The sequence below is a fragment of the Fundulus heteroclitus genome, chromosome 1 (genome assembly GCF_011125445.2).
Source record: "Fundulus heteroclitus isolate FHET01 chromosome 1, MU-UCD_Fhet_4.1, whole genome shotgun sequence".
Taxonomy (NCBI): domain Eukaryota; kingdom Metazoa; phylum Chordata; class Actinopteri; order Cyprinodontiformes; family Fundulidae; genus Fundulus; species Fundulus heteroclitus.
This window is the reverse complement of record NC_046361.1, coordinates 4,020,020-4,247,412: the sequence shown is the minus strand read 5'-3', so window position 1 is coordinate 4,247,412 and position 227,393 is coordinate 4,020,020. Positions and strand designations below refer to the sequence as shown.

General features: G+C 42.1%; 11 protein-coding genes across 17 annotated transcripts; 8 read left to right on the top strand and 3 right to left on the bottom strand.

Annotated features, from left to right (window-relative positions):
* The first annotated feature begins 10,071 nt into the window (after positions 1-10,071).
* On the top strand, positions 10,072-19,818 carry LOC118563707 (kinesin heavy chain-like). The gene is made up of 4 exons (XM_036139170.1): positions 10,072-10,144; positions 18,633-18,811; positions 18,918-18,986; positions 19,049-19,818. Exons 1-4 carry the CDS (start codon positions 10,072-10,074, stop codon positions 19,154-19,156), a joined length of 429 nt encoding a protein of 142 aa, XP_035995063.1. The 3' UTR covers positions 19,157-19,818.
* A 3,535-nt stretch (positions 19,819-23,353) lies between these two features.
* si:rp71-17i16.5 (phosphatidylinositol 4,5-bisphosphate 3-kinase catalytic subunit gamma isoform) lies at positions 23,354-43,528 on the bottom strand. The gene is made up of 13 exons (XM_012879416.3): positions 43,480-43,528; positions 43,109-43,371; positions 39,360-40,594; positions 37,835-38,468; positions 35,743-35,808; positions 32,713-32,938; positions 29,601-29,695; positions 27,531-27,674; positions 27,344-27,434; positions 26,371-26,501; positions 24,736-24,847; positions 24,344-24,501; positions 23,354-24,267 (listed from the first exon to the last, which is right to left on the bottom strand). Exons 2-13 carry the CDS (start codon positions 43,352-43,354, stop codon positions 24,010-24,012), a joined length of 3,396 nt encoding a protein of 1,131 aa, XP_012734870.2. The 5' UTR covers positions 43,355-43,371; positions 43,480-43,528; the 3' UTR covers positions 23,354-24,009.
* Positions 43,529-53,288: 9,760 nt separating this feature from the next.
* LOC105937855 (olfactory receptor 14I1) lies at positions 53,289-54,434 on the bottom strand. The gene has a single exon (XM_012879388.2). It carries the CDS (start codon positions 54,432-54,434, stop codon positions 53,289-53,291), a length of 1,146 nt encoding a protein of 381 aa, XP_012734842.2.
* Positions 54,435-55,991: 1,557 nt separating this feature from the next.
* Positions 55,992-69,898, top strand: LOC105937849 (troponin C, skeletal muscle). Of its 2 annotated transcripts, none has more exons than XM_021324960.2 (6): positions 55,992-56,067; positions 64,185-64,239; positions 64,445-64,588; positions 65,596-65,710; positions 67,918-68,054; positions 69,712-69,898. In XM_021324960.2, the coding sequence occupies exons 1-6, from the start codon at positions 56,032-56,034 to the stop codon at positions 69,741-69,743; spliced, it is 519 nt and encodes a 172-aa protein (XP_021180635.1). In that variant the 5' UTR covers positions 55,992-56,031; the 3' UTR covers positions 69,744-69,898. The 2 variants fall into 2 exon arrangements, with proteins under 2 accessions (XP_021180635.1, XP_012734838.1); XM_012879384.3 differs by lacking the exon at positions 55,992-56,067 and adding an exon at positions 60,243-60,351 and having other exon boundaries at positions 69,712-69,780.
* A 1,581-nt stretch (positions 69,899-71,479) lies between these two features.
* Positions 71,480-75,920, top strand: tnnc2 (troponin C type 2 (fast)). Its single transcript, XM_012879407.3, has 6 exons — positions 71,480-71,591; positions 72,523-72,574; positions 73,525-73,668; positions 73,995-74,109; positions 74,237-74,373; positions 75,347-75,920. The coding sequence occupies exons 1-6, from the start codon at positions 71,589-71,591 to the stop codon at positions 75,376-75,378; spliced, it is 483 nt and encodes a 160-aa protein (XP_012734861.1). The 5' UTR covers positions 71,480-71,588; the 3' UTR covers positions 75,379-75,920.
* Positions 75,921-77,083: 1,163 nt separating this feature from the next.
* taf13 (TATA-box binding protein associated factor 13) lies at positions 77,084-77,913 on the bottom strand. Its single transcript, XM_012879408.3, has 2 exons — positions 77,782-77,913; positions 77,084-77,697 (listed from the first exon to the last, which is right to left on the bottom strand). Exon 2 carries the CDS (start codon positions 77,691-77,693, stop codon positions 77,316-77,318), a length of 378 nt encoding a protein of 125 aa, XP_012734862.2. The 5' UTR covers positions 77,694-77,697; positions 77,782-77,913; the 3' UTR covers positions 77,084-77,315.
* Positions 77,914-78,293: 380 nt separating this feature from the next.
* On the top strand, positions 78,294-91,292 carry slc35c2 (solute carrier family 35 member C2). Its single transcript, XM_036148818.1, has 10 exons — positions 78,294-78,401; positions 79,340-79,532; positions 79,727-79,877; positions 81,095-81,158; positions 81,247-81,319; positions 84,722-84,890; positions 85,261-85,344; positions 87,734-87,909; positions 88,277-88,406; positions 90,331-91,292. Exons 2-10 carry the CDS (start codon positions 79,422-79,424, stop codon positions 90,474-90,476), a joined length of 1,104 nt encoding a protein of 367 aa, XP_036004711.1. The 5' UTR covers positions 78,294-78,401; positions 79,340-79,421; the 3' UTR covers positions 90,477-91,292.
* Positions 91,293-94,466: 3,174 nt separating this feature from the next.
* On the top strand, positions 94,467-156,196 carry LOC105937854 (collagen alpha-1(XX) chain). Of its 5 annotated transcripts, none has more exons than XM_036148283.1 (43): positions 94,467-94,637; positions 94,721-94,784; positions 104,696-104,807; positions 105,760-105,864; positions 109,226-109,369; positions 113,427-113,606; positions 115,269-115,400; positions 116,474-116,641; positions 116,761-116,880; positions 116,955-117,119; positions 118,866-119,024; positions 119,115-119,287; positions 119,467-119,596; positions 121,039-121,184; positions 122,538-122,667; positions 122,798-122,937; positions 125,977-126,103; positions 126,238-126,377; positions 128,590-128,722; positions 130,273-130,418; positions 130,557-130,686; positions 132,106-132,222; positions 132,296-132,442; positions 140,487-140,543; positions 142,714-142,752; positions 142,867-143,005; positions 143,383-143,525; positions 146,311-146,420; positions 146,741-146,899; positions 147,004-147,081; positions 148,884-148,970; positions 149,102-149,155; positions 150,693-150,788; positions 150,917-150,970; positions 151,121-151,174; positions 151,270-151,323; positions 153,606-153,677; positions 153,752-153,787; positions 154,580-154,646; positions 154,785-154,973; positions 155,053-155,130; positions 155,247-155,408; positions 155,575-156,196. In XM_036148283.1, exons 3-43 carry the CDS (start codon positions 104,705-104,707, stop codon positions 155,601-155,603), a joined length of 4,692 nt encoding a protein of 1,563 aa, XP_036004176.1. In that variant the 5' UTR covers positions 94,467-94,637; positions 94,721-94,784; positions 104,696-104,704; the 3' UTR covers positions 155,604-156,196. The 5 variants fall into 5 exon arrangements, with proteins under 5 accessions (XP_036004176.1, XP_036004103.1, XP_036004242.1 ...); XM_036148210.1 differs by having other exon boundaries at positions 94,721-94,819; XM_036148349.1 differs by lacking the exon at positions 94,721-94,784.
* Positions 156,197-158,121: 1,925 nt separating this feature from the next.
* dpm1 (dolichyl-phosphate mannosyltransferase subunit 1, catalytic) lies at positions 158,122-164,252 on the top strand. Its single transcript, XM_012879401.3, has 9 exons — positions 158,122-158,301; positions 160,059-160,158; positions 160,353-160,386; positions 160,459-160,535; positions 160,710-160,735; positions 161,696-161,791; positions 161,913-161,981; positions 162,088-162,202; positions 163,855-164,252. The coding sequence occupies exons 1-9, from the start codon at positions 158,171-158,173 to the stop codon at positions 163,957-163,959; spliced, it is 753 nt and encodes a 250-aa protein (XP_012734855.2). The 5' UTR covers positions 158,122-158,170; the 3' UTR covers positions 163,960-164,252.
* A 2,937-nt stretch (positions 164,253-167,189) lies between these two features.
* Positions 167,190-185,561, top strand: adnpb (activity-dependent neuroprotector homeobox b). Of its 2 annotated transcripts, none has more exons than XM_036148432.1 (4): positions 167,190-167,622; positions 179,555-179,667; positions 181,450-181,542; positions 181,648-185,561. In XM_036148432.1, the coding sequence occupies exons 2-4, from the start codon at positions 179,560-179,562 to the stop codon at positions 184,630-184,632; spliced, it is 3,186 nt and encodes a 1,061-aa protein (XP_036004325.1). In that variant the 5' UTR covers positions 167,190-167,622; positions 179,555-179,559; the 3' UTR covers positions 184,633-185,561. The 2 variants fall into 2 exon arrangements, with proteins under 2 accessions (XP_036004325.1, XP_012734845.3); XM_012879391.3 differs by having other exon boundaries at positions 179,551-179,667.
* Positions 185,562-197,622: 12,061 nt separating this feature from the next.
* pard6b (par-6 partitioning defective 6 homolog beta (C. elegans)) lies at positions 197,623-225,356 on the top strand. Its single transcript, XM_012879396.3, has 3 exons — positions 197,623-198,022; positions 202,995-203,217; positions 223,493-225,356. The coding sequence occupies exons 1-3, from the start codon at positions 197,960-197,962 to the stop codon at positions 224,413-224,415; spliced, it is 1,209 nt and encodes a 402-aa protein (XP_012734850.2). The 5' UTR covers positions 197,623-197,959; the 3' UTR covers positions 224,416-225,356.
* Positions 225,357-227,393: the final 2,037 nt, after the last annotated feature.

The following is a 227,393-nucleotide window of genomic DNA, read 5'->3' as shown; positions in this document are numbered from 1 at the left end:
TAAATTTTTTGTTATGTAACTGATATGTTCCTTTTACACATGAGTTTTAATTCTATTATGCACAGGACCGTATTGCTCATAATTAAACAGCAGCAGGTGTATTTTACCATATCTTCTATGGGCAGACAATCCATTGGGGTGGGAATACTTTCACGTGCTCCACTTACATTTAGGTTTCTGTGAGTTGTCTTTCTGGTTAACAACTGCATGTCATACATTTCCACAAGGGGGGTTGCAAACGTCCTGAGGAGACAGGTTTATTGTGCCGGCCTCTTTCTCTCTCTGGAATGCAGAGCGGGTGCCCTGGTTTCTACATCCTGTGTTTACACAAGATACTGGGACACATTTTAGGTTAAACGGATCTGTTTGGTTATTCCATATTAGCTCACAAGTATTGAGATTTTTCTATTGTACATATAACAGTTGCCTGCTAAAACATACCAGATTTTCACCAGAAGTTGCTATGTTACCAGGTGTTTTATTCAGGTTAAACACAATATTTTATCAGTATGTAAGTAACTTGGAACATCCAGCTTTCTCACAAAACCGAATTGCTGTGTGCAACTGAGGTCATCAGTTTACAGTCATCATTTCAATGGGTACACTGATCTTACACAACTTTTGAAGGACTTCTTGCAGATCTATGGTATAATGAAATTGCATTGATCAGGTCATTTCAATGAAATTGAAATGACCTGATGGGGGTTTGCTTTTTGTCTCAGATTAAAAATAGGAACTTTTTCGCAGCATGGACATCTGAGTATGGAGTAAAGGGTACAGAATTTAATAGAGTGGTGACATACTATTAGTTTTGGAGTGCTGAAAGGTTTTGTGTGGAGTGGTGTGATGTATGGTAATCTTTAATCTTTAATCCAAAGAACATTTTGACATTCTTACAGGATAAATGTACGTTGATTTCAAAACCGCATTAACTAATTTTTGATTTTACAGACAAGGCGATCCTCACCAGAGATTAACGTATTTGTATGGTTGCTGCATTTTCTTACAGGACAGCTTAAGGATGGGGAAAGTGAAATTGCGATAAAGTGTCTCATTAACCGTTACATTTCTAAAATAGGTTTCCCATAGGCTGGAGATGGAACAATGGAAGGTGGTAAGGCTTTATGGGGATAATTCTAAACACAATTGGCTAAAATTCTGTGCACAGACATAATTGAAAATGGGGTGAAAAAGCTTTGATGTCTGTTTCTTGTGGGAGTGTTCAGTTAATTTCATTACAGGTTATGATTCCCTATGACTGAAAGGAGCTTTTCGGGACCGAAGTCAACCTCCGGAATTACAGGTAGCACACGACATTTGATATCTAAAAGATTGTCGTGTAAGTTTCAGGTTGTATTGGAGACATAAAATTAGGAGGGTCCAGGAATGGGAGGGGGAGTCCCTGACCCCCGACCCTTGAAGGAGTGCGCGCTAAGGTCATTAACAGACAGATGTGGTGGGCCAGAGGTCAGGAGCCCATCTGATTCCAGAGCCGTGTGTACCAGCCGACAGAGGGTTCAAGGAAAGATCACCGGAACAGCTCGACGCGCCGATTGCCACTCGCTGACGAGGCTGCTGGATTTTTTATTTTGTTTCTGTTTTTTAATTTTTAATAAAATGATTCACATAGAGCTGTGTGGAGACCGCAGTTGGAACACTGACTCTATAAACCATCTTCTTTAAGGGCAAGGAGAAGACATCTCTGAGACGCAAGACATCATGACAACAATTGAATGCATTGTGTAAAAAAAAGAAAGAATTTTGTAATCACTGTAATTCCCATATGAGTTACATATTCCTTAGATGTTAAATGCTAGTACTGTTAGAATCTTGGTTTTGCATTGCATGATAATCTGGTTTCTATTCTGTGGTTTGATCTGAGTGTAGTGCTTTTACAGGTTATCTTAATTTCTAAAAAGACATCTTGTTAATCTAGGTTAGGACTCTTAAAGTCATATTTAGATCATATAATAGTTTCTGGTAGTTGCACAGTTATCTTAGCCTTGCACCTTTCAGATAAAGGTGCTTACTTTTCTTCATTTTAGTAGGTTGGAGATTCAGATAGGTTTAGTAGCTTATCAGCTTATACTTGGGTTATTTTACATTTAAGGGGTACATTTGAACTTAATTTGATTTCATAAGTCGCCAACAGAGGGCACAGTGGGTTACAATATTACATCTTACCATTTACACTTTGTTTAAGGGTTTCAAGACATGGACTTAGTTTAGCCTAGTTATTAGTTTGATCTGTCAGATCAAAACAGAGGGAAATGTTAAGAAAATATCTTAGTTAAGCAGAGTGGTGTCTGTCTCCCTGCTCCAGCGTAAGATAACATGCAGCTTCAGTTTTATTGCCCCCCGAGGGGGCGGTGGCCAGAAGGAGAGGGGGTCAGTCCTCCTCCCCCTGAGCGAGCAGGAGGAGTTTTTAAAGTTGATAAAAGAATGTCTTGGTAAAACTGACTTTAGACAGACTTCTCGACCGTGTGGGGAAATCATCTTGATTGGTAAATGTAAACTCTGTCTCCATATTTAATTTATATGAATTAAATATGCATTTAAACTGTTCTACCTCTTGATTAATGTCTTCTCACTTGCGGCCAAATCCGGAACTGGGGTAAGATGGGTTTTCAATAGACATGTAGCAGCAGGCCGGTAAACCCAATCTTTTACACTGTATACAGACAAACATACAAGGGTAATTATTATATTATATAAGAGTAATGCACAAATTTTCTTGTCCAGTCATGTTATCTTGCATTTGTTGCCCTCGTGAATTCCTGTAGCTATGCTTGGATGTTGTCATGTTTTTAGATGAACCCGAACGCAACCACACACAGAGCTCAGTTTTGTGAGTTTATTGAAGATGATGAATTGTGGAGGATGAGGACCAGAGTCTTTACCAGGCTGGAGCGGGAGGCTATTAATGGCTGGAGCTGGACAATGGAGACGACAGGAACTGGCAAGCAGGATGGAGCCGAAGCACAGAGGTAGCAAGACCAGCAGCACGGCAGGGTGAAGACTTGGAGCCAGAACCACAGCAGGATTAGCAGCACACAGGATGAATACTTGCAGGACCGGAGTGAGAGCAGGACCGGAGTGAGAGCAGGACCAGAACCACAGCAGGATTAGCAGCACGACAGGCGGAGATGAAGGGAACTCGGGCTGGACAAGAACAGGTGAGTAGCAACGAGCAGAATGAACAGAATTCAACAGTAACCAACAGAACGAACCGACAGGGAAGAGCTAACTGAAGAGAGCTTAAATAGGGAGGATGACAGGTGTGCTTAGTACTGGCTTGATTAGTGGCTGACAGGTGTAGATGATTAGTGACCTTGGGAGCATATCAAAACAAGACTTGAAGCAGATGGAGAAGCGGGAGGCCCAGGTGATAAGGCAAACTGATTATTGTACAATGGAATGCAAGAAGCTTAACAGCAAATGGTCAGGAGTTTAAAGGATTTATTAGAGATTTAAAAAAATAAACCAGATATCATATGTGTTCAAGAAACATGTCTTAAATCAGAATTAGAGTTATTTATTAATGGATAGCATCCGTAGAGATAGGGGGGAGGGTAGTGGAGGAGGATGTATAATATTTATAAAACAAGGAATGCAATATAGAGTTTTAGGGAAAGGAAAAGAGTTGGAATATTTAATAATTGAAGTATGGACTAAAGAAGGAAATATCAAAGTTGTTAATTTTTATATTCCATGTAAAAAAAATTTCATTAGAGTTGCTGGAGGAACTGGTGGTACAGTTAGGGGGGAAGGTGATTTGTTGTGGGGATTTGAATGCCCATAGCACATTATGGGGTAACAGTAATGATGCTAATGGGATGGTGATTGAGGAGGTGATGGATATGACAAATTTAGTGTCTTTAAATGATGGAAGTGGAACAAGATTTATTTTCAGAGCTGGTACAGAAACAGCACTAGATCTCACATTAGTGTCAGACTCATTAGCAGGTATTTGTATATGGGAAGTAATCAGGGAAACAACTGTAGGAAGTGACCATTATCCTATTGTGACAGTAGTAGCATATAATCTAGAGAAAAATGAAAAAGTAGGGTTGAATAAATGGTCATTCAGTAGTGCTGAATGGGATAAATTTAGAAATATTAGTGATCAAGGTATTGGAAAAATTGATAGAAGATGTTGAAAATATAAATATTTCATTTTGTAAAGTAGTTCTAGGATGCAAAGAAGTCAACAAAGAAGAAGCCAGGTAAGTGTAAAAGTAAGATTGTACCATGGTGGACAAAGGAATGTGAAAGAGCAATAAAATCTCAAAATAAAGCTTTCAAATTGTTAAAAAGGAATCGTTGTTTTCAGAATCTTATTGAATATTAAAAAAATCACAAGCAAACGTAAGGAGAATCATAAACCGTGCAAAGAAAGTAGACTGGAGGAAGTTTTGTTGTTCAGTAGGGAGGGAGAGAGACATTGGTAAAGTGTGGGGGATGATAAAAAGAGAGTATGGATATCCAATCTTAGATGATGGACAAATGATAGCAGTACGACATGAGGAGAAAGCAGAGATGCTGGCTAAAACTTTTGTAAAAATTCACAGCTGAAATAATATTAGTGAAGAGGGAAAAAGAGGGAGGGAAAAAACAGTAAGGGAGAATGAAGAGTTACAACAAGAAGAAAACGATAATGACTTAATAAACAACCCTTTTACAATGACAGAACTAAAACGCGCTCTCGAGAATTTCAAGATGTCAGCACCAGGAAATTACCAGATGTTATGTAATGATAAATCAACTCAGGGAAAATTCAAAGATGTATTACTTGAGCTATATAATAAAGTATGGGAAACTGCCCCAGAGCTGGAGGGAAGCTGTGGTGGTGCCAATACGCAAACCAGGAAAAGATTGTAAAAATCCAGGAAATTTTAGACCAATTGCTTTAACCTCTTCTTTAACATATGCAAGATAATGCAGAAAATGAAAGGTTAACATACTATACGGAAAAGAAAGGATATATAGCTAAATGCCACTGTGGTTTTAGGAAAGGAAGAAATACAATGGATCCAGCTGTATGTTTAGAACACGGAATTAGAAAAGCACAAGTTAACAAAGAAAGTGTTGTGGCTGTCTTCTTTGATATAGAGAAGGTGTATGATATGATGTGCAGAGAAGGATTGTTAATTAGACTGTGTCAATTAGGTGTCAAAGGGTGAATAATGATGAATTAAGGATTTTTTACAAGGGAGATCAATACAAGTTAGAATAGGGAAGAATTACTCGAGAAAACATACTGTAGAGAACGGAACACCTAGAGGGAGCATAGTGAGTCCTTTATTATTCTCTATATTAATTAATGATGTTTTCAGGGAACTAGGAAATGGGATGGGGTTTTCTCTTTTTGCGGACGATGGGGCAATTTGGAAGAGGGGAAGAAATCTGAAATTTATTGTTGAAAAGCTACAGGATGCTATTACAGAAATAGAGGAGTGGTCATATAAATGGGGTTTTAAATTCTCAGTAGATAAGACAAAGACAATGTTCTTTACAAAGAAAAGAATTGGCATTGAGGTAAAACTAAAGTTGTATAATCAGGAATTAGAAAGAGTAAAACATTTAAGGGTTTTCAATTCAATTCAATTCAATTTTATTTATATAGCGCCAAATCATGAAACATGTCATCTCAAGGCACTTTACAAAGTCAAGTTCAATCATATTATACAGATTGGGTCAGATTATACAGATTGGTCAAAAATTTCCTATATAAGGAAACCAGTTGATTGCATCAAAGTCCCGACAAGCAGCATTCACTCCTGGGGAACCGTAGAGCCACAGGAAGAGTCATCTGCATTGTACATGGCTTTGCTGCAATCCCTCATACTGAGCAAGCATGAAGCGACAGTGGGAAGAAAAACCACCCATTAACGGGAAAAAAAAAACCTCCGGCAGAACCGGGCTCAGTATGAACGGTCATCTGCCTCGACCGACTGGGGTTACAGAAGACAGAACAGAGACACAACAAGAGAAACAAAAAAGCACAGAAGCACACATTGATCTAGTAATCTGTTCTACATTAGATGGTAGTAGCAGGTGAGTCGTCTTCTCTGGATGATGTCAAAGTTAACAGAACGCCAGACCAGGTGTACCTACTATGAAGAGAAAAGAGAGAGAACAGAAAGTTAAAGCAGAAATGACAACACATAATGCATAATTGAAGAACAGTAGAACTCAATATAGTGAGAAAATTAGATCCTGATATACTCCAGTAACCTAAGCCTATAGCAGTAAAACTATAAAGGTAGCTGAGAGTAACATGAGTCACTAGTTATAATTTTTGTCAAAAAGAAAAGTTTTAAGCCTAGTCTTAAAAGTAGACAGGGTGTCTGCCTCACGGACCAAAACTGGGAGTTGGTTCCACAGGAGAGGAGCCTGATAGCTAAAGGATCTGCCTCCCATTCTACTTTTAGAGACTCTAGGAACCACCAGCAGACCTGCAGTCTGAGAGCGAAGTGCTCTGTTAGGAACATACGGGGTAATCAGAGCTCTGATATATGATGGAGCTTGATTATTAAGGGCTTTATACGTTAGAAGAAGAATTTTAAATTCTATTCTTGATTTAACAGGAAGCCAATGAAGGGAAGCTAAAATTGGAGAAATATGATCCCTCTTGTTGATTTTCATCAGAACTCTTGCTGCAGCATTTTGGATCAGCTGAAGGCTTTGAACTGCATTTTGTGGACTTCCTGATAGTAAAGAATTACAATAGTCCAGCCTTGAAGTAACAAATGCATGGACCAGTTTTTCAGCATCACTCCTGGACAGAATGTTTCTAATTTTGGCGATATTCCGGAGGTGAAAAAAGGAAACTCTGGAAACCTGTTTAATATGGGATTTAAATGACATGTCTTGGTCAAAAATAACACCAAGCTGGTGTTATTTTGATTAAGGGAATAACATGGAGTGTACATATCCATAAAATACAAGACAAATGTAGGAAGGTGTTAAATGTTATGAGATGTTTGGTGGGAAGTGGTTGGGGGGGCTGACAGAACAACACTGAAGGCAATTTACTGTGGATTAATTAGATCAGTACTGGATTATGGTTGTGTGGTGTATGGATCTGCATCAAGTTCATCTCTAAAAAAGTTAGACAACATCCAGTTTCAGGCTTTGAGAATATGCACAGGGGCTTTTAAAACAACTCCAACGGCAGCATTACAGGTGGAAATGGGAGAAATGCCATTAGAGTTGAGAAGAATTCAGTTATCTCTGAACTATTGGGGTAATTTACAGGGCCATAGTGAAGATCTTCCAGCACAAAGCACTTTAACATCTTGTTGGGAAATGGAGAAGAGAGAGAGAAAAAGCTTTGAGTGGACAGTTGGACGAAAAGCAATGGAATTAGAATTAACTGATTTAAAGTTCAGTTCAACAGTACCACTGCCAGCAGTACCACCTTGGATACTACTTGAAGCTAAAGTAGATCTCACACTTTTACAAAAGGGAAACAAGGTCAGAGGGGGGGGGGGGGGTATTTTGAATTCAAATACAATACAGGAATATATTAACAGTTACTACAGTTTTTTACAGATCTACACATATGCATCAAAAAGTTTAGATAACAAGATTGGAGTATTTTTTATTGTTCCAGAGTTTCATATTACAGTAGGAAAGAGGACCAGTGATAAAATATCAGTATACACAGGAGAACTTCTGTTTGCAGTGAAATGGGTAGAGGAAATAAGACCTTTGAGAGTGATTATTTGTTCAGATTCCTCTTCATCACTAATCAGTTTACAGAGAAGTCACTCAGACAGTAGACCAGATATTTTGATAGAAATCCAGCAACCATTATACAGAATTCAAATGATGGGCATTACAGTCATATGTTTGTGGGTACCAGCACATATGGGAGTTAAAGGAAATTAAATGGCAGATAAGGCTGCAAAGGAGGCTACAACAAGAAAAGATATTGATCTCAGCAAAGACAGAGATGATCATTGGACCTCAGAAATTGCATCATATTTGATGATGTTTCTTTCTCTGTTGATAACTGTGTTTTACAATGCACTAACAATATGAAAAAGCTTAACATAATATTTGATCAGACTCTTGCATTTGAAGAGTACATTAAGGGGGTGTCTAGGGTGTCCGTTTTTTAACTCAAAAGTAGGGCTGGACGATATGGCGGAAACATATCATGATATACTTCTTAATTTTGGTCGATACAATATAATCAATAACCTTGCCTGCAAGCTGAATTCTCGCGGTATTTGTGTGTATACAAACACACGAGAATCCATCTTGTACTGCTCCTGCTTCAACCGTTTGTTTCCGAACCAAAAACGATTCGGGCCAATAGCGTTGCAGTATTTTGGTTTAAGGCGGGACATACTGCCGAACCAACACAAATATTTGTAAGACTCCACAATTTCTTCTTTGATAGTAGAACAGCAAGACGTGTCTTGACTAGCTTACCTTCTTGTGGTGTCCCATTGCAGCTGTGGCTTACAGTTTAATTTGATACAATTATGAGCTCAGGTATGGTTTCTAAACCTTCAACCCTCTTTGTACCAGACCACTAAAGAGTTTGTAAGGATTAACAGAGGTGCTGATTCAAATTGAAAACAGTTTATTAAATTTACAGGTTCCGGGAAACAAAGATCAATTTATTTTACTGTACAAAAAGAAAGGACCACTTTAAAAGTAGGAGTCTATGCTGGCTTGAATCCTGATTGCTGCAAGAAATGATTAAAACCCCAATTAAATTAATTAGACCATTTAGGGGAGACCTACAAAAGAAAACACAAACAAAATACACCTTGGTGTCTCCCAACAAAAACACACTCACTCCACAAACCCTAGTGAATACAGCACAAAAGAAAAACTCACCTTCCACTAGTCTCCTTAATCCAATCTGAATAAAACCAGCACAGGACCCAGGGACAGCATAGGTCCTCAGGTGGGTTAAAACTAGACCAGGGAGCTAAACAATAAAAACTCTCCCCTGCTTTTACTAAAACTAGAAATAAACAGCTAAAACAGTCTCTGAACAGTAATTGAAACAGTAACTAAAACAGTAGCAGGTCAACCTGCACACCAAAGAAGTCACGTTAGACCAGCACCTTACACATCCAGGTAATAAGAAACTGCCTTTTTACCTCTCTAAGGTGAAAACCAGTCCACGGCACTGTGCGTCTCTCTATAAATGCGTTGCCTAAAATAATCAAAGAAAGGGATCAACCAAATCATCCTACAGCAACCTTCCGCTCAATGGTAAACATACCTTTGCAGGAATCCTCAGCCTCAAATCTGATCCCTTCAACGATCTACCCACTTTTAACTGGAAAGGCTGATTACCAGCCTCATTAACCACCAGCTGTGCGCTATCACAGCATCCTCCATATATGGGCAGGAGGAAAGGGTGCGCAGCACCATATTTCTGGGACAGAATGCCCCGGTTACAATCTACCCCCACTTTTTGTATCGACGACCCGTCAATATACAACTACCTTACTAACACCATGGTCGAAAAATATCAGCCACACTATTACCAGCATTAATGATCTGAGAGACTGTTGCCCCTTCCGCCCTACACCTTGGCCTTTCCAGAAGGTGATGAGGGTTTGAATGATACCCGGCTGTCTTCCTTGTTGTCCGTCGGAAGGGGCCCAAACTTTCTTCCGTCTCTTCAGGAGCCACTGTAGGGGCAGATGGAGGTAGAACAGGGAGGGTATATTGACTTTCACCCACCTAAACCTTAGAAACAGGTGCTTCCCCACCTTTTGTTCAGGTTATCACATAGACGAAATCCAGTTCCTCATCCGCCTCATCTTCCCTCGTGTGGGAACTGTCCTTGTCTCTCCCAATCTCTTGGGGGCAAAGTCCTTCAGGAACTGGCTTCAACATCGTACAGTGCACTGTTCTCAACCTCTGAGGGTTATCCAAGGGTGCGACAGTGTACACAGAACCTCCTGGAGCTTTTATTACAGTGTCGATAATAGGATTCCAAAAATCCTGAATCTTACTCCTCCCTTTATTACTGTGGTCTTGAACATAAACCAGCTGCTCTTAACGCAACTCTCTGGCCAGGCTTCCAGCATCATGGCGCTTCTTCCGATGGTCAGCGGCCATTTTCAGGCGGTCTCGAGCACCATCAACGGCAGCAACGGAAACAGTAGCAGGTCAACCTGCACACCAAAGAAGTCACGTTAGACCAGCACCTTACACTTCCAGGTAATAGGAAACTATGTGTAGCACAGAGTGCTACACATTATCAACCTGGCTGCCCAAATTATATAAATACAAAATCATATAACCAAAAAAAAAAAAAAAGCCCCAGAAAGATTTGCCCACAACAGATGCCTGTGCAAACTTATTACAAATATTTTTGCTATGTGTACAAATCTCCAATATAACATTTTAGAAATATTTGCTTTAAAAAACAAAACTCATAAAATTACATAAAACCCAGAACATCAGTCAGTGACAGATGCTATAATTATATTGAATGTATATTGAAATATTGCAAATGTCATATCACTGTTATTGATATTGAATTATTTTCCACCCTTACTCAGAAGAATTGCAAAGATCAGCTCCACCCTGTCTTGCAAGGATACTGAAGTCCTTATCCATTCATTTGTAATACCACACTTGAACTACTGAAATGCTCTTCTGTCTGGAGTGCCTCAAAACCTTTTAGAGCTCTGTAGATGATGCAAAATGCTGCTGCTTGTATTTTTACCAAAGTGGGGAAATATGAGCATATTACACCCATGTTGGTCTCTCTTCGTTGGCTTCCTTGTCACGTTCGAGCTGACTTCAAGGTGCTTCCATTAAACTATATAATTCTTCATGGACTTGTCCCTTCCTATTTCAATTATCTTATCAATATGTATGTGCCTTCCGTTCTCAGGGAAATGACATTCCAATTGTACTTAAGGTCAGGAAATAGGCTGTTGGTTAGTGAGCTTTCTCATTTCGGACACCTACGCTTTAGAACAGTCTGGATATCAGACAGGCATGCTCTGTAGATGTTTCCAGAGGAACTCTGAAGACCCACTTGTTTTCCCTTTGTTATATGTCCTGAGTTGTATTTAACTATTTTAACTTTTTATCTTATTTTGTTGTTTTATTTGATCTATTTCTTTCCTTTTTAAAGTCTGTTTTACAAGCCTGTACAGCTCTTTGATTAAAAGTGCTTTTTATATAATATTATTATTATTATATTATTATTATTATTATTATTATTATTACAAAGAATTTATATTTATAATGTTTTCACAAACAGTTTCAGGTTACAAATAGCAAAATGTGTTTGATTGAACCTGCACTGCTAAATACTTTAGTCAGAGTGGGCTGTTGCATGTTTTGCAAATTTTACATCTGCCTCAATTGAAGGTGGTCCTAACATCACAAGTTGTGACCATATTTGAAAGAAAAATGAGAATTTCCACCTTTTTTTGTTTTTTGCAGAGTAAGTATGTCAGAATTTTTCAAAATGTCTTTCACTAAAACTCTGTTCAGTGTTGGACAAACTGATTCAGGCCCTACCAGTTAGAGTATTTTAGATATAGATGATCAAGTGCTGCATTTGATACAGTTGATCACAATATTGTCCTACAACGACTTGAGCATACTGTAGGGATAAAGGGGAAAGCATTAGGCTGATTTAAATCTTATCTGTCGGACAGATTCCAATTTGTTCATTTTTAATAATAAATCTTCAAACTCTAGGGTCACTTGTGGAGTACTACAGGGTTCAATCCTTGGACCAATTCTCTTTTCTATATATATATATCTATATATATATATATATATCTATATATATATATATATATATATATATCTATATATCTATATATATATATATATATATATCTTGATAACATCAAAAGCTAGACTTTTGATGTTATCAAGTGCAGGATTTTAAATTTCCTGCACTTAAATTCTGACAAGACAGAAGTTGTAATCTTTGGATATATCTTTATCTATATATCTTTGGACCAGAGTCCTCAAAAAATAAACTTCTTAATCAATCACTTAATCTGGATGGCATTAATTTGGCCTCTGGTAATAAAGTAAAAAATCTTGGTATTATTTTTGACCAAGACATGTCATTTAAATCCCATTTTAAACAGGTTTCCAGAGTTTTCTTTTTTCACCACCGCAATATTGCCAAAATTAGAAACATTCTGTCCAGGGGTGATGCTGAAAAACTATTCCTGTAATGACTGGAGGAGATGAACCTGGTATTCAGCCAGACACTAGAAAGAATGCTTAAGAGATTTATTGATGTGATGATGGGTCAGCCAGGCAGACAAAAAACAATCCACAGCGGGGTAAAGAGCAGACATCCAAGCATAAACTGACAGGAACCGGGCGGACTCAAAAACAGGCAAACATCAGAAAAAGTAAACAGGCAGACAGGTAGAAATGCTGAATGCTTTAGAGCGCTTACCAGATGATTAAGGAGGACTAGGACATGAAACATGGGGACATGAGGCATGACATTCTGGCAGCGAGCAGAGAACTGAAGCAGGTATAAATAGGCAGGAGAACAAAGAAGAGAGGGAGAGCTAATTAAGCGGAACAGGTGGAAGTAATCAGAAGGGGAAGAAGTGGCTGAAAGACTAACAGGACAAGTGGCAGGAAACAGGACAGAACTGAACTAGACAAAATACTTCACTAAAGTAATCATACAAACTAAATCCTAGAAAGAAAACTAAAGCTAAGACAGAGCAAAAACACAGGCACATAATAAAAATCAGAAACTAATGTAAGTACAGGAACCATGACTAAATAAACTATAACTGTGCAGAAGCTATGAAAGAATCCAAAACAAGAAATAAAACCTGAGGCAGAGGAGTGAACTAACTGATCAAATAATAAATATAAACCAAGATGGAAACCAGAATATTATATTCCATGCATTTGTTACTTCAAGGCTGGACTATTGTAATTCTTTACTATCAGAAAGTCCACAAAATGCAGTTCAAAGTCTTCAGCTGATCCAAAATGCTGCAGCAATAGTTCTGATGAAAATCAACAAGAGGGATCATATTTCTCCAATTTTAGCTTCCCTTCATTGGCTTCCTGTTAAATCAAGAATAGAATTTAAAATTCTCCTTCTAACGTATAAAGCCCTTAATAATCAAGCTCCATCATATATCAGAGCTCTGATTACCCCGTATGTTCCTAACAGAGCACTTCGCTCTCAGACTGCAGGTCTGCTGGTGGTTCCTAGAGTTTCTAAAAGTAGAATGGGAGGCAGATCCTTTAGCTATCAGGTTCCTCTCCTGTGGAACCAACTCCCAGATTTAGTCCGTGAGGCAGACACCCCGTCTACTTTTAAGACTAATCTTAAAACTTTCCTTTTTGACAAAGCTTATAGTTAGAGTGGCTCATGTTACCCTGAGCTACCTCTATAGTTATGCTGCTATAGGCTTAGGCTACTGGAGGACATCAGGGCCTATTTTTCTCACTCTACTGATTTCTACTGTTCTCTAGTTTTGCATTGAATTGAAATGACTGTTGTCATTTCAGCTTTTAACTTTTTGTTCTCTCTCTTTTTTTCTCGATAGTAGGTACATCTGGTCTGGCGTTCTGTTAGCTGTGACATCATCCAGAGAAGACGGCTCACCCGCTACTACCATCTAATGTAGAACAGATTACTGGATCAATGTGTGCTTCTGTGCTTTTTTGTCTTTCTTGTTGTGTCTCTGCTCTGTCTTCTCTAACCCCCAGTTGGTCGAGGCAGATGACCGTTCATACTGAGCCCGGTTCTGCTGGAGGTTTTTCCTTCCCGTTAATGGGTGGTTTTTCTGTCCACTGTCGCTTCATGCTTGATCAGTATGAGGGATTGCAGCAAAGCCATGGACAATGCAGACGACTCTCCCTGTGGCTCTACGCTTCTCCAGGAGTGAATGCTGCTTGTCGGGACTTTGAAGCAATCAACTGGGTTCCCTTATATAGGAAATTTTTGACCAATCTGTATAATCTGACCCAGTCTGTATAATATGATTTAATTTGACTTTGTAAAGTGCCTTGAGATGACATGTTTCATGAATTGGTGCTATATAAATAAAATTGAATTGAATTGAATTGAAAAAATGCAGTTTGGATTCTTTTGAAACAGCATACCTTAGTTTAGCGCCTAGTTGGACCTTTCAAAAAAATAATTTGCCAGAGGCAGTGTACTGTTGCATTTCTACAGGGCTTAAATTGGATTCAACACAGGGGGACACCCACTAACCATTGAACTGAGAGATAAATAGGCAATACAGAAGTGTTCAGATTGAAGCAAACATATTTATTAATTTTTTTTATCCATCAGGGATTTCCAAACCCAAAACCTCTGCTGACCAAGAAAAAACAGGAATCTTATAATTGCCAAAAAATATATTGATAAAACCCAGATGAAATGGAATTGTTATTTATAAACTTTTTTTGTTTACTGGGGGTGTGTTTGTTTGATACTGAAATTAGTTTGATGATCTGAATATATTTAAGAAGGACTAAAAAGCATAGCACAATAAATCAGTGAGGGGCAAATACTTGTTAACAGCACTGCATGTTATAGAATACCTTTGTTCTTGTGTACATAAAATAGCAGTAAAACAAGATGGGGCTGTGGGGGAGCTTTTCTTCTCTTTATTGCTTTTTTAAATATTGTACTGAACATTATTCATACAGATTGCTATGCAGTTCCTTGCTCCCCTCAGAGAAGCAGAACACAGAATGGAATGTACCAGGGCCAGTTTTTTTTATGCACTGGATATGCATTATATTCTGCTTTGTCCATTGTTGCATTTCACAGTGAGTTGTCCAATCCCACAGGTCATCTATGGTTGCTAATGTGCAACAAATGCAAATAGAAAAACATAAATATTCTTTGGTATGCTGTTTCTATTTTGGTGCATCATATCCAGGCAGGGTCTTCTCCAAATAACAGCAAATCATGTTCTGTTTATAAGAGAATTAAAAGTAGGAGAAAAAAAAGTCCACTTTGATCCTGGCAGGCGAGGTTAACAATCAGTGTAGACTTCTAACAGCATTGGTCTGTTTCCCTACTTGTGAGTTTTCATGTCACAGCTATAGCGACAAGGAGCAGTTGATTCAAGAGGATGATAATAAGCCCTCTCTATACAGCTATAGAGCACTGCAGGAGGAATGCACCTTTCAGTGCACCGCAGGAATGAACAGTTTCCTTATATTGCTGTCATTTGTGCTTGCTTCAAGGTTGTTTTTTTTTGCACAAAATGGTCCTCAGTGTTCTGTTTTAATTTACAATGCCACCTTTTCTAACATTCAGGGCTTTTCGTTTTTAAGTTTATTGAATTCTTTGTCCTTGTACCATGACAACATCTACTGAATGATTTCCTTTTGTTCTCTTAGATTATTAGTTCATCAAATTCTTTAAATATCAAGAATGGAGACTCAACAATCCTTGTTGTCATTATGTGTTCCCAAAATTAAATTTTGATGAGGCAGACACCATCTCAGAATTCACATAATTACACATAATATGCAGACCCAACAAGACATGAGTATTCAAATTCTTTTTCATCAAACTGTTCTGGCCAATATCAACACTCCCTGAGGGGTTTAGCCGTCCAAATTGTCCTTAACAGCAAATGGATTCATTTTCAAGTCAAAAAGTCAGACAGCAGTCTACAATACTGTACAATAAATTTAGTTGTTTTGAGCTTAGCAGACAGGCGAACCAACGAAAAGTGGAAAAAACGGCAGTACAAACAATGACTAACAGTGAAGGTATGAACATCAAGCTTCCCGCAGCGCTATCTTGGCGAGGCGGCCGCCGCGGCCGCCTCACCAAGCCGCGACCGCCGCCGCCTCGCCAGTTTTATTATTATTATTTATTTATTTTTTTTTTATGTTTGGCGAGACGCTAGCGCCACCGCCTCGCCAAGCCGCAGCCGCCGCGGCCGCTGCGTCTCGCCAACATAAAAAAATAAATAAAATAAATAATAATAATAATAATAATAATAATAATAATAAAACTCGATATGCTTGCATGTTTATTTGACGTTAACACGCGGTTCTCCATTGATTTTCTATGGAGGTGCGGTGAAAAATCACACCTGACATTCCCAAGCAACCCATGTTTTCCCAACGTCGCTACTCCTAAACCGTTTGATGTACAGGCATGAGACTTTCACACATTTATGTTCAGACCCTTCTGGCACTCACAAAAAAGGAATTTTGTCGATAACTGTTACGGTTTTGCCGCAGGAACAATTTGTTCGGGAGTAGCGAATGTGCAAAATCCTGAAAACGCTTTGGCCCCGCATCCTTCTAAATTATGCACTTTTTTTACAACATCACCATGCCTACACTGATTTTTGTACAAACATAAAAATGAGCACCACAGTCCTCAAAAGCCTGCTGATACTCACGCTGAAAGAATTATTTTGATATCTCTTATACTTTTTCAGCTAGAGCGATTTGTTCGGGAACCTTTTTTAGAGGATTTTTGAATTTTCGTCGCGGCCGCCGCGGTAGCGTCTCGCCAACAAAAAAAATAATAAAATAAGTAATAATAATAATAAAACTCGATATGCTTGCATGTTTATTTGACGTTAACACGCGGTTCTTTGTTGTTGCTTTCGCGCGTGCATATAGTGAATGGCAGGGCAAAACCACATGGAGTTCTCGCCGTAAAGCGAGACTTCTGTGTGTGCGGGCCGTGAGCTCTTGCAATTGCAAGTGTGGTATTTCCCCCACAGACCCCCAGGGCGGCCGAGAAAACCTTTGTTCGACCTGAAATGACTCATTTAATCATCCAAAACGGTATGGAACAAATTAATTAACTGAAAAATGTTGCATAGTATGCCTTTAAAATATTTCAAGAAAAAGCAATAGTTTGTCTTGTTCCCCTATTCGTTCCGAAATGAACGCAGAAAAAATTATGTCTCTAGCCCCAACGGTAGAGGAATTATCCAGAGTTGTTTGAGGCAAAGTGATGCCATTTTATTCCAATTACAGCTCTTTTGAGCCAAAGTCTGTGCCTTCAGTAGACGGGCACCAGCAGTAAGTTTCCATGACAACAGAACTCTGCTGGCCAGAGGTTACTGCAGGTCAGGGAGAGGCTCTCTTTGCTTAGAATGGCACCTTTGATGCTCACTGCAGGGGCTGTGATGAACGTAGGAATCTGAAATTTGCAGAGTCACTACCTCTAAATCAAATTCTTCCAATTCTTCTAATTGTTCTTAATCTTCAAATTCTTTTAATTTTTTATTTTTTTTCAAATTCCTTCAATTTTTTTTGAAAATTTTCAAATTTTTCAAATTTCTTCAAATTCTTTAAATTTTACAAATTCCTTCAAATTTTTTCAAATTCTCCATATTTCTTCAAATTTCTTCAAATTTTGCAAATTCCTTCAAATTTTATGAAATTTTTTTAAATTTCTTCAAATTTTTCAAATTCTTCAAATCTGATTTTAATATTTTCTGCATCTTCTGCTGAATCATTCTGCAGATTAGCATTCTCACTCGCTGTTACGCAGGAACAGCTTTTTCTAGTTTATTTATTTACTTTCTTTTCTCAGCTATCACATCACATTATACATGACAGTTTAAATAATAATACATATGATTTAGCAATGGTATCAAGGTGTTACTTTATTGTATCTGTTATACTATGTCCGTTGGTTGTGCTGTTCTTTTTGCATCTCTCCAGGTGATGAAGCAACTTTTATCATTCTTTCCCTTTTATCTCTTCTTTCTTTCACCTCTTCTCTTTCTTTTTTTCTCTTCTTGTTCTTCCTTTACTCTCCTATTTTCCCATTGTAGTGTCCACATCATTTAAAATACTTCCCGCAGGAATCACAATAAAACTATTTACGTGCATAACTATTTACAACAGGAAGCATTTGTGAACTTCCGGGTTGGTGTGTTGAGAAGCAAAATAAAAAGAGACGAAGTTGTTCTACAAGGAGTTGCCTGGCTTCTTTTAAAAACCGTGAACACGACAATTTATTATTATTATTATTTGTTATTATATTTATTATTATGTTGTCCCTTTCATAAATCTAGTAAAGTTTATTAATTTAACTTTAGATATTTTCAGCCATTCTGTTAACCCTTTAAATCCTGATAAAAGTAATTGTGAGGATTTTTAAAAACAGAAAATCTTTTTTTGTTGATTTAGAAATAAATAAATAAAACATCAAGCTTTCAAATTTTCTATGTATCGTAATTGATACACAAGACCAAAAAAATAAATTTCCTTCCCGTTTTCTGTACTTTTATACAGGATGTGTAAAATATATTCATTTGTATGATGTAAATTGTTTGAAAAATACTGATTTTGTTGAAGAGGTAGAGGTCTCAGAAATATTTTGCATCAGAAATTATACATTTGGAGTTAAAGAGTTTCGTTTTTGTGACAAACGGTTTATAAAGCACGACTTTCAACAACCATTTTCCATCAGTGAAGGTTTTTGTCTCCAGTTTTTCCTGCTATTTTGCCGGACAGACTCCTGATACGATTCAGGTTTTCTGCTTATAAAACAGAAAATAATCGAAAAAAGTGGCCAAAGTGAAAAGAAAAACTCTCCATGAATGTTTAAATCATTTTTATTCAATTATTCTCTCACTCAGAGACGAGTAAGAACTTGTAACAGAGGCGCTTATTTGCAGGGGAGAGCGTTCCTGAGGAGGAGCGGCTGAGCGCTAAAGATCAGAAGAGCGTGGAGCTGTACAACAACACTCCCATCATTGACAACCTGCAGCCAGAGGGAGGAGGAGGCGTCTCCAGCCAAGAAAGGAGCACACATGAGGAGGACATCAGGAAGCTGTACAAACAGCTGGATAACAAGGTGTGCACCGCTTTAAAGCGACGTTGATAAAGCTGAAGGAATGAAGCTGAAATCTAAACTTCAATGAAGGTTTAGTGCAACGTTTTAATGTCTTCTGTCTCTGCAGGATCATGAAATCAACCAGCACAGCCAGCTTGCTGAGAAACTTAAAGAACAGATGTTGGATCAGGAAGAGGTTGGTTGGCTGTTTCCAGGCCAGGCTGAGGTCACAGCTGATGCCCACTTTTTGCTCTCCAGCGTTTTTTCCCTCACAGCTGCTGGCATCGACCAGGGGGGACCATGACAAGATTCAGGACGAGCTGTGCTGGCTGCAGACGGAGAAGGAGCCTGCCAAGGAGGAGGTGAAGGAGGTGCTGCAGGCCCTGGAGGAGCTGGCCGTCAACTACGACCAGAAGAGCTCGTTTGTCATGATTATCTATCTGAGATAATCAAAAGAAATTAAATATAAATGTATACTTCTTAGTGCTGCTGGACAGCTGTACATGAGACACAAATCAGTCAGTCTTCATCAGGGGCATTTAGCTCCTGTCCTTCATGTTTTAGATGTGTCCTTATACTGACATAGCCAAGTCAAATGGCAGAATTGCCTCCGTACCATGTCATCAGGTTCTGCAGAGGCGTTCCCATGAACCATTATTAGATTCAGCCATGTTACACCAGCAAAACATCTAAAATATGCAGAAAACCAACCCTTGAAGTCTGAATCTGGACACCACAGTGTAGCTGGAAGGATTGTACATTTTGCCAAGGAATGGACCAGTTTGGGAGGCTGAATAGCGGGACATCAGGGTGAACCAAAGATTGGTGGAAGATTAAATGATTGGGAAAAAAATTCTGATAAACATTCAATGAACATCCAAGAACTCTGTGCTGACGCATTTAACTATAACAATCAGATTTTAAAATGCAATAAATACAGATGACTGCAGTTGAGTCTAAAAATCTGAAAGAAATTTCAAACCACAAGTTGCATGCACATTAATTTAATTGAAAGAAGTTTCCACCTTTGCTGTCAGAGAAACACCAAGACAACGCTGATGACAGGTTGTGGCATCAGAAGATGGATGATGGATCTCTCCATTATGGATTCTCAGATGCTTCTTCAATGTTTCCAGCCGAGTGAAGCTTTGTCCACATTTATCACAGCTGTAGGGCTTCTCCCCTGTGTGGATTCTCTGATGACGTTTCAGATTTGTTATGTTTCTGAAAGCCTTGCTGCAGTAGCTAAGTAGCTACAGATGTGAGGCTTCTCTCCAGAGTGGATGAGTAGATGTTCCTTCAAGCTGCCTTTCAGAGTAAAACTTGTTCCACACTGCTCACAGGTGTAAGGTTTTTCACCTGTGTGGACATACTGATGACCCTTTAAAGACAACAAATGAGAAAAAACTTTCCACACAGGCTGCAGCTGTAAGGCTTCTCTCCAGTGTGGATGCGTAGATGTTCCTTCAAAGACTTTGAGTGAGTAAAACTCTTCCCACACTGCTCACAGAGGAAAGGCTTCTCTCCTGTGTGGATTCTGAGATTTCAGATGGGTTCATATGTATCTGAAACCTTTGCTGCAGTAGCTACAGATGTGAGGCTTCTCTCTAGTGTGAGAAGCCCCACGGTTCTTAGATTATCTGAGCCTTCTGGGCACGCTTACTGCTGCTTCCAGTGTGGTTCCACTGGGGCTTCTCTCTTTGTGCCCTCTGCAGATGTGGCTGAACAGCCTGGCTCTGGACCCCATCCGTCAGGCACACAGCACAGAAGAATCCGTGTCGCCCCGCACTGTCTTCGGTCTCTGTCCCTGTGGAGGGACGAATCCTACATTGTGTGAGGAGTTCGGCTCGGTCCCCTTCCGTGCCGGAGGGAGGCTGTTTATACGGATGCTTCCACTCTAGGTTGGGGTGTGACTTGGCGGTGTGGTCCACACGGGAGCAGAGGGAACACATCAATGCCCTGGAGCTGCAGGCTGTGGCCTTCGGACTCCGGACTTTTCTTCCGGGACTACGGGGGAAGCATGTGTTGGTCTGGTCAGACAACACCACAGTGGTCTACCATATCAACCACCAAGGTGGGCCCAGGTCCCCGAGACTGCTGTCCCTAACACACCAGCTCCTGGTTTCGGCGTCGTCTCGCCTCACCAGCCTCAGGGCTGCCTATATTCCAGGCTGTCTCACTGGTGGTGGATCACATCTGGGGGACATTCGGCAGAGCAGGCGTGGATCTCTTTGCCTCCAGAGACACATCCCACTGTCCCCTATGGTTCTCCCTGTCAGACAGTTCCTGTCCTCTAGGGTGCCATGCGCAAGCCCACAATTGGCCCATAACTCTCCTGTATGCCTTTCTCCCGTTGGGGCTGGTTCCCCAGATCCTTCTGCGGGTTTTCCAGGAAGGGCACTGGCTCCTGCTGGTAGCCCCATTCTGGCCAGCGAGGACTTTGTTTCCTCTGCTGCACAGGCTTTGTTACAGCTTGCCGATGCGCCTCCCATCCAGGAGGGCCTCCAATCCCAACTTGGGGGTCAGGTTCTCCACCCCGACCCGGGCCGCATACGCCTTTGGCTTTGGCCTCTGCAGTGTCCGACCCGGCGTTCTCCTGATTCGGGGGTGATGTGGGCCACACAATAGCTTGTGCATGGGCGCCATCCCCCTGGGCTGTTTACACTGGCAGATGGGCAGCTTTTGCCACTTGGTGTGTCGATAAGGGGCTGGACCCCATACGTTTTCCCATTCGACCCTTGCTGGCCTTCCTTCAGGAGTTACTTAACCGGGGACGGTCCCCTTCTACCTTGAAGGTCTATGTGGCTGCCATTTCCCAGTGGCACACTGGGTTCAATGGCTGCTCCATTGGAAGGTGTAGGGACATAGCGTTCTTCCTTAAGGGCGCTAGACGTTTATATCGTCTGAGGCGCCGGGTGGCTCCTACCTGGGATCTTCATTTAGTATTTGAAGCTCTTCATTCCCCACCCTTTGAGCCGATTGCAGCAGTGGATCTGGAACGGCTCTTAATGAAGACTGCCTTCCTGCTGGCCATGGCTTCTGGCAGACGAGTGGGGGAACTGCATGCCCTGTCTGTATCTGAGCCTTGTTGTCGGTGGAACCCGGATGGCTCCGGGGTTACCATGTGCACCAATTCTTCCTTCGTCCCTAAGGCCCCCACAGTGGCAGACACAGTCTTGCCGCTTCAGTTATCCCACTTCGAGTCCGGGACCCCTTCTGAAGCTCTGTGTCCAGTCAGAGCGTTGGAGGCCTATGTCCGCGCCATGTATGTTATGCTGGCCCTCGGCGAGGTCGTGCCCTTTCCAAGCAACGGTTGGCACGTTGGGTTTGAATTCAAGTCAAGGCAAATTTATTTGAATAGCACAATTCAGTACAAGGACAACGCAAAGTGCTTTACATGATTAAAACATAGGGAAATAAAACTGAATAAAAGCAAGTTGGAATAAAATGTAGAAAAATTGCAACAAAATAAAACATGGGAAAATGGAAACAAAAAGCAAATATTAATGATTTTAAAAACAGCTGGACTACACACTTGAACTTCAACTAGAGCAGTCAAAGGCTTTCCTAAACAAATTTACTTACTTCACATTTTTAATCTTGATTTAAAAGAACTCAGGCTTTCAGCACTTTTAGAGTTCTGTGGAAGTTTGTTCCAGATAAATGGAGCATAGGAACTAAATGCTGCTTCTCCATGTTTGGTTCTGGTTCTGGTTCTGCAGAGCAGGCTAGAGCCAGAAGACCTGAGTGGTCTGGAGGGTTGATGCACTGATAACAAGTCTGTGATGTATTTAGGTGCTAAGCCATTCAGGGATTTATAGACTAACAGAAGGATTTTAAAGTCTATTCTCTGAGATACAGGGAGCTAATTTAAGGATTAAACAGATTAAATAATTTCTTACTTTTTGGTGTACCAAATTACCCTCACAATAATGTAATATTTTTTGGGCTAAGCCCCTGATGATGATGAATGTCTAGCTCCGCCCCTGGTTTGTACTAATTTACTAATGGACAGTGTGTAAATCTATGTACAATAAAACCAATGTAAATAGTGTTTGTCTGTTTTATTTGTCTTCATCCTAATTCTAGAAGTATAAATAGTCAAATAAATAGCACTATTATTTTGTGGAACCCTAATCATGCTATTATAACTAAGCAAAAGTCTAAACAAAAAATTGTTGTTAAGGCGGCATCTAGTGTTGTGCTGTATATCCTGCAAAAGAAATTACACCTGCTATTTATACCTGAACTGCCTCGAAGGGTCGACAATAAATGAAAGCAATAATAGCAACGAAATATTGGTAAAAGGGAAACCCTCACCTTTTCTTTTTCAGATGGCTGTGGCTAAGAATCTGAATTTTTAATAGTCTACAGCACAAGTGTCAAACTCAAGGCCCGCGGGCCAAATCCGGCCCTCAAGAGCCAAAAAAAAGGCATCATGTCATAAAGTAGAGGCATATATCCTTTTAAAGTGTATAAAGTGGCTAAATCTGTGCCTCCTGTAAGTGTAACTTACCCCAATATCAACTTTTTTTGTAGATATACTGTATAAACTGGGCCTAAGGTTGCTACTTTTATGTTACTGTGCATTTTTTATACTTCTATGTGAACTGGAATGAAATTATGAAATGAAAAGTATCCAAACACTCTCCTACTTCTGTTCAGAACTGAACGCAGCAGCTTTCACCTATTTTAGTGCTGATAATATTTAGTTTCTTTACTGGGACTAGTTTCGTAACCTAGTATTATTGTGGTAACGGCAGTATCCCAGTATGAATCAAAACTTAAATCTCGCGCTCCAAGCACGCACAAACACGCAATCGAAAACAGCCAATCAGGAAGAGGAAAGGTGGAATTTAGGGCAGCAAAACCAATGAGAATGGAGTTAAACAGCACACAGCACAGTCACCTGTGCTACAGATTTAAAGGGACAGCAAACAAAAAGCAGGCAGTGGAGCTGCGCACAGCAGCGTTGAAATGCCACCGTGGGAACGTACGCACGTCTGGCAGAGCCGAACTGACACGCAGGAATACTCTGAATCAGTCATTTTTTAGGGGTGCTTGAGCACTGCTAACAAAACATAGAGACAGAAATGCAAAGAATACGTAGAAACTCCAAATACAACAGTTTGTGATGTTTAGAGGGCAATGACTGGATCTGTCTGTCTGTGAAGAACAATACATTTAAACATCAACAGTTTTTGGCTTTCCTGAACAGTCTACTTGATGCCGGCCACCATGTGGATCCACCAGTTGGCCTGTACGGTCCAGCCCAGCTGTTCACACTCTGCGATCTGTTGGAGAAAATGCTCCTTGGCCTCGGCCTCATTTTGATCCTCCTGGAGCGCCTCCCGCAGGTAACGCATGTCCTCCGAAGCACTCAGCTCGGGGATGCCCGTGAGCAGCATCAGGGAGAAAAGAGTGACCAGCAGGCGAGAGTGGGAGCGCAGTAAGAGGTATGCTTTGGTGCAAGTGTCCTAACAAAACAAACAAAAAACAATGACAGAGTGCAATAAATGAATGACACCATCGCACACAACATGGCCTCCATACCCTGAACCGCTGAAAATAGAGGCTGTTTCGACCTTTCACCCGGCCCATCACATACAGGAAGTCAGGTGTAAGGACGAATGGTGCACGCTCCCTGCTCACTCCAAGGAAGTGCTTCCTGTTACCCAGGATGTGACCGAAGTCGATGTGGAACAGATTTCCTGGGGGGAGGAAAGTACAAAAGAAACACGAGTTTGGTTTTTACCCATCATGTAGTTTTATTCAGTGTTTTCATTTGCTCCATCGTTTTTAGCAAATTGTTTTAAATAATCAACTGATTTAGAAATGTATAGAATTGAATTATTGTGCAAACGCCAGTCTAACTTCTCTTATAATGTCCACTAACATCTGGTGTAATATAAACAATGGGGTGGGGGGGGGGGGGTGCTGCGTACCTTGATCTGTGATCATGATGTTGTCGTTGTGTCGGTCTCCTATTCCCAGGACGTAGGTGGCAACACAGTATCCAGCACAGGACTTCACAAACCTCTCCACAGCCTTGTAGTGCTGCAGCCAAATAAAGAACAGCAGTGGAACAGCAGATCTTTTTCAGTCCTTCTCTGGAGACAGATTGAAATTTTCTGTTGTGATTCTTTAGTAAATAAATAAAAAAAATATCTGCTAAATCTAATCCTCTAATGCTTCACTTTACTGCAGTCGGTCAGGGTTCTAGGTTGAGCTCGCTTTCAACTATGAGGATTTGGCAGATGCTAAAACAAGTTAGAATAAAACAGTCCTTCATACATTAGTTAGATGATGCAGTTGAAAGCACATGTTTGCACAGGTCTTTGGTTTAGAAGTGCAATGTCTTTTGAGGTAAGAAAGTTATAAATATTGAAGTTAGCCCGTGTTCTCTCTCTCATGCATCAATTACGGCGGAGAATCAATGAAGTAGCCAGGTGAGCGAGAGGGTCCAGCGCGTCACAGCCACGCGTACGCCCAGAGAATACCACCTCTCTCATCAACTGACTAATCCAGCCTATAGAGGCAACTGTGGTAAATAGAGGTAAATTGAACCTATTCAACCTTGTGCAATGCTCCTTTAATTAAGATCTATCATTTTTATTTGTCTGCAGTTACCAAAACTCTACACTTCTCCCTTAGAGGTGTAGATAGATAGATAGATAGATAGATAGATAGATAGATAGATAGATGTCATTACATGATGGAAACGCTCATGGATGATGCGAGTCAAAAACCGGGCCTACAGCTTTCCTAAAATTAACTACAAAGCTCTCTGGACATTTTTGTTGATGTCCGTGAGGGGCCTATGCTGATACGTCATCTCACACAAAGGATTATGGGATACCTTATAGATTCTTAGCACCTGTAAGGGACATTGTGGGGTTCCTAGGCAAAACTAGCCGTGAGAGGGAGCATACAGGCTTCTTTTCCTACCTCCTTCCTTACTGACTGCACTATTCTGAGAGCACTTATCATGGTGACAGCTGATACACTTCCGCTTTAGCTAAAGAGTCCTTGCTCTATAAGGGTATTCGGATTGAGCTGCTGAGTATGACAGAGTGAGGTAAAACTACTCAGTGTAGCTGCTTTCTACTCAGGGTAGATCGGCTATTCTTTCTGAAATGGGGCCCAGATGTAGCGAACAGGACTAACCAGCAATAAGAACATTAAAAAGTACTGTTAAAATACTGGGAGATGGAGAGAGAAGGCATGAAGACCAGGTGGAGTAAATCAGCCGATTACACAGAGGTGAGGAAGATAAAGTCAATTAGAGCTGAGGTAGAGGGACAATGATAGAAAGGGAGGGAACACAGAAATCGAACAGAAACTAGATACCAACTAAACTCACATTAAAGTATAAAACAATTACTAAAGACGACATGATTGAAACAGAAAAATCAAAACACAAACACCCAAGGATATGACAAGATACGTATCCAGACTTCACTTAAAAAAGTTCTGGGATTTTTAGCAAAAAACCCTAATGACCTTATGCTTTCCCATGTGTTTCTAATAAAAGGGACTCTGAGTGCTGTTTAAAATATCTCTGCTCTCGATTGACTCACAATTTCCTGAAGGGGGCACTTGGACTTCAGCCACTCAAACAGAGCATCATTTCTGAAGGCCGCCGTTGTTCCACCGTGGCTTTTCTGAACTGCAGCGATGGTCGCTGCATTCCTCACAATTTCAATCATCCCTTAGAAGACAAATGATCAATTAGGATAGATTGTTGTACCGTAAAAAGATTTTTGGTGTATTTGAAAAAGTTCAACTTTGCAAGACTTTGGCTTATGCATTTATGCTGAAAAGACAATCGTTAAAGAGTTCAATGCATGTTTCTTTTATTTTGTGCTATGACTAGATTTTTAAAAGGGGCAAATTTTAAATCGCATACGTTTTGTATCTCAGGGCACTAAGTCTAGTGGCTCTGAACCAAATGCTTAAATGGTTGACTGAGTATAGATGTGCAAATGCCAGTCAATACACTAAATTCAGATTATTCTGAAAAATATAGAAGTGTGTATTTTATATGAAATAGAGGATTTCAGTGTAACTAGCCGACGTGACTTTAGCTTTGTTTCTGATATTATAGATGTTTGCTAAATGTGGAGGTTCTGTATTTTGTCATTGAGTCGCAACATAAATTCTGCTGGGCGAAGCTTCACTGAACAGCAACAATGTTCCCCTCTCTCGTTATTTCTCCTGTTTTACAGGAACTGTATCTGTTCAAGGGTTCTCTACCAGATGTCTTACATTCCCTTGAAAAAGGATGTTCTCTTTCACTTGACACACTTTGTGAAGTTCTGGCTTTTTAGGTGTACATGATCTTGCCCTCTTTATTCTGTGTTGTTCCTGAGCTACATTTTAATGCAACAAAAGACGAAAAGATTTAACAGACATCAATTTTAAATGTACCTCACTGTCTCTAAATAAACCATCACGGTCAAATTCATTTCAGTGTGCCATATGGATGAAAAAATAACGTTTTTAAAGTAGTATCATCTAAGCATAATTAATAAATAACACTAATGTATCTACCTATGTTGTGTCCTGTGGAGATACATCCATATGGAATAAGGTTAAGGTCCAGAGATTCTTCCTGCCAAATGGACTCCATCACCACCAAGGTCTGAATTGGAAGGCACACAAATTCAGGATAAGTTAATCAAAGGTAACCACTAATTAAAAAAATGAAACTATGATAGTAAATTCTTATCTTTGTGACCTGAATGACCAGCATGTCCTGTCTGAGGTCGTCGCCCTCTTTGAAGATAATCCCGACGGGTGTGTTGGAGACGGGAGAAGGCATTGGTGAAAACTCCAGCCAGAGAGGCTTCTTCTTGGAGGCCATCACTTTGCATTTGTCCAGCTGCAGCAGAGGGATAAAAAAAGTCAGTTTGGCAGACTGACCTAAGTCTGTGTGTCTGTTCAAATCGTTTGATAAAAGGTTCGTCACTAAAATGTCAGTTTGTTTCTGTGTATATTTTATAGGGCTCCAGCTGCAAAACTCTTGTTCCAACCAAGAAAGGCAACATCTTCCCACAAATCCTTAGTTGTTTTTTTACGCACACCAAGCTAAGTTTAGTTGCAAAACCCTTTATGGCTTATTAGTTGGTGTTAGTTATTGTTCATTGTGGCCTTTATTGAAGTATTCAGAAAGAAATCAGGGAAGGAGGGAAGTGGGAGAAATATTTGCAGCAAACTGTAGATATTGAATCCTGGATAACTGCCTTTTGGAAAAAAACTTCTCCATATGTCACATTTGTTTTACTGTTATGATGCTCCACCCCACCATTTTATATATATATACTGTACTCAAGACACTTCACGCATTATTTTGTTTATTTTTACAAAGCTTTTGTCATGTTTAGATGGCACGCCTGTTGGTGTTTTGTACATGCTCTTTATCTTTTTAGAATTAAAAATCTTACTATTAAAATAATCTTTTTATGTATTTATGAGATTAACATACACAATTACAAGAAATGTTGAGGGAAGAAGGAAAAGCTTGATTTTTAAGATATTTTCACCTTACCACAGCCTTTGAATGAAGATTTCTCACTCCCATTACAATAATCGTATTCCCATTATTCTAAAATATCTTGTCAGTTGTTCTATTTAACCTGCATGCAGTATTACTACACCTGTTTCAGTCAAGGATTTATTTCCAGTTTTACTGACAGGGAATGTCTGCATAGTTCTTTGCTGTTAAACTATTCCACTGAAGGTACAGCACAAGAAAATGGATGAAACAGGAAAGAAAACTGGACCATTATCAACCATCAAATGAAAAAAGTTCACCTATTTGTGAATAAAATTAAATCTCTTCTACTTGGCAAGATTTGACTTAAGCACCTAAGTTTCCAAGCACACCGTTCCTTGATTTAGTCCGTTTGTAGAGACGATGAACACAGCATTTGAATTTGCAGACAGTAAAAATAAGTTGACTGGTAGAGTAAATCTGGAATAAAGTTTAATAGGTAAAACTGGTACTTTGTGCTCTAACAGCGATATGAATTATCTCTAGGTTTTGCTTATAGCTGTTAACTAAGAAAATTCAGTTTACCTTTGCTTCAACCAAAAAAAACATTTTTAATGTCTTTATTTAACTGCAGCAATCTATGTTTATTGAGATGCTAAAGTTGTAATCAGACTCAGCTCGACCAAAATGGACAAAATTCTAAGTTTTAAACCAGAGTTAAGTCAATTTTACACATATCAGACCTGATATAGATCACCTATGTTGTGTAAAACTGGGGTATTTCAATCATTATTAACCTATGTTCAATTTCTAATTTCTATCGCTGATCACCTGCCGTTGGTTGTGTCCCATTTCGCCTCTCTCACGCAAACAATTTGTGGTGACAACGCAGCAAATTTGCCCCCAGCTTACTTCACCGCTGCATCAAGTAGGATAGCCACTTGCCAGGTCCTCCTGTCTGTTTAACTCTCTGTGGCAGAGATTGATTTTACTGAGTGAGTCACTGGGTAATGTGGAAAGCCAAAAAATGGGATTGTACCCCTGGGTCCACCAGATCCTCCAGAGACACACCCAGTTTGGCGAGGACCACCAGCTGGACTGAACGCGCCTTTACATAGGCATAGTGTTTAAATTACATGAGCCATTCGCCTTGTTTGCATTCAGTGTGAACGTACCTTTAGACAAAAGACGCTTCACAAATGGGTGAAGCCAAAAATAAAACCACAGGACTAAACATTGGTTATTCAGCACATGTCATCAGAGCCACCTGCCCTTCCTTTCCTGACACAAAGAAACTTTTGTAACAAGACCTACCAGGATAATTCCAACTTTGATGCGGGGGTCAAAGGGCAACAGGAATTCGTTTGGCAGATTACTGTTTCTTAGGAGCTCCTGTAGCCTGAGTGCAGCTGAAAAAAACAAAAATCAGGATACGGCAAGGTTAATTTTAAATATAACACTTCTTCTTATAACACTCAACTTGTCCCTATAAACACCTGTTCAATGTGGCGTGGAAACATTTCTACTTTTATTATCTGGCTGCTGATTTGCAGCAGGTGTACTAAATGGCTCTATTTTCAAAGACAGGTCTGGATGTTTGCCAAACCAAGTGGAAGTGGGATTTTGTTTCCTGCTCAATATTAAGGAGAACAACCACAGATGGTTGGAGAAGGGGATTACCAAGCCTACATACGACACCACTACATAACACTGTATGGATCTGTGCATTTGTTAAATACAACACAGACACATTTCTAGACAAGAGAAGTCGAGATAAAAATTGTCAGAGGAAAGTGCACTGCTGTTTAGTTTTTTACATATCAGAACATTACAAAAAGGTTCAGATCTATTCCAGGCCCTAAAATCATCTAAACATAATTTCAAGCGTAAGAAAAAGTCTGAGTCAGTAGGCTACACAATCATTTTGCTCAAGATGCCGAGTAAAATCCAGCTTCCTTGTAAGGGAGCTTCACAAGGAATGGACTGAGTCCAGAGTCAGCACATCATACGTCACTAGGCACAGATGACACCCACACTGTACAAGCATCCTTCCTGGCTAAGGAGAACCAAACTGTTGCTCAGTGGTGCAAAGTGCTAATTTCCAGAAAAACAAAAGCAGACTTTTCAATTCATCTGGAAATCAAAGTCCCTGTTCTTGATTTGCCAGCAAACTGGTCTGACCTGAACCCCATAGAGAATCTATAGAGCTTTGCCAAGAGAAAGATGACCAGACACCAGACCAGGGGTCCGTTCTTCGTACGTTGCTTAAAACATCCGAGATCAAATGACACATCCAAGATGATTTCATCCGGCTAATCCTGATCCGGCTAATTGGGTTCTTCCAACACACCTGTTGTTTATGATTAGTATGGCTGGATTGAGTTATCTGAGACAACTGCGCGTTCATGCGTTTGTTTAAAAGGGGAAATGTATCGATAGTAGAAACAATGATCAGCAACGCTGCTATTGGCTGTTCAGCATGGCCAAAGAACGCCCACAGTTTTTCTCCCAAGCAGAACAAGAGCTTTTAATGGAAGGTTATGCCGAATTTGTGTCATTAATTAAAACGAACACCTCAAAGTCTACTAAAGCCAGGAGAGAGGGCTGGCAAAAGCAGCAGACAAATGAATGCGTTAATTAATACTGTCTACACTTTCTACAGTATGAATTTTTGCATTTTAATAATTTGATATTTACTTTGTTCTTTTATATCAGAGCCTCCACGGGACCCTCTAGAACATGGGGACAAGTAAAAGTGAAATACAAGAATATTCTACAAAATGGTAGCCTTTAATTATTACACTTTATTTAAAAAAGGCACTTGTTATGTCAAGAGATCCAAATTTCAGTGTCATTCCTTAGACACGGGAAGTAAAGGACACGTGCAAACTGGGAATTTTACCAAAAAAAATCTTTATCCATAAAAAATGAAAATCTTCCTTTTCCAATTCATCCACAGTTTACACGGTAAAACTGTATTGCTCCGTGTCTAAATAATCTATCCATAGTTTTTTTTTTTTAAATACAATATATGGCTCGACAGGAAGCAAGCCTTTCAAAGTAAACTAAACTTCACAATAAAATAGCCTGAACAAATCTTCTTACTGAATGTGATAAAAATAAAAAGCAAACCATCATACAAATAACTTAAATATTTTAGATTTATGGCTCTAACACCACTTTTTCCTCTTTAAAAGCCACTCTTAAATGATGTGTTTGTCTGTTTATAACAGCCACCAAGAAAAAATCTCTACACTGTCGCGCTGCACTAAAGGTTCCTGTCTATTGCGCAATACGCGATTAATTCGAAAAACTCTGCAAATTATTCTTGCAACTTCAACAACAAAATGGACGTGGCTATGACAGACTTCCTCATCTCCTCCGCTTATACAGCCGTGATCTAATCTTGTTTACATGAAATAAGCCTGCTCTGGAGCAGGCTTAAGCTGGCGCACATGTTGCTATGACAACAAGTGCAGAATGTCTTTCGAAGAACCAAACGATCCAAGATCATGCCAAATCGTCAACAATGAAATCCAGCTAACTGAGTTAGCGACGTACGAAGAACGGACCCCTGAAGGCCGCATTGAAAACAACCTGGGCTTCCATTACTCCTACGCAGAACCACAGGCTGATTACCTCATTGCCACGCTGCACTGATGCACTAATTCATGCAAGAGGAGGCTTCACCAAGCGTTGAGAGTATAGACATGAACATTTTTTTTTCTAATTAGGACAATGCACATTCATCAACATGTCAGCTTAAAGCATCAATGTAAAAATGCCAGAATTAGCACAACGGCTAATTTGCATCCACTGTCCTAAGGCAGGTAAGAGCAGTAAACATAAAACAAGACATTACAGGAGAGAACAGAGTGGACACAAACAGATTAGAAGCCAATAACATAAAATCACAATAAAATTAGGTTAACAGGCCCAAGGAAACAGATCAATTCACCTGTGAGCACATGTCTGGTTAGTTTTCAACCAATGTTTCAAGGAGATTTTAAAACTTATGTAGGTTGCACAGCCCCTGACATGAGCTGGCAGCGTGTTCCATAACTGTGCTCCTCTGATGGACGCAACCATTTGGCCTAATTTGGTCCTGCGCCGCTGAACATTACAGTCTCCTCTGGTTAAAGCTCTGGTGTTTTGAACATACCTTTCACAAGTCTGATGTTTCTGTTTAAAATATCATTTTTAATTGATCTTATGTAATATCAAATTCTCTAAGACACAGAATTTTGGTTTTGCATAATCTAAGACATAGTTTTCAAAAACAATAAATAAAGTCTTGAAATATTTCACTTTTTGTGCAATGAGGTACATGTTTCATTTTATGAAATGAGTGACAAAAAATTTCAACTTTTTCCCCAACACTCAAACTTTTTAAGTGTGCCTGTATTTACATAAACTGATGCGTTACCTGAGGAAGGGAGATCTGTTTTGTCTGGATATAATCTCTTAATGATCATGGCGACCTCCTGCAGGGCCTCCACAGCCTGGACCTGCTGGGTGAAGCTGCTGATCATGGCCTGACCACACCCCAACAGATAGGCCTCCAAAATCACTGCCATGCGTTGGCGGAAGTATGGGCATCCGGCGACCTCACTGCGCATGTACCAGAAGAAGTAGTGGCCGATTCTTTTGCTCTGCAGGGAAGAATGTATTATTATTGTAAATAAATCTTTCATACTGACCTTCCCTACTGACCTAAAGCTATCAGGTAAACACTAATAGCTTCTGACTCATTGCCAGAAAGCTGTGTGTGTGTGTGTGTGTGTGCGTGTGCTAAAACCCTCTCTCACTACAATGATTGTCTGCCTTCACGATTCCCTGATGCCAAAATGTAGAAACAAATCACATATAATCTATGAGTATCATTGCTTGAGACTCATGGGAACTCTTCATAAACAAGAACAGTTCATTTTTATTTTTGTTTTCCTCTTTAACAAACTCACAGCTACATTTTGCTGTAGCCCTGTCTACGCCTGCCACACCTGCTCCCTTTTCCATGCTAATTTTTAATAGGCGTTTATCCTCACTTTACAAATTGATCCAGTCAAATGCGGAATTGAATTTGTTCCCTTTCATTTACACAACAAAAATATTCAGGGGAAAGCGTGTGCCATGTTGTAGACATTACAGAAATCTAATTTAAATCCTGCCCATTAGGCAAAAAGTACTGTATCTGTCCAGCAAAGCTGGTCTCCATGTCATAGGCTATTTATGTCCTTCTTAGAAAGCAACCGAAAAACACATCAATTGGATTCTCACGAGTCATGATATGGCCAGACTGTTTCATTGTCATCAGGATTATTCACCGCACCGGTGAGCCTGCGTCAAGCTGCTACAACCAAGCTCATCTCACACAACTGTGTCCTGTTCTTCACAAGCCGGCTGCAGACAGCCAGACACCATATGGTTGACAGATTTAACTGAGTAGATGTCTGGTGGTCCCTTTCATGCCCTTGTGCAACAACTACCAAGCTTCTGTTTTCTAGACCTGGACCTGGATCCTGTACACCACAACTATGAAACTCCACTAGCCCCTGGGTTTGTCTGCCCATCTCAGCTCTGCTGCGCATGACCCAAGCCTGTTCCCTGGACTCTAATCAAGCCTTGGCCATCCTGCCTGTCACATCTGCAGCGTGTAAGCACACTCTCTTCACAGCCAGATCTCCAGCTTGCTCCTGCATGGATTTTCTGCCCGCACCAGGTTTCTGGTTTCTAAGAAACCTTAGAAATACAACACTGTGCCTGGCTCGAATCTCGGGTTTCCTGCCAGTCTGATATCTCAAACAAAGACAAAAATCTTTGTAACTAATCACTATAGCAAAAGCTGAAATCTTTAGAATAAGACCTCTCTAATTCAAATAACTTACATGCAAGAGTTGAAAGCAGATAATATTTTAACCTAAGAAATATTCACAACAATTTCTCTTAACATTGTTGAGTTTTGTTAAATCCAGAATTCAAAACACATCCCGACAGATGTTTTTAAATATATCCCTCTACCCTAGTCATGTAAGCAACAATATTATGAGTTATACATTTATAAAAATGCATAACTGTAAACATTTCCATATAGTGTGAAAGTTGTACGACAGGGATCCAAATTCGCAAACAACCTTAGAAAACTATAAGTTCACAACATGTCTGCCTACCCCCCTAAGCTTCATAACAACTGAAGCTTATCTATGTAAAGAGACAAAGACAAATTTCAGTCTTTTTAAGGTGAGAGAATATCTCACGGGGGAAAAAACGTATTTTTCCTGATTTTTCTACTTCAACATACAGCCACTTTCCTTATTGCAAATACAGTCATGGCAAAAACAAAGTGCACTCTCTCTGTTATAATTACATAAAAGAGGGAACACAGCAGAGCACATCAGCAGGAAAACCTTTATAAAGAGTAGATTGTTAGCATTTTGCCGGTCTGGAACATACACGTGTGCTAACACAATGTCAGGAAGGTAAGTATTCAACCATAGCTTTAGAAAATGAAGGATTGTGTCCATTAGTCTGGAAAGGGCAGCGAGGCCATAGAAGGTCTATTATGCTAAGAAGACAGGTAATACCCTTTCTCCACTTGACAGAAAGATTATTCATAAATGGAGAACATTTAAAGCAACTGCTGTGCCACCATAGAGTTAGCTTCCCTGGAAAGCTTCCCAAAGACACCAGATGAAATAAAAAAAAAAAAACATGAGCTCCATCTCAGACTCTACATGCCTTATGCTTTTATATTGCAGTTCATGGCAATCCGTTTAGAAAGTGGCTGAATAATTATGGGTTGTTTGCAAGGTTTGCCAGGAGAGAAAACCTCTCTCTAAAATGTATATTACCGCAGAACTTAGGTTTGAAATCTTGGGTCTGACTGAACCTCATTGCTTCTGCAACAATGTTCAGACAGATGAGACTGCACCAGAAGATATTAGAGCATATCAACAAGAAAACACCATCCCAACTGTCAAGCCTGTGGGTGGAGGATCAGTGATTGTGGTCTTCCACAAAACGTGGTTTGTCTTGCAATCATTGAGTTGACCATGACTACTTTTGTAAATTAAAGTTATCAAGTGTGGGGGTTATGTGTTTGGTGGATGATTTCTTGTAAAATTAGGGCATTAACAAGACAATGATACAAAACTTAGAAACAAATCTACAACAGAGAGGCTGAAAACAAAAAGAATCCAGTTGCTGCTATGGCTCAGTAGATATCCAGGCCATAACCTGATTCAGTTGGGGTGGTGGGACAATAAGACAGATACTGACAAACAAATGAACCCCAATAGAAAGAGGACTAAACTAAAAAAAAAACTGCAGATAAGGAGAGAAATGTTAAAAGGTGCAACAACAACGAATCAACGCATAAATGCACCGTCACATATTTATCAAATGAAACAAGAGTTCATGTGCTTTGGATGCAGACAGTGACTGATGTTGCACGACTCACCCGCAAAGCTCTTTGAATGAGGTACCGAGCTAGAAAGCTGTCGTGGTAGGGCTCCACTTTCAGGGTCTATGAATACAGAAAGGTTGAAAGACAATTTGGGTTCAGCTCCTGGTTCTTATTCAGTGGGCTGAGATCAAGGTGTATATATTCACATCCAGCTGAAGAAAGGTCATACCACTGGAATATTGCCATGTTTGGTCATGTTAAAACCTTAAATGGATTTTATTTGGATTTTATGTGATAGACACAAAGAAGTGCACAATGATGCGATCAGCCCCTTTCTGAATCGTTATTGCAAAATAAAATCCAAAACAACCAACACTAACTGCCCTCACAAGTCTTGCTGTGTGTAACTTACAAAGATGTAGCCGTCCTCCTAAACCGATGGGCCAGGTTACTCTGGAGGAGCTGCTGAGGTCGGCATCTCAGGTACGAAGATTTCTTGGCTGGACAACTAATTTTAGAAAGTACTGGCTCCGAATTTTATTTATAAAAAACTCCTATGATCTTATAACAAATATAGCCTTGTGAGACCATCCTGATCTCGCGAGCTTTCAAGGTTTCACTCGCAGATCAGTCTGGCTACTTTCCGTTAAAGAAAATTTGGAGCCGTTCACCAAACGAACGTCCAATCAGCGTTGGCTTTGAGGCGGGTTGAGGTGTGACGCAACGAGGAGCGACAGTTCAGTCTAAAGAACATGACGGCTTCAGCCGATGAAACTAGCGTTAGCATGGCTATCGAGCAAGTTTTATCGGAATGCGGTACCGCGCACGTGACGTCACCGTCTCAAGAGCAACGCCCCTTTTGCCGCTTAGGTAGGGCATACAGGAGATAACGCATACAGGAGAGAACGCACGGATAACAGATATGACCGACTTTACAGCCGTTAAACTTTCCCAAGACGATGTCCCAGGCACACGGATTACTGGTCGAACTGTCGAAGAACACACCAACCTTCAGCTCAAACGATGGCTTGAGGTTCGATGGCTTAAAAAGACTGGAAAACTGGCCGAGTTGATGAACGGTAAGCTTTGTTTTTTTTTTCCTGCGCGGCGGTCATGGCAGCGTCGGCCGTTTTTTTTTGTTGTTGTTGTTTGCAATCACCGTCCAGGAATGGGTATATGTTTAATGTTTGTCTCATTTGAAATGTTTTTGAGTAAGCCTGGTAGCAGGCTATCATGTTAGCGCCTGCTACCATGATAGCCTATATGTTATCATGGTAGCAGGCGCTACTTTATTAACACGTCGGCCACCAAAATACTCTTACCTTGACTTGATGTCGCTGGAATTGGGTCAGGATGTTCTTCGGTTGGGCCCTTTCCTCCGACAAAATGCTTGCTACATATGTACTTGAATTTGGTAACTTTTTCCGGGTTGAACTGTTGTGTAGGCCGACCGCCCCGGTGTTCCAAGCACACACATTTCTCCTTGGCAGTCTTGAAGAAAACATCCTTCATATGCGGTCGATCAGCGTAACTCGAGTCGCTGTTGCACGTTCCATAGCAACAATGTTTAAAAACCATGGTCTTAGATTTGTAAAAAGCAGTCGTTTACCGAGTAAAACCTAGGCTAACGCACGTCTCTTGCAGCGAAACAACGGCGGCTTTTCCGGAGTTTGCCCCACTGCGTACCACGTGATGTGACGTCATCGTGACGTTGTGTTTCTAAAAATAGCTCGCGTGCGGTACCGCATTACAGAGTGTTTCTTTGCTGAGCTAACGAGCCTTTACCTGCAGCAGCAAGAGTAGCTTGGCTTGTGGTTGTGTTTTCGTCGTCGCTCTGTTACGAATCTGATTGGTTTATTTGGCCCGTCTATCACCAACATAGGCCAATCAGCTAACCAGTATTTTCGCCCCTTCCCAAAATTACTTCAACGGAAGGTTTCCAGATGGATATGCGGAGCAAATCTATCTGGCGGAGTCAGGCAATAACAAATATGCACTGGCTGACAAATACTAATAATAATGACTAATACACTTCATGCTAAGAATATCAAAGTAACAACTATTTTAAACAAGTCTTACGACACTTCCTTCGAGTTTGCTATCTATATGGAGGTTTTTCTTTTTCACATAAAGATCACAAACGTACCTGCACCAGCTGCAGCAAATACTTGAGCACATCGTCATTGTGCAGACTCTCGAGTCTCTGCACCGCTAGCTGCCTGACAATCTCATCAGGAAAATCCATACTTAGCAGCTCTAGTGCCACGTGTACATCCAGTTCCCCAGGATGCCAGAGTCCCAGTAGCCAGTGCACATCCTCAACCACTCTTCGATCCAACCAATCAACATTGCGCAAGAAGTGGGGGAGGTTGGAGCCATACTGGACACTCTCCTCTCGAAACCTCTTCAGGCAATCCCTCTTGGTGTTAAAGACTGGAGATGGAGACCTCAGAGTTACCTTGTCAGTCTTTGGACCCTGAAGAGATTTCCCATGTGGAGAAAGAGAATCTGTGCTGGGCGACGTGCAGTGGGCTGAAGCAGTGGATTTGTCTGTGAAAAGACCAGATGTGGGACTGCCAGACCCGTCATTGTGGCTAAAGGTGTTTGGGAGAACCACAGGGAAGCTGTAGCGATCCAGAAGGAAGCTGATGGCCATGGATTCATCTATATGTGGGTTTGTAGCGGAGGACAACTTATCTGCTTGGTAGGTGATGGCCCCATCTTCCGGGTCAGGATAGGACCACATGTGCAGGGTGTAGGGGCCCTGGCTAAGAACAGACCTATTGGGATGAATGAGTGATTGGTTATGACTGTTAGGAACAATGTAATCACATTTATTAGGTTTTTATAAAAACCTAGCCATCAGGTAAAAATGTGGACCCCCAAACCCAGACCCAGACCTGTAGTCAGTCCGTATGTTGTGGAAGTTTCAGACAAACTGAGATGTTTATTTTCTAAACATATTAATGATTTTCAAACTCCAAAACTGTCACAATCCACATGTGTTTGTCTTATTATTAGCTTTAGATACCCGGGAATCGTGCATCCTTCAGTTGTTCACTTTTTAGTGTTTTGCTACCTATCTGTAGATTCTGTTCCTTCGTTCTTATTTCTCGTCATTATTCTATTCATTAGGGATTTAGTTAGTTATTCCTTGTTTCTGTTAGAACTTTGTTTTCTTGCTTGCCTGCCTTCTGTATTCAGTTCAGTTAGTAGTGAGTTTATTTTGTCATAGACTTTTTATTCATTGTGATTTTTGTGGTCTTGTTAGGCTTCCATTTGTCTCTGTCATATCGTTCTCTACCTCTCCCTCCGCTCAACACATAGGTTTATTTCTTACACTAACACTGAACACGTCTCTGAACAGAAAATGATTTGAATGAAACTGAATGGTCTCAAGTGACAAAGGAAGCTGTAACACCTCAGACTCAGTACCACCTACACAGTGCTTTCTAGTAAAACCTTCTCCAGGTACCCACAGTTTTTATTGTACTTTCAGCATATTTGTATCTTATGAAGTAAAACATTTCCCAGACACTATTAGAAGATCATTTTCCAGGTAATCCAAAAGCTTGCTGAGAAGATATGGAATATAAAAATAAAGTTGTTGTCTAAACTAGACAATTGAATTTACTCTCAAAACAAGGTTCTAAAACATTATCACAACGTACCTGTGATCTATGAGAAGGAGATTGACAAAGTAGAGGACCTTTCCCTTTCCTTTCTGAGGGTCTGTTGGCTTGGCTGAATACAGCGGTGGCTTTGACTCTTTGCTGCCTGAGGCCTTGGGGTCCCTGGATGTTGGCTTTGGGTCCTTGGTTGTTGGAGAGACATCGCTAGCACACGCGTTAATAGTAAAACTCAGCTTGACGCCACGAGGCAGGTCACGGAGGAGAATGTCAAAATACAACCATTCATTCCAAAGTACTTCATCTGCAAAAGGCTTGGGAAGAGAGGATACTGAACAGATCACTTTGCCACCATAAAGTATGGACGCTTCCACATAGACAGACTGAGGGGGCTTGCTTGGCAGATGTGGGATATCGAAACCGAGCAGTTTCACTCTGAATTTTCTGTTGCAGTCCCACAGAGATATCATGAAGATGTCGTCCAGATCCTTTCCATGCAGACAGAGATCCTCATGGGAGCTGAACTGACCACTGAAACCATCAACAAGCGGCCAGTCGACGAACCCGATCGAATCCGCAGCAAGGTGTGAGACCGGAACAACAGAAAGGTGGAGATCCTGATTGGCTTTCAAACACTGTCGAACCCAGAGAAAATCCATGAGGGTGTTTTCACCAGACAAAAACTCCTCCCTCCCAGAGACCTTCAATACCAGCTCCTCAGAAGTGTCATATTCTACCTTTTGGTCTGCCATGACCCTTCTAAAAACTTGAAGAAGAACGTCTGGAGTTGCCTTCAGATCCACCTGGATGCTGAAGCTGATTTTGTTAACGTAGTGGAGGGTGACAGGAAGCTTCCTGTTTAACCAGTCTTCGAGCTCGCTTGGGATGGGGGCTTGTGTAACCCAGGGTTCTGTGGCATACAGAACCTCATCCCGATTCCTAAGCTCCAGCCTTCGTGGAGATGCCAGTTTCCTGCGGGTGAATGTAAGTTCGCCAAGTCTGTCTGATGCCTCTTTCTCCAGGTCATGTCCAATGAGGTAAGTCAAACACTGCTGTTGACTGTTCCTTTGTTCTGAATCACCTACCACCAGAGGCTTTGCAACTATGTGTGCCACTAGACACTGAGAATCATCTCGTGACCATGGGATATCTAAGGTCCTGATGATCTGACAGTCGTCGTGGGCTTCATACCAGTCATCTCCTCTGGCGTACAGCAGGATATATTTCTCAGGATCCAGTATTGCAAATGGATCAGGATGGCAGTTTTGTTCTTGTGCCTGAAAACATGAAGATTGATGTTAGAAAACTGTTTATACCACTAACTGTTTGTAACGTCTCAAGCATTGCTGTGCATGTTCAGATAGACGCATTCATGAATGGAGCTCACATCTCTAGCTCGTTGGGATGTAATCTAATTGCTTGTACAAAGGAGCCACGCTGTCTGTGTTTTTTGGGCAATCTGTAAATATTTCAGGAGGAAAGAGCCACAATGATTCCACTCAAGGCATGGGCTTGGTATCTGCAAAGTGCACGCGTGAGCAGATACTGAAGTTCTCTTTTTTTTTTATCCAAAGACAACTTGCACTTTATGTTTTTCTTTTTACTATTAGTGTGGATTTTTAACTGTCCATTATACCATTTAAAATAGAAAGCTTTGTTTATGTAACAATGAGGGCAGCATTTTTTTGGAATTTGCCACAGTTTAAAACTGAGTAAAGAAAACAGCAGACAATAAACCAGATGCTAGCCGATGTTAAACTCCATATGCTAATTTGTGAAATCCTATATGTCTCTGAATAGAAGACAATTTTTTTAGCTGTACTAAGTACGCATTTAACTGGTCAGGTACACGTACTGGACAAAAACATGTGGAAAACGTCACCAAAGAGCATTAATAGACCAGAAAGCCTGGAGCATTTTAAACGATAAAGCAAAGTGTGAAGGAGCTTGGGTTGAGTTCGACTGCAGTCATGTCTTGATGACATCAAAACCTGGAGGACTTTAAATTTCCTGCACTTAAATTCTGACAAGACAGAAGTTATAATCTTTGGACCAGAGTCCTCAAAAAAGAAACTTCTCAATCAGTCACTTAATCTGTTTGGCATTAACTTGGCCTCTGGTAATAAAGTAAAAAATCTTGGTGTTATTTTTGACCAAGACATGTCATTTAAATCCCATATTAAACAGGTTTCCAGAGTTTCCTTTTTTCACCTCAGGAATATCGCCAAAATTAGAAACATTCTGTCCAGGAGTGATGCTGAAAAACTGGTCCATGCATTTGTTACTTCAAGGCTGGACTATTGTAATTCTTTACTATCAGGAAGTCCACAAAATGCAGTTCAAAGCCTTCAGCTGATCCAAAATGCTGCAGCAAGAGTTCTGAGGAAAATCAACAAGAGGGATTATATTTCTCTTATTTTAGCTTCCCTTCATTGGCTTCCTGTTAAATCAAGAATAGAATTTAAAATTCTCCTTCTAACGTATAAAGCCCTTAATAATCAAGCTCCATCATATATCAGAGCTCTGATTACCCCGTATGTTCCTAACAGAGCACTTCGCTCTCAGACTGCAGGTCTGCTGGTGGTTCCTAGAGTCTCTAAAAGTAGAATGGGAGGCAGATCCTTTAGCTATCAGGCTCCTCTTCTGTGGAACCAACTCCCAGTTTTGGTCCGTGAGGCAGACACCCCGTCTACTTTAAGACTAGGCTTATAAATTTCCTTTTTGACAAAGTTTATGGTTAGTGACCTAAGCCCATGAATGGCTTATGTTACCCTGAACTACCTCTATAGTCATGCTGCTATAGGCTTAGGCTGCCGAAGGACATCAGGGCCTATTTTTCTCACTCTACTGAGTTCTACTGTTCTCTAGTTTTGCATTGCATTGAAATGACTGTTGTCATTTCAGCTTTTAACTTTTTGTTCTCTGTCATTTTGTTTTTCATAGGAGATACACCTGGTCTGGCATTCTGTTAGCTGTGACATCATCCAGGGAAGACAGATCACCCGCTATTACCATCTAATGTAGAACAGATTACTGGATCAATGTGTGCTTCTGTGCTTTTTTGTCTCTCTTGTTGTGTCTCTGCTCTGTCTTCTCTAACCCCCAGTTGGTCGAGGCAGATGACCGTTCATACTGAGCCCGGTTCTGCTGGAGGTTTTTCCTTCCCGTTAAAGGGAACTTTTCCTTTCCACTGTCACTTCATGCTTGCTCAGCATAAGGGATTGCTGCAAAGCCATGGACAATGCAGACGACTCTCCCTATGGCTCTACGTTTCTTCAGGAGGAGAGAATGCTGCTTGTCAAGACTTGATGCAATCTACTGGGTTTCCTTAGATAGGATGTTTTTTTTTTTTTTTACCAATCTGTATAATCTGATTGAATTTGACTTTGGAAAGTGCCTTGAGATGACATGTTTCATGAATTAGCACTATATAAATAAAATTGAATTGAATTCAATTAAATTGGGTTCCTTTAACACCTTAAAGTAATACCTTGTGTAGGGAGATAAATTAATATTTAATATCAGCAAATCTGCAAATCTTCTCTCAACAGCAAAAGTATGCTTGACTTGATTCAAGAACAGCTCTCTCAACCAGTTTTTTGAGCAACATAGTCATTACAGGCATTCTATAGCTTTATTATACATGTTTTTAGGATGTTACTTCTGACAATAATGTCATCATGGCAGCATGTTAAATGTATGCATTGTTTAAAAATTAATAGAAAGGTTTTGTTTTTACAGCCAATTACAATGTACTCATTGTCAAAACACAGCTACAGTGGTGTATGTACCTTCATACAGATGCGTAGCCTCAACTGACAGATGCTGCACTGCGCTGGCAGGATAACGGACACAGACTCATAATCCTCGTTGCCGGTGTTGTCTTCATCAGCAGGCATATGCATAGGACTGGTCGCGGGTCTAAACTCACAGATAAACTTCAGGTTGTTTTCAAAGCCACCCTGAGTCCTCATTTCAGTTGGAGAGTCCACAGAGCGCGTAGGAACTGTCCGATTTGGGAAGACTGCTGTAGCCATTGGTATTTTAGTAAGTCCTGAGCAGAAAAACAATATTCAGGAGTAAAAGTTAATAACAAAACCTCTTCAAAGTGTTCAAAATTATAGAGCTGCCGGAAAAAGCATTACATTAATAAGAGTCTTACAACAGTTGATGGTGAGTTCCACCTGCCAGATAGCGTAGGACTGTGTTCCCCTATTTATGGCTGTGTTTGGACTTCCTCATTCTTGAACACAGAGGCAGGTACTAAGAAATCATTTACTAACATAAAAATACAGTTTACTTCCTTGTTCTTCTTTAACAATTGGATTACAAACTACAGTTACGACTGGAACATTGTCACTGCTACTAATGCAGAAGAGGCAACATGAACACTGCTAGTCTATAGGCAAAAAGGGGAAAATGAAAACTTCTGCATTTCAGCTTTAAATAACCCAGGTGCTGACAGAACTGCAGAACTCTACGATTTACTGGAATAAAAAACCCTGTTAGAGCTGGGTGGCTCAGTCCTTGGTGAAGATTGTATCCGATGAAATGTAGATGCACCTTTGCTACATTTGTTTTTTAATTTTCTTTTTGTTCTTTTGTTTTTTTTTTACAATAAGAAGCATTGAGAGGATGCGTGGAAGCTGTTGTAAAAGACTCTCTGACTTTGTCATTCTCTGTAATGCTTTTGTTCGACTCAGGACAAAACATGAGACTCAAGAGACCTATGGCTGTGATTCTGATTTTGCTATAAAGTATCCAGAAAAACTTCTTGACTACAAAGAACAAAATTACAACATATATCTTTGTTCATCCTGCACAGAAACAGCTTTGACATTTAGCCCAGCTTCTTATTAGAAAAAGTCCTTCAGAAGGAGAAAATATATCTTAGTTATGCATTGAATCCAGATTTAGTCAAAACACACAGTACAGTCTACTGCTGTGTCTTTCTAAGCAGTTTTGTGTCCGACTGTTAAAGCACTATGTTTTAAATGTTCTATATTAAAGAAGGTTAACCTTGACCTCACGCTAACCTGTTCCATTTCTGACACATCCAAAAAAGACTAAAGCTGCACATAGTTCCTCATAATGAAAAAACAAGATTTAAGGGAGTTTTTTTGTATTATATTTAAACATTTTATTTACCTCTTTGTTACGAACTCTTTAGCAGCATTCCTGGCAATGGTTTAGTGCTTGCAATATATTCAGAAATGTTCATATGACTGTGTTGAATGTGGAGCATCAGAGGACAACTTTTCATACAGGTCTTGATTATAACACCCTGCCAACGAGACCACTCGCTCCCCTAACAACATCATGGCATGTAGTAATTGTACATGCTCACAGTTAATGCATGAAAATAACCTGTCTAAATAACACCAGATTACATCCCACATTTCTGTCCCTACGTGGTTGCTCCTCTACCTTCAGCTGCCTCTGTATTGCTGACACAGGCTCACGGTGAGTCACATGAGCTCACATGTGGGTGAACACCTGCTCTGCCTGCAGACAGACAGCACACAGACATATTTGCAACCTTTGAAGTGGCAAATTTGGCAAAAACTGGACATCCGCCTGCGTATCAGTGCCCTTTAACAGTTGTAGCCCAACAGCAAACCAACTTCCCAACTGAAAAGAGGAGGAAGTTCATCTGAGTGTTGATAAAAGGCTCCGGTGTTGTGCTGTGTAACAGGTGTGTATGTGTTTGTGGTCTGCAGGGATATCCTTTGTGTACGCAGGAGGAAAATGGATGTGTGTTGCTGAGCTGTAGCCACACACTCTGACACCAGCTACTTTGTTACAACTGTTCACAACTACACTTTCTCCCACAATTGTTGTTAGTTTTAACTTTGCACATGTAGTTAATGACAGGGAAGGTAGTTCGTTGTAGTTCTTGACTTAACTCAGTCTCAATAAAAGCTATGCCACTTTGTGTGTCTAATAAAGCATGGACGTGTTTTTCTTGGTGCTGATTTGTAGCAGATGGCATTCTCACGGGAGCAATCATTGAAGTAGTGTATTTAATTCTCTAGCAACATTAAATGTCAGCATTTGTTGTCTCTGATACACACCTTTGTGTCGCGTCTTCTCACTTGTCTATCTGCAGCCACGTTGTGGTTATCCTCGTCATGAAATGTAGGATGACTTTTTGTGCACATTACACAGATGAGGTGCAGACGACACTCTCTTGCACTATGACCCTTTTCAAAACATCCACGATATAGTCCACCGTCCTTCTGTCCTCTAAATTTACTCTCGAGGATTTGAGCAACTTTTTTTTGCTCTCTGCCTCTCTGCCTGCTCGGACGCTTTTTTCTCTGCTCCCTGCTCTTGCATTTTCCTGCCTTTCACTTTTTATCTCCTTTTTATCTGTAAGTCAAAACTACAGAAAGTTGGATTTAGTTATTTTATTTATTATCTTTCATTTATTTTTGATTTTGATTTTTTCCTCCCGTGTGGACTATTTTAGTTTTCAGCTAATCCACACAAGATGCCTCTTTACACCCTAGAGGAGGCAGTTCTCAGGAAAAACGCTCTTATGGAAAGAATTCAACATGAAGTGGATATGGAGAAGAACCACCTGATTCAAAAGATGCCTCACTTTAACACAGAGGACTTTGACACTCTTCTACTGAAAATAGCCGTTATGAAGCTGATAATCCAACGACTTGAAGTGAATTGTGATGTAAACGCCACGTATGGAAATTAAAAGACCCTGCCTGTGATTCTGAATGGTGACCACCAGCCCAGCATGACAAATCCCTGGACCACGCTGGGTGCAAGACCAAAGGATCAACGAACCCCACACCTAGACAAAGGAAACTGGCCGAGACTACAGAGAGGAGTCCCAAGACAAGTGAAACAACAGCGGGCTGTTCTCAAAACAAATGATAGGAGTAAACCTGCTGGAAATGTTGGAATTCCATCACTAAACAAATTTGCTCCGCTTCAGCATGAGACCAAGGAGAATCATGACAACAATCAAAGGTAACGATCTTTGCTCTAAGCTACCAGAGAAAAAACACGCCACAGGGCCAAGGACCCTGATACTATACAATAGTTCTGTAAATGGGATTAAACATTTCTGTAACAAGAAAAACACAGAGGTGTTAATTTATAACCCTTTGAACTATAGTCTGGTGTCTAATGTATCAGACATTCTTCTAAGGATCTTGAAAGAACCCTGGAAAAACTCATAATACAAGCTGCCCTGGGCAACACCACCCGGATAAGAAAATCAGAAGTATTGAAAGATGATTACATTCGTCTACTAAATCTAGTTGATGGACTTAATGTCAAGGTGTTTCTCAGCGGCCCTCACGTGCCCGTTAATTGTGGGGATGAGTTCTGATGCTAAACAAATGGCTGAAAAAAACATGCAAACAAACAGCTGTAACCTTCATAGACAACTTTAACATATTTTGGGAGAGGAGAAATCTGTTCAACAGAGATGGTTTCTCTCTAAATAGGTCAGCTGCAAAACGCCTGATTTCAAATATCTTTTATTCTTTGAAACATTGCACCATCAGCCTTGTCCCAAAACAAACCTCAACCAGTGCCAAAACAAATGATAAGCCCAGTACAGCCCAAACAAGCCAAGATAAAGATGGCCAGAAAGATGACACAGAGAGAGGCTACGTCAGAGCTACAGGAGGATTCATCCCAGATCTCAAAAGGAAGACAAAAAGAGGGCCAAAAACACCGGTCCAGACTGCACCCGCCTCCCTTTCTTCTCCACAAAGCCCAGATGTTCCTTTTCAGGAATTTTCTCATAACATGAACAAAGTTTCTAAGATTGGCCTACAGCTGACATCCTCTCTACATAGCCATTCTGAAAACCACAGCGCTGTGAGTAAACCAGCATCTTCCAAAGGCCGCAGAGTCCCAGATCCTCCTCCTCTACGTGTCACGGAACATGCCTGTGCTCAGGACCTTCAAGATGACCTCTCTGTGATACACACCGGGCCTTAGCAGCAAGTTTTTTCAGACATGACAGTTTCCAGCATCAGCTTGGGCCTTTTGTCAGAGATTATGGACTATCTGTTATGATACGTGGCAGAAAAAAGAAAAACAAAAAGATAACAAACAGGAATAATTAATTGTACTTAAAAGTCATAAACTGTCAGATGCAACCTGCCACAGAGACAACATCAACCACTAAGTCATTTAAACTGGCTTTGTTAAACATTAGATCTCTGTCAGGAAAATCCCTTTTAATTAATGACTTCATTATTAACAATAATCTTGATGTTATGTTTTTAACAAAAGCATGGTTACATGAATCTAATGAAGAAACTATTCTGATGGAATCAACTCCTCCAAACTACAATTTTCTTTGTAAGAGCAGACAGCAAAGGAAAGGTGGAGGAGTGGCAACATTGTTTAATTATTCACTAAAGTGTAAAAGGGTGTTTTTGGGAAAATTCAACTCTTTTGAACATTTGGCTCTCCAGGTAACGAGCCCGGTACAAATTATGTTTCTGAATGTTTAAAGGCCTCCTAAGTCCACATCAAACTTTTTAATGACCTCCTTCTTAACAATGACCAGCCACTTTGATGTTTTCCAGTCAGGTTTTTGTGATCACCACAGTACAGAGACCACCCTTATCAAGGTGTTTAATGACATCCATATAAATACAGACTGTGGAAGAACCAAAGTGCTGGTAAGTGCAGCATTCGATAATGTTGATCACTCCATTCTGTTAGAGTGCCTGGGTCGGCCTTTCTGGTACAGCACTCCACTGGTTTAAGTCCTACTTAAAGGACAGGGACTTTTTTTATGTCAGTAGGTAACTTTACATCAAAGATGACAAAAATCACATGTGGGGTTCCGCAAGGGTCCATCCTGGGTCCCCTCCTTTTCAATATCTACATGCTCCCTCTTGCTCAGATAATAAAACAACAACAACATCAGCTACCATAACTATGCAGACGACACACAGCTTTACATCACCATGTCACCAGGTGACTATGAACCAATTCAGGCACTGAGTAAATGCCTAGAAGAAATCACTGCATGGATGTGCCAAAGATGTCTTCCGTTGAATAAGGAGCTCGGAGCTTGGCCCAATCCAGTACCAGTGATTAAGACCAGAAAAGAATTATGGGTTCAAAGGAAACAATGTGCAAGTTAATTATTATATAAATGTGAAACTGCTCGATTCCTAAAATCATTATCAAGCATGGTACCTCTCTGCCTGAGAACTTCTAAGTCTCTTAATAATGATGATGTATCATTATCACTATATCGTTGTATGTATTATTATAGAATATCACTCTTCCTCTAGCTGGAATGGAAATTAGCCAAGGAGTTGAAACTCAAAATCCACCTGTACCATAAGGCAACCACTCCTCTCTCTCTCTCTCTCATAGCCCGAGGTGTTTCATGAAGAAAACTCTCTATGGTCAAGAGTATGAGAAGGTCATCAACACTCTGGCAGCACTCACAGAAACAGCAGGGACAGAGCAGAGAGTGAGAGGCCTTGTGGAGAAATGCGGGGGAATTATACTCGCATCAGCAGAGCACTGACAGGCCTGTTCTGTGTAATGACAAAATGTCTTCCTTTCATTTATTTAGAGGTAAGTAATGTGTAGGAAAAGTAAGACCTATATTAGACAAATAGGTATGTTAGACTACAAAGCGCTATAATCAGGGGTGCACCTGCCACCGGCCCAGACATCCTGCTATCTCATGTCACGCAAAGGATTGTGGGATTCCTTAGAGTCCTCACATAAGTTTTAAAAAAGCAGTGGTTGTTTCCCATAATAGTTCAAGAAATTACGGTTTTGTTCTGAACATTTTTAATGTCTCGTGCAAATGGTTTCTGCTCCACGGTTTGCAATTATGGCCCACATTCCCCACTTTTCTACCAACAAAACAATATTTAAACCTTTGTGTCACATCCAGACCTTTTAAATGAACTATAATACACCTGTATTGGTGTGTATAGGACACAAATAGAATACAGGTGCATTTAAATCCGATGCTGATGGAAAGTGCAGGCTTTGGTTTTCTGTCTAAATTCTGTTGGGTGGTAATAACTCATAGCACCACAGTTATATGAAAAATGGTATCGTATTCAGCTGGACTTTGGCAAAGGTGTGTTATTTATTTTTATGATTTGAGGACACTAATTTGGAGGTTCACAAACTCATTAAAAATGCATCTAGCAGAATACACCAAATAAAAGTGTCCATTCTTGTAAGGAAAGAAATTCATGCTTTTCTTTTGGAGTAATCTGTTGAATGGTGCACACATCTGTAAGCGTTTTATTTTGAAGCATTATAGTCATTATATTACTGCTATAATAAATGATCAATAGATTTTAAAAAAAGCCATCCTTAGTGAATAGGTGCTTACCCTTCTGGCTAGAGCTAGTTGCCAAGAGGCTGCCTGCAATTCCAGCAACAAGTACTCCTACTGGGTGTTGTTACAGTGTTGCTGGGAGACTGATGGAGGAGAGGTGTTCCACTCTCAATCCAGAAAATGCAGATTCAATTTTGTTCCTGCATGGCAAAATAAAAGGTTTCTGGACTGTTAATGCAAGAATGTGTCAGATGTTAGATGAATGTGAGGATTCTGAGAGTTAGCTATAATTAGTTTCTGGGCAGTGTTTTCTTGCAAATGGACAATTATTCAAATGTGCTGAAGGGTGGGAAAGTAGACTAAAATGGCAGTTGTATTTTTATTTAATATTTGCATTATATGCACTTTTTAGTTGTTTTAAAACTCAGGTTTAGTATAGGAATTGTGAAGGTAAAGCCTTTGTACGCTTTAGATCATTGTGTATAGTTCTCTTTCTTGGGGCAGTTTAGCAATTTAAAACAACAATAATGTCAGTGTTTAAATAAAACAATTGCTCAATAAATAAGTAAAATGCAACTTTATATAACAATTATTATTATTATTATCATTGAAACTGATATATTCCAATGAAACTGGACCTCTGCATTTCACCCTTCCCTCAGGGAGTAGTGGGCTGCCACTGAGCGGCACCTGAGCTGCATTCTGGGGTTTAGGGTCTTGGGCTTCAACCAAAAAATATAGATTTTTTCACTTAAAAAAAGAAAATAAGTGATTTGAAAAAATAAATGGTTTTGTAAACAAAACTTTAATTTAAACAAACTAAATTATTTGATTGAAGTTAAATGATAAAATACATATTCTTGATTAAAATTACTTTTTGTTTGATTGAATAATAAAAAGTTTTGATCACAATTTTTTTTTCATTCATTTATTTTGATTGAAGTGACTTTTTCGTGTGATTGAGTAATACAAAGACAAATTTCCCTCCACAGCCTTAAGGGGCGCTGAACCTGAAAGTTACTGATCTAGCGCCTCTAGTGACTAAAAGATACACGGTGTTACTTTAAAGGTTTTCCATTTTATTTTTGCCTATAAAGTTCCCAAGGAGTGCTAATACAAATATATTTCAATGAAAAGAAACTGAATAAAGTTAAGAGATTTACACTTGCATAACAATCATGACAGTCCAGATGAACAAACATTGTGAGAATGTGTCACCACATTTAATTTTTACATAAGTCATATAAATTAAGACAGTTCTTTCACAACAACTGCAGATTCTTGGCATCCCTGCGAACAGGACCTTCAACATTTTGGTCACAGTTTTACATTCATGTTGTGCATAAAGCTATAATACACGATTAAAACAGCACAAAAGCAATATCACTTCCAATGTACTGGAGAAAAAGCTGAAAAACTAAACACACAGAAGGTCAGAAGGCTTTTCACATCTTTGTTGTGCATGAAACAATTTCAGTACCACTAGATCTTTATAACAATGCTGTAAACAGACACGTTTTTCAGTCCTCTCTGTTTTCCCTGATTAATCTGCTCCTGATTAGATGTTAAACAAAGAACAAGGTCATTTTGTACATTTCAAACACCAGCATGGACATTTTGTTTTTTTCTTTTTTTCTTTTGCATACAGTCAGCTGCTGGGTTTATGTTGTTGAGCTAGATGTTTTGTAGTCTTGAACATTGGGTCAAACTGTGACCCAGGTTTGGGGTTGGAGAAGAGACCAGGAGGAGCATCATTATTATTCGCAGGCAAACATTTTAAAGGATAAAAGGACCTGTTCAGACTTCACTGAAATAACACATGGTCAGTGTTGTGCCTGATCGTGTTTAAACAAACTCATGATGAGCAGCTTTAGCCTTTTAGAGAACTTTAAATGTTTCTTTTTGATTTTGAATGAACAAAAGACGTAAACTCTGAAACTTTTACAACCAATCATAATTTCTATATGCGGAATCGAGTTGCAGTAATACACTTACATTTAAATCTGGCAACAGCTGTGTCTGTGCATGTGTCCATGCGTGGTTCCATCTGCTGCAGATACATTTATCTGTCATCGGTAATGTATTCCTTTTTCCTTTAGTTTAAACTTGACTCTATCAATAGAAATAAATTCCATCCACTGCTCCTATGCGGGCTGCACAGTTGGTATCAAGAAGGTCCTGGGTTTGAATCCTGGCCCGGGGTCTTTCTGCATAGAGTGTGCATGTTATCAGCGTATAAACCCTCCAGACCACTCAGGTCTTCTGGCTCCAGCCTACTCTGCATACCTAGAACCAGAACTAAACAATGAGAAGCAGCATTTAGTTCCTATGCTCCACTTATCTGGAACAAACTTCCAGAAAACTGTAAAAGTGCAGAAAGCCTGAGTTCCTTTAAATCAAGATTAAAAACACATTTGTTTAGAATTGCCTTTGAATGTTCAAGTTAAAATGTTTTACTGTTTTCAAATGTTCTTTTTTGTTTCTACACTATCCCTACTTGCTTTTATTCTGTTTTATTTTCCAATATTTTAATCATGTAAAGCACTTTGCATTGTCTCTGTACTGAATTGTGCTATATAAATAAATTTGCCTTGCCTTGCCTTGCCTTGCCTTCTCTCTGTGCATGCGTGGCTTCTTTCTGGGTACTCCCGCCTCCTCCAACGAGCCATAAACATGACAGTTAGGTTAATCAGTCTCTCTAAATTGCCCTTAGGTGTGACTGTGTGCATTCTTGTTCGACCTGCGTTGCCCTGCGATGGACTGCTGACCGGCTCACGGTCTGCCCTGCCTCACGGCCGGTGGATGCATAGAAGACACTGATTCAGAAGAAACTCCTAGTGAACTTAGTAAGTGTGTATCATGTATTTTTTCTGCTTTTTTGTATGAATCTAAATTAAAACAAAATGCTATAGATAACAGTTTAGTTGTAACAATCAATGTTACTTAAGTAGTAGTGTCATTCTTTTTTTTTGATGAAATCAGTCAGTAATCTTGTTTTTTTATCCATTCATCCATCCATTGTCACTTTCATTCAGCTACTTATCCGAGATCAGGTAGCAAGGCAATGGTTAACTCGTTAGATAAATGCTGTTTTTTTTTCTGCCATAGTGGCCCATGGCTAACAGTAGGTATTATTTTTGTTAATAAAGATCATATTAGACATTACGAGGTCATTGTGTTTATTTTTCTGTATTATTATTATTATTATTATTATTATTATTATTATTATTATTATTATTATTATTAATAATATGTTACTTTTGTTGATGCTAATGTTGCTGTGGTCATGTTGTCAATTAAGAATTAAGGTAAAAATCAAAATCATTAATTTAGCCCAATATTACATTTTATTAATTCAGGTAATCGGTTTTGCTTCTGCACCCAGGAGCAAAACAACAGGAAATATGATATATTAAAATAGATCCTGAAATAAGCGCAGAAGCTTTTAACGCTGATTTTACTCATCATTTGATTGCATGTTTATGAAATTATTATTATATTATACTGCTGCTACATTTTTATTTTATCTGACTCTGGTGATAACATCGAATCTGTGAACATTCTGTGGCATTTGTTCCAACAGTTTTATCCACTTGTTTGTTTGGATTGTGCCACTTTATTTGCCTCTCCGAGCGTCTCATGAAGTGCGTTCGTGTCGGTGCCTAACCCGCCTCAGGATGGCCCGGATGCACAATATTCCTGAGCCACACAATCTCCCGCGGCCGCCCCTCGTCGCCTCTGTTCCTCGTGCGCCAGGGGAGCAGCTTGGTCAGCGCCGTCCTGAGCTCCACGCTCCTCAGCCCGTACACCAGTGGGTTGACGCACGGCGGCACTAAAACCAGTGCGAGCAGGGCCAAGTGGAACACCGCCGCGGTCGCTGAGGGTCCGTGTTCGCAGTGGCCCCGCGACCCAGAGGACAGCTCGATCGCGCCGGTGCCCCGGAACTCCCACAGGGCGTCCGAGGCGACCTTAACGAGCAGCGGCAGCAGCTGCAGGAACAGCATCCCGCAGTAGAACAGCACGGTCCTGCGCGCCGCCGTGTTGCTCTCGTTGAACGGCACCACGGCGTTGCTGGCGTTGCGATACATCTTGAAGTAGGAGAAGGCGTGGACCAGCAAGCAGAGCAAGAGCGTGAGGGAACCCATGACTTTTCTGAAGATGGCAGGAGCTCGGGGGGATCCCATATGCTGCTCAATGATGTCCGGCTCGCACAGCAGCCCCATGGTGACATGAGCGTCGTCCTCTTGCCTCCCTTCGTACAGCACCAAACCCAAGCTGAGCAACCCGTAGGAAATAGAGTAGACCCAGACGAGGATCACGACCGTCCTGATGCGCTCCTGAGTGACCATCACCGTGTATTGGAGCGCAAAGCACACGAACAGGTAGCGCTCCAGTGCCATGCAGGTGATGGTGGTGAGACTGGAGAAGATGCTGGCTCCCCCAACCACGTACTGAATGTAACACCAACCGCTGAACGCCATCGTCTGGTGTTCGGCGAGCGAGTAGATGACCGGCGGGGCAAAGGTGACGGTCTGCAGCAGGTCGCTCAGGATCAGGTTCTTGCAGAAAACGAAGCGCGGCTGCCAGGACAGGTCGTCGGACCGCTGGATGATGTACACAGTAACCACGTTCGCTAACAAAGAAAAAACAGTCAGAACAACAAAGAGGCATATGAGCGCCGGTACTGTCGGTTCATACGGGATGATGAAATGGAAAAGGTGTTCGGCTCTGGCCTGGTGGTCCGTTACGCGCGGCTCAGTCTGGTTCTCCGGGCTGTGCCAGGGGCACTCCGAGCTTCTGTTTGGCATCTCTGCTAAAAGCTTTATTGTAAGGTTTGCCATTTTCATCAAAGTAGACTCAAACGACTGAAATGTTCCTCAACCAGCTTTATCCACTGACGAGATGCTGTGCGCCCCGGTGCGCATCCCTCAGCATCACTGTGGACCTTTAATACCTGGTCCGGAGAGCCCGCCCACAGAAAGCTCTACTGGGCTCGGCAGACATTTCTGTGACAAACTCTTGATCGGTCCAAAAAGTGTCAATTGATTGTGTGTTTAGAGATGTTAATGAGGGAATAAGGGGTAAACGTTTATTAATCATTCTAAAAATCTTTTGAAAATGTACATGTTACCCTGTCAATGTTGTGTCATTTCTCACAAGAGATTTCCATTGAATAAAGATGAACTGATCAATCTATCTGGGTGGTTTTAACAGGTGTGAATAATACGAGCCCCCAGTTGTTGGTTTCTGCGGATTTGCATGTTTCGTAATGCTCACCAACAGGAGCATCCCAAAGTTGTGGGATGCCCGGCGTGGTTCTGGTTTTGGAGCTCACTCGCAGTCACAAGCCAATATAAATGTAACTCGGTTCTTTATATTAAGCCGAGGAACCAACAAAGAATCACCTGCACTGTCTGTTAAAGATGTGCTTTGTTGTACAATCGCTGCACCACTGATAAAATAGGTTAAAATTTAACTGAGCGGCACGTTATCCAACATTTACCTGGGCGGATTTATGTCGGTGTTCCTGATCAGAAGTAGTGTGAGTTTAACTTCTGAAACACTTAAACAAATTTGGTCAATTCTGAATAGATTTTGCAAAAATAAAAAATTTAATTAAACACGTTTAATCCGTGTTTATGGGACATTTTTACTCGAATGTATTTATGTAATTGCTAAAAATGGGTTCTGCACGGTGGTGCAGTTATAAACCCCGTCGTTTTGCCGGGGAAAGTTGCTGGGCTTGAATTTTATTTATTTGATTGATGCAACTTACATCTCTCATTCGGCTTTAAAAGCAAACGGATACAATTCTCCATCAGATGACAGGCGTAATGAATTACTCAGGTCTGAGGGCTAATAGACTGAAAAGAGAAGGCTGCCCCCTGCTGTCCGCGGGCTGGAACTGGACTCATTCTGACTAAATTCACAGTATAATCTCATAGGGAACAAACGTAGAGCAAAAACACGAGAGGAGTAAAGGGATCAGAACAGAAGATCATTGGGCTGAAGGGGAGGAGTAACTGCATAGCTCAGGCCTTATTTAGCTGGTGTTTGTCCACAAGGCACAGCTGCTCCTAGAGGGAATGTCCAGGAATAGAAGGACATAAACGCAAGGAAGATGGAAAGAAGACAAACAGAGCAGTGAAAACAACAAGAAGAGAAAGAGTTTTCTCTCAGTCTGTGTTTAACAAACCAAGCCCTCTCACCCGGTCACGCCCCTTTCTGTCACCCTGCAGCAGGGGAGGAGAACTTGTGGGAAGTCCTGGGCTGGACAGAGTCTCAGCTGGTCCTGTCACTCAGGAACCGAACGGACTCTCTGTGAAGGGGGTGACATCAGCTGAACTGTATGGAAGCTGGAGTCCTCTGGGGAAGGCAGGGACAGGAGTGAGAGAAGAGTCGAGAATGGAAAAAGGAGACGCGCGGATCAAAATGTTCAAAGTAGGACGAGGCTGGTGTAAAACTGGGGAGTTGGTTGGAGGGTTTAATGAAAATTTGAAATTTTATAAAGATTAGAATACACTGCACTAAAAAAGGGACAAGATGCCTTACAGTCGATGGAATTATAAAGCAAATGGGTTGAATCAGCAAGCATAACTCAAACTTGTGACTACAGGGCTGCAGGATTTAGTGATTTTCACCTAGTATTGTTGTATTTCTGTAAGGATTTCAATCCCACAGGTAGGGTATAGAGTACCTTGCACAAACATTCATTTTTAATATTTTGTCATATTTGAAACATAAACTTCAGTGTATTTTATTGGGAAGTCATATGGAGCATACGATGAAGGGCATACTTATGCTTTAGAAGAGAAATGATGCACAGATTTAAAACTTTTCACATTTAGAACTGAAAAAGTGTTTAAAGACCAAGAAACAGATAGCAGTTCATGGATATCCATCATCATCATCATCATCATCATCATCATCATCATCATCATCATCACCATCATCATCGTCGTCATCGTCATCGTCATCATCATCATCATCATCCTCCCAGAGATGCAAAGGGAACAAAAGCCCAGAGCTTTACTCTTTGGCTCAGGTGTTTCATAGCCATGACAGACCACAGCAGTGGACCAATCTGTCAATCCATCAGTTGCTCCATCCTACCATCATTTTGAATAAGACACCATCATAGTTAAACCCGTCCACCAAAGGCGGACACTGATCCCCACTTCAGAGGAAGCAAGCCACCTGTTTCCTGTTGAGAACCACAGCTTCTGATTGAGAGTCTCGTCATCCCGATGTGTTCACACGCTGCTGTGGACGACTCCAGAGTAAACAGCCATGGCATAAAGACACTAACTTAATCACATCATCTGCAACAAGCTAAATACGTTTCATTAATGCTCTAACTGTGGAGGCAGAACTTTAACATAAAGCCATTGGAAAGGTTCAGATCAAAGCGTATGAATGTGTCACAATAACCCAGTCAAAGCCCAGGCTTTGAAATGAATAGACACTTTCCATCCAACCTTACTAACTTTGTACTATTTCAGAAAGAGGAACGGGTATAAACATCAGTGTCTAGATGTGCAAAGCTGGTACAGGCATAACCCAAAATACTTGCAGCTGTGATTGCAGCAAATAGGTGTTTCTGATCAAAATGTGATATTTGGGGTTTAGACATCCTAATGCAAAGCGCTGTCCTTGCATTTTTTTCAATGAGAGTGACAACATGGCCTTGGAGCATATTGGAATAACTTTTATGTTTTTCATAAGCTCTCAATTAGACTGTCATCATTAGGGCGGTGGATTCATTTTACATTTCATCTGTGAGATTAACTCAGCCTCTCTTTTGGTTTCTGTTATTTTAGTGTATTAGCCATGTCAGGGACTGTAAGGACAGTAATATCTGTATTACCCTGTTCTCCAAAAGAAAATATGTCCCTATGTTGTTTGGAACAATAACTGCTATGTGATGAGTCTGTGATGTATTTGGTGCTAAGCCATTTGGTGATTTATAGACTAACAGAAGTATTTTAAAGTCTATTCTCTGAGATACAGGGAGCCAGTGGAAGGACTTTAGAACTGGGGTGATGTGCTCTACTTTCTTAGTCTTAGTGAGGACATGGGCAGCAGCGTTCTGGATCAGCTGCAACTGTCTGGTCGACTTTTTTGGCAAACCTGTGAAAACAACGTTGCAATAATCAATCCAATTAAAGATCAACACATGGGTTTGTTTTTCCAGATTCTGCTGAGAAATTAGACTTTTAACCATGGAAATGTTCTCCAGGTGATAGATTCAAATAATTATAATTCTTACAGCGTTAGGTATACCAAGTGACCAAAACCTATTGTAATATTTTTTTAATTTGTCTTTATCAACACTTTTTTCCGGCCTTTCCTTGTACCTGACCTGATAAAATGGCAGCTGTAAGCCATGTCTTAAAGATGGAAAGAAGGGAAACACTCCAGCAAAGACCTAGTCATCCTCAGTTGATCATCTACTGTGCATTGGGATTTAGCTAATAGCTCTTTGAGAATCCTCAAGTTTTGGCTATAACATGAAGGAACAAGCAGCCAATTTGTAAAATAAAAAAGTATAACAGTAGTCCAGATTTTTGGAAGCTGAGTTTTAGAACATGACTCATGCTCAAGACTTCTGCGTTTTCATAAATATGGCCATTTTCTGAAGAGGAATCCTAAATGTACATCCATGCTTGTGTTAGAACGTATTTTTACCCAAACTGAGAGATCCGGCAACAACGTTTTCCATTAAGTCGTGTTGTTTGAGACAACAAGATTAATAACTGGTAATGACTAATAAAGGAAAAGTAATGTACCCACTGACAGGTACATTGTTAGGCATTAGCACAATTACAAATACAGTGTCATGCAGAAGTGCTATGCACAAAATAACAACTTGATAAAGCAATGATAAAACATTCTCATAAACGTAGACTTCACCTTAAAACCACAAAGCTTCCTATAAAAATAGGTTTGCTGATGCGCTTTCTTACAGTGAGTTCACATAATACAGCATTCTCGCCTGAGAAGCCCATCGTTAGGATGACAGAGGCGGTTTTCCTAAAATTAATAACTATTTCCTGTTAGGACCGGAACAGATTGACCCGGTGTTCAAACCAGACAAACAATTGAAATTTTGCGACAACAGTTTAATAAAACTGAAGCGGAGCAAGTGCCGTCGGCGTCAATGGCAGGAGACTCTGAGGACAGAGACAACAGGTTAGTGACCACAGGCTCGGAGGACAGGTCAGGCAGAAGTCAGGAAAACAGGTCAGGCAATCAGGTCAGAGGGGTCAGGCAGGCTCAGAGGTCGATAGGCAGAACTAGTCAGGATCAGGAAATCAGAAGTACTCTGGAATAAGACTAACCAATGGCTTGAAATAATCTGGCACTGCTGTCTGGTCTGAAGGGTGAATATATACTGTCATGAGCAGATGGAACAGGTAATGAGAACGGGGCGGAGCTAAACAGGTGATCAGACCAGACATCAATGTCGAGATCATGACAATTTCCTTTGTCTTGGAAACATTTATCTTAAAAAAACACTGAGTGAAGTTCCTGACCACTGGTCCTACTGAGAGGGGAAAAGATGACAGAATCATCAGCAAACCATAAAATGTATCTGTGTGCATGCTGGCAGCGACCATCAATGGTATATAAAATAGATAAAAGGGGCGATTCTGGATTTCATCTTGTCACAACTCATTGCTTTCAAACAGAATCTCCCACCTGAGCTGTGAATCTTTACATCTCCTCCAGAGTTGCTGTAGGCGTCTTGGGTGCGTCTTTACCTTTCAGTGTCGGTAGACGGCCATATCTGGGAGGATTTGCAGTTTTACCACACTGTTTCCATTTTGGGGTGAGGGGGCTGAAGAATGCTTTTAGAACTACACACCTGGACTGTTTAATAATCAAACAACTTCAGAAGTGAACTGCTTCATCTGGGTGTTGTTTAAAGGTGTCAGTAGACGGCTGCTTACAAGCGCTCCCCACCCTTTTTCTCCCTATTAGTAGAACCTTTCTTCCACTTCACAATTATGGGCTACTTACTGTTGGTCCGTCGCAAAAGAAATCAGACTTAAATACTTGCAGGTTTAACAAACAAAATTGGTTGGTTGTCCACGTTTGTTTAAAAAGTAAGAAAGAAAAAAGGCTAAACCGAGTTACAATGTGGGATGAAGCTGCATGAGAGCCCAGCGCTCCTCAGGTTACAGAAGTTTCAGAAACAAGAGACAGCCAGCGGCAGTGACCAGTGTGGACAGTGAAACAGGGAGATGGATGGCTCAACAGGGCTGGGATGGTGGAGGGGGATAAGAATCTGTGCCTGCAGAGAGGCGATAACTCCTGCAGGTTTGCATGAATCCATGTGAGTGGGAGCCTTCCGTGAAACCAAGAGTCCATCTTTAAGGCGATGCTCAGATGATCCCGTGCCAGAATAAGGTCCAGCCGCCTCAAGCTCGCCCTGTGTTTTCTTTTTTTGTCAGTGAGCTTATCAGTAATCCAAGCGTGGGGGGCTGGCCATCAGTAGATTGTCAGAGGGCACAATCTAAAGCTGGACTTGATTGGCCAGCTCTGATGAGGAGGGGGTCCCTGGCCCAATCCTGATCATTTTTAGTAAAATGATACGTGGGACAGAGGGTACTTATGGAGCAGAAGACAGTCACAGTGCCACCTGAAGTGTGGAGCGAAGACTTTCACTTCCTGTCATCTGTTGTCCGTACCAGTGTCTGAGCAGCGAAACCCAGCGCCATGGTAAGAAAGTGAAGACAGAGAAGAAGATAAGCAAAGATGAGGAAAGAAGTGCAACTTTTTTATCTTTAAGGATTTTGCTTTTATTTCTCCTGATGGCGATATAACAAGCAGAAGATGGAGATGATTATGTCAGACAGCTGTTTTTTAGCTAAATGTTCCGGAGAGCCGCTGGATTTACACACGAGTTGGCTTTTCAGTTGTTGGAAGGACTGACATTCTTTTGAGTTTCATGTGGGGCACACACTTTGCTGCAAACAAAGCCGTTTCTCTGAGGGCAACCCTGTTCCTGAAACCTTTCTGAGAAGGTTCTGTCTTTGTGTCTCTGTACAGTCAGTTACTGCTTCTGTGTCCTGTAGCTGTTGAACCAGATGAGACGGACGTTTGCCCAGGAGGGAGCAATGCGACAGACAAAAGCGCACAGCTGTGTAAAGAGAGCGGCCCCGCTGTCTTTTCTGCCTGGTCTAAATTAGGACGGTCACCTTGAGAAAATCCCTTTCAAATCCTCATCCAAGTCTCACCTTAAAAATAGCTCGAAGTGAACTGATGGTCCAGTCGTTTTAAAACGCTCCCAGGGAAACTGTCAAATAATTCACTGTCTGCTAGAGAAGGTGGGAGTTTAGTTTTCAAACCATAGCAGCAGAATCAGAGTGAGATATATAATTGTGAAAACGACAATTTAAAACAATTTGCTGTATAAATTGAAAAGCAAAGTGATATAGTCAGATATAGGTGTTAAATAGAGCAGTTTAATATCATATTTCACTTTGGTATAAAATAAGGATGTAGAAACAAGCTCAGAAGCCACTTAAGTAGATGCCAAGCTTGAGATTGTTGAAACCAGACCAGTACACTCCCATATCCCTGTGGAGATGAAGAATAGCGTGTTTGAAGTTGTACGGCGTTCCACTTTAGGAAGCATCACTAACAAGTGGAGCCAACTGCTGTGGGATTAGAGTTGACGTCTTGCTGGTAAAAGGCTATTTCCAATCCTTGGGGCCCACTTGGTCATTAGTAGTCCTAACTCTGGCTTTCTGTGGTGCGCAGAGACGCATCTTTACAAATTTTAGCTTCCACTTCCTGTACAGTCATCATGGGGATGGATGCCTTTTAGTTTTGGGCCTCCAGGGATTGATATGAACTATTGTTTTTGATTATACCAAAGACAAATTTGTTGATTTGTGAAAATAAAAACTTAGGGAGACAATTGAATTTCTTGTAAATTTTCTCTATTCCATACAGGTTTAAAACTAGGTCCTGTAGTGATCTGCAAAGAAACTACGGCTCTTATGTGGCCATAACAAAGCCTCTGACTGATTCTTCCCAGCAGAATATGCAGAACCAATACAAACTGATGGGTTTTCTTCCACTGGCCCGGAGTTTTAGTTGAACCATGGTGGTGGCCATTTCCAAAGATAATGTTAGCATGCTTAACACGTTCCAAAACCTCAACACCATGGCACCCCCACCTTGCTTGGTCTGAAAGCCTCACTCTGACTCCCCCAAACAACCGTTCTGTCATTGTGGCCAGATGTCTTAATTTCTTTGTCTCATGTCTGACCATAAAACTGTTCTCCAAGGCATCGGGCTTTTCCATTAACCATAAATTGTGATTTAGTCCGAAGGAGTTGACTTTTGGAGCAGAAGCTTCTGTCTTGCTCAGCGCTCTCTCAGTCCATGGCGATATATGAACTAGTGTGACTGTGGACAGGGACGCTTGTTTCCAGCGTCTTCCAGCTTTGATTGGAGCTTTGGAGGTTTCTACGTTGTTCCTAAACATCCATTCAACTGAGGGGTACAGTTTGACATAATGTTGGGTTTGAGCAAGATAATGATTTAATACACACGTCAAAGCTGGTGTTAGAATGCATAAAGCAGGTTAACATTACATGAGCAATAAGCAAAACTTCATTATTTTAGATAGAAAGAACTAAAAAATAGTTTTGTGAAGAGCCAAAGGTATTTTTTTAGATGGACTATGGTATGACGTCACATAGCGCCTCTCTTGTGTCGTTCTCTAGTCTCTTAACAAGTTGTTTCCTCTTTTTAGAGACTGGTGGACTGGTGAAAAGTCGTTGTTTGGGGGCCTTTCTTTTGCATCGAGCGTACCTTTTCAGCTGAAATGATGACAAAACAAACATTCATGGTCAACTTAGGGACCTAAGCCAATATCGCGAGACAGGATAGACACGCAGACATGACAAAAGTGTAACAAAGGATTGCTCGTTTCGTCGTGAGCTGTTCGACGTATGATCAGATTTAAGCTTCAATAGAACACCAAAATACTCTTACCTGTTCACTACTTGATGTCGCTGGAATTGGGTCAGGATGTTCTTCGGTTGGGCCCTTTCCTCCAACAAAATGCTTGCTACATATGTACGTGAATTTGGTAACTTTTTCCGGGTTGAACTGTTGTGTAGGCCGACCGCACCGATTTACCCAGCGCACACATCTCTCCTTGGCAGTCTTGAATTTCGGGAAATTAATGAAGAAAACATCCTTCATATGCGGCCGATCAGCGTACTTCGAGTCACTGTTGCACGTTCCATAGCAACAATGTTTAAAAACCATGGTTTTAGATTTGGAAAAAGCAGTCGTTTTACAGAGTAAAACCTAGGCTAACGCACAGCTCTTTTACAGCAAAACAGCGGAGGACACAGCAAGCTTGCCCTACCGCGTACCACGTGATATGAAGTCTCGTGACGTCACGTTCTAAAAATAGCTCGCTCGCGGTACGCCATTTAGAGAGACCTTTAGCATGTTATATAATCAATCCACTCTGACAAAAGAACACCTCAAAAGCATCATTAGATGCCCCAAATCAGTACCTCATCCATGCTGAGATGTGTGTATGTGAACTTCTGTCACAGCAATTTTCACAAGAATGCTGCAGGATTCAAGTTCTTTCTAATGTTTAGCTCTTAAATAGCTAAAACGGATCGGAATTGTTCCAAAATGTGTCAGGCAGTTTGCTTCTGTTTGAAATAAAAGGTCTGTTCAAATCGAACGTTTAACCCTGCATTACTGGAGATAGGGTTAAAAGTCATTGATGTTAGGGTGAAAACAGTGAAAAATTCCTTTCACCATCTCACAACGTATTTTGATTCCAGCAGATGACCATCACAGTTTAGAGAAAAAAAGCTGATACAGATTGATGAATATTTCACTATGAAATAGAAAAGTTCCACACGGCTAACTTTAAGCTTCTAATGACTCTGAAGGACAGATTGAGAAGAAGAGTAAAATGACACATTGGTGTTTATGGATGTATTAGAAATTAAATGAGTTGAGTCAAGTTGAAAAGGTTGTAAAAAAAAAAAGTGTAGGTGAAATTAACTTTCTGCCTACACTTTTCAGTGTATAATTTATGTAACTTTTGAATTCAGTCTTTTATTCAGGTTTGTTTTGAAACTATACTACACTGACTGAAAACATATTGAAGCAAATCACTTGCAAACACTGGGAACTCAAAGAACATGAATGTGCTTGACTTGTTGTAAAGAAGCCCAGTTTGATTGGAAATGCAGTATGAATAGCTTTTCAAAGCTTGATGCTTTCCACGTGACCATTAATTATAGGAAAACGCTACATTGTAGCTAGATTGTAAATTCTCCTGTGTTACACTTGAGTGTTTGCCCTCATCGCCTTCTTGTACACTTTTATTTTCACTTTTTGATTATCAGTCAGTTCTATAGATTTCTCTTTCTTCCTCTGTAACAAACCAAAAATCGTCATGTAGCAATGTTAAAAACTGCTCTGATATCATTCAGTATACATAATTAACGCATTTAAGCCTTTTTCTTTTTCTTCTCTCCTGTTTTTCTCCATCTTTCCAGCCCACTGACGCCCAAACTGACGCCCGCTCCTTCCTGACCGAGGAGATGATAACAGGTCTGGTTCTCTTCTCCTTCCTGCTAAATGATGGACTCAGTTACCCTTGTGTAAATTCCTTCAGACTTTCAGATTAACCTGCGGATCTGTACTGACTGGGGTGAAAGGATTGTTTGTTTTATGCTGTGCCTCGAGAGATGCAGGGCCAAGAAGAAGATATGCGTGCATCTCATCCCAATTTCGACTCTCTCTTCCTGTTGATCAGAGTTTAAGGCCGCCTTCGACATGTTCGACACAGATGGAGGTGGTGACATCAGCACCAAGGAGCTGGGCACCGTGATGAGGATGCTGGGCCAGAACCCGTCTAGAGAGGAGCTTGATGCCATTATTGAGGAGGTCGATGAGGATGGTAAGGATGCAGTGAAACAAGAAGGTCGAGCTTCTGTTGTACTTTAGCTTCGTGTCTGTCATGTGGGGCGCGTGTACACTTCTGGAAAAAATAGAACTAGTCTGTCAGTTCTGTCAGTTTTGTGTTGTCATGACAGTAGGTGACCTCTGCCTGCTGTTTTATGTGCTTAGAGTGGGACTGCACCTCATTTTTCCCTCCCCAGGATTTAGTAGGTTTCCAGCATTTTTGTTTAGTTGGGGTTGCAGCAGAAGGACAGCCTCACGCCCATTTATGTAAGAATCCCCGGTGGCTGCAGTTACAAAGGTTTTGTAAATGTGTTTGGATCTCCATATACAAACACATTTTAGTCATGCAAGTCCAACTACCTCCTCCCAGCCACTACTGCAAGTAACAGCTTGCAAGAATCCTTGGTTTGTTTCCCTGTTCATTGCAATATACATCACATAGAAATTAGCCATGTAATATAGATTGTCTATTCATCATTTTAGGAACTTTTGCTGAAACAAATCATCAAAACTAAATAGCAAATGATAATAAATAAAATAGCGGACTAAAACCATAAATGGTACTATAGATCAAAATGTCCAGCATGCAAAGCAGAAAGAAGGAGAATTTAAATTTGAATCCGAACTGAAATCCTCACAAACAAAATGATCTTACAGTACAGATAAGATTAGGTTTATCTTTAGAGGAACAACATTAAGTTACTGGCTGCAACAGCTAAAACAGTTTATGTCCCCTATTTGATATATTTTGCCAAGCTAACAGCTAACTTAGTAAAACAAAGAAGCCTTTTCACATACTGTTCAGTATATACAACTTGTAGAACTTACATTTGTTTTGTTTATTCCATTTTATATATTTCTACATTTGCTTATGTTAACTGTATGTTTGTCTATGTGTGGCACCTTATCACCAAAGCAAATGTCTTTGTGTGAAATATTTCTTGGCAATAAAGCTCATTCTGACTCTGATGTGTGCTTTGACCTGACTCCATGTCTCCTCAGGCAGCGGTACTATAGACTTCGAGGAGTTCCTGGTCATGATGGTGCAGCAGCTAAAGGAGGACCAGGCCGGAAAGAGCGAAGAGGAGCTCTCCGAATGTTTTCGCATTTTCGACAAGTATGACTCTCGCTACGCTAAACGCTACAATCATTAATTAAAAAGTCAGTGTGCACCAGACCTACATTTAAAAAAATACAAATGATGAGGAAAGAAGAAATATTTGAAGGTGTTAAAGATTATGCAATTACAGATGCTGGAGCCACAGAAAGCAGTTATTGGCAAACAACAGATAACTCACGGACACTGAGAATGTGTTAAAGTAAAGTTTCTGTCTCATTTCCTACTTAATAAGTCAAAAATAAAAGAAGACCGCTTCTCCAGGGTAAAGAACTAAGAACCTTTCCAAATCTTTCCAAATGGTATTTCCATTTCTGCGATCTTTACAATGGACAGAAGCAACATGAATCATAATATTTTTTACATAGTGCCTGACCAGAAGACGTGAAAAGCACCGTATTTTACCAAGCTCAGATGAGTCTCAGGCTTACCACTGCATCCAAAGTGATCAACAACACAATGAGGCTGGATCTTACCTGTAATGAATTAAGATAAACAATCGTCTAATATTTTGTAAGACTAGGAATGTCATGGTTTGTGGGTTTGGAGTAGGGCTAAGGAGCAGATGGGAGCGTCGGATGAGGATGGCAACAGTTTAATAAATAAACAAAAAATGTACACATACAATGGACATGACGCACAGGGAGGATAACAGAGAACATCATGGGAGGACCCAGCAAAGAACAATGACAGTCAGTGAGCCTAAATACTGAGGGAAGAGTGGAGAATGACATTCAATACAGATACGTTAATGAGGGGGAAATGTGGAGCAGCTGAGGCAGAAGGAAAGCAGATAGACTGAGGAAAGCTGACCAATCAACACAAAGGGGGCTGACTGACAGCCAGAGAAACTACTAAACCAAAGGGAAAAGTCTAATAGAGATCTAAAAGAAATAAATACAAATGTACAAAGAGGGGACGGGGGTCCCCCCTCCTCCCTAGAAGCTGCTTAGGGAGGGTGAGGGTGAGTGAGGTGGGTCCCTTTTCACTTATGTTGTCCATGTGAGCGAGTGCACTAGGTTGATTGTGGATGGGGCTGTGGCTTGTCCAGCCAAACAACACCCATGTTTCTACGTAATCCTTATTGAGCCTGCTGAATATGAATCTACCAGATTAGCTGCAATTTGCAAGTCTGTTCTAGCCCTGTTAAATGTTGACATTTGTGTCTAAAGACTCACACTTACAACCATGGTCCTGAATAAATCCCAATAAATCTTGTTCCTGCTGACAAAGTTATCAATAGTTTGCTTTAGCACTACCCTAATGATTACAAGTAGATTTTGTGACTCATTAGTTTCAGATAATACATTGTAATGCCATAAAACAGTCGCCCGTTCTTCAGCTGTGCTCTGTGCTAGCTCTAAAACAGGTCATATGACATGTAAAGCTAAAGAGTCGCAAAAGTCAGGCCACTTTGTGATTCTCTGTGAATGTCATTAAGAGGTATAAATGGCTATATTCCAAGAAAGATCCAGATTTGATCAGCAAAATAATGCACACATCTAATATTAGACCTTTACAAGCCGTGTAAACAACACCAGGCTGCCATTGTTGATATCGGGTGTAGAAAACACGACACCAAGATTTGTTTGTGCTGTGGCAGACAAAGTAAAATACTCAGGCCAAAATGCATCATTGGACTTGAGTTTTGTCAAATATCTGGGCTTCGGCTTAGAGGAAAGACCCAGGACTTTACTTTTTTATCTCACCATAGTGTTTTCTGTCACCTCAATACTCAGGAGCACATCATTGTAGTACTTATGGATTAGCAATTACACCAAAAACTTTAACCGTTACATTATATTCTTCAATCTGTCACCTTCACATATGTCAAATCTCTCAGGGTATATCATTTCAAAGAAAAGTCAGAAACCTAATTTTTATAAGACTTAAACAGAATCCAAGGATATAAAACGACCATCACAGTTACATGCATTGTACTAATGTGATGGAAGAAAGTTAGTCTGCAAATATCGCATACATATTTCATTGTTTGCTCATTGCTGGAGTAAGTCTCATAAAGAGATTAAAGAAAGCACACTAACATGGCCTCTTGATATAAAAGCAATTATGAAAAGTGCCCTGGCCTTTAAAGATACTGCACATTTTTTTTTACAAAGAAATGTACTGTTTGCGTGGTGAGATTAAGAAAAAATTAAATAAGACAGAGCTAATTTTGGACATTCTCTCGCTCTCTCTTTCTGCAGGAACGGAGATGGCTTCGTTGACAGGGAGGAGTTTGGAGATATCCTCCATATGACTGGAGAACCAGTCGTAGAGGAGGATATTGATGAAATGTTTGGTGAAGCAGACTCAAACAAAGACGGAAAAATTGATTTTGATGGTAAGATTGAACTCTTTAGCTATGCAGATGTTTTACAATTTTAAAATATTTATCATTTGCTTCCATACATACTGACTTTCCTGTAGTCTTTAAAATTGATCTTGACTAGCTGTTCTTTCTGAAGGTCTTTCAAAGCTTTTTTTTTTTTTTTTTTTTGGACATTGGCTGGTTTCTTTATTAACCTTTTGTCCAGTACCCAACTGTCTTTATAGACTGAAAAAAGTCTGGCAGCTTTAAATTAAATAGAAAGATATAAATACCAGTTTAAAACTTGTGCACTACTAGGGCTGGACAATAATTCAATATCAATATATATTGATTGATAGACTTATATCGATGATAGAAAAATAGGGTCAATAAAAAGTTCAGTAGAAGAACAGTCTTTCTTCCCTTTGTATTCGAGCCATGTAGGTTAATATTAGTCATTACATCCTCCCAACCAATCACAAACGCAGACCCAGGAATGCTCCGCCCCCTTCAGGGAGTTCAGAGAGCACATGTTCTTTTTTCTTTTTTTTAAAAACTTGCAGTTCTGGAAAAAAAAGTTGGTTAAATAATTGGTTGAGTTTGAATTCAGTGTTCTTTATTTATTTTTTTAAAGGGCATTAAGCAACAGCATAAAATTTTAAGGGCTGCACTTAAAAAATATGTTTTGAAATTGTTGATAATTATCAATATGGATCAATATGGTTTCTATTTTATCTATATAGTTTCTTTCTATATTGTCCAGCGCTATGCACTACCACTCACTGGTGTGTGCGCCTCTGAGAATAAAGAATTTCTATGATTCTAGCTTTCCTGAAAATGGCTGCATCTTCTTAAAGCTAGAACTGCAAAGCAACCTGAAAAAACACCGTCCCTACAGTGAAACACGGTGGGGGCAGCATTTTGCTGTGGGGATGCTTTGTTTTTCAGCGGGGACAGATGGTCAGAGCCACTCCAAAGATGGATGCAGTATTTCACTGAAGGAATACCTGCTGAAGGCCACAGAAGACTTGAGTCTGAGAAACAGCTCCACCTTCCAGCAGGACAACAATCCTAAACATACAGCCAGAGCTAATATGGAATGGCTCAGATCACTGGCCTAGTCAAAGTCACACTTAAATACAACTGAGAATATGTGGCAAAACATTAAAATTGCTGCAATTACAGCTTGCAGGTGTCATTGCAGCAAATGTTGGTTCAAAAAAGTAGAAAGGGGGCTCAATAAACATGCAGGCCATGTATCATTTTCTGCTTTACAGCTATGCTTTATGATGGTTTATCACATAACATCATGGTGAAACACACTGAGATTTGTGGATGGAAAAAAAGTTAAAGGGTGTGAATACTTTTCAACAAATTATATTGAAGACACTCTCACAAACCTATACAGATTTATTAAGAAATCGTGAAACTACAGAAAAGAAAGTCCAGGGACCATAAAAAGCATCAATGATAATGCAAAAATAACCCTTAAATTAAAAAAAATGTAAAATGTTCCCAATGAAGTCAGTGTATTCCTAATTAATACTTGATGAACAGACTTTATTCACACACTGTGGGTTGAAATGCACAGCTTGAATTTTCCCTTCACGTGTTTAATTGATCCTTGCATAGTTTGGTCATCTGTGTCGGGATGGCTGATGGACATCGTGATCTCTACTTTTCTTTTCAGAGTTTCTGAAGATGATGGAGAATGTCCAGTAATGAGTCCAGCACCACATTCCTTCATGATCCTTCCTCAGAAATAATACGAAGCCCCTCAGTCAAGACGGCCTGCAAAGAGCAAACTTACCACGAATATGAATGCCCTGATTAAAAAAATGTATAAATATCTGTGAATTAAACCTCCTCACCCCCGACTCAGCCTCTCTTCTCCTCCTTCCTATGTGAAGCTCACAGTCCTGTTAAAGATTTCTATAAATATGTACTCAGACCATTTAAGACGAAGACGCTGCCTCTCAGCTGTCCCGTTGGCAGCTGCCACATCCTCAGAAATGCAACACCAACTGGTTTGAACCCCGCCTTCATCCTGCTAGCCCTCAGAACTGGGTCTGCTCTGCACCATGAGCTCTGCTCTTTAAATAAACCAAGCATCTTCCTGGACTAGCTGCTCATTTCCCTGGTTTTTCTGAATGCATACCAGGTGTATGGGCAGGTTTGAGTCTGCATCCCTCTTTCTAATCCTTTAAACCTTCACTTGGACATTTAGTCTTGATCACAACCATCTGTCTAATCTCCTATATCTCAGAGACATGAGCCCAGTTTTTAGACTCGGTAACAAGGAACACAAGCCCACAAATTTTCTAAATAACGCTCTCTATGGGGGAAAAAAAACAGCTGTTCCTACTAACTTTAAATAAACAGAAGCCTTCACACTGCGCTTTCGCCTTGATGAGCATCACCACAGATCTTATTCAACGCCTCTGAGCTGTCATATCTGATTAGAAATAAAATCTGGGGTTCAGACTGATGTCTTCCAGTTTGCTGTTTGGATCAAATCAGTGTCCCAGCGCAGCGATCACAGCGCCCACAGACTCAGCCAGCAGCCTGAGAGGCCGGGCTGCCAGTTGCTGCCGGAGGCTTAAAACAGGCCGTCGCCGTACGGATGAGTTTATTCCCCTGCTGCATATCCTGGTCTTCCTCAGGGTTTATAGCCTGCCCAACTTCCTTGTGCAGCAGGGAGGGAGTCTCCTGTAGGTGAAGTACCGCCCCCGCCCCCAAAAACTGAGGCCAAACTAGGAGCATGAGGTTGTGTTTCTCAGCACCTGGGTGTACTCTCCGCGCCCCTGTTCAGCTGAAAATCTATCAGCTATTCAGGGCCCAGCAGAGGAAGGGTCCGAGCTGGGACCCTGCCCCCTGCATGTGTGTCACACGCCGACTGAAATCACAAAAAACAACCTACTTCAATGGAATGAACGGGGAACGGAGAGGCCTCCACCTCCCCTGTTGACTGCCATGTGTTTACAAAGCGAGGCCAGAAATCCCAGCTGGGAGGATGTGTAGTTTGGTTTATTTTTTAGTTGTTATCTCGTTAGGCTGCTTAGAGAGCTGTTGCTAGGATTATCTAGATGCATGAGTTTGAAATCTGAAGTTGGGTGTTACTGTTCAGAGAGAATACCTTCTGGTTGTCTCTGCCTTATAGACTCTTAACACCCTTTTTGCTGGAATGTAATCCTTCTCCAGAAAAGCCTCCACCAGCCCTATTGCATCTCCTCATATTTACGCTTTCCTCAGTTTTCCTAGATTTCAGAATTACTAAAAAAAACTCTATTTATTCATGCCACACTCCAAGGCGCTTGGCTTCATGCACCTACAGCGTCAATTTCCAAGGTGTGATGGGCCTGCCGTGGCCCCAGAACCCTAAAAGTTCAGGATACTAAATCTGGAATCCTGTGAGATGCAGTGGGTGGGGCCTGGCTGGCCCGTTTAAAGTGTGTCTGAACCTTGTCTTGATGTCTAGTCTCTCTGTTGGGGTGCACACGGATTGACCACTCCTTTGGGCTTTTCTTTTTACATCAGATACTAGGGAGGGAAAGCTAATCCACAAACATGGTAAGAGAAATTAACAGCGTAATTGACGATTCTGAGGAGTTCTGAGTTGATCAGTAAACCAGGGATTTATTTGTCCGTAACTCTGCTGTAGTGATGAAGTGATAAAATAATGCGAAGGATTAAAAATGGTTTGGCTGCGGCGTTGAGATGCAGTCTTTTTCAGCTGGGGGCGATTTGAATTTGGATTTTGTTTCTTTTTAGCTGTTTTCAATATTTTCCAAATTGAATTTTAAAATTTGTACTCATCTAGACACAGATTTTTATTATTTGTGCAAGACTTTGATTAACTTGTTAAACTACAGATTCATTTCTGAGGAAGTTAGCCTGTTGCAAGTACTCCTAATGCTGAACACTTTCGTGCTGATGAGGAGCAGGATGGAGTGTCAACTGGGAAAGTGCAGATTCTGCTTAGGAGTCAAATTCCAGGGGATTGGATGTCTCCAGGCCATATACAGGGAGTGTAATGTGTTGAGCCTGAAATAGCTGGACTAATTTCCAACAAGCTCCGTTAAGACCTTTTGAGAACGGGGCACTTTATGATGCAACATGTGCCCTGTGGATTATTTACTGCTTATGAAAATCATTGAGAATTAAATAAATCCTTCAAACTGACAATTGTTTACAATTAATTTGTTACAATATTTTTTTGACACAAAGAACTATATTTATCACTGCTGTTCTACACAAACAGTTTCTATTATTTAGGATGTACTTTAAGCATTTCTGTAAATAAATAATCTGCACTCTGAGAATTAGGGATAAAGGAGTTGTAGGAGTGGACTGTGAGGAAAGAAATGCTGATCTCACTCAACAATGTCCTCCACTGCTGAGGACTGAATCAGAACGACTGAACGCGGGTTTTATAGAGTATATCAGCATGCTTATATAAGTTTTATAAGCATGGAGTGAAGTGACCCCTGTTTTCTTGCAGACTGACGCGCAACAAGAGGCCCGCTCCTATCTGAGCGAGGAAATGCTGTCTGGTGAGTACGCTGAAGAAACAAACTGATAAAATCGAGCCAGTGACACCGGTGTGACCATCGGCACTGTTGTTTAAAGGAACTACGTCCCAGTAAATTATTGCAATATACTCACTTCAGCTGAATCAAATGTATGAATATCAGTTGCTCGTCTTGTTTGCCCTAAAAAAGAAAGAACGAATAAGAATTTAGGCATGATTAAATAAACAGTAATAAACCGTTTCAATATTTTCTAACAAGGTGACATGTGCCCCTTTCCCCTGACCACCACAGGCATCACGTGCAGTTCATTTGCAGGGTTAGGATGCTCAGCTAGATAGCAAGTTAGTCTTCAGCCTTAGCACTGTGGCTAACCCAGCAGAAACTGGATATAAACTTTATTCTTGCTCTATGATAAGTCTGATGGCAGCTCTTTATGTTTACTGCACTGATATATTCATTTAAATTCTGATTAAAACGTTTAAGTAGAATTCCTTAATAAAATTCAGCAATTATCAACAATATAATATAACAATGCATTACAAGCCTAATATATGTGACTGAAAAAGTAATTATTCCAACAGCTAATGTGTTATGCCTCTCATAATCTCTCTTTATAGTGCGTTAAATTATTAGTCCACAAAAAGTGTAGTACAGGCTATAATGCATCCAGTCTCTCAATAGTCAGGTGCTACAGCCTGCACATCAAACGGGGAGGGGCTTCAGTAGTCCACATGGCCCAAGTGCATTTCAAGCCAATTAATGTGGCCATTAATCAATATGTTCCTATAGCAACACACCTGATGTTTGTGTGTTTCTGATATTTTTTTAAAAGGCACGATGTTCTTGCATCATGGTGTCCTACCTTCATGTCCTGAGAATTCAAATTCATAGAATTTAAATAATGACAGGCAAATTTGCCAAATACTCCGCATAGATCAGGCAGTTTTTTTTTTAATGTTTATTGCCTCCAGAGTTCAAAGCCGCTTTCGACCTGTTCGACACCGACGGTGGCGGTGATATCAGCACCAAGGAGTTGGGTACCGTGATGAGAATGCTGGGCCAGAATCCGACAAGAGAGGAGCTGGATGAAATCATCGAGGAGGTCGATGAGGATGGTGAGTAAAAGTGAAATACACAGTCATGCGTAAAACCGCTTTCCTTTTACGCACGGGAACGTTGCTGCCATTGTTTATCTGGCGGAAGAAGAATGAGAGTAGCAAGTATTATATATATATATATATATATATATATATATATATATATATATATATATATATATATATATATATATATATATATATATATATATATATATATAAGGTTTCGATCTTGGCTAATTTAGAAGGTTCTAGTGGGTTACGCACAAAACGCTTAGCAGAACTAAGCTTCCGACGTCGCTCACTATTCTAATGGGTCATTTTGTCTGTTTGGTAACCTTCAGGTAGCGGTACCATCGACTTCGAGGAGTTCTTGGTCATGATGGTGAGGCTGCTTAAGGAGGACCAGGCCGGCAAGAGCGAGGAAGAGTTGGCAGAGTGCTTCCGTGTGTTCGATAAGTGCGTCCTTTGTGACTTAAGCCTGGATACGAGACCAAACATGTCACTTCAGTCCAACATCTTGTTGGGAAAAAGAAAGTATTTTCTTGACAATTTTGTGTTTGTTTTTTTGGGGGCATTCCCACAGGAACGGCGACGGCTACGTCGACAGAGAGGAGTTCGCCCAGATCATCCGCAGCAGCGGGGAGGCCATCTCAGAGGAGGAGATTGATGAGCTGATGAAGGATGGAGACAAGAACAACGACGGCATGCTGGACTTTGACGGTACGTGGAAGAAAACCAGGACAAAGGAGAGATTCCATCTGCAAACAGAAACACTCCCAGGAGCTGATCTTTGCAGTTTTTCTTTAAAGAATAAAGTACAGATATATTTTGTTTGTTTTTTACACCATTCTAAAGTTAGTTATGTTAAACTTAAGTGATCAGATGTTTGCACTGCATGATATGTTTTTAATAAAGCATTGATTTTATGAGTCCAATCTGAATGCAGAGATTTACAGATTCTCAGTACAGACTAAAAAAATGATGGATTAATAACTTTGTTTAGTTTATTTTGCTAATCTAGTAGGAGATAATATATGTCAGTTGATTTAACACAGTAAGGTCCAATAAAAACACGTTTGATACAGAAATGTAGGCCTGGTTAATAAATGTTTAACACCTGCTTAAAGGTTGTTAATTTCATCTGACGAACGGGCCTCACCAGGAAAGGCATTCTGATTTACTGAATATGACTATGATATTGTTTGAAATTAAACATGTTTTTTGTTCTCCCGAATGCATCTTTGGTTTAAATTGCAAACTTAACTAACTATTGAATTAATACAGCCAAAACAAACTGATGTTCAAACCCAACTTTATGTGGGACTAAATGCAGCACCAGCTTGGTCTTGCCACGCAGCAGGTAAAAGACCAATGTTATCTTTAGTGGGGTTTTAGTATGAAACAGCCCATGGATGTTAACATAATTACACTGCTCTATTTGATTTGACCATCGTGTCATCTCCTGCTTCCTCCTGTGGAGGCGCTCCCTGATCGATGAAGTCTGATCAGCTCTGTGAGGAATTGAGAGGCTCCTTCCAAGAGTCTTCTTTAACTCAGCAAACTGGGTCACAGTTGTTCACCCAACCGTTGGTTAAAACTTGAACACGGTGTGTGGGTTAAACCTGCACATGTTGGACTTTAACTACCGATGATTCCGCCGGGTAACATATTCTGTCCGATCTGTCTTTTCCAGAATTCCTCAAGATGATGGAGAATGTGCAGTAAAACAAGTAGGACTCATGGACATTCCTCCAACCTCCTGTGAAAACCTATTCTGAATAAATCCGCACCATCGCTCAACCCTTCCTCTATTTCACCCGACCCGCAAAATAAGCGCCCGACGACACATTGTGCCCGTTTGTCCACCTGGTTCACTGCCTCCTCCTCCAACCTTGCAGACATCGTCGACAGACCGCTAGGACACCTTGATGAGGGGGAGGGGTCGCTAGCGTAGTGTCATCAATCCCTGACCTGCTGGTAAATGCAGACAGTTTTTCTTATTTACTGTTCTCATGCTGTGTTCAGTGAGTGGAGAGTAAGGCTGCACGGCGACCCCCCCACCTCCATCTCCTCCTCCTCTCTGCTGGTCAAGCTGTGATCTAGATCTAGTCTAGAGAGATAGGCAGCCTGTTACCCGCTGCTGCATAGACCAATGAATTCAAACACTTTACTGTACAAAGAAGTAACTTGCTTGAACGGAATAAATGAACTGGCACATGCTCAATTGTAGTGGGTCTGTCATATTTATGGTCTGTGTAAAAAAAAAAGAAAAAAAAACTTCTGTTTTGAGGAATTTAAATAAAATCTTTTTGTTTCTTTTGTCAATTTCAGAGTGTGTGCTCATCCAAATCTGTTTTTCACTTTGAACATTTGGAAACCGGCACTGACAAACGTCAAAGATAACCTGTTTAGCATGTTTCCTACAGAGAATCTGCAAGAAACTTTAGCGTCCCAGATTCTGGTGGGTACAAAATAAGAGAAATCCGTGACTCAGCTGTGGTGCTTAACGAGGTTATCTCTGAACTCAATGACGCTAACGTGTGAATAATCATCCAGCTCCACTGGAGAATCCGGTTACAAGGCCTGACTTGCTGACGGTCACCCAGACTCATGCGTCCACCCTTGTATTCCTGTCTCGGTCTAGTGCTGCTGCTGCCCTTGAGAAATAAGTATTTGCTCCCTTTTTGTTGTCTTTGCTTTTTTTGTTGCAACAAAATCTGTCAGTTTATCAAACTAATTTCAATATCAGATGGAAGAGAACATAAAAAAATACAACCCACAGTTTTGAAATGTGGGGTTTCATTTATTAATGGAGAAAAAAAAAAGCTACCCAGACCACCCTGGCCATGTGAGAAAGTAATTGTCCCCTAAACGGCTTAACTGCCATCTAGTGTTAATGAGCCTGTTATGTTGCTGCGGCCCGAACGCTTGTTCTTATTCAGCCACAACAAAGGCATTTTGAGCATGAATGACCTGTTTAAGATCCAACTACGACAGCTTAGATTAAAAAAAAAAAAAAAAGTTACTGCTAGCTTTATACCAAATATAACAGAATTTTTAGGTTCACAAAAAAAAAAAATCTCCTTTAGCTTAAGCAGTTCTCAGAATCTTTCCCCAAAAGCTCTAGGTATCATTTATTGTTTGTTTTGCTCCAGCTAAGAAGCTCAGTACCTTCCTAATGAGCAGCAGCAGGTCTAACCTTTAACAAGAGTTTTTTTTTTTGTTTGTTTGTTTTTTTTGCGTTGCTTTTCTTTCTGGGGATCATATTATGGGCCCTATGACCCAGGGAACCAGTGGTAAAGACTACTGGACCTATACTGCCACAGTGCATTGCTTGGACTGGCATTTCTTTCAATATTTATTTGTCCTGCACCTTGCACACAGAACTGTTGCTGCCCATGTCTAACTGATAGCGCTGCACACAACTGAGTCATTTATAACAAATTGGGGTTTACTTTATTTAAGCAGTTTCAGAGACAATGACATGACGTATTTGTGGGGACATATGCATTGCTTGTTATGCATCTATGATGCCAGGCCATTGAAAAAAAAATAGTCTAGGAAGTCAAGTTGAACAAACCAACATGAAAACAGAAAGTCGTGAAAAGACGCGGTCATTCTGATCGGATGCGTCCAGCAGTACGTGTCCAGGTGAGCGGCTCTTAGGAGCCATAATTAGCCTCGTCGAAAGCCTTCCGGGCTCTCTTGAGCTCCTCGTTCATGGTGAGCAGGTCTTTGACGCGGGCAAACTTCCTGGGATCTTTGCGGATGAGAAAAACGATGTCCTCCACCTGGACGCGTCCCTGCCGCCCGATGGACATGGCTTTGTGGGTCATCTCCGTGATGAACTCGATCACCAGGTCCTCCAGGATGTCCACGGACTCCGTGTACGGGTTCTGGTCGTCGCCGAAGCCGTACATCATGCAGCGGAGCTCCTTGGAAAAGAGCCTCTTCCTCCTGCCGTGGCCACCGGCGTCCAACCCCCCGGAGCCGTCGTCCAGCTCCTCCTCGAAGCCCGGCTCGTCCTCCTCGTCCGCCATTAAGCTAGAAACACGTACAAACAGAGCAGTTTAACGTGACTTAACCCGACGAAGACGATGCAAATATTTAATGTCTTACACAGCTGACCTGTTCCACTGAAGACCGAGAGCACAACAACAGCCTGTAGAGTGGCTGGATGACTTCCTGTTTGGGCCGCTTGTTACCAGCGTATCAGTGCGTTAGCGCCACCTGTTGGTCTGGAGGATAGCAGCGATTAACCGGGTCTTTGGCTTGAAACTCGAGTTAATACACCATTGATTTACATTAACGTAGCGTGGCGTGCCATTTATGACGTAATATGAACAGAGGGACCACTTAAGCATCCTGCTGGTTTTTATAATCAGTGTAAAGAAACGGCAGAGAACGTGTTGTAGGAGATTTGGGTCTGGGGAGAATACTATTTATGTTTGTGTGAAGCGGGGGCTAATGTTTGTGTTTACGAGTGTATTATTTTTTTAGTAATGTTGATGAGAAAGAAACTATTTTTCTCTTTCTAAAATGTACTGGTCTAGAAAGGAGCAAACAAGTGAAATGTCTTTGGTCATTTCGTGAGCGTGGGATCCGGATGATGGCAGTAATGGCACACATCGGATCCCAAGCGCCATAAAAGCCAGAAGAAGAAGAAGAAGAAGAAGAAGAACGCAGCTACTCTGCCTGAGCCAAAACAACAAAAAAAAAAGGGCAGAGCAGCAGTCGTTCAACAGATGGTAAGTGTTTGTCAGCTGTCACTCTCATGGCTTTAATGTTGACTCGCTGGCGGTGAATGTAATGCTTGAACACGTTGTTCCTTTAGTAAAAAACGATGTCCGGGTGCTTCACTAAGCTCTAAAGTCTACGTTGTTAACACAAACAGCGTAAAAATGAGTTGGATGGCTGCGCCGGCTTCTCATCGCTGCCACGCCGGCGCAGCCTCAGGATTCCTGGGCGAAAGGACTTTGACTTTATGGCTGAAAGTCAAACTAGAACGATGCCTGAATATTTAATAGAATATACAGATCATGTGTATTCTGGGTTGGGTTTTAATTAGCAAGTTGTCTACATTAGTTTCATTTCTCAAGTTGTGTTTAGCAGTTAACGCCATAATAAGCTTAGATTGCTTTAACAGTGATGTATAGGTAACACCATAACTGGAATCACACCTGGTTCTGTGAACACAAGAAAGAGACATACCCATGGTTACATATTCTGATACTAGTTATCAGAAACTGTGAACATGTAAGTTTGATTTTTGGTTTTGTCTCCCTCTTAAAGTTGCATTGCTACACTTTCTGATAACGGGGCCCAGAATATGTGGCCTCCAGTGTTTCCCTCCAGCTTCTTAGGATGCTGGTGCAGATTCTCAGTCATCTAGGTCATGGTCATTCCAAAAAAAGTAAAAAACAAAGCATTGAGAAAGCTTCCTGGAGAGGAAGAGAAAAGTCTTCAACTACGGAAAACAAGTCCAGTTGCTTTGTTTTTTTACTTTTTTTTTTTTTTTGGAGTGTCCCCAGGAGTTTCTGACCGGACGGTGTGCCGGCGGGCGGTGAGAGAGCGGGTCTGCTGTGATTAACAGCCAGTCTGCGCCAACAGCCGTTCACTGTCCTCCTCCAGCCTGTTGTCCTTTTTTTTTTTTTTTACTTCCTGCCTGTATTTCCTCCAAACCCAGGTCGCCCCAGTCCCAGACAACAGCTATGGGTCGGTCCAGAGTTTGTTGGGAGACGGTGGTCCATCCACACTAGCGGTTCTGGATGGCGTGGCCGGTCCAGTTTCTCTTCCGGGGCCTTCGCACCGTTGGACTGGTTCTGCTCTACTATGTCTTCTCCATAGGCATCACCTTCTATAACAAATGGCTGATGAAGGTGAGCTTGGTGCGCCGCTCCAACTTTTTGTTGTTGTTAATTGCTGTAATTTCTTACTCAGTCGGTGTGGAGCCAGTCCAGAAAAGTCTGTAAATGTAAACCTTGTCTCTCAGCTCCAGGGAGGTTTCTCAGAGGTGTTGAGGAGGACTGGGCCTCCGCTCTAGTTTACCCTGCCTGCTTGTGTTTTCACTCAGGGCTTCCACTACCCGCTCTTCATGACGCTGGTCCATCTTGCCATCATCTTCTGCCTGTCGACTGTGACGCGGCGGGCCATGCAGTGCTGGACAGGGAAGCCCCGCATCATTCTCAGCTGGGACGACTACCTCCGTAAAGTGGCTCCAACAGGCAGGTCCTTGGTGCCTTTGGACTCTGAAATGGTTTGACTGTCGTTCTGAGAAGAAGAGGCCGAAGGTCGGCCCTTATCATGTTAGCTGATTTTGTTTTATTTATTTATTTTTTTCCACTAGTGAACTTTGGCTAAATTCCATGTTAAGTTACATCACACCTGATACTCAGAGGACACAGTAGATAAAGAAAGGGGGAGAATCAGCCATGTGCACACAGCAGTAGCCTCCAAGAAGTCACATGTTAAAGTTCCTCATTCTACCGTTGCTCATCACGTGCTACTCCAGGGTATTTCCAGATACTGATTCTTTGTGTCAAGGCTCGACCAGTTAGCTAGCAGAGAGGAAGGAGCCTTTGAAGTTCCCTGAAATCGCAGAAAATGTGAATCTTTGCTGTTCTACATAAATCCAGTCCAGTGGTTCCCTGGTGAAGAGTGGCAGCGGGGCGTGGCCAGCTCTCTGAGGCCTGTCTGTGAGCAGGTCTGACACGGTGACTCTACCCGTCTCTGGTTGAAATGCCGACCAAATGCTTTGCCCCAAACCGTTCCTCTGCAGCTCTGCTGGTGCGTTTACCATCGTTTTCTGGTCAAACTAACAGGAGCTAAAACACAGGCCAGTCCTAAACCTGTCACCAGCTTCCTCATCTCTGCTGGAGAACAGCCTCCCCTCACCACGACGCTGCCACCACTGTGTTTGTCCGTGGAGAGCATGTGTTCAGAGGGATGTGTAGTGTTGGTCATCTCTTCCATAAAGCCCACATTTCTCACCCAAGCTGTGCATCTCTGCAGCTCCTCCAAAGTCATCGTGGTCTTCTTGGCTGCTTCTCTGAGTAACGCTTCTCCAAGCCCTGCCAGTTAATTTAGGGGAGGCAGAGTAAAGCGGCTCAATCCAAATGCACACAACAGGTTACTGCTTTGTAACTGGTTCTAAAAAAAGAGCCTTTTCTCATCATCTTGTGTTGTAGAGCCGTGGATTGCTGTGTACTGGTCTGCTAGGTTAAGTCCTAGCACTGCAGGCTTGAGTTGTGTGAAAGCGTTATGTGGATCTTTAAGATTATTGTTAACAATTATGATCTGTGGATGGTTTGTGTATATTCCCGCTCTATCTCCAAGTCCAGTAAATCTGTTTTGTTGCCATGCATGGTGTGTGTGTGCATGTAGTTCGTTTGACTTGGAACTTTCTAAAAGTAGTGACGTGTATTCGTCGTCTTCTCCACAGCCTTGGCCACTGCCCTGGATATTGGACTCTCCAACTGGAGCTTCCTCTTCATCACCATTAGTCTGTAAGTTGAAAGAAGAGCGTCGCGGCTGCTTTCCTTGAACTGTTGCAGCGTTCCATCCTGACGCTGGTTTGTTTCTTTATGGTTGAAGGTACACCATGACCAAGTCCTCAGCGGTGCTGTTCATCCTCTTCTTCTCCCTCGTCTTCAAACTGGAGGAGCCGGTGAGCAAAATTCTTGGAACTTGGTACTGAAGTGATAAAGGAAACATTTATGCAGTGGCGTAGCCAGAAACTGCATTTTGGCCAGACCTCATAAAAAATGGCTGGGCCAAATAGTTATAGTTGAAAGTGGGTTTATTTGTAAGTTGCACGCTTGTAAGTTCACTATGGAGGAGATACAGGCATGGGGGAGGGAAAAAAGACTTCTGTTCAAGTGAACATCCTTGAAATGACAGTGGGAATAAAAAATAAAAGAGGACCCATCACCTGTTGGAAGATTTAGAGCCAGAAACACGGCAGAGCAGCTTCTGGATGATTTAAGCTGCGGCAGCCTGTCAAAGTCATTACTTCCATTTCTGAACGCAACGTCACTCAGAAACGGTCGTTGTGGACCCAGTGAGGCATGGACTCCTGCCTTTAACCCACTAGCATTAGTCTGAAGCCTACAGCAAAGTATATAGGAAGTAGCACTTTTATGTTGTATCGTATGTATAAGCGCCGCCCTTTAGGCTCTGCGCTTCACTGTGCCTCACTTTTCCACTCTGCCTAGCTGGGTATGGAAATACATGGCTGTTTGGGAACTGATTGTCTGGTCTCAGCATCATTTCTGTTCAATGATATCAGGTTGAGGTGGTGAGATCGGAAACGGTTCTTCTTTTCAGCCCTGCGCTGTACATGAGGGATAAACATGGTGGAGAAATGCATAAACACAGACTGTAAAGCGCTCGTTTTAAAGAGGGAGGAAGAGGAATGAGAAGTCTGGGCTGAAGCTCCCAATGGTACAAGACCCTAACAATGCCCCTTAAATGTCCACACCGACATTACTGTGTGACTAAATTGAGTTTGTGCACCAGAATTCAAGCACAAGGTGATGCAAGAGCTCCACAGCGTCCCTAACCCAAAAAAAGAATCTGGTGCTCCTCTGTTTCTCGGACAGAAACGTCCCGCTTGATGCACAGCATGACGATATCCAACACCACCTTCACATGCTGACGGTTTCTCAACAAATGCATTTGGCTCATTAGTCCCGCGTAGGGCTGGACGATATGGCCAAAGCTTATATCACAATATATTTCTTCATTTCGGTTGATACAATGTAATTACGATATTGATATAAACAAAAGCCTCAGAAGGACTGCCAGGAATTGCCCACAAACAAGTGTATGTACAAACTTAGGACAATTATTTTTGCTATGTTTCTAAAACTCCTCCAATATGACATGTTAGAAATAGTTGCTATAAAAAAAATCAAACTCATAAAACCCAGAACCTCAGGCAGTGACAAATGCTGTAAACTGTAATGTATATTGAAATGTCACGTTACCCTTGAATAAAGTTATATTGGGATATATATTGATATTGATTTATTGTCTGTTGTCCCTCGGCTCATAGGCGCATGACTTTCTCTGTTCTGCTGGTTTACTGAGAACTAGAGCGTGAAGCTTGCTGTTTTCATGTTTGGGACCAGCATAAATATAATTTTATTCTGCTTCATTTTATTTTGATGATTTTTATAACTTTAGGTGACACCCCCCCTCCCCCCTAAAAAGGGAAAAAAAGACATTTGATTGGGTGGGCCCTGATACAAATTGGGTATGGATAGCTTTGGGTGGGCCTAAGCCCTCCCAGGCCCACCCATAGCTACGGCCCTGCATTACTGGCATAGGCAGCTTAAAATAGAGACGAGAAATGATGTTGACAAGAGGAAAAGATTTTCATTCTTTCTCTCTGTTGTTTTGTCACTAAGTTGCTCAACAGCTTGAAGTAAATTGTGTGATATTTCGGGAGGATTTTGCTTCACAAACACATTCCTGTTGATATTGAAGGAAAAATTCTCAATCTCCTGCTGTAATTTTTTTTTTTTTTTTTTTACAGATGCCACAATACTAGAATTTGCAGAACCGCGTCCATTCAGATGGATAATGATGATAAACAGCAGAAATAGTTTTAGAAACCATTTTTTAAATTTTGAGCTGCTCAGGGTTCCAGAAATCTATGTAATTATGGGATAATTTTTTTTCGCTTTGGAATTTTACTTGCGTTAATGTTAGTTTCTTTGTTTTAAAAACAAGAAGCGTATCATTTAAATGTTATTTGTTCTCCATTTTAGTGCTAGGTCAATATAATAAATGCTTTATCGTTCTGTCTATACAGAACGATAATTGTGAATATGCGGAGAAAAACGATACGTGATTTCCAAGAATTGTTGTAAATGAAAATCTCAAAAATCACGGTCTACCTGAACTTGAGCATAGAGTATTGGGACCGGATGATGTTAGAAAAACACGCGATACGCAGTCATATGAGTTAGAGGTGGAATGACATGTGTATTGGTACCCAAAATATCTGGTAAAGTCCTGTTGGTTCGGTATGATCCTGTCCACCAACACACACGCTGCTGTTTCCTACCTGAACAGATGCAGAATTTAAACGTGTGCAGGACTTGTGTAGCACGACTTTTAAAACGTGAGACCAGAGGGGTTTGGTGCTGTTTACGGTGCGTTCAAGGTAACTCTGTCAGACGACATTGACCATTCAAGTGGTGGTATTGGTCTACTATCCATTTTATCCATCAACTTTACCTGCTTATCTTCAACCTGCTTATCTTCATACGTTAAAAAGAAGAATCAAATCACCAGTCGGCCATTTTATATTTATTTCTCTTGATTGAAGCAAACTGGAAACATGCCAAACATCGACATTTGTGTCTCGTTTTACACTTATATTAGTCAGTGTTACAATAACTGTGACTGGCAATAGATGCACATTAAACATTGTTGAAGTATTGCTGCTCTGGTTCCTTAGAAAACATGGATGGCAGATATTGAGCAGTCTATCATCTACTGGGGGAAAAAAGTTGCTTTGGGCTGATGAAGCCATAAGGCAAAACACCGTGGGTCGTGGAAAATGAACACTCCACGCCACCACAGACACACCCGCCAAACACAGTGGCAGTGCCTTTGTGCTGCGAGGATGTTTCACTCCTGACTCATTCACTCAATTGACGCTGTAATTGCAGCAAAAATTGCATTCCTTCACAATTGTGCACAATGTTGTTGATCTGTCTCATCTAATCCTAATGAAATTTGATCCTGCATGCAATTCAGAATATACATTTCTAATTTTCTAATCAGAAATGCTTATGGTGCCTCTTTCTACTGAAATAGTTTCTCTTAACAGAAATTAAGCTTGTACACACTAGCTTGTGATGATGTGGGGGGGAACATTCCAGTAACCCCAAACACAGAGAAGGCCCATATGAGCAACGCTACATTTTCAGATGTTATAACGAGTGAAAATGAAAAATGGAAGACCAAAAGAATCACCAAAACTTTAACAAGACCCAGAAATCCTAATCTCATCACGGAGTCTTTATTTTTTTTTTTTCTTCCTATTTCCAACCAGAATCCCTTCCTGATCCTTGTGGTCCTGCTGATCTCCAGCGGTCTCTTCATGTTTACCTTCGAGTCGACGCAGTTCAACATGGAGGGCTTCATCATGGTGCTGCTGGCTTCCTTCATCGGGGGAATCCGCTGGACCCTCACCCAGGTCCTGATGCAGAAAGCAGAGCTGGGTCAGTCTTGAGTCTTTCACTGGGGAAACTAATGGTTATTGACTTTGTGGAAGTGGACTGTGACACAGATGCTTTGCCTGGAGCTTAGTTTAGTTTAATGTTTTTAAAACGAGAGGTCCTGCCTCCCTGCCTGGAGCGGCCAGGTTTAGACCTGCAGGATTTGATGTCTGATGGACTTTGGCAGTCCTCTCGCAGGACTTCTGAAGGACTTTGGTTTTAAATGTCCAGAACATGCAGTTTTGTCCGTCACTGTAGTTCAAATTTAAAGTGCTTCTCAGTTGCGCCATATAATTAATTAGTCAGGTTTTTGCATTGCTGAGAACGTAGACAAAGTTAGCTGAGGCTGCTTTCATGTTTTCTTTTCTTTCAGGCCTCCAGAATCCCATCGACGCCATGTACCACCTCCAGCCTCTCATGTTTATTGGCCTTTTCCCCCTTTTCCTCTATAATGAAGGTGAGTACAGCTTTAGCCAGCACTTCATACTAATAAACACTGAAAACTAGTAAACTCTGTAACACGACAGCAACATGTGCTGAACCTCTTAATGTTCAGTAACTATGCAGCCAGTCGGTCTCAAATAATCATTCTCTGAAGATCTAGAGAGTGAGTGAGTCAGGAGTGAAACTCGTCAGGTGTGAAAGACTCACCAGTAGCTTTGCTTGTAAAAATACAGTGAGTTCTGTTAAAAAAGGAAATACAACAACAATTTCTTATGGGTTTAATTTCCATGTTTGCGGATCGTTGGGGAAACTATGAAATTAGTTCTCACTCTAAGAGGAAGTGAAGGAGGAGAAATATAGGCTGTTCAACAGCAGTGGCTTCAATTTTCATTACAAACCCGGACATTTCCTGGAGAAACGGTAAAATGCTTGACAGCTTAACTTTTCCTAGCAGTGGGTGAACTAATGTTTCGTTTAATATAACCACTGTTATAAGATCTGCTACATGGAGTCGACTGTGAACAGATACTGCTGGCCAAGACCCCTGGACTACTTCCAGAAATTACTGTGAATTTCTAGGTTTTGACTGAAACAAAAAGTTTTTAGTCACCCCCAGGTGTTTATTAGATTAAGGTCCGGCCATTGGGCTGACTGCATATCATTAATCTTGTTGGCCTGGAACCAAGAGGCTGCTTTCTGCTCTGTAGTAGGTTGGCTGGAAACCTATTGTGCTATGGGTGATTCTTCCTGATAGCTGGCCTTCACATAGTCATCATCTAATTATTGTAGTCCTTATTTAATCACCCTGGAGCTGATCATTAGCTAGTTTTTTTGTTGTTGTTGTTTTTTCTACCCTTTGCATTTAAAAGTGCAAGGATCATTTTAGCTGAGCAGTCATTTTCTCCTCTTCTGTACAGGTTTACTACCTCTGCGATTGGTTATTTAATCAAAGTACGCTGTTCTTCTGAGGCACTGCGGTCTGGAACGACCCGTTTTATTCTGGGTTTCTGAGGAATGCACTGTAAAGAGTGCGGGGAACACTTTCTGCCTCGCGTCACTTGTTGATGCTATTTTCACCGACTCAGCAGCAGGCAGGTTGTGACTGTTGGATGTGTTGGTTTTCTACATCTCTTCAACACCTGCTGCTGCTGTGAACGCAGCTGGACAGAGGGTGGTTTTAGCTACACATACTGTGAAGAGGACAACGTATCGATCCTGCTGTGGATGTGGCGATCACAGCCTCTCACAGTTTCTCTCACAGTTTATTTTGTGAATTTGTAAAGGTCTACTTTTTCTTTTCTTTTTTTTTCTTTTTTTTTGTCAAACTGTTTAAACTTTAATACACCCATTTCAATAAGATATTATTACTTGCTTCATCAGCTTTTGTCATTTTATCATACTGATGAAATCAAAAACACAACTCTGTCGTTTCCCTTTTCTAGTCTTCCAGATTATCTTTAACTGTTATAACCCTGTAATAATCCAAATTAGTGATCAAAGGGCTGATTTATAGTTCACCAGAGGTCTTCAACCCTGGTCGTCAGGACCCACCGTCCTGCATGTTTTAGGTGTTTCCCTGCCTCCACACACCTGACCTAAATAAATGGGTGCTCAACAGGCCTCTGCAGCCCCTGGTGGCTGCTGAGGAGGTTATGCAATCATTTGATTTAGGTCTGCTGGAACAGATGCATCTGAAACATGCAGGACAGTGGGTCCTGAGAACTAATGTTGAAAACCCCTGATATACTAGACCTAATCAGCTGTTCTCAGCTAACTTAAAGGAGCTATAAGTAATACTGTCACCTACTGGTTCATATCGGTACAACAGCTTGCCAATCACAACAATCTAATATACCTTTTTTAAATGCTGTGTTGGTATTGTGAATTTTTACTAACACAGGACAGGTATATGATGTTGTATTTTGTTTATTTCTGGTCTGCTTCTCTTACTGGCTACCATGTTAGCAGGCTGTTGTTCTGCCGAGATAAAATACCAAATGCTGCGCTCTGGTTTTGGAACCCTGGGAACCATCATGTGATTGGCTCAGGAACCAGGAAGTAAACACTGGCTACACTCTAAACCGAAGTAGTTCCGGACCGCACCTCTAGGGTTTGATAGGAGAAAAACTAAGACATTGTTGATGAAGAAGACTGGTTGTTAATAGGGAATGTTACTTCCATCCTAGGTGACGAATGAGAATTATTTAGGCTGATTTTACAGTAAATATCTTAGCTATAGCTCATTTAAAAGCTAGAGTTGCACTTGCAACCTTAAAAAAAAACATAAGCATCTTTAATAAGAATTAAGAAAACCTTCCCTTTTTCATGAATCATTGGAAACATTTATAGCATGTTATGGTGATCCTGTAAATATCTTTGTCTTGACTCTGTCCTCTCTGCAGCGCTGAGCCTGAGCGCGTCGGAGAAGTTATTCCGGGTGACGGAGCTCTCTCCCCTCCTCTATTCCCTCATGACGCTGAGTGTAGGCGGCGCTCTGGCCTTCGGGTTGGGCTTTTCTGAGTTTCTCCTCGTCTCCAGAACCTCCAGCCTCACATTGTCTATATCAGGAATCTTTAAGGTAACGTGTGTACCCTCCCTGTTCTGAAATTTCTACTAGCATGTATTGTTTTCAGAGCTGTCCCCGCAGTTCATGGCACTTCCTCTTTTGAAGCAAAGCCATTTGTCTTTTCCAGACGGTTCAATGGGAGCGTTTCTGGAAGAGCTTGTGTGTTTTAACATGAGTTGGTGATCTAGCTGGATTAAAATCTGGCCAACATAGTTACTCCGACTGCTCTGACTTTAGGATTACCTTTCCTGACTTGGTCCTTTAATAGTTTAATAGTGCATCAATCAGTCAAAGTAAGCTAAGAGATGCAGCAATAAGGCCGTTTTCTCTGTAGCTGGAATGCCACTGATTGTCTTCTGCTGCTTTGTGTTTCCTGTAGGAGGTGTGTACGCTGCTTTTGGCGGCATCTCTGATGGGGGACAGAATGAGCAAACTGAACTGGCTGGGGTTCGCAGTGTGTCTCTGTGGGATTTCATTACATGTGGGACTCAAAGCATTCTATTCCAAAAGTAAGTATAAAACAGACGGACGTTATTCTTCCTCGCCTAGCCTCCGTGAATGATGCTGGTAGTCCGATATATCTCTGCATCCCCTCCTACAACCCTGCAGGATCAATGTGACTGGATCTATGGCATCAACTAGGTTTTTATGTAAATTATTCATTTTTCCCTCTGATGAAATTATATTTGATTATGCAGCTTAGCTGATCTTCACCAGTTCAAGCACTGAGTAAATGCCTAGAAGAAATCAATACGTGGATGTACCAAAATTTTCTTCAACTGAATAAAAACAAAACAGAAGTAATAATCTTTGGACCAATAGAGGAGAGATCAAAAGTTAGCACACAGCTTCAGCTGCTTCAGCTAAAAACCACTGATCAGGCCTGAAATCTGGGAGTAGTGATGGACTCAGACCTGAACCTCCAAAAGCATCTAAAGACAATTACAAGGTCAGCTTTCTATCACCTGAGGAACATTTCTAGGTTAAAGGACTGATGTCTCAGCAGGATCTGGAAAAACTAATCCATGCGTTTATTTTTAGTCAAATAGATTACTGCAACGGTGTTTTAACAGGCCTGCCTAAAAAGTGGGTCAGACAGCTGCAGCTGATCCAGAACACTGCTGCCTGCGTCTTCACTAAGACAAAGAAAGTAGAGCACATCACACCAGTTCTAAAGTCCTTACACTGGCTCCCTGTACCTCAGAGAATAGACTTTAAAATACTTCTGTTAGTCTATAAATCCTTAAATGGCTTAGCACCTAAATACATCACAGACTTGTTATCAGTGTATCAACCATCCAGACCACTCAGGTCTTCTGGCTCCAGCTTACTCTGCATACCTAGAACCAGAACTAAACATGGAGAAGCAGCATTTAGTTCCTATGCTCCACTTATCTGGAACAAACTTCCAGAAAACTGTAAAAGTGCAGAAAGCCTGAGTTCTTTTAAATCAAGATTAAAAACACATTTGTTTAAAATTGCCTTTGACTGTTCTAGTTAAACAGTTTTACTGTTTTTAATGTTCTTTTTTGTTACTACATTCTATCCCTACTTGCTTTTATTCTATTTTCTATCTACATTTTATTATTTTGCTTTATCTTAATCATGTAAAGCACTTTGTATTGTCTTGTACTGAATTGTGCTATATAAATAAATTTGCCTTGCCTTGCCTTCACTGCCAGGCTCTGGCACAAACTACATGGCTACAGAAGCATAACGCATCTACAAACTATACTGAGCTATAAAACTAGCACTTCTTGTCATTGTACCAATTATATGTAGTTTATTCGGCTATTTTGTTTCAGCTTATTAGGTCAATTTAAATCCCCCCCCCTCCCCCCTCAGAGAAACATGCTAATAATTTGAAACGGCACATGTTGCCTCTTGTTTTACAAACATTTTGCATGTTTGGGTCAATAAATCATAATTTTGACAGGAATTGGTATTAATGTTTTGAAGTGGCCCAGCCATATTCCTGACTTGAATCTGACAAAGAATCTGTGATGGGAGCTAAAGATGGGGATGACTGCAAGGAGGCATTCCCACCCCGAAGACTTAGAGCTTCTAATCAAAGATAACTTGGAACCATTCAATACCAGGGAAAACGAGCCAATCCCTAGTCAGCTATTCTAAAAGGAGTTTGATTGCTATAGTCTTGATAAACGCTTTTCCATATATAATTAAGAGGGTGTAAACCATTTTTTAAAAAGCAATTTTTTCATGAATTATAAATGTATTTATTTAGATTTCTTTTCAATAAAATCTTTTATGTGAGAATAAAATAAAATGTCTTTCTACCAGCAACATGAATAATTGTGGGCCGAACTGTATTTATGTAGACATTATGTTCACACATCCAAATGCAGCAAAACGTATTCTGACAAGAGGAAAAGCTTTCTGAAGTGTTTATAACCCATGTTTCTTCCCCATCAGATAAGACTCCTTCTGTCCGACAGCTCGGCAGTAAGAGTTCAGAGCTTCAGCTGCCATTACTTCGGCAGAACGGAGAGAAATGCGAGGATTCGGCTGCCGATGACTTTAACGATGAAGAGGAGGAGCAGGAAATCTGCCTACACTGACCAGACGGCACCTTTGGTCAGAGAAGCTCTTCCATCTTCCTTGGTTCAGCCTTCTTTCATCAGAAGGGCTCTGGTTTGACACAGACGGCCTTTTTGCTAGTTTTTTTTGTTTTTGTTGTTCAGCTAGACTTTCACTGCGGACTTTGAACTTAACACAATTTAATATTTCTTTATTAAAGTCTTGATATTTTGACATATCAAGTATTTACAATTTATACCATGGAGATGAATGGTGGTATATGTTTAGAGCAACACTCTGACACATGAAGGGGTGGAGACGTTGTTTCACTTATCCATCAGCCACACCGGGGAGAGATCCTGTTCGCATGTCATGAAGAAAGATAATGTAGGTATTTTTTCTTTGTCCAAGTTGGACAAGATGAACATTTTCACAGGAGCACACAATTATTTATTTTATCAGAGAAATGCATTGAAGCTCAATGGCATATAACTCAAAATATTATTTCATAGTGTTTATCATAATACTGGGTATTGGTTGAATTTTGGCACTTTGACTAAGATCTAAAACATTCCTTAATTGCCTTTAAATTGCAGGGGCGGTTTCATGTTGAACAGGATACTAACATTATCCAGTCTTTTTAAATATGATTCAAAGCCATGTGCCTTACTAAAAACAGATGGACTATTTTCAATAATGAAAGTCTGTTGATGAATTGCTTTAAAGCTATTTATGAAAAGGTCTTGACTTGTGTATGATTTTCAGTAAAAGAGTCTAACGCTGCAACGCTTTGATAAATACTGTAAAAATGTGGAAAATGTCTTTTAGTTTTTAATAAATTTGTTTCAGCTACGTTACTCATGTGCTTCCCTGACTCTGTATTTAGTCACTTAATGTTAGAGAATTTTCTTTTCTTTTTTTTTTTTCTTTTGGAGGCGTGGAGGGTTCAGCTGTCTTTCCAGATAGAGCGTATCTATGTTTGTCTTGTTCACCAGTGTTCAGGGGGGAGATTCGTAGATGAATCAGAGCCTCGACTGGAGCAATTGGGTGATTCACCTGTCAGTCTTGGTGAAGAACAAGGTGAGATGTGTTCAGGGATGAAGATCTCCGCCTTTAAACAGAAGAAGGGCCAATGGACGAATGGTCAGATGTTAAAGGTGTTGCACCAATACTGTCTTCAATCAGATCAGGAAATACTGAGAACAACCCCTACCTAGTCGATCGTCAGTGCAGTCTCACTTCCACCTACAGCACACCTCACCCCTGTCTTGCAGCTCTCATACATGTCCTGCACCACTCTAACATCTCTGCTACTCCAGACTTCCATACTGTACCGTAGCTCCTCTTCACACTGTCATATGCTCTCTGTAGATCTACAAAAACACAATGCAGCTCCTTCTCTCTCTGTACCTCTCCATCAACATCCTCATAGCTAATCTGTGTTACTTTTTCTTGGCATGAAACCATCTTTTCCATTGCCGTCCTTACTCCATGCTTACTAATCTTTTCTACTTCTTGATCGGCAAAAGTCAATTCTTCTGCTCTTTGTTCTCATTTTCTTCATTCCAGTGACGGCACATTTTCATCTTGATCCTTAATCACCCTAACCCTCTGAACATCCTTGGCATTTCTGTCTCTCTGCCTTGCCAACCTATATAAATCCTTCTCTGACTCCTTACTATTGGACCTATCAGTTAGCTGCCTCTAACTTCACTTTACACTGCATCTCCCTGGACTCCTGGTAACCCTCTTCAGTTGTTAGTGTCCCACTTCTTAGCTGATCCTTTTCTCTCTGAACACACCCCTGTGCTGTCTCGTTCCACTACAAAGTCTCATTCTCGACTTAACTTCCAGATAACGTACCATGTCCTCTCCTACCCGTCTCCCTGATAGCGTTGTCTGTAGCTGTCCCATCATCTAGAAGCACCTCTTGGCCACCAAGGGCCTGTCTCAACACGCCTCTGAAACACACACAACTTTCTTCATTTTTCACCTCTTCATCATCACAGCTGTTCCCAGCTCCAATGTGCCATTAAACTCTGCTCCAGTCACCACTTTCTCACCTGGATATATTCCGCATCACTTCATCTAACTCACTCCAGAGTTTCTCCTCCTCCTCAAACTCACATCCTACCTGTGAGACATAACCACTGGTAGCACTGAACATCACACCTTCAATTTCTAGCTTCACACTCATCGCCCTGACTCTATTTTTATCTCCAAAACATCCCTGATAAACTTCTCCTTAAGAAGCCATACACCATTTCTCTTCCTATCCGCACCATGGCTTGAACCCTGCTCCTCAAGCTTCTGGTCTTGCTACGTTTCCTCTTCTTCCCTTACCACAGTAGGCCCAAAATAGGACACAAGACCACGTGGCCCCCTTTTGGGCTGCATTACTTCCTTTGACTTGGTACCAGGACTTAACCTAAAGCATGCAGGTTGATCGCTATTGTTCAACAACAGTAATACTAGCGGATATCTTCTTTTTCTTTTGAATATATCATTGCACACATTTCCAAGTTCAGTTTTCAAACACGTGCACGGCCTACAAACATTGCCAGTATAATGTGAATGGTGACATAAACATTAATCAAGGTGGATATCGATTACCAAATTAAAGGACCAAATATATTGAAACCTGCAGAAGGCTGTTTAATAATTATCCGCCTTTTTGTTTGAAACGTTGTAAAAATGAATTGACCAACTATGTGCAAAATGTCTGTTTGGATTTACTCCTGTTCCAAATGAGTCGCACCAGATTGATGTTGTGTTGGTGATGGATGTCATCCATCACCAACACGTAGTATTACAACTAACATATTCTTAAGAAATTAATTTCCCACAGGCTGAAAAAAATGCTCCCCTCTGCTCTACATAAACTGCCAAATAATTTGTGTTTTTCCTGTCATATTTAATAAAGTCTTAGGCAATCCCCAAAACCTCCACTGTCCGTCCGTCCGTCCGTCCGTTGTCTTCCGCTTATCCGGGGTCGGGTCGCGGGGGTAGCAGCTTCAGTAGGGAGGCCCAGACGTCCCTCTCCCCAGCCACTTGGGCCAGCTCCTCAGGAGGAATCCCAAGGCGTTCCCAGGCCAGCCGGGAGACATAGTCCCTCCTGCATGTCCTGGGTCTTCCCCTGGGCCTCCTCCCGGTGGGACGTGCCCGGAACACCTCACCAGGGAGGCATCCAGGAGGCATCCTGACCAGATGCCCGAGCCACCTCAACTGGCTCCTCTCGACGTGGAGGAAAACCTCCACTGTCAGGAGAATATCAAGGTTTTAGTGCTTACACATCAAACTATAAAATATTTATTAAAGCTGATCATCAACCTCGATAAAGCTTTAGGTGCTTGGAGACCAGAGCGGCCTCCCAGCACCAGTTGTTGGAATGACTTCTGGAAGTAGGCGTTGCAGATGCTGCTGGCGCTTCCAATGATAGAGTAATCCCAGAAGGCTAACCAGGGTGAACTGTTGAGGTGAAGAGCTTCACTACAAGCACTAAACTACATGCAGAACTGCTCAGAGGTACCGCATAATAAGCCACCTGGATAGATGGAACAGATCTGGGGCTTTGTTTTGAATGTTTGTCAACTCCTATAAACCTTTGCTGAAATAGTACACATAGAAATCTCATTATTGGTAAAAGCTAGTACTTTTGTGATGTATAATGCACAAGCTTTCTGCAGTTAAAGCCTTCTGGCAATGAGGGGTTTTTTTTACACTACTTTTCTTACTTCCTGTAGCAGCTTGCTGTACTGCAGCACAAACTTCACTTGTTATTTTCACTTCTGGCTATAACGGTGTTGTTTCTTTGTACTAATAAAACCTTTTATTTGTCCGTTGTGTGTAGTGTAAGGTTTGCTTAATATAGCCAATAAACCTAGTCGAGGTAAAAGCAGGCGTTTTATTCTAAATAATGTGTGCCTGCCTGGTTATGGAGCTGGTTCCTGAACAGCAGAGCCGCCTTCTCAGGCCTGATGGGACGTCTCTCCGTTTTTTTTTTTTTTTTAAACATTCTTTGGAGAGCCACTCCCATGGCGGAGAGGAGCCGCAGGAGGACCCCGCTGCTTCTCCAGTTTCACCCCCTTCGGACTCCAGGAGAACTCGTTTCCCGGTTCTGCGGAATCGTGCAGGCATCCCCTGCTGTGGAATGCCGTTTGGAGCCTTCCTGAGGGAATAACCTGGATCCCCCCGCCGGCCAGGTAAGACCTCACCTGGCTGCTCCACCAACAAAGCGCTCCTAAGATGGTGGGACACCTTTATGTTTTCTCGGACCTTTTTCCAGCCTCAACCATCGCCCGTTGAAGAAGAGGAAACACCTGCGTACCGGACAGGACTAAAGTCTCCAGGTGAATCCCGCTGGACCGACCCGGCGGAGCTGCAGGTCCGTTTAAGCGTGTTTCAGTCACCGCGCTGCTTTTAATCCTAATGGCTCAGGATCTGCACCGAGTTTAGTGCGCAGTTATTCTGAAGCGGTGGGAGCAATACATGGGTTCATCTGATTTAATCTATCTACGATCTAAGCTGCCAACACGGGTTAAATGTCCTGTCCGGTTAACGGAGCCGAGTTGTCAATTAAAATCTTTTAATTGGAGAAAAAATGTATACACTTTTTTTTATTCAAAATATGCAGCGATTATTAACCACCTTGTTCTGATTTCAAAGATAGGCCTGCTTGTTGATGGGTTTTTTTAAACCCATCATATAACTATACATTTAGCCTCTATAAATGTGCTTTTTTTCTGTCAAGAAACCATAGTTCCTTTGATATTTTAAATGTTAAATTCCTGGTAATGTTATGCAAGCTTTTCAAGCATTTCTCTTCGGGCATTTTATTATCTTGACTTTGATCCTTTTGCAGACCTTTCCCAGATGATTTCTTAGGGATTAGCCATCTTAATTGAGATAAACCATTCAAGCATTACAAAGTTACTTAATCTCCAAAATTAACTGGTATTTAGTCTATTCAGGTTTATAATGCTTTTTTTTTAAGAAAAAAAAGGATTCATACCTCTTGAAGCTTATTACATCTCAGGGAAACAATCGTAATCATCAAATTGCTTCACACAACAAGGAACTTGACTTTGCACTTAGCACTCAACAATAACATTTTAAGTGCAATATACAAATAAAAGGAAGAAATTGTTGTACTGGTGCAAACATGCATGCTATTGATGTGGGTACTCTGACTGTTCAGTGTTGATCAGATTGACAGCCTGGAGGAAGAAACTATCTCTGTGACCTGAAGCTAAGAGTCTAAACAGTTTGTGTGCAGGATGTGTGTGGTCTGCAGAGGTGTTAGCGGCCCCTTTTCCTGACCCTAGACCTGTGCAAGCCCTGAACGGCGGGAAGGTCAGCCCCGATGATCCTCTCTGCAGACGTTATTGTTCGCTGCGGTCGGACCTGTCCTGTTTTGTGGATGGGGCAAACCACACGGCGATGGACGAACACAGGACAGACTGAATAATGGCAGTGTAGAAGATGAGCAGCAGCTCCTGTGGAAGCGGGTACTTCATTAGTGGCAGTAGAAGGTACAGCCTTCCAAACAGTGCCTAGGTGAGGATCAGCTCAGCTCCTGAGAGACGGTGGTTCCTAGAAATGTGATCCAGTGATCCAAAGCAGATGCAATGTTGAGGATGGGAGGGGGGGGGGGGGGGGCAGTATGAAGGGTGTTCTTCGGAAGTCCACCATCATCTCTACTTTCAGGTCCGCTGATCCATATACAACTCTTATGTTAAGGCCTAGGAGGATTGTTAAACAAACAGCATCACAAAGACCAAGGAGCACAGCAGAGAGAAAGTTGTGAAGTTCAAAGTCCTATTTGAACATCTTATGGAGCTTTATTTAGTCCATCATTAAAAATTTAAATAATTTATTCTGAGAAGCTGCTATGCTAACTCAGAAGGAGGTGCAGAGATCCACATCTCAGGTGGGAGAATATGTTGGAAAGACAACTATTACCTACGCACTATCCAAAGCTGGCCTTTATAGAGGACAGGAAATAAAAAGCTGTTGTTAACAGAAAGTCACACGAAGGACCTTTTAAAGTTTGCCATTAGCCATAAAACTTGTCGAAACTCTCAATTCTATTGTTGTCAATATATGGTTTGCGGTGTGAAAAAAAAGAAAGACTCCTCTGCTCTCCCCAATGTCAGGGAATTAAAAAGATGAAGGATTTATTGTTTGGATTATACTGTCCAGGGAAGAAGGTGGTTAGTGGCTTTTACGCTGTGCTGGATCAGGCCTGCGTCACGTTGATAGCTCCAGATGTTGCACAAACTGATTTGTGTGTGGTTGTTGGGGAGAAGTGGCATGTCATCTGAAATCAAGCAAAATGATATCTGACTGTAATCGAGCCAGGATTTGGCCATGTAAAATTCTCCATAGACTGTAAATTATTCCCAGCAGAAGAGAGGAAATGAACCTGCAAACCTCTCCTAGCTGTCTTAATGGAGGTCAGCACTGGGTACATGTACTCACTGGGTTTGGTCCTCCTAACATTCAGACATACTGGTCGGACGTCCTGAAAGATTTGAGCAACATCTTTGGAGTTGCCCTGGCTTTTGATCGTGGCTCGTTACTCAGGGACGGTAGAATCAAGCTTGGTTCCGGCAGGTTGTATGATATCCTCACCTACGCTGCCCGTAAGAACATCTTCTTAGAATGGGTCCAAGGTAAACCTCCTTCTAAAGCATCATGGCATAAACTTCTTCAGCATGAAGCTCTCCCCTTTGGAATACCTAACCTGCTCTCTTAAACCCACAAAACGACAATTCTCACGTATGTGGACAGCTTACCTCTGTTTTACTATCTTGCATCCATACTAAACGGTGCTGTGGTAGATTAACCATGAGGATGTGTGTATATACACGTATTGGTCGCACTTTGTGCTGACTTTGTACATCTATGTTGTGTTGAGCCCTCTTTTTATTTGTTTATTTGTAAGTTGGTTAAAAAGGAAATAAAAAAAAAAGTTTGCCATAAGCCATGTAGGGGACACAGCAAACACATGGAAGAAGATGCTCTGGTCAGATGAAACCAAAATTGAAAATAGCTCTGTGTGGCAGAAAAACTAATATTGCATATCACCCTGAGCTGATCATTCCAACTGTGAGACATGGTGATGGCAGCATGGTGCTGTGGGGATGCTGTACTGACACAGGGCAGGGAAGCTGATAATGGAAAGATGAATGATATATATACTGTATATATGTGTATATATATATATATATATATATATATATATATATATATATATATATATATATATATATATATATATATATATATATATATATATATATAATTTCTCCTCTTTTTGGGGGCCTCTGTCAATTAGGGGCACTTGCCTAGCAGGATAGGAACAGGATAACCATGTTCCAGTTACAAATCTGTGAAATTTGCCCTAACAAATCATCTAGTGCCAATGGACGCTATCTTTGTTGTTTTCTTTTTTCAAGCACTGCTTTACTCAAGCACTGTTTATTTTAAAATGTGTCTAATGTGAAAACCTCTGTATTTTTAAAATTGGTACTTATGCGACGTTTGAGGACCACTGCTTTAGATCCAACTATATTCATGTGTGGTGCAGTCAAGTGGTTAGACTTTAAAAGAGACCTGAAGGATGCAATCACACTTCATCTGAAATATCTGCTGCATGTTAGATTTTCAGCTTTGGAATGATCTGTTTGACGTCGACATATTTTTTGCAGTAGGTTTTATCTTAATGAAGGTTAGAAATCTGGAACAAATTCAGCTCTGGCAGAGGCCTAATGTCATTGTGTTACTAAAATGACGTTCTTTGTGAAGCCCAGTGGTTTAGAGCCCATTTCAAAGCTGTGTACATGCTGCATGCTTCACAGCTTAGAAAGTTCAAGGAGTTGTGTCTTCCAGCTTAGGGCTCAGGGTTAATGTAACAGTTGTGATGGTGCCTTTCTGTTTGATTCTAATCAATGTGGTAAAGTCACATTAACCAGAACTATTACTTTTTTTATATTACAAGCTGAAAAACGCATAAGGGTGGACTTAAGATTGCGTAAAGTTAAATACCGCTCTTAAGACTTTTAATGGCTTACTTATTTCTGGCTCCTCATTATGTTGTCATTCGCCTATTATGTTAAGATTTGCTCCTATTTTCCCTCTTCTACCAGCCTTTCCTGTACTTTACAATGCTTCCAAAAGTATTCACACCACTTGAACTTCCACATTTTGCTTCCCTGCTCCAGCTAAAGAAAAGCATCGCCACACAGTGATGCTGGTACCAGCTGTTTGGATTCTTTGGACTTTAAGTGTCATTTCGTCTAAGTTCAATGTTCAAGGTTTTTTGTTGTTGATGTTTTTTTTGGAGCTGTGGCCGCAAGGTTGTCGGTGCATGTCGCGGCGGCAACCCTCAAACCCGCTGGTGGACACCAGCGGTGAGGGAAGCCGTCAAGCTGAAGAAGGAGTCCTATCTGGCTTTTTTGGCCTGTGGGACTCCGGAAGCAGCTGATGTGTACCGGCAGTCGAAGCGTCAGGCGGCTCGGCTGGTCGCTGAGGCAAAAACTCGGGCGTGGGAAGAGTTCGGAGAGGCCATGGAGAAAGACTTCCGTACGGCTTCGAAGCGATTCTGGTCCACTATCCGGCGTCTCAGGAGGGGGAAGCAGTGCAGCACCAACACTGTTTACAGTGGGGGTGGTGTGCTGCTGACCTCGACTCGGGACGTCGTGCGTCGGTGGGCGGAATACTTCGAAGACCTCCTTAATTCCACCAACCCGTCTTCTGTTGTGGAAGCAGAGCCTGAGGACTCTGGGTCGGGTTCTCCCATCTCTGGTGCTCAGGTTGCCGAGGTTGTTAAAAAGCTCCTCGGTGGCAAGGCCCCGGGGGTGGATGAGATTCGCCCTGAGTACCTTAAGGCTCTGTATGTTGTGGGGCTGTGTTGGTTAACGCGGCTCTGCAGCATTGCGTGGACATCGGGGGCAGTTCCTCTGGATTGGCAGACTGGGGTGGTGGTCCCCCTATTTAAAAAGGGGGACCGGAGAGTGTGTTCCAACTACAGGGGAATCACATTCTTAAGCCTCCCTGGTAAGGTCTATTCAGGGGTTCTGGAAAGGAGGGTCCGTCGGATAGTCGAATCTCGGATTCAGGAAGAGCAGTGTGGTTTTCGTCCTGGCCGTGGAACACTGGACCAGCTCTACATCCTCAGCAGGATTCTGGAGGGGGCATGGGAGTTTGCCCAACCAGTCTACATGTGCTTTGTGGATCTGGAGAAGGCATTTGACCGTGTCCCTCGAGGGATCCTGTGGGGGGTACTCCGGGAGTATGGAGTACCGGACCATTTAATAAGGGCTGTCAGGTCTCTGTATGACCGGTGTCAGAGTCTGGTCCGCATTGCCGGCAGTAAGTCGGACTCGTTTCCAGTGAGAGTTGGACTCAAAGGTGTCCCTTTGTCACCGATTCTGTTCATAACTTTTATGGACAGAATTTCTAGGCGCAGCCAAGGTGTTGAGGGGATCCGTTTTGGTGGCCTTAGGATTGAGTCTCTGCTATTCGCGGATGACGTGGTCCTATTGGCTTCATCAGGGCGTGATCTACAGCTCCTACTGGAGCGGTTCGCAGCCGAGTGCGAAGCGGCCGGGATGAAAATCAGTGCCTCCAAATCTGAGACCATGGTCTTGAACCGGAAAAGGGTAGAGTGCCTTCTCCGGGTTGGGGAGGATGTGCTGCCCCTAGTGGAGGAGTTCAAGTATCTTGGGGTCTTGTTCACGAATGAGGGGAGGATGGAGCGGGAGATCGACAGGCGGATTGGTGTGGCGTCTGCTGTGAAGCGGGCGCTGTACCGATCCGTTGTGGTGAAGAGAGAGCTGAGCCAAAAAGCGAAGCTCTCGATTTACCGGTCGATCTACGTTCCTACCCTCATCTATGGTCACGAGCTTTGGGTCGTGACCGAAAGAACGAGATCCCGGATACAAGCGGCCGAAATGAGTTTTCTCCGTAGTGTGTCTGGGTTCTCCCTTAGAGATAGGGTGAGGAGCTCAGTCATCCGGGGAGGACTCAGAGTAGAGCCGCTGCTCCTCCACGTCGAGAGGAGCCAGTTGAGGTGGCTCGGGCATCTGGTCAGGATGCCTCCTGGACGCCTCCCTGGTGAGGTGTTCCGGGCACGTCCCACCAGGAGGAGACCCAGGGGAAGACCCAGGACACGCTGGAGGGACTATGTCTCCCGGCTGGCCTGGGAACGCCTTGGGATTCCTCCTGAGGAGCTGGCCCAAGTGGCTGGGGAGAGGGACGTCTGGGCCTCCCTACTGAAGCTGCTGCCCCCGCGACCCGACCCCGGATAAGCGGAAGAAGACGGACGGACGGATGTTTTTTTTGGTTATCCCTTTGTGTTTGATATGTAGCTATATTTCCTCTGTGTGCATTTGTGTTTAGTTTAATTCTCTGTCACTCGTCAATTTGTTCCCTGGTTTTGTGTCCTCTGTAAGTTTATAAATGAATACTCCTCACCTTGAGCCTGCTAAAGTCACGACAGCACCACGTATCATGGTGGAAAATGGCGTGTCCAGGCTAATGTGCAGTGATATGTTCTTCCACCACCCATAGTGCTTTACGTGTTGGTCAGATGTTCAGGTTAGGCCTCCCCTGACCTGAGCTGCTTCCTCTTCATGTTTCTTTTCCTCCTACATGGCTTTTAGCAAAGTGCAAACAGGAGTTCTGGTAGTTTGCTTTCTTATAGCAGCCTTCCATTAAGCCAAATCTGTGCAGTCTGCCTAACAGTCTACAGACTCTCCCACCTGAGCTCTGGATCTCAGTTCTTCATCCAGATCTACCGTCTTGGCTGCTTCCCTGATTGATGCTTGAAGCGTTGTTCCTAAACTTCACCTCAGCTTTCTCCTTTAACCGCCCTGCTGTGTGTCGGCTGCTTGTTCTCCAAGCTTCTCTGACAAGCATCGCATTCATTCAGCTAATCGGCTAGGTTTAAACTGTTTTTGCTCTAGTTTTCCTTTATTTTCGACGTATCAGAATAAAGAAGAATACAAATGCATGCTGCGGTTTTCTTTATTTTTAATTGAGTCAGTAACTTATTATTTTTCGTTCGTCATCTCACAATTTTGTGATACCTGGTCCTTGTTTGTCACATAAAACCAAAAGAAAAGTGCATTACGCATTATGAAACTTGAAAAATGTCCCTCTGCTCACAGGCCCTGAAGCATTAGTTGCAGTCTGAGGGATGACAGTGGGTCAGTGAACTCCAGCTGCTTAACCAGATAGTTCATCACAGTCCTACAGCTTGAGTTTGCTGCACAATGCTATTATTCACAGAGAACAATCATCACATATTCTGACCCACTTCTATAAAGGTCATCTGCCTACAACTGGTTTCATTTGATTTCAGTCAGGCCTGAAGCTGTGAACCTGTTTAAACGCCTCCAAACACAAGCTGCGCCTGGTTAAATTACAAGTCTTTGAGCTCTAATTGTTTTGCCCTGAATGTTGGCTAAATGGTGCCAGCTAAATGTTGGCTGAGTCCTTGATAGCATGCGTGTTGTGCCGTTGGATGTGGGCCCACTCAGAAGGAGGTGTGGTGGTTTCCTGGTCATTTAAGGTCCTGCGCGTTGGTTTGGCCTGTGTGTCATTACCTGTCTGATGCTTCAGGGTCTGCGAGGGGGCAAGCACTGACAAATCTGTAGTCTGAGTCCTTTCAAGTAGAGCTCTCATGGGAAAAGCTGACAAGATGGCTTTAACCCAGGTAGCAGGTAACCGGGCGGAACTTTTCTGTAAAACTTTACTAAAACAAGAGAAAGGTGGTAGGCAATAACCTCGGGTCAATCCTACTTTTTAGATCTTGCTTTTAAGAAGGTATTCCCCTTTTTTTTTTTTTTTTTTTTTTTTTAATATATATTTTTCTTTTTAATATTACAAAGTGATCTTGATGTCTACGTCACTGAGCTTTCTCTTTTGTTTTTGTTTTTTTGTTTTTTTACTTTTGCACTTCATTGTCTGATTGTCTTAACAATTTTGGAGGAATGTAGTTTCCTTGGCCCTTATGCCTGACCTTTGAATCATGCATACATGAAAAGGCTGCTAGCTTAAAGTCGACCAGGGTTCTATCCACTCATTATTCCCAGTTTAGTATAGAAGCCATTTTAAATGGGATCTGTCACGAATAGACAGATTGTTCCAGCTTCTGATTTGACTTGTAGACTACAGGATTTAATGACCTTTCAGGTGATTCACAAGGAGCCATTAGCAGATGGCTAATGCATACAAAGGGATAATTCTTCTCTCCCGGTGTGTGTCAGGTCTTTGAAGGGTCTTTTTCTTGTTTCCTAAAGACAGGACTTATAAATACTGTTCATTGTAGATAATGAAATGTATCTTTTTCCTTAAACGAGTCCATCTTCTTAGTTTTTAAGACTGTTTGCTGCTCAGGTAGGACTGAAAGTGAGTGAAAAATCAAGCAAAGTCAAGAGAAAAACCTTTAGAAAGCAGAAAGGACCTGTTGATTACAATCCTGCTAAGTCTGCTTGGAGGGAAAGTATAAAAAGAACTAAGAGAGGTTTAAACATGTTCACATTTTGGTTTCCTACTTTGGTTTGTTTGCCTTTTGCATGCATTGATTGGCACATTGACAGTGCTCCTGGATCTGCTTCAGCACTTTTTCATGGTCATTTGGAGGTTGTCAAATGCTCCCCAGGAGCTTTTAACATGTTTTAGCAATATTATATTTTCTTCGGTTCAAAACAAACTTTTCTATTTTATACAGATTTATAGTTAAGTCAAATGAGTTTGGAGAGAAAAGTGTGTTGAGAAGCTTAGCTGACCGATGTGATGGACAAGCGTTTGAAGGCTCAGAGATCAATAAGGAGAGGTGTGCTACTATAGGAAGGGTGTAGGCACCAGAGTCTGTGGCTTCTAAAAAGACCATTACGAGCTGAAGTGCAATTTAAGTCCTATATGTGGCCCACACACCAGACCAGACCGCCTCAAAAATGTTATGTGCATCTTAAAATGTTCTTGTTTCCCTCCCCAGAAGTTGTGTGATCAGGTTAGAACCTGAGGAATGTTGTAAAGCTGATGGCCAGAAGGAACAATGATAGTTTAATAAATGAACCGGCCAGATGTAAACTTTTTAAAATCTAAGTGCAAGTGTATGAAACAGATTTGACACAATCGTTGTTTCTTAAAGAAATAAGAAGTGTTTGTAGCAGCCAGGCACTTCTTAATAAAACACTCTGGATGGATCAACTGGACAGCCTTTGTTAGAGTTGCAAACAGGCGTGGCCACAATGATGTGAGAGACTGATGAGCTGAAGGAAGGAGTACTTTATTCTTACCATGACTGGATTAGTTAATCCTATTGTATGATGTTAACGATTGTTGTCATACTGTCGTTTTATACAGAGGGTGATATATCATAATATCCAAGCCGGGTGATGAAGGCAAGTTTCTGGACCAGTGAAAAGTAAAAATAAATAATAACAAAAAATTTGTGAGATACTTGCATCACCTTGGTGAAATATAAGAGCTTTTTTGTAAAAGATGTCTTCCAAGTAGTCCCTAAAAACAATTATCAACATTAGAAATATGCTTTTACCTTTCATTAGAGATTGCTTCCTGCCAGGTCCACCTGCAGGCCCTTATACAGTCTTAATCCATCACAAACGGATCTTTAACCCAAGGCTGAAAATAAGCTGGACTGTCCAGTTTTCTTTTCATTGTTTTTTATTAGAGATGTGGCATGTCGTAGGTTTGATCAGCTGAACAGAGTTTATGCACTAAAAGCACGAACTATCAGAATACATTTAGACAGAGAACCTTTATTCCCAGTGTTACAGGTCTATTGTAATACACCTGCCACCTCAGAATGAAATAACAACATGGACTCCTTGTCATCAGACACTAGAATCTCTTGGACTGTAAGAAAAGGTTGTTGACTATTGGTTTTTGTGGATTTACGGTGTTCTCTTAACTTTTTCCTTGTACTTTGGCTTTTTTCGTCCATTTTATGTCCAGCATCTGTCCCTGACCACGAAAGACATGTTGTGTGGTGTGCTTTTAAATGAATAATTGAAAAAAAGACTTGATCTAAAGAAAAGGTGAAGAACTATGGACCAATATCTCTTTAAATCATTTGTAGAAAGTTCGGGTGTTTGGAAGCAAACTGAAATGAAGAGAAAAAGGAAACAAGAGACCCCAAGATTACATCTGGGATAGATCACTTAACAGAGAAATGCATACAACAGACTATAATTCAACACTGAACCTTTTTATTTTATTGTTTCAGGCCCCACACATGCCTTCTCACCTCCTTGCGTCCGGAGCATCATCTTTCTGGCTAATGCCGTATTTCCTGCTCAGTGTCTTCCTGCTGCTGTCCTCTGGAGTCCATGGCCAGGGTAATATTCCACAGTCCTTTGAATTCATAACAAATTCTTTTTTTGTTTTGATCCCGTTTTTAAAGTTTTCAAATTTTTGATTTTGATTCATTTCTGTTGAACGGCTTTTTGTCCCATTTTGTCAAAGAAATGTTCATTCGGACCGGTTTTTAAGGTTTTAATCGTCAGCTTTACACCACAGATTGTAAATTAGAGAGAAAAAATCCTGTTTTCTTCTAGATCTCCGCCTGACTGTCTGGAAAGGCTGTTATTAGAGGCTCTGCTTGAAACCTTGACCCTTTCTCTACAAAGAACCATCAGACCCCCACCCCCCCACCCCTTGTCATGGATGAAGACCTTCCTGAGGCCCTCAGTCTGCGTATATCCAAGCAGAAAAGGAGCTGTTGAGTGCTGGGGGTCCACAGATCTGCTAAAAACGGTCTTCTTTGATTCACCATGTGTTCATGTTTGCTCTCCTCTGTCTTCCTTGTTTCCGTTTCCCCCTCCTTCGGCCTCTTCATCTGTTATACCACTACATGTTGCATTCAGTACCCTGTTATACTGTAACTGAGTGACGTTCCTCTGACGTGCCCTTTGACCCCGCTGGCGCCCCGTTCCCGTTTCTGCCGCAGTCCGGAGGACAGGGCTCGCTTTGATGGATGAGAGGCAGCCAGCTGGACATGTGGATGGATGGAGGACGGGACGATGGGGACATGAAAGACATCGCTTGTTGGGAAAGCCCTGCTGGAACTTATGCAGATGAAGGCAGAACAAGAGAGGGATTTTAATTGTGTAGGAGGAAGTGAGAGGGCCTAGACCGCCCTGGGAGAGCGGGAGGAATGAAGATAGGACCGTAGCTCGAGCCTTTGATCTTTGAAAATCCTGAATAGTTGCCTTGACAACAGGCAGAGATCCCTTTAAATCCTAAACCTTGATTTATTTTTTATTTTTCCATCTCTTTGTCACCGTCAAGGTCGTCTGAAGCTGACGGTTCTTTCTGAGGACCGGTTGCAGATGAAGTGGAAGGAGGCGGATGGACCCGTTCAAGGCTACAAGGTTCGGGTCAGAACAATGTCAGGTGAGACTGTTTTCCCAGCTGTGGTAAACTGGTGAAATTTACAACTCATGAGATTCCTTCATAAATAGTCCCATAGTAGAGTTGGAAAGACCCCTTGTTCTCGTCCAGAGTAGCGAACGAGGTATGTTGGTCTGGCAGAGATCCTCTCAACAACTTTCACCTTTTTTTCACATTAAGACCACAACCTGGATGCATATTTTGGAGGATTTTATGTCACAGACCAACACAAACTAGAGCATAATTGTTAAGTAATGGATAATGACATGTGGTTTTCATGTTGTTGTTTTTTTTAAATAAAAATCTAAATGGTGTAGTGTAGGTAATTATTCCTCTTTACTCTTCTACCCCTAAAACAAATGCAATGCAACCACTTGCCTTTAGAAGTCCTGTGTTAATTGCAAAAGTATTGATACCCCATGAATGGTTTCACTTTTTGTCACATAACTTCAAATTAGAATGCATTTTATGTGATAGATTAAGACAAAGCGCATCTGATAAAGCGTGTGTAGCTTTCAATAGCTCATTTGTATTCAGTCCCATTTACTGTGGTACCTCTGAACAAAATCCTGTGGAACATTTCAGAAAAAAACAGTAAAGAAAAAAGTTATAATCTGATTATTAAATAGGGCCCCCTTTTTCCCTGGTCAGGGAGAAAATTGTCTAAGATTTAAAGCCGAGTTAGGATGTAAAAATCAAATTTAAAGTATTCAAACTCCTTTAACTTTGTTACATTGCAATCAAAAGCTTCATTGCATTTTACGGAGATTAGTGTTATTAAAGTTAAAGTACTTTGTTATTGTGAGGTGGAAGGAAAGGGGTTAATGGGTTATAGTTTTTCCTCTACAAATAAAAATCTGAAAAGTGTGGCGTGCACATTATATTCAGTCCCCCACTGTGTTACTTTACAGAACCATGTTATGCTGTGTTACAGGTGCAAGTATTCGGCTATATATTTCTAGCAGCTTTGTACAGAAAGAGCCTGAAGTCTTTAGCTTTGGCTGCATGTTTATGGTCAGCGTGGTAGGTTAAGTTGAATCTTTAGTGCGTTCAGAGTAGGGCTGTAACGATTCATCAAATGATTTGAGGACCTCGATTCATAAAATTTCGTTACAAAGTTTCGTTACATTGTTAATTTTCTCAGCACACTGTGTTCAGTCCAGACGGATAATGCTAATGATAGCCTAGCCTGGTAATACATGGATGCCAAATGTGGTTTTCCGCTATGGAGACAGAAAGCAGCGAAAAGCAAAAGAAAACAGAGCCCATGTTTTTTAGTTTAAAGATGTTGGGAACAGCAAAGCAGAGCTTCTTCACTGCAGAAAGTCCAGTGTCTAGGCCCACCTGTTTTTGCCACTGTCACATGCAAATTTCCCCACTATGGGACAGCAAAGGTATTTCTATTCTATTAAACATAGGTAACAATAGTTTGAAAAAGGCAATATTTATTATGCCTGAATTTAAATTAGCTGTTTACCTTTTTGATCAATGTGTAATTATTTTATTGTCTATTTGTGGATTAAAAATACTAAGAGTTTAACTCAGCCCTAACATGCACTAGAAGAGTTCTATTTATATGAATAGAATTATGCTTTTTAATCTAACAAAAAAAAAAAAATCCAGAATGCAGGTGAAACTTTATGCATTTTTGTTTGTGACCATTTTCACTACAGAGGCAGCTGCACTGTATTCATGTTAAGTCAACCAGGAAGGGCTGAGCTTTTAGCATTTTTATCCTAGAACTTTTTACATTCAGATTAATCTTTGTTATTCAAAAGAGAATTGTATTTGCTAATTTGCATTGTTTGCTTTATTTCTATTACAAAATTAGCTTGAGTAATTATGTGGAAAATCTGTAGATTGTCAATTTGTATCTGATTACTTGATAAACCGTCAGAATAATCGATAGAAAGATTGATTACTAAATAATGGTTTATGACAGCCCTAGCTCAGAGCCCAGTCTCAGTCTTTACAGTCTCTACAGGTTTTCTTCTTGGGTTGGCCTGTTTTTGGCTCACTTCATGGACTGTGACCAGTTTCCTGAAGCTGTCGAATAATCTGTATATCCTCAAAACATGATGCTGCCACTACCATGTTTCAGTATGACAATGATGAGTTCAGGGTGATGCACTGTGTGTTCTGCTACATAAAGCTTTTTTGCTTTCGGCCAAACATTGAGTTTGGTCTCACCTGACCAGAACCCCTTCTTCTACATGTTTCTCCTTCTCCCCACATGGCTTCTGGCACACCTCAAAGGGGACCTCTAATGGCTTTCTTTCAGCATTAGCTTTCTTCTCTCCACTTGTCCATTAAAGGCAGATTTGTGGCATGAATACTTAAATAGTTGTCCTGTCAACGGATTCTCCAGCCTGAGCGGTGGATCTCTGCAGCTCCTCCAGAGTTCCCAACGTTCTCTTGGCTGCTTCTCTGATTAATGCTCTCTCCTCGCCCAGCCTGGTCAGTGTAGGTCGGACTGTGTGAGATGTTCAAATCCTGGGATACTGTTTTATATCCTAACTCTGCCTGAGACTTCTCCACCACTTTCTCCCTGACCTGTCTTGGTCTTAATGATGCTGTTTGTGCATTAATGTTCTCTAACAAACCTCTGAGCTTGATTTATACTGCGATTAAACCATGCACAGGGGGTTATATCTTTTTTTCATTGGGCTTTATCTGAGGTGTTGTAGTAGATTTGTTTAAGGGCACCAGAGTAAAGGGGACTGAATACAAATGAGCGACGCCACACTTATGGAAAACCACACATACTTTTTCTTCAGCTTCATAATTATGCACTTTGTGTTCATCTACCATATAAAATACCAACAAATTATATTGTCGTTTACAGTTGTTATGTGACAAAAGGTAAAAACATACAAGGGGTAATACTTTAGCAAGGCTCTATACCGAAATTAACTGAGGCCCAACGCACAAGTTTTAACACGAAAAAGTCCAATTTCCAGGTGGTGACTCCTTTAAAGATTTTGGAGGAGGGAGTGGTACATTGATGCTGCTGGCATAATTAAATAAAAAAAGGGGTCTATTATTTAGAATTGCGCAATGAAGAATGAAAATAGCTGTTGATGTTTCAGCAGCAGATATTTAGTGTTCAGATTTTCTGGTGTAGCAGTTCTCAGTATCCTTCCTAAAGAGGCCACTGCTGTCCCAAACTGGGACTTCACAGCTCCAGGCGAGACTGAGGCCCTTAACCACTTGTTTGTTTTGCAGCACAGAGTGGAAGTGCATAGCACAAGAGATAAGACATGGAAAATGACAGCGAACGGTAAACGGGGCAGAAAGCAAAGCAGCAGCTGAAGATTGAAGGATGGCAGAACGCAGCTTAATGTGTCGTGCTTTGCTTTTGTAGAAGAGCAACAACCAGAGCTGATGCTGACCACCACCCGGGGCCGAGCCACCGTGGCAGGACTGGACTCCAGTCAGGAATACTCCCTCCAAGTCTTTGTTCTGAACGGCACGACAGAGAAGCTTCTGGCAAAAAGGCGATTCACCTGTAAGAAACTCCGCATCAGCGATGGACAGATTTATTTAGGATCACCTGTAAAACCAGAATTTGGACTATTTTAATTGTATAGAATATGTATAATTAGTGAACAGGTTGATTTCTTTATACCCAGTTTCTCCGGGATTTCTGGAGGTCTTTCTTAGTTTATCTTAGAAAGTATTGTAGAACCTTATGTGCCGATTGTCTCAAAGTCATTACTAAATGAAAAGGTTAAGCAAAAGCCATCAGGACATAAAGAGGTGAATCAACCTTTGGCTGATTATCCTGTCTGTGCCAAGTTGTCAGCAGGTAGCTGTCTGGTAATCACTTGAGTTTAATGGCCATCTTTTGTCTGAATGTCTCATAGGTCACAATGTGGTTATTTCAATGGACCTTAAAACGTGACAGGCTTGAGCTAATGGACACAGGAGTGAAGTAGGAAATTTAAATAATAATGTACTTAGATGAACATTAGCAGGAAAATATTCATTTCAGTTTGCTTGAAAAAAGCCAACGTCAAAGTTCAGTTAAGGAAAAAAAAAAAAAACACTGGAAGTTGAAAATAATTCTGTACAATACACACCCTATACAGCTAACCCAAGAAACTGTTTTAGATTTTAAAAGCATTTGTTAATCGTTGTGCTAACTATTTTGAATTCCTCATTAAGTTCATTGCAAAATTTGACTCCCAAAACTGAACCTCATGTGTATTTTACATAAGTTACCACTATTTGTTGCAAAGATACACTTCCCTCTTAAATGATGTTTCTTCTTCTAATGTTAAGCTTTCAATTAGGTTCAAGTAAAGGACTGAGTGTCTAATCAATTAACAGAGTTGAATAATTTACAAAATCAAAAGAAAACTTTGAAAAACTTTTAAAAATCCCTGAGAACTTTTGTTTAAGACCCCTCTAAAAGATGAGCAAAAAAATCTGACTTCTTGGAAGCAAACAATGGAACCCTAAACTTTTATATTATCCTGCACATCACGTCCCACTGAAATACATGAGCTGGTCTCATAGGATGCTTAATGCATGTAGAATTGTGGGAAATTGTATAAAAAGAGAAAAAAATAAACATGTCAACAGTAAGGGGGAGGTAATGTTGAGCTTCTTCAAAACATGTTTTGGATTTTGCTTTGTGAAATTGACAGGAACTTTGTATTTATGCAGTAAGCCGGCTTTTGTTTTATTTATTTTTGCTTTCAATTTTTTTTTCTGTCCCAACTTAAAGATCTACAGGTGGGTTAGAATATAAAACGGTGGAAGAAACCATGAAAATGCTGTCGGCCCGGCTGTTCTTTCAGTTTCACTGACACTAACGGGACAGCCAAGTCAAAACTGAACATTATGTTACATTGTTCATTTTTGAGAATACTCTAGCCTCTGCAAACCCTATTCACACTTTAAAAAAAGCTAAAAATAAACAATCTTACACGCACCAAGTTTAAACAGTTGAACTACAGACAAACCCGTGTTGTGTTTAAAGCTGCTTCAGGCACATCCACTAGTTCAGTTTTCTCTAGGTTGTGAATTATCCATCCTGGGCAACTCAAGCTCAACATTAATAATGGCCTCCTCCCTACATTGTTTTAGAATTACCTGAAGATTTTTTGAGGGATCAGACTTGGTGGGACAGATGGAAACATTTCTCTCTTATTTTACCTTCTGCAGAAAAAGTCATTGCCCTCAGAGGCACATATTTACCGATTTCCTCCTGAATACCTTTCACATTGGATATTTTTAGGCAGCCTGATGTATTCCTGTCCCGGGGCTCAGTATACCCTCCAGGTACTTGCAAAACATGCAAGTGATCGGAGGTTTCTGTGTAGAGGTGAACATGTTCAGGCACATAAAAAACACCCTGACTTGGAAGTTTGTAACACCGTCTGACAGGCTGGAAGGACGGCAGTCTGGGAATTCCTTCCTGATGTGTCGTGGTCTTTTTACCCCCTAAGGGCCTTGTTCCAACTCAGCCAAGGTTACACTGGATTCCTCTTAGGGCCCTTTAGGAAATTCTTACTAAACATTTGAAAGCGAGTTAACTTTAGTCTCTTAACTCCAGACAGGGACTTGCAGACACTCGCTGGTGCAGCAGTTCAGCCAGAGAATTAAAAAAACATAAAACATGCTCTTCTTCATCTCCCATTTCTCACCTCTTTGCATTTGATCATTGAAATCCAGTTAATTTCTTAACATCGCTTCATTTTATTCACACTACAGACGAGTGTTCCTGCTGTCATTTAGGAAAAAAATATTTAAAAAGTTTTTTAAAAAAAATTACGGTGATGTGCAACTTTCTTCCCCAAAATTATACGATGGAAAATATATCTGTAACAGAAGTGACAGCAGCACTAGCCTTTGCATTGATAAACTAGCTCATCAGTTTAACATGCCTGTCTATTGGCCTCACACTAGAGATGCACCAATCAGACTTCTGTGGCTCATTTCTGATCTTCGGTTTATGTAAAGCTTTGCGTTGGACTGCCAATGCAGATTTTAGCCGATTCCAATTTCTCTTAAATAACAATAGTATAAAAAAAGGTTTTCTTTGCCTTTCTGCTCTGTGTCATCCTCAGTTATTTATACTGGGAGCAGATGATGTGTTTGAGAAGTTTCTCTAAAATTTTAAAACAAAGACAACCTGTCTTTTATTAGTAAACCCTGTCTCTCTCCCAGAAAGAGCTACTGGCAGAGCTTTTACTGCAACTAACTGTAGGTGCTCTCTTTCATCCCCCAGACTTGAAAACTGGCTCACAGCTTATCCGCTTATCTGTGTTTTTCCTCTTAGATCAAGACACCACTGCCATTAACGTTTTACTTTTGTTTCACATAGAACGTATTCCTGGATCTTCTGTTTCTTTCGTCTTGTCAAGCTGCCAGTCTGTCATGGCAGCTGGGCGTTCACTTTAGGCCTGGTTCTGGTTGTGCTGGAGGTTTCTTCCTGTAAAAAGAGAGTTTTCCACTCCACTGTTGCTACATACATACCTGGTATGAGGGATTGCTGCAAGTCAATGACTCGATGCAGTCTGCTAGGTTTCCTGAGATAGAAATCTTTTGATGTATTTTCAATAATAATCTGAATTGACTGCACTGATTGATTACTAGGATCAGTTAGAGTGTAAGAACCTGACTTGGAATCTGTCTGTATGATTCGAGTGATTTAACTTTTTGTTTTTTATAAAGTGCCATGAGATGGCGTGTTGTGAATTGCTCCTGTATAAATAAACTGAATAGAACTGAATAATGAATACTCTCAATTAAAGCAGTCAGTGGGACTAGCATGACTAAAACAGCCGGCCTCATGTATATACCTTAGAACATGTAGACCTAAACTCTGAGGTTTTCAAAAGCCTGTCGACATTTTCAAATCCAGCGTGTTCCATGACAGATTGAACGCTTAAAAGAATTATATATAGACTATATAGACTTTCTATTTTCTGACATAAGCTGACTCTCCTGGAGGTATGTAAATGGTAGATGGCCTGTACTTGTACTGCGCTTTAAGTCCTGGGGACCCTAAAGCGCTTCACACTACATCGAGTCATTCGCACCCTGACGGTGGTGAGCTACAGTGTAGCCACAGCTGTCTGACCACTGACAGCAGGCAATGCAGGTGGAACGTCTTGCCTGAGGACACAACATCTGAGGCAGACGGAGTGGGGATTTTAACCAGCGACCTGCTAGTTACAGGTGGCTTCTGTGAAAGTACGCAGGAGTCATGTCTCAGCATGTCATAAAAATACAATTTGGTTTTAAATAGTTGGTTACTTCACTGTTCTACCTTTGAGTTTATTTTTAAACACCCCTGATAGTCAAAAGAGCTCAGAATCAGATTGTGGTTCTCAGCTTATTTCTCTGCGCGTCTTTACTTTGCCTTGCCTTTTACCTTTGGTGCTCATTCCCGTTACTTCGCTATGCTCTGTACATTTAAAGATGATTTTCAAAATAATTGCAAATTTGTATATTAATCAGTTAAGAAAAGGATTTATTTAAACCTACAAGCACTAGAAAAATAATGTGTGAAATAAATTTTAGATAATTACACTGAAGTTTTTGTTTTCCAGTGGAGGGTCTTCGAGAAGAGGAGATGATCCGCAGTGGTAGCCGTGAGAACCGTAGGAAGCTGATCCCGGGGGGGTCGGGCTCTGGGGACCTGGACGACGCTTCGGCCGTTCTGCTGGACCTGCCAACAGTTCTGTTTCCAGCTCCCACTATGACCACTGCTGCCACTGTCACGACCGCAGGTACTGCATGCCAGTAGTTTGAAATACTACACTGATGAACACCCAAAACCTCCTGTCAGAGTAAAAAGACTGGAGTACTGATGACACCAGACGAGTCAAAGGTTTTAAGATGGCTCCTGCAACAAGGTGTGGGAAGATGCAGAGGAAATTAAATTAATCGGCAGCTACACAGAAGTTGTTTCATTCAGACATGAAAACTCAACAAAATGCAAACCAAAGACAGCTTCATCAGAAAAATGTCACCTCCTCTTCTACTACTGGGAACAACAGACATTAACGACTTCTTTAGTTATTTTTTTCCCCGCAATTGTTTCGATTTTAAAGGCGGGCAGCTCGTCTAATGTCCTAAAAAGCAGGATGAGCATTATAAAAAGAGCATTCTAAATTACTTGTGAATTATTTCAGGGTATCCGCGGATCCTTAAAAAGTCTTAAATTCACCTAACTAAAATTAAGGCTTTAAAAAGTATTACATTTATTCGAAATTCCTTAACATAGTCATAAATTTAGTACCCAATGGTCTTACGTTTTTGGGCCTGGTGAATTCGGACTTTACCAGTCCACAAAGATAGCGTTCTTTACCCGCCCCCTCCAGGAAGTACATACCTTGACCGCGCTGCCCCAGCCTAGTCAACAACAACTTTCTCCAAGCAACGAGCAGTGATGCGAGGCAGAGTGCAATAATGTTTGTTTAAAATTGAGACAAAGGGGCTCTTTCAGCCCCTAATCTGCACAGTCACAGCAAATTATCTTTTTTTAGCTAGAGATATGTTGCCAAAATGTGTTTTTGGGTGTGATAGGTCTCTGACTTTGTTCAGCCTTCCTAAAGAAGAGTCTAATCGGCACAAGTGGTTGGATTTTATTTTTGGTAGCACGCTAGCTAGTGTTTGCCTGTGACTGTCACTTCACTGATGACGGCTTGGTGAAGCTTGGCATTTGTTAAACTGGATTCCTACAATAACTTATAGCCAGACCCATAAGTAAATCAAACCGCTTGCTAAATTGTAACATTAATGTCAAGTTAGGGTTGCACGCTGCAGCGGCTCTGGGGCGACGCCATGAAATAAGCGGCAACCACATGAGGAGAGGCGCCATCGCGGTAAAGGCAAGCATCCTCCTTCCAGGTTGGAGAAATAGTTACAGAAAACAAATAATATTTCATAACACCTAGTAGTACCAATAATTGAATATATATATATATATATATATATATATATATATTTAAAGAGAGAGAGTTGTCTTCAGAAGGCTTAGAAAAGCATGATATAGAACATTTAAACTTAATATACTAAACTGAACCGGCATCAGCACTCACAATCTTCAGTTAGGCTTTGCTACAAAAATGTTTTTTCCTTTTCTTTTTTTTTTACAGTGTGATTTTACTAAACTGGGTTCATTTGACTAAAATGATGTGTAATGTTAAGACTGTATGAGGTGTAAAATATGAAGGAATAAAATACAAAAACCAAAATGAGATTGTGTTCCTTTTCTGTCTAGCAAATATAAACCGTAACTACTGCTTATCTTCAGAGAAAATGTCCGTTAATATAAGCAAAGTACGTTTTTTTTTCTCACTTTTTCCTTTGATACATTTCCTGTACACAATCTTTGCTTATCTTACTTTAACCCCACCCATGTGTTTACCATTACCCCTGGTCCCCAGAGCCCTCGGCGACTTCTGAACACCCCGATGAGACCTCAGAGAAAGGCACCAGGGGGAAGAGGAAGAGGAAGAAAGGAAAGGAGGGGCATAGTTCCACGGTGGAAAGCAAGGAGGAGCAGGGGATGAAGCAGGGTAAAACACCAGCTGGAAAACTCCCAAACACTCAATTTTCTGCACAGGAAGTAAAAAAAAATGTTTTGCTTTCTGGCGGTCACAAAATGTGGGAGAATTGTATTTTCCAGCCTCAGTTTATGAATAAATCAATGCATTATTCTAACCCAAGCATAATTGTACTGACAAGAAAAAGTTTTTTTTAAGCAGGAAATGTCATACTTCATAGGCATAGTGTCCTACTTCAGCTTTAAATATAAGAAACGCATGCTAAAAACATGATGTTTCGGAACAGTAAGTGCTGGTTTGGTGGAGGATGACAGTGTTCACAGGTAGGGGATAATGACAGGCCATACTGGGTAGCTGGAGGGTACATGTTTTCTCTCTCCTCCAGGACCCTCACAGACTCAGAAACCCGCTCAAGTTCCTATCAACGTATGTTTGTGTTGTGTTTCCACTGCTTTATAAAAACTCTCTCCTCTTAAACTTTTCGTCACATTCCAGCACCAAACTTCAATGGATTTTACTGATGTTTTATGTGTCGGACAAACACAAAATATTGATACATAGTTTTAAGATATGTACTTATAGAAATCTGAAAAGTGTGGCGTGCATTTACATTCAGCCCTTTTAATCCCATACCATTAGATTTAGTACAATTTACAGTTACTAATTTCCTTCTGTCCTTATCTTATTAGTGAATAGTCCAACTCTGGATAATTGAATCTCAGTATGAATCCAGCCATTCTGTTCTCCTAAGAACTTTAGTGAATCAACAGCATCATGAAGACCAAGAAACACATCGAGGAGGTCAGGGAGAAAGTTGTGGAGAAGTTTAAAGCAGGGTTGGGTTATAAAACAGCTTTGAGCATCTCATGGAGCACTGTTCAAGGTGTCTGAAAATTGAGACAATGGCAAAACTGCTTATATACAGAGACATGGCTTTGCACCTCAGCTGGCAAGACTGCCAAGACGAGGTGGGTCAGAGGTGGGATTAATGAAATGAAAATGCAGTTTTAGGTTCAGGAAGTATTGTTACGTCATTGTTCTGTGATATTTGACCTGACTAAATACATGTTTGTCTTCGTAATTAGTGATTCCTCCGGGGAAACCGTACGAGTGTGACAGCGACTTGGCGGCAGACATCATGTTGTTGGTAGACGGCTCGTGGAGCATTGGACGCACCAACTTCAGGCGGGTCAGAGACTTCCTGGAGGGTCTGGTGACACCTTTCAACATTGGACCAAATCACATTCAGATTGGTGAGGATCTGTCTGTAATCAGAAAGGAAACTGTTCTGTCTGAATCTACACCCTCTAAAAAAAAAAAAAAAAAAAAAAGAAAAACCTAGCGATGGATAAATACGGTGTGTCTGCCACAGGACTGACCCAGTACAGTGGAGACCCTCGCACAGAGTGGCACCTCAATAACTTCATAACCAAAGACCAGCTTTTAGAGGCGGTGAGGAACTTCAGATATAAAGGTGGAAACACGTTTACAGGTAAGGGAGCCGGCACCGTGTTCAGCTTCGACACTGCACGTCTGGCGGTGTGTAACCAGCCAGCTTCCTCCTAGGACAGGCACTGCTCCACGTCATGGAGGAAAACATGAAGCCTGAGGCAGGGGCTAGAGCCAACGCACCATTTTTCTTGGTCCTGTTGACTGATGGGAAGTCTCAGGACGATGCCATTGCAGCAGCTAACCGGCTGAAGAATGCAGGCGTGGAAATCATCGCTGTAGGTGAGGGTGATAGATTTTTGTAGCTTTGCAGATGTTACAGTTCACCCTGAAAGTATTCACCCTGCTTAATTTTTTTCCCACATTACTCATGTTATTATGCTGTTGTTCATTTTCCCCTCAACGCTCACGTAATACCCCAGAACGACCAAGTGAAAAAAGTTTGACAGTCCTGCAACTTAAAAAATATGCTTGCATGTTAAAAACAAAAAACAAAGAAAATCACATCTAGGCGACTTTTCAGACTAGCAAAGGGAGCTCAGCTGCATCCTGTTACATCTGATCAGCCTTTAGATGTTTCTACAGCAGACACTGGAGTCCCCTTGTGCTAAATGATATAAGATCTCCCTGTTTGACTGCTTTCTGCAGTCAAACAGGGAGATCTTATAGAGTTTGATGATCTTATATCATCAAACTCTAGAAAGTATCAAACCACAATTTTTCAGAACAATAAAGGTCCCAAAAAGCACTGTGGTCTTCATTATTTGAGATGACCTAAAGCCCAGTAGAGTTCAGGTTCTCCCCTACGAAGATCGAACAACCACCCAGGAGTTTATCCAGAACTAATGGAGTCCACCTATGGCTGAGTGGCCAGACAGACATGGTCGCTCTCCTCCATCTTGCAAAAAACGTACCTTTAGAAATGAGTAAAAACAGGCAGTGCTCATCACCTCACTTACTACATCCTACCTGTGGGGCATGGTGGTGGTAGCATTATGCTTTGTAGACGATCATCTTCAAGCGGGGTCTGGGTGTCTGCTTGTTTGTTGTCATCTTATCCTCTAAACAAACAAGAGAGACCTGAAGCACACTCCCAAGATTACAGACTGCAGGACCAGGTTGTGAATGATTGCGAGTGGCCCAACCAGAACCCAATTTTATATCCGAATGAACATCCGTGGAAAGGTTTGACAAATGGCTGGTTACCGACACCACCCATCCAACCTGACGGAGCTTGGGAGCATCTGCTGAGAAGAATGGTAGAAGGTACCTGAAGACAGGTGTCATATGGTTGTAGAGACATACCCTAGAAGACCTCCAGCCAAAGGTGCTTAAGCTAAATATTAAGCAAATGGGATGTATGTTTGTTCTATTATATTTATTAATTAAAAATATGAAACAAACATTCATTTCACTTTTTGTGGCTTATTGTGTGTAGAATTTAGTTAAAAAATAAATTTTGTTCTCTAACCCCCAGTCGGTCGAGGCAGATGGCCGTTCACACCAAGCCTGGTTCTGCTGGAGTTTTTCTTTCCACTGTCGCTTTATGCTTGCTCGGTATGAGGGATTGCTGCAAAGCCATGTACAATGCAGACGACTCTCCCTGTGGCTCTATGCTTCTCCAGGAGTGAATGCTGCTTGTCTAGACTTGATGCAATTAACTGGGTTTCCTTAGAAAGGACATTTTTTTAACCAATCTGTATAATTTGATTGAATTTGACTTTGGAAAGTGCCTTGAGATGACATGTTTCATGAATTGGCGCTATATAAATAAAATTGAATTGAATTTCTTACATTCGATATTTTATATTTCTAAAATCCAAATGGTAAAAAGTGGATTTCTTTAATAGTTTCCAGATGCACTGTGAGCTTTTATTCCATAACATCATGCCCCTGTGTTTGTTGGGTGTTTTTTTTATTCTCTAGTAATTGGTCTTGGCATTTTTAACTCTGCCGCTGCTCAGATGGCTTTTCTAACCTTCCATGTGCCGAAGAGATCGATTCATTTTACAAGTTTGTGTCCTTCAGGTGTGAAAAACGCCGATGAAGCTGAATTGAGACAGGTGGCATCCGAGCCGGTCGATCTGAACGTCTACAACGTGAATGACTTCCCCCTGCTCAGCAAACTGGTGGCTCGGCTGGTTCACATCCTGTGCGGGAGGATAAAGGACCGAGGCATCTCAAAACGTAGCCTTCGTTTCAGTCTGGCTGTCTGATGGTCTGTCTGCATGCTCAAACTGACTTAACAGAGCCAGCTGTGATTTGTTGTGTTTATAGGACTGGTGCCCGGGCCCACGACAGCACCAACCCTCTCCATTCCCAGTCCTACTGATCTGCGGTTTTCCCAGCTTGGATCCAGACAGGTGAAGCTGCACTGGACCAATCCAGCCCAGCCGGTCCAGCAGTACAGAGTGGTCTACCACAGCGCTGAGAGTCAGAGTCCGCAGGAGGTCAGATATACTCTTACATCACACCTTATAAGGTACTGAACACCTTATAAGGATTACAGTACATGTTAGGTTGATTGTGTTGTTGTAGAAATAATTACGTTTTGGCGAAAAGGATTTCAAAATGCATGTAAAGGACTATATACACGTTTCTTCATCTGACAGTAAACCCGTGTCTGCAGGTGGTGTTATCAGGCTCTGAGTCCACGGTTCTGCTTGATGGCCTCTCCTCTCAGACACTGTATCACGTCTCCATATTCCCTGTGTACACCAACAGCGTTGGCTTGGCACTCAGAGGAACTGTTACGACATGTGAGCATCACTGCTACTACTTTCTGGGGGGGGGGGGGGGCTATTAAACATCATATTCAGGAACATCCATCCATCCATTTTCCGAACCGCTTATTCCCTCATGGGGTCGCGGTGGTTGCTGGTGCCTATCTCCAGCGTTCACTGGGCGAGAGGCGGGGTTCACCTGGACAGGTCGCCAGTCTGTCGCAGGGCAACACAGAGACAAACAGGACAAACAACCATTCACACACACACTCACACCTCAGGACAATTTGGAGAAGCCAATTAACCTAACAGTCATGTTTTTGGTCTCTATTCAGGAACAATCAAAAACAATTTTTTTACGTATGGAAGTTGAATCTATTGGTCATTAAGAAAGAAAGGTAGAGAATTATTTCAGTCTAATTCAAACAAATCATACTTCAGTTTTAGAAAGCTTTTACTGTCCCTCAGACAACTGACATAATAACAGTAAAAGCAACATCAGTCCAAGCGGTTGCATTCACAGATATAAAAGAGACAAGTGGAAATAAACTTGCTTTTAAACAATAACACAAGTCAAATAAAGCGCTCAAAGATCAAAGTCAAATGAAGAACTGTGCAGATTGATTGCAGTAATTGCACGCGGAATAAAAGAGTATCTATAGGTTTGATTTCTGGTTCAAGGGAGCATGTATCTGCTTCCTGAAGGAAGAAGAATACATTTCTTAAAAGGTGAGTTATTGAAACTGGAAATATTTGATTAAGTTCTCTTTGAAAGTCATCTGTCATCAGTTTGTATGTAAGAAGGCTGCTGGGTAGCACCTGCTTTACTGGAAACCTCTACAGCTTTGGACAGTTTCTGTTTTGTACAGAAAGATTGGAATAAATGGAGATAAGACAAAATGATCAAACTGGCTCGATAAAAGATTTGTAAAATCTTTTCAGTGTTATTCAGTTTATCACTCAGTGTTATTTTATTCAGTTTGTGCAGAAAAAAAGATGAACTGGTTAAGTGCTTTGGAATCAGCAAGCAACACATTGATAAAATAAACTGATACATAATGTAATTTTATTAAACAATTTGGATGGCTTTAAAATGACATATACTTTGGGTTCATCAAAGCTGTTTTGAACCAGAGTAACACACAACCTTATTCATGCTGGTTATAATTCAGATTTTACTATTTATCTCATTTCCACGGTTGAGTTTTCTTGTTTTTCCGGTTTATTGAACTCTGGGGACAGATTGCAGTCTTTATGGGCAGATTCCTGAGCTGAGGAAGTAGTTTGTTTTATGTCAGTCCTCTGCAGGGTGGCTATCGAAACCAGTGCCTGACCTTAAAGCATGTTTAAAACGGACCAAAAATGATCCACACATCGTTGAAGCACGAGCACCAATGATAGCAACAAAAAGCATCTGAGTACTACGATGCATTTACTTCCTCTCCTCGTTGTCACTCTTCGCTCTACCTTCCCTCCAGTGCCTCTGGCCATGCCGGCCAACTTGGAAGTGACGCCCTCCTCTTACAGCACTCTGAAAGTCAGCTGGAGTCCGGCTCCCGGTGCCACTCATTACATGATCCTATACTCAGCACTCAGCGACGGAGAGCCTGATGACGCTAAGGAGGTAGGACAGGAAACTCTTACATCAGAAATTACTCAACCAAACCAGAAGAAAAAAAAAATCAGTAATTACAATTTTCCTGAGAACTAAGGTGGGCAAATATAAATCTTCTTCACGTAACTATTTCACATTAGTTTAGCTGTAAATTGTGTTGGAACCACTGGAAATCTCACTGCCACAACTATCTGCCTGCCTTGTTTCCACCCAGCACAACAAAAACAAATTTAAATGTCCCCTAAGTGCCGCCAAAATCGTGAGCAAAAGAGAGTAGAAAATGTGGGCGGTACCGATGAAAAAACAGCCAAAATCTCTCTGCCAATGCCGAACAGTTTCCGGCGGAGGCAGCGTCATGGTCTGGGCTCATCTTCCTCACAGGAACATCAGGGTGTGTCATCACTGGAATCAATCTTAAGGCAGACTGATGTCCAGATGAGATTTTGGAGTGGGTATCTCCACAGTCTGGCACCCAATGCTATCCTCCAAGATGCTAATGCTTACCGTCACAGACTGGATCTTATGAGAGACCACCCCCACAATCTGGAAGTGGAGAGGATGCCCACTGTCCTGCCCTCACCTACTGAGTCGTTGTCGCGCACAGCAGTGTCTGACCAAGCTGATGACCAGTATTCAGAGGAAGAGACAGGTTTCTCCCATCCTCTTCTAAGCCCCCTGCTTGTTAAACCCAAGAAAATGCTGAATTGCACATATATCTAATTTAATCAAACTTTGGTTATTAATTGCAATAAATCAAGAATCAAATGACAACACAAAATTCTATAGCAGAATAAGCTGATTGGTGTTGAAACGTCACAAATGCATTTTACTTTGAAATGTAACAGTGGAAATAAACTTACTTTCCAATTGCCAAGAAAAACTTGTACTACAAGGAAATATATGACCAATCACCAAAGATCTAAATAAAAATGTACAAGCTTGTCCCTTAAATATAGTTTCTTCTTGTTCTGTCCAACTACTAACGATTGGAATCAGAATCAGAAATACTTTAATAATCCCAGAGGGGAATTACTTTCGTTAGTGACGATGTACAAAAACAGTGCAAAATAATGACTAAATGTCAATTACAGAGCGGGGGGGTCTGAATCACTGAGGGAGGCGTTGTAGAGATTGATGACCACAGGCAGGAATGATTTCCTGTGGCGCTCTGTGGTGCATCTGGGTAAGAGGAGTCTTCTGCTGAAGGAGCTCCTCTGCTGGGCCAGTGTGTCGTGGAGAGGGTGTGAGACGTTGTCCAAGATGGACTGGAAGCTGGACAATTCAGCCTTTTTCTAATCTGACATTACGTTAGTACTTGATTAACTGGCCACTAATTAAATGTTTTGTAATATTTATGGAAAGGAGAAATTCAGCGCAGGGCAGACAGTGGTTGACCTCTCAGGCTTGCTGCCAGATACGGACTACTCTGTCACACTTTATGCTCTCTATGATGAAGATCCCAGTGATCCGGTCACTTCGCTTGCCCGCACATGTAAGTGATCCCCTAAGCATTCCCATATGCCTCTTCCTTCCTCTGTCTTCCAAATGCATTATTTTACCAGTCATATTTTTTTTCACTTTGTCCTACTTTTCCTAACTCATCGTCCCTCCTGATCCTAAAGTACCCCTCCCAGCTCCAGTTGGGATTCAGTTCCCGATGGTGACCCACAGTATGATAAAGGTGAGCTGGGTCCCTGGTGCTGCGGACGTCCCAGGCCACAGAATCACCTACAGCACCAACCATGGCAGCGACATTAAGCAGGTGAAACACCAACCTCATTGTGTTGAATTCCTCCTTTTGCTTCAATGTTTTATGTCCTTAACCAGCCTCAGAAACCCCCAGCAGCACTGGTTTTAGGTCTAGATGTCTCATGATGTTGCTCTCAAATGCAAAGTCCCTACAATAAAGCTGCATTTGTCTTAAAATTGCACAAGTTCTCTGTTTCATCTTCCTTATTGGTCAGATTACCTCAAAGGGACATATTACTTTGTTCATTTAGCTGAGATGGAGAGCATCTGTTTTAGGATCACTGCTTTCAAGATGAATCATTGCTTTTAAGATGAGGAACAGCATAAAGCGCTCACGCTCGTCATCTTCCACTTAACGGGAACCACCGGAGACTTTTCTCTCCCCAGACACAGGAATGCTGTCACAAATATTGAGCCCCGTGAGGACAAATTCAAAATCATCCTGAAAACTCATATTTAACATTTTCTTTATTTGGGTCCTTGGAATCATCCTAACTTTTCCTCCAGCTACTTTGGAGAAATCCTGAGACGTTCCCAGGCCTGCCGATAGACACATACGCACGTCACCTACCTTAATATCCTTAAAATCAAACAACAGTTATAGAGTATGTTTAGCACAATAAAATATCACTTTAAGAGCATCTTGTTGACAGTTAAAATGGGGGTGGTAGCTTAAAAGGAGCTGAGTTTTTTTTAAGTGGATAAAGTCAAGAACAATTCTAAATACCAATCCAATTGTTGTTAGAAACCTAAAGATAAAGAGGAACTTGATTTTTTAGGATCACAGTGGAACCAGTCTTCTATCTAAACCAACTTCGTCAGAGAAAAACAAAGTTTTGGAAGGGCCTAGCCAGAATCCAAAAGTAAATTTGATAGACAATCTGTGGAAGCACATAAAGAAGGCTGCTGAAAAAAGATGGATCTAATAGATTTGGAGACGTTTTCTGAGATATACTTGTGGTATAATTATAGACTCCAAAGAAGAGAAAATGCTTTAACTAAGCTTTACTTAAGGGGTGGAGACAATTGCAACCAGGTTATTACAGCTTTGTTTTTTTTTTCCACTGCAGGAAAATGTAACATTATATGTGGGAACATTTATTTATCATGGTAAATTTATACGACAGTACGGAGAGCGAGGAAAAAATGTTTGCTGCCAGTTGCCAATATGCTAGGAAGGAACCTGATAGTGATAATTTTGCAAAAAGACAAAAACAAACCAAAAAAAATTCTTACTTTGCTTCTCAGTTATTATATTGTCATGGTAGACTGGTGTATGTTATGTATTTTTGACAAAAACACCAAGACACCTCATTATAAATAAATCTTCAGCACTGGTGCAAAAATCATTAAGGCTATGTTCACACTGCAGGTCTTGATGCTCAGTTCCGATTTTTTTGCTGAAATCGGGTATTTTTAGGTGGCCATTCATATTACTATAAAACGCAACCTCCATCAGACTTCTGCCCGAATGGTTGAAGACGGCAAAATGACCCGCATTCACGGATAACAGAAGGAAACGTCACACGGCAGCGCACTGTTTACGAAAGTAATGGTGATTGTGATTGTTTCCACTAGTGTTCAGTAAAGTTTTGTTAAAAAAACTCGAAAAACAAACAGACACCGGCAAGCATCTCCCCGTGCTATTATTAGAAAGATGCTGAGCAATAGGAACCGACAATATTAAGACCACATCAAAGCGAGACGGTAAGAAGAAAGCAGCACCGCTATTAACAATGGCCTTTTATGGAGCGCTGTTGTGTGTGGATGTTTAGTGAGAGACAGGAGAGTGGCGTGAAAGACGGATAAAATGCGACATGACCGCGGGCGCTTTGAATAAAATCTGATACGTATCCAAATTAGGCTCCGTTCACACTTTCTGCCCACATGTGACCTATATCCGTCTGTTTCACAGCAGTGTGAACGGCCCAATTCCGATCTTTTCAAATCCGATTTGTGCCACTTCTGTATGATTTTATTTTAATTTTTTTCCAAAGCGGCCGCTGTCTGGACAGTCAAGTCGGATTTTCTCCGTCTTTCACATCACTCTCCTGTCTATCACCCCACATCCACACACAGTAGTAGCAGTTAGCGCTCCATAGAGGACTGTTATTAATAGCTGTGCTGCTTTCTTCTAACCTTATTTTGTCTTGCTATGATGTGGTCTTAATATCGGCTTCCATTGCTCAGCAACTTTCTAATAACAAGGAGAGATGCCGGCCAGTGTCCACATTTTATTTTATTTTTGAGGGTCTTTTTTAACAAAATTTTATGGAACACATCTAGACTTCAATTATAATCACTATTCCTTTAGTAAACAGTGCACTGTGTGACGTCTCCTTCTGTTATCTGCACACGCGGGATGCAAAAAATCATCAATACCTGCAGTGTGAATGTAGCCTTAGTACCACATATGGTATTGGCACAAATCAGATTTTTTTGTGGGGGTGAAAAGATAGCAACTGGGCCGTTCACTCTGTTATGAAAAAGACAGATATGGGTCGCATATGGGCGAAACGATTGGATTTGGGTTGAATTTCCCTGCAGTGTGAACGTAGCCTTTGTTGAGGCTTTGAATGTATCTGATGCATTTAAGGAGGAACAAAAACCCATGGAGAATTTCCATCATTTCAATAAAAAATCTCCAGCTTTGTATTTAAAAAGGAACACAGTTTCCTTTTTGAAGCTAATAATGGGGTAAAATAAAACTTCACAAATTTAAAGTGTATGAGTTTCTAGTAGCTGAGAACAGGTGGGCCAAGCTGGAAATGTCACATCAGGGAACCTTCTTCATTGATTACTGGTATAAATCATCAACAAGCGTCTTAAAAGTAATACTGAACAATACAGCTGGGTTTGATACAGGAACCCAGGTACGCCGGTTCTAATCTTCTGTTGCATTTAGTAGTTGAACATTAGAAATATGCATTTCTGCACTCATCTACGTTTCAATGGCTGTTTGCTAAATGCTTATAACAATAACATAAGTACTTTATAGAGAACAGGCACAGAACGTTCTGCAAGTGAATAATGTCTGCTATGATCTGTCCAGATGGAGGTCAAAGGTCAGAACTCTGTGCTGCTGCAGAGCCTTTCATCTCTGTCCAGTTACCTGGTGTCAGTCCAGTCTCACTACCCACAAGGCCTGTCTGCCTCACTCACCAGTAACGTCACAACATGTAAGCCCACACACACACACACACACACACACACACACACACACACACACACACACACACACACACACACACACACACGCTGAGTCGGATTCCTCTTTGTGTGGTTTTCTTCACCGCCTGTTCCTCTCTGCCAGTGAAGGTGCCTTCTCCATCAGACCTCAGGGTGACCAACTTCTCCGGCAGTGAAATCACGGTGCGCTGGGGGGCAGCAGCAGATGATGTGGTCTATTACCTCATCAAATGGATCTCCTTAAGTGAAGGAGATCTGAGGCAGGTGAGGAGGGAAAGTTGAAGCTTTGAGTGTCTGCTGGATGACAGTCTGTGACAAAGTGGTTCAGTTTGTGTTCACCTTTTGTCTTATTTCTGATTCATCTACTTTCTGTAGCTGGCCATATTGCTTAAATTTAAACATTAGTTTGCAGCTCTGCTCCACTTACTATCCCGGGTTTGTTTGTGTTAGCATTAGGTTGCAGTTTCCATCTATGTTTAGGTTAAAGCTACCACTGGATTATTGGTTGAACTTGTTTATTTGGTTTCAAAGTATATTCATGATATTTGTTTACCTTTTTACTCACAATTGTTTGTCCTTGTAGATCTGCAGGAGTATGGGAGGGGCCGGCCCAGTACTTCCTGCTTAAATGTCTGAATGATGTCACTGATTGTCTGGCTGGGTTCTACCAATTAGAGAGTTTCTTTTGGAGTATTGCTTTGTTTTTCTTTAAAGTAACTTTTTGACTTCTCTTGTATTACGTGGGTTATTTTGCAGACCATTGTATTATACAGAGGAGTTTGTAAATCAGATTAATAATTTTATTTTTGTTTTTCTATTTAGTTTTCATGTGTTTTTCCTTTTCCCTGTTTACTCAAGTGCAGGTGTGTTTCCACTTGATTATAAAACAGTGAGCTCTTGGAAGCTCAGGGGTCCGTTCTTCGTACGTTGCTTAAAACATCCAAGATCAAATGACACATCCAAGATGATTTCATCCGGCTAATCCTGATCCGGCTAATTGGGTTCTTCGAACACACCTGTTGTTTACGATTAGTATGGCTGGATTGAGTTATCTGAGACAACTGCGCGTTCATGCGTTTGTTTAAAAGGGAAAATGTATCGATAGTAGAAACAATGATCAGCAGTGCTGCTATTGGCTGTTCAGCATGGCCAAAGAACGCCCACAGTTTTTCTCCCAAGCAGAACAAGAGCTTTTAATGGAAGGTTATGCCGAATTTGAGTCATTAATTAAAACACCTCAAAATCTGTTAAAGCCAGGAGAGAGGGCTGGCAAAAAGCAGCAGATAAATTAATGCGTAAATACTGTCCATGGTAGATGTTTCTATCACTTTCTACAGTATTAATTTTTGCATTTTAATAATCTCATATTTACTTTGTTATTTTATGTCAGAGCCTCCACGGGACCCACTAGAACATGGGAACAAGTAAAAGTGAAGTACAAGAATATTCTACAAAATGGTAGCCTTTAATTATTATACTTTATTTTAAAAAGGCACTTGTTATGTCAAGAGATCCAAATTTCAGTGTCATTCCTTAGATACGGGAAGTAAAGGACACGTGCAAACTGGGAATTTTAACAAAAAAATTAATAAATCTTCATCCATAAAAAATTTAAATTTTCCTTTTCCAAGTCATCCACAGTTTACACGGTAAAACTGTATTGCTCCGTGTCTAGATAATCCATCCATAGTTTTTTTCTAATACAATATACGGTTCGACAGGAAGCAAGCCTTTCAAAGTAAACTAAACTTCACAATAAAATAGCCCGAACAAATCTTCTTACTGAATATGATAAAAATAAAAAGCAAACCATCATACAAATAACTTAAATATTTTAGATTTATGGCTCTAACACCACTTTTCCCTCTTTAAAAGCCAATGTTAAATGATGTGTTTGTCTGTTTATAACAGCCACCAAGAAAATCTCTCTACAATTACACTGTCGTGCTGCGCTAAATGGATCCTGTCTATTGCGCAATATGCGATTAATTCGAAAAACTCTGCAAATTATTCTTGCACCTTCTGCAACAGGTTGCTGTCGTAAAAATGGACATGGCTACGGCAGACTTCCCAGCTCCTCCGCTTATACAGCAGTGATCTAATCTTGTTTACATGAAATAAGCCTGCTCGAGAGCAGGCTTAAGCTGGCGCACATGTTGCTATGACAACAAGTGCAGGAAATCTTTCGAAGAACCAAACGATCCAAGATCATGCCAAATCGTCAACAATGAAATCCTGCTAACTGAGTTAGCGACGTACGAAGAACGGACCCCAGGAGGAAGAAAAGAGGAGTGTTCAGAATAATGTTGCAAATGAAAGTCTTCAGAAGCTGGAACTGTTGACTGAGGCTGTTTCTTCAGTTCACCTTGCTGACCCTTGACCTCACTGTCTTACACAGTCTAACATTTCTTAACATTGTTTCGTTTGTGAGTTTTAGTTGAATGAAATGAATAAATTGGTTTCATGCGGGTTTCAGCTGAAGGTGAACGGAGACAATGGAGGGGCGATCCTGGAGGGCGTGGAGGAGGATAAAGAATACCAAATCTCTCTGTCTGCACTTTATGGAGATGGAGCTCAGAGTGAAGCTGTGGCCATTCGATACAGTACCTGTAAGTGCTGCACCTTTATTTACACACTGTGTATATGTTCTAAACCCATTAGCAGCGGTACGATTTTTTTTAATTTTATTTATTTTTTTTTTATTTTTTTTTTATTTTCCCAACGACCGCTTTAAATTCCTCATGCTGATAGTATTTTTAAACGGCTTTTGGTACTGTTAAATACATTAGGATGTATGTATGTATGTTTTTAAAAATACATATAAATACACCTAATATTAGAGATTTGGTGGAGATTAGATCTTCATTCTCAATTAAGCCAAACTCTATGTAACAGTTGTTATACTTCCTGATTTTAGCTTTTTAGATTTGGCTTTTACCTTGATCAAGTGGACAGAGTTAAATATTTGTCTATTGTGTTACTTAACCCTGATGAATCCTCAGCAGTGCCTCCTCAGGCCTGACAGCATGTGTGTCACAGACCCCCACCATGGTTGATGGACCCCAGTTTGAGGACTGCTGTTCTAAACCACCCACCATTTCAATATGCTTTGCTTCCCCGGTGTGAGACAGTGTTTAGTCTTTTTTTAACCAATGAATCTCTCATAGCAACTACAATTTATAATTTAGGTCATGGCATAGTGTAACCAAAGGTGTAAGTGTAAAAAGTTTTAATTAAAGGGATTGTGTAGATTTGGACTACAGCTCTCTACTACTTCTGAGGCAATAGAAGACGAGAGATAAGAGCCAAGCATGGTTGAGTCCTCTTTCTACAAACTTCTCATAATTTCGTAGTATGGTATTTTAATAATCTCAAAGTCAAATCATTATAATATTTACAGATATTTAATAACTAGATCTTCAGTTGCAGCTCTCAAAGAAGGATGCATACATGTACAGCCATGCACAGGGAGAGAGGCATCAGCAGTGAATTCAAGGGAGGCGTGGTTGTTTTTGTTAAACTGTTTAACTCCCTAATATATTGTGAATGAAGGAATTACTTCCATGTTTGCCAGAGAAGGCTGTACACAGATGTTGACAAGATAGGTTCAAATACAGTTGGACTTATCAGAACGTAAGAGCTTAAGATCAGGACTGGACTGGGATCAAAAAATGGCCCTGGCATTTCTGGTCATGGTGGCCCACCATCACTAGATATACAATATGCAGAGACACACAACACACCAGAGGATGTTTGTTCACTGTGTTTCAAGAAAATACAATTAAGTACATCACTTTTGAATGTCCAAGTTGAGGCGTTGGATGCCTTTTTGATGCTCAAAAGGTGTTTGGTCTGAAAGCAGATGGGTATGAGCAGTTGTCTTTATTTAAACCTTTTCTAACATATTCCACACATTAATCAACGGGAGAGCACAAACAAAACTTAATTTCAACCATTTTTGGTATTAAATGAGGTTGATGAGCATGTGCTGTATACTAATGTCATGCAAAACATTCCTTCCACAAGCATTTAACACACAACCAAACGGGGGCACTCAGGTTGTCGTCGGGCTTTGCATTCAGCATGCTTGTAAAAAAACATCTTATCTTTCTGATTTGGTCAGAAACTGACAAACCTGTAATGTTCTTTGTTGCTGCAGTGTCAGGCGGAGGCCCCTCCTCTGTGTCCGTCTCAGAGGAGACCGCAGTCAGCATGGTGGTCAGCTGGGTTCCTCCAAACGCTCACGTCCTCCAGTATCGTGTGTCCTACACGCCGCTGACAGGAGCCGACACCCAGGACAGGACTGTGAGCCGCCTTTAAATATTACTTTCGGCTGTTCTGTGCTTCGAGCAAAAAGAGCACAAATCACTGTGTTGTCAGAGAGAAACTACAAATCCCCCTGCCTGTGTGGGGAGACCTGAGAGAGCGCTTTATCGTCTACAGGTGTCGGTGCCAGGTGGCCGTAAGCGGGTGGTGCTGGAGTCGTTACAGCCAGATACGCGTTACAGCATCTTAGTCACCGCCGAGTATCGCAACAGAGAGGGAGGCAGCAGCTCAGCTCAAGGCAAAACCGGTGAGTGAAATACTGCAGCCTTAGCAAACAGCTGGCCAGTGGAAGCACCCTGGGGCGACTGGGGGCTAACCCATCACCCATTTCCTTCACTCACAGTTTTAGATCCTAATCTTCATTTTTTTTTTTTTTTTTTTATCCCTGGTATTATGAATTTAGCCTTCTTTTTTTTTTTGCAACACAAACACTGCATATTGTGCAGGTTTGAAAGACAGGCTAACCCTGACCCTAAATGAACACCACTTATATGTACTTGATGGGTTATATGAAGTACAATGAAAATGTTTAAACATTTTCATTGTACTTCATATAACCCATCACCTAAAAAAATAGGAACATTTGTAAGTTGATTAAATCTATGTTGTAGTAATGCTTCCTGGGAATAAAGCTCATAATGTTGAAGACATTTAAGATATCTCCATAAATGATTCCACATTAGAGGAGAATGTGTTTGTTTGATGACAAGAATTGAGGGCGTAGGCTAAGCCCATGAAAAGCATTTATTCTCATATGGACTCCTAAGTGTTATTTATTGAATGATTGAACTTCTGGACGTTAAAGTCAAGACTGAAGGCAGGCCATGTTGGATCAGTGAACCGAGTCTCTAAGAGCGGGATTTGGCTTTCACAGTCTCTTTTTGCTGTGTCTCTACACTGAATTTACCTCCAATCAGGACAAGACTAATTATTCCTCCTGGCCCACGCCATCACACTGCTGCCATCAAAGGCTGTTTGGCATAGGCAGAGAGGATTGGGTTGTTTAATAACACAACCTCTATACTCAACAACCGAATTTAAAGGGAAATAAACAGGTGTGTTTAAAAAAAAAAATCTACTGGCTCACTTTGGAAATGGGAAGATCTTTCTCAAAAACATATTATACTTTGGAATTAAATTTGTTCTTCTTACCTTACTTGAAAAGTAAAAGTAAACCAAATAACTTATAGTTCAAACAATCTCTGCAAGCTATATTTTTTTCTAAAGAAACTCTATACGTTATAACGTTAAAATCCCTTTGTTTGGGGCAAAAGCCTAGCGCAACTATGTTGGGCCTGATCACTGACCAAAGGTGTGTAATCAGAGCAGAGGCTCAACTAAGCAAACAGAGAAATATGCTCTGTCGAATAAAAGAGGGAAAATACCCATAAAATACAGAAATGTTGCTAACACAAACTGAACTCGGAACAAAAGTTAAAAGCAAGCTACTATACACCGAAAAACCAAGATGTGGTTTGTCTAAATGGGGGATAAAAACGGTATATGACATCAGTTTCCAACAACTGAAAGACAAAGAAGTAACAACAAATAGAAAACGATGACCGTCTGTTGTCCTGGCAGGTGTCACCTGGTTTTCTAGTTCATCTGTGACCCATTGCCTGTTGCCTCCACTGATCAGGATGTGTGTGTGTGTCTGTCCCTGCAGCCAGTCTACGTGTGAGCAGCATCAGCGTGGTCAGGTCAGACCAGTCCAGCATTTGTCTGTCCTGGAGACCAGTGTCTGCCGTTGACGGATACCGTGTCGTCATACAGTCCGTTAAAGGTAATCTCCGAAAGATTGTACTCAACAAAAAGACTTTAACTGGTGTGAACATGGACTCTGACTCTGTGTTTAGACAAGCGAACAAAACAGGAAACTGTGGCTGAATCCACCAGCAATTACTGCTTCAACGACCTGGAACCTGAAACGCTGTATCGCATCAGCGTGCACTCCCTCCTTGGCTCTGCAGAGGGCGCTGCTGTCTCCATTCTCCATCCTACAGGTGGGAAGTAATCCCCGTGCCTTTCTGAAGTATTTACACCCCTTGATCTTTTTGGCATGCAGCCACAGACCTCAGTGGGTTTTATGTGGATTTTGTACAATAGTGCAACACAAAGTAGCACACAATTGTCAGTTGGAAGGGAATTAAAGTGCAATTTTCTACAATTTGTACAAAATGTAAATTCTGTGCAAAGGTTTGTAAACCCAGTGCAAAAAAAGTGCCTTCAGAAATCCCTCGAGTAGACCGGTGTGTAATTTACTGACAGCATAAATCCAGCTGTTCTGTGAGTGAACAAGCAGCAGTCAAAACCAAGAAAAACCCCATCATTCACATGATGAAACATGGTTGCCGTATCATACTGTGGGGACGCCTCTTCAGCATGGACAGCTTAGCCAGTCTGATGTGATGGGAAGTTCAATGGAGCTAAATATAGGAAAATCCTGGAGGCTAACCTGTTAGAGGCTGGAAAAGACTTGAGACAGGGGCGGAGGCTAAGCTTCCAGCTGCACAAAAACCATAAAGACAGCCAGGGTGAGAATCAGAATGGTTTAGATCAAAGCATATTCATATGTTTGAATGGCCAAGTTAAAGTATAGGTATAGTTTTAATTGAGAATCTGCAGCAAGACCTGAAATTTAGATGTGCATAGACATTAAAATCAGTCATCACTCTACTGTAGAAAGTATAAAAGATTCATCCACTGTTGAGCATTAAATGTTGCATGTGGAAAAACTATACCAGTTTCATTAATGAAGATTCCCCTTTTCAGTCTCAAATCAATCAATTTAATTAAAGGTAAATTCATTCTTCAGGGAACTCTTCATGTATACTTCATGAAAATTAGAGCTTTATGTTAAAAAAATTAATTTTGAGATTAAGATTTAGACTAAGAATAGAATGTCATTTTTACGATGATAGATTAACCTGTTAGTAATCATACAGATATATTCGAATGACTAATTAGGAAAGTAATTAAACATAACACTGTCAAACAGATAAAGCTGAAGCTAACACAGTCAGATTTTGGTTTGAGGTGAATGATGGACCAAAGTGCAGGCAAGAGTCCGGGAGTCGCATGCTGAGTAGAAAAGTGATTTATTCATGAATAAATAATGAGGCTTGCAAACAGGCAGGATAATTGGGGACCAAGAACACGACTGAGCAGAGACCAGAACGGGGGTTGCATAACGGAGGACCTGACAATGACTGGGACTATGCTGATTGAATAAATAGGGGAGAAGACAGGTGGAGAAAATAGTGCCGGTGAAAAGTGTACAGTTAATTAAGCGGAGGGAGAGAGCAATGATCTGACAGATAGGAGGAGAGCAGAGTCTAACAGGAATACATGGCGAATGACTAGGTATGAAAGAATAAACTAGCTAACTAAACTGAGAACAGGCAGGCAGGACAACAGGGATAAACAGAAACAGTTTCTGTTCATTATGATTTTAATAGTTTATTCCTAACTAATGACAAGAACCAAATCTGTAGATGAACAGTAGTGTAAAAAAAAAAAAAGGTGCAAAACATAAACAGACTGCAAGAACTTAAAACTAAGTAGTCTAACCCCTGGGAATCCTGACAAACACCCCTGAAGGGGATGGAAAACTACCGTTCAGTTTTATTGCCTGATTAAAAGCCAATTTATCAGAAATTCTAGCAACCTCTCAATAGAAACATAAGGTTCCCTACTTAAAGTAAAATGGAATTTCAAAATAACTGAGCTAACTTTAAAGGAAAGGTTTGTGGAGGAAATGTACGTAGAACAAACTCCAAGTGAGCCACCTGGTCCATCAGCTCAGGCCACCTCCGGACGACCACAATAAAACCAGAGGCTACGTTCACACTGCAGGGAAACACAAACCAAATCCGATCTTTCTGCCCATATGTGAAACCATATCCGTCTTTTTCACAGCAGTGTGAACGGCCCAGTTCTGATCTTTTCACACCCCCCCCCCCAAAAAAAAATCAGATTTGGGCCACTTTCATATGTGGTACTAATTCGGATATGCATCAGATTTTTTCAAAGGGTCCACAGTCTGAACGGTCATGTCGCATTTTATCTTTCACGTCACTCTCCTGTCTCTCACTACACATCCACACACAGCAGTAGCAGCTAGCACTCCATTAAAGACCGTTTATCTGCTGTTCTCTTACCTTACTTCCTCTTGCAGGAAAAATATATATTTTTTGTTTCTACTGCAGATGTGTGTAGGCTTAACTTTAAAGGTTAACTTTCAAAATTAACAATGCAAACAAAAAGTGAACAAAAGTAACAGGTTTCGACAAAAATTAGCAATTACCCAATTGAATTTGAACCAAGTTGCTCATGCTAGATAAGTCTGGTGTTGCTGTGTTTATCGGTCTGTCTGGACTCTGTTATCTGATGGACCATTAGCCAGCTCACAGAAGTCTATCATGATGTCATCGGGTACTGATTACAGAGGAGTTAAATAAATGTGTTTGGGGACCATTATACAATCAAGGGGCGGCGGCATCTATTATAAAACACACCAAACTTCCTGGCTGAAAGCAGAAATCCAAATTACGGTCCATTGACACGCAGTAATTCCAAGAGATTAACAAGACTGTATTCATTTCAAAAGCTAACTCGGATCTAAGCTTGGAAAAAAATATGAGCACTTTAAAGAACACCACTTGACAGTATTAACATGTATATAAATCAACACTTTCCTGTGTCATAAGAGCTTCATATTTCAGGCTCATCTTCTGTGGAATAAGACATTGTTTGAACTAAATCAAAGGCCTCGTTCCTACTGCAGGCAAATGTGGCCCAAATCTGTTTCCTTTGGGGGGGGTTTGTGGGTCAAGTGACCAGGTCAGACGTCTTTAGGACAAGTGCTTAGTTCAGATCTGGCCCAAAGCTGATGTTTTCAGGTCACATTTGAGCCACTTCTATATTTAGTCCTGAATCTGAATCACCTCACAGATATGCTGACAAGCCAACCAATGTTAGCTCTCCCTTAAAGATTAGCTTTGCACATACGTGGTGCGTTACGGTAACAGAGCAGTAGTGGTGCCTTGCAGAAAGACACAAATGAAAAGAATAGGAGATGCATAACCCTATAAAAAAAAATTATATTTTTGACAAAACTATTACTTTCACGTACATATAACCAGAATAGATATTTAGTAATTTTACTGCAGATTTTTGAAGAATACTAAGTCAAAGGACCACGTAATGCCTATGTTTATCTGTAGCTTATAATCAAAACTCTCTTAATTTTCAGTGTCACAAGCAAGACGAAATATACTTCCTACAGTTATCAACAGTAACACCATTCCTACGCATGCATACTTTTTTTTTTATTCACCAACGTTTTTCATGTGCAATAACTTACAAAGTCTTTTTTCCTAAGGCAGAATAAACAAAAAGATCAAAAATATAATTATATGTATATATAAAAAATATACTTTAATAAACCAATAATAATGGTTTCTGGACTACGCACCCATTCTATGACAGAAGGCCCTGGCATAGGAAGCTGAGACATTATTTGCTGGTTGTATATAAATTAATGTGAATACTAAAGGACAGAAGAATAACACTTACTAGCTGATGACAGAATAAGTTTGTGCAAGAGAACACCATACTTTTCCCATTTCTGGTTTTGCTGGAGAAAATGTCATAGTTGGCATTTTGTTAATGCCTCCATGGCTCCATGGTATGTTACTTCATTTATTAAGTACATCGCAAGCTTTCATTGGTCTATAAGAAGAATCCTTCATATTCTTGGCAATCCTCATTGCACAACACAGCAATGAAAAAGGTTGTTTTGTGTTTTCCAAAAACTTCCTAGAAACCTTAACGCTTTTAATGTTTTTTTTGTTTTTGTTTTTTTTTTGTTTTGTTTTTTGACAATGACTCCACAGCTATGTCGTCCCTACTGAACTGGGTGGCTGAGAACATTTCCTGTGAGGTTCAGACCCAACCAGTCACTCCCATTCAGTGATGCCCCTCACATTTATTTATTTATTTGTATAACACATTTCAGTTCAAGGACAATGCAAAGGGATTTACATGATTAAAACATTGGAAAATATAAACAGAATAAAAGCAATAAAAACAGTTGGAATAAAATGTAGGGAAATTTAAACAAAATGAAAATAATAATTTTGCACAATAATTCAGTAAACCAGTTAACCTACCCACCCCAAACACCGCCATCGTCGACTTTACCAAATTTCAGAAACATGTTCAATATTTTGAATTTTCTGAAGGAAATTTTAGTAGTGCCTCAATGACTAAACCTATATATACAAATGATCAAAAACAAATATGGTGTCTTGTGCAATGGTGTCATCTGTGCATTAATAATTGAAACATATTCTATAATAAACTGTTCCTTTTTGATACAACAATGTAATAAGTGACAAACAGTAATGGAAACTCTCAGTTAGAGGAGACTGTTTTATACACTTGAGATTTGAATTTTTATGAATTGTGAAAAGAAACCATTTTCTGTCAGGTATAGAACTGAAAAGACAACATAGCTAATTTAAATCTTCTTTTAGGATTGTTAAGCCAAAGATCTGATCTAACTTTTCATCCAGCAACAGATACATTTCGTTTAATGTATCTGTGAAAGTAAATTTGGCTGGCGTGAGAGGAGACCTGGGGTCCGTTCTTCGTACGTCGCTAACTCAGTTAGCTGGATTTGATTGACGACTTGACATGATCTTGGATCGTTTGGTTCTTCCAAACTCATCTTGGACTTGTCATAGCAACATGTGCGCCAACTTAAACCTGCTCGAGAGCAGGTTTATTTCATGTAAACAGGATTAGATCGCAGCTTTATAAGCGGAGGAGATGAGGAAGTCTGTCGTCATGTCATCCATTTTTACGACAGCAACCTGTTGCAGAAGGTGCAAGAATATTTTGCAGAGTTTTTCGAATTGATCGCGTATTGCGCAATAGACAGGATCCTTTAGCGCAGCGCGACAGTGTAGAGATTTTTCTTGGTGGCTGTTATAAACAGACAAACACATCATTTAACAGTGGCTTTTAAAGAGGAAAATGTGATGTTAGAGCCATAAATAGAAAATATTTAAGTTATTTGTATGATGGTTTGCTTTTTTATTTTTATCATATTCAGTAAGATTTGTCCAGGCCATATTATTGTGAAGTTTAGTTTTACTTTGAAAGACTTGCTTCCTGTCGAGCCGTATATTGTATTAGAAAAAACTATGGATGGATTATCGAGACATGGAGCAATACAGTTTTACCGTGTAAACTGTGGATGACTTGGAAAAGGAAGAACTTAATTTTTTCTAGATAAAGATTTTTTTTGTTAATATTCACAGTTTGGATCTTTTGCATTAACAAGTGGCTTTTTAAAATACAGTATAGTAATTACAGGCTACCATTTTGTAGAATATTCTTGTATTTCACTTTTACTATTCCCCATGTTCTAGTGGGTCCTGTGGAGGCTCTGATATAAAAGAACAAAGTAAATATGAAATTATTAAAATGCACAAATACATACTGTAGAAAGTGATAGAAACGTCTACTATGTACAGTATTTAAGCATTAATTTGTCTGCTACTTTTTGCCAGCCCTCTCTCCTGGCTTTAACAGACTTTGATTTAATTAATGACTCAAATTTAGCATAACCTTCCATTAAAAGCTCTTGTTCTGCTTGGGAGAAAAACTGTGGGCGTTCTTTGGCCATGCTGAACAGCCAATAGCAGCGCTGCTGATCAATGTTTCTACTGTCGATACATTTCCCCTTTTAAACAAACGCATGAACGCGCAGTTTTCTCAGATAACTCAATCCAGCCATACTAATCGTGTGTTCGAAGAACCCAATTAGCCGGATCATGATTAGCTGGATGAAATCATCTTGGATGTGTCATTTGATCTCGGATGTTTTAAGCAATGTACGAAGAACGGACCCGTGACCTGGCGTCAGTCGTACTCATGCAAACATGTTTGCATTCATTGATTCAGATATGGGCCCATTTAGTGTGGAGTGGTTATTGACCTTAAGAGATGTGGAACCCACAGCCACTGGAGAGACAGGGACACAGGCTAAGGGAGAATGTGTGATCCTTTAACTCTGAGTTGTGAAGCAACACGGCGCTGGAACCTGTCTGTTCCTGTGGAAGCCAAGGTTTTTCACAACAAGCGAAGAGTGTTGGCGTGTTATAGTGTGTCCCCACCTTGTGTGTGTGCATGAACTGTGGGATTATGTTTGCTTCAATGGTTATATGCTGTGTTTGCGTCTCTGCTTTAATAAGAGACGAGTCTGCACCAAAGTGGAGAAAAAGTTTTCCCGTAGTTCTCCAACGACGTCGCTGAGTAAGAGCGCAAAACCAGCCCACTCAGGACGAGCATCCCCCGTCGCTGAGCCACAGCCACTCCTGGAGCAGCCCTTAGACAGCCATCGAGGCCTGACAAGGGCAGCAATCCCAGCAAGAGAAAAACTAAAAGGCTCATACATGTTTTTGGGATAATTACTATATTTGTTGATCCCAGACAACATGCAACCAAAAAAAAAAATGTTAACACAAACAAAACACAATGATTTTGGTCTTGAACTGTTTTTTAAAAAAGAAAATACAACACAATAAAGTCATAATTTCAGTAATAGTGTTGGATAAAACTGCAATCTTTGTAATGGTCATCAATGGTAACTAAATCTAATATAAACTGGTAGAGTGAACCTTATCATATGCAAAAATATCTTCCAGTATTCTTTCTGACTCATCAATGGTGAAAATAATATGACAATAATATTAATGAACGAATGATAAGAAGATTATGGAGAAGAATAAGACTAAAAGAAAGAGAGAAGGGGGAGGAGGAATAACAGGACAAGTAGGAAAAATAAATTTATTTTGAAAACTCAAGAATTGTATATTGAAAGTGTATGAAATAGGAAAAATACCAAACTATTAACTATATAAGAGAATGGAGCACCAAAACAATAACCCTAAGTCTCTCATGATTTGGGAATAAATTCCAGAAAAGGAGACAAACACCTGTCCTGTATAGGCATTATAATATATTTTGACTTTGTATTTCTCCAAAAATCTCCAGTAAATTTTAAAATGTTTATTGTGGTTACAGTATAGGTGTGATGGTAATAGTTTGGTCAGAAATAAAAATGTCTCCTTTTCTCTTCATTTCTATCTTTTTCGCCTTCAGGGCCTCCCCTACAGCTCTGTAACCGTAATCCTGTCTGTGCAAAGATAATCTTTAAGAACGAGTTAACGTCGGATGGCTTGACAGCATATTTCCAAGTGTCCGTTCACTTGACCGCAGTGGATTTTGTGTGCAGCATGTCACAATCTGCTCCCGTTGCAAAGAGATACAATAGATTGTAACACTTACAATCTGTTGTAAATGGGAGTGAGCCCCTTTACAACAGATTGGAGGTCTTAATCTCAATCAGAGTTGAAATAAGACCTGTTATTGGAAATTCGCCTAAATTCATGACAAAGGCTTTTTCAACTATCTTGGTCAAAACAGTGGAAGGTGTGCATAAAACAAGTAGATTTTACACCAGGCATTTGCTCATACTTACACATGCTTTTTTCTAAAGCATCCCTTTAGCTCCAGAACTGGTACATACTATATTATTAGCAACTTCATACCCACTTTTTTTAACCACCTTATCCTATTTATCTGACTTTCTGTCCTAAAACCTGGGACAGAACACAGTTTTAAAGGAATGAAGAAAATCCAGCAATGCCCCATTAGCTGTTTCCCATGACAACAGCTAATGGGAATCCTTAATAAAAACTAGGGGTTATTTATATTATGTAAAACAATTAGTTATATTAGTGTCAGTTAGGTCAATACTTGAGGTATTACTACGCGTACAATTGAAACCAATGATTTATTAGCAGTTAGAAGGGTGTCTGTTAACTCAACAGTTTTTTTTACACATTAATTATTACAAATTAATTTGCACAAATCCTTGAAATGATGAATCTTAGTCTCCAAAACATTGCAATGAAATTCCACAGTAGTTATTGCAGTAATGGTGCATGTCCTTTTGATTTGTTCGTTGCACAGCTCCAGCTTCAGCCAGAATTCCCATCCCTCCTCGGATATATCCTGTCCGCAATGAAGGTGAATCTTTCTATTTTACTTCTTTTGTTTTTAAAGCAGCTCGGGATTTCTTTTCGATTGTTAATGTGCAGCCTTAGATTGTTTTACTGTATAAGGATTATTCAGAGGTTTACCACAGCAAAACAAGACATATGTCAAATACCGCGCTGTCAGAGGTAAATTCATCACAAAGGATAATGTCACTGTACTTTATGGCTTTTAATGGTTTCTATGAACTCTTGTTTTTGTCAAGGTATAATAAATGCAAAACTTGTATTATAAGTGATTTAAAAAAAAAAAAAAAAAGAACTGTGTGCCCAACCTTTAGTTCTTTGAGGATTTTGATTAATCCGTACATGGTCAAAAGAAAAAAAAAAACATGCGGACCAGGCTGTGGTCTGTTATTCTCTCCTCTATGATGATTGAATGCAGCTGGTAGTTTCTCTTTACAGTATGTGTTGGATCGCAGGAATTGCATTGACCAACATTCAGAACAATGGGATGGTCCAACTGAGTGAAAGTCTAGGGATGAGAATTTTTTTTTTTTTTTTGGAGCCATTTCTGAACAACTGCGGGCAAAAATAAACTGTACGCCCAAGTGTGTCCAGTTTGTGAAGGTTTACAAGAACCAAAACTGTCATTCTCAGATGGCAGGAAATCTGGTGGAGTCAGGATTAACCAATGGTTACGTTTTTAATGAACCTGAAGCTGCTGGAATACCAGGTTGAATGTCCCCAGTGAGGCCAGTTTTACCAGGAGTTTTCCAGGTGCTGTTTCAAAACAGACACCTTGAAGCAGGGCTGACATTTTTAGCTGAACACGTGGACCAGCCAAATGCCCTTTTGGAGAAAGGTTTCATGATCAGATGAGAATATAGCTGTTTGGCTCCAATGACCAAAGGAGTGTTGGGATGTGTTGTTCCATCTGGACAACCATATCATAGCTAGTGCTAAGATGAAGCGGGAGATCGACAGGCGGATTGGTGCAGCGTCTGCTGTGAAGCGGGCGCTGTACCGATCCGTTGTGGTGAAGAGAGAGCTGAGCCAAAAGGCGAAGCTCTCGATTTACCGGTCGATCTACGTTCCTACCCTCATCTATGGTCACGAGCTTTGGGTCGTGACAGAAAGAACGAGATCCCGGATACAAGCGGCTGAAATGAGTTTTCTCCATAGTGTGTCTGGGCTCTCCCTTAGAGATAGGGTGAGGAGCTCAGTCATCCGGGGAGGACTCAGAGTAGAGCCGCTGCTCCTCCACGTCGAGAGGAGCCAGTTGAGGTGGCTCGGGCATCTGGTCAGGATGCCTCCTGGACTCCTCCCTGGTGAGGTGTTCTGGGCACGTTCCACCGGGAGGAGGCCCAGGGGAAGACCCAGGACACGCTGGAGGGACTATGTCTCCCGGCTGGCCTGGGAACGCTTTGGGATTCCTCCTGAGGAGCTGGCCCAAGTGGCTGGGGAGAGGGACGTCTGGGCCTCCCTACTGAAGCTGCTGCCCCCGCGACCCGACCCCGGATAAGCGGAAGACAGTGGATGGATGGATGGATGGATGGATGGATGGATGGATGGACGGCCTGAAATACTCCAACAAATCTATTAATAATTTCTACATTATGAAACTAGCTCTTTTAACTAATCTGTTGAAATGAACTCTACCAGTTCTGCTCCCAGAACCGGTAGCCAGAGATATGCCAGAGGTTTGTAGATGGGAGCAATCAAGTGTGGTTGAGAGGCAACTTGCCAAGGGACACTTATCCAGGTATCAGTGGGGGTATATGTAAATATTTGAGCCTGGATGACAAATGTTGGTCCCCGTGTGGATTAGAGATAATCCATGAAAACGTATCCGATCTGACTTTTTAGTTTTTTTTTTCATTTTATTTCTACTTTAATGTTGTACAATCATAACACCATGAAGTAAGAATGGTTCAAAGTCATCTTTAACTGTCCCAAATCCAGAAGACGTCGTGTCAACTTCTCACCAGAACTGTATGAAGATTCCAGTTTGTCTGTTATTGTAAACCGTTTGTTCACCAACACTTTGGTAAAAATGTTCTGAGAAAAAGCTGATGAACACCCGAGCATGTTCCAGGAAAACATACCTGCTTTCGTGCGAGCCGTGCTTGTGTTAAACCGGGATGAAACTCTCCCGCCTACCTTATCCTGCAATGTCTCAGCACTGCCCTCTTGTGTTGCAGTCTGTCCTGAAGTCACCATCCAGAACAACATTGTTAAAGGTGAGGCTGGCTGTCCTCCCGCCGCATGTCGTATAAAAAAAGAGGAAATTGACCACTTTCATGGTAATAAACCTTCCCCGGAGCATGACGGCTTTTCTTTGTGTGTCGGCTCAGGTTATAACATGATGGAGGCGTTTGGTCTGACACAGAAAGCTTACTCGTCGGTGGAGGGGGTGGCGGCCGAGCCCTTCGTCTTTAACACGCTCCCCACCTACACCTTGTACAGAGATGTGCAGCTGACACAGAGCACCAAGTGAGACTTTCTTATTTCACACTTTGGAGTCAAAAGGCAAACCTCCTTCTGTCCATTTTTGCTTAGCAGAAAGCGTGATGGAAAGCTTGCTTTTTGTAGTAGTAGCCTCGAGTAATTCCTTCTTAATGTGTTTATATGATCATTTGTTAATTTTTATTCGTAAAACTTGCTTATTGGTGTATTACCGGCTGATGCGCAAGTAGATATCCTATTCCAGTGGTCTGCAGAACTGGTTGGGCTTACTAAATAGTACTACTATCGAGTATTTTCCTCTTCTCCTTCGCATGTCTTAACAGAGCAGCTCTTTAAGCAAAAGGAAGCTCACCGGAGGACAATCCATAGGAAAGCTTTTAAAAGGGTTCTTCCTCTGTTTTCAGGTTTATTCACCCTGCAGGGTTCTCTCCAGAGCACACCTTCAGCATCACTTTCCGCCTGCTGCAGGACACGCCGAAGGAGGCCTTTGCTCTCTGGCAGCTCACTGACAACGACTTCCAGCCAAAGATGGGCGTTGTAGTTGACCGTGAGTAATGCTTCTGCAGCTCTGTTACATTATTCCCACTGAGTCTTCACAGCCGCTTTAGAAGGTCAGCAGAATTAGAGCCTTTTCTGTCTGAAACCAGGCTAGGCATGTTTTTAATTTTGCTAACAGTTTTTTTTTTTTTTTTTTTTTTTTTTTTTCACCAAACTCTGAGTACAACAGTGGAGTATTATGGTTCAGGAAAAATGATATACAGCTATTCTTACAGAGCTCACGAGCACAAAGATTTGTTTAGCTCTGAAAGTAAGAAACTAATGTTGAAACTAGAGGTATAGGCCAAGCTGGCCCAAGGCACAACTGCACTAAGCTACTGCATAAATGCCTAAATTTTAACACCTAAAATGTGGATCTAAACTCTTTGTAACCATCTAAAGATAGTTGTATCAGGGCCGGCCTGGGTTCCTCCGGCCCTGCTCAACAGCAGGGTCAAACCAAGCTGACTCGAGGGGCGTGGTCATATGAGAAGGATTTTCTCTGAGGGAGTACAGAAAAACTGAAGAACGATGATGTTGACATTAAGGACCACTGTGAACAGAGTGGGTAAAACTGAAACATAATCTTATTTACAAACCATGAACCACGCCTGAAGGGGAAAAAATATTTATCCCGCACTTAGGCATGCAGACAGCTCCTGTGCAATGCTTTATGCTTAAAAAAAACAAGATAATCTTACTTATACAATTTTATAAACATTATTTGTATTTTTGTCTTTATTTGTTTTAGTTATCTTTTTTGTCGTTTAACCATTATCCGCAGATTTCTTTTGTCATTGTCTCAAACAGTATGGGCGGTGTGGGGGTCTAAAGCCACCCCCATGAGGCCTTTCTAGGCCAGTAGAAACACAAACCGAGTAGAGAAGAGTGGAGATGGGCGAGCTAAACAGAGTAGGGTTGGTGAAGCTGCGTCTTTTCTTGCCAAAAGTACTGGGCCGCTTGCCTTTAAACACACATGAGCTTGGTTGACATGGCATCCCATACTTGATCCATAGGCTTTAATATGATCCAGTAAGTTTAGGACACTCTGGGAGTTTTTGACCCTTCTTCCTGAAGTACATTTGTGAGATCAGGCACTGACGTCGGCTGAGAAGGCCTGGCTCTCAACTTCTGCTCTAATTAATGACAAATGTGTTTCGTTGGGTAGACTTCATGCAGGCTATTATTCCAGTTGCTTCACATTAAGCTCACCTGTTTTTATTTGATTTATTTTATTTGGCAGGGACCAGTGTGCATTAATTAACATTTCTGTAAATGCACCAGAATTAGCCAATAGGCTAATTTTCTTCCGCTCTCTCTATAGACCTCATTTTGTGCACTGCTGTGCATTCTTGTTGGAGTAGGAAATTGTCCAACATGTCATGATGTGCTGAAGTATTAAGAGTTCTATTCAGTGAAACTACAAAGCCAAACACCTAAAACAAAAAACACACAGCAACACCATAATTGCTTCTGCACCAAAACCTTACACTTGATACGATGCATTCAGGAAAGAGATGTTTTCCTGGCAGCTGCCAGACTCTTCATTGGACCGGCAGACAAAGATTCGGGATTTGTCACTCCACCTCCCTAGAAGTTCTCAGCAAGGTTTTCATTGCATGTGGTGATCTAAGGTGAATGCAGCTGATCTAAGGTGAATTCAGAGAGCTCAGTGGAGCTCTCTGAATTTGCGCCAAGCTGAAGGTCAACTCTGTTGAACCTCTTCACAGATCCAGCTCAGTGAGCTTATATGACCTACCACTTGATTCCCAATCACGCTCACTCTGTAATATTTCTGCAAGCATTAGACTGTGGAACATTTAGTAGCAAGGACATTTATTGACTGTCCTTTGATAGTACCTAGCTGAAATCCTGAGAACGACCCATTCTTCCACAAATATATGTAGGAGCTGTCTGCATACCTTAGTGCTGGGTTTTGAACACCTGGTGCCATCCAAGTTTTTGGAGCATCTGCAATAAATCATTTGGAACGACCCAATACTGTTGGCAATGTAGTATATATCACTGTTTTTTTTCCTGTTAAAAGCCTGCGTACAATACGTAAGTAAGAAGCTGTTTCTCCAGCTTTGCTCGAAATGCCTTCAAATTTAACGACTAGCGTTTCAGCTCCCCTCTATGTGGCCGTTCACCACACTGGCAGGGCAGATCACCTCATATAGTGTTATGGGAATTCTAAACAATAATAACTGAGTTCCCATCTTTACTAAATGAAGAGACGGCAGTGATGACGTTCCAGCACTTTTATTGAGAAACGGAGCAGAGATCACATAGATGGAAAGTAATCGCACCCCACGGTCCCGCTGCAGTCTGCGTCTGCCTGGTCTCTGCCTGTCTCGTTTTTCGGCTCTCCCTAATATGCACAGTGGCCTTGGCATGAGACAAAACAGAGACAGTCTATCCTAGACAATAATCATTCTACACAGCATTTGGCAACATTTGGCCTTGCAATCAGCAAACAGTGGATCTTATACACAGCCATCATGTCTGCAGGCCTCCTATGTCCGAGTGGTGTGAGGCCATAGTGACTTCAGAATAATATTTTCTATAGCACATAGCCATGAAACCAATGCAGTGTGTCTTTTCACTGTGAAGCTGATGAAATTCAGCTCCTGATTTGTGATTCCGACAGCAATCATTTAAAGAGGCCTGGATAGGATTCCTAGGGGAATACTCTGTGTGTGTGGGGGGGGGGGGGTCAATTGGGACGTGACTAGTTAAAACAACACAATGAGCTTTGACATGATTAAAAGAGATGTCTGTCGTGTGTTCCACAGCTTCTACCAAACATCTGATGTACTTCAGTCTGGACTACAGGGGAGAGGTGCAGGAGCTCACCTTCGATCAGCCTCAGGTCCACAAGATCTTCTATGGAAGTTTTCACAAGGTGAGATAAAACCCTCCAAGCTGCTCTTTTAAAGGGAAATTGAGGTTTACTTTTATTCAGCAGCAAATAAAAAGGCTCCTCTTGGGGACACGTTATTTCTCAGACTCAGACATATTGAGGGGTAAACCTTACTTAATGCTCTGTATTTACTTCCATCAACAAATGCTGCCTATCTGAAGAGCTACTGAGCATTTACTATCATTATTTATTTATTTGATTGTCACTATTTTACATGCTGAACCGACATGGCTGAAAACACAAACTTGGGTGTCATTTGTCCTCGTCATTGATAGTATTTGTGTTTTCATTGGTTCTGGCAGATTCACCTGTCTGTTAGCCAGGTGAGTGTTTCCCTGTCTGTGGACTGTCAGCCTGTTGGTGAAAGGCCAGCCCGGCCTCTGGGAAACCTGCCGACCGATGGGTTCGAGATGCTGGGGAAGCTGGTGAAAACCAGAGGACCTAATAGTGGTTCAGCCCCGGTACTTGACACTGACACAGAATCTGCCGATCCTTCAGGCTAACCTGCTGGGAGTCATAAAATGAAAGTGCGTACAGTGTTTTGTTTTTCTGCCACTGTCTCCAGTTTCAGCTGCAGTCCTTTGAGATCATCTGCAACACCACATGGGCCTCAGTGGATACCTGCTGTGACCTGCCCGGAGTGGTCAGTGTTCCTGCCATCTTTAGCCACCTTTTTTCCTGTTAATATAAGTATTTATGTAAGATCAGCTCAAGGCTTGCCCACAGGGACTCCATCCGATGACGCAGTCTGACATGTTGATTATACAGCCCCTAGCAAAAATGATGGGATCACCGGCCCCGGAGGATGTTCATTCAGTTGTGTAATTTTGTAGAAAAAAAGCAGATCCCATACATGACACAAAACTAAAGTCATTTCAAAGGGCAACTGTCTGGCTTTAAGAAACACTAAAAGAAATCAAGAAAAAAAATGTGGTAGTCATAACGGTTACTACTTTAGGGAAGAAAATATGGAATCACTCAATTCTGAGGAAAAAATTATGGAATCACGAAAAACAAAAGAACGCTCCAACACACTAGCATTTTGTTGCACCCCCTCTGGCTTTTATAACGGCTTGCAGTCTCTGAGGCATGGACTTAATGAGTGATAAACAGTACTCTTCATCAATCTGGCTCCAACTTTCTCTGATTGCTGTTGCCAGATCAGCTCTACAAGTTGGAGCCTTGTCATGGACCATTTTCTTCAACTTCCACCAAATATTTTCAATTGGATTAAGATCCACACTATTTGCAGGCCATGACATTGACCTTTATGTGTCTTTTTTTCACAATTTTTGCTCTATGGCAAGCTGCTTTATCATCTTGAAAAATGATTTCATCATCCCCAAACATCCTTTCAATTGATGGGATAAGAAAAGTGTCCAAAATCTCAACATAAACTTCTGAATTTATTGAAGATGTAATGACAGCCATCTCCCCAGTGCCTTTACCTGACATACAGCCCCATATCATCAATGACTGTGGAAATTTGCATGTTCGCTTCAAGCAGTCATCTTTACAAGTCTCATTGGCACGGCACCAAACAAAAGTTCCAGCATCATCACCTTGCCCAGTGTAGAGTCGAGATTCATCACTGAATATGACTTTCATCCAGTCATCCACAGTTCATGATTGCTTTTCCTTTGCCCACTGTAAACTTGTTTTTTTCTGTTTAGGTGTTAATGATGGCTTTAGTTTAGCTTTTCTGTATGTAAATCTAATTTCCTTTAGGCGGTTTCATACAGTTCGGTCACAGACGTTGACTCCAGTTTCCTCCCATTCGTTCATTTATTTTGTTGTGAATTTTCGGTTTTTGAGACGTATTGCTTTAAGTTTTCTGTCTTGTCTTCTGTCTTCTGTCTGTGATGTCTTGCTTGGTCTACCAGTATGTTTGCCTTTAACAACCTTCCCATGTCGTTTGTTTTTGGTCCAGACATTTTAGACACAGCTGACTGTGAACAACCAACATCTTTTGCAACATTGCGTGATGATTTACCCTCTCTTAAGAGTTTGATAATCCTCTCCTTTGTTTCAATGGCCGTCTCTTGTGTTGGAGCCATTTTTCATGTCAGTCCACTAGGTGCAGCAGCTCTCCAATGTGTGATCGCTCCTTTTTAGATCCATAATTTCTACCTCAGAATTGACTGATTCCATTTTTTTTTTTCCCTCTGCTTTGTCTAAAAAAGTAACCGTTACGGACTACCACATTTTTTTTCTTGATTTCATTTAGTGTTTCTTAAAGCCAGGCAGTTGCCATTTGAAATGTCTTAGTTTTGTGTCATGTCTGTGATCTGCTTTTTTCTACTAAATTAAACAACTGAATGAACATCCTACGAATCCGGTGATTCCATCATTTTTGCCAGGGGCTGTATATGTGAGGTGTATGTATTTAAGTAACACGCTTCACCTGTTACCCTAAAACCTTGATGGACTGTGTCTGTGTCTCAGAGGGACGAGGAGAGCTGTCCTGCTCCAGCGTACACCTGTAGCTGTTCCTCCAACATTCCCGGAGCTCCTGGTCCCCCAGGACCAACTGTATGTCACTACATGAGGACCTTCATATTTATCAATTCTCTGTATTTTATGTGACAAAGTAAATACCAAGGTGTGGTATTAACTTGGTGGTTATTGAAATATTAAAGTTCCATTTATATCTTTTCTCGCAGGGGAGACCAGGTCCTCGAGGGGAGAAAGGTGATAAGGGAGAGCAGGGCCAAAGGGTAAGACAGAATTGATCATGACATTTAAAATGGCCAGTGCTATTAGTGGGTTTTAGCTGTCAGTCTAGTTCTTCCTGTCTTCTGGATTGTAAGTTACTAATTGAGCAAATGGTATCCGGTTCAATAGCTTTTTAATGCTCAGGAAGCTTCCTCGGTGAGTGAAATATAAGAAGAGCTCTCTAAATGATCTTACTGTGAAGCAAGTGAGTTTTAAAGCTTCCTTTTATATTAAAGTTGTATTTTACTGTATTGTCATTAATGAGTTACTTTAAATAATGGTGACATCCTGATCAGGTTTTCATGTCCAATCTAATACTTAATTAGATCCTATTTAATAGTATTAGATAGGATCCGATTGGATGGTGATGAATATGCATTTTGAGTATGAATATTAGATTAATGGGTCTCTTCAAATTGCTCATAGGATGAGTGTGAGTGTCTGCATGGTTGTATGTCCTGTGGGTCTCTGTTTTGCTCTGTGCTGGACTGGTGATCTGTCCATTGGGCTGACTCCTGGAGATGGGCCATAATAATACAGCTTTGCAAACAACGCACTTGAGAATAGGGCGCAGGATTAGTTTGGGGTGTGTCTGACAATCACAAGCCGTAAGCAGCAGTTCCAGGTATCATGAGCCGAGCTGGATCCCAGTCAAGACAATTAAAGGGAGCTGATCCTATTTTATTATAACTCAGACTTACTTTAATGATCCCAGGGGGAAATTACTTTTGTTACATGCTCCAGAATACACACATTGTTATATATTTACAACATTCCACACAAGGTAATATACCATATCACAATAGTGACAATCACTTCACCTTGGGAATCCCAGTGAAGTGATGGTGACTTGTGCAAAGAACAGTGCAGAGAATGCATAAATGACAGTTACAGAGGGGGGGTGTTAGGATAACTGCCTTTGTGAAGCAACGGGACTAAAACACGGTTTAAATTCTTTATTCGTTTGTGATTAAATATCTATCTTATAAACATCTTCCGTTTTAGTGCTGTTGAGCTTTTTCACAGCTCAATGGCCGTGCTACTGGATTCTGTTACCCATGGTGTTCACTTACACGCCTCCCCACCTTCCTGGACTGATAACTGGTCGAAGGTTGGTCAGGAAGAGTGGCAGGTAGTCTGGTCTGTATGCAGTAGTGACATCTAGTGGCTAAAATCATCATTGGCAAACACTAGTACAGGCTTTTAACCACGTTGTCCTCGACCCACATGGTACCAGTGAGTACGGTGACGGCCTCCCATGTGACCGCCTGACAGCGTCTCTGGACTCCAAACACAGCAACTCTAAACCACTCCGTGTTTAGTAGTAACAGCCGTGCCTTGTGTCTGTCTCCAAAGACCAGTGTCTCCATCCTGTCAGCAGGGTGACCCTCAGCGGGTGCACTCAGTCTGTTTGTTCATTCAATGTTAGGGCTACCATTAAACTGTTTTCTTCCAGAGAGGAAAGAGGGAAATGTAAACTCCTTCATGTTGCTTTACTGAGCACATCTTGACTGGCATTGCTGTGCTGACTCTTGTCAGGGGGAGATGGGTCCTGCGGGAAAGGCTGGATTTGAGGGGGGTCTTGGACCTGCGGGCAGCATCGGGCCTCGGGGCATAACAGTCCAAGGCAAAACGGTGAGTCCCAGATTCATTTTTTTCCCCCGTGAGTGTGGCTTGTGGCAGCTGAATTGCTGTGTAGCGATTTCGTCTAGCTAGATCAAACAGCCTACATGTTCCTTTGGTTTTGATGTCGTCCTAATCAGGGTCCGCCAGGTGCGAGGGGGGAAAAAGGAGATCCCGGCCGAACAGGAGCGCAAGTGAGTTGAAATCAAATGATGGGAATCTGCTTTTCTATTCTTAGGTTATCTAATAAAAATAATAGTCTTCACAAACGCCATACAGCGTTACGTACATGTATAGAAGGTCCTTGTCCAACATTGTTGATCTTTTTCTTTTCATCCCTATAGGGTTTACCTGGACCTCCAGGTCAAAAGGGAGAAGAGGGGATCCCAGGCCCCAGGGTGAGCTGCTTGGTCCTGGAGAAAGGTATCAGTCATCTTCCAGCAGAGCTTCGTGTCAGTCCTTATCTCTCTATCTCTCTCTGCATGTTTTGCAGGGTATCAGAGGTGTGGAGGGAAACATCGGTGCCCCGGGCATCACTGGAGCAAGGGTAGGGATAAATATCCTGTGTTTACATTCCTAACAACTTAAGGTCACCTAGAGCACAGACCGTTAAAGCTAATTATTTCTGAACTTGTCATTAAATGGTTGTTGAATCCTACTGAATGTGTTAACTATTAGTCTTTAATAAACTACTTTTAAAAGTCTTACATTCAGGACAACCAACATGAACTGCTCCAAAAATTAAAGGAACACTTTATAATCGGAGTTTAATATCAGGTCAGTTAAATTTCAGGAGTCTTGACCAGTAGAGGGGGTTGTTAACCCGTGTTGGCTGTTCTGGTGTTGATGAAACTAACACCAGGAGCACTGAATGGGGAAACGATGAGACGACCCCAAAAGCAGGAATGGTTCTGCAGGTCCAGGCCACAGACATTTCCCTCTTGTTGTTTTGACTGCTTTTCAGTAGCTTTGCATCTGGCAAGGGTCAGAGTCACCACTGGTACCATGAGGTGATACCTGGACCCCACAGAGGTGGCACAAGCAGTCCAACTCCACCAGGATAACTCATCAGTACATGTCATTACCGGAAGGTGTGATGTGTCTCCCAGCATAGTGTCAAGATGGAGGAGACTGCAGGATTCAGGCAGTGACTCTATGGGAGGTGGACCGTGCCATCAGAGGTCCTTAACCCATCAGCAGGACCGGTATCTGCTCCTCTGTGGAAAGTAGGAACAACCCGAGTTCTGCTTATAAAGTGACCTCCTACAGGCCACTGGTGTGAATGTTTCTGACTAAACCATTAGAAAAAGACTTCATGGGGGGGCCTGGGGGCCCGACATCCTCTGGTAGGTCCTGTGCTCACTGCCCGGCACCATGGAGCTAAACTGGTATTTGCCTAAGAACACCAGAATTTGCATTCTCTGCACTGGTGTCCTGTTGTTCTCCCAGATCGTAGCAGGTTCCCTCTGAGCTCATGTGAGACATGAAAGGGTCTGGAGAAGCTGCGGGGAACATTCTCCACACACTCGGAGTATTTAGTGTTTGTCAAGAGATTGTACAGAGCAAAGGTTGAGTCTGTATTAACATATGGCATCACCTAACCCTCAGACAGGCAGACAGCATTTTATCACGTGCTCCTCATGCTCTGCACTCTGAATATAGATTACTAAAGTTTGGAAGAAGGGAAGGGTTTTCCTCTGTAAACATAACCGGCACAAATCATTCGTTCATCCCATCATCAGTAGAACTCATTTATGAGCACTTGGTACAAGATGAAAGGACAGCCAGGCTGGCTGTTGGTCTGGGGAGGCAGATCCATGGAGGGACACTCAGACCTGTACAGGATAAACGATGGCACCTTGTCTGCTGTTAGGTATCAGGATTAAATCCTCAGACCCATTCTTGGACCCTTCACTGGTGCACTGGGTCCTGGTACCTCCTGGTGCTGAATAAAGTCTGGCCTCATGTGGCAACAGTATGCAGGCAGGATGAAGGAATAACCTGACCTAACATCATGTTTAGCTCCATGCGATGCCACCAGGTTGCTCCTCAGACTGTCTAGGAGCTCAGCTGGTCAGGATGTGAGAGGACATACCCCAGGACACCATCATCTCATAAGCAGCATGCTCTGTTGTTGTCAGCATGCATACAAGCACCTGGAGGCCTTAGAAACCAATGAGGACCATTTGGAGCTTCTGAATGACATCTGAGCATAGTGGACCAGCCTGCTGCATCAGTTTTTTAGTTTCTCTTTCTCTATGACTTTAGGGTAAGCCCTCCGTGGGTTGATGATTTTTTTTTTTTTTTCATCAAATGACATCGCCCAGTCCATATCAGTCTGGATGTCCAGCATGATTTGATTTCCAACTGAGGTCAGATGTGTTTTCAAAGTACTCCGTTAATATTTTGAGGAACATATTTAGCTCTACTGGAATTGAATTGAATTCAATTAAATTTTATTTATATAGCGCCAATTCATGAAACGTGTCATCTCAAGGCATTTTACAAAGTCAAATTAAATCAGATTATACAGATTGGGTCAGATTATACAGATTGGTAAAAAATTCCTATATAAGGGAACCAGTTGATTGCATCAAAGTCCCGACAAGCAGCATTCACTCCTGGAGAAGCGTAGAGCTACAGGGAGAGTCGTCTGAATGGATTTTCCCATTTTGGGGAGTATTTACAGATTAATCTGCCATAAGAACATTTTGTCCTTTTTATTCCCTGAAATTAAAACCATCAACTTTTCCATCGTTCATGGCTCAGGTTGAGTATTGCTAAAAAGTTTTGTTTCGATGTGATCTTTGAACATTTTCTGATGTTCAGGGTTTCCAAGGACTTCCAGGACACCCAGGACCTGTTGGGGAGAGGGGTCCCTTTGGACCCGTTGGACCAACAGTAAGCCCTGCAGGGAGAAAGCCATCATATATGGTTACCTATCACTTTATGCTCATGTGCATTTACCTTCACAGGGTCTGCCAGGAAATAAAGGGGAACGAGGTGAAAAGGTGGGTAACGGGGACAAAATCTATATTTACTCCCGCTCTGATTTTTATGTCTAAAGAGTTGTAATGTTACACCCAGTACATCTTAGACCAGGGGAGTCGTAGAATGATATGATTATTATTATTTATGGGGGGTTACCTTCAAAGAAAACCGGGTAACATGATGAAAAGTTGTTTGAACAAGTTGTCGGGTGGCAGAGGGGTGTATCCCAATCACCGCTTGGTTCAAATTAACTGCTAAAAGTAAGTAACATTTTCTTGAAATGAGTATTTTTCCTTGATTTGAGCAGATAAATAAGACTACTTGCCAATGGAATGAGTAATATTACCCTGAAAATAAAATAGATATTCACTTGAAATAAGATGATTGAGCTAATTGTTCCAATTCTAAGTGCAGAAATCTTGTTCCATTGGCAAATAGTCTTATTTACCTGCTCAAACCAAGGAAAAATACACTAATTTCAAGAACATTTTACTTACTTTTAGTTCCCTTTATGCAGTATGCCTCCCTTCTTCTCATATTATATTAACCTATGAATAAATATTTCTACATTGCACACAATGCTTTTATTTTTGTGTGTGTGTGTGTGTGTGTGTGTGTGTGTGTGTGTGTGTGTGTGTGTGTGTGTGTGTGTGTGTGTGACATTCCAGAGTTTTATGGGTGGAAGCGTTCCTGTTATTGCAGAGTAAAGACGATCCATGCTATTTAAAATTAGAACTCAAGTCTTTGGCTAATAGCTTCAGAGCTGGTAGCTGCCTCGGCTCACATCCGGGGGATCCTCTGATGTTTTACAGGGGGAACCTCAGTCAATGGCCATGATCTATCAGCTGGTAACACAGGCCTGTGAACAGCTAGTACACAGTGAGTACTGTTAAATACAGCTGTGCTTAAAGCAGCTCCTCCACACCTATGAGCTGTTTGTGGTTTTTTTTAGTCACTGCAACATAAAAAAATGAAAGCGATTTAATGGTGTGTTTTTTTTGTTTGTTTTTTCTTTAGAGGAGGTTGTAAAGCTTGATACGTACATCAACGAGATTAGTCGAAAGCCCGTTCCTATTGAGGAGCCAGTGGGTCCCCCAGGGGAGCCTGGTATACCGGGGTCCAGGGGCCCACCAGGGGCCAGAGGCAACCAGGGCAATGTGGGCTCGAGAGGGAGACCTGGGAAGCCTGGTTATCCAGGAGAGCAGGGTAGGTTTTGGTCTGTTAGATGTCTCATCAGAGTTGGTAACCAGGACATTCTTCTCAGTGGCTTCTCCTTTCTCTGCAGGACGGAAAGGAGTTCCTGGACAAAAAGGGGATTCAGGGAGCAATGTGCAGGGGCCCCCCGGGATCAAAGGGTTTGCAGGTATCTCTCCTCGACCTCTTTGGTTCCCTCACTACGCCATTGTTGAACAGATCATGAGCAAGCTGTTATGTGGTTAGGGTATGGATATGTGAGGGTCATGCATTTTGTGAGTGCAGGTCCTCCAGGGGAGTCCAAGCCAGGGGACCCGGGTCCAAAAGGAAACGATGGGAAACCAGGACCACCAGGGGTCCCTGGGCCTCCTGGTCAGCTGGGAGAGGTCGGACCACGGGGCGTGTGCGACAGCAGCGGAGGCTGTCAGAATGTTATCCAAGAAACAGGTTAGTCAATGAGAGTGGCCCAGTGGTGAGGCACAGCATGCAGGATTCAGGTCTGTTTGAGCCAAACTGTCCCGAAACAGGATCTGAGCCGCTTTTAACACTGCCTAATTTAAAAAAAATATATATATAAGTTGGTCATTTGTTTGTTTCTACTTTCTTCATCCAGAAGAATCGTATTACGACTACCAGCAATGAGAGGAGAAAGCCAGCAGTCACCATGATGGGCATTAACGTGAAATGATTGAGGCTCCTTTACAGCAAAGCAAGAGCAACAAGAAGCTTGTTTACCTGTCGTCATGGTCTGGTCTACGTTCTGTTTAAAGTCTCCTGAGTAATCTGCCTAAGATCAATCAGAGAGCTTTCCAGACAGAATAACTGTTGTAAATTTAAAAAAATCTCAGTCGAATCATTTAAGTGCCATATTATACAGTTAGCACTGAAAGCTTTTATAAATCTATTTTTATGTATTCGTGCACTGCATAAAGTACTAAGCTAAGCCTTAGATTTTATTCCTGTTTCCATTTAACCCTAGCTGCCTCAAAGATAAATGAAAAGCCATACTCTGTGCTGTGAAAGGTTCTTTCTTCCACAATATATAAATAATGCTGTGAGAGTGCTTATATATGTACAATAATTTGTGTACATTTTATAGTATTTGCTGTATCTTTCTTCATGTATATTGAATTTTGTCTGAATACCCCTGTTTACATTTCTTATGTTCTGGTTGGCAAATTTTATGTGTTTAAAAATGTTTAAATGTTAAATAAAATCTTGTGTTATTGTCAAAAGGTGTGGAAGTTATTTCCAGACTAAAATGACATTAGATAGATACCGCATGGATGGATAATGTGGAACTGCCTCTGATTTGAACCGAAGTTTTCAAACAGATGAAAGTCACAGATCCACGTAGGACCAAATGTATGGGGAATTTGTTTCTTCTAGTGTTTATTTTAGAATGTACAACAGGAAGCTTCAAAGCATTTGCATGCTAAAAGTCAGTCAGTTACCTGTGTGATAAAAGCATCTGTTTATCTCTCAAGGCTGCTTACATGTAAGCCATTGGAGAATAGTTTCTTGCAAAACCCTTTTTCCCCCCCTTTAAAAAAGATCAGACTCATGTTTTACAGGATTCTGGGATATTTTATGTACAGTACTGTGTGAAAGTCCTTTGTCATCTAAGAACAGCCAGAAACAATTTTAAAGACAATCTCCATAAAGCCTGTAGAGCTGTTAACCTTCTGGATCGGACAACTAAAAGAACTATCAGGTGATTGATGAGTGTTGTGTTTATGCCCCCTTAGACGAGCATTCTGGGGTTTAAAGCGTAAAGAAGAAACTGGTCTGTATGATAAAGTACAGACAACATCAAGCACTGAGATACTACTCATCATGTAGCACAGAAAAAAAAAGATGTGTAAACATTTTTAAATATAAACTGTACAACAGTTGCTTAAAGAATGGTGTAGTAGTAGGTAATGTGAAAATGTATGTTCACAGTTTAGCTTATTACGGATGGGCTTTTGTACAGTGCTGAAAACTTATTTATTTCCTAAAATGACAGCACCAAGGCATCCGTGTGTGAAAAGAACCTACAGGGGGAAAAAAACTTTAACTTCAAATGCTTGATATACTTATTCATAAAAACAAACAGGGTTGAGTCTGTTCTGAAGATTGGGGAGCAATTCATTCTTGTTTGAAGAAAGAGTATATGTGCCTTTAATTAGATCAACTTTAGATTTAGGTAATGTTTTGTGTAGCTCTGCTTGTAAAAGGAATCTTATGAGGTTGGATGGGAATAATTAACTGAATTGAGTCCTGCAGTTCCTGTTACAGTCAATCCTGTATGGATGTGTGAGGAGTCTGTCGTAGATCTCGGTCTGTTGGAAAAGAAAAACTGTGATAGCAATAGTGTGTACAGATATATTTGGAAGGAATACTGTGAATTTCTAGAAGTGTATATGGATGCATCAAGAATGGGAGATGGGAGGATTGGGGTAGCGTTTGTTATTTCTGATCTGGGAGTTACAATTTGTAAGAGGACAAATGATAATTTGTCAGTTTACACAGGACAGTTGGCTGGACTTTTATTGGCATTGATTTGGGTGGAGGAAAATCCATCGATAAAGGTAGTGATTGCATCTGATTCAAGTAGTGCACTCTGTAGTGTTAATATCTATTCACAGTGGAGATGGGATATTGTATTAGAAATAGTAGCACTAATGAAAAGAATAAGAGCAGGAAATCAAGTGGTGCTTTTATGGGTACCAGCTCATCTAGGGGTCAAAGGTAAGGAGTTAGCAGACAAATGTGCAAAGGTGGGAGCAGGAAAAGTGATTATAGATTTCCCCCATTAAATCTAGTAAACCTGAAATTAAAAGTATTGCTAAGAATAGTTTGAACAAAGTTATACAATTCAGAGTAAATGTTTTTTATGGTTTGCCCAAGATGTAATCAGCAGAGAGAGGCCCTAAAAGAGTGTATGAAAGATAATAAAATACAATTCCCTGCAATGGCAATGTTACAGGGATGTTCCGTTAGTCAAATGTTGAGTTTATGAGGAGAACGGGGTTGTTTACAAGAATATAATGGCTGAGATTTTAATTTAAAGATATGTTAGATGGATGGGAGCCTTCTCCGGCCACCATTCCGATAGGTGGCGGTAATGCGCCTAAAGTTGTTTGGTGACCGAGATAAAAGACTACAGAGGAAGAAGAAAGCCGTTTTGCGGCTGCGCAGTGGGATTGCTGTAGTGTCACGTCGCCATGGCGAGCCGAAAAGCTTCGCAGCCTAACAGAGAGACCGCAGACAAGTACTCCGTCCTGTTGCCCACATACAACGAGAGAGAAAACCTCCCTCTGATCGTGTGGCTCCTGGTGAAATACTTCGGAGAAAGGTGAGTTAGGGGGCAGCTGCTGAGCTGCGGGGCTAAAGCTAGCTGCTGCTGGCGGTGCCAGCGCTGAGCTGTCACTTAACCCGGGTTAGAACCGGGCGGGTCACACCTGGAGATCTGCTCTTTAGGGTTTAAAACTCTTTAAAACAGACATTCCTGGTGGGAAAGGTTTGCGGTGTTAATGTTGTGGGAGTAGAGAAACTGTCTCCTTCACGGTTTTACTTGCAGCTCAGACCAAGTCCAGAGGAAGAACTGGACCACAATGCGTACTGTGGTACTTAAACTCGACCTGCGTGGTTGACATTAGCTAAACATCAGCGATATTGTTGTCATTTATGTTCTTTTCACAAAACACGAACCTTAAGAACGACATAATTTGGGTTGTGGTGAAGACGAGCTGGTCCCGCTTCTCCTGGCTGCTTCTGATTGTTCTTCTTTGAGATCTTGCCCGTCGTGTCCAATCTGAACCCATTCTGATTTTATTTCTTTTCATTCTGCGGACTATAAGAGTCAGATTGCATTAGTCGGCGGTGAATTAAAGAGTAAAAGAAAACACCGTGGATGTCTTTAAAGTTTAACAACCATCAGATAAACGCTGGGAACATTTTGTCTGGAACATACTTTAGGTTTAAAATTGAAAATATTTAGTCTTCTGTTTGATTCAGATCTCCACCTGCTGCTGTTCAGCTTCACAGACTGAATATTATGCGACTCTTTGGTTTTGACTGATTTAATGAACGGGAGAGAACGTTCTAATTGATCCAGATCCAGTCAGAGCTGAACTGTCAACATACTGTAGCTAAAGCTGCACTACAGGCTAAAACTGATAGTAAATAAGCCTTTTAGCAGCGTCAGGAAGAAAGTCTCCAGAATCACCAGGAGTTCCCTTCCCAGCGAAGGTGTCAAGCTTTAGACTTTGCAGAGGAGATGTCTGCGCCGTTAAAGATCTGAAACTCATCCCACTGTCCTACTTTTACACTCAGTACCAGCAGAACTATTCACACCCTTCAGCCGGTTCTGCTGCTCTCATGCTAAAACCACTAAGTGTATTTTAGTGGGAGCTTGTGTGCTGGACCAACATGAATTAGCAGTCGGCTAATAATTTGTGGGTTTCACACGTTTAGATTATTTATCATGTTTATTTTTATTTATTTTTTTTAGAAATAAAAATCTGACCAGTGTGACCATTTGTATTCACCCAAAAGCGCTCACTCTCGTATTTCTGGACAGTTTCGTTGATTTTAGTGATGTGGACAGTGCTTATACATTATGTCACGCAAAGGATTATGGGATACCTTAAGGCTTCTTAGCACCTGTAAGGGACATCGTAAGGTTCCTATGCTAAATGAGCTAAGATAGGAAGCATACAGGCTCCTGTTCATCCCTCCTTCCTTACTGGCTGTGCTATTCGGACAGCACTTATCATGGCGAACGCTGAGGCACTTCCATTACGGCTAAATCCACTCCTTACTCAAGTCGACGTCTTGTCTATCCAGAGCCCCCTCTTCCATACATCAGCCGTGTTCCTCACATGGTTACAGTAAGCTGCAGCTAAGACTACGGCTTCTTTTTAAGGGTGGGATGTGTGAAGTGCGTAACAAATACGTCTCCTGTCGACTTATTCCCCCGCCTGAGTTGTGGCTCTCAGGAACTTCTCCCTGATCTCCTTGGGCCTCCTGGCTGCTTCGCTGATTATTGCTCCGCCAGTCACGTGCAGACAGATAACTGATACATCTGTCTTTAATGTGTTCATCTTGCAGTGGCTACAACTATGAGATCATCGTTATTGACGACGGAAGCCCAGATGGGACACTGGAGGTGGCCGAGCAGCTGCAGAAAATTTATGGCGGCGATAGAATAGTGAGTTAAGGAGCATCAATGAGGTGGATGCTGATCTGAGGAGCAGAAAATCAGCATAAAACAATAAGGGTCAAATACTGATTGCATCTTTGTTTCTGCTGAAGATGAATAACCTTTTTACATTGCTACAGAAACATATATAAGGTAATGCAATTTTAATAAATACAAATAATTGATAACTTGTTGTTTTCCAGCTGCTGCGACCGAGAGCGAAGAAACTAGGTCTCGGTAAGTTCTCCAAAACGCCGTTAGCTCTCTAACCACGATGGTTTAATGACCGTGTCTGGTCTGCTTTTAAAGGCACCGCCTACATCCATGGCATGAAGCATGCTACTGGGAACTTCATCATCATTATGGATGCAGATCTTTCCCACCATGTGAGTGGAAAATGTTTGCCATCTATCTTGGCCCCAAAGGGTCATGATTGTTTGTGTGAGGGGACATTTTCTGGGCTATTCCTGTCCGAAACCTCCAAAAATGTCTTTTTCACATTTATTAAATGTCTAATGATGCCCAGCTTCATATTTCATGACTGTTTCTTTTGCTTTCAGCCCAAGTTTATCCCTCAGTTTATTGAGTAAGTATCCCTGAAAGATTAGTGTTTTTATAAATCTGCACAGTAAAACATGGATTCAGTAGGAATAGAATATACAGTGAACACCAGAAGCTCAATACGCTCTATAAAAAGTAGGGCTGTGCATAAAAATCCATACAAAGATTAATATTGATGTTTTTAAAAAGGATTTAATATCAATATTCTGGCTTTCAATATTGATATACCTCCCAACCCCTAGGGGGCGGTATTACTGCTCCCCATTACTGTTCACAGTGAGGAAGAGCAAGTGAGAGAAATTTGCAGAACAGCCGTCAGGATTTTAGAAGCGCCTTCGTCCCTAAAATCATACATTTGGGCACAATTTTGGTTTCTGTGATGCGTTAAATGCATTGAACCAAATGCACTTTATTTTCCTGTTAATATTTCAGTGTTTAATACATTGAATATAAATATAATATTTGGCTGGTTTTGTTGATTGAATGACTTTTACACTTGAAAATAATGACTAATGATATTGGAGTCAAATCAAGCTGAGCTATAATCGGGAATCATATTGTATCGTGAGCTATGTATCAAGAATCGTATCGAATCGGCTCATCCTAGATGATACCCAGCCCGAATAAAAAGACATATCTTTTTCTAGGGATGCACCTAGGAACTCCAGCACGCTAATGTGAGAAGGTTGTTGAAGGACAGCCAACACGTTGGAGCAAAACCATGTAGTTTAAAAGGCAATTCCACCAAATCTGAGGGACACAGGTGTTAACCTCTGACTTTGAAGGTCATGAAAACAAGGTTCCTCCTCGTCTCATCATCCTGGCATCAAGCAAATGGAAACAGGCCTAAAAGGGGAAAGCTTTGATCCGATGTAATGTCAGATTGTGTGTAAACTTCTGGTTTTCACTGTAGTTGTGTTGTGAGTGAGCGCAGGAAGTTGCACAATGCATGTGTCTGTGAGCTGAGGAGAATCTGTTTTACCAGGAAGCAAAAGGAGGGGGATTATGATCTAGTGTCCGGCACGCGATACCAGGGGAGCGGAGGCGTTTACGGCTGGGACCTGCGCAGGAAACTCATCAGGTAACAACTGGTCAGCAGTTCACAGCAGTTCCCCAGTTCACACTCCCCGTGTTGGTAAGAAGCTGAAATCGAGTCGTTTGTTTTATTTTTTACTCTTCTTGCTTATGTCTGCCTCTTTCAGTCGAGGGGCCAACTTCTTGACGCAGGTGTTGTTGAGACCCGGCGCTTCAGACCTCACAGGAAGCTTCAGGTGAGAGGTGCGAGAGGTTTGGTGGGTCGTTGTCTTCGTGAACGTTGGTCAACCCGAAGGTTTCTTCTCCTTTTTTTTTTTTTTTTTTCTGTCTCACATGCATCAGGTTATACAAGAAAAAGGTTTTGGAGAGTCTGGTGGAACGGTGTGTGTCCAAAGGCTACGTCTTTCAGATGGAGATGATCGTCCGAGCCAGACAGCTCAACTACACAATCGGAGAGGTGATGTCCAGATGTGGCGGCTGCTTTTTTTAAAAAGTTTTCCTTCCTTCATGTTAGAGCCGCAGCCATAAGTTAGAGAGCTAGCTGAAAAGGGTTGACTGCAGAATAAAGCTGTGTCCTCATCCCGACCTCTTAGATGGCTTTGAGCCCGCTGCACTGTGACAGGCTCCACCAAAAAGCTCTTCCTCATCGCCGCACTCAGCGTCGCTTGGAGGAGACACAAGAAAATCTTTTTCTTTTTATATAAAACCTGTTCTACACCTCAATCTGCTCTACTTTCATACCATCCTTACCAGCTGAGCAAAAACACGGACAGTTGTCAAGTCGCTGACAATTCAGCATTTTGCGGTTCTAGCTTGGACGGTGGATATCTTTCATCTTGTGTATTTAAATAATTGGCCCACAGTGAAAGGGTCTCATAAAGATGCCTCCCCTATAGGTGGTCTGGGAAGAAGAACACGGGCTCAAATCTTCTAATGTGTCTATGGCTTTCTTTGTCCTGGGCGATTAACTCAGAGCTTCATTCTGTCCTCTTTGCTCATTACTCCGTTGTCTCTGGTGGAAAACAGCCCCACAGCATGATTACTCCGCCGCCATGCCTGACAGATGGTACCACTGTTCTTAGGGCTGAAAGCCTCGCCTGACGCCTAACTAAAAGATTATCACTGTAGTCAAAAAGCTTTTTGTCTCATCTGATCATGCTCTTCCTCAGAAGAATCTGATCCTGATAAAGTTGATTTAGGTTGTGAAGACATTTGGCTGGTGTGTAAGGCCAGTTTCTAGGTGTCCATTCTGGAGCAGGAGCTTGTTTCTGGGATGGGACACTGAGTGGGCGGTTATGTAAAATGAGTGTCAGTGTGGCCCGGGCCGTGTTGATCTACAGAAGTGTTCCTTCATCTGAGGAAGACGACGGTAATGTTGAGACGGTTTCTTGAACTAAGCTTAGAATTTGCTCCTAAAGACATTTTCAGCTTGTGTAAATCTCAGACTCTTCCCCGTCCCTTCCACTTCCCCGTTGTTCAAACAAATGTGCCTTGTCCAATTAGGAGACTCTGAAACGTTTGTCACCCCTCCCTGAAGGATTTACATCGATGAACATAAAAATGGACATGTCTGTGTTTGACTCTGATCTTTTGGCCAACAGTAAATGTTGTATAACCTTTCCATGTTGGGAAAATACGGGCTCTGATGAATCCTGAAAGTTTCTAACTACAACTGTAGTTACTGGCTATGTAATAATAATTTTTTTAAAAAAAGCTAATTTCTGCTTGTTTAGGTGAAATGGAGCTTTATATTTGCCCCAATGTTTAATGAGATTGTATAAAGTCCTGCCAGCAGCGGATTTCTGAAACCTCAGGAAATGAGGGACTTTATTGCTCTCTCTGCATCTAAGTCTACAGCTCCACTGCTTAGACTGTGACTAGGGTGGCTTTTCTTTCAAGATACGATTTAGCTGTCGTTAAATTGATGCAGATTAGAAGACGCTTTCAGCGCCAATATTTATTGATCTGACGTGGAACCGCTGACTGTGACGCATCTAGAGGAATACAGTGAACATTTTACATAGTTGTATTAAAATGATTTGATTGGTTTTCCTTCATTTCTACATCCTCTAGCAAAGTTTCTCTCTCTCTCTCTTTCCAAAAACACAGGTGCCCATTTCCTTTGTGGATCGAGTTTACGGAGAGTCCAAACTCGGAGGGAATGAAATAATTTCATTTGTGAAAGGACTGCTTACACTCTTCGCCACGACGTGATCGGCGCCGTGTCCCCCCCGCAGACGCTTTCTCCACGTTGCCGTGGTTACACAGTGACATGACGACAAACGAGAAAGCAGATGTCTGTCCATGTTAGGCATTTGATTCAAGATGTTGTCCTGTGTAGCCCTAAGAACAGCGAAGGAAGACAAAGCTTTACATTCCCATCATCCCTTGGAGTCTGCACCGGCCTCTCCTCATTCCCGTCTCTGAATGTGTACGATGCTTACATGAACAGGTTCACTGATTGGGTATTGTTTGTATAAAATTAAACGTTTATATCCCTGCCACTGTTCTGTTGTGGGAGTAGTTCTTTAAGCCGCTCAATGGAAACGAAGCATGATGCAAATCTCTTAACTCCAAACAGTATTTGAGACGTAGACATCCTTCATAAAATTATAAGTTGGCTCCATTTCCATAGTTTCAGTGGGAGAGGACAATGGCAAACAAACTCTTCCGTTCCAGAGGTTTATTTACTTATTTATTTTACCTTTGTTTAACTGGGATATTTCCCCTGAAACCTGTCCAGGGCAGACCCCGCTCTGTGTCTAATAACCAGTGAATATCACGTTCTGGTTCCTACAGGAAACTGTTGACTGTGTACAGTCTGGAAAATCTTGACTTGAATTCCAAAGTTGTCCAGGTAGAAGTACAGAAAATGGATCGAATGATAACAAGTATTTGTATTTCCAGACCTTTTATGTCACCTTATAAGGGTTCTCCATCCTTCCACCCATCGAGCTGTCTGCCCATCTGGCAATATACTCTACTTAATGTATTTATATGTGTGTCTATCCATCTACAGGTAGAATATTGTGAAAATGTTCAGTATTTGTGGTCAATTTAGAAAGTTAAACTAGTGTATGATCATTAGACATAGAGAGAAATATTTCAAGTCTTTTATTTCTTTGATTTCGTTGGCTTACAGATAATGAAAACTCAATGCTGAGTTGCAGAAAATTTTAATATTGTGTAAAAGTGAAAGATTTGAAGCTCAGTGTGTCACACCCAACTGAGCAGATTAACTTAAAACACCTGCAGAAGTTTCCTGAGCCTCTAAACGGTCTCTCTGTCTGGGTCAGTAGGCAACATAACCAGGGGGGAGACCGCTGACTGGACAGATGTCCAGAAGACTGTCACCGACACGCATTATCACTAAAGATGCTGGTCGTTAATGGAGTGTTGTGTCAAAGCATATTCACTGAAGTGTCTTCAAAAGGGATAACTGCAGCCTTGAGAGGATTGTCAAGCAAAATCTATTCAAGAAGCAAGGAGTGGACTGAGGCTGGAGTCAGCGAGCCACTGCGCAAGAAAGAATGTGACGCTAGCTACAAGCATCTTACCTGGGCTAAGGAGAAAAAGAAGTCCGTTAGTCAAAGTTTGTATTTTATTTGGAAATAAGGGACCCAGAGTCTGGAGGAAGAGGCACAGAATCCACGTTGTTTGAAGTCCAGAGTTAAGTTTCCACAGTCAGTGATGGGTTGAGGGTCCACGTCATCTGCTGGTGCTGGTCCATTAGGTTTTCTGAAGTCCATAGTTAAAGCAGCCATCCACCAGGAAATTTGAGAAAAGTTCCTGCTTCCTTCTTCTGACAAGCTTGATGAAGATGCTGATTTCATTTTCCAGCAGGAGCTGGTACCTGCCCACACTGCCAAGGTACCAAACGCTGGTACAATGACCACGGTTTTACTGTGCCTAAACCACATGGAGGTTCTATGGAGCAAGACAGGAAAAGTATATAATTTTGATATGGAAAATGTGTAGGAACCCTGTGAACAAACACGAGACGTCACGTCTGGATGGAGACCCGCCACAGGCATTGAGTTTTTGTCTTGGCTTAGTCTGCCTGGTTGGTTTCATAATGCTTGAGTCAACTTGACTTGAAAGAGACCAGTCCCAAAGGAAAGGTGTCCAGACTCTTTCTGATGTTATTAAGTCATAATACAGCTAAAGGTATCGAGGGCCAATTGTACTGCAGTCTAAAAAAAAAAAAAAAAAATACTAGAAAATGTATCAAATATTTCAATATATAATTATTTAAAGAAAACTAATTGAATAATTAGAATTTGTATCAATATTTGTATACATGTCTGACTTTAAGGAATATATGAATATATGTAAACCATCAATATTTGCATATCTTGTCCACTTCTTTCAAAATTTATTGTTTTACATTTGTTCTGCTAACATCCATGCTTTAAGGTAAACTGTCACGATGGCTTGTCAAATAGACCCTGCCTCTAACTTTGATCAGGAAGGCTGGCAGATAATGTTTTTAATCAGATGTCAGAACATTTGGTACCCCTTTACAATAAGGCTCCCCTTGTAGATGGCTAATGAAAAGAAATATATATATATATATATATAGAGAGAGAGAGAGAGAGAGAAAGAGAGAGAGAGAGAGAGAGAGAGAGAGAGAGAGAGAGAGAGAGATGTTATTAATTAATCTGTAAACATTTTGTAACGCATAAGAGTTTTTACGCATTAATTAAGGGTGAGCAAGAGACAAAATTGACCGGTTTGTGCTTAAAAGGAAGACATAGTCTGAAATGTTTAATATAAACAACTCTAGATGATAGTTGAACAGATTAGGTTCACTATTTGGCAAGAAACCAGTCAGTTTTGTCTCCTGCTGGCCTTAATTCATTCATAATAAACACTTAGACATTATAAAGTCTTTATAGATTAAATAATAACATATCAAACAATTTATTAAACATCTATAAGGGGAGCCTTATTGTAAAGTGGTACCAAACAGGTAAATGATCATAGACGGATGCCATACATGTATTCCTACCTTTATTGATCACATAAACATTTGTCAGCTTTTTTATTTTATTTTATTGGATCGTGGGAATAAAATAAAGAAAAGATCACCGCCGCTACTAACTGGGAGATTAGGGAGCAGCAGCCGAGTCCACAGCGCCCCCCAGCTCCGACCTACGTGCCGAGGCTCCGACTCTCCGCAGGGAGGAGCACACAGAAGGACGCCCGCTGCCGGAGAGTCCAGGGAACTGCTGCACCCGTTGTTTACCCCACCGGGTCCAAGGCTGACGCAAAAAAAGCCGAGACAGAGCGCAGAGACGTGGAGGGTAGGAGGGTTATTTTTTTTTTAATCTGATATTTGCTTAATTGGGCGAACTGATTGGCAAACCAATCAGGAGTTTTAATGAGATGAGCCGGGGAAGAGCTAGCGACGATATAATTTATGCTAATAAGGCAGATGTCACTTCCGCTTCTTTTATTTGCGCCATTTTGGATTGGGCAGTTTGCGGGCTGGCTGTGTATTGTCTGTCAGAGGAGAATGGGGAAAGCGCTCCTCGCTGCCGGGCAAGTGTAGGCACAGGTTCAAGGGGGGGATTCCTGTTTCACGGGTCAAGCAGCCGACATGTGTCCGCGCCCAGCGCTCCCGGGGACGGCGCTCCCAGTTGTCCGGTGAAGCTCGAGGCGCTCTCCGTTTCCGCTCTGTGGCGCGAGGAGAGCGGACAGCCGCTGTCGGCGAGGGAACCGTTGGGCTCGCGAGGTAGACGGACGGCCAGGGCGCTCCTCCTCACGCGGCACCTGGGAGGATACGGCGGAGCCAGCCGGCGGGGGAAGACACGGCCTCGGCCAGCCCGAGGTGACACGGTTCGCTCAGGCCGGGAGTCCTGGATGTGAAAGCAGGTAACGCCGGGGGGAGAGCAGCCGCAGATAGCTGGCCGTTAACCGTGCCCTACCTGCGGGGATGGGATGTGGAGGGTGGCGGTGGGACCCTGGCTCCTGGTTGCCCGCGCCGGGGAGGCTCGTCGTAACTCGCCTGACTGTTTTTGGGCTGTTCCTGGAGGGTCGGGCCGGTTTGAACGGCACGTTGATTTCACGAATAATTTAGTTATAATCATGTTGTTGGGCGCTAGCTTAGCATGCTAGCTGAGCGCGGTGTGCCCCCTATTCTTTGTCAGCCGCAGCAGCTCGACCAGAGCTGCCCATCTAGAGCCAACCAGATGTTAGTTTTGTTGTTGTTGTTGTTGTTGTTTTTTAACAGGCAATAGTAAAATGGGATGTAGCTGTGTTGGAGTAAACAGTGTTTTGTTTTGAACATCCCTATTATTATTTTCTCCGTTTCTGCCCCTCAGATGTGATCAGGGTTCAGCCAGGTGACACCAGGGCTGTACTCACGCCAGGTGTTGGATCTGAGAGGGGGGGGGGGGTCACTGTTTGTAACATCCACCCGTAAACAAACCCATACCTTTTTATCAGACTATGTTAGACAGGTGTGCAGCCATGTGATTAAACCCAATCTCATATTTGAGTGGAGGAGGGCCTCCCCCCCCTCCCTAATTAAGCCTTCAGACACTGGGATAGTGCAGGCAGGAGCCATCCGGGCGCTGCTGATCACATCCTGGCTGCTTAATGCCTTCAAGGGACTTTGTTTCTTTCCCCTTAGCTCCACTGCAGAGCGGGGAAGCCTGTTTTCGTCCAGCAGCCTCCTCTTGTGTCTCCTCTGTGTCCTCTTCCTTCTCTCCTTCCCTCCTACTCAGCCTCTCCTTGGCACCCCCCCCCCACTCCCTCCTCATCTATTGCCCCTTCTTTCCCTCACCCTCTTCCATTTTCTCACTCCACCCTTCCTTTCCTCTCTGCCAGTGCCTGACCTCCCTGCCTCACCCCTTCCCCTCCCTCCCTCCCCTCCCCTCCCTTTTCCTCTCATCTCTCCCTCTTGCAATCCTTCCACCCTCGCCTGCTCACTCCCCCCCTCCTCTTCCTCATCCTCTCTCACACTCACCCTCCCCCTTTCCCAGTCTCTCTCCCTCTCACTCCTTCTGTCCCTCCTCTTCCTCCCATCCAACATCTCTCTCTCCCTCCCCTCCCCCTCTGCTGCAGACATATTGTAGGGGCTGCTGCTTACTCAATAGGAGGCGCCATTCTGTGATGGCATCGCGAGGAAGGGAGAAAAAGGGGCCAGGCAGAGTACAGGGAGGCTTACATAATGGGAGTCTTCTGCAGCGCCATCTAACATCTAAGGGAGGGATGAAAAAAGGCAGGGTGGGGGGGGGGGGGGGGGGGGGGTGGGCTACGTCTTGCACTTCATTACCTGTGTATGTTTGGTGGAAGGACAGCGGTCCAGGAGGCAGAGAGGACATTAGGTGAACCACAGCGGGGTCCACGCCCCCCCCCCACCCTCTCTGCAGAAGGTGAAACCAGCTGATGTGTTCACTGTAGTCGACGGGCATCGTGTTGATTTGGCATTGCGGGCGAGTGACCTTTGACCCTTGTACACAGACATTGATTTGAGCAGAGGACCCTGTGGCTGGACAAGTGAACTGGAGGGGGAAAAAAATGAGCGTCCGACCCAACTGATTGCAATATTAATAGTTATTATAAAGAGGACATTGTTGCTCTTTTCCAGTGTGATTGCTAAAAGCTGTTAACTTTAGTTTAAAGCCGTGGCTTTCGAGCGGCACTATGTCTGAAGCTTTGACCCGCTGATCCTGATTGTAGCACGTCTCTCTGTGGTTTCTCCAAACAAAACCCTCCAAGGCGAAGTGTCCGGGTTATGGCACAGAGCAATCTCTAAATTAAACACAGATAAAATCAACTGCTGCCTTTCTCATTTGCTCCTTTTCAAAGCTCTGGTACTACTCCTCCCTGTTTTGCACACTTTAAAACATTTGAATTCTACTATATTACGTGATATGTAGTTACTGCTGAAAGATGCATTAATGATGATAATAAAGACGTTTCCTGAACTTAAAGGGATCCACACTTAGTTGTAGCAATAGACTTTTTATTTTTGAAACATCTATTTTAGATGTAAAAACGATACAGCAAAAATACTGTAAGATGTTTGGTTTTTATAAATTTAAATAACATATTGTCACACGGACGTCGCCATGTTGTTTATGCTGCAATGCATTCTGGGTAAATGACGTATAGCTCAGTCCAGTCAAAACAGCAAAGAGTTCAACCTTTTCAGTTGGAACCGGAGCGCGTTGAAATACCTGGCAATGTAATAATAATAATAATAACAATAATAATATTAATAATAATAATTAATAGTAATAATGTTTATTTTTTTAAACAATAAATGACACCTACATTCATTGATGATACCATACACCTCGTATAATCCTGGCGAGTAGTTCTCTGTGTCCGGTGTCGGCTCCAGTAACACTCGTTTAGGATCTGATCGGTCCGTTAACATCTGTTTAGGGTCTGGTCTTTGGTCCGGTGCCGGGTCCGTGGTTTCACATTCGGTACCGGTGGCAGTACCTTCATGATTTCAAAGCGCTTCCAGTGTTGCCTGATGTTTCTCCCAGCATCCTTTGATCGCAAGGCGGCAGCTTTAGGCACTTTATGGATAAAAATAGTCGTTATGACAGCTGGTTTTAGCTTGTGAGGGTAACGTCCACCTGTAAGCTCCTTCATCAGTTTTGTTCGTACAGATGCATCAAAGTCCTCTGGAGAGAAGTGTTGAGAGCACAAATGTGGGTTCTTTAGAAGTTTTCTTCTTCCAACGGCTTCTCCCCATTGTGGTTTTCTTCTTTTTTTCATGTGGGAAGTGATGACACGATGTCGCTTTGCCTAAATTTACTGCAGTCAAAACGCAATACAATAAACAACTGGGGTAACTCTGTAGGTTCCAGTCCAGTAGGACCTAACCGCATCATTTACCCAGCATGCATTGCACAGGTAAAACAATGGCGACCTTGATGGGTGAAAAAAATGGCAAAGGATATACAATTTTTGAAGGAAATAGGAGTTTTTATGTATCACAGACAGCAATTTGTAAGTTAATAGGAAAATTACAACATATTTAGGTAAACATGTTAATAAATATTTGAGAGAGAGAGAGCCGTTGATTCCCTTCTGGGTGCTAGATTATGCCATCATTCATTTTACAGATGTATGGAGCAAGGATGTTACTGTAATATCACCAGTAACTTCGTCACTTAAACCACATTATTTAGTCAAAAGCCAGAGATTCATCTGAGCTGCACTTTTATATAAAGTCAGCTAAAAACTCTTTATAAGCTCACTTGTGTGCTTTAATGGATGCCAAATCAGAGAAAGGAACCTTTGCTGGACCCCAGGATAGCTGCGCTCAGACTGCCAAAGCACCGTAGATACAAGTGTCCCATCCTCTGATGCTGGTCTGAAGAACACCATCCTCACCATCCTCAGAGCATCTAGAGTATTCAGAGCTCTGTTTAAGATCCCATTTCTTTATAGCCAATGGATACACAAAGCATACCGTCTGCACACATCTGGAACTCTGTACACATGTGGCAGGTTTGAACAGGGCCTTTGTAGCGAATGCCGGAGACCGAGCGATACCAGGGGCGCGTGTTATTGACCAGAAAAACAACACTGGTCCGGACGTCTGTTTCTGAGAGCGAACGAGGCAGGCATCTCTGAAAAGAGTAAAACCTTTCAGAGGTGGACGATTGGTTTTTGTTTACATTTTAGTAAATAACTGCCAACGTGATTTCTGTTCTTCTAAATAATAATAATCCTAATAATAGAAGAACTCTATTGGCATCAAAGACCCTGTTGCAGACCAGCTTTTTACATCTTTCTCTGGGTATTTTGCCGGTTTTAGTGAGCGTCGCACAGCTTGGTACTGAAACCCGATTTCCCCTTTTTGTCAAAGCAGAGATTAAACCATTATAGAGGAGACATTTCATTCTGTCTCCTTCCTTAGCCATTTGTACTGGTGATTAACACCAAGGCTGCACAGTGTATCGCCAATATATCATCATCGCCATATCAGTGTGTGCAATATTCATATCACAAAGGACTGTTTGGAGTGCAACCATGGTTGTCTGATGCATAACAAGTGTTAAAAACCTTCATTTTACACGCTAATGTAATATTAGCCAGTCTCCCAGCAGCAGATGTTGCCAGATGCCAGAAGTTTGTCTGGAAAGTCCCTGTTTGGTCTACAGCTTGTTTAAAAATGGCGGACAAGGCTGTTGAGTGACTGTGTTGGCGCTTAGAGATGCTGATTGTCTGGAAGGGCATCATCCGTGGTCACAAGGGAGTGATGCCAGCGCTCATGCTCACAGGGATGTTCCACAGAACGATTGAACCACCAGTTTTCCATATTAATGTTTTTATTTATCCTCTGTTGATATTAGACAGGTTTGCCGGACAGTCACTGTAAGAATGTCCGATTAAATGTTTGGGATATTTCTGATCACAGATCCAACTCCTGCTTACGTTAGAGTTCAGTTCATGTGTTAAAACGGGTGGTCTGTCACCGTAGTGTAACAGAATATGTTAATTTATCTTTGGTGTCTTAAAATGTTGGTAAAAACAGTTTTATCAAATGAAAGTTCACACATCCAGTCGTTTGACAGAGGTTATTGTGAATAGTTTTCATAGTCTTGTTTGTTGAAATCTGTCTTTGAGAGCTTTCAATTGTGACCACATGACTTTATGCCTGTGGTAAATTTGATTAAATTCTAATTTCTACATAGGTGTGGCATCCCTGGTAAAGTTGTAGAAAAGGTTTAAAGGGGCCTAGTCTCGTATTATGACTTCATGAATTTCTAAGCCAGCAGCTCACTCTGGTTGCACAAAAAGGTTAAATGATCACGCCCTGTTGTCTTATTAGATTTTATTTCAGTGTGTTGCCTCTATTAATTAGTTAATAAAGCACCAGGCCACGTGACCAGAAGTGCAATATTGCGCATGCACGCAAAGGGTAAACAGGGAGAAGCAATGGAGCCGAGCAACTCAGCAACGTCCAGCAGGGGGTTAAAGGAAAGAGGAAGTCCAAGATGGAGTGTGAAAAAGAGCAAACGAAAAACCTGATCAGGTCGCTTTAGGACCACGGCAAGTTGGTTTAGTGAGAGGCGTTGCAGGCTGGTCTACTGGCTCCTACAGTAGCTGCGTCACTTCTCGCCATCTTGCTTTCTGATAGCTCTGCGGTGCTGCCAGCCAGCAGGTGGCGCAGCAATGTTTGTGTGCTGATCGTACCGGTGCAAAGTTCTTTTCAGGCTCAGAAAGGACAGAGTAAACAGTATCAGGACGAACGCTTGGCGTATATTGTTTTATTTCAAGATGAAACTTTTTTTTATTTATTTGTAGTTGTAGTATGTGACTAGGTTTAGATCACTGTCCTGCTGAAATACCTAATAATCCGGCTTTTCATTGCACTGGCAGAGGCAGCCACATTTTTTTTAACTCAACTGGGATATGAAAGAGTTCATGATACCTCAGACAAGGTTTCCAGAGCCTTTAAAAGAGAAACAGGCCCACAGCATTACAGGTCCGATTATCAGTGGACACGAGGCGTTTTACTACATATTCACACCAACCCTGCCTGGAGTGTTTGGTGCTGAAAAAATCCGTTTTGGCGTCCTCTGACCAAAGCAAACCGTTCCACACAAAGTCCCAGTAAAGTTTAGCAAACTCCACATGTTTACCTTGTGACAGTAGACAGAAAAGGCTATCACCTGGCATTTCCCCCCAAAAGCTGGGCCATGTGGGTCAAAACATGATCGCAATATTTCTTTTGTGTTGAACAGTTTTGGTTTTCATCACAATCTAGTTTAATAATGATTAATAATCCAACTAACTAAAAAAAATAAACACACAGCATTGTGGGACATGGTGACAAATAAACAAATAAAAAGGTAAAAAAACAAAAGTATATCAACTGCAGCAATATATAGATTTATAAAACCTAGTGGCATTACTGTTCAGGAGTGTAACTATGTTCCAGTACAAGCATAGGAACAGTGAAAAGCAGGTTTGCATGTTGCAATCGCTTCTGTCCCATTAAAGTGTGATTTATTGGATTTACAACCTACCATTATCTTTTGCTTAATAAAAGAGAAATAGTTTCAGTTCATTTATAAAGCGCACATTTACAACACGTCATCTCAAGGCATTTTACCAAGTCAAATCATCCATACAGATTGGTTCAATGTTTTCTATCTGAGGAGGGAATTCAATGACTTGACCCAATCTGCTGGGTTTCCTTAGATGGAAAACGTTTGACCAATCTGGATGATTTGCTTGAATGGACTCTGTTAAGTGCCTTGAGATGACGTGTTGTGAATTGGTGCTATATAAACAATCTGATTTGATCTGAGGACTGACTTGCTGCATTCATTTCCCTGGATGAGCATATAGCGGCAGTGGACAGTCGCTGGCGTTGTCGTTGACTTTGCAGCAATCCCTCATACCGAGCATTCATGTAGAGACAGTGGAGAGGAAGACGCTCAGCCAGCGCTGTGATAATTATTTAATGTTGCTAAGTTTCATCTTCATGTGACACATTTCTGAATCCAGTTTAATCAGTTAATTTCTCTCTGTTGATCACTTGGAGCACATTTCTGTTTTTTGTTGCTTGTCCAGCTCTCACAATCTTTGTCAATATGGGCACTGACACCTAAAAGTTAAATTGTTAGAAACTCTAGGAACCACCAGTAGACCAGTGCCAGCATTCACAAAGATTCTGAGTCTAACAGCTTTGATTGGTTGATACAAGAAACAAACACCCACAAATGTGCTCCTAGTAATCAAAGAAAGGAAATTAACCAATTAGACGGGTTTAAGATATATGTCATGGTGATGAAACTTGGCTAAAGTTAAATAACTGTCTTGGACTCACCTTATTTACGTCATTGTTTTCATTTGCTTATTATTTTTACTCTCCATACTGGTCCTTTTACTGCTTCATCTATTTAAAATGAATGTGCTGTCAGCATTTTACTGTCATTGCCCGCTGCTTGTATAAAGCTGCTGGATTTGGTAAAACGACCGACATGAAATGGAAAAAAAAGGTGAAGAAAAAGCAAGAGGAGCAGCGCCTGTGTGTGCAGTCTGGGCGGAGAATAGAGGAGTGTTGAAAGGTGAACGTGTGTCTGGGTCACGGTGCGAAGAGGTGGACTCTAAAGCGGCTTTTTCTCTGCGCATCTTGGTGTTTTTACCCACCAGCCTGGAAAGTGAGAAGCGCTCCGTGCAGCCATCAAAAGCCAGGGAGGAGATGGCATCACACAAGCAAACTTCATAGGATCATCATCATCATGCACAATATAGAAAATACTTTCTCACCTCATTTGGCTTGTCTAGTGTGTGTATTTATGTAGATATTTTCTATTAATAATGTAAAAAAAAAAAATCTTCTGTACTATATATGTACAGTTCTCCAATTTTTATTCATGATTATTCAATGTTTTTCCTATTTATTTATCCTTAATAAAATTATGTCATTATTATGCCGCACATTTAATTCATTGGGTCGTTGAAACTAATGAATTTCCCTCCATGGAGATGATAAAGTTTCTATTATCTACATAGTAATAGTTGTATGATTGTTGAAGTTTATTCATTTCCTCCGCTGTTTAGGTGGTGGATCAGCCAATTAGATCTCTCTGTTTCCACCTGCTTCCCTGCTTCACACTCTTAGGCTCGCTAAAAGTCCTCCTAACTGTTAACATTTTGCACTTTAGGAGCTCTCTGAAGGCCTAAGATGCTCTGTGAATAACTTTTATCTTATCGAGGTAAAACTCTAAATCCTGTTAGGAGCGTATGGAGCAATCAGATCTCTGATGGATGATGGAGCTTGATTATTAAGGCCTTTTGTATTGGGACTGTACGATTTTGCCAAAAAACAATATTGCGTTTATATTTCAACCATAATTGTGATTTAATTTTGACTTTTCTCTGCATAAACCACAAGCAACAAAATGGCTTGTACATAAAGAGGTTTGTTAACAACGACTCTTTAAAACAATAAATCTCGCTATTGTTATTAATCAGAATATTTTTATTCAAGAGAAGAGCTTGTTGAGTTGGACATTAGTCCTTGTTGAACATAAAGTGCAACTAACAAGTCTCTGTATTAAGCAGTTTTATTAATACTTAATGCTGTGGTGAGATTCCTGAAAGTTTCTGGTTAAAAACGGTATGATTAGATAAACTGTAAAACACGTAATAAAATTAGATTGTCTCACTGCTGCAACTCTCTTCCCTTCAGTCTGGAGCCAACCCACTTTAAACATAATTACCGACACCTAAAGGTGTTATCCATTGTACATTAATTGTTACATAGGCAAAAATTGCAGACCTCTGTGATTTGGAAATTGGTTTTTAAAACTGCGATTATATTGCAAATGCGATTAACTGTGCAGCCCTACTTTATATGTGAGAAGGAGAATTTTAAATTCTATTCTGTATTTAACAGGAAGCCAATGGAGGGAAGCTAGAAAGGGGGAAATATGATCTCTCTCTCTCTCTCTCTTTCATTGCCCGCCATTAGTATGTGGGTGACATTTAATGGTTGTTATGGAGACTTGAAGTCCTAAAGGTGTCACTCTTTGCTGCAGTTCCCAAACACTGAGATGTGTAATTTTTTTACTCCCCTTATCATCCTGCTCCTGTGGATGCTGTCAACATGGGTCCTGATTAGCGTGAAGCGTTGAGGCATCCCTCATCTCTTTAATTTTGCTTATAAGGAGCTAAAGATTAGTCCAAACTTTAACATTGTCCTCAGGATTAGGCCTGGACGATATAGGAAAAAAAGCGTATCAATAAACTAGAAATCATATTGATCGATATTGATAATTTTCAACAAATTCAAAACATATATCTTAAGTGCAGGCCTGGCCATGTTATGCTGTTGCTTAGCGACCTATTTTTAGATGAAGAATAAACAAACACTGAATTCAAACTCAACTCTTTATTCAACCAGCTTTTTACCAAAACTACAAGTTTAAAAAAGAAAAAAAAAGAAAATAGGAACACATGCTCTCTAAACTCTTTGAAGGGGGCGGAGCTTGGTTCCTGCATTTGTAATTGGTTAGGAGGATGTAATGACTGTAATATTAACCTACATGATAGGCTAGAAGGCAAACTTTTATTCTATTGAACCTTTTATTGACACATTTTTCTATCAGATGTACCTCTATCGATTTCATCATTTCTAAAGACATCATATCAGACGGAAGCATGCAAAGTGGATAAAGTCAAAGAGCGATTTTGACTGGGGGGGGGGGGGGGGGGAATCATCCAGTGTACAAACAAAACCTACTGAATGATACTGAGTAGTGCTGGACAATAATTCAATAATATATATGGATCGATGGAGGTACATCTGAAAAAAAGGGTCAATAAAAGGTTCAATAGAATAAAAGTTTGCCTTCTAGCCTATCATGTAGGTTAATATTACAGTCATTACATACTCCCAACCAATCACAAACACAGACCCAGGAACGCTCCGTCATCAAGCTCCGCCCCCTTCAGAGTTCAGAGAGCACTCGCTCTTTTTTTTATTTTCTAAAAACTTGCAGTTTTGGTAAAAAGTTGGTTGAATAAAGGATTGAGTTTGAATTCAGTGTCTGTTCTGTATCTAAAAATAGGTTGCTAAGCAACAGCATAAAATGATGAGGGCTGAACTTTAATTTGTTGATAATTGTCTATCGATCAATGTTTCTATTTTATTGATATGCTTTTTTTCTATATCGTCCAGCCATATTTTTTATTTATTTCTCTTTATGTTAAACTGCTTTTCGGAGCCTAAATCATCTTCGACTTAATAACTGAGTCATTAGTTAGGGGCTTAATGAACAAATATTTGTACAAAGTGTCTAGCAAAAGAATTAAACTGATGTAACTACAAATGTACAATTGGTGGTAGTGAATTACATTTGGTTGATTTGAAACCTTAAATTCGGACACATGAAAGATTTGTTGATCCCTTTCATTATATCTTATGAAAGGGACCAACTCTCTTTCTGTAGAACGTATCTAATAGCGGCAATCAAAAAGTCAAGTAGCAAAACAAAATGGATAAATAGGAAAAATGTTTCCCTTCATAGTGAAGAAATGGCGATCGAACAGACCCCAGTTTCAGAACTAGTTTGTGTCAGAAACTGATCAAACTTGAGCTTTGGCCCTATGAGAGAGTTTTTGTTCCCTGCTGATCTAATTCCCAAAACGCACGTAAAGACCTAAACACTGGCTTATCCAGATGACTCCATGTTCACGACAGCATCGTCATGGCAAACGATGCTGTAACCTAACCCACTCCGATGGAGGGCTGCTCGATGTGTGATACTATTGCCATAAAGATATAGCTTGTGATAAATACAGAGAAATGAAGGTGTTAAGGTCTTTCTGTGTTAGGAACCTATCAGACTCAGACCCCAGATAACGAGTAGTCTCGTTATCTGGGGTTTGAGTCTGCTTCTAAAACCCATTTCCATCTCAAACACAACACAAGGTTTTAATGAAAAGGTCGCCGCTGTCCGACTTGTGATGTTGTGGCGATGCTGCGGCTTTCTCATCAACTTTCCCACCTCCTTATCTTCTCAAAGTTTTTATGTTGTACTAAACAACAGATGTCACCAAGCACATTATGGGCACGGATAGCGTGAACTCTGGGTGCCTAAATAAGTAGCCGACACTTACTGTACTCCAGGCGATTGTTTGCCATTTGCACATTGCGACCTGTCATATTGCGATGACGAGAAATCTGCGATACGTTGTGCAGCCCTTCTCCGATGCTAGTTGGCCTTTTCAGCCATGGCGTTGTCCTATTTAATACACTGTGCAATAACCTGTGCAATAATACTGTTAAATAATCCTGTTTTAATAAGCGACTTCAGCTGCATAGATATCTCACTACCTCACTGTTGTTATTACTAGGGCTGTGCATAAAAATCGATATAAAGATTAATATCGATATTTTTAAAAACAATTTAATATCGATATTCTAGCTTTCAATATCGATATACCTCCCAACCTCTAGGGGGCGTTATTACAGCGCAACCATTACAGTTCACAGCGAAGGAGAGCAAGTGAGACGAATTTGTGGAACGGCCGACAGGATTTTAGAAGCTCCTTTGTCCCTAAAATCAGATGTTTGGGCACATTTTTGGTTTCTGTGACACATTAAATGCATTGAAGCAAATACACTTTATTTTCCTGTTAATATGTCTGTGATCAATAAATAGAACATAAACATAATATTTGGCTGATTTTGGTGATTGAATCACTGAGCATTAATTCAAAGTAATAAATATCGATATTGGAATCAAAGCAAGCTGAGCTATGTATCGAGAATCGTATCGAATCGGCTCATCCTAGATGATACCCAGCCCTAGTTATTACCTAGTACCACTTAAAGTAAAACGTCATTCCATTTGTATATAAGTCACCTCAGTGTACAGGTATTTCAGCTTTATTTCCCCTGTACTTTTATTTATTTATTTATTTTTGATACACTGTACATATGTGGACGCACTGTATATACCTTATACCTTATGCACCTTCTTTTTGTTTATTAAGCCGATGTGTGACAAGTAAATTTCTCCAATGTGAGATCAGTAAAGCCCTATCTTTTTTTATCTTATCTTATGTACCTAACACAGCAAAGGCAGGTGTCGGCCATATAGAACAGGTTGTGTCTAAAAACATCTGGAGCATCTTAATTGTAGTCACCTTCTCATCTGTTGTTGGTCTGGTTGATATGGAGACGTAAAACATTTCTGTATGCAAGAATTATGTTAAATCAAGACAAACATCTGATTGCTAAAAGATTGTTTCAGAGGAACTGGTGTTAATGTTTGTGTCCCCCTCCCTCCCCCCCCCTCTGTCCAGGCAGGCAGAATGTTCCAGCTCCCTGTCAATAACCTCACCAGCCTACGGAAAGCCAGGAAAAATGTCAAGAGGGTCCTGGGAGACATTGGCCTGGAGTTCTGCAGAGATCACCTCCAGGTGAGCATGCTTCCACCGTAGCCTGGATGGGATGCTGCGCTGTGCCTTTTCACTTCATGGCTATAGCTAATGAACGTTGCACTGGTCCTTTTTAAATAGCTATATAATATTTACATTTTGGACTTGCATTCAGAACATTTTGAGTTTAATGCGTCGCTACAGCGGACAACTTCAAGAATTGCGATTTCTTTGCATTAAGCCCAGCTTCCACCACAGAGCCCTGCAGCTTGAATGAAGACGACGTGTCTTCATTGAAATCTCTAAAGCAGCCTCCTGGAGTGTAGCACCTTCTGCACAGGCTTTAGCCAAAATGACTGTGTTCCCATTCTCATTATGTTTCACCTAATGTGTGAAAAAGATGCTTTTTGCATTTCACGGCAGAAGTGTCTAAGCGATCCTCCATCACTTTCTTTAGATTTCATTAAAACTGGATGATTTACTCTTTACTGCAAAACTGTGTGCTGCTACTTTTGTTTCTTTCTTATTTTTCTTTTTGTCGCATTATAACTAAAAACTTGACGGTAAAGCTGATGGCAGACTAACTCCAAATTGGTGTATAAGTGTGAGGTGGAAGGAAAATGTTACGCGGTTTTCAAAAAATCCCAAAATAAAAAGCTTGGCTTACATTTTTATTCAGCTCCTTTTGCTCTGATGGCACTAAATACAATCCGGCCAGCTTCTTTCATTAGTCCCTTAATAAATGCAGTCCGTCCATGATTCGTTTCATCTGGAAACTAACGGCTTCACAAGTAGAAACATGGCAGTGGCAACATCATGCTGTGGGAAAGCTTATGTGTCAGAGGGAAGCTGGTTGGAGCTGATTTGGGGGAAGACTGGGGCAGAGGCTCATCTTCCAGCAGGAGAGCAGATGTCATGGCAGCAGGTCGTTGGGTTTATTAAGTGTTTAAATAGGGAAGCAAGTACATGCAACACACTGTTGGCAGACCTTCATTTGTAAAAGGGTTCAACAAGGTTTCCTTCTCATCATTTTCCTTTCACTTCCCAATTCTCTGCTACTTTGTGTTTGTCTAATACAATCCTGTCAGCTGAAGCAGTTCCAGCTATGAACACAGTCCCAAGGTACTGTACAAGGGCACTCAAGAGCCTCCCTTTAAAAGGTTTTACGTCTAAATGAATTCTTCATTTGGCTGTTTTTAGTTCTTGCTCTTGTCCCTAGTCTGTTTTTAAACTGTAGCGCTTTGAGACTGAAAACTGTGAGGTGCATTACAAACTTATTATCACTGTTTCTAATGTTTGTCCCATTGTAGCTGCTATTTTCACTCACTCAAACATGCAATTACAATCAACAATTAAATTAATCGTGATCTAAAACAAAAACAAAAGAATTTGTATAATCTTGTATTGTAATCAAAATCCTGCTATAATTATTTCAATAGTCGCTGTCCTTGTTTTGGAGACAGCGTTCTCCTTGGAGAGTTTCAACTCATAATTCTGCGATAGAGAGCTGAACCATCTCAGGAAAATATTTGATTTCCATATTTCTGCTGAAAACTGCAATAAATACATCAGTTGTCATTCCCTTCATTTGGAAACACCATCCCAGCAGCTCAGCCACTACAGCGATCCTCCTGGTGAGGGACGTTAGTCCATTCAGCCGGCCCAACATATCCGCGCATTAATGCGTGACACTAGCGTCCCTCCGTCCTGCCAGATGCTCATCTGAGCAGTCCCTTCACACTGCGATATAGCGACAGCTGAGATTCAATGCATTTATGCAGAGCTACCATGAACGTGTACTAATCTGTCTCTGTTGTTCGTCAGGACTACAAAGACTTTAACCCTCCTGAGGTGTATATTAAGCACACAACCTGGGAAGATGTGTGCATGTGGGAACCATCCCATACCAAGGTCCAGGTGGGTGACACGTGCTATTCACACAGAAGCTCCTGCTGTCCTGTTGTTTTTTTGTTTCTTGTGTTCAAGTAACTTATTTTTGTTTTGTTTCTCATCTGTCTCCAGGACTACAGATCAAAGCCTTTCTGCTGCTCTGGCTGCTTATTTTCATCCAAGTATTTCTCTGCATACAAGAGCCACTTCCGCAATGTCCACAGCGAGGACTTCGAGAACAACATCCTGCTCAACTGCCCCTACTGCACTTTCAACGGCAACAAAAAGACTCTGGAGACGCACATCAAGCTCTTCCACATGCCTAGTAACAGCGTGCGGCAGGGGCCCGTCGGCATGGTGACGGGTGGCGTCGCCGTGAAGGACAGTCTGCTGAAGAGGACGGGGGACAACGTGGAACAGGCGGTGTACTACTGCAAGAAGTGCACCTACAGGGACCCTTTATACAACGTTGTGCGAAAGCACATCTACCGGGAACACTTTCAACAAGTGGCCCATCCTTACATCGTAAAACCAGGAGAGAAGGCAAACAGCCTCAATGGCGGCCCAGCAGAGAGTAATAACGCGCACAGCGTCAACATCAACCAAATCCACTGCAAGAAGTGTCTCTTTGTTCCCCGCACCTACGAGGCTCTGGTCCAACACGTCATCGAGGACCACGAGAGGATTGGCTATCAGGTCACCGCCATGATCGGTCACACCAGTGTGATCGTCCCCCGACCCAAACCGGTTGTTATGTTCCCTCCCAAAGCTCACGGAGACAAGACCATCATTGGGATGGGCCCTAAAGGAGCCGTGATGGCCACTCCGAGGTCTCCTGCTTCACAGCAGCTCAGTCGAGCAGCTGCCGCCGCCGCCGCTGCTTCCAAGGCCGGCTTTAACTCCCACAGCTTTCTAACGGGGTTAAAACACGACCCTCTCGGGTTGAAGGCTGGGGGCACTCAGCCGTTCTCTCTGGGTAACCACCAGGGTAGGGCGACTCTGCCGGGGAACGCCCAGGTGTCTGTGCCGCAGCAGTCGCACGCAGCCAAGCAGCTCATCTCTGCTAACAACCTGCGCGGCTCGCTGGTGGTCGGCGCGTCTTCCTCGCTCAGATCCAACCCTCTGGGCGCGCGTGTTCAGGCGGCTGCCACCACGGTGGCCTCTGTCACGGCCAAGAAAGGCGGCTCCTCCGTTCTCGGTACCTCTTACACCCAGAAGTGGAAAATCTGCACCATCTGCAACGAGCTGTTCCCCGAGAACGTCTACAGCGCTCACTTTGAGAAGGAGCACAAAGCAGAGAAGGTGCCTGCGGTGGCCAACTACATCATGAAGATTCACAACTTCACCAGCAAGTGTCTGTACTGCAACCGCTACCTTCCCAGTGACACGCTGTTAAACCACATGCTGATCCACGGCCTCTCCTGCCCCTACTGCCGCGCCACCTTCAACGACGTGGAGAAGATGGTCGCACACATGCGCCTGTCGCACCCGGAGGAGAAGGTAGGCCCTCGGACAGACTCCCCCCTGACCTTTGACCTTACCCTGCAGCAGGGAAACCCCAAAAACGTTCAGTTGATTGTTACTACGTACAACATGAGAGACGCTCCTGAAGAGTCGGTGGCGTTTCACGCTCAGAACAGCGCTTCCTCTGTGTCGTCCACCCTGTCTGCTGCTCTGATATCAGGCAAGAGGCTGATGCCTCCGCAGCCCCCCAAAACGCCTTCAGGACTCCCTGATATTCCCCCCATCAAGAGTGCCCCGCAAGCTTCTGTGCCGTACAAGAGAGATATCGGAAAGACGCTGTGCCCTCTCTGCTTCTCCATCCTCAAGGGCCCGATCTCAGATTCACTGGCGCACCACCTGAGAGAGAGGCACCAGGTGATTCAGACCGTTCATCCCGTGGAAAAGAAGCTGACCTATAAGTGTATTCACTGCTTAGGGGTTTATACAAGCAACATGACGGCGTCCACCATCACTCTGCACCTGGTACACTGTCGAGGCGTGGGGAAGTCGCAGAACGGCCAGGACAGCCGGGTCGCTCATTCTGCTAGAGTCGGCCAGTCTCAGAGCAGCGGCCTCAAACGGCCCAGCTCGGAAAGCTCTGACCCTAACGCTCCAAAGCGAAGGAGGCCGGGACCTCCTGGAGAGAGGGCCCACCCTCGGGATATCAACGGCCCGTCCGATTTTGACGAAAATCCGGATGAACCTGTCGTTCTGGCTCTAGATCCTAAAGGTCATGAAAAAGAGTCATATGAGTCCAGGAAGGCTTTTCTGACACAGTACTTCAATCAGGCACCGTATCCCACCCAGCAAGAGGTGGACAAGCTGGCGTCTAGTCTTTGGCTGTGGAGGTCCGACGTCTCCGGCCACTTCTTCACTACTAGGAGAAAATGCATTCAGGAATGTGAAAGCCAGCGGCCCAGTGTGCTGCTGGGATTCAGCATGCACGACCTCAGCAAACTTAATCACGGACTGGAATTTGACCAGGAGGTCACATGCACAGGTGGGCACGGCAAACGGCGGACTTCCAGGACACGCAGGGGGGTTTCGGAACAGGCTCTCCAGAGACACAGGGAGCTCGTGGCTGCCAATGGTGGAGTTAGGCAGCTACAAGAGGGGAAGGAGGAAGGAACAAACGCTATGCCGCCTGTTCCCAAACCAAGTACTGTCAGCAGAGACCAAACCAAGACAATCAGCAGCACCTTAACACACAAAATGCCTCTAGACCTCTCTGAGCCCATTTCCATAGACTCTGATAGTGATGGGGAGGAGCAGCGGAGGGACAAGGAAGCGGTGGAAGCAGCACATATCCATGGCAACCAGCAGCTTACTGGACCCACAGAGAAACCGGAGCCAAGGACAGACATCAAGATGGCTTCAGATCTGGATGACATGTCTGATGATGATGATGATGAAGACGACGATGATGATGACGACGACGACGATGATGATGATGATGACGACGATGATGATGATGAAGGAGCACATGTAGAGAATGGCTTCGGCACCACTGAAAGCTCAGGAAGAGACACACTACCCATTATTATCCCGAAGTTTGTCCCATCGTCCGCAAGAAGCCAGAGAGACGGAGCCCAGCTGGGCAAGCAGCACTCCTGACTGCATCAGTCAAAGAGCTCAGTCCGTCTAAGAGATCCCACCAATAAATCTGCCTCACATGAGCTGAGCTGACGGGACAGCCACACTGGGTGGCAGAGGTGAAGCAAGGGAGACGAATTAAAAGCCATTCATTGATGCTAGGAAGCAGGACTTGGGAAGCAGCTAAAAACTGATAGTTACACCAAACAAAAAACGGGAAAACAAAGTTTTTTGCCTTCTATATTCTTTATTTCTTTGAGATAACTCAGCATTGGTTCAACCCCTGAGCTGCAGGGCATGCCCGACGCGTTGTTTTGGGGTACAACCTTTTAAACTGACCATATAATCCACCATTTTTCATGTAGGTATACTGAGACAGGTAGTGTAAATTTGTACAGTCTTTTAAACATATTTGGAAAGCTGTTGCTGTATATGTACCCTTAGCTATTTGCCATCACCTGTGTGGTAAGGTAGCCTCATGTTCTCCATTGCTATGCCTAAAAATAGATGTTGCTTTTGTGGATTGGTATTTTCATGTTTATTTTTTAATAAAATTAGTTTTCTTGCCAAATAAATATATATAAACGAACGGAACATTTGTTATCTTAAATAGAGTTTATTTTATTTTTGTTTTGCCAATGGCAACATTGCAATTGTTTTGTTTTCTCCTCTGTTGGCATAACGAGCAATTTCATCCATTTTGGCACCAATTGCTTATTAGCTTCGACTATACTGTGCTTGTTTTCTATTCTTACTCACAAGTTGACTCACAAGACTGGACAGTAACCAGGATACTGGCAAGAAAGCTTTTTGTTTTGCTTCCAAAAGACAGATTTGTGATCACCATGTGTTATCTGAATTGTGTGTATCTGTTTTTTGGTTTTGGTTTTTTTTTCACCTACGCATTTATGAACAATAAAGTGCTGTAATTGTGATTTTTCACAGAGCCAGATGCTTTACCAGTGCCTTGGTTTTAGAAAGGATGAATTGTGCAAAAACTTTCTTTCTCCATGCTTACCATAGATCGGCAAGGTGACCTATTATGCTTCCTTTTAAACATTTTGGATAGGACAGTTATACAAAACATGCTCATTACATTTTTTTGCACAAAAGCATTCTCAGATAATTTAGCTTTCACCTCTCCAGTTTCACCTATTTTAACAAAATAGGTGTTTTTAGGGCTCAGTCACTTTTATGCAAATTAGCTGCAGCTGGTCACGCCCCCCAACTCAATGTATGCACTAGCATTTGAAAGGTGAAAATGGCTGCAAACAAATGCACAATAGTACAACAGTACATCTTTGACCTGAGTCAGAGCCAGAAGCTGAAGAAGTGGAGCCTCCTGCACAAGCAGTAAAGGTGCAGCAACAGTTTCTGAATGGTAAGTAGCCTTTTCCTGTAGGGCTACTCTAGAGAGATTTCCTAAGCTGTGTTGTGAGCCACGTTTCTATATCTTCCCAACTGCTTAGAAATATCTTTCTTTGAATGCGATGTTTTGTTATAAAGTATTGGTTTGTGTAAGATACTTCTAGGAGGCGTTTTGGTTTTAGGTTGGAAGAATTTGGGAAAAATAGGACGCTAATTATAGCCAGGGGCGGTGTATAGAAGTGAGAGTTAGGTCCAAGGGCCTGACAGGGCCCCCCTAAAAATAAAATATAATATATTTATGAAAGCTTTTAGGATGATTTAAATGTTTCTTGTCATGGGACCCAAAATTCCTGTTGGCAACCCTGCCGATGCAAATTAGCGACATACTAACCGTTAGTACATGTCCTTTCAGCTGCAGCAAAATGTAAGGGAATTATATGCAAATTTTTGGGCATGTATTAATGCCAATGTGTATGTAATTTATTCCAATAACCTTAATGTAAAATGTGTTATAAAAATATTGTATATTACAGTCTTATGGGCTCGACACACAGGGAGCGACAAACGACAGCGACTAATGGCTTTCCCGGGCACCGTGCTGAAGACGCGACGGCATTGTTTCAAATCGTGCTGTTGGATCGCTTGTTTCCCAAAAACATTATTGGTTATGAAATCGGAGGGGCTTGATATTTTCAAAGCAGTTTGTGACTGACAAGGATGAAGTCAGAAAATGTTGCTGGAATTGACTGAAATCTTGCTGTTATATCTACTCTACAAAAGAAAAATTGTAGAGGGTTCATTCTATATTACAGAGAATATCCAGATAAATGTCTGTAGTGCCAAGCGAAGGCGTGTCGCGTCGCAAGCCCCCGTGCTCAAAATTTACCACAGAAGAATTTTGCAGGTCGCTTGGCTGGAGGAGGACAAGCCATTGTGGTATAAGCTCCATAGCGAATGAATGGAGAGAGCAACGTCGCTCCCTGTGTGTTGAGCCCACAGTGTTTTTTCTTCTGCAGCTTTGTTTGCCGATTTTACAAACGGCCAGTTCGGGTAACCACAAGCTTGCAGTGATTTCCCACCGTGCTTGTGTTGTTTTTGTTTCTCCTCTGTGGCAGAGGGAATGTTGTCAGCCCGATAACTCAGAACTTCTGATAACAGAGTCTGTGCTCCAGTGGGTGATGTGAATCAAAAGGCAGACATTGATCTGTGTGTGAGCTTCCGGTAAACCTCAGTTTTGAGACTCCCATCTTCCTGGTGCAGCTCTCTATACACCATGAATCCTTTATTTGAAGTATGAAGAAAAAAAAGACAATTTTAAACAATTGACACTACCTGTGTGATGAATGATTAATTATTACATTCAGTGATAGAGATTAAACCTATTTTCAGTTTATAAAAGTTTACTAAGCAAGCAGCTTATCATACAAATCTTAAGTAAATATTATGGAATAAAAACTAAAGCAATGTCCTGAAATGAGAGCTAGGCCTGAAATTAATAATTTTTGAACCTATTTTAAGGATAGTGGAGGATTTTTCCAGAAATGTAGGTAAGAAACACCTACGTTTTTGAATCACTGTGCATGTGGAAGATCACCCTACCTGCTCCTCAGGGGGATCACGTGGAAAAGTCTGGTCTTATTTCTTTCTTCTGAGACCTTCCTCTTCTCCTTATAAACTTGTAGGACAGTTTGCGACTTGCTGCCATTTTCAAAATAAGCGGTGAGAGCAGTGGAGCTAATGAACCGAAGTTCCCTGATACATAAACACTAGAAGTGTGCACGCGCAGCCAGCAAGCTGAAACCAGCAGGCAACATTCATGCCCATTGTCATTTTTTTTTTTTTTTACTTTATTTCTATCAGTCTGGAAACATTTATAAAGCCAGTTTTAAAGCTTTCTGGCCATTGTCCACTAATGGTGAAAACATGGAGCAGTGGTGATCCTTCCCATGAGTGGCTGGCTGACCAAAATGACCCCCAGAGTGCGGCAACGACTCATCCAAGAGGTAACAAAAGACCCCACAATAACGTCCAAAGAACTGCAGGCCTCACTTGCCTCATTTAAAGGGTAACTCATCCCCAAACAAACTTTTTTTTTGCTAATCAACTGTTAACATTGTTTACTTATACTAGTACTGTTTACATATCCTGGTCATTATTCTGACAGTTTACTGCATATTTCTTGAAATCCTGCTTTTGTATCAAAAACCAACAATGTGGCACCCTCCTAAGGTTCAACTGGTGTCTTGCATTGAATTTCGAATCTGTATTGCTATTGTTCAAATGTTTTTTGTGACATCACCAGAAGTTGCAGTCAGAAGCTCCACCACCATGGCGTATAAAAGTGGAAGTTTTTGTTCTTGGCTTGCCGGGCGAAAGCCTCTTTTCTTACAAAATCATAAAGCAGCATGACTTAGGCGTGGGTTGTGCATGACCAAAGTAGAGATGTTTGACCATAAGGATGCAGCATATCAGTATAAACAACTCATTTGAAGTGTCTTATGGCTGGATCACATTTTGATCATCAAGTCAACTACCGAGTTGACTGGTATATAGTCAACTCTGTATACCAAAATATTCTAGTCAAATGTGAGGCCATCTGTCCATCAGATGAGGTTTGTCCAAACTGAAATGAAATGGGGCAATGATCCCAAACAAGGCAGTAAATCTGCAAGAGAATGGCTGAAAAAGAATGAACAAAGGAGTTCAGACATTAGGCTGAGTGAAATGTAGCGAGACCTTGGATCTACAGCAGGGAATCTCCAATTCCAGTACTCGGGCTCTGTTGTCCTGCAGCTTTTAAATGTGTCCCTGATTATTCGACTCAGGTGTGTTGAACTAGAGACAAGTCTAACAGTTGCAGGACACAAGACCTTAAGGACTGGAATTGAAGGTCACTGATACAGTATGCAGAGGCCAATGCATACAAACCTAAATGCTGCATAAATATTCACTGAAGATTTCTCAGAATGATTGGATTTACTGTTCAGAATGACATATCTCTCTGCAAATCAATGCCAAGTCAGGTTAATTACAATAAAAGTACTGAGGTGTCACCAGTTCCGTTTTTCCAAACGGGCTCTATGAACTGTTCAGTAGATATTAGTGCAGAAAAGTCTTTTTATACCTTACAATCTTTCTGAGCTTTTATATCAGTTCTATTGAATTATGTGGAGTTAGTCCATTTTAGGTTGTGTCTATCAAAATGTAAAATCTTGTGATTAGTGAAGTGACCTTATGTACTAATATGTGTAAGCTTTAGGAATGACAGGGTGTATTCAGTCTTGGTCCATGTGGGTAGCATATTTAACCTGCAGCTATGACCTCTTACGGAGGAGTTGGCTCTTTCAAAGAGAACCATGTATGAGAACCAGGTATTGGTTAAGAGTGATCAGACAAAAGGTCTATAAATGAATGTTTTCTGGTGCAATTCCAATAACGATTCAATGATGATGGTTGTGGTTCTACAAGTTTTCATCCCAAGTACCTCATCGGAAAACACTACAGTGACAGACGTTTTGAAACACCTGTATTACCAGACGTGGACTCACTAGGTCTATTGAATCACAGTGTGGTATAAAAACAAAAGAAAGGGGAAAAATAATCGTATCTCTTGGCAATCTGTAATTGAGAAGGCTACAATGAATGAAACATTAAAGGGACAGTGTGTGACTAATTTGGCTTTTGATAAGCAAAAATCAAGTATTGCTTTCATAAATACATATACTGTCTACTGTCAAAGTCTAATAACAATCATATCAAAAATGAAAGTGTTCTCATTGCTTAGTTTAATAGATACATAAATTGCCATTGCACCCGATGGAAGACGCCATGTTGCGGTGCCATTTTTGATTACAGTAGCCGAAAGGGAACACGCACTGGTAAGTCTTACGCGTTTTACCTATTTGTCTTGTGTATGAAGACATGTTGTCGGTGCAGAAGTATAAAACAAGCAAAGACGACCTTAGATCATTCTATTTGATGTTTGCTGTTGAAATACAGGACCATCCATAATATTTGCCGAGCGAGTGGGAAGAGAAAATAATTCATTTTGCGCGCCACTAGCTGGTGCGCCAGTGGGTAAATCCAACGTTCAGTTTTACTGTTTGCCAGCCGGTTGCCAGGTCCTTTGGTTAGCATTAGCAAACATTTTACTTACCTGTCCAGAAGAAAAGCGGCAACCTTCATGTTGCTTCCTTGAGTTGTCACCAACGCTCAAAACCTTCACCAATGTTCACCCTTGTTTTGCGTCTTTTTTGGTCCGCTTGAATCTGAGAAATGTAACACCGAGAACAATCCATTTCTAAGCGCTATCATGAAGCTACAACGATCTGGCAATGCCTGAGCTCTGTCTCACGTGACTTTGACCTACTATTCCTATTGGTGCAGACTCCTTTCGTGTCGATGTTGGCATCGGAACCAGAAGTAAATCCATCCATCCATCCATTTTCTGACCCACTTATCCCTCATGGGATCGTGGGGGTTGCTGGTGCCTATCTCCAGCGTTCACCAGAAGTAAATATTTATATATTTTGGACCCATCAACATTTATAAAAACAATTATTTATATGCTATATATTTAGTTTTCATAAAAATTGTTTGTTTCATTCTGCACCACTTTAGGCGTTCTGTGGCTGTAACATTTTTGAAAAAAGTTGTAGATATGACCTTTAAATTTTCACAACAAAAGTTCCAATTTTCTTTTTCAACTTGGAACATTTTACTGGAAGGCTCAGTGCAACTGGAAATCGCAGTGAGAAAGTCCCTGCATCGCATTCTGGCGCAGTCACTACAGGAGGCAGTTCATGCAGCAAGGGGAGAGCCCCTCCTTCTGGGCTATGTGGGCAGTTGCCCAGGGTGGCATTTGCAAACATGGTGCGCAACCATCAATTCATTAAATATAAATTCTCTCTCAGTTGTGCCCTGAACAGATTTTCACCTCTCTATGTTGGGTAGACGTCCCCTACTTGCTGCTGAGAATAGGGAAACTAGTTTTTGTTGAATAGGTGTGAATTCTGTTGCACCTCAGAATCTCAGAAAATGTTCTTGTATTTAATTAATTAGTTGGGGGCAGCAGCTGGGGGGGTTCGCTCAGGGTGCCATTCATGGCATTCTTACACTGTTCATATGTGTAAGAATCAACACTAACCCCCCTCCTGGGTCCCTAGTTCATGATGTTGCTCTCAGGGGGTTACAGTGATGCTCTCTGAAGAAGTTTCAGAACTGTCTCTGTCCCCGTTTGCATGCCCCAAGGACCGTATGTGGAAGAGCTGGTAAGAATCAGAACTTACTATTACTCGGGTCATGCAGATCTGAATCCTATTTTTCCAACAACACAAGTTTCTTGTGAGATAATGGATGCACATCTCATATCTTTATCTTCCTTACAACCACATCCTTTGCCAATATGGGAGGAATGGAGGGGGAGAGAAGAGGAGGGAGATTACCCCGGTACAAGAGGAAAGCAAGAACCTCTGTGGCTGCCTGGTTTGTGTTGCTATGCTGGTGAAAGGAGGGAGAGGGAGAGAGGTGTGGAGGAGATGTGGGAGAGTCTGAAGGAGAGCGCCAGAGAGGCCTGGAAGACTGTGGGGGAGGAGGAGGAGGAGGAGGCCTCCTCTGCAGTGCTGTGTGCAGAAGGAGTGTTTAACAGCCTTTCAATGGGGGGAAGAGGGGAGAAAAAGGGAGGCGAGGAGGAGGCAAAGGGGTGGGTGGGAAGAAGTTGGGAGGGGAGAAAAGAGGGAGTCAGAGAACACAAGAGAAGCTAAGATGGGTGATAGGGAAGGAGAGGAGACAGAAATGGAGGAGATGGCAGCAGTGGGGGGAGTCAAAAACAGCGCCCCCTGTACATGGAGATATGGTACAGCAGGTCATAAAACAAAGAGGAGCTGGCTAGTGGGGAGAAAACAGACCCCTGGAGCTAAGTGGGGGGGGCAGACTGGTGGATGGGGATCATATTGACCTGACCGGCCGCCCATATCCACCTGAGTGGGGAGGGGTGGTGATGATGTGGCAGTCAGAAGGGAGATTCTGGGATATTATTGTGTTCTAACTATGGTGAAGAAGCTGGCAGCACCGCCTGGAGGAAACGTGTCGGGAGCTGGCCTCAGATGTAAAAACAGGAGGTATTAGCCTTTTTCCATGATCACACATGTGATTGCTCCAGGGGAAGCCGGTGGCGATGGGGTTACTGGTACACCCCTACACTGGCTCCTCTGACCATTGCATGTGACTGGAGGTCATGTACTGTAGTTCAGGGCGGCACACAAACTGGAACAATAAGGAGGGAGGCAGAGAAAGGGAGAGGAGGGGAGGCACAATGCGAGGGCGCCTCCTCTGCAGAGCTGGGTGATGGAGGCGAAAAGAGGGAGGCTTGGGGTGTGGGTGGGGGGAGGCAGCCGGAGACGGTTGCAGACCTGTCCATGGCGCCTCCTGCAGTCATGTTGGCCTTGCTGCACAGGCATAATGCAAACATGGAAGGGGAAGAACATTTAGAATGAAACATTGAGGATGTGGGAAAAGCTGGATAAAACAGTAAAAAATAGTGGTAGAATAGAAAAAGAAACATGCAGGTAAAGATACATGCTTTCAAATATTTGTATTAATACTGCAAATCCAGAGACTGGTATTTTTAATCTACCTCCTTAGCAAAATAGGTCAGATTCAGGAAACATTGTTAATATTAATTGTCAAGGCACAGATTGTCAGATGGATTCTGGTCTGGACATGCTTCGATCTAACCATTCCCTTGTTGCTCTGGATCCAGGTTTAGGTTCATTGCCCTGATCAAAGGTGAAACTCTTCTGGAGACTCAGGTGTTTAGCGGGTTCTAGCTTCTCTTCCAGGATTGTATTTAGCTCCATCCATCTTCTCATCAACCCTAACCAGCTTCCCTGTCCCAGCTGGAGAAAACCTGAGCAGTTCACCTGCTTTTCTAGTCAGGCAGAGCTGCACTTTTCTCCCATACACTGCATTTTGCAACTTGACAAAAAAAACAAAAACAAAAAAAACAGAGACTTTTGTCTCAACTACTGTTATTCACACACTTTCTATGTTCCTTAAATGATGCACGATGACTGCAAACAGGACTTTGTACGGCTTTCTTTCAACATTTCCATTAAGTGCAGATTTTTGGAGTGCGTCACCCAGACTTGACCTATTAACAGATCCCCCCCCCCCCCCATCTTCTTAGGTCTTCATGATGTGATTTAGTGTTATATATACTAATGTATCCTCTCAGACCTTCTCTCTACAGCTGTTTTTAATTTGAAATATAATTACACACATATAGACCGTGTTTCACTTTCAAGTTACTTCTGATGGCAACTGCTTCTGTCTTTTATTTATTGTTGAAATAAAAGACACTAAAACCAAATCCAAGCCACACATAGCAGTTTGTGTGGTTTGCTGAAAGAGAGGAGTGGAACAGTCTTTCCCCAGAGCGGCTTCAAGAAGCACCTCACTGAACAGACTAGCCCCCCGCTCATTCATTCAGTTCAATTCAAAAATACTTTATTAATGCCAAAGTTGTTGAGCATTTCCATTCTTACCAGCTCCATTCAGGTCAGGCAGACAAACGTTAGAGAGTGCGAGCTTTTTCTGTGGCTGCACCTCCATCTGGAATCAGCTCCATCAGACCTTCGCTCTATAACTGAATCTGACCTTTTTAAATCTCATATATATATATATATATATATATATATATATATATATGAGATATATATATATCAATATATATATCTATCATATCAAAAGATATGATATATATCTTTTTTACTCAGGCTGGCTTTTAATACATGAAACTGTAGTGGCACTTCTACTTGTTTTATCTATTTAGTTTCATCTAACTCATTTAGAACCTGTTTTTTATGTTTTCTTTATCTCAATGTATGTGTTTATTATATATTGATTTCTTAAAGTACTTTGGTTACCATTATTGTGGATGTGATGTGAAAAGGGCTATAAGTCTCTTCCAGGCGCAGCATAAAGAGGAGACGATCCCCTGAGGCAGATGCCAGATTGCAGAATGGCAATCAGGCCTCTTGTTATTATGCTGCGCTCTAACATCATGCTCTTTAGCTTACCTTTCACTAGCAGCAAGTACGCCTCAAACATGAGTTTTAAGGTTTATTGAATTATAGGTGATGGATGGATGGATGGATGGATGGATGGATGGATGGATGGATTGGGCATGAGGTTGGGTCATCAGGGGAGAGTTGATGAAGAAGGCTTGGGAGGAGGAGACTCAGAGTGTGGGTGAGGAAACAGCTTTTTCCAAGCCCACTCAGGACCCCTCAGATGAAACATGGAAGAATGGATGAAGAGTGAGAACAGAAGTAGTGATGAGGGTGATTGGATGAAGAGGAGCAGGAGGGATGAGGTGAGATGGAGTGGAGGGTAAGGGAGGGTGAGGTTGAAAGACTGCGACAGGCTGTGAAGGATGGATGCATTTGGTGTAATAATGTCATCTTGTGTCCTCTTTGCAGGAAGAAACCTATACCCCAGCTCTCAGCCTCCCCTCTGGTCCTCAGTTCACCGCCTCCTTATGTCCCAGAGTTTTCTGACGAACTCACCACTGGGTCTCCGCACTGCTCCTCCGGTTTCTCCTCCTTGGATCTGCTGCATGGACCCTTCCACATCATCATCGTGCACCTGCCTGTCCATCCTCCACGGCTCCACAGTCATCCCCATCTTCCCTCTGGAACGAGGAAACAAACACGGGCAGCAGTCCACTTCACAGACCGCAGCATGCCGACCTCAGGCCCCATGGGTATACACTCGCCTCTCTCCTGGGATCTCCCTCTGATCCACCAACAGCAAGACTCCACTCCTCTCCATCATCACTGCAAATATTAATAGCCCTCAGTTCATACAGTAATCACCTACCTGTCCTCCTCAGTGCCATCCTGGAGCCCGCTCATCAACCTGGAAGAAACGTTTTCCATGTTGGGTTGGGCTTCACCCCAACAACCACTCCTCACTTTCTCCTCACTTCAAATAAGTCTGCTACAGAGGTTTTGTTTGGCACATTGTGGCCCTGACGTAGCGGAGCACCAGTATCTTCTGGTGATCTGACTATATGCAGCCCTTTTTACTTTAGGTGCCTGCATCTTCAGACAGCTGAACCGCTTTATTCCAGAGTCCTGTATGCCAGCTGAGGTGATGTGTGAGTTTTCTATGCATCCCAGACATTGTTTCCTTTCAGTTGTGGCTGGAATTTTAGTTGGTTTCAACAAAAGGCCTCTTTTTCCACTTTTACTTAACTGGAGTTTCAACATAGCTAATAGATCTGGTTAATTCCTTTTCTTGAGATCTTTTCTTACCTATTCTTGCTCTACCCATTGCCTTTACCCTTCTCCCACAGAGATTTTGCTAATATTTTTGCTTCCAGTCCGGCAGAATGGGAGCGGCAGTGGATGAAACATGCAGGGGTCTGTCAGCTGGAAAGAAAAGATGGAAAGAAAAGCAGTTTAAGGTGGTGGTTACATGTAGAAACCGGTTAAACTAATTTGTTTCATCTTTTCTGTACGTCATCAGGCCAAAACCTTCAGGTTATGTAAGCTTTTCATGAGGGTTACTTGAGCATGCATGATTGCTTGATAATGAATGTGTTCACACAACCGATAACCATGAGCGAAAGAAAGGTTTCTCCACTGTCAATCACATTTTTAAAAAGATTGCCATAAAATCAAAAATCCTGCCATGTGTCTGCACCAGTTTGGATTCTTTATAATCAGACATGAATTGTGGTAAATGGCTTGTACTTGTACAGCGCTTTAACTTGTCCAATGACCCTGAAGTCGCTTTACACTGCAGTCATTCATTCACCCATTCACACCCTGACAGAATTATCTCTATTTGTCAGATTCATTGGAGATGAAATTGCTCGAGTTTGTCCTGCAGCTACTGTTACAACCATTACCTGTAGTAAACTTGTAGTTAATGTGAGAATGAAGACAAGAGAATAACACATAGCTGGAACAATAAATAAATAAATAAATAAATAAAAGCTTGAAAGTTAATGTTATTCCTAATATGTGTGAAATATTTCCTCTTTGTGGTGATAAGATGGTAGTCGGCTGTAAAATAGTGTTTTTAGGTTCATCACGTCATTGAAGGAGACATAATCAAAGGCTGGTGGATGGAAGCCTTCAGGCCAGTGGATTCAGTGGTAGCTTACAGTGAATTAGGAGATGAAAAAAATTCCTGATGGATGCATTCTGGATGTGTGTGAATCAGATTCAGATTCGTCAAAACACTGAAACATAAGATAATGTGCATTTCAACAGTTCAAGTGTATTATTCACATATTTACTTTGCTCTTTTCATCTTTATTTCAAATGACAAGCGTGCACATAATCTTTAATTTGAACATTTCCTCTGCTGAGGCTTTCTTTCGACGAGTCTTTATTATGCCTCATCACATTTTGACCTTGATTTAAGGAGATATTTTCCCAATGCTTGATTAACTATTTGTTCCACATTAATAACATTCACTGAAGGTTCTGGCTGTTATCTTTCAACGCATGTTCTCAAAGTTAGGAAATTATCGGTACATTCCCATAACACTGCAAAAGTTAAAAAGAATTAACCTGTTATTAAGAATAATTTGAGATGATCACACACAGCATGTGGTAACTAAAGTGGCTCAGCTTACAGCTTCATGCAAGCAGTAGGACATACAGTGTTTCATAAAATTCTGTCAGATCATTCATAGGCCCATAAGAACCTGGATAAAGTATTCTGTCTTTTGCCAATCTCTTAACAAAAGCCTAACAAACTGTTTGGAAAAACACATTCCAACTAAAGTGAAAGTAACTGTTTCTGTTTCCAGTTATTAAAATGACTAATAATTTTGCGTAGTGTCCCAGTGTAAAAACAGCCAAACTAATTTGACCTCCTCACAGAACAGCCTGCATTTCACTCAGGAGCGGCTGCTGGTACGGCTTCTGGCCAGGGGGTGGCGGTATAATGCAAGAGTATCGACGCTCGTTGATTGTAATTTACTTTATAAATAACTCAATATCTATCTATCTATCTATATATCTATCTATCTATCTATCTATCTATCTATCTATATCTATATCTATATATATATATATATATATATATATATATATTTTTTTTTTTTTTTTGTCATCTTTGGATGGCTATTGCTTTACACCGTGGTATTACTTATATCATCATCATGACTTTATTGAAGACACAAAAAGGTCCATATTAACAGCTATACAAACAAATAAGTACTAAAAGAATAAAATAAAAATACAGATAAAATAAATAAAAATAATCACAAATGTACAAAAACACCAAAACGCCAGTGGTTCCACATCCCGGATTTATATTTCGTCATGTAATTTGTAGAATTAGATAATTTACACATGCAGCTGTACATAAGGTTACGTAATACAGCACAGAAAGTGGAAATACCGAAACCAACAAATAGCTGCCTTGCTCTAGTCCATGTCGGCATCCTAAGCAGCATCCTCAATAATAATAATAATATGTCAATCAAAATACAATTTCCTAAATAATTTTTTTGTTAGTATAGCTGATGTGACTGATTAAAGAAGTCTAAATCCACTTGGTGGATCACCTAAACGAGTCTTATTTTGACAGGTCAAGATCTTGCGGCTTTTATTGTGAAGCGTCGCGCCCTCCCCGTCCTGAGGGGGAGGCAGGCGGCCAGGCTTCGGCTGTGCCAGGGACCAGCTCAGCCCGGAGACAGCGCGGACCGCCGTCTGGATGACAGCAGCGCACACCTCAACTATGAGAGGAGATAAGTTCACCAGCTGAGCCCAGCCGGCTGGCAGCACTAGCCCCGTTCTTTGCGGAGACCAGAGGAGCCGGTGGGAGCCGAGGGTTCGCGGGACAGGTCGCGCTTCCGGCGAAGCAACTTGTTTTTTCGGATACGCGGCGGCGGCAGGAGCGGCTGGAGCAGGGCGGAGTGTGAGGGCTTTGGCGGCGGTCCTGCTGCTAGCGAACCATGAACAAAAACCACCGAGTACCGAGCAGCCGTTCTCTGAGTGCCGTGGAGGTGAAAAGCAAGGTGACGCTGCTACTTTTCCACTCAGCTGTACTTTGTGTGTGCCGCTAACTCTTTGCGGCGTCCCCCCCCCCTGCTGCTAATTTAGCCAGCTAAGTGGCTCGGTAGCAGGTTGGGATGTTGCGCCGCCTGCCGCGGACACGTACGCCGGAGCCCCGCGGCCAGTCGCGCGGTGTTTCCGGCAGCTAGCTCGACGATAAGTCGACACATTGACGGTAAATAGTTCTGCGGGTGTATTTGCTGAGTTTTGTTTGAAGGTGGAGGTTGACGTCAGCTGACGCGGCGGTGAGCCCGTGTCACCTGTCCCCGCTCCTTCCGCCGCTCCCTCCTCGCACTTATCTAACTAAGTTGTGACAACTATCTACCATGGAGCTGCTCGCCTCCCCTTTTAAAGGGTTTGCGGCCAGCGGAGCCATGTTGAAGGTGCGTCTCCCTGCCGGTCGTATTGATCTGCGTTGGAGCAGGTGTCATTCGGCTTGCGCGAGGCTGGCTCCCTCCGCGCCTGGCTCCCGGTGTCCCGCCCGGAGGAGCCCGCACCGAGGCGCGCTACCCAAAACTGTCCTTATTAAGGCGGTGATGCTAATTATGACATCTCTTTTAGGCACAGACACTAATTGCTAATATATAAGCGTTAAAGACGGATAAGGGTGTTATTTAGGGATGCACTGATCCTTCTAAAGTAGACCAGAATCTGCCCATTTTCCCGTGTTTCTTTATCGCGGTGTCCCAACTCTGGACACGAACAGCATCAGTTGATCAGGCCACTCTGGGCCATCTAAAGTGGCAGATGTGTGCTCGGGGCCATAAAGGGGAAAAAAACTGTTTTAGGAAATAAGGATGCAATGAAAATGACGTAGAGATGCACAATATATGAGCAACTAACATGGGCCGATGTTAGTCATTGTTTAACATATCGGTATCGGTCCGATAAGCAAACCTGGGCCGATATTAAAGGTATACTATGCAACCGGGGTTGATTTTCCAGCGAGGCTCCCCCCAGAGGGCGAAAGTAAAAGTGCACTGTCGTAAAGATGCTCAGCTGTTCTCCTGGTTTGTCCGTCAAGCCAGGCGCGGTTGTTTTGAGCTTAGCAGACAGGCGAACACAACGAATACAAAAGTGGAAAAAATGGCAGTACAAACAATGACTAACACAGTGAAAGTATGAACACAGAGAGAGAGAAACCATTCCAATGCAGTGTTTCCCCTAGGAATTTGGGACAACCGGCGGAGCGGGGGGGAGACAAGCTTTGCGCCGCTGTGCGGAGCGGGGGGGGGGAGACAAAGTTTGCACCGCGGAGCGGAGCGGAGACAAAGTTTGCACCGCTGAGCGGAGCGGGGGGCTGAGCGGAGCGGGGGGGGGGGAGACAAACTTTGCACCGGTGACCGGCGGAGCGGAGCGGCGCACATATCGAGTTAGTTTTATTTTTTTATTATTATTTTTGAATGTCAGCGAGGCGGTGAGGGAAACCCTACAATGTTACTTACAATCGCATCAGCAGAAACGCGAGGTCCGCGTCAGCCTTGCAGCCTTCTATGTTCACCCGTGTACGACTCCTCTCTCTGTCCAGAGCCCTTTTCCTCTTTCTTGCCTGCTCCAACATGGGCTTTCGCTGTTTTCTCGCTGGTTCCGCCATGATAACTGCACAAATATCGCCACTGCGCTACCAACGAGCACACCTTTCACTGCGGGCATGTAGCAGTTCTCGCCGTAAAGCAAGACCGACTCTCGTGATGCACACGAGACTACTGAGCCTGTGACTGCGGGCCGACTGCTCCTGCATTGCAAGTGCGGTATTTCCCCCACAGACCACCAGGGCGGCCGAGAAAACCTTAGTTCAACCTGAAATGACTCATTTAATCATCCAAAACGGTATGGAACATATTAATTAACTGAAAAATGTTGCATAGTATGCCTTTAACAACCGATGTTTATTTCCGTCTAGTTGCCCTGTGTGCCTGTTTCAAGAGGGGGTTGGTCATGTGAAAGTGACAATAGCTATGTTTACATGGACAAAAGTAATCAGAATAAAAATGCGTCACGTAAACAAGGCAATAGGAAAGTTTTGATTGGATTAAGCTCAGTCAGAATGAAAATGCAATCCGAACGAGAGAGGTGGTTTATGCCGATTGATGATCCGATCAGTCTGCGTGAAAACGCCTGTCAGGATCAAGTTATTCTGAATGTGGCAAACCGACCTGAGTGCGCATGTCCCCCCCGACGTAAACGTGACGTGTTTCTGCGTTGTTGAGTGCGGGAATACATCGGGAAGCAAAAATGTTGGGGCTCCTGATACAAGCTTTCTGTTGGAAACATTAAAAGAGCTCAAAGTTATTTATTCAGTAACAGTTCAACCGTCATTAGAAGCTGGTGCAAGTCCAGCCTGGACGCGCAGAAGACACATGAACTCATATAAAACTGCTTTGTTTGTTGTTTTTTTGTTGTTCAGCAAAGACGGAAGTTCTTCTTCTTCTGCTTCTTCTTCTTCTTCTTCTTCTTCTTCTGTGCTTTTTAAGGGGAATTTGATAACTGCCCATGTCAGAGTGGTTCTATTCTGAATAAAGCCAGGTGCATAAATAAGCACATTATGATCGGATTCATTGATCGTGTGCACATAAAAACGGTAAAATTTGATTATTTCTTGTTTTTTAAATACATCCCAATCCGGTCGTGGAAGTTTGTGCATGTTAACATAGTTAGTGATGCACCACAGCCAGGATTGTGGGTTTTTTAAATGAAGCAGAGATGTCAGCAGTGTTAAAAGAAGACATATGAAAAGCAGTGTGTGAGTCTAGACCAAGGGTCACCAACGTGGTGCCCGCGGACACCAGGTAGCCCCCTGGACCACAGGTGGTGCCCTGAAGTCTGTTCTAAAACTAGCATAACCCTCCAGTGAGCTGTATCTAAAATGCCTTTAGTCTGTTGCTCTACTTGTGTAATAACACTTGCATTGATATAGATTTAAAAACGACCATACCTAAAAATAAAAAGAGCAGTGCAAGTATGTTTATAGGTGAGTGCTGACTCTTCCAGGTCAAAGGTCAGTACAGGTACCTCTTTGTGTGACAGAGTACTGATGGAGTAGCTTTCACTTTCAAAAAGGTTGGTGACCCTGGTCTAGATTATAACCCACGTTAAAACATTCAGTTAGCATAATGCTCAGTCACAGATTCTCCAGCGTATTATCAGCCTGGGGCAAACCCTGACGCTGGTAAATATCGGTTATCACACATTACCGCAATATTAATATCGGTATCGGTCCAAATTTTCATATCAGTGCATCCCTAAAAATTGGCCTATATTTAATAATCGTGCCTGCCTGTGATTCCATCTGATCAGCTCTGTAGATACGCTGCTTTAGGGTGTTGTTCCGCCTTGCTGCTTTTAAATGGACTAAAGACTAAACGCCTCAGGTGTGAAAAACACGCTTGGAGTTGGCTAAGTTGAAATGCGTGGTACAAATGAAAATGTAATCTGATGCAACCTCTTGAGGGGAAGAAAAAAAAGAAAGTAGGATTTAGGACTTTCATGTAAATCCATTTAGAGACAAAGAGGAAAGCTTCAGATTGCTACATAACAGCCAGATGCAATAAGAGGCTACTAAGAGAGGAGGAAGAGACGTCGAGCTCACGCTTCTGCCTGGTGAAGCAGAAGCATGTTTAGGTCCGCTTTAGTTTGTTAAATCTGTCTTTAGCACGCAGGGCACAAATTTAAACGCTTAAACGCTGTGCATCAAGCTGCAGCTTTCAATGAAAACAGTTGAACAACTATTTCACTGTAAATTGAACCAAATGTCGTGAATTGTTTTAATTTTAAAATTTTTATTTTTTTTTAAAAGCAGACAGATGAAGACATTTCTACAAACACTTCTTTCAGATTTTAGCAATGAGAAAGAGAAAACCTCTTACTTGAACTTGTTTTTTTTTATTAATTAATTTTTTTTAGATGTTACATGGGCACAAATAATTTTTTACGCAGTTTAAGTTGTGAAAAAGAAGTCAGAATGAAGGGGTGTAAATCACTTATGAAAATGTCTGTGATCTGCGTGATGTCTCTGTGCATTTTTATCGCAGTGGGGCACGGCAATATATAAAGATTAAAAACAAATAAATAGCGTGATTAAAAGAGAAATGAGATGAGACTATATTGTTTATATTGAGATGGTCTATGTTGCGTTATAATTACACTTTTAATTATACCTTTATGTATTTCAGTATTATTTCAGGTTATTTTTCAGCTGTTTCTCGTATTTATCTAGAGCTTTCTGTTAAAAAATGTGCCTGTGAGGCATTTGGGATCAAACCTTGATTCAGAGAAGCCCCTTTATAATTACTTTATGAAAAAAAACCCATATAGAGATAAATATGGTATATCGGCATTCAGCCTGAAAAAGTCGAGCTCTTCTCTTGGGTCCACATGGCCGTAGGTCGCCGTTAGCTCCAGTAAAAACGGACCAGGATGGTTCTCCTACTGCAGTGTGGCTCGTCCTGCTCTGGTCCTGGAACCTGTAATTTCCACATTGCTGTGCACCCATGTGTAGCACGGGCCCAAGTTGGCAGTGAGTTGTAGCTTATCTTTTGTCTCTCCTCGGCAACAGTAACCACAACAACCTGGACTTCTCGTCCACTTCAACAGGGTAGCATTATGGGCCGTGTGTGTCAGCGCCGCAGCCGATGAGATCAGACCTGTGCAGGCGCTGATCCTGGCTGGCCTCACGTCTAGAAAGGCAGTGTGTTTGATCAGAGCGCAGAAGCAGGCCATCTGTCATGTTCCACGTTCACAAACACGTCAGCGTCACCATAATATCTACATTAATGATTCAAAACACGTGCTGTTAGTTTCATTTCTCCATGGCATTCAGAAGAGCCTTAGTAGAGGCTCCCATTGCGGGCCTGAGCTGTTTCTGGTCCAACGTCTCCTGCTATCATTATGTTATTTTTTCACACTCGCATCGTCTTCCTGTGTGCCCTGTTCCAGTTTGGCGCAGAGTTCCGCCGGTTCTCTCTGGATCGGTCCAAGCCAGGCCGCTTCGACGAGTTCTATGGCCTCCTGCAGCACGTGCATCGCATCCCCAACGTGGAGCTGTTGGTGGCCTACGCTGACGTTCACGGCGACCTGCTGCCCATCAACAATGACGACAACTACCTGAAGGCCGTCAAAAGTGCCAACCCCCTACTGAGGCTCTTCCTGCAGAGGAAAGGTGAGACCTTTAGTCTTCTTCCTTTCCGACCTGTCTAGGGAGGGGTACCAAACTCGGTACTTTTCTAGGCACCGAGCCAATCCCATCGGTGCTATAGCGATCTATAGACGTGTATCGATGATAGAAAAAAGGGTTCATGAAAAGTTCAGTAGAACAAAAGTTTTCCTTCACTATGGATTCTAGCCATGTAGGTTAATACCACAGTCATTACATCCTCCCAACCAATCACAAACGCAGACCCAGGAACGCTCCGTCAACAAGCTCCGCCCCCTTCAAAGGGTTCAGAGAGCACACTTTTTTCCCACTTTTTTTTTTTTTTAAAGCAATAGCATAAAATGGCCAGGGCTGCACTTAAAATATAGGTTTTTAATTTCTTGATAATTATCTATATTGATCAATATGCTTTCTATTTGATCCATGTGCCTTTTTTCTATATCGTCCAGCCCTACAGCAGAGTCCGCTCGCTGCAATATTTGTGAGGCCAAGTGCAAAGCCAGCGGTGGGAATACTTGTAATGTGAGGAAACACCTGGTCACCGCTGCCAATTTAGCCAATTTCTCCCTGTATTTGGCGACTTTTCAGACCCATTCAGCGACTAGTGAAAAATATAGGGCCTTTTTTTCTGTTATTGGTGACTGCGTGAAAGTAACAATGGTTCTGGAGTTGTTCTGTGGAGATCAGCGAGCTCTGCTGTGAGTCCGTTCACACTTCTCCAAGCCCTGTCTCACAGAGCTGCTGCAGCCTCGTCCTGAATACTTTTGCATTTGCTGAGCAGGATGTCACCAAATTGGTGTTTTATCAATAATCGGCCTCGATGCTGTGGAACGGAAGCATGTCCTGCTAAATCATTTTTGTGTAAATTTCTCATCTTTATTGCTTTGCCTCGTCTGTAGCTCAGGGAAATGAGGACTAAATTGCCTCGATGTCCTGCCATCGCGGTGCGCAGCATCATAGAGCGTTTTCTAAGCTTTCAGGGTGTGAGACGCTTCATTAGCTTTGCTCAGTTGTTAGGCTCATTTGGAAGTTAACGTTGCTCACATTTGGGCTCGTTAGGATTTCCCCCCTGAGAGCTCCCGTTAGTAAAGGGGTTTCTAAGTGTGACCTGCTAGATGTTGGGAGGATCCCAGGGTCTGGTGGCCCAGGGGGCATATTCCCTGGTCTTTAAGCTGTCTCCCTGTGCCATATGACCCTACAGAGGCTAAGCCACTTTGTCAGGAGGAGATTAGTGAGGTGACTGAGTAGCCCTGCATGGGACGGCGTTTCAATTACACGCTCCAGACACAAGCCCCCACGCTGGGCTCGCTGCTGTTCATAAACGCCCTGGAACAACATAAAAACACGGCCGTGAAGGCGAGCAGGCAGCGCTCGTCACTCATGCTCCCAGGCTGGCGCTGCCTTTTTAGAAAGGCTGAAATAAAATGAATGGAAGCACAACCCCATTAACCTCAGATCCCCGTTCCCCCACTGATTTGTTGCCCTTCTTTCCTCGCCGCCTTGCTCTGAGGCACCAGTTGGTTTAAGTGCAACGAGCTCAGCAGTGTTCAGATGCAGCTTATTAACCTTGGAGATGGTCGTAATACATCCGTAGAGTCCAGTTGCTACACAGCGAGGGTTTAACACAGGCTCAGTGGTCCTAGAAGTTGGGCTCAGCTGAAGTCTCTAATTAGTCGGGGTCATTTTTGTGGTGCTGTGTTGACTGTGAAGACCAAAAGAGTTTATTTTATGCTTAGTGGGGTTGTCTTTAAGTTAAGGTGAGCTGAGTCCTAATGAAAAGACTTTTATCAAGCAATGAGAATCCTCTAACCTGTCCTGTCTTACTCCCATTTGCTTTGAGATTGCAGCGTCAGCTTTTAGTCAGATGTGATGTTATTATTGGATAAAGGACGCCTACAAAGTATCAGCGAGGGCTACCTCTCCCTTCATGGAACAGGCACATCTTATTACACAGAGATCTTAGAAATGCGTTGAGCACTAAAGCATAAACACCAGTCTCCAGTTCCAGCGGCTGTTTACAACAGGCAAATAGACGACGTGCGTGTGTTCAGTCTCTTCACAGATGAGTTTGTGTCTAATGAGGGCTGCTCCTGATGGAGCTTTTAGTCCAGCGGACCGACTCCGGGTCACACACGAGCCCGGTAATCAGTGGGTTTTGTCCATTTCTGCCGACGCTCTGAAAGCTGGGCTGCCGTCATGCTGCGAGTGTCATTAGTGGCCGCCTGCTTCTTATGTAGTCCTGTTGTTGGTCTGTGTATCAGCACTCTGTACCTAACTTAGCATTATGCTTTTAATGCTCTCATGAGAATATGTGTGTGTGTGTGATGGCTAATGGACTTCTGGATTGGCCTTAAACCCCAGCAGTACTGTTCAGCAGCCCACCCTCAGGTGTGAACAGTGGGCTGATGTTGTTTTGTAGTTGTGGCCAACTTGTTGTGTATGAAGAACGGCAGAAACTATGAAGTCACAGTAAATAGAGTCTAAGAATACTCAGCAGTCCTTGTGTTGTGAGGTGGCAGTGTTATTGTAGAGCGTTGTGGTCGTCACTCAGCTGTTGGGAGACCAAACTACCCACAGGCTTCTACTGTGTTTATTTTCTATTCAAATATTTCCACGTATGTGTTTCCCTGGGAGTTCTTTACTCTTTTAGTAGCTGACAAAGGGGAGCTGTCAAGAGCGAACCAGACGCATGCCTGTTTCTGGTTCCTGATCTAACTCGTGTATCATCAGTCGTTTGCTCCGCTTTAGGATTATGACCTACAGTAATAAGGCAATGTTCTGTTGTTTCTGCAATCTGTTATAAATGGAAACCAACCTGAATGAGACTCAGTAAAATGTTAAGGCAGCTACAGTCTTTAGAAAAAGAAAACAGCTTGTAGAAATGTTGTAACTGTGATGTTATTTTAGCACAGACATTTCCCTTTGTGGAGATTTGCTGAACTCAGTCAAACTATACTCCAGTTGGCTCAAGTATATCGTCTGATCATAAAATCGCTTCTGAAAAGGAAACTGGGAGACAAACTATCCAAACTGTATTTAAAAGGTGCCGGTGCACTTATCAGACACTTTGACACTTCCAACTTTTGTACTAAGTACCTAAACCATAAGAACTTTATTTTTCTCTGTACAGAAATATTTAAATGAATTGTGGAGATTAATAGTCGTGAAAATTCCTGAAAGCTCATTCAAAAAGTCATTTCTGAAAACTTTTATTTTCTTAAATGTTTATTTTGATCTCTGTTTAAGGCCTCCTAGTTTATTAAATATGATTGAGTAGGAGCAGGATCACTGGTTAAGGAGGTCAAGATCAGGATTTCTTTGCTGTGGTTCTGCAGGTCAACCTCCAAAATAGGTGTAACTCTCAGACAAACCAGTTTAGACAACATTTTAACTAAGCCTGCAAACATGTATGTATTTCAAGACCGTATGCAGTTAAAAGTATGTATTTCCACACAATGTGTGAAAGTACACAGTTGTTTCTCACTGTTTGATTCTAAGTGAAGCTAATCTTTTCATATTTTATGTTAGAATTATTAAGATTGTTCCTACTCTGTAGACGGCAGAATAATGTGTAGATATGCTGGTACATCAGTGCAGAAGATGCCTGAAGGTACCACCTTCATCAAACCACTGTATGCAAGCATAGACAGCATTTTATCACTGTTGTCAGTGATCAACGTGGTGCATCTGTGGGTCAGTGGAAAGAGTAGTCCTCGTGGGTTCCATTCCAGCTTCCTCGAATGCCACATAACGTGCCCCGTTGCAAGGCACTTTACCCCAAATAAAGACTTTAAAGATTGCTACAAGTTTAGCTGCTCTCAGTCAGTAGGTTCTCGTTCCAACCTTCAACTGCACCGTTTGCCAGCCGGTTTGCCACCTCCATTAGCATTAGCATAATGGTTAGCATTAGCAAACATTTAACTCACCTGTCCAGAGAGTGGTAACTCTCTGGGCCCCTTTACTTCCTGAAGTCGGCACCAATGAGCGATCTTAACCGTTTTGCTTCTTTTTTTTTTTGGTCCGCTTGAATCTGAGAAATGTAACGCTGAGAAGAAGCCATTTCTTAGCGCTATCAAAGAGCTACTACGATCTGGCAACGCTTGGTCCTCTGAAACTAATATCTCGCTGTTTGGTCACATGAAGCAGATAGAAGGTGCTCTCTGCGGACACAAGGCCTTGTACTCTAAGCAGAAAACCAGATTCCTTCAAAAATAATGCGTAGCAGCTAAAACAAGTGGTGGAAAGCCGTGCAAGTGAAAATGGGCTGTGATTGTGAAGAACTGTCTGCATAAACCCCGGCTGGGTGTCTCACTGGGGCTCTGTCTGATGGGGACATCTCTACTTGTTGAAAATCAAAAAGACTCTGTCACCTCCTGTTGGTAGATATTTATTGGAGGTATAAATACTGGCAGCCACCTTAAGTTGCATGGATGTTTACCAGACTGTAGAAACCATCTGATGTCAAAGCGGCTGCCGTCACGGCAACATTTCATACCTTTAAAAACTGGGTATGAAGCGATTTAAAAACTAAAATCTAGGATGGAAATGGCGAGAGGCGGAAACAACCTCCACTCGTTTTTTGGAGACGTCAAGTCTTGACTAACCTGACTCCGCCAGATGGATTTGCTTCGCATATCCATCAGGAAACCTTCCGTTGAAGTAATTTTGGGAAGGGGCGAAAATACTGGTTAGCTGATTGGCCTATGTTGGTGATAGACGGGCCAAATAAACCAATCAGATCAACGAAGCATATGACGTACTAACAGCGACGACGAAAACACAACCACAAGCTCTTGCCAAAACCAGTCGGGAGAAGAGCAAAAACATCTTTTCCTCTGAGAAAAGCCTCCAGAGCAGTGTTTTGCTCTTCTTTCAGTGAAGAAATATTTTGTAATTCCGATAAAACTTGCTTGATAGCCACGCTAACGCTAGTTTCATCGGCTGAAGCCGCCATGTTCTTTAGACTGAACTGTCGCGTTTCTGGTTGCGTCACACCTCAACCCGCCTCAAAGCCAACGCTGATTGGATGTTCGTTTGGTGAACGGCTCCAAATTTTCTTTAACGGAGGGTAGCCAGACTGATCTGCGAGTGAAACCTTGAAAGCTCGCGAGATCAGGATGGTCTCACGAGGCTAAGTCTTGACACCCAACTTGCCTGTATCCGTCAGCCAGCGTTGCCATCGTTTCAGAACAGTCCCAGCTACATGTCACAGGTACTGGATGAGTTAGTCCCGGGGTGGGTGCCTGCTTTGTGACATAGCTCACTGCTCATGCAGCTTCACCCCTGGACAGACCATTAACGCGGAGCGCAGGAATGCTTGGACCCACCGTCCCTAAGAAGACTGCCTCAGGAGTTGGTAACCAATACATGGGTGAGTCAGAGTGGGAGAAACGCACCTCCTGGTTTCAGTGCACAAACAAAGCCGTGCTCAAAGGCTGTTAAGAGGCAACCGTGTAGAAGCAGACTGACACATTTGGAGTGAAGAAGTGACATTTACAGAAGACGTTATCCTGTTGAGGATGAACGTGAACGCAGACTGAACAAGCACAACCGGGTCCCTCTTGGTGCGACTGAGTGAAAGCTCTGAAGCCGGAGGAACATGAAAGTAGCAGGTGAAAAAAACAATGCTGGTTCCCCAAGGAGCTCAATCTGACGAGGCTTTAGAAATCAGCCAGTCCAGCGCTAGATCTAAAGTTTTCAGGCAAAATTTAATTATTCCCAAGGATGCTGAGGGAGGGCACAAAGGATTAGGAGCACTTGAGGAGGAATGTGTGGAGGAGGTGCTTATCTTAAAGCTAATGGGAGAGATGGAGGGATGAAGAGGAGACGGCGTAAACAGTATTAAAGCAGGAGTAATGTAGAAGGCATTGTTTTGGTAAGGCGAGTAATTAGTGATGTGGAGGAGATGAGAGCCAGGGAGGGTAAGTGTGAAAGGAATGCACCCAGAGGTAAGAGCAGGGGGCGAGGGAGGGGGCGGGATAGTGGGAATAGTATTAGGGAGGGAGGAATGCAGAGAGGCCCAAGATGGGGTGGGTGGGAGAGAGAAAGAGGGGAAGAAATGAAGAGCGGGAGGGCGACGGGGAAGAGAGGAGGGAGGCGTTATGGGTGGTATGTGGCCAGCGTCTGATCACATTCGCTGGGTAGATTAGACCGGACAGTGGGCGCGACTGGACCCTGAGCTTCAGAGCACGGCTCGGTCAACATGGGCTGCACTGACAAAAGAGAGACTGACTACTGGAGAGAGCTTTAGAAACTGGGGGAAACGGCCAAGAACTCCCCGTTTATCCGCCCATACCTGACTTAATGAGACTTCATTCAGACTACTAGAAGCTGGAGGCAGGGAGGCGTAGATGAGAGGCAGCACATGCCACACAGGACGGAGGTGGCTGATCCAGGTTCAGGAAGTAAAAAGCCTGTACAGAGATTAGGTCCTTCCAGACGTTGGCGTCTCCAGCTCCACGGCAGAGACCGGGACTGATGCTTAAACCGGGGGTCTCAAACTCTGGAGGCTGGGGCTGCGTCTCCACCTCAAGTTTAGGTTAGCTGATTATTTATGTGGCAGGGAGCGTGTACAAAAACATCCACAATTTGAGCCAGACTTCACCAACACTACACTCCATCTGCAGTCTCTGAGCAACTGTGCACAATAAAACAATTCACAATAAAAATTAGCATTAACTAGTATAGAAAAATGCCTCGTTTTTCATTTACAGCACAAGACCCATTTCCTAAAAAGGTTTAAAATGTCTATATTGAGGAATATTAAAATGACCAGGTACAGATGCATTAACAGGAAGTAAAAGGTGAAAACATTCATCACACCTGAGTCCAGTAGGAGCTCCTTAGCAGAGCTTGACTGTGTGCTATAGGGAGGCCGATTGATTTAGGCGAGTAGAGCAAGGGACGCATGTGAAAGGCTCAGGATTTCAGTTTCAGACCCCTGGCTTAAAATCAGCTGCTTAAGAGAGCAGGATGAAGGGAAGCTAGGCAGGGTTTCTGCTTTCTGAAGCTGGACTCCTCCACCTCTGGTACAGGGGAACTAAGGGGCGGTCTGAGTTTGTCGGTTCAGAAAAGACGAGCGAATGGAGAGGTGGCCGCTGTAAGGAAATCAGATTTGTACTATGAAAAGAGGAAAGTAGAAGAGTGCAGAAAGGATCACAACTATCCATAAGGGATGCTCTGCAACGCAAGGCGGATGACAAGGTGCTGAAGGGAGGACGGGGGTGGTGAGTGAGCTGTATGTTGCACAGAGGTGGAGGACGTGAAGGAATGTCCTCAGCATGTCAGGGGACGTGTGACCATAGCTGCTGGACTCGGACATCAGACATCACAACCGATGAACCGTCGCTGCACAAGTCTTCCTGCTTCAAAGGCCGAAGCGTGGAGTGGCGGTTGTGCTTTTTATCGATAACATCAGGTGTTGTAGATAAAGCCGTGGACAAAGAGAGACTAGTTTAGTTTTTATTGCATGCACTGGATTCCCTCTGTGACAGATGAAAATAACGGAGTTCTTTGTCCCACAGATGTGGAGATATATTGTTTTATTTCTTTTTTAGTAGACCGTCAGGCTGACAGATTTATTTCTTGCCGAGCTTTAATTAAAACACATTTCTTCTGCCCTGGGGGCTTGGTGCAGCGCTGATATTGATGCGCAGCATAATAACTGATCTGCTTCTCCATGAATGGCCTTCTGCACGCTGTTCCAGCATGTTTCACCTGACTGGCTGTTCTCTGCAGTCAGCAGGCTCTGACAAGCAGCTTCCCAAACACTGTTGCCTTTCTGCGTGATGTGCACAGCATCCAGTTACTCAAAGTCCTCCCTCCTTAGGTTATACTCCACCGCTTATAACAGGAGAGCCCCATTTTTCCCTCTTTCTCAACTTCCTTAAGTTTCCGACAGAAAGCATCCTTTGCTTCGGCACATTTAAAGCATTTTGCTTCTGCTTTTTCCCCAGACTAAATCTCCAGATGAATCAGTTGATAACCCAGAGATTTGACCTGGCTAATTTTGAATCGAGTCAGACCGATGATCGATCAGATGCTAAAAAAATAACATATTCTTTCTGTTTTCCTCTTGTTTATTGACATAAAAACTAGAAACTCTCACCATTTTGGGCCCATAGGAACACCAACCAGCAGCGTGTGCTTTCATGCAGCTTTTTGTTTAGTGAAAATCCGATCAAGATGATGGGTATATGCTTTGATCGTGATATTCTTCATTTCTTCATTTATTTTTAGATCTGAAACCACTATCAAAGAGTCTCTCGCACATGTTTTCATTAGGAAGAAAAATCTGACCTGGAAGAAACCAGCCTGGAAAACCGTGATGAGTGCAATCAAAGAACCTGAGCCTACCGAGCAGCTGGGCTTATCTTTGGGGAGTTTACAGAGTTTCTAAATTTAGTTATTTCAAAGTAAAGTCTTTCTTATTATTTATTCGGTGGCACAACCCAGGCTTCTCAGAGCTTCTGTGACATGTTTGCAGACCACAATAATGACGATAATCCCTTGCTGGCGCTGCATTTCCTTTATCAGACGTTCTAATTCAACAGTTTAAGCTAAGAGACATTTCCATCAAAGACAGATTCCTTGACAGGAAAGGTAGCTTTGCAGTAGTTAGGATGTCCATAATCTATATATGATTTCTACCAAGGTCAAAATAAAGAACATGTTGGTTGTAAATTAGTTTTGAATCATACGATGGCTAGAAAGGGGAACTTGAGATGTTCAGTAAATGCTCTGCCAGTCATGGGGAATCTGGCCCAGTGTCGGCTCCATTGATGACGGGTCGGTGCGTCGGCACATGAAACATGAAACGAGGGACGGCAATAAGGATGTGCAGGAGAGGAAATGGCTTGCTCTGTTTTTGGAGCGGATCTGAACCAAATGTTACACCTTGTGGTAAATAGTATTTTTTGCGTTATAACTTTAGAATTTGGTTTGGGCTTGATCCTCCCACAGACGACTGGTATCTTCCATCTACAGCTGTACAGACAACTTAGTTTTTATACTTGAACTTTATCTCTGAGATGTATCGTATATCTCTTCAAATTTATTGTCTGGACTTTACGTCGTAAATGTCCTTTTGGACAGTGTATATTCTCAGCAGGTGAGCCGAGTGAGTCATTTAAATATGAATTCAGAAGTATTCCACAATCAAATGGCAAATGTCACGGTCCTCTAAATTCTTATTAGATGACTTCTTTAAAGAGATACAGGAGTTATCGTCATGGTTTACTGACTCATAGGAAAGTAAGGTAGGTGTGTAAAACAGCTTTTAAGCTCTAGATCACAAATTTCTGTACAGAAGAACATCAGTACACCCAAATACCGTATTTTTCAGAGTATAAGTCATTCTGGAATATGCGTCTCATCAGTCAAAAATGCGGCATAAAGAGGAAAAATAACGTATATAAGTCACCCCGGACTATACACATTTATGTAGGCATTTATTTCACATAATCTAAGACTAGAAACAGACATTTAATCTAGTAAACCAATTTATTAAATTACACAGCTGCATCCACAGCCTGCTGAATAAACTGGAACATAACCTGGGAGGATGAATTGGGTAAATTAGCAACTCCAACCAGCAAAGTTCCATTACGCTGAAAGTTGTCCAAATTACCCCTAAATCAGACCGTGAGCGTGACGGAGCTACATGCTAAGCTAACAGTACGACACGAATGGTTGAGAGCAACATAAAGCTGACGTGCATCAGTGAAGTGTTAACCCGCCTGGACAACAGAGCTGTAAGCTAGCGCTAGCTATTATTAGCTCACGGACAGCCTAATAACAGGATCTGTGGCGGTCTGTTTCCTTGGAGCTGCACCAAGCGACGCTCCGCTGCGTGACTGCAGACTGAAACAGCAGAACAACTTACAAACGTGTTCAGTCTGCTGTTTATAAGTTAATGTTTTAATTACATTTTTAAGTGGTACAGCAGCAGGTTATAGTTTCCACAAGTTTAGAGCGCCCTCTTGTGGCTATATACGGTAATGTTTACTACTTGGTTCATGCTGTTCAGTATGATTTACCATTTAAAATTGATATATAAGTCGCACCTGACTATAAGTTGCAGGATCAGCAAACTATGAAGAAAGGTGCGACTTGTAGTAGTTAATAAACAGTTTTAAGCAGATGAGTTTTTAGTTGCGTCCCCTGAGTTCAGCCCACACAAAGGGACTTCTACAGTCCTGGGGCCACCGCTGAGAAGACCCGCTCACCTTTAGCGTTCAGCCTCATCCGTGGTCCGACCCGTCGCTCACGTAACCTTAGGGCTCTGCTTTGTTTGGGCAGGTATGAATAGTGACTTACACTAATCTATACCAGTTAGAAGAAACAAAGAAATTCAATTTCCACTGTTGATGTTGTGTTTGGTAAATTAAAATATTGAATTTCTTATTAAACCTCCACTGTAATATTGTCTTATAAACGAAGGTGGCTGATACAACATATACCGTTGTCCATCTAGACTAATTGTTCTTTCCACTGAGGTTTATGCCACATACAAGATCAGACCAATATGTTCAACAAAGCACAAATGTGTTTTATAGAGCTGGTGGGAGTTCTTCATTTGGACTCATTTCATGAACAAGGCTGGAAAAATCTCAGTATATTAACCTCCAGTCTCTGGAGGGTTGCTTATCAAAAACCAAATACAAGAACACTTATGGCAATTATGCAGACATGATCACTTTTTTGCTTTAGATGGTGTTGGATCAGCTGAAAGTGGAGGTGGAGCGGAACGGCTCAGGGGCAGGTTGACGGGGAAAGGAGGACAGGAGCCCAGGCTGGAGGCGAAAAGATCCGCGTCAGCATGAAATAAATTGATGGAACTGCTTCATGCTGCAGGGACACGATGAGAACGCAGCCAGCCTAAAAAGGCCTGGCCCTTTAAGAGAATACATGCATTTATTCTGCATTTAACCAACTATAGATTTGCTGCCACACTCCAGTCCTTTCCTCCAAAGTGTGGATTTTTGTGGAGGCTGTTCTGAATAAATGAGAAGGTAATAAGGCGAGACTGAAGATTGGAACAGAGACGTTTAGATGTGACGGTGTATAAGGGGCCCGGAAGCAGGACGATAAGTCTTAATGACAGGGAGTCTTAAATAATCCATTTGGTGTGATTCCTCACATTGTCAGCCCGGTTATCATCCTGACTCTCTGTGCTGAATCTGGCGTCGCATCTCCACCCGTCTGGCAAAGCTTCTCACGGACTCTCCCCTCGTATCAGTTCTGCTGCACTCTGGCCCGGTGTGTGTAATCAGCGGCCTTCCTCCTCCTCCTCCTCCTCCTCTTTGACCTCCCTCTCTAACGTCTTCCTCCTGCTCTTATCAGCAGCATTAAGGCACTTTTATCTGGGCCGTGCCAGGGAGGTATGCTCGCCACACCAGGAATAGTAACACTTCTGGAATTTAGCCCTTTGAAGGGGTTTTTTATTTACCCCCCCTCCCTCTGTACCGCTCCAGCTCTCCTTTCTCTTCGTGTGGTTTGTGGTTCTGTCTCTCTGTCCTGCATCGGGTTGTTTCTCTTCAATGAAAGCACTCTCCCTCCTGCCCCTCCTCCTGCGTCGGCCCGTGTTAGGAACATCGTGGCACCGGCCGCGCAGCCAACATCCAAGCTTGTCGTCAACAAACCTGACTGTTTCCAGAAGCCAGCAGTCTTCAGCCGCTTGGCTTTATTCATTCTTCTTGCACTCAGCCTCCTGATGTCTTGAGTTTGGTTATTTCAGTGAATGCAGAGTCTTTCTGTTCATTAAATACTGCTTTGCTAAGGTACTCAATATATTTCATCAGGAGTTGGTGGAGCAACACAAAGTGCCCCTATCAAAGGGAAAGGCTCTATGGTTTTCTAAATAAAAGCTATTTGTGACGAGCGTGGTGTGAGTTTTATTCACCCCCTGAGCTCTGGCTCTCTGCAGCTCCTCCAGAGTCACCATGGCTGCTTCTGTGGTCGCTGCTGTCATTTCAGGGCCAGTCAGTTTCATGATGCTGATTGTTTACCGATGTTCTCCACAGAGCAGCTGCATCGCTGAGGTTATATGGTAAATGGCTTGTACTTAGCGCTTTAACTAGTCTGACGTCCCCAAAGTGCTTTACACTACAGTCAGTCATTCACCCATTCACACACACATTCACACCCTGACGGTGGTGAGCTATGTTAGTAGCTACAGCTGCCCTGGGGCAGACTGACAGAGGCACACACGGACGGGCTGTTCACTCGTCGGGCTTCCACCTGGCTTCTCGTCATTTCGTTTTTAGTTACTGTGTTACACAACAGAGCGTTGTAGCCAGCCGGTGTGAGCAGATGTATTCATAGCTGAAATATTAACAAAGAAGCTACAGTTGTGGCGGCTGCGATCGTGACGGCGCTCAGGGCGGCAGCTTCCTGGTCCTGACGAAACCCGGGACTCGTGTCAGGTTTCCGGATGGACAGGTGGTGGTAGATAATGGATCATTAGTGTTACTGCTGGCGAAAGCATCTTAGCACTTCAGATCGTTGTAGTTGTGATACTGAATACCAGCAGTCAGGTGGATAGTGAAGAAGTGGCTGTAATGAGAGCAGAGAGAGAGAGAGTATGCATGAGTGCATGGCTGGAGCAGGAAGTGTATTAATGCTTTCACTAGATGTTCATGTGATAATGTTGCTTTAAGCCTTATTGTTTTTGTTCTTGTGTTTCCTGCTTCTTCCAGCGCGTCCATGGGACCTGATCTGTGAAAACAACTAGTTTCCTCTTCAAGGTTAATGCTGCTGACATCATTTGAATATCCAGATAACAGCCACTAACCAGATTAGTCTCTGTTTTCGCCAGGAGTTACATTATTACAAGGCAGGTTTTCTTAGTAGTAGTTGTAGCAGAGAAGTAGAAAAGCAGCAGTCCTGACGTACACTACGCTGATTCTGTGTAATTGAATCATTAATAGGAAGAGGCTTTGTTCAGAGCTCTATCAGCGAGGCCCTTGGCTGTGTGGATCTGGTTCAGGAACAAGGACAGAAAATGTCTGGTGCCGTCATCTCCGCTGGTCTGACTACCGTCGGTCTTTCCACATGTTTTGCCAAACGCCGTGCTTTGACTAAAAAGCTGACTGGAGAGGGGAAAACATGAAAAAAATGATGCTGCTCTGCTAAAGGGATCTCAAATGCTGTAGAGGGCACCTAAAACCTGAAAGATGTGGAAAACGATAGAAAGCCAACATTGAAGAATAGGCCGGATCATGTAGTAAAACAGCAAATCAATAAAATGGAAATCAGATTGATCCATATCGATAATTTCAAAAGATCTTTTAAGTGCAGCCCTGACCATTTTATGCTGTTGCTTAATGACCTATTTTTAGATAAAGACTAACACTGAATTTAAGACGTGTGCTCTCTAAACTCTTTGAAGGGGGCGGAGCCTTCCTGGCTCTGCGTTTGTGATTGGTTGGGAGGATGTAATGACTGTATTCCTACAGTTGTACATGAAGAATGCAAAAGCACCACACTTCTATCAATCAATATATATTATTATTGAATCATCGTCCGGCCCTATTCAATAATGGCTAAAACTGGGAAGAGTCAAACGTTGAGCAGCGCCTGGTGATCATAGGCCTACGGTTACCTGAGGGTACTGGAACAATTAGTAGATGCCTCTGTGAAGACGAGCTATCCCTGTAAAACTCCCTCTGCTGAACCCACCTGAGCTCACCAGGTTTCAGTTTGACAAGTTAGCCAAATTAGCACATCTGCTGACCTGAAGAGAAATGAAGCAACATTTTATGGACTGATAAAAGCAAGGTTGTTCTTATTGGGTCTAGGAGCCACAGACCATCTCCAAACACTGAGTACTCTAAGGCACAGGAGCGCCAGCATCATGCTATGGCCGTGTTTCTCATGCTATGCTAAAACAAATCAAAGGGGCCTCAAACATGTCATTTTTGATGCAAAATTGAGGATTAATAATATATTAGTTCTTTGATAGAGAGGAAAGGTAAATCTTTAAAGCGTGTTTCGCTTTAAACAGTAAATGTTTTGCGTTTGGAAAGAAAAATGCGGAAAGTTTGTTTTTGAACATGCTAATATTCTTATTCTTATATTTTTCTCCTGTTCTCTACATGCTTAATACGTTTCATTGTTTCTTTCTTCATTTCATGTTTTGGCATAGAATGTACACATTTGCGTGAGTGGAAAAAAAGGGCTTTGAGCGTTTCTCATTTGTTTAAATCTTGCTGGGTTTGAACAGAACGATCCATCCAGGTGCTAAACAGCAGAGAGCAAAGACTAATAGACTAAGCTGTGATGTTCTCCTACGTTGATTTGGTTCCTTCTCTCCTCACTAACTCCGTTCAGCTTGTGGGAAGCCGCTGCATTGCTGGGCAGCTCATTATGTTTTCTCTTTAGAGCGGCGATTATTCCTAAACCGGGGACGCTAATTTGGCAACGACCTCAGCTCTATGTTTGGATTATTTGCCTGGGCAAAGGAAACAAAGGAACTGAGCTGATTTTAGAAAGAACTCTGGATTTTAAATTCATTCATTAAGCATTAACATCGATATTGACCAGATGAGGTAGAGGGAGGCGGGGCTTGTTACACATCTTGTTTTGGTCTGCAGACAGTGCTAAAGCTCCACCTAGTGGTGAAATATCACTTACTACCTTTAAAGTGTTTCACACAGTTTTGTAATAAATTCCAAAACCTGTTTCTGTAATTCAGACTCGGTTTGTAAATGTGGCTCAGTTCTTAGATATTCAACTTAGAGATTCACCTATACAGGTTTTTAAGGCCAACGCCATTAGCGATGTAAGGAAACATTTCTTAACAAAACAAGCAAAACATTAACAATCAATGACCTTCCTGAGAACATCTTCTGTTTGATTTTTATATTAAACTGTACACACACACACACACACACACACACACCCACACAGAGCGCGCGCTGCTACCCCGCCCCACTCTGAGCCCGTCTCTCTCCCACTGAGTAAAAACTGCATTTAAAGCAGCTAACGGCAACAATCAGCTTCAGACGGCTGTTTTAGGGGAGAGGATCTGAGGAGGCTGCTAACCCTCACCACTGAACAGAGGCACCTTCATCAGCCCTGATTGTTCTCCAGACACAAACCAGTGATGGCTGTCGTTATTGTTCTCATGCTGCGGGAGCACACACCACCACTGAGAAATCATTTGGGCACCAGGGCATTTTTGCTTTCTGTTGGTGTTTTTTTGTTTTCGTTGGTGCCTGCCATGGCCTTGATGTGCTGAACTAAGAACATTTCGCTGAACTTATTATTTTTAATTATTTCCGAAAAGGACATTGATGTTTGATAGAACAGATTCATTCAAAGAGAACTTTCATTTATTACTGGCCTATTTTTATTAAACTTATGTGATTGTGGTTTTGTTAGTGATGGATGTGGGATTGAAGCATGGAGCTGATTTGTTCGCTTATATTAAATCCTGCTGCTGCTGTAGACGGATGGCAGATGCTGATGAAGTGGCTTATTGCCGTACCTTTTAAGCAATTTAGTAGTCAACGGTGGTTGTGTACTGTGCACACGTCAGAGTTGATGTCGTACCAGAGTTAATCAGATCCAGTAGTCTAATAGGATTGCAAAAAGCAGAAAGTAAGTATAGTCAGAAAGTAAGTATAGTCGAGTACTTTGGAGAATCTGCTGGTTGTGAGGATGAAAGGAGAATGAAGAAAGTTTCAAGAGTAGAGATGAACGCCTGTCTGCTGTTAGGAAACCATCTTTTCAGAGCATCACCTCTGCAAACTCTTTAAAGCACCACGCTAAAGGAATTACAAACAACCTCGCTGTTAAACGCATTCTAACTACTACAAAACCAGTGAAGTCATAAACGTGACAGTCAACATGTCCTCCATGTATTTGGTACCAAGGCACTGCTGATAGCTAATAGCTACGGTCATCGTGTGAAATGGTTTTTGGTGCTGTTGCCAAGTCGGCTTGTTTTTTTTTTTTTTCAAAAGTTTTTTTGGGCTCGTTTTTCATCATGCAGTCGCTTATTTGAGCTCTAAAAAGCGACTATAAGGCTGAGGAAAGAGACCCGGCCGGTCTTGCTGCTGTGCTACAGGCCGGCTGGTATCCCTCCTCGTACTCACATACCAGAGGGAGAGGGAGGTGAACAAACTAGCCGGTTCTGCCGGCAGGACAGAGTAGTTTCTAGACCACTGCCCTGTTTGTAACATGACGCCAAAAATAAACTTCGCTGTTACATTGAATTAACTTACCCAGGGGCGGTTCTAGACAGGGGGCCAACAGGAGCCCGTGCCCCTGTAGAACTGGTCCTGGCCCCTGTACTAAAGACAGGATATTAAATACATTTCTCACAATGATATAGGCTATAAAAATATAACTGATTGGTCACCTGGACCAATTGTATTTTTTGCCTTTACAGTTTGACTCTACCAATAATTTAAAAATGAAGCTGTTTCATGTTTAGCTCCAGCTGGTTGAGACAGGATCAGGGGTCTGCAACCTGCAGTTCCAGAGCCACGGTTAGCTCTTTGGCTCACTTAATATATTAAACAATGACAAACTGACCCGTTTAGTGTTTTTCCCCAAATCTTTTGTTCTGTGCCCCCATGAAAAAATCACTCCGTTCTTCATTTTTTAATTTGCCAATCCCAACTGCGTGCTTTGATAATGTAAATGGAAGTATTCCTGCTACATGGGTTAATGTTCAGTGAGGAGAACTAGTAATGGTGGGGATTGTAGAAGCAACCTTTAGTTTTACACATGGGAAGCTGTCTGCTAGAAAGGAGAAGTTGTTGCTGCGTGAAATCAAGAAGTCATTGTGTCCCTGATAATGAAAGATACCAGAGATGGGACTTAGTTTGGGTTGGCCTCTATAGTAAAATGGCATATTAAACAGAGCAGAGTTTCTAGGTAGACCTGCTCTCTACAACACTGATGGACGATAAGAAAGCATTTTATCGTCCCCCATAGTTGTTCTGTGACTGTACAGGTTAATCATTGGCCAAATATCCCACATAGCTGTACACGCTGGGTGCAGCACACCACAGTCAACCTTTGGAGTGTTTACTAGGCACAGAGTGACTAACAGCAATCTCCTTTATGCTGCGCCTCAGCAGGACAGCAGCGCCCTCAGACCGCCCTGCCAGGGAGAGCACTGATGGTCAGCAGCACCAAGCCTTCCCAAGGCGTTTCATCCAGTCCACATTATACAGGAATCAGATTTTCATATGTAAACCACAATGTTATTGATTTTAGTTTGAATAAACTCACTGATTTGAGACGGTTTCCAGTTCCTACACGTATGTGATGGATCTGCTTATTCTAGCATTTACTTCATATCACTACTGGTGTTTACATGCACAACATTTCACGACCAGATTGAGATGTGCTCGGATTAGAAAACAAGAAATAATCAGATTGTACCGTTTATATGGGCACACCATGAATTAATGCGATCCTAATGTGTGTTTATGTGCGCCTGGCTTTATTGGGAATAGAGCCACTCTGACATGTGCAGTTATCAAATTCCCCTAAAACAAAAAGCACAGAAGAAGAACTTCAGTGTTTGCTGAACAACACAAACCAGCAAACAAAGCAGTTTTATACGAGTTCATGTGTCTTCTGAGCGTCCGGGCTGGACTTGCACCAGCTTCTAATCACGGTTGAAGCGTTACTGAATAAATGACAACACTGAGCTTTTAAGGTATTGAACTCAAAGGTTTATCTGACAGGTTTGCTTCCCGTTTACGCGGGCCGCAGATCCTCACTCGGGTCGGTTTGCCACATTCAGAATAACTTGATCCTGACAGGCAAGTACTTGCATGCTGATTGAATTAAGCTCAACTGGAATGAAATTGCAATCCTAAATGAGGGCTGGTTCATGTCCACTGATGATCCGATCATGGTAGTCCGATTGGCTTGTTTACGTGACGCACTTTTATTCCAATGGAGCCTTTATTCTGATTACTTTTGTCCTTTGCTGCCAGCTTCAGCTAATTGGACTGAGCTCCACTGGTGTGCTCTAACCAGCTGGAGGGTAAATATCTGCAGTTTTCCAGGTAGCGGGTTGCTCAGTGCATCCAAGGCATCAGCTATTGGACACTGCAGTGTGTCGGTCAGACCTGCCCAAATTCCTGGGTCCTGGGCTGCATCACCTGATGCAGGTCTGGATCTCTGATGCGCTGCTTATGGACGGATGGGTCGGATGAAAAGACGTGTGGTGAGAGTGGACTGAGTGGAGCTGAGCCCCCTGGCATGCATGACTGCCCTGCCTGGGCAGGCCTCCTGTCAGCCATGGAGCAAAGACGTGTCTGTGTGTTCCAGCTCCAAAGGGTCGGCCCTTTTCTGTGCTCGCATCCTGCTTGGCCTTTACGTGCCGGCCCACACTGAAGACACTCGCGTGTTGCGGCTTTTTTACAGATATTAGGCGTGAAAACCCCAAACCGATGCCTCATGGGAGCTGAAACGTGAGCCAGGCGCTCTTTGCCGGGACAATCGATCCTTTGTTGTGGTTTCGGGACGGAACGGGGAGTGGCGCAGCACGTACCTGTCAGGACCTGAGAGCTGGAAGGCTTCAGCAGCCACCTGAGCGCATACCTCCTAAGACGGCTCTGACTCGCAGGGTGACGCTCACTGAGAGGGAGCAAACGCTACCCAGGCTCCATTTTCACAGCGCGGAGAGGTGGGGGGGGGACTTTGAAGTCTTCTGAGAACATAGCAGCGGCTCACCAACAGACTGGCAGTCAGAGACGTTAATGTTTAGCTGCTTCTTACCTGCTGGTTAACTATTAGACATGCATGTTTTCCTCATGCTGCCCTGTAGGCCTCTCTGCCCTGAAAAGCTCCTGTTGTGGAGCATTGAAAGTGTTCCTGCTTCAGATGTTCCGTCCTAACCAGCCACACGTTCCTAACCCCTCCGTCTTTCTGGGAGGGGGTCTGTGAGCATCTTTCCTGCCTGCTGCAGCTCAGTCATTAACACCTCGTTGTCGGGCATCGGTTCTTTACCAGACAGCTGTGACGTAAAGTTAGCGGAGAAGGAAGCGAGACTCCAGGAAAGTTTTTGCGCCCTGCAGCCAGTGTGAAGCCACAGCTCGCGGTGGTTTCTGCATATGGAGGTTGTTTGCATAGAGGCAAAATACACCGACTCACGCTCATCAGAAGTTCAGCTAATCCCAATCCAAACCATCCGTCATCACGGATGTCTTCTGGTTTCCCCGTCTTCCTCCAAACAGCCAGAGGAGTGTTTGATCTGTAAACCGGTCCTGTCAGAGCTGCAGTCGGGCTTCGGTCCTCTTTCCATCCTCTGAAGACAGAAATGAGACGTTGTTGCCTGTTGATTTCTGTTATGGAAACTGAAAATAGACCGTAGTAATTTAGTGATGGGTTCATTTTCATTTCAAATGGAAGGATAGCTCAACACTGACTCTGCTGAGCTATCCTTAAATTTTCTGACCTTGGACAAATCTGGTGATACCATGTAAGGAAGGTTAACTTAAATCAGTAAAGCCGTAGACTTGGAGGATAACGGTGAGAAGTTTCTCGCTCCTGTCTGTCATCTAGCAACTGTTAAGCTACGCAAAGAAAACATTCTGGTGCCGCCAAGGGATTAGAGGCATTGAAGGTCTGAGGAGGAAGTGGGTGTTTCAGTCACACGTCCACGTTTACATGTTAATCATAGAGGTGCTCTGATCAGAGTTTTGTCCGTTTTAGATCTGCGGTTTTGGCAAAGCTTTCACCCAGTCGACCAATCGTTGCAGCCCTAAATCACTGAATGGAAAAAGATCCGATTTTATTGGTCAGAACTCCTCACTTTTACAGTCTTTCTCTTCACAGCCACCGTGTCGGATCTAAAAGGAGATTGAAGGTTTTCTTTTTCTTTTCGTCGTGTCATTGCAGTTAGAGAAGAAAGTTGAAGTGAACGATCTGCTAAGCCAAGCATATGCCTGCTAAATAAATAAAGCAGCGTTTCAGCCCCCCACATGCACCTACAAGGCATGTGGGGGGGGGGGGGGGGGCTGTTGGAGCTGTGCCAGGCGGCGTGTTGGCGGCTGTAGCGTTTAGCATCAGCGTGACCTGAAGGAAGCTGAGAGGATCACAGGATGCTTCCAGCAATGCCTCAGGCTGGGAGCGTAATGGTTATCCAGCCTGATGAAGCAGAAAGTCGGGCTGAGCAGCGGCTCCACGGGGGGCTACCTGGAGGTGTGAGCGGAGAACCTCCTGCTTCCTTTTCTGCGTCACGCTCCACGCCTGTCCTCCTCCCCTCTACTCCACTTCTCTTAACTTCCTGTCTCTTGTGTTTTTGCAGAGGAGGCGGATTACTCGGCCTTCGGGACGGACTCTCTGACCAGGAAGAAGAACACGGTTCTGTCGGCGGTTCTTCTGCGGCCCGACCCCAACAAGAAAAAGCCCCCGGTGATCATAAGCCTCCCAAAAGACTTCCGCCCCGTGTCGTCCATCATCGACGTGGACATCCTTCCGGAGACGCACCGGCGCGTCCGTCTGTACAAGCACGGCCAGGAGAAGCCGCTGGGTTTCTACATCCGGGACGGTTCCAGCGTGCGGGTCACTCCGCAGGGCCTGGAGAAGGTGCCGGGGATCTTCATCTCCCGCCTGGTGCCCGGCGGGCTGGCCGAGAGCACCGGGCTGCTGGCCGTCAACGACGAGGTGCTGGAGGTAAACGGCATCGAGGTGGCGGCCAAGTCCCTGGACCAGGTGACGGACATGATGATCGCCAACAGCCACAACCTCATCATCACCGTCAAGCCCGCCAACCAGCGCAACAACGTGGTCCGCCCCGGAGGAGGCGGCGGGGGGGGCGCCTCGGGCAGCTCGGGCCGCTCGTCGGACAGCGGCACCAGCCACCACGGCTACTCGCCCTACGGGGCCGCCGCCGCCGGGCCCACGCACATCATCCAGAACTTCCCCGTCGGGGAGCTGGAGAGCGACGAAGACGACGAGGACCTGGTGATCGAGGTGGGGGGCGAGGCTGAGAGCATGCGACACGCCGCCTCTAACTACAGCATGCCCTCTCTGCCTCGCTACGAACCACACCTGAACCTTCGCACCGCCGCCAACTCGGGCTCTGCCTTCTCCATAAACGCCAACGGGGCCCTGCGGGGCAGCGGCAGCAGCGGCTCGCTCAACAACACCAGCTGCACCACGCCGTCCCCGGACAGAGCCAAGGAGAGGCGCAGTCTGGAGGAGGAAGGCACCGTCATCACGCTGTAGACTGGAGCTCACACACCGGGCGGGGGGGCGGGGGCGGGGCATCAGACGCATTCAGTGGTCGCTCTGAGCAGCACGTGTGTGAGCGCCTTACGCTGCAGTGCCACAGCGACGACTCTCTGCTTCTTAACGGCCGGCCTCAGCTTCCTGTTAGGGGTAGAAATGCGCTGAGTCGACACGTCCGGTGCGTTGAATTGCTCCCGCTCTTTAGTTGACAATCAGCCCCCATCAGCTGCTGCTTCTCTAACGGTAAACACTACGCTCAGCCGTCCTGCTCTTCACCTCACTGCAGCGGAGGAAAGGTCACTGTCACTAGAAAGCCTCGTTCAATACCTTCTCCTCTTAAGGCTGCGCTTTATATTAACGTCGTCTTTATCTTTTCACTATCAAGAACAATGTATCTCACAGGTGTTGATTTTTTTCTTATTATTTCTTAGCAGACCAATTCTAAGTGGTGATTAAGGCCAGAAGTCCTCCTCCCCTGGCATTGAGACGTCTCTGAGTGAAACGTACGTCCTTCATATTGCACTCCTGCTCCTCATGGCGGCGGCTAGCTCCCTGCTACATGATGGACTAATGAAATAATGTGAATGTGATTAGCACCCCACCCCCTCCCATGATTAGGATTATATCTCAGATTACTCTGTTTTTTTCTAAAGCACGCCCTGCCTTCATACAGGTGTGGATACCTTTATTGGGACACTAGGAAGGATGTAGAAAAAGCCTTAAGCTAAATTTAGCTTTTATGGCAGCGACATAATCGTACGCTGAACACTTAGGGGGGAAAAAACAAGCGAAATGTGAGTACATGTCGTATATGGTGAATAAATCCCAATAAAGGAAATCACCAGTGGCACAAGCATTGGTCTTTCTAACAATCTGCTTTTATTAGATGAAGACTTTGTACATTTCTAAGAACCGCCAGGTTATAATCCATGGCCTGCTTCTTTTAGCCTCGTGAGACCATCCTGATCTCGCGAGCTTTCAAGGTTTCACTCGCAGATCAGTCTGGCTACTCTCCGTTGAAGAAAATTTGGAGCCGTTCACCAAACGAACGTCCAATCAGCGTTGGCTTTGAGGCGGGTTGAGGTGTGACGCAACGGGAAGCGCGACAGTTCAGTCTAAAGAACATGGCGGCTTCAGCCGATGAAACTAGCGTTAGCGTGGCTATCGAGCAAGTTTTATCGGAATTACAGAGTATTTCTTTGCTGAGCTAACGAGCCTTTACCTGCAGCAGCAAGAGTAGCTTGGCTTGTGGTTGTGTTTTCGTCGTCGCTCTGTTACGAGCGACGACGAATCTGATTGGTTCATTTGGCCCGTCTATCACCAACATAGGCCAATCAGCTAACCAGTATTTTCGCCCCTTCCCAAAATTACTTCAACGGAAGGTTTCCAGATGGATATGCGGAGCAAATCTATCTGGCGGAGTCAGGTAATGCTTCTTTAGGACTTTAACTAAAACTGTTTTGGTCAGATGAGACCAAGGCTGAGCTTTGCAGCCACAAACATTTTAGATTAAAATCACGTGTTTTCTACCAGCAAACTGCAAATTGGCTCTTTCAACAAAGATTCACAGCTTATGGCCAACTCTTCATAGAAATGCTTCACCAGACACGCCTGCTGCAACAGAAGCAGATTTATTTATTTTAGCTTTGTGGGTTTTTAACATCTTCACTAGTGGTACCAATATTTGGTTCTGCGTCTAAATGAACGTAGGCGACATTCATGGATGAAGTCTGCTCTCTAACCCGTCTCCTGCCAGCCCCTTTTCATTCCTCTTCCATCAAATGGAATCCCGTCTTCGCATCCTGATCTAATTTTTGACAGCGATGCTGAGTGGAGCAGAAATAGCTGTGCTGTAATCCTGTTGGTAAAAGCAACCTCTGAGGTGAGTGTGTGCGTCCCTGCTGAGGCTGAGTCATCTGGACACACACACACACGCAGGTACAGCTGGAGCGCGCTGTTTGTTAAAGGTGAGGCGGTTCTGTCCTGTCGGCAGCACCGCTTCAACCTTTCTGAGGAAGTTGGCGCATCTTTGAGCTGCAAATTCATCTAAGAATCAGGTTTAAACACCAGAACCGCCACAGGGGGCTATTTTTTTAAACATTTCTTTATCATTCATAGTTTTAGCTTCCAGCGTCTTAGTTTGAGAGTTTAAAAAGTCTATCATCTCATAATGAAAGCGTTTTGCTAGTGTACACAGAAGCACGGGTCATTTTTGCTCCACTGAAACTGAACTGATGCACGCTCAGCTGTCATGGTACAGTTCATAACTCAGACAATTGGCTAAATAAACCCACATCATTCCTGCTCTCTTGGATTCTGGATAGAAGTTTGGATAAGTCTGATAAATTGATTCATTTTAAAAGGAGCTCAAGTTGTAGTCGCATCCTATTGAGCGATCTGACATAATACTGTAATATTATCCCAGTGTAGAAACTATAACTTACAGCTTAATATGATCATCTCCAGAGGGTAAAAACATGAATAAGAGCAGAAGAATGAGCGTCAAACACGTCGTTCCTGCTTCCAAGCGTGAACACTAAAGGTTTGGACTGGGGGGGGGGGGGGTCAAGCGGTTGTTCCGAGATAACTGAAGACCGTGAGGTCAGGGATCACTATCAGTCTGCTGCAGGGCTGAGGCAGCCCTACAGACGCTGCCCCACAGGCATTTCAACTATTTCTAGCTACAAATCTGCATTTCTTTATTTAACAAATTTCTGATTTATTAAAGTAATAATAATTTTACTTTATTATTATTTTCATGTCTGAAGTTTATCTTTTTTCCTCATTTAAACCAACAACATTGACACAGAAGCATTTGGCAAAACATTATTGACATTGTTTCTACTTGATTTGGTTATATATTTTATTATTTATACATGTAAAAGTAAATCTAAAGTCATGAATTTACGGTCACTTTCCAGCTGGCGTTACCAGCTTGTAAAACCGAACCTGCAGCCGCCATTAAACGCCATCTT

Coding starts and splice junctions, on each gene's coding strand:
- LOC118563707 (XM_036139170.1), top strand. CDS start 10,072: ATGGCGCTTCTTCCGATGGTCAGCGGCCATTTTCAGGCGGTCTCGAGC. Junction 10,145..18,632: donor CAACGGCAGCAACGGAAACA/GTAGCAGGTCAA, acceptor GCTTATTTGCAG/GGGAGAGCGTTCCTGAGGAG. Junction 18,812..18,917: donor ACAAACAGCTGGATAACAAG/GTGTGCACCGCT, acceptor CTGTCTCTGCAG/GATCATGAAATCAACCAGCA.
- si:rp71-17i16.5 (XM_012879416.3), bottom strand. CDS start 43,354: ATGGCTACAGCAGTCTTCCCAAATCGGACAGTTCCTACGCGCTCTGTG. Junction 29,696..32,712: donor AACAGATCTCCCTTCCTCAG/GTAACGCATCAG, acceptor TGTTTTTTTCAG/CTGCACTCAGGCTACAGGAG. Junction 26,502..27,343: donor CTCCACAGGACACAACATAG/GTAGATACATTA, acceptor TTGTCTTCTAAG/GGATGATTGAAATTGTGAGG.
- LOC105937855 (XM_012879388.2), bottom strand. CDS start 54,434: ATGCCAAACAGAAGCTCGGAGTGCCCCTGGCACAGCCCGGAGAACCAG.
- LOC105937849 (XM_021324960.2), top strand. CDS start 56,032: ATGGAAAAAGGAGACGCGCGGATCAAAATGTTCAAA. Junction 64,240..64,444: donor GACCGAGGAGATGATAACAG/GTCTGGTTCTCT, acceptor CCTGTTGATCAG/AGTTTAAGGCCGCCTTCGAC. Junction 68,055..69,711: donor CGGAAAAATTGATTTTGATG/GTAAGATTGAAC, acceptor TTTTCTTTTCAG/AGTTTCTGAAGATGATGGAG.
- tnnc2 (XM_012879407.3), top strand. Junction 72,575..73,524: donor GAGCGAGGAAATGCTGTCTG/GTGAGTACGCTG, acceptor TATTGCCTCCAG/AGTTCAAAGCCGCTTTCGAC. Junction 73,669..73,994: donor CGAGGAGGTCGATGAGGATG/GTGAGTAAAAGT, acceptor GGTAACCTTCAG/GTAGCGGTACCATCGACTTC.
- taf13 (XM_012879408.3), bottom strand. CDS start 77,693: ATGGCGGACGAGGAGGACGAGCCGGGCTTCGAGGAGGAGCTGGACGAC.
- slc35c2 (XM_036148818.1), top strand. CDS start 79,422: ATGGCGTGGCCGGTCCAGTTTCTCTTCCGGGGCCTTCGCACCGTTGGA. Junction 81,159..81,246: donor CTCTTCATCACCATTAGTCT/GTAAGTTGAAAG, acceptor TTATGGTTGAAG/GTACACCATGACCAAGTCCT. Junction 88,407..90,330: donor CAAAGCATTCTATTCCAAAA/GTAAGTATAAAA, acceptor CTTCCCCATCAG/ATAAGACTCCTTCTGTCCGA.
- LOC105937854 (XM_036148173.1), top strand. CDS start 94,697: ATGTTTTCTCGGACCTTTTTCCAGCCTCAACCATCGCCCGTTGAAGAA. Junction 115,401..116,473: donor GGAGCAGGGGATGAAGCAGG/GTAAAACACCAG, acceptor CTTCGTAATTAG/TGATTCCTCCGGGGAAACCG. Junction 155,131..155,246: donor CGGGATCAAAGGGTTTGCAG/GTATCTCTCCTC, acceptor TTGTGAGTGCAG/GTCCTCCAGGGGAGTCCAAG.
- dpm1 (XM_012879401.3), top strand. CDS start 158,171: ATGGCGAGCCGAAAAGCTTCGCAGCCTAACAGAGAGACCGCAGACAAG. Junction 160,159..160,352: donor TTTATGGCGGCGATAGAATA/GTGAGTTAAGGA, acceptor GTTGTTTTCCAG/CTGCTGCGACCGAGAGCGAA. Junction 161,792..161,912: donor CTGCGCAGGAAACTCATCAG/GTAACAACTGGT, acceptor TGCCTCTTTCAG/TCGAGGGGCCAACTTCTTGA.
- adnpb (XM_036148432.1), top strand. CDS start 179,560: ATGTTCCAGCTCCCTGTCAATAACCTCACCAGCCTACGGAAAGCCAGG. Junction 179,668..181,449: donor TCTGCAGAGATCACCTCCAG/GTGAGCATGCTT, acceptor GTTGTTCGTCAG/GACTACAAAGACTTTAACCC. Junction 181,543..181,647: donor CATCCCATACCAAGGTCCAG/GTGGGTGACACG, acceptor ATCTGTCTCCAG/GACTACAGATCAAAGCCTTT.
- pard6b (XM_012879396.3), top strand. CDS start 197,960: ATGAACAAAAACCACCGAGTACCGAGCAGCCGTTCTCTGAGTGCCGTG. Junction 198,023..202,994: donor CCGTGGAGGTGAAAAGCAAG/GTGACGCTGCTA, acceptor GCCCTGTTCCAG/TTTGGCGCAGAGTTCCGCCG. Junction 203,218..223,492: donor GCTCTTCCTGCAGAGGAAAG/GTGAGACCTTTA, acceptor GTGTTTTTGCAG/AGGAGGCGGATTACTCGGCC.